We start from the raw sequence: 231,876 nt of genomic DNA on the forward strand, positions 1-231,876 counted from the left end.
AAACGGGGTGTCAGCAAGGAGGAGAGGTGACAGCTCTGGTCCCAGGGTCCCCACGCACAGCAGCTTCCAGCAGGAGCATCCCAGCTCCCAGGCACCTGTCAGCCTGGGTAGGAATCCCCTCACTGCCTTAGGAAGGGCTCTGCTATGAGACAGGTACCTGCCCTCCTCAGACAAGGCAGGGGCTTTAGAGTGGGAAAAAGAAGGAAAGGAGCCCTTTTGGACACTGTTCAGCAGGGACAGGCTCTGCAGCAAAGCCCAGATATTATTTAGTCACCACATTCTGGGGTCAGAGTTCCCACATTGGAATGAAACAAAAGCAATAAATGCCAATTTCATGTAGGGGTAGGACCAAAATGGCAAAGATCAGCAGAGCCTGGATTGTGGCTGAAGCTGCTGTGCAGAGTCGCTGTTCAGCTCCTCCTGAGGGTGGCCAGGTTCAGGATGGAGGTGCTGAAGGGCTTCCTTGGACATGGATGCTGGGCAACCAGAGGACGGCCCCGTTGTGCAGGACAGCAGCACAACCCCCTAATTTCTGTGCAATCCAATGGTCCAAGCTCCTGGTGACGTCAATTTCCATATTTCCAGCGGGTTTTGGTCACAGGCACAAGAGTTCAGTGGAGTTCACCTCTGAGCCTGCTCTTTACTCAGAATGATTTCATTCTGGAATGAAGGGATGTGACAAATTGCCACTCCAAGAGGAAGGGAATGTTGCTGTCCCTGCCCAGCTCTGCAGCCCTACCTGGTGTCTCTTCCCATCACCGGGAATGCAGGGCCGGCTCTGCCGGCCAGAAGGGGAAGGATGCTCCGTGCCATCCCGAGCCCTCTCCTGCCATCCAGAGGCACCAGCCCCGCAGAGATTTGGGGAATCCCCGCTGCCCCGTGCTGGCTGTGTCCCCAGGGCTTAACCTGTCCCACCCTCTCCGGGAAAGAGCTCCCTCAAAACGCCATGAAACTCATCTGCTGAGCCAAAGGAACCGGAGTTTATTCCCTGGGGCGCAGAGGCAGTGAGGGTCATTCCATGAGGAATAGAGCCAGGGAATAGGACTGAGCCCGGCTGTGCTGCTTGGAGCCACGTGGAGCTGGGAGGGAGGAGGAAATCCATGCTCCAGTGTGCTCCCTGCAGAGCATCCCTCCCACACTGCCCTTGGCACTGCCCCTGCTCCCTTCTCCTGCAGGAATAAACCACCCCAGGGAGGCTGATCCCGTGGATATTTATTGATCAGTCGGCTCGAGGAATCCCTCAGTCACTGTCCTGGGGTCCTTCAGCAGCGCAGGGGAAGGGATCCACAGTGTCACCATGTCCCTGCTATCATCATTGCTGCTGGCAGTGTTTCCTTCAAAAGTCCCCTCAAGGGCCTTCCTTCGGGAACCAACGGAGCAGGGCTTCTTGTACATCCCTACCAAGAAGTAAATTAAGGGTTTGATGGTGCTGTGGATGCAGGCGAGCAGGAAGACAACCTGGGAGGACACAGCGATGTCATTGAGCTGCTGCATCTTTGCCGTGGCACTCCCGGAGCAGCCGGGGCCGTGCTGAGCCCCTGGGCCATCCTGCCCGTGCCGCCTGTGCCGGTGCCAGCCCAGCTCCGGGCACTCGGGACCATGGGTGCTCCAGGCAGGTGAATGTGGCCTAGGAACAGCTCTGTGGTCAAGTGAGCAGCAGAGGAACTGAAGGATGCTCTTCCCCGGCACAGCTGCTGCTTTGTGCTCTGGGCCAGCGCTGCCGCTGCTGGGCTTCCTCGGGGAAAACAGCTCCTTTAGGATGGGCTTTGCTGCAAAGCTTTCCCTGAGCTGGGTGTCTGCAGGAGGCAGAGTCGGGCTACCAGTGTCAGGAGTTTTCCATGGTTTCCAGGCTCTTGTCCACAGCACGTTCCGGGCAATTTGCCAGCGTGAGGCAGAGCAAAATGGGTGCAATTGGACTCTGCAAATGCAGTTCAGGCAGACGTTGATCTTTTAACTTTTCCATGGCAGCTGCGAATTCTTGGGCATTTGGGAGTCTGCCTTGACTTGCAGGGATTGAAGGGTTTAGGTGTGGAATTGTTTGGCCAGCTTGCTCCAAGGCATGGTGTACTTCTGGAAGTGCCCCCCAGCTCCCAGGCCCGAGGGGCTGCTGGCTGGGTGCTGGTTCTGCTCTGCCCTGGGAACTGGGAGCCCCTGGGAGGGCTGGGGGTGACACCTGCACATGGGCTGGGGAAGCCTGGAATTGTATCGCAGCACTTTTCTATGCAGCTCTATGGACCGGTGTGTGCTGAACGAAGTGGCTCTTCAGCACAATAAATTCAGCAGTTTGGAAAAACCACGGAATATTTCCGAGGTAATGATGGGAGAGGGTTGGGGCTGCTCCCTGATAACGTGCAGGGCTTGGGGTGGGAAACGAAGATGGGGAGAGGAGCGGGGGCTGCTCCTCGCTCTCGGGGCGCCGCGGGCGCTGCGCAGCCTTCCCCTTTTACTTCCAAATTCCTCATTTTGTGCCTCCTTTTCCCTTGGGGATGTGCCCGGGCCGCATTCCAGCGGCCGCCACGGCAACAGCACCTGCGGGCGGCGGGGTGGGCGGGGTTTGCCGCGTGATTGACGGGGCCCGCGGCCAATGGGGAGGCGGGGCGGGCCGAGGGCTGGCCAATGGGAAGGCGGGGCGGGGCTGCGCGCGGCCAGTTGGAACCGGCGGGAGCGGTTGGGGCGGGCGGGCACGGACGGGCCCGGGCGGTGAGCGAGGAGCGGGAGAGCGGGATGGGGAACGGGATGGGGAACGGGATGGGGAACGGGATGGGGAACGGGAACGGGATGGGGGAGCGGGAGAACGGGATGGGGGAGCGGGAGAACGGGATGGGGGAGCGGGAGAACGGGATGGGGAGCGGCATCGGGGGTGCCCCGTCCCCCGGAGCTGTGCGGATGCCGCGGCCGTGGGGGTGGCAGAGCCTCCGCTCACCCCGGGCGCTTCCCACCCTCGCTGATCCCGGCCTGAGGCGGCCTCTTCCCTGCAGGGATTACGAGGCTCCGATCCGGCATTTCCGAGGCCCCGAGCCCCTGGAGCCGTGGTTCGGCTGAGCACGGCCCTGGCTGGGGCTGCCCCATCCCTGCCCCATCCCTGCCCCGCTGTTGCCCCGTCCCTGGCTCGGAGCTGACTCTGGAATGGGTTTGCAGGTACCTGCAGTGGGCAGGGGAATGTCTCCCGCTCCCAGAGAAGCAGAGCCGCTGGCCCGGGCTCCTGGAGGAGCTGCTGAAGGTGTTCGTGGGCGACAAGAGGGACAATGAATTGCTGCCAGGCAGCCCGGGATTGTTCCCAAACGCCATCCCCTGGTCTTGTTCTCCCCAGGCCCATATCCAGAGCCCCGTGCTGGGAATAAAGTAATTCCTGGCTTTCCAATACTAAAAATGCAGCACCAGAACAGAGTTCTATTAACCTGATGATTTGGGGGATATTTGGCAAAAATTGATGGTGGGCCAGGTTGGACTAAGCTTTTAACACTCCCTGGATTCACAGGATTGGGGATTCCAGCGTGCCCTGCACAGGTTTTTTCAGGGAAATCCCTTGATCCCCAAATCCGTATGAGTTCAAAGCAAAAACCCCTGGGAGTTGAAGGCAACAGGATGTTTCTTGGGAATGTTCAAGTATTCGGTGTGTCCTAAATATTAGCTTTGAATTAATGCAGATGGTCGGGGATTGTGTGTTCAGAGTTTAGGCATGGCCAGGTCTGGATTTGCATTTGTGGGCACTGAGTGTTCCTTGTGTCAGCTTTAGGTCTGGATTGGTGGGAATTGTCGGTGAAAAGAGAAGGGAATTGGAATGCACAGCTCTGTTCTTGGAGAAAGAATCAGGATGGGAGAAAAGAGGGTGTGGAACTGCTGGGAGCTCCTGGAGTGAGGGAAAGGATGCAAGAGGTGGAAACAAAAGCTGTGGAACAAAGCCGGAAAAGGGGGCAGAGCAGGGCAGTCACCGAGGGGGGGGGCAGGGGGGGGAGGAGGGAAAGAATCCCTGCTCCAGGAATGCAGCAGGGGCCAGGAGAGGATCATTTTGCATCCATTGCTCTCAGTGGAATTCTAATATCCAAAGGAATGATTCGTTTGTTCTTAGGTTTGGAATGAAAGGTGCTCTTGCAGAGGGGAAGATTCACCTGTTAAAATTCTGTGGGATAAAGGAAAAGAGGGAGGCAGCAGCTGGGGAATGAACAGGTGGATTTTTGGTGGATACAGGCAAAGGCATGGGCAGGGGCTCTTAGGTAAAATACACTTCATGGGTAGCACCAGGAAAAGCTCCAGCTGCCCATTTTCCCAAGCTCTGACATTCCAGAGGAGTAAGCAGTGGTCAGCACATCAATTTCTCTATTCCTTGGATGTCCAGTGCTTTGTTGGGAAGAGGTGACACTTGGAAAGGAACAAATCCAGGGATGTAATTCCTGATAGTGAGGCCCTGGTTTTGATATCCTTCCAGCACCCAAACACAACAGAGGGAATCCTGGAGGAGCTGGAAAATGCTGTCACTCCATCGGTGGAATTCCTGGGCAATGGAAAGCAGCAGAAGCAGCAAGAACAGAGTTGGAAGCAGGCTCCAGCCGGGTAAGGCAGACACCAAATCCTTTGGAACTGGGCAGGGGTGGGAAGAATGAATTCTTACATTTGTAGCCCAGGGATTCCTGAGCAGGATCCCGGCAGGGAAGACTGCAGGGATCAGGCTGGGGCCTGATCGCAGCTGGGGGCAGCGAGCCTTGGAATTGGCTGAAGGGAAGAAAGAGGGATCCTTTGAGCACAAGGATCAGCTGTCAAATGTGGAGATGGCATCAGACAATTCCTCGGGAGGGTTTAGTTCCTGGGCCAAATCGATCTCCTGCCTTGTGAAGGAGCTCAGAGATCTGGGAAGAGCCCAAGCAACGCAGGGAATGCACCGGCAGATAAAAGTGCCGGGGAACGGTGGGGAAAAGCATCGAACAGGGGGCCTCGTTTTGTACAGGAATGGTACAAAAAATGTCCAGAAGAGCAGGAATCCAATGGGATTTCCATATTCCTTGAAGACCACAATCCAGTGGGAAGGCTGAGAGAAGGAAGCAAAGCCTAAAAAGGCAAATGAGCCAGATCTGCCCAAAGCCTCCAATGGCCACATTCCCTGGCATTGCTGAGGACTTCAGCCAAGCTCCAAGCAAAAGGTGAGCCCCTATGGAATCCTTTCTGGGAGACCATATCCAGCTGGGACCCTTCCTGGAGAAGGCCATGGGATATGGGTTATCCCAGGTCCAGAGAATATGTAATTTCCTGGGGAAAAACACTTGGATCACTGCATCACTTTCTTGTTTTAGGCTCACCAGTCACCCGGGCTATCCAAGTCCACCCTCCCCAGCGGGGAGAGCGGGAGCACGTCCAGCCATGGAGAATTTCTGGGAGAGCCCTGGAGAAGAAAGAAGGCTCCAGCTTCACAGATCTGTGTCATAACCCATCCTGTTGGCCGCTCCTGTTTGATCCTGGTGCATTTGTCCTCTTGGATTCAACCTGAGCAGCGCTAATTGCTGGCAATGAAGCAGCCTTTGGTACTTCTTTTCCACAAAACCTCTCCATCCTGCCCTTCAATCCTGTTGCAAACACGGGGAAAACCCCAAACTCCGTTTTTTCCCCTCTCCCCTTCACTTTTCCTCCTCTTTTCCTGCAGGCTTTGGGCTATCCAGGCTTGCATGTGGATTAGACACTCTGGAAGCTCAGCTCCAGGTGGGATTGCAGCGGTGTTGGGAACACCAGGGATTCTCCCAAGGTTTGGTGTGAGGAGCTGCATCTTGGGAGGGGCTGGGATTTTGTACAGTTCTGGGGTTTTTTTTTCTCCTGTTTGCCTTTTGGGCCGCCTCAGAGAAAAAGCTGAAAACCAAAGAAACAGAAGGGGGTTCCCAAATTCCTTTCCAGCCCTTCAGAGGAGGCACAAATGCACGTGGAGCTGAGGAAAGGGATGAGAATGGGAACGAGGGGGTTCATGGTGGGTGCCCTGCCCCAGAGGGACCCAAAACTGCCAGAAAATCCACCGGAAGGGATGTGTATATGACAGTGTAAAATACTAAAAGCTGTTAAGTTCTTCATTTTTACAGCTATAGACAAATACTACTAATTTAGATGTAAATTCATTTTGAAATAAGCCAGCCCTCTCTCTCTACTCTGTCGCATACAGCAATATAAGAAGCTGGGAATAGAGATCCGCAGGTTTCGAGAATAAGGAGCCGGCGTTTTTCTGTAGGAAGGAAAGCAGCAAGCGCCTGGCCGCAGGAGCCGAGACGCTCGGGCTGCAGGAGCTGCAGAGCGCCCGGAGCCGGCTTTTCCCTGTGCTCTGTGCCTGCCCCCGGGCTGAGCTGGGCGGCGCTGCTGCCGCCCGGTGCCGGCTGAGCCGAGAGGGCGGCGGCCTCGGTGGCTGCCGAGCGTGGCAAGGAGCGGGAGCGAGCGGGGCCGGGTCTGTCAGCGGAGGGGAGGGGCGAGGGGCGGTTCGGAGCCGAGGGACACGGCCGTGCATGAGCGGGGCCACAGCTATGGAAAGGAGCGGGCGCCGTGCGGGGCGGTGACCGCGGGGAATGACAGCGCGGGGGGCGGCCCGGCGGGGCCGGTTTTGCCGGGCAGCAGAGGCGCGGTCCCTGCACGACACGGGGCGGGAGGCACCGGGCGAGCACGGTCAGAATAGAGATGCCAATGTGCCGCTCTCGAGAGGGCGGCTCGGAAAGGAAGGCGCAGTTGGGCGCTTTCGGGATGGCGCTAAGTGACGCTTTATTAGCACCTGCCAGGACCTTGCAGAGGGCGGGTGCCACTTCCGCCACACTCAAGATGGCGGATGCGATAGGACCCAACCCCCCGGCAGAGGTGTCCCTGCCGATGCCTGCCGCCGGTCGCGGGGCCGTCGCCCGCCTCCGGTGCCGCTGACCCCACCAGCCGTGTCCTCGCACCGGGAAGCGCCGCGGAAAATCGCGGGGAAAGCGCGGGGCCGGCGTTGGAGTCGGGGCCGGATTCAGGCAGCCGAATAGACAGACGCCGTTGGGGGGGGGGGGGGGGGGGCTCAAGTGTGCCACACTAAAGATGGCGGCTCAACCGGAAGTGGCTTCTGCCAGCACCCAAGATGGCGACGGCGGCCGGCAGTCACGTGACCACCACAGCAAATATGGCGGCTCGGCAAACTGCTTAGTGACCTTCTCAACATGGCGACACTGCGCATGCGCCTTGGGTAGGCCGAGAAAAGCGCGGGAAAGAATGGACCCTCCCCGCCACTGCGTCTGTCTATTCGGCTGCCTGAATGCGACGCCGACGCCGCCCTAGCGCTTTCAGCGCAATTTTCTGTGGCGATTCCCGGTGTGCGGGCACGGGTTGTGGGGTCCGTTGCATCGGGGCGGGCGATAGCCGTGTGGGCGCCGGCAGGCATCGGCGTGGACGCCTCTTCCGAGGTCCTACTGTGTCCGCCATCTTGAGTGTGGCGGAAGTGTGACCCGGTCTCTGCAAGGTCCTGGCAGGTGCTAAAAAAAGCGTCCCTTACGCCAACCTGAGCGCCCAACTGCGCCTTCCTTTCCGAGCCTCCGTACCGCCCACGCCTCGCCGCTCCGACGAGAAGCCCCGGGGCCATGTGGGGCCGTGCTGGGCTCTCGTCTCCCCCTCTCCACCGCCTCCCCGCGCTCCCTCCGGCTCGAGGAGATGCAGGGAGACAGAAAAGCATCGAGGAAGAGCAGGCACTGGAGCTGCCCGAGCCCTCCCCCGGCCCGAAAGGCGGCGGCTGCCCGCAGCCGGGAGCGGCCAGCGAGGATGGAGCTGCTCTTTCCCGGGGGGTGAGAGCTGGAGGGGAGGAGGAACGGAGCCGCAGGCAGGTTTTCCCCGGCAGGAGGGACAGGGAGGATTTCAGCTCTCAGCAGCTCTCGGTGAGCGCTGGATGGAGCCCGGGCTGAGCCAGGTGGCCGCTGCGGGTGCTGTTCCTGTCCCTGGGGGCTGCTGAAATGGCAGCTCGGAGCAGAAAAGCAGCTGTGAGGCACAGCAGGCTTCAAATGCCTGTCAGCAGGAGCTCCAGGAGAAACGGCTGCTGGCTCCGGGCATCCTGGGCTTTCCAGGCAGGTTTTGTACTGGGTTGCAAGGCAGTTTTCCTGCCTCTGGGGGGTGGCACCTGCATCCCGCTGGAAAGGGAAAATGTGGAGAGAGGGGCAAGCGGGAAGACGGTTGCTGCTGTGTGTCCTTGGATCGCAGTTCCTCCCGGTGAGTCTGTGCTGCTGGAAGTTTGAAGGAGATCAGTCCTGGAGTACGTGTGGGTTCACCTGTGGGGTTTGGGAGCGACGCTGGCCATGAAATTCCAGGGATGTTCCCTTTGCTGGAGTGAGAAGCAGTGGAAGCACTTTGCTGTCTGCTTCTTCATCGCCTTCGCCTCGGTCCCCTGGGGCTCCAGGTAATCCCCTCTCACCTTTGCTTTTCCAAGGGTTTCTAAATGAGGGCTTGAGCTTTGGTGTAGCTCCCTTTACAGGGAAGATCTGTTCCAGGAAAGGTCTCCTGGTCTGGCCCGATGGCGTTGCAGGAAGAGCAGGAAACCCCACAGCTCCTGTGGCTCCCTCATCCGATTTGCCTGCAGGCAGCAGCAAGGATCATTCCCAAGTGTCATCCCCTGGCTCCGTGACTCGGTGAGGTTGTGTTCCCCCAAAGGCCAGGGGCCGCTTTGTTTTGCGGCTCACGAAAGTCCAGCTCGGTGGTGCTGGGTTTGGTTTTTGTGTGTAATGAAGGCACTAAAAAATTCCCCTCCTTCACTGGCACAGCCCTGGAGTGGGAGCAGATTCCCCTTATCCCACAGTTATCCCGCTCCTGCCCTGGATCCCTGCGGTGCCGTGTGTTCTCCAAGCTCACAGCACTGCTGGCTCGAGACAAGAAAAACAATCCCTGTTCCTTCTCTTCTCCGTCCTTGATGTTCCCAGGCCCTGCATCTCCCTGGCTATTCCCTGTGGGAGTCTTCATCTCCATCCCACCTTATCCCGATCAGGTAAGGGTCTGAGACGTGTTTAGCAGGAAATGCATTCCTGTGAAGAAAGCCAAGAGCAAAGAGCATCCAGATGCAGAGAAGTCTTTAGAAAAGCGTTCCAGACGTGCAAATGAGGGATGTGTCTTCCTGCATCTCCTGTTGTTTTTCTCTGTCACATTTTGGAAGGGTTTCTCTCAGTGATTTCCTGCGATCCAGGTGCGTCCCTTGCGTTGTCCAAGTGCCAGAGGATGGAACAACTGACGAGTGGGGCCTGGGATGAAAACGGTTCTCCTAAAATGAGGAGAACAATGCTAGAAAAGAAACGAGCATCCTTTTAATGCCTAGAATAAAAATGCTGGAAAAAGGGCACTTTTTATTTGATTTGATGTCATTCTCCCTTTTGTTTCACGGCTAAAACTCCACGGTGAGCCATCAGAGTGGAAATGTGAAATGCAGGGGTCTTGGATTCCACAGTGGGATTAACTTCTCTTTTCTGCTCTCTTTCAGGACAGGAAAAACCACTGAACTCGTCCCATCTTTGGGACCAAGAGCTTTGGTGTTGGAGCAGCCAAAGCCAGCTAGGGCCCCCCTGGTGCTGCTCGTGGTGTGGGTCAGGGACAGGCTCCTCTTCTCCTCTGTGCTGGCATGAACTGCCTAGGGAATGCCGTTTCCAGCAGCCTGGTGTGCTGGAGAAAGGGAGAAGGGAAGAGGGAATGTGGTGCCAGAGCTGCGTGCCATCAGGTTGTGTTTCCCTCTGAGGACAGAGAGTGTCTGGGCCGAGGTGAGATTGCTGGGAGTGCTTGGATGAGCTGTGCAGGAGACAGGGAGCTCGGGATTGCAGCTGCTGCTGGAACCATTGCCTTAGGTCTGCTTAGTCAGTGTCTGTGTGAAGCGGGATTTGCACTGGAGAGGTGCTGTCGGGAACAAAGGACGGAGTAAATCCTCTCCGGGGATGCGCAGGGAGGGACTGAGTTGAGGATATTGAAGGTCGAGAAGGAAGATTTGTCTCTTCTTGCGCTTTTCTGTTGTTTTTAGCCCCTGCTCAGCATCTGAACGTGGTTGGAATACTGGAAACATAAAAGGTTTTGGATTCAGTGCTTATTTGTGCAAACTCAGGGTTTTTATCTTTTCTTTTCTTTTCTTTTTTTTTTTTTTTTTTTTTTTGAAAGGTCTTCACTTGTCTGGGCCCTGTTCCTGGCAGTTTTATGTAGAAAAGGTCACGTGAACAGCAGGGAGCACTCAGAAGGGGGTGCAGGTAGTTCCTCCAGGGTGGGGCAGTGAATGTGGCCTAGGAACAGCTCTGTGGTCAAGTGAGCAGCAGAGGAACTGAAGGATGCTCTTCCCCGGCACAGCTGCTGCTTTGTGCTCTGGGGCAGCGCTGCCGCTGCTGGGCTTCCTCGGGGAAAACAGCTCCTTTAGGATGGGCTTTGCTGCAAAGCTTTCCCTGAGCTGGGTGTCTGCAGGAGGCAGAGTCGGGATACCAGTGTCAGGAGTTTTCCATGGTTTCCAGGCTCTTGTCCACAGCACGTTCCGGGCAATTTGCGAGCGTGAGGCAGAGCAAAATGGGTGCAATTGGACTCTGCAAATGCAGTTCAGGCAGACGCTGATCTTTTAACTTTTCCATGGCAGCTGCGAATTCTTGGGCATTTGGGAGTCTGCCTTGACTTGCAGGGATTGAAGGGTTTAGGTGTGGAATTGTTTGGCCAGCTTGCTCCAAGGCATGGTGTACTTCTGGAAGTGCCCCCCAGCTCCCAGGCCCGAGGGGCTGCTGGCTGGGTGCTGGTTCTGCTCTGCCCTGGGAACTGGGAGCCCCTGGGAGGGCTGGGGGTGACACCTGCACATGGGCTGGGGAAGCCTGAACTGGGATGGTTTCCCCCCCTGACGTTGGGTACCGAGGCACTAGGAAAGCCCAGGGCTCCAGGATGTTTGAATGTATCTAAAGGTACACCTGGACCTTTGCCCTGTGCAACTCTTGAGTTTCTGCCGACCCTCCTGAATTGAGGCTACTGAGGGCGGTGGAAGATAATTTGTCTCATTCTGTGCTTCTCTGTTGTTGTTTTTAGCTCCTGCTTGAATTTGAACATAACCTTTTCCTCTCAAGGTCACCGGCGAGCCTGGGACAGGACCTGAGCCAGAGCTTGTTGGGCCCTGGCAGCGAGAGGGAAGCAGCAAATGGTGCTGGAGAGTTTTTGGGAGCGCTGTGGGTGAGTCTCGTTTGGTGCTGCCCTTTGTTCCTGGGGGGCACTCGCGGAGCGCGCTGGGGCCGCGCCACATCGGTGCCCAGCTGGGCGCAGGCGCTTGCCCCTTGCAGCCCTGGTGGGTGAGAGCTGCGCCCGCGCTGCTGCTGGCACAGGAGGCAGAGCTGGGCCAGGGCAGCTCCTCCTGTGCTGCGTGGGGGCAGAACTCGCGGGTTCCTCTCTCTCCCCGGGGCGCTCCGGCTGCTGCAGCTCTTTGGCCCAGGCCCCTGAGAGGCGCTGGGCTATTGCTGGCCCATGGCTCCCAGAGGTGCCCGTGTGTGGAGGGCCAGGGCGCTGTGCTGGGTCCGGGGAAGGTTTTGGCTGTGACATGGCCGGTGCCCGTGAGATGGGGGGTGAACTCTCAGCACAGGAGTTCATTGGGTTAGTTGTTTGTCTGAGGAAAATGTCCCCTGAATTAGTTGGAGCCCTCAGATTTCGATGAACCTTTTTTCTAGAGTTAATGACTCCATAGAAGTAAACCAAGTAATTGAATCAATGTGGCACAAATTTCAGGAGCAGTTTGGGGTATGAAGCTGCACCTGATTATGTTGGGCAGGCTGGTGGGAAGGGCTTTCTGCCAGGCCTGGGCATCCTCAAGACACCTCAAGGATGGTTTTTAAACGTTTGTTGTCGTTTGTTTCCCAGCCCAGGGCCAAGCTGGAGAAAAGGTAGAGAGAGTGGCAAGTGGGAGTCCCATGTTTAGATCTGCCTTTGGATTCCAGTTCCTCCTGGTGGGCCTGTGCTGCAAAATGGACAAAGGAAGGAGATGTTGGAGTCCCTGTTTGTTCCCCTGTGGAGCTTGGAAGAGATGCTGAGGGTGAAATTCCAGGGAAGCTGCGCTTGCAGAGCGCCTGGAGTGCAAAGCAGTGGCAGCTGTTTGCCGTGGGCCGGTTTCCCCCCTTCACTTGGGTTCCCTGGTGCTCCTGGGAATCCCTCAGCACCTTTGCTTTTGCAAGTGCTTTGCTGAAGGATTTTGGATGTGGCAGTGAGCTTCTCTGTTCCTGTTTCTATGGAGGATCTGTTTCAGGAAACGTCTCCTTATCTGGATGGATTCACAAGTTCCTGTTAAAGGTTAATTGCGGTGAAGAAAAGGAAAAGAAGCCAATAGCCTGGACTGGGATGCCCCAGGCCCCTGCCGAGCACAGGGGTTGTTGCTGGGTGTTTATTCTCCAGTCCTGTGTGCTCAGGCCTTGTTCTGATCTGCTCAGCCATAAATGCCACTGCAGGAAGGAAATCCCACGTTTCCTGTGGAGCCTTTGTCTGCATTGACTTTGTGCTGCAGCCTGAACTGTGTCCTAAATGTTAGCTTTGAATTAATGCAGATGGTCGGGGATTGTGTGTTCAGAGTTTAGGCATGGCCAGGTCTGGATTTGCATTTGTGGGCACTGAGTGTTCCTTGTGTCAGCTTTAGGTGTGGATTGGTGGGAATTGTCAGAGAAAAGAGAAGGGAATTGGAATGCACAGCTCTGTTCTTGGAGAAAGGATGAGGATGGGAGAAAAGAGGGTGTGGAACTGCTGGGAGCTCCTGGAGTGAGGGAAAGGATGCAAGAGGTGGAAACAAAAGCTGTGGAACAAAGCCGGAAAAGGGGGCAGAGCAGGGTGGGCACCGAGGGGGGGGGGGGGAGGAGGGAAAGAATCCCTGCTCCAGGAATGCAGCAGGGGCCAGGAGAGGATCATTTTGCATCCATTGCTCTCAGTGGGATTCTAATAATGAAGGTCCAAAGAAATGATTTGTTTGTTCTTAGGTTTGGAATGAAAGGTGCTCTTGCAGAGGGGAAGATTCACCTGTTAAAATTCTGTGGGATAAAGGAAAAGAGGGAGGCAGCAGCTGGGGAATGAACAGGTGGATTTTTGGTGGATACAGGCAAAGGCATGGGCAGGGGCTCTTAGGTAAAATACACTTCATGGGTAGCACCAGGAAAAGCTCCAGCTGCCCATTTTCCCAAGCTCTGACATTCCAGAGGAGTAAGCAGTGGTCAGCACATCAATTTCTCTATTCCTTGGATGTCCAGTGCTTTGTTGGGAAGAGGTGACACTTGGAAAGGAACAAATCCAGGGATGTAATTCCTGATAGTGAGGCCCTGGTTTTGATATCCTTCCAGCACCCAAACACAACAGAGGGAATCCTGGAGGAGCTGGAAAATGCTGTCACTCCATCGGTGGAATTCCTGGGCAATGGAAAGCAGCAGAAGCAGCAAGAACAGAGTTGGAAGCAGGCTCCAGCCGGGTAAGGCAGACACCAAATCCTTTGGAACTGGGCAGGGGTGGGAAGAATGAATTCTTACATTTGTAGCCCAGGGATTCCTGAGCAGGATCCCGGCAGGGAAGACTGCAGGGATCAGGCTGGGGCCTGATCGCAGCTGGGGGCAGCGAGCCTTGGAATTGGCTGAAGGGAAGAAAGAGGGATCCTTTGAGCACAAGGATCAGGTGTCAAATGCAGAGATGGCATCAGACAATTCCTCGGGAGGGTTCAGTTCCTGGGCCAAATCGATCTCCTGCCTTGTGAAGGAGCTCAGAGAGCTGGGAAGAGCCCAAGCAACGCAGGGAATGCACCGGCAGATAAAAGTGCCGGGGAACGGTGGGGAAAAGCATCGAACAGGGGGCCTCGTTTTGTACAGGGACGGTACAAAAAATGTCCAAAAGAGCAGGAATCCAATGGGATTTCCATATTCCTTGGAGACCCCAATCCAGTGGGAAGGCTGAGAGAAGGAAGCAAAGCCTAAAAAGGCAAATGAGCCAGATCTGCCCAAAGCCTCCAATGGCCACATTCCCTGGCATTGCTGAGGACTTCAGCCAAGCTCCAAGCAAAAGGTGAGCCCCTATGGAATCCTTTCTGGGAGACCATATCCAGCTGGGACCCTTCCTGGAGAAGGCCATGGGATATGGGTTATCCCAGGTCCAGAGAATATGTCATTTCCTGGGGAAAAACACTTGGATCACTGCATCACTTTCTTGGTTTAGGCTCACCAGTCACCCGGGCTATCCAAGTCCACCCTCCCCAGCGGGGAGAGCGGGAGCACGTCCGGCCATGGAGAATTTCTGGGAGAGCCCGGGAGAAGAAAGAAGGCTCCAGCTTCACAGATCTGTGTCATAACCCATCCTGTCGGCCGCTCCTGTTTGATCCTGGTGCATTTGTCCTCTTGGATTCAACCTGAGCAGCGCTAATTGCTGGCAATGAAGCAGCCTTTGGTACTTCTTTTCCACAAAACCTCTCCATCCTGCCCTTCAATCCTGTTGCAAACACAGGGAAAACCCAAAACTCCGTTTTTTCCCCTCTCCCCTTCACTTTGCCTCCTCTTTTCCTGCAGGCTTTGGGCTATCCAGGCTTGCATGTGGATTAGACACCATGGAAGCTCAGCTCCAGGTGGGATTGCAGCAGTGTTAGAAGCACCAGGGATTCTCCCAAGTTTTGGTGTGAGGAGCTGCATCTTGGGAGGGGCTGGGATTTTGTACAGTTCTGGGGGTTTTTTTTTTCTCCTGTTTGCCTTTTGGGCCGCCTCAGAGAAAAAGCTGAAAACCAAAGAAACAGAAGGGGGTTCCCAAATTCCTTTCCAGCCCTTCAGAGGAGGCACAAAGCCACGTGGAGCTGAGGAAAGGGATGAGAATGGGAACGAGGGGGTTCATGGTGGGTGCCCTGCCCCAGAGGGACCCAAAACTGCCAGAAAATCCACCGGAAGGGATGTGTGTATGACAGTGTAAAATACTAAAAGCTGTTAAGTTCTTCATTTTTACAGTTATAGACAAATACTACTACTTTAGATGTAAATTCATTTTGAAATGAGCCAGCCCTCTCTCTCTACTCTGTTGCATACAGCAATATAAGAAGCTGGGAATAGGGATCAGCAGGTTTTGAGAATAAGGAGCCGGCGTTTTTCTGTAGGAAGGAAAGCAGCAAGCGCCTGGCCGCAGGAGCCGAGACGCTCGGGCTGCAGGAGCTGCAGAGCGCCCGGAGCCGGCTTTTCCCTGTGCTCTGTGCCTGCCCCCGGGCTGAGCTGGGCGGCGCTGCTGCCGCCTGGTGGCGAGAGCGCGGCACTGCCGCCCCCGACACGGCGCCCCGGCGCTGCTGCCGCCCGGTGCCGGCTGAGCCGAGAGGGCGGCGGCCTCGGTGGCTGCCGAGCGTGGCAAGGAGCGGGAGCGAGCGGGGCCGGGTCTGTCAGCGGAGGGGAGGGGCGAAGGGCGGTTCGGAGCCGAGGGACACGGCCGTGCATGAGCGGGGCCACAGCTATGGAAAGGAGCGGGCGCCGTGCGGGGCGGCGACCGCGGGGAATGACAGCGCGGGGGGCGGCCCGGCGGGGCCGGTTTTGCCGGGCAGCAGAGGCGCGGTCGCAGCGCGACCGGGGGCGGGGAGCACCGGGCGAGCACGGTCAGAATAGAGCCGCCCGCGTGGCACTTTCAAGGGGGTGGCTCGGAAAGGAAGGCGCAATTGGGCACTTTTCGCGTTGGCATAAGTGACCTTTTTTTTTTAGCAGCTGCCAGGACCTTGCAGAAAGTGGGTGCCACTTCCGCCACACTCAAGATGGCGGACGCGCTAGGACCCAACCCCCCCTTGAGAGGTGTCCCTGCCGATGCCTGCCGCCGGTCGCGGGGCCGTTGCCCGGCTCCGGTGCCGCTGACCCCACCAGCCGTGTCCTCGCACCGGGAAGCGGTGCGGAAAATCGTGGGGAAAGCGCGGGACCGGCGTCGGAGTCGGGGCCGGATTCAGGCAGCCGAATAGACAGACGCCGTTGGGGGGGGGGGGGGGGCCTTACGTGTGCCACACTAAAGATGGCGGCTCAACCGGAAGTGGCTTCTGCCAGCATCCAAGATGGCGGCGGCGGCGGCCGGCAATCACGTGACCATCACAGCAAATATGGCGGCTCGGCACACTGCTTAGTGACCTTCTCAACATGGCGACACTGCGCATGCGCCTTGGGTAGGCCGAGAAAAGCGCGGGAAAGAATGGACCCTCCCCGCCACTGCGTCTGTCTATTCGGCTGCCTGAATGCGACGCCGACGCCGCCCTAGCGCTTTCAGCGCAATTTTCTGTGGCGATTCCCGGTGTGCGGGCACGGGCTGTGGGGTCCGTTGCATCGGGGCGGGCGATAGCCGTGTGGGCGCCGGCAGGCATCGGCGTGGACGCCTCTTCCGAGGTCCTACTGTGTCCGCCATCTTGAGTGTGGCGGAAGTGTGACCCGGTCTCTGCAAGGTCCTGGCAGGTGCTAAAAAAAGCGTCCCTTACCCCAACCTGAGCGCCTAACTGCGCCTTCCTTTCCGAGCCTCCGTACCGCCCACGCCTCGCCGCTCCGACGAGAAGCCCCGGGGCCATGTGGGGCCGTGCTGGGCTCTCGTCTCCCCCTCTCCGCCGCCTCCCCGCGCTCCCTCCGGCTCGAGGACATGCAGGGAGACAGAAAAGCATCGAGGAAGAGCAGGCACTGGAGCTGCCCGAGCCCTCCCCCGGCCCGAAAGGCGGCGGCTGCCCGCAGCCGGGAGCGGCCAGCGAGGATGGAGCTGCTCTTTCCCGGGGGGTGAGAGCTGGAGGGGAGGAGGAACGGAGCCGGAGGCAGGTTTTCCCCGGCAGGAGGGACAGGGAGGATTTCAGCTCTCAGCAGCTCTCGGTGAGCGCTGGATGGAGCCCGGGCTGAGCCAGGTGGCCGCTGCGGGTGCTGTTCCTGTCCCTGGGGGCTGCTGAAATGGCAGCTCGGAGCAGAAAAGCAGCTGTGAGGCACAGCAGGCTTCAAATGCCTGTCAGCAGGAGCTCCAGGAGAAACGGCTGCTGGCTCCGGGCATCCTGGGCTTTCCAGGCAGGTTTTGTACTGGATTGCAAGGCAGTTTTCCTGCCTCTGGGGGGTGGCACCTGCATCCCGCTGGAAAGGGAAAATGTGGAGAGAGGGGCAAGCGGGAAGACGGTTGCTGATGTGTGTCCTTGGATTGCAGTTCCTCCCGGTGAGTCTGTGCTGCTGGAAGTTTGAAGGAGATCAGTCCTGGAGTACGTGTGGGTTCACCTGTGGGGTTTGGGAGCGACGCTGGCCATGAAATTCCAGGGATGTTCCCTTTGCTGGAGTGAGAAGCAGTGGAAGCACTTTGCTGTCTGCTTCTTCATCGCCTTCGCCTCGGTCCCCTGGGGCTCCAGGTAATCCCCTCTCACCTTTGCTTTTCCAAGGGTCTCTAAATGAGGGCTTGAGCTTTGGTGTAGCTCCCTTTACAGGGAAGATCTGTTCCAGGAAAGGTCTCCTGGTCTGGCCCAATGGCGTTGCAGGCAGAACAGGAAACCCCACAGCTCCTGTGGCTCCCTCATCTGATTTGCCTGCAGGCAGCAGCCAGGATCATTCCCAAGTGTCATGCCCTGGCTCCGTGACTCGGTGAGGTTGTGTTCCCCCAAAGGCCAGGGGCCGCTTTGTTTTGCAGCTCACGAAAGTCCAGCTCGGTGGTGCTGGGTTTGGTTTTTGTGTGCAATGAAGGCACTAAAAAATTCCCCTCCTTCACTGGCACAGCCCTGGAGTGGGAGCAGATTCCCCTTATCCCGCAGTTATCCCGCTCCTGCCGTGGATCCCTGCGGTGCCGTGTGTTCTCCAAGCTCACAGCACTGCTGGCTCTAAACAAGAAAAACAATCCCTGTTCCTTCTCTTCTCCGTCCTTGATGTTCCCAGGCCCTGCATCTCCCTGGCTATTCCCTGTGGGAGTCTTCATCTCCATCCCACCTTATCCCGATCAGGTAAGGGTCTGAGACGTGTTTAGCAGCAAATGCATTCCTGTGAAGAAAGCCAAGAGCAAAGAGCATCCAGATGCAGAGAAGTCTTTAGAAAAGCGTTCCAGACGTGCAAATGAGGGATGTGTCTTCCTGCATCTCCTGTTGTTTTTCTCTGTCACGTTTTGGAAGGGTTTCTCTCAGTGATTTCCTGCAGTCCAGGTGCGTCCCTTCTTTTGTCCAAATCCAGTGCCAGAGGATCGAACAACTGACGAGTGGGGCCTGGGATGAAAACGGTTCTCCTAAAATGAGGGAAACAATGCTAGAAGAGAAATGAGCATCCTTTTAATGCCTGGAATAAAAATGCTGGAAAAGGGCACTTTTTATTTGATTTGATGTCATTCTCCCTTTTGTTTCACGGCTAAAACTCTACGGTGAGCAATCAGAGTGGAAATGTGAAATGCAGGGGTCTTGGATTCCACAGTGGGATTAACTTCTCTTTTCTGCTCTCTTTCAGGACAGGAAAAACCACTGAACTCGCCCCATCTTTGGGACCAAAAGCTTTGGTGCTGGAGCAGCCAAAGCCAGCTAGGGCCCCCCTGGTGCTGCCCGTGGTGTGGGTCAGGGACAGGCTCCTCTTCTCCTCTGTGCTGGCATGAACTGCCTAGGGAATGCCGTTTCCAGCAGCCTGGTGTGCTGGAGAAAGGGAGAAGGGAAGAGGGAATGTGGTGCCAGAGCTGCGTGCCATCAGGTTGTGTTTCCCTCTGAGGACAGAGAGTGTCTGGGCCGAGGTGAGATTGCTGGGAGTGCTTGGATGAGCTGTGCAGGAGACAGGGAGCTCGGGATTGCAGCTGCTGCTGGAACCATTGCCTTAGGTCTGCTTAGTCAGTGTCTGTGTGAAGTGGGATTTGCACTGGAGAGGTGCTGTCGGGAACAAAGGACGGAGTAAATCCTCTCCGGGGATGCGCAGGGAGGGACTGAGTTGAGGATATTGAAGGTTGAGAAGGAAGATTTGTCTCTTCTTGTGCTTTTGTGTTGTTTTTAGCACCTGCTCAGCATCTGAACGTGGTTGGAATACTGGAAACATAAAAGGTTTTGGATTCAGTGCTTATTTGTGCAAACTCAGGGTTTTTATCTTTTCTTTTCTTTTCTTTTCTTTTTTTTTTTTTTTTTTTTTTTGAAAGGTCTTCACTTGTCTGGGCCCTGTTCCTGGCAGTTTTATGTAGAAAAGGTCACGTGAACAGCAGGGAGCACTCAGAAGGGGGTGCAGGTAGTTCCTCCAGGGTGGGGCAGTGAATGTGGCCTAGGAACAGCTCTGTGGTCAAGTGAGCAGCAGAGGAACTGAAGGATGCTCTTCCCCGGCACAGCTGCTGCTTTGTGCTCTGGGCCAGCGCTGCCGCTGCTGGGCTTCCTCGGGGAAAACAGCTCCTTTAGGATGGGCTTTGCTGCAAAGGTTTCCCTGAGCTGGGTGTCTGCAGGAGGCAGAGTCGGGATACCAGTGTCAGGAGTTTTCCATGGTTTCCAGGCTCTTGTCCACAGCACGTTCCGGGCAATTTGCCAGCGTGAGGCAGAGCAAAATGGGTGCAATTGGACTCTGCAAATGCAGTTCAGGCAGACGTTGATCTTTTAACTTTTCCATGGCAGCTGCGAATTCTTGGGCATTTGGGAGTCTGCCTTGACTTGCAGGGATTGAAGGGTTTAGGTGTGGAATTGTTTGGCCAGCTTGCTCCAAGGCATGGTGTACTTCTGGAAGTGCCCCCCAGCTCCCAGGCCCGAGGGGCTGCTGGCTGGGTGCTGGTTCTGCTCTGCCCTGGGAACTGGGAGCCCCTGGGAGGGCTGGGGGTGACACCTGCACATGGGCTGGGGAAGCCTGAACTGGGATGGTTTCCCCCCCTGACGTTGGGTACCGAGGCACTAGGAAAGCCCAGGGCTCCAGGATGTTTGAATGTATCTAAAGGTACACCTGGACCTTTGCCCTGTGCAACTCTTGAGTTTCTGCCGACCCTCCTGAATTGAGGCTACTGAGGGCGGTGGAAGATAATTTGTCTCGTTCTGTGCTTCTCTGTTGTTGTGTTTAGCTCCTGCTTGAATTTGAACATAACCTTTTCCTCTCAAGGTCACCGGCGAGCCTGGGACAGGACCTGAGCCAGAGCTTGTTGGGCCCTGGCAGCGAGAGGGAAGCAGCAAATGGTGCTGGAGAGTTTTTGGGAGCGCTGTGGGTGAGTCTCGTTTGGTGCTGCCCTTTGTTCCTGGGGGGCACTCGCGGAGCGCGCTGGGGCCGCGCCACATCGGTGCCCAGCTGGGCGCAGGCGCTTGCCCCTTGCAGCCCTGGTGGGTGAGAGCTGCGCCCGCGCTGCTGCTGGCACAGGAGGCAGAGCTGGGCCAGGGCAGCTCCTCCTGTGCTGCGTGGGGGCAGAACTCGCGGGTTCCTCTCTCTCCCCGGGGCGCTCCGGCTGCTGCAGCTCTTTGGCCCAGGCCCCTGAGAGGCGCTGGGCTATTGCTGGCCCATGGCTCCCAGAGGTGCCCGTGTGTGGAGGGCCAGGGCGCTGTGCTGGGTCCGGGGAAGGTTTTGGCTGTGACATGGCCGGTGCCCGTGAGATGGGGGGTGAACTCTCAGCACAGGAGTTCATTGGGTTAGTTGTTTGTCTGAGGAAAATGTCCCCTGAATTAGTTGGAGCCCTCAGATTTCGATGAACCTTTTTTCTAGAGTTAATGACTCCATAGAAGTAAACCAAGTAATTGAATCAATGTGGCACAAATTTCAGGAGCAGTTTGGGGTATGCAGCTGCACCTGATTATGTTGGGCAGGCTGGTGGGAAGGGCTTTCTGCCAGGCCTGGGCATCCTCAAGACACCTCAAGGATGGTTTTTAAACGTTTGTTGTCGTTTGTTTCCCAGCCCAGGGCCAAGCTGGAGAAAAGGTAGAGAGAGTGGCAAGTGGGAGTCCCATGTTTAGATCTGCCTTTGGATTCCAGTTCCTCCTGGTGGGCCTGTGCTGCAAAATGGACAAAGGAAGGAGATGTTGGAGTCCCTGTTTGTTCCCCTGTGGAGCTTGGAAGAGATGCTGAGGGTGAAATTCCAGGGAAGCTGCGCTTGCAGAGCGCCTGGAGTGCAAAGCAGTGGCAGCTGTTTGCCGTGGGCCGGTTTCCCCCCTTCACTTGGGTTCCCTGGTGCTCCTGGGAATCCCTCAGCACCTTTGCTTTTGCAAGTGCTTTGCTGAAGGATTTTGGATGTGGCAGTGAGCTTCTCTGTTCCTGTTTCTATGGAGGATCTGTTTCAGGAAATGTCTCCTTATCTGGATGGATTCACAAGTTCCTGTTACAGGTTAATTGCGGTGAAGAAAAGGAAAAGAAGCCAATAGCCTGGACTGGGATGCCCCAGGCCCCTGCCGAGCACAGGGGTTGTTGCTGGGTGTTTATTCTCCAGTCCTGTGTGCTCAGGCCTTGTTCTGATCTGCTCAGCCATAAATGCCACTGCAGGAAGGAAATCCCACGTTTCCTGTGGAGCCTTTGTCTGCACTGACTTTGTGCTGCAGCCTGAACTGTGTCCTAAATGTTAGCTTTGAATTAATGCCGATGGTCGGGGATTGTGTGTTCAGAGTTTAGGCATGGCCAGGTCTGGATTTGCATTTGTGGGCACTGAGTGTTCCTTGTGTCAGCTTTAGGTGTGGATTGGTGGGAATTGTCAGAGAAAAGAGAAGGGAATTGGAATGCACAGCTCTGTTCTTGGAGAAAGGATGAGGATGGGAGAAAAGAGGGTGTGGAACTGCTGGGAGCTCCTGGAGTGAGGGAAAGGATGCAAGAGGTGGAAACAAAAGCTGTGGAACAAAGCCGGAAAAGGGGGCAGGGCAGGGCGGGCACCGCAGGGTGTGGGGGAAAGAGGGAAAGAATCCCTGCTCCAGGAATGCAGCAGGGGCCAGGAGAGGATCATTTTGCATCCATTGCTCTCAGTGGGATTCTAATAATGAAGGTCCAAGGGAATGATTCGTTTGTCCTTAGGTTTGGAATGAAAGGTGCTCTTGCAGAGGGGAATATTCACCTGTTAAAATTCTGTGGGATAAAGGAAAAGAGGGAGGCAGCAGCTGGGGAATGAACAGGTGGATTTTTGGTGGATACAGGCAAAGGCATGGGCAGGGGCTCTTAGGTAAAATACACTTCATGGGTAGCACCAGGAAAAGCTCCAGCTGCCCATTTTCCCAAGCTCTGACATTCCAGAGGAGTAAGCAGTGGTCAGCACATCAATTTCTCTATTCCTTGGATGTCCAGTGCTTTGTTGGGAAGAGGTGACACTTGGAAAGGAACAAATCTGGGGGTGTAATTCCTGATAGTGAGGCCCTGGAGAAGAAAGAAGGCTGCAGCTTCACAGATCTGTGTCATCCTGTTTGATCCTGGTGGATTTGTACTCTTGGATTCAACCTGAGCAGCGCTAATTGCTGGGAATGAAGCAGCCTTTGGTACTTCTTTTCCACAAAACCTCTCCATCCTGCCCTTCAATCCTGTTGCAAACACAGGGAAAACCCAAAACTCCGTTTTTTCCCCTCTCCCCTTCACTTTGCCTCCTCTTTTCCTGCAGGCTTTGGGCTATCCAGGCTTGCATGTGGATTAGGCAGAGCACTCTTGAAGCTCAGCTCCAGGTGGGATTGCAGCGGTGTTGGGAACACCAGGGATTCTCCCAAGTTTTGGTGTGAGGAGCTGCATCTTGGGAGGGGCTGGGATTTTGTACAGTTCTGGGGTTTTTTTTTCTCCTGTTTGCCTTTTGGGCCGCCTCAGAGAAAAAGCTGAAAACCAAAGAAACGGAAGGGGGTTCCCAAATTCCTTTCCAGCCCTTCAGAGGAGGCACAAATGCACGTGGAGCTGAGGAAAGGGATGAGAATGGGAACGAGGGGGTTCATGGTGGGTGCCCTGCCCCAGAGGGACCCAAAACTGCCAGAAAATCCACCGGAAGGGATGTGTGTATGACAGTGTAAAATACTAAAAGCTGTTAAGTTCTTCATTTTTACAGCTATAGACAAATACTACTACTTTAGATGTAAATTCATTTTGAAATGAGCCAGCCCTCTCTGTCTACTCTGTTGCATACAGCAATATAAGAAGCTGGGAATAGAGATCCGCAGGTTTTGAGAATAAGGAGCCGGCGTTTTTCTGTAGGAAGGAAAGCAGCAAGCGCCTGGCCGCAGGAGCCGAGACGCTCGGGCTGCAGGAGCTGCAGAGCGCCCGGAGCCGGCTTTTCCCTGTGCTCTGTGCCTGCCCCCGGGCTGAGCTGGGCGGCGCTGCTGCCGCCCGGTGCCGGCTGAGCCGAGAGGGCGGCGGCCTCGGTGGCTGCCGAGCGTGGCAAGGAGCGGGAGCGAGCGGGGCCGGGTCTGTCAGCGGAGGGGAGGGGCGAAGGGCGGTTCGCAGCGCCAAGGGACACGGCCGTGCACGAGCGGGGCCACAGCTATGGAAAGGAACGGGCGCCGTGCGGGGCGGCGACCGCGGGGAATGACAGCGCGGGGGGCGGCCCGGCGGGGCCGGTTTTGCCGGGCAGCAGAGGCGCGGTCGCAGCGCGACCGGGGGCGGGGAGCACCGGGCGAGCACGGTCAGAATAGAGCCGCCCGCGTGGCACTTTCAAGGGGGTGGCTCGGAAAGGAAGGCGCAATTGGGCACTTTTCGCGTTGGCATAAGTGACCTTTTTTTTTTAGCAGCTGCCAGGACCTTGCAGAAAGTGGGTGCCACTTCCGCCACACTCAAGATGGCGGACGCGCTAGGACCCAACCCCCCCTTGAGAGGTGTCCCTGCCGATGCCTGCCGCCGGTCGCGGGGCCGTCGCCCGGCTCCGGTGCCGCTGACCCCACCAGCCGTGTCCTCGCACCGGGAAGCGGTGCGGAAAATCGTGGGGAAAGCGCGGGACCGGCGTCGGAGTCGGGGCCGGATTCAGGCAGCCGAATAGACAGACGCCGTTGGGGGGGGGGGGGGGGGCCTCAAGTGTGCCACACTAAAGATGGCGGCTCAACCGGAAGTGGCTTCTGCCAGCATCCAAGATGGCGGCGGCGGCCGGCAATCACGTGACCATCACAGCAAATATGGCGGCTCGGCACACTGCTTAGTGACCTTCTCAACATGGCGACACTGCGCATGCGCCTTGGGTAGGCCGAGAAAAGCGCGGGAAAGAATGGACCCTCCCCGCCACTGCGTCTGTCTATTCGGCTGCCTGAATGCGACGCCGACGCCGCCCTAGCGCTTTCAGCGCAATTTTCTGTGGCGATTCCCGGTGTGCGGGCACGGGCTGTGGGGTCCGTTGCATCGGGGCGGGCGATAGCCGTGTGGGCGCCGGCAGGCATCGGCGTGGACGCCTCTTCCGAGGTCCTACTGTGTCCGCCATCTTGAGTGTGGCGGAAGTGTGACCCGGTCTCTGCAAGGTCCTGGCAGGTGCTAAAAAAAGCGTCCCTTACGCCAACCTGAGCGCCCAACTGCGCCTTCCTTTCCGAGCCTCCGTACCGCCCACGCCTCGCCGCTCCGACGAGAAGCCCCGGGGCCATGTGGGGCCGTGCTGGGCTCTCGTCCCCCCCTCTCCGCCGCCTCCCCGCGCTCCCTCCGGCTCGAGGACATGCAGGGAGCCAGAAAAGCATCGAGGAAGAGCAGGCACTGGAGCTGCCCGAGCTCTCCCCCGGCCCGAAAGGCGGCGGCTGCCCGCAGCCGGGAGCGGCCAGCGAGGATGGAGCTGCTCTTTCCCGGGGGGTGAGAGCTGGAGGGGAGGAGGAACGGAGCCGGAGGCAGGTTTTCCCCGGCAGGAGGGACAGGGAGGATTTCAGCTCTCAGCAGCTCTCGGTGAGCGCTGGATGGAGCCCGGGCTGAGCCAGGTGGCCGCTGCGGGTGCTGTTCCTGTCCCTGGGGGCTGCTGAAATGGCAGCTCGGAGCAGAAAAGCAGCTGTGAGGCACAGCAGGCTTCAAATGCCTGTCAGCAGGAGCTCCAGGAGAAACGGCTGCTGGCTCCGGGCATCCTGGGCTTTCCAGGCAGGTTTTGTAGCGGATTGCAAGGCAGTTTTCCTGCCTCTGGGGGGTGGCACCTGCATCCCGCTGGAAAGGGAAAATGTGGAGAGAGGGGCAAGCGGGAAGACGGTTGCTGCTGTGTGTCCTTGGATTGCAGTTCCTCCCGGTGAGTCTGTGCTGCTGGAAGTTTGAAGGAGATCAGTCCTGGAGTACGTGTGGGTTCACCTGTGGGGTTTGGGAGCGACGCTGGCCATGAAATTCCAGGGATGTTCCCTTTGCTGGAGTGAGAAGCAGTGGAAGCACTTTGCTGTCTGCTTCTTCATCGCCTTCGCCTCGGTCCCCTGGGGCTCCAGGTAATCCCCTCTCACCTTTGCTTTTCCAAGGGTCTCTAAATGAGGGCTTGAGCTTTGGTGCAGCTCCCTTTACAGGGAAGATCTGTTCCAGGAAAGGTCTCCTGGTCTGGCCCAATGGCGTTGCAGGAAGAGCAGGAAACCCCGCAGCTCCTGTGGCTCCCTCATCCGATTTGCCTGCAGGCAGCAGCAAGGATCATTCCCAAGTGTCATCCCCTGGCTCCGTGACTCGGTGAGGTTGTGTTCCCCCAAAGGCCAGGGGCCGCTTTGTTTTGCAGCTCACAAAAGTCCAGCTCGGTGGTGCTGGGTTTGGTTTTTGTGTGTAATGAAGGCACTAAAAAATTCCCCTCCTTCACTGGCACAGCCCTGGAGTGGGAGCAGATTCCCCTTATCCCGCAGTTATCCCGCTCCTGCCCTGGATCCCTGCGGTGCCGTGTGTTCTCCAAGCTCACAGCACTGCTGGCTCGAGACAAGAAAAACAATCCCTGTTCCTTCTCTTCTCCGTCCTTGATGTTCCCAGGCCCTGCATCTCCCTGGCTATTCCCTGTGGGAGTCTTCATCTCCATCCCACCTTATCCCGATCAGGTAAGGGTCTGAGACGTGTTTAGCAGCAAATGCATTCCTGTGAAGAAAGCCAAGAGCAAAGAGCATCCAGATGCAGAGAAGTCTTTAGAAAAGCGTTCCAGACGTGCAAATGAGGGATGTGTCTTCCTGCATCTCCTGTTGTTTTTCTCTGTCACGTTTTGGAAGGGTTTCTCTCAGTGATTTCCTGCAGTCCAGGTGCGTCCCTTCTTTTGTCCAAATCCAGTGCCAGAGGATCGAACAACTGACGAGTGGGGCCTGGGATGAAAACGGTTCTCCTAAAATGAGGGAAACAATGCTAGAAGAGAAATGAGCATCCTTTTAATGCCTGGAATAAAAATGCTGGAAAAGGGCACTTTTTATTTGATTTGATGTCATTCTCCCTTTTGTTTCACGGCTAAAACTCTACGGTGAGCAATCAGAGTGGAAATGTGAAATGCAGGGGTCTTGGATTCCACAGTGGGATTAACTTCTCTTTTCTGCTCTCTTTCAGGACAGGAAAAACCACTGAACTCGCCCCATCTTTGGGACCAAAAGCTTTGGTGCTGGAGCAGCCAAAGCCAGCTAGGGCCCCCCTGGTGCTGCCCGTGGTGTGGGTCAGGGACAGGCTCCTCTTCTCCTCTGTGCTGGCATGAACTGCCTAGGGAATGCCGTTTCCAGCAGCCTGGTGTGCTGGAGAAAGGGAGAAGGGAAGAGGGAATGTGGTGCCAGAGCTGCGTGCCATCAGGTTGTGTTTCCCTCTGAGGACAGAGAGTGTCTGGGCCGAGGTGAGATTGCTGGGAGTGCTTGGATGAGCTGTGCAGGAGACAGGGAGCTCGGGATTGCAGCTGCTGCTGGAACCATTGCCTTAGGTCTGCTTAGTCAGTGTCTGTGTGAAGCGGGATTTGCACTGGAGAGGTGCTGTCGGGAACAAAGGACGGAGTAAATCCTCTCCGGGGATGCGCAGGGAGGGACTGAGTTGAGGATATTGAAGGTCGAGAAGGAAGATTTGTCTCTTCTTGTGCTTTTGTGTTGTTTTTAGCACCTGCTCAGCATCTGAACGTGGTTGGAATACTGGAAACATAAAAGGTTTTGGATTCAGTGCTTATTTGTGCAAACTCAGGGTTTTTATCTTTTCTTCTTTTTTTTTTTTTTGAAAGGTCTTCACTTGTCTGGGCCCTGTTCCTGGCAGTTTTATGTAGAAAAGGTCACGTGAACAGCAGGGAGCACTCAGAAGGGGGTGCAGGTAGTTCCTCCAGGGTGGGGCAGTGAATGTGGCCTAGGAACAGCTCTGTGGTCAAGTGAGCAGCAGAGGAACTGAAGGATGCTCTTCCCCAGCAGAGCTGCTGCTTTGTGCTCTGGGGCAGCGCTGCCGCTGCTGGGCTTCCTCGGGGAAAACAGCTCCTTTAGGATGGGCTTTGCTGCAAAGCTTTCCCTGAGCTGGGTGTCTGCAGGAGGCAGAGTCGGGATACCAGTGTCAGGAGTTTTCCATGGTTTCCAGGCTCTTGTCCACAGCACGTTCCGGGCAATTTGCCAGCGTGAGGCAGAGCAAAATGGGTGCAATTGGACTCTGCAAATGCAGTTCAGGCAGACGTTGATCTTTTAACTTTTCCGTGGCAGCTGCGAATTCTTGGGCATTTGGGAGTCTGCCTTGACTTGCAGGGATTGAAGGGTTTAGGTGTGGAATTGTTTGGCCAGCTTGCTCCAAGGCATGGTGTACTTCTGGAAGTGCCCCCCAGCTCCCAGGCCTGAGGGGCTGCTGGCTGGGTGCTGGTTCTGCTCTGCCCTGGGAACTGGGAGCCCCTGGGAGAGCTGGGGGTGACACCTGCACATGGGCTGGGGAAGCCTGAACTGGGATGGTTTCCCCCCCTGACGTTGGGTACCAAGGCACTAGGAAAGCCCAGGGCTCCAGGATGTTTGAATGTATCTAAAGGTACACCTGGACCTTTGCCCTGTGCAACTCTTGAGTTTCTGCCGACCCTCCTGAATTGAGGCTACTGAGGGCGGTGGAAGATAATTTGTCTCGTTCTGTGCTTCTCTGTTGTTGTGTTTAGCTCCTGCTTGAATTTGAACATAACCTTTTCCTCTCAAGGTCACCGGCGAGCCTGGGACAGGACCTGAGCCAGAGCTTGTTGGGCCCTGGCAGCGAGAGGGAAGCAGCAAATGGTGCTGGAGAGTTTTTGGGAGCGCTGTGGGTGAGTCTCGTTTGGTGCTGCCCTTTGTTCCTGGGGGGCACTCGCGGAGCGCGCTGGGGCCGCGCCACATCGGTGCCCAGCTGGGCGCAGGCGCTTGCCCCTTGCAGCCCTGGTGGGTGAGAGCTGCGCCCGCGCTGCTGCTGGCACAGGAGGCAGAGCTGGGCCAGGGCAGCTCCTCCTGTGCTGCGTGGGGGCAGAACTCGCGGGTTCCTCTCTCTCCCCGGGGCGCTCCGGCTGCTGCAGCTCTTTGGCCCAGGCCCCTGAGAGGCGCTGGGCTATTGCTGGCCCATGGCTCCCAGAGGTGCCCGTGTGTGGAGGGCCAGGGCGCTGTGCTGGGTCCGGGGAAGGTTTTGGCTGTGACATGGCCGGTGCCCGTGAGATGGGGGGTGAACTCTCAGCACAGGAGTTCATTGGGTTAGTTGTTTGTCTGAGGAAAATGTCCCCTGAATTAGTTGGAGCCCTCAGATTTCGATGAACCTTTTTTCTAGAGTTAATGACTCCATAGAAGTAAACCAAGTAATTGAATCAATGTGGCACAAATTTCAGGAGCAGTTTGGGGTATGCAGCTGCACCTGATTATGTTGGGCAGGCTGGTGGGAAGGGCTTTCTGCCAGGCCTGGGCATCCTCAAGACACCTCAAGGATGGTTTTTAAACGTTTGTTGTCGTTTGTTTCCCAGCCCAGGGCCAAGCTGGAGAAAAGGTAGAGAGAGTGGCAAGTGGGAGTCCCATGTTTAGATCTGCCTTTGGATTCCAGTTCCTCCTGGTGGGCCTGTGCTGCAAAATGGACAAAGGAAGGAGATGTTGGAGTCCCTGTTTGTTCCCCTGTGGAGCTTGGAAGAGATGCTGAGGGTGAAATTCCAGGGAAGCTGCGCTTGCAGAGCGCCTGGAGTGCAAAGCAGTGGCAGCTGTTTGCCGTGGGCCGGTTTCCCCCCTTCACTTGGGTTCCCTGGTGCTCCTGGGAATCCCTCAGCACCTTTGCTTTTGCAAGTGCTTTGCTGAAGGATTTTGGATGTGGCAGTGAGCTTCTCTGTTCCTGTTTCTATGGAGGATCTGTTTCAGGAAATGTCTCCTTATCTGGATGGATTCACAAGTTCCTGTTACAGGTTAATTGCGGTGAAGAAAAGGAAAAGAAGCCAATAGCCTGGACTGGGATGCCCCAGGCCCCTGCCGAGCACAGGGGTTGTTGCTGGGTGTTTATTCTCCAGTCCTGTGTGCTCAGGCCTTGTTCTGATCTGCTCAGCCATAAATGCCACTGCAGGAAGGAAATCCCACGTTTCCTGTGGAGCCTTTGTCTGCACTGACTTTGTGCTGCAGCCTGAACTGTGTCCTAAATGTTAGCTTTGAATTAATGCCGATGGTCGGGGATTGTGTGTTCAGAGTTTAGGCATGGCCAGGTCTGGATTTGCATTTGTGGGCACTGAGTGTTCCTTGTGTCAGCTTTAGGTGTGGATTGGTGGGAATTGTCAGAGAAAAGAGAAGGGAATTGGAATGCACAGCTCTGTTCTTGGAGAAAGGATGAGGATGGGAGAAAAGAGGGTGTGGAACTGCTGGGAGCTCCTGGAGTGAGGGAAAGGATGCAAGAGGTGGAAACAAAAGCTGTGGAACAAAGCCGGAAAAGGGGGCAGGGCAGGGCGGGCACCGCAGGGTGTGGGGGAAAGAGGGAAAGAATCCCTGCTCCAGGAATGCAGCAGGGGCCAGGAGAGGATCATTTTGCATCCATTGCTCTCAGTGGGATTCTAATAATGAAGGTCCAAGGGAATGATTCGTTTGTCCTTAGGTTTGGAATGAAAGGTGCTCTTGCAGAGGGGAATATTCACCTGTTAAAATTCTGTGGGATAAAGGAAAAGAGGGAGGCAGCAGCTGGGGAATGAACAGGTGGATTTTTGGTGGATACAGGCAAAGGCATGGGCAGGGGCTCTTAGGTAAAATACACTTCATGGGTAGCACCAGGAAAAGCTCCAGCTGCCCATTTTCCCAAGCTCTGACATTCCAGAGGAGTAAGCAGTGGTCAGCACATCAATTTCTCTATTCCTTGGATGTCCAGTGCTTTGTTGGGAAGAGGTGACACTTGGAAAGGAACAAATCTGGGGGTGTAATTCCTGATAGTGAGGCCCTGGAGAAGAAAGAAGGCTGCAGCTTCACAGATCTGTGTCATCCTGTTTGATCCTGGTGGATTTGTACTCTTGGATTCAACCTGAGCAGCACTGATTGCTGGGAATGAAGCAGCCTTTGGTACTTCTTTTCCACAAAACCTCTCCATCCTGCCCTTCAATCCTGTTGCAAACACAGGGAAAACCCAAAACTCCGTTTTTTCCCCTCTCCCCTTCACTTTGCCTCCTCTTTTCCTGCAGGCTTTGGGCTATCCAGGCTTGCATGTGGATTAGGCAGAGCACTCTTGAAGCTCAGCTCCAGGTGGGATTGCAGCGGTGTTGGGAACACCAGGGATTCTCCCAAGTTTTGGTGTGAGGAGCTGCATCTTGGGAGGGGCTGGGATTTTGTACAGTTCTGGGGTTTTTTTTTCTCCTGTTTGCCTTTTGGGCCGCCTCAGAGAAAAAGCTGAAAACCAAAGAAACGGAAGGGGGTTCCCAAATTCCTTTCCAGCCCTTCAGAGGAGGCACAAATGCACGTGGAGCTGAGGAAAGGGATGAGAATGGGAACGAGGGGGTTCATGGTGGGTGCCCTGCCCCAGAGGGACCCAAAACTGCCAGAAAATCCACCGGAAGGGATGTGTGTATGACAGTGTAAAATACTAAAAGCTGTTAAGTTCTTCATTTTTACAGCTATAGACAAATACTACTACTTTAGATGTAAATTCATTTTGAAATGAGCCAGCCCTCTCTGTCTACTCTGTTGCATACAGCAATATAAGAAGCTGGGAATAGAGATCCGCAGGTTTTGAGAATAAGGAGCCGGCGTTTTTCTGTAGGAAGGAAAGCAGCAAGCGCCTGGCCGCAGGAGCCGAGACGCTCGGGCTGCAGGAGCTGCAGAGCGCCCGGAGCCGGCTTTTCCCTGTGCTCTGTGCCTGCCCCCGGGCTGAGCTGGGCGGCGCTGCTGCCGCCCGGTGCCGGCTGAGCCGAGAGGGCGGCGGCCTCGGTGGCTGCCGAGCGTGGCAAGGAGCGGGAGCGAGCGGGGCCGGGTCTGTCAGCGGAGGGGAGGGGCGAAGGGCGGTTCGGAGCCGAGGGACACGGCCGTGCACGAGCGGGGCCACAGCTATGGAAAGGAACGGGCGCCGTGCGGGGCGGCGACCGCGGGGAATGACAGCGCGGGGGGCGGCCCGGCGGGGCCGGTTTTGCCGGGCAGCAGAGGCGCGGTCGCAGCGCGACCGGGGGCGGGGAGCACCGGGCGAGCACGGTCAGAATAGAGCCGCCCGCGTGGCACTTTCAAGGGGGTGGCTCGGAAAGGAAGGCGCAATTGGGCACTTTTCGCGTTGGCATAAGTGACCTTTTTTTTTTAGCAGCTGCCAGGACCTTGCAGAAAGTGGGTGCCACTTCCGCCACACTCAAGATGGCGGACGCGCTAGGACCCAACCCCCCCTTGAGAGGTGTCCCTGCCGATGCCTGCCGCCGGTCGCGGGGCCGTTGCCCGGCTCCGGTGCCGCTGACCCCACCAGCCGTGTCCTCGCACCGGGAAGCGGTGCGGAAAATCGTGGGGAAAGCGCGGGACCGGCGTCGGAGTCGGGGCCGGATTCAGGCAGCCGAATAGACAGACGCCGTTGGGGGGGGGGGGGGGGGGGGGCCTTACGTGTGCCACACTAAAGATGGCGGCTCAACCGGAAGTGGCTTCTGCCAGCACCCAAGATGGCGGCGGCGGGCGGCAGTCACGTGACCACCACAGCAAATATGGCGGCTCGGCACACTGCTTAGTGACCTTCTCAACATGGCGACACTGCGCATGCGCCTTGGGTAGGCCGAGAAAAGCGCGGGAAAGAATGGACCCCCCCCCGCCACTGCGTCTGTCTATTCGGCTGCCTGAATGCGACGCCGACGCCGCCCTAGCGCTTTCAGCGCAATTTTCTGTGGCGATTCCCGGTGTGCGGGCACGGGCTGTGGGGTCCGTTGCATCGGGGCGGGCGATAGCCGTGTGGGCGCCGGCAGGCATCGGCGTGGACGCCTCTTCCGAGGTCCTACTGTGTCCGCCATCTTGAGTGTGGCGGAAGTGTGACCCGGTCTCTGCAAGGTCCTGGCAGGTGCTAAAAAAAGCGTCCCTTACGCCAACCTGAGCGCCCAACTGCGCCTTCCTTTCCGAGCCTCCGTACCGCCCACGCCTCGCCGCTCCGACGAGAAGCCCCGGGGCCATGTGGGGCCGTGCTGGGCTCTCGTCTCCCCCTCTCCACCGCCTCCCCGCGCTCCCTCCGGCTCGAGGAGATGCAGGGAGACAGAAAAGCATCGAGGAAGAGCAGGCACTGGAGCTGCCCGAGCTCTCCCCCGGCCCGAAAGGCGGCGGCTGCCCGCAGCCGGGAGCGGCCAGCGAGGATGGAGCTGCTCTTTCCCGGGGGGTGAGAGCTGGAGGGGAGGAGGAACGGAGCCGGAGGCAGGTTTTCCCCGGCAGGAGGGACAGGGAGGATTTCAGCTCTCAGCAGCTCTCGGTGAGCGCTGGATGGAGCCCGGGCTGAGCCAGGTGGCCGCTGCGGGTGCTGTTCCTGTCCCTGGGGGCTGCTGAAATGGCAGCTCGGAGCAGAAAAGCAGCTGTGAGGCACAGCAGGCTTCAAATGCCTGTCAGCAGGAGCTCCAGGAGAAACGGCTGCTGGCTCCGGGCATCCTGGGCTTTCCAGGCGGGTTTTGTAGCGGATTGCAAGGCAGTTTTCCTGCCTCTGGGGGGTGGCACCTGCATCCCACTGGAAAGGGAAAATGTGGAGAGAGCGGCAAGCGGGAAGACGGTTGCTGCTGTGTGTCCTTGGATCGCAGTTCCTCCCGGTGAGTCTGTGCTGCTGGAAGTTTGAAGGAGATCAGTCCTGGAGTACGTGTGGGTTCACCTGTGGGGTTTGGGAGCGACGCTGGCCATGAAATTCCAGGGATGTTCCCTTTGCTGGAGTGAGAAGCAGTGGAAGCACTTTGCTGTCTGCTTCTTCATCGCCTTCGCCTCGGTCCCCTGGGGCTCCAGGTAATCCCCTCTCACCTTTGCTTTTCCAAGGGTCTCTAAATGAGGGCTTGAGCTTTGGTGCAGCTCCCTTTACAGGGAAGATCTGTTCCAGGAAAGGTCTCCTGGTCTGGACCGATGGCGTTGCAGGCAGAGCAGGAAACCCCGCAGCTCCTGTGGCTCCCTCATCCGATTTGCCTGCAGGCAGCAGCAAGGATCATTCCCAAGTGTCATGCCCTGGCTCCGTGACTCGGTGAGGTTGTGTTCCCCCAAAGGCCAGGGGCCGCTTTGTTTTGCAGCTCACGAAAGTCCAGCTCGGTGGTGCTGGGTTTGGTTTTTGTGTGTAATGAAGGCACTAAAAAATTCCCCTCCTTCACTGGCACAGCCCTGGAGTGGGAGCAGATTCCCCTTATCCCGCAGTTATCCCGCTCCTGCCGTGGATCCCTGCGGTGCCGTGTGTTCTCCAAGCTCACAGCACTGCTGGCTCTAAACAAGAGAAACAATCCCTGTTCCTTCTCTTCTCCGTCCTTGATGTTCCCAGGCCCTGCATCTCCCTGGCTATTCCCTGTGGGAGTCTTCATCTCCATCCCACCTTATCCTGATCAGGTAAGGGTCTGAGATGTGTTTAGCAGGAAATGCATTCCTGTGAAGAAAGCCAAGAGCAAAGAGCATCCAGATGCAGAGAAGTCTTTAGAAAAGCGTTCCAGACGTGCAAATGAGGGATGTGTCTTCCTGCATCTCCTGTTGTTTTTCTCTGTCACATTTTGGAAGGGTTTCTCTCAGTGATTTCCTGCGATCCAGGTGCGTCCCTTGCGTTGTCCAAGTGCCAGAGGATGGAACAACTGACGAGTGGGGTCTGGGATGAAAACGGTTCTCCTAAAATGAGGAGAACAATGCTAGAAAAGAAACGAGCATCCTTTTAATGCCTGGAATAAAAATGCTGGAAAAAGGGCACTTTTTATTTGATTTGATGTCATTCTCCCTTTTGTTTCACGGCTAAAACTCCACGGTGAGCCATCAGAGTGGAAATGTGAAATGCAGGGGTCTTGGATTCCACAGTGGGATTAACTTCTCTTTTCTGCTCTCTTTCAGGACAGGAAAAACCACTGAACTCGTCCCATCTTTGGGACCAAGAGCTTTGGTGTTGGAGCAGCCAAAGCCAGCTAGGGCCCCCCTGGTGCTGCCTGTGGTGTGGGTCAGGGACAGGCTCCTCTTCTCCTCTGTGCTGGCATGAACTGCCTAGGGAATGCCATTTCCAGCAGCCTGGTGTGCTGGAGAAAGGGAGAAGGGAAGAGGGAATGTGGTGCCAGAGCTGCGTGCCATCAGGTTGTGTTTCCCTCTGAGGACAGAGTGTCTGGGCCGAGGTGAGATTGCTGGGAGTGCTTGGATGAGCTGTGCAGGAGACAGGGAGCTCGGGATTGCAGCTGCTGCTGGAACCATTGCCTTAGGTCTGCTTAGTCAGTGTCTGTGTGAAGCGGGATTTGCGCTGGAGAGGTGCTGTCGGGAACAAAGGACGGAGTAAATCCTCTCCGGGGATGCGCAGGGAGGGACTGAGTTGAGGATATTGAAGGTTGAGAAGGAAGATTTGTCTCTTCTTGTGTTTTTCTGTTGTTTTTAGCCCCTGCTCAGCATCTGAACGTGGTTGGAATACTGGAAACATAAAAGGTTTTGGATTCAGTGCTTATTTGTGCAAACTCAGGGTTTTTATCTTTTCTTTTCTTTTTTTTTTTTTTTTTTTTTTTTTTTTTTGAAAGGTCTTCACTTGTCTGGGCCCTGTTCCTGGCAGTTTTATGTAGAAAAGGTCACGTGAACAGCAGGGAGCAGGGAGCACTCAGAAGGGGGTGCAGGTAGTTCCTCCAGGGTGGGGCAGTGAATGTGGCCTAGGAACAGCTCTGTGGTCAAGTGAGCAGCAGAGGAACTGAAGGATGCTCTTCCCCGGCACAGCTGCTGCTTTGTGCTCTGGGCCAGCGCTGCCGCTGCTGGGCTTCCTCGGGGAAAACAGCTCCTTTGGGATGTGCTTTGCTGCAAAGCTTTCCCTGAGCTGGGTGTCTGCAGGAGGCAGAGTCGGGATACCAGTGTCAGGAGTTTTCCATGGTTTCCAGGCTCTTGTCCACAGCACGTTCCGGGCAATTTGCCAGCGTGAGGCAGAGCAAAATGGGTGCAATTGGACTCTGCAAATGCAGTTCAGGCGGACGTTGATCTTTTAACTTTTCCATGGCAGCTGCGAATTCTTGGGCATTTGTGAGTCTGCCTTGACTTGCAGGGATTGAAGGGTTTAGGTGTGGAATTGTTTGGCCAGCTTGCTCCAAGGCATGGTGTACTTCTGGAAGTGCCCCCCAGCTCCCAGGCCCGAGGGGCTGCTGGCTGGGTGCTGGTTCTGCTCTGCCCTGGGAACTGGGAGCCCCTGGGAGGGCTGGGGGTGACACCTGCACATGGGCTGGGGAAGCCTGAACTGGGATGGTTTCCCCCCCTGACGTTGGGTACCAAGGCACTAGGAAAGCCCAGGGCTCCAGGATGTTTGAATGTATCTAAAGGTACACCTGGACCTTTGCCCTGTGCAACTCTTGAGTTTCTGCCGACCCTCCTGAATTGAGGCTACTGAGGGCGGTGGAAGATAATTTGTCTCATTCTGTGCTTCTCTGTTGTTGTGTTTAGCTCCTGCTTGAATTTGAACATAACCTTTTCCTCTCAAGGTCACTGGCGAGCCTGGGACAGGACCTGAGCCAGAGCTTGTTGGGCCCTGGCAGCGAGAGGGAAGCAGCAAATGGTGCTGGAGAGTTTTTGGGAGCGCTGTGGGTGAGTCTCGTTTGGTGCTGCCCTTTGTTCCTGGGGGGCACTCGCGGAGCGCGCTGGGGCCGCGCCACATCGGTGCCCAGCTGGGCGCAGGCGCTTGCCCCTTGCAGCCCTGGTGGGTGAGAGCTGCGCCCGCGCTGCTGCTGGCACAGGAGGCAGAGCTGGGCCAGGGCAGCTCCTCCTGTGCTGCGTGGGTGCAGAACTCGCGGGTTCCTCTCTCTCCCCGGGGCGCTCCGGCTGCTGCAGCTCTTTGGCCCAGGCCCCTGAGAGGCGCTGGGCTATTGCTGGCCCATGGCTCCCAGAGGTGCCCGTGTGTGGAGGGCCAGGGCGCTGTGCTGGGTCCGGGGAAGGTTTTGGCTGTGACATGGCCGGTGCCCGTGAGATGGGGGGTGAACTCTCAGCACAGGAGTTCATTGGGTTAGTTGTTTGTCTGAGGAAAATGTCCACTGAATTAGTTGGAGCCCTCAGATTTCGATAAACCTTTTTTCTAGAGTTAATGACTCCATAGAAGTAAACCAAGTAATTGAATCAATGTGGCACAAATTTCAGGAGCAGTTTGGGGTATGCAGCTGCACCTGATTATGTTGGGCAGGCTGGTGGGAAGGGCTTTCTGCCAGGCCTGGGCATCCTCAAGACACCTCAAGGATGGTTTTTAAACGTTTGTTGTCGTTTGTTTCCCAGCCCAGGGCCAAGCTGGAGAAAAGGTAGAGAGAGTGGCAAGTGGGAGTCCCATGTTTAGATCTGCCTTTGGATTCCGGTTCCTCCTGGTGGGCCTGTGCTACAAAATGGACAAAGGAAGGAGATGTTGGAGTCCCTGTTTGTTCCCCTGTGGAGCTTGGAAGAGATGCTGAGGGTGAAATTCCAGGGAAGCTGCGCTTGCAGAGCGCCTGGAGTGCAAAGCAGTGGCAGCTGTTTGCCGTGGGCCGGTTTCCCCCCTTCACTTGGGTTCCCTGGTGCTCCTGGGAATCCCTCAGCACCTTTGCTTTTGCAAGTGCTTTGCTGAAGGATTTTGGATGTGGCAGTGAGCTTCTCTGTTCCTGTTTCTATGGAGGATCTGTTTCAGGAAATGTCTCCTTACCTGGATGGATTCACAAGTTCCTGTTAAAGGTTAATTGCGGTGAAGAAAAGGAAAAGAAGCCAATAGCCTGGACTGGGATGCCCCAGGCCCCTGCCGAGCACAGGGGTTGTTGCTGGGTGTTTATTCTCCAGTCCTGTGTGCTCAGGCCTTGTTCTGATCTGCTCAGCCATAAATGCCACTGCAGGAAGAACAGGAAATCCCACGTTTCCTGTGGAGCCTTTGTCTGCACTGACTTTGTGCTGCAGCCTGAACTGTGTCCTAAATGTTAGCTTTGAATTAATGCAGATGGTCGGGGATTGTGTGTTCAGAGTTTAGGCATGGCCAGGTCTGGATTTGCATTTGTGGGCACTGAGTGTTCCTTGTGTCAGCTTTAGGTGTGGATTGGTGGGAATTGTCAGAGAAAAGAGAAGGGAATTGGAATGCACAGCTCTGTTCTTGGAGAAAGGATCAGGATGGGAGAAAAGAGGGTGTGGAACTGCTGGGAGCTCCTGGAGTGAGGGAAAGGATGCAAGAGGTGGAAACAAAAGCTGTGGAACAAAGCCGGAAAAGGGGGCAGAGCAGGGTGGGCACCGAGGGGGGGGGCAGGGGGGGGAGGAGGGAAAGAATCCCTGCTCCAGGAATGCAGCAGGGGCCAGGAGAGGATCATTTTGCATCCATTGCTCTCAGTGGAATTCTAATATCCAAAGGAATGATTCGTTTGTTCTTAGGTTTGGAATGAAAGGTGCTCTTGCAGAGGGGAAGATTCACCTGTTAAAATTCTGTGGGATAAAGGAAAAGGGGGAGGCAGCAGCTGGGGAATGAACAGGTGGATTTTTGGTGGATACAGGCAAAGGCATGGGCAGGGGCTCTTAGGTAAAATACACTTCATGGGTAGCACCAGGAAAAGCTCCAGCTGCCCATTTTCCCAAGCTCTGACATTCCAGAGGAGTAAGCAGTGGTCAGCACATCAATTTCTCTATTCCTTGGATGTCCAGTGCTTTGTTGGAAAGAGGTGACACTTGGAAAGGAACAAATCTGGGGGTGTAATTCCTGATAGTGAGGCCCTGGAGAAGAAAGAAGGCTGCAGCTTCACAGATCTGTGTCATCCTGTTTGATCCTGGTGGATTTGTACTCTTGGATTCAACCTGAGCAGCACTGATTGCTGGGAATGAAGCAGCCTTTGGTACTTCTTTTCCACAAAACCTCTCCATCCTGCCCTTCAATCCTGTTGCAAACACGGGGAAAACCCAAAACTCCGTTTTTTCCCCTCTCCCCTTCACTTTGCCTCCTCTTTTCCTGCAGGCTTTGGGCTATCCAGGCTTGCATGTGGATTAGACACCATGGAAGCTCAGCTCCAGGTGGGATTGCAGCAGTGTTGGAAGCACCAGGGATTCTCCCAAGGTTTGGTGTGAGGAGCTGCATCTTGGGAGGGGCTGGGATTTTGTGCACTTCTGGGGGTTTTTTATCCATTTTGCCTTTTGGGCCGCCTCAGAGAAAAAGCTGAAAACCAAAGAAACGGAAGGGGGTTCCCAAATTCCTTTCCAGCCCTTCAGAGGAGGCACAAATGCACGTGGAGCTGAGAAAAGGGATGAGAATGGGAACGAGGGGGGTCATGGTGGGTGCCCTGCCCCAGAGGGACCCAAAACTGCCAGAAAATCCACTGGGAGGGATGTGTGTATGACAGTGTAAAATACTAAAAGCTGTTAAGTTCTTCATTTTTACAGCTATAGACAAATACTACTAATTTAGATGTAAATTCATTTTGAAATGAGCCAGCCCTCTACTCTGTTGCATACAGCAATATAAGAAGCTGGGAATAGAGATCAGCAGGTTTTGAGAATAAGGAGCCGGCGTTTTTCTGTAGGAAGGAAAGCAGCAAGCGCCTGGCCGCAGGAGCCGAGACGCTCGGGCTGCAGGAGCTGCAGAGCGCCCGGAGCCGGCTTTTCCCTGTGCTCTGTGCCTGCCCCCGGGCTGAGCTGGGCGGCGCTGCTGCCGCCCGGTGCCGGCTGAGCCGAGAGGGCGGCGGCCTCGGTGGCTGCCGAGCGTGGCAAGGAGCGGGAGCGAGCGGGGCCGGGTCTGTCAGCGGAGGGGAGGGGCGAGGGGCGGTTCGGAGCCGAGGGACACGGCCGTGCACGAGCGGGGCCACAGCTATGGAAAGGAGCGGGCGCCGTGCGGGGCGGTGACCGCGGGGAATGACAGCGCGGGGGGCGGCCCGGCGGGGCCGGTTTTGCCGGGCAGCAGAGGCGCGGTCGCAGCGCGACCCGGGCGGGAGGCACCGGGCGGGCACGGTCAGAATAGAGCCGCCCGCGTGGCACTTTCAAGGGGGTGGCTCGGAAAGGAAGGCGCAATTGGGCACTTTTCGCGTTGGCATAAGTGACCTTTTTTTTTTAGCAGCTGCCAGGACCTTGCAGAAAGTGGGTGCCACTTCCGCCACACTCAAGATGGCGGACGCGCTAGGACCCAACCCCCCCTTGAGAGGTGTCCCTGCCGATGCCTGCCGCCGGTCGCGGGGCCGTTGCCCGGCTCCGGTGCCGCTGACCCCACCAGCCGTGTCCTCGCACCGGGAAGCGGTGCGGAAAATCGTGGGGAAAGCGCGGGACCGGCGTCGGAGTCGGGGCCGGATTCAGGCAGCCGAATAGACAGACGCCGTTGGGGGGGGGGGGGGGGCCTTACGTGTGCCACACTAAAGATGGCGGCTCAACCGGAAGTGGCTTCTGCCAGCACCCAAGATGGCGGCGGCGGGCGGCAGTCACGTGACCACCACAGCAAATATGGCGGCTCGGCACACTGCTTAGTGACCTTCTCAACATGGCGACACTGCGCATGCGCCTTGGGTAGGCCGAGAAAAGCGCGGGAAAGAATGGACCCCCCCCGCCACTGCGTCTGTCTATTCGGCTGCCTGAATGCGACGCCGACGCCGCCCTAGCGCTTTCAGCGCAATTTTCTGTGGCGATTCCCGGTGTGCGGGCACGGGCTGTGGGGTCCGTTGCATCGGGGCGGGCGATAGCCGTGTGGGCGCCGGCAGGCATCGGCGTGGACGCCTCTTCCGAGGTCCTACTGTGTCCGCCATCTTGAGTGTGGCGGAAGTGTGACCCGGTCTCTGCAAGGTCCTGGCAGGTGCTAAAAAAAGCGTCCCTTACGCCAACCTGAGCGCCCAACTGCGCCTTCCTTTCCGAGCCTCCGTACCGCCCACGCCTCGCCGCTCCGACGAGAAGCCCCGGGGCCATGTGGGGCCGTGCTGGGCTCTCGTCTCCCCCTCTCCACCGCCTCCCCGCGCTCCCTCCGGCTCGAGGAGATGCAGGGAGACAGAAAAGCATCGAGGAAGAGCAGGCACTGGAGCTGCCCGAGCTCTCCCCCGGCCCGAAAGGCGGCGGCTGCCCGCAGCCGGGAGCGGCCAGCGAGGATGGAGCTGCTCTTTCCCGGGGGGTGAGAGCTGGAGGGGAGGAGGAACGGAGCCGGAGGCAGGTTTTCCCCGGCAGGAGGGACAGGGAGGATTTCAGCTCTCAGCAGCTCTCGGTGAGCGCTGGATGGAGCCCGGGCTGAGCCAGGTGGCCGCTGCGGGTGCTGTTCCTGTCCCTGGGGGCTGCTGAAATGGCAGCTCGGAGCAGAAAAGCAGCTGTGAGGCACAGCAGGCTTCAAATGCCTGTCAGCAGGAGCTCCAGGAGAAACGGCTGCTGGCTCCGGGCATCCTGGGCTTTCCAGGCGGGTTTTGTACTGGATTGCAAGGCAGTTTTCCTGCCTCTGGGGGGTGGCACCTGCATCCCGCTGGAAAGGGAAAATGTGGAGAGAGCGGCAAGCGGGAAGACGGTTGCTGCTGTGTGTCCTTGGATCGCAGTTCCTCCCGGTGAGTCTGTGCTGCTGGAAGTTTGAAGGAGATCAGTCCTGGAGTACGTGTGGGTTCACCTGTGGGGTTTGGGAGCGACGCTGGCCATGAAATTCCAGGGATGTTCCCTTTGCTGGAGTGAGAAGCAGTGGAAGCACTTTGCTGTCTGCTTCTTCATCGCCTTCGCCTCGGTCCCCTGGGGCTCCAGGTAATCCCCTCTCACCTTTGCTTTTCCAAGGGTCTCTAAATGAGGGCTTGAGCTTTGGTGCAGCTCCCTTTACAGGGAAGATCTGTTCCAGGAAAGGTCTCCTGGTCTGGACCGATGGCGTTGCAGGAAGAGCAGGAAACCCCACAGCTCCTGTGGCTCCCTCATCCGATTTGCCTGCAGGCAGCAGCAAGGATCATTCCCAAGTGTCATGCCCTGGCTCCGTGACTCGGTGAGGTTGTGTTCCCCCAAAGGCCAGGGGCCGCTTTGTTTTGCAGCTCACGAAAGTCCAGCTCGGTGGTGCTGGGTTTGGTTTTTGTGTGTAATGAAGGCACTAAAAAATTCCCCTCCTTCACTGGCACAGCCCTGGAGTGGGAGCAGATTCCCCTTATCCCGCAGTTATCCCGCTCCTGCCCTGGATCCCTGCGGTGCCGTGTGTTCTCCAAGCTCACAGCACTGCTGGCTCTAAACAAGAGAAACAATCCCTGTTCCTTCTCTTCTCCGTCCTTGATGTTCCCAGGCCCTGCATCTCCCTGGCTATTCCCTGTGGGAGTCTTCATCTCCATCCCACCTTATCCTGATCAGGTAAGGGTCTGAGATGTGTTTAGCAGGAAATGCATTCCTGTGAAGAAAGCCAAGAGCAAAGAGCATCCAGATGCAGAGAAGTCTTTAGAAAAGCGTTCCAGACGTGCAAATGAGGGATGTGTCTTCCTGCATCTCCTGTTGTTTTTCTCTGTCACATTTTGGAAGGGTTTCTCTCAGTGATTTCCTGCGATCCAGGTGCGTCCCTTGCGTTGTCCAAGTGCCAGAGGATGGAACAACTGACGAGTGGGGTCTGGGATGAAAACGGTTCTCCTAAAATGAGGAGAACAATGCTAGAAAAGAAACGAGCATCCTTTTAATGCCTGGAATAAAAATGCTGGAAAAAGGGCACTTTTTATTTGATTTGATGTCATTCTCCCTTTTGTTTCACGGCTAAAACTCCACGGTGAGCCATCAGAGTGGAAATGTGAAATGCAGGGGTCTTGGATTCCACAGTGGGATTAACTTCTCTTTTCTGCTCTCTTTCAGGACAGGAAAAACCACTGAACTCGTCCCATCTTTGGGACCAAGAGCTTTGGTGTTGGAGCAGCCAAAGCCAGCTAGGGCCCCCCTGGTGCTGCCTGTGGTGTGGGTCAGGGACAGGCTCCTCTTCTCCTCTGTGCTGGCATGAACTGCCTAGGGAATGCCATTTCCAGCAGCCTGGTGTGCTGGAGAAAGGGAGAAGGGAAGAGGGAATGTGGTGCCAGAGCTGCGTGCCATCAGGTTGTGTTTCCCTCTGAGGACAGAGTGTCTGGGCCGAGGTGAGATTGCTGGGAGTGCTTGGATGAGCTGTGCAGGAGACAGGGAGCTCGGGATTGCAGCTGCTGCTGGAACCATTGCCTTAGGTCTGCTTAGTCAGTGTCTGTGTGAAGCGGGATTTGCGCTGGAGAGGTGCTGTCGGGAACAAAGGACGGAGTAAATCCTCTCCGGGGATGCGCAGGGAGGGACTGAGTTGAGGATATTGAAGGTTGAGAAGGAAGATTTGTCTCTTCTTGTGTTTTTCTGTTGTTTTTAGCCCCTGCTCAGCATCTGAACGTGGTTGGAATACTGGAAACATAAAAGGTTTTGGATTCAGTGCTTATTTGTGCAAACTCAGGGTTTTTATCTTTTCTTTTCTTTTTTTTTTTTTTTTTTTTTTTTTTTTTGAAAGGTCTTCACTTGTCTGGGCCCTGTTCCTGGCAGTTTTATGTAGAAAAGGTCACGTGAACAGCAGGGAGCAGGGAGCACTCAGAAGGGGGTGCAGGTAGTTCCTCCAGGGTGGGGCAGTGAATGTGGCCTAGGAACAGCTCTGTGGTCAAGTGAGCAGCAGAGGAACTGAAGGATGCTCTTCCCCGGCACAGCTGCTGCTTTGTGCTCTGGGCCAGCGCTGCCGCTGCTGGGCTTCCTCGGGGAAAACAGCTCCTTTGGGATGTGCTTTGCTGCAAAGCTTTCCCTGAGCTGGGTGTCTGCAGGAGGCAGAGTCGGGATACCAGTGTCAGGAGTTTTCCATGGTTTCCAGGCTCTTGTCCACAGCACGTTCCGGGCAATTTGCCAGCGTGAGGCAGAGCAAAATGGGTGCAATTGGACTCTGCAAATGCAGTTCAGGCAGACGTTGATCTTTTAACTTTTCCATGGCAGCTGCGAATTCTTGGGCATTTGTGAGTCTGCCTTGACTTGCAGGGATTGAAGGGTTTAGGTGTGGAATTGTTTGGCCAGCTTGCTCCAAGGCATGGTGTACTTCTGGAAGTGCCCCCCAGCTCCCAGGCCCGAGGGGCTGCTGGCTGGGTGCTGGTTCTGCTCTGCCCTGGGAACTGGGAGCCCCTGGGAGGGCTGGGGGTGACACCTGCACATGGGCTGGGGAAGCCTGAACTGGGATGGTTTCCCCCCCTGACGTTGGGTACCGAGGCACTAGGAAAGCCCAGGGCTCCAGGATGTTTGAATGTATCTAAAGGTACACCTGGACCTTTGCCCTGTGCAACTCTTGAGTTTCTGCCGACCCTCCTGAATTGAGGCTACTGAGGGCGGTGGAAGATAATTTGTCTCATTCTGTGCTTCTCTGTTGTTGTGTTTAGCTCCTGCTTGAATTTGAACATAACCTTTTCCTCTCAAGGTCACTGGCGAGCCTGGGACAGGACCTGAGCCAGAGCTTGTTGGGCCCTGGCAGCGAGAGGGAAGCAGCAAATGGTGCTGGAGAGTTTTTGGGAGCGCTGTGGGTGAGTCTCGTTTGGTGCTGCCCTTTGTTCCTGGGGGGCACTCGCGGAGCGCGCTGGGGCCGCGCCACATCGGTGCCCAGCTGGGCGCAGGCGCTTGCCCCTTGCAGCCCTGGTGGGTGAGAGCTGCGCCCGCGCTGCTGCTGGCACAGGAGGCAGAGCTGGGCCAGGGCAGCTCCTCCTGTGCTGCGTGGGTGCAGAACTCGCGGGTTCCTCTCTCTCCCCGGGGCGCTCCGGCTGCTGCAGCTCTTTGGCCCAGGCCCCTGAGAGGCGCTGGGCTATTGCTGGCCCATGGCTCCCAGAGGTGCCCGTGTGTGGAGGGCCAGGGCGCTGTGCTGGGTCCGGGGAAGGTTTTGGCTGTGACATGGCCGGTGCCCGTGAGATGGGGGGTGAACTCTCAGCACAGGAGTTCATTGGGTTAGTTGTTTGTCTGAGGAAAATGTCCACTGAATTAGTTGGAGCCCTCAGATTTCGATAAACCTTTTTTCTAGAGTTAATGACTCCATAGAAGTAAACCAAGTAATTGAATCAGTGTGGCACAAATTTCAGGAGCAGTTTGGGGTATGCAGCTGCACCTGATTATGTTGGGCAGGCTGGTGGGAAGGGCTTTCTGCCAGGCCTGGGCATCCTCAAGACACCTCAAGGATGGTTTTTAAACGTTTGTTGTCGTTTGTTTCCCAGCCCAGGGCCAAGCTGGAGAAAAGGTAGAGAGAGTGGCAAGTGGGAGTCCCATGTTTAGATCTGCCTTTGGATTCCGGTTCCTCCTGGTGGGCCTGTGCTACAAAATGGACAAAGGAAGGAGATGTTGGAGTCCCTGTTTGTTCCCCTGTGGAGCTTGGAAGAGATGCTGAGGGTGAAATTCCAGGGAAGCTGCGCTTGCAGAGCGCCTGGAGTGCAAAGCAGTGGCAGCTGTTTGCCGTGGGCCGGTTTCCCCCCTTCACTTGGGTTCCCTGGTGCTCCTGGGAATCCCTCAGCACCTTTGCTTTTGCAAGTGCTTTGCTGAAGGATTTTGGATGTGGCAGTGAGCTTCTCTGTTCCTGTTTCTATGGAGGATCTGTTTCAGGAAATGTCTCCTTACCTGGATGGATTCACAAGTTCCTGTTAAAGGTTAATTGCGGTGAAGAAAAGGAAAAGAAGCCAATAGCCTGGACTGGGATGCCCCAGGCCCCTGCCGAGCACAGGGGTTGTTGCTGGGTGTTTATTCTCCAGTCCTGTGTGCTCAGGCCTTGTTCTGATCTGCTCAGCCATAAATGCCACTGCAGGAAGAACAGGAAATCCCACGTTTCCTGTGGAGCCTTTGTCTGCACTGACTTTGTGCTGCAGCCTGAACTGTGTCCTAAATGTTAGCTTTGAATTAATGCAGATGGTCGGGGATTGTGTGTTCAGAGTTTAGGCATGGCCAGGTCTGGATTTGCATTTGTGGGCACTGAGTGTTCCTTGTGTCAGCTTTAGGTGTGGATTGGTGGGAATTGTCAGAGAAAAGAGAAGGGAATTGGAATGCACAGCTCTGTTCTTGGAGAAAGGATCAGGATGGGAGAAAAGAGGGTGTGGAACTGCTGGGAGCTCCTGGAGTGAGGGAAAGGATGCAAGAGGTGGAAACAAAAGCTGTGGAACAAAGCCGGAAAAGGGGGCAGAGCAGGGTGGGCACCGAGGGGGGGGGCAGGGGGGGGAGGAGGGAAAGAATCCCTGCTCCAGGAATGCAGCAGGGGCCAGGAGAGGATCATTTTGCATCCATTGCTCTCAGTGGAATTCTAATATCCAAAGGAATGATTCGTTTGTTCTTAGGTTTGGAATGAAAGGTGCTCTTGCAGAGGGGAAGATTCACCTGTTAAAATTCTGTGGGATAAAGGAAAAGAGGGAGGCAGCAGCTGGGGAATGAACAGGTGGATTTTTGGTGGATACAGGCAAAGGCATGGGCAGGGGCTCTTAGGTAAAATACACTTCATGGGTAGCACCAGGAAAAGCTCCAGCTGCCCATTTTCCCAAGCTCTGACATTCCAGAGGAGTAAGCAGTGGTCAGCACATCAATTTCTCTATTCCTTGGATGTCCAGTGCTTTGTTGGAAAGAGGTGACACTTGGAAAGGAACAAATCTGGGGGTGTAATTCCTGATAGTGAGGCCCTGGAGAAGAAAGAAGGCTGCAGCTTCACAGATCTGTGTCATCCTGTTTGATCCTGGTGGATTTGTACTCTTGGATTCAACCTGAGCAGCACTGATTGCTGGGAATGAAGCAGCCTTTGGTACTTCTTTTCCACAAAACCTCTCCATCCTGCCCTTCAATCCTGTTGCAAACACGGGGAAAACCCAAAACTCCGTTTTTTCCCCTCTCCCCTTCACTTTGCCTCCTCTTTTCCTGCAGGCTTTGGGCTATCCAGGCTTGCATGTGGATTAGACACCATGGAAGCTCAGCTCCAGGTGGGATTGCAGCAGTGTTGGAAGCACCAGGGATTCTCCCAAGGTTTGGTGTGAGGAGCTGCATCTTGGGAGGGGCTGGGATTTTGTGCACTTCTGGGGGTTTTTTATCCATTTTGCCTTTTGGGCCGCCTCAGAGAAAAAGCTGAAAACCAAAGAAACGGAAGGGGGTTCCCAAATTCCTTTCCAGCCCTTCAGAGGAGGCACAAATGCACGTGGAGCTGAGAAAAGGGATGAGAATGGGAACGAGGGGGGTCATGGTGGGTGCCCTGCCCCAGAGGGACCCAAAACTGCCAGAAAATCCACTGGGAGGGATGTGTGTATGACAGTGTAAAATACTAAAAGCTGTTAAGTTCTTCATTTTTACAGCTATAGACAAATACTACTAATTTAGATGTAAATTCATTTTGAAATGAGCCAGCCCTCTACTCTGTTGCATACAGCAATATAAGAAGCTGGGAATAGAGATCAGCAGGTTTTGAGAATAAGGAGCCGGCGTTTTTCTGTAGGAAGGAAAGCAGCAAGCGCCTGGCCGCAGGAGCCGAGACGCTCGGGCTGCAGGAGCTGCAGAGCGCCCGGAGCCGGCTTTTCCCTGTGCTCTGTGCCTGCCCCCGGGCTGAGCTGGGCGGCGCTGCTGCCGCCCGGTGCCGGCTGAGCCGAGAGGGCGGCGGCCTCGGTGGCTGCCGAGCGTGGCAAGGAGCGGGAGCGAGCGGGGCCGGGTCTGTCAGCGGAGGGGAGGGGCGAAGGGCGGTTCGGAGCCGAGGGACACGGCCGTGCATGAGCGGGGCCAGAGCGGTGAAAAGGAACGGGCGCCGTGCGGGGCGGTGACCGCGGGGAATGACAGCGCGGGGGGCGGCCCGGCGGGGCCGGTTTTGCCGGGCAGCAGAGGCGCGGTCGCAGCGCGACCCGGGGCGGGGAGCACCGGGCGAGCACGGTCAGAATAGAGATGCCAATGTGCCGCTCTCGAGAGGGCGGCTCGGAAAGGAAGGCGCAGTTGGGCGCTTTCGGGATGGCGCTAAGTGACGCTTTATTAGCAGCTGCCAGGACCTTGCAGAGGGCGGGTGCCACTTCCGCCACACTCAAGATGGCGGACGCGATAGGACCCCTTGAGAGGTGTCCTTGCTGATGCCTGCCGCCGGTCGCGGGGCCGTCGCCCGCCTCCGGTGCCGCTGACCCCACCAGCCGTGTCCTCGCACCGGGAAGCGCCGCGGAAAATCGCGCGGAAAGCGCGGGGCCGGCGTTGGAGTCGGGGCCGGATTCAGGCAGCCGAATAGACAGACGCCGTTGTGAGGCGGGGGGGCCTTAGGTGTGCCACACTAAAGATGGCGGCCGAACCGGAAGTGGCTTCTGCCAGCACCCAAGATGGCGGCGGCGGGCGGAAGTCGCGTGATTGCCCCAGCAAAGATGGCGCTCCTTGCGTGGCTTTTTGACCTTCTCAAGATGGCGGCTGAAAGGCCTCCCGGTCCGTCTATTCGGCTGCCTGAACGCGACGCCGACACAAACCCAGAGCTTTCAGCACAATTTTCTGAGGCGTTTCCCGCTTTGCGGACACCGACTGTGGGGCCAGCGGCGCCTGGGGCAGGCGGGAGCATTCAGGCAGCCGAATAGACGGAGCGGGGTCCTTCCGGCCGCCATCTTGGGAAGGTCGAATAGCCACGGACCCGATCGCCGCATCGGTGCGGTACCGGTGACTTCCGCCCTTCCTCGCCGGGAGCGGCAATGGCGGGGAGCCCGGGGAGCAGCGCGGCCGGGCCGGGGGCACCGGGGCGGCTGCTGCAGGCTCGGAGGTGAGCGGGGAACGGGGACAGCCCCCAGCGGACGGCGGGGGCCGCGGGGGATCGGTATTCCGGCGCAGGGATGGGTGTCCCGGCGCAGGGATGGGTGCCCTGGCACAGGGCTGGGTGTCCCGGCACAGGGATCGCTGTCCCGGCACAGGGATGGGTGTCCCGGCACAGGGATGGGTGTCCTGGCACAGGGATTGCTGTCCTGGCACAGCGGGAGCTGCGGGCACGGGACACCGGAGCTGCTTCGGCCGTGCGGGGCCCAAGGCGTCGCTCCGGGGTGGATTCTGTAGGGGACAAAATGAACATTTTGGGGTAAAATCTGGGTTAATCTGCAGGGGAGAAAATGAACAGTTTGGGGTAAGAATGAGCTGATCGGTGCTCGCCGGAGGGGCCAGCTCGGGCTGGTTCTGTGTTGCTGTGAAGAATTTGCTTTGTGGAAAGAAAGAGACACCTGAGACTGCCGCGGGAATCCTGGGGTGGAGCCGGGAAGGAAACCTGGTCTGAGTGCGGGAATGGGAAGGGGGGATCAGGAGGGGTCCTGGTCGGTCACTGGAGCCGCTGCTGGGAAGGCGACGTGTGACGATGTATAGCGAGGTGTAAGGAACATATTGATTACTGGATTATCTATAACGTGGTGTAAGGAACACATTGATTATTGGATTGTCTATAGCGAGGTGTGAGGAACATATTGATTATTGGACTATTTAACGATATATAATGATCGTACAACGAGATATATATATATAAAATCCTCCATGGTCATCCTTCTCCCAGCCCCCCTGTGTTTTCAGGGTGTTGGGGGCAGAGTTTGGGTCTGGACAAGGCTCTCGGGCACAGGGTGGGATTCTTGGGGTGCAGGGCCAGGATTTGGACTCGATGCTCCCTGTGGGTCCCTTGCAGCCCAGGAAATGCTGCGATCCTGTGCCTCTGAGGGTGAAATAAAGGGGAGCGGTGGGGTTTGTGCCCGCTGTGTTCACGGCCCCGCCGGCTCAGGGCGGGTTAAAGGCGCAGCTGCCCCGAGACAGCGGGACCGGCCGGGGCTGCTCGCTCCCGGTGCTGCCGCCCCGTGGGGAGAGCCCGGCACTGCAGCCCGGAACGGCGCTGGACCACGGGATGGGCGTGGAACAGCAGCGCAGGGAATGCTGAGGCAGCCCAGGGAATGCTGCGGTCCCAGGGAAGGCTGAGGCATCCCCTGCCCGGGGCACTCGGCAGCAAATCCCTGATGTTGAGCAGACAAAGGAAAGTTCTGGGTTAGTGGGAGGAGGTTTCTGGAATGGAGCTGGGACAGGTGCTGATCCATGCGTGGAATCACGGGCTGGTTTGGCTTGGAAGGGACCACCAAGATCATTTACACTCTGTTTGTTGTCTGATTCCACAGCAAAGAACATCCAGAACTGCCTCCTCACCCTCACGGACAGCAGGAATGCCTTCCATAGCTCTTGTTTAGGAATGGGAATGGCTGTTGGGAGCTCTGGCAGGACCAGGTAAGAACAGAAATGGGATCATTCTGGCTCCTGCTGGAGGTGGTTTTCTCTTTCAGGATGTTCTGATTGATCCTTTCACAGCAGTGTTCCTGGGCACATTTCAAAACAGTTGAAAAATGGTGGGGAAAAAATGTGAACCTGATCCATTTCTAGTAATTCCAAGCTTCTCTCACAGCACTGTTCCAGGGGAAAGCTGATGAAAGGATAAAGATGCAGAGGAACAAGTGCTGTAAATCCCCCAGGCTCTCTGAGAGAGCAAACCTTCCAGTAATGCCAGTACATCGCTCTGAGAGACTCTGGGATCACAAGGTTTTCCAGGAAAGCAAAACAAAGACAGAGATGTGGGAATAGGCTTCCAGTTAAGAATGGTTTGGTGGGTGTAGGAATGATTCTTGTATGTTTGATGCACCCCTTTTTATTCCTGAATAATTTTAAAATGATTCCTTGAATAAATCATCTAAATTAGGGAATTTAAATTGGAGAGGGAACAGTGCAACATCAATACAGGCAGAGATCATGGAATGATGGAATGGTTTGGGTTGAAAGCCCCATCTCTGAGCCTGTTCTGGGCAGGCTCCTGCCCATCGGCCACTCCTTGCAGGTGGACATGGAAGTGCTGGAGGCGTTCAGGGAACGCTGATTGTTTTTCCCTGCCTCTGGCAGTCAGGTCAGTAAAAAGACTAATTGACCTCTTCCAGTGGGGAGACATTTAAACAAGAGGTGCCAAAAAGAATTGGAGCTTCTGCACGCTGAAATCTGCAAGTCTCCAAGTTAAAATCCCCCCTGGATGGTCACCGGTGCGACTCCCACGGACTGGTCACCTTGGCCAGGAGTGTCCAATCCTGCTGTCAATGCACTGGACCAGGATGTCATTTTCATTTCATGTAAAGACCCTCTGGGTGCTCCCCAGTCACTGGAAGGATCGGACTGGGCTCCCAGGGCAGTAATTCCAGGTGTTCCCTTCATGGCAATAGCACAGGAGCCTTCCCCTTGGCCAGAGGAGCAGCCAGTGCCTCCCTCAGTCCACAAATCCCCAGGACAGAACACAGAGAAAGGAACAGGAATATGGAAATGCCCCACGCTGGGAGTTTGTGTTGCTCTGGATTAAATTTTGGATTTATAATGTTAAAGGGGGGGGTGTGGAGGGGCTTTTCTCTGTTTCCTGTTCATTAGTGTTACCACTGCTCTTGTTGCTCTCACTGTTACTATGTGTTGTCATTACTCTCAAATGATTGCATTTGTCTTGGTTTCCATTATTAAACTGTTCTGAGCTGGAATTTTGTCTCTGGTGTCTTCCCCATCCCACGGGGGGTGAGGGAGCGGCTGCTGGTGCCCAGCTGGGGTCCAGCCGTGGCCCCGGGCACTTCTGGGGGCTCCGAACCCGAGGGACAGGAGCGGTTTTGGGCTCACAAAAAGAGACCCAGTGCTGCGTTTTGGGGGCTCAAAAGCAGGCGCAGAGCTTAAAAGCAGAGACTAAATCCTGCACTGTGGAGTCCTGAGAGCAGGCTGGTATGGCCAGAGCTGGGACTCAGAAACAGTGACTAAATCCTGTTCTCAGGGCTTGAGGAAGAGAGCGAGTCCTGTGTGTTTGGGCTCACAAAGAGAAACTGAAGTGCTGCGTTTTGCTGGCCCTGAATTAAAGGCCAAGTGCCGTGTTTTGATGCTCAAAGCGGGCTCTTCGGGCCAGGGCGAGTGTGTGTCTCTGGGCTCCGAGTCCTGCCTCAGGCACAGCCCGAAGCCGGGCTCGCCGGCCCCACGCAGAGCTCGGGAGCAGCGACTCAGCGCCGCGTCCGGGGCTGGCGGCAGAGCCCGGGGCCGCGTCGTGGGGCCCAAGGCGGGCTCCGGGAGGGGCTCAGGGCTGAGAGCGGAGCCCGGCCCGGCGCGTCGGGCCCGGCTCGGGATCCCGGGGCTGCCCGGGCGCCGGCACAGCCCCGGCTCCCCGCGGAGAGCCGGCCGGAGCAGGAGCGGCAGCGCCGGGCTCGGCCCCAGCGCCCGTCCCGGAGCGGCTCCTGCCGGTGCCGATCCCAGCCCCGATCCCGCCGGGGGAGAGGCGGCACCGCCCGGGACCCGCAGCGGCCGCCGGCACGACCCGGAGCCCCGGTCCCGGGAGCGGCCCCGGTGCGGCCCCGGTGCGCGGGGCGGGTCCGGCCCGGGAGAGAGGGGCGGGGCCCCGAGCGATGGAGCCGCCCCCGTGCCGGGCAGGGCGGGCCCCGGGGCCGGGCGGGGCCGGGGCTCTGGGGCGGGGCCGAGCGGGGCCGGGGGCGGCTTCAGGGGCGGGGCCGGGCCCGGCTCAGGTGCGCGGGGCGGGGTCCGCACAGGTGCGCGGGGTCCCAGGGCGGCTGCGCAGGGCGGGGCCGAGGTGATTTAAGCCCCCGAAATCGCCCCCGCCGCCATTTGCTCCCTCAGAGCTCGGGGAGGCTGCGGCCGGGCCGGGCTCCCCCGGCGTGGTCCGGGTGAGGCCCCCGCTCCCCCTTTTTCCTCCCCCTCTTTCTCCTGCCCTTCTCCTCCTCCTTCTTCCCTCGCTTATCACCTCTTTCCTACCCCCCCAGTTTCTTTCTCTCTCCCCACACTCTCTCTCTCTCCCAGCCCCCCTCCTGCTCTCTCCTCAGCCTCCCTCACCCTCTCTCCCTGCTCCCCTGCGCATCCCCGACCCCCGTACCCCTCCTTTCTCCCCTCTCCGTACCCCGCTCCCCAACCCGACTCCCCTCTCTTCCCCCTCTACCTCTCCTCTGTCCATCATCCTTTCCCCCCTCGTTCTCCCCAACCCACCCCGACTCCTCTCCCTACCCCCCCTCATCCCTCCCTGACTCTCCCCTTTCCCTCTTTCCCCCTCAGCCGCGGGGCTCGGGGCGCCGGAGAATAAAGCCCAGAGGGCCGGAGCCCGGCGCCCCTGCCCTCGCTGGAGCCCCACACGGGCCGGGCCCGCTCGGCGGGTCCCCCGTGCAGTACAAAAACAGCGCCGGGGCTCCGGCTTTCCACACATCACACTGGGGATCCCCTCCTCAGGAGGGGTCCCGGGGGGGGGGTGGGTTCGGGAAGGGGGGTGTGTCGGGGTAGGGTGGGTTGGGGGAGGGTGGGCCCCCTCCCCCTCCTCAGGAGGAGGTCCCGGGGGGTGGGGGGTCCGGGGGGGGTGGGTGGGGTGGGCCCCCTCCGGAGGAGGGGGTCCCGGGAGGGGGTCAGGGTGGGCCCCCTCCGGAGGAGGGGGTCCGGGGGAGGGGGTGGGGCGGAGGGGGGACTTTCCCCCCCTCCAGTCCCCGCCCCCTCTCCCGGATCCCTTCCTCCGGACGGGGCTCACCCCGGCCCCCTCCCCGGGACCCCCTCCTCCGGACCGGGGCCCCGGGGGGAGGGAGGGGGGCGGGGGGAAGCAGAGGGGGTCACGTCACTCTGCGGCATGAACAGACATAGAGCTCACAGGCCAAACCAACAGCCCCTCCCGTCCGGCCCCCCCACCCCACCCCACCCGCCCCCCTCCCCCCCCTCCCCCCCGGGGCCCCGGTCCGGAGGAGGGGGTCCCGGGGAGGGGGCCGGGGTGAGCCCCGTCCGGAGGAGGGGGTCCGGGAGAGGGGGCGGGGACTGGAGGGGGGGAAAGTCCCCCCTCCGCCCCACCCCCTCCCCCGGACCCCCTCCTCCGGAGGGGGCCCACCCTGACCCCCTCCCGGGACCCCCTCCTCCGGAGGGGGCCCACCCCAACCCACCACCCTCCCCGGGACCCCCTCCTCAGGAGGGGGCCCACCCTACCCCGACACACCCCCCTTCCCGAACCCACCACCCCCCCCGGGAACCCCTCCTGAGGAGGGGATCCCCAGTGTGATGTGTGGAAAGCCGGAGCCCCGGCGCTGTTTTTGTACTGCACGGGGGACCCGCCGAGCGGGCCCGGCCCGTGTGGGGCTCCAGCGAGGGCAGGGGCGCCGGGCTCCGGCCCTCTGGGCTTTATTCTCCGGCGCCCCGAGCCCCGCGGCTGCGGGGGAAAGACGGGACAGAGGACGGGAAGAAGGAAGCAGAGGGGGTCAAAGAAGGAGCGCAGGTGGGGGGTTCGGGGTGTGCAGGGAGAGGTGGGATGGGGGGACAGGAAAGGAGGGAGGGGAGGACGAGGATGGAGCACAGGTGGGGGGGGTCAAGGTACAGAGGGGGAAAGAGGGAAGAGGAACAGGAGGAGGTAGAGGGGGAAGGAAGGGTGGGGGACGGAGGGGCAGGACTGAGGGCAGGTGGGGGGAATTGGGAGGGGAAGGGGAGCAGGGTGAGGGGGCAGGGGGGACCCGGGATGGGGGGGAAAGAACGGTGGAGAAGGAGAGAGAGGGTGGGGGGGTAGGGCAGGGTTGGGGTGTGTAGGGGGACAGGGAGGGGGATGGGGGGGACCGGGCCGGGGGGGAGGGAGGGGAGGGCTAGGGGGGAGAGGGGGGGGGTAGGGGGGGGGTGTAGGGGGTGGGGTAGAGGAGGCAGAGGGGGAAGAACGGAGAGGGTTAGAAGAAGAGAAGTAAAGACAAATATAAAGGAAAAGAGATACAGAGATACAGAGATACAGAGCCCGGCCCGGCCACAGCCTCTCCCACCGAGCACCGAGGGAGCAAATGGCGGCGCCGCCGATTCCCGAGGCTTAAATCCCCTCGGCCCCGCCCCGCGCAGCCGCTCTGGGGCCCCGCGCACCTGTGCGGACCCCGCCCTTCACACCTGTGCCGGGCCCGCCCCGCCCCGCCCGCGCCCGTAAATGCCGGCGGGTCCGCGCCCGCTCCGCTTTGTGCGGTGGATGCTCATCCTGCTCCTCCCGGGCTGCGGCGGGACCGTCGTTCGGAGCGCTGTGCGGAGCCCGGCACCGGGGGCTGCTCCCGGCGCTGCGCCGAGCCCGAGGCGCTGAGGTGGGAACGGGAACGGGACCTGGGCCCGAGGATTCGTGTCCGGGTCCTGTCGGTGTCTGCTGGGGGTCCCGGGCCGAGCCGCTTGTCCCTCGGCGGGCGGGGTGCGGCTGCCGGGGCCGGAGAACTGAGGTGGGATGGGGGATGGCATTAGGGATCGGCATCGCCGCGGCTGGCAAGAGCCGCTCCGGGATTGGCGCTGGCGCCGAGCCCGGCGCTGCCGCTCCGGCTGCGGCCAGCGCGGGGCCGGGGTCCCGCCGGAGCTCCGGCTACGCTCCCGCTGCGGCCGCGGGGAGCCGGGGCCGTGCCGGTGCCGGGCCCGCCGGGAGGGCGGCGCTTCCCCGCAGCAGGCGCTGGATCGCGCCTGGAAGCGGCCGGGCCGCGGGGACCGCCCGTGCCCGCCCCGGCCCCCCCCGAGGCCGCCGCTCCCTCAGCGCCGCCCGCCCTGTGGGGCGCCCCCTGGCGCAACCGGAGCGGCGGCGCTCCCGGCCCGGCCCCGCCCGCAGCCCCCGCGGGGACGCGGAGCTCCCCCAGCCCCGGCACTGCCGAGGCCGCCGCTCCCCCTGCCCCGGGCCGCTCCCCCGGGGCCTCCCGCCCGCCGCGCCCCCGCCCAACCAGCGCGGCTGCAGCGGGACGAGCCGCTCCGGGCCGGGCGCTGGCGCCGAGGCCGCTGCTGCCGCTCCTGCTCTGACTGCGCCCGCTGCGGGACCGGGGCCTCGCCGGGGCTCGCTGCTGCTTGGGCCGCTCATCCGATACCTGCCGGGTGAGACCTGATGCTATCCTTCCTCCCCCCCGCTTTCTCTGGGGCTTGTACGCTCCAATGCAAAAACCTCTGGGTTTCAAAGTCCAGTGAAAACTGTTAATTCTTTATTTCCAGAGCACAGGAGATCCGGAGTGGGAAGGGATACACAAGGACCACCAAGTCGAACCCTTATGTGAATGGCTCCTCTGGGGATTGAACCCACACCTGGGCATTCTGAGTACCCTGCTCCAACCAAGCCAATCTCAGCTCCTGGGAATGTCCTGCCTGGGATGGGAATGCCAAGTGCCAGCAAGGTAATTCTTATGCAAATACAGCCCCTTCTTTTATGCTAACGCTGCTTTACACCCCAGCCCCTGCAATGGCCACAGGGCAGAGGCCATGGCCAGCACCTGATCATGGAACAACACAGGTGATCAGTTGTGTGACAGCACTAAACTCTTCCCATAACCCTGATTTCCTGTCCTTTCTAGGATTTACCCAACAGCTGTAAAGGTGCTCGTTCCATGTCCCTTTCCAGGGAGAAATGAGCAAGGCAAGTCCTGAGGGTTCACTTGGTCCTTGGCAAAAGCTCTTCTGAAGAGTGTCAGGGCTGCTCCTGCCTACAGAGGGGCGTTTCCTGCAGGTGAGTGTTCACAGCCCAAAATCACAGTGGCTACTGAGGCAGGGCAGCTTTTCTGGCCCAGAGCCCTAGGAAACTCCTGCTCACTGCCATGAGTGTTCCTTGCTGCTTCCTCTATGTGTCCCAGCTGGCAGGGAATGGGGGCAGGGAGAAGGCCGGGAGCCCCAGGAAGGGAAGCAGCAGCTCTTGTGCTTTGGATTTGCAGAGAGGAGCTGTGCCTGCAGTGTCCTGCCCGTGGCACGCAGTGTGCCAAACACACATCCCCGGAACGGGCACTGGGCTGCCCGGGCAGCGCTGGGATGGACATGGATAAAGGGCTGCCCGCGGCCCCTCGGCCAGGGGCTGCTCTGAACAGGCACCCAGAGATGCTTCAGCCCCGACAGACCCCACTGACACCCCAAAAATGCCCCAAGGAACAGCTGGCACCAGGGAATGTTGGCACGGGCTGTTTGCAGAGGGGCTCAGACAGCAATTCCCAGTGCTGACCTCCCACACTCCTGCCAGCTATGTCCCAGCCACCCAAAATGCCTTCCCTTCCAGCCTGAGGCCATCATCCCTCAGCAGTGTTAAAGCCAAGGCAAGCTTCCCCCACAGCAATGAAATGCCAAGCAATGCCCTCAGAGATGCCTTCAAATGAAAGGTCAGAGTCAGAGAAATCTGTTTGGATTGAGTTGGGAGTTTTTGGGGAGCCAGCTGGAACTGCACAACTGATGGAAAGCTTTCCCAGGTGGCTCCCACTGCAGGTGCCCTGAAGGCAGGGATGTGCATCCCTTTCCTGAGGGAAAAGAACTTGCAGAGGCCACTCCTGAGGCTCTGGAAAGAAATCAGCTCCTGCAGGGAGAGAAGTCCTCCCGTGGGCACAGGGGCTGCCTCAGCAGGGGCTGGGAGCGTGTCCAGCCAGCGCCTGTTCCTGCTTTAAAACATCACCTGGAGCCCCAGCTCGGGGGGTGCAGGCAGCTGAATTCCAGGGAACTCTGTCAGGTGCCCCAGGGACATTGGGGGGGCTGGGGGATGAGGGTTACAAACAGCAAATTCTATGGAACATGAAGCTGTCCTTGCCCTGACCCTGCTGAGCTTCCCTGGAAGCTCTGCTGGTTCCTGACACAGCTGGTGTTAAATAGGCAGCTCTGCATGGGAATATCCATGCTCCAGGAGGTGCTGGGAGGCTGTTCCAGTGGCAATTCAGCAGGGAATTCAGGGCTTTGGGTAGAATTCATCTGAACTAGCAAAGCCAACCCCCAAATCTGCGCACCACCCACGGAACAATCTTTGTGCTGCCCTGGCAGCCAAAGCCCCTGGGCTGGGAAATGTCAGCAGGCAAATGGATGGAATGATCTAAATGCCAGCATCCCCCAAAGGGACAATGCCATCACCTCCCTTTGCTCCCCAAGTGTCCACTGTGTTCCCCACAGGTGCCCTGGGGATGCCAGGGAGGTGCCTTTGCCCACAGTGCCTTTCTCCTGCCCCTCTCCAGCCTGAGGCCTCTTCTCCCTTCCCTGCCAGCTGCTGCCAAGGAAGGAGGACACAGTGAGTGCTGAGTTGACCTCCAAATAGTCCTTCCCTCACCTTGAGATGACCTGAGATTTTACCTCCAAAATGTCCCCATCTGTCTCCTTCTGAGTTCCTCATTTTTTACAGGGAAGCATTCTTTCTCTGCTCTGGAGATTACCACAAGATTTGCCCCCAAAATTTTCCCTACCTGTCCACTGGCTCTTTCCTCATTTCCGCCTCAATCTTTTCATTCTTTGCCCTACAGATGCTTTCAATTTTTATCCCCAGAACTTCCCTACCTGTCCATAAGTGATTACCTCAGTTTACCCCATCAAGTGCATTCTCTCTGCTACAGATCACCTCAGATTCTACCCCCAAAATTTTCTGTACCTCTCCACCACTGAGTACTTTATTTTTACCTCCAAATACTCATTTTCTACCATGGAGATTCCCTCAAGTTTTACCCCCCAGATTTACCCACCTGTCCACAGCAATTCCCTCAGTTTACCTCAGGATGCTCCTGCTCTCTCCTAGAGATGACCTCCCATTTTACCCCCTCAGTTTTCCCTACCTGCCCAATTCTGATCACCTCCTTTTTACCTCAAAATACGAGTTCTTTCTTCTGCAGATTAACGCAGATTTTATTACCAAAATGTCTATTTTGTCCCCTGTACACTGACTAGATTGTAAAACCAAAACCACACAGGTTATGTCTGTCTTATCCCCAAAATGTTCATTCTGTCCCCTACAAATTAGGTCAGATTTTTTCTCAAAAAACCCTTACTGTTCTTACATAATTACCTCAGGGTTTGCCCCCCAAATTCTACCTAATGTTGGCTACTGATCACCTCATTGCTTCCTCAATATGTTCATTCTTTGCCCTACAGATCTTCCCAAGTTTTACACCCCAAATTTCCTTGCCTCGCCCCAGTGACTGCCTCAGTTCATGTCAGTGGTCACACTCTCCCTAGAGATTACCTCAAGTTTAACCCCCAAAATTTTCCTTAACTGCCCACAACTTATTACCTCATTTTTACCTCAAAATACTCATTCTCAACCTTTAGATTATTTCAAGTTTTACCCCCAAAATTCCCCTACTTGTCCACTACTGATTCCCACATTCTTCCTTCAATATTTATTTACTTTCTACCATGTAGCTTCTTTCAAGATTTACCCCCAAAGTTTTCTATCTGTCTACTACTGATTACCTCATTTTTACCTCAAAATGTTCTTTCTACAGCTTATTTAATGTTATTTTTACACAAGTTTCCCTACCTGCCCACAACTGATTCCCTCCTGTTACCTCAGTGTGTTCATGCTCTCCCCTAGAGATTAGCTCAAATTTAGCCCCCAAATTTTCCCCACAGGCTCAGTACTCATCACCTCATTTTTCCCTCAAAGTGTTCATTCTCTGCTCTTGAGATTTTGTCAAGTTTTGCCTCCAGAATGTTCCTTATTTGTCTACTACTGAGTACCTCATTTTTGCTCCAAAATACTCATTCTGTCCCCTATAGGTTACATCAAGTTTTACCCCCCAAGTTTTCCTTCCTGTACAATATTAACTCTTTTCTGCCCCAAAAATGTGCGTTCTCTGCCCTAAACATCACCTCAGCTTTTCCCTCAAAAATGCCACCTCGCTCCCCTCGACATCCCCTCCCATTTTCCTACACAAACAATTCTTGAGTCCCCTTTCAGCCACCTCAGGTTTTCAGCTAAAAATGTCTCCTCTGTCCCCTCGAAGTTATCCCAGGTTTTCCCAGTTAGGAGCTGCAAGGAATTCAGGCAGGGCCAATGACACCAGGGAACAGCTGTAAATTCAGAGGCAGAGAGAGAAGATCTACCAGGAAAGGAGAAAGGTTCAGAAAACATTTCTGCACTTAATTAATTAATTAATAATTATTTCCAGATCCCCACTGAGAAGAACACAACCTCACAGCTGTTAAGGCCTGACAGTCCCCTGCAGGGAGAGCTCAGCCCATGTCCTAGGTTAGCAAGCTGAGTCTCGGCAGTGATGTTCTCCTTACAGCTTCCTCTGGGACCTGATAGAACCTATCAGGTGGCCAGTTTAAATATGGAAAATTCTTTGAGCCACTTAAAGTTGTGACCGCCTCTGTGATCCACACTTAAGAATAGACAAACTCCCCCTCAAGCTCTCTCTTGTTTCCAGTGCTGGGACAGGTGGCTGTGGGCCCCGTGTGGGGGGCAGCGGGCCCAGCCAGGCCAGGCCACGCCACGGCCATCCTGGATCCGATGGAACCATCCTCAGAACCCCCCCGCAGGGCTGTGGGCAGCCAGAGTGGATCGGCTTCCCCCCCACCCCCGCCCTTTCTACTGCAGCCAAGATTTCAGCCAAAGCGGCATGGCAGGGCTGTCAGGCAGGGGGCAGGTGACCAACAGCCATAAGACACATTCCAGCTGCTAGTCCGAGGTGAGATTAACCCTTTTATAGCTGTGATGAGCTGAAAACCTGAGGGAAGAGAGAGGAGATGCTTAAAGCTGAAAGTCTGTTGTGAAGTTATGATATATCAGAGTGTCCCATTGTAATTTCATGAAGATATGGGGGGTGGAGTGTTGAACTCGTGAGCAAAAGCACCTGCACTGAGATAGGCAGATGCTGACGCAGCTGTAATTTCATAAGAAGTTTGGACAGGGAGAGATGGACCACATGAGGACTTTGGCTCCAAATGGGAAAGGAGAAAACCTCAGTTCCTAGAGATGCTCCCAGAGATAGTCCTAACGATGAAGATGAGGAAGAACCTTTGCTCCCAGGGAAGAAGGGTCTCTCTTCTTAGAGATGAAATGCTCCCAGAGATAGGTGAAGAGAACTTTTGTTTCTGAATGGCTCAACCTTAAAATTGTACCCCAAAAACCTTCAAGAGTGGACCCTCAAAAGCAGTTGTGGGAAAAGCTGCAAGTCGGGGGAAGGGACTCACATGTGAGCAGAGAGACTCCTCTTCCTAAATGGACTGAACAATATTTGGAAGTGGGCAGCTGTCTCATTGTGATAATGTTTCCATAGCACGAGCAAGAAGAGACTTCTCTTTCTAAATGGACTGAACAAGGTTATTATGGAAGTGGCAAACAGACTGAACATCTCAAGGGTTGTCTTTTTACATTGTCAGTGGGAGAAGGGAGGAAGGTGGGGGGAGGAGGAGAGTTCTGAAGGTGCGGTATAATTTTTTTTCCTCTTTTAGGAAAGTTAATAAACTTCTTTATATTCTTTCAAGTTTGGTGCCTGCTTTGCATTTCTCCTAATTCTTATCTCACAGAAGATAAACAGTAATGAGTATTTTGGGCCAAACCACTACACTAAATTGGTGTTTTGGCCCAGTTTCAAACCCAACCCGCTACACATGTCCGCAGAGGCAATCCCAGCATCCAAAAGAAAGAAAGCAGCAGCAAAAGGTGATTGCTTCTCTTTCAAAGTTATTTCAAGTGCTCACACCCAAACCAACCTTTGCTCTTGATTCTGGCTGGGTGCATGGTGAGCGCTGGGCACAGGTCATGTCATCCATGCTGGTGTGAGTGATGCTTTCTGGGGGAAAGCAGCTGATCTCCAAAGTTCCCTTCCTGCCCTGTGCCTGATCTGCACAGGAGAAAACCTCTTCCAGGAAGAGATTGTGCTCCCTCTAATGCCATTTGCCCAGTCTGTGCCATGGGGATATTGCTAGCCTGGGGCAGCAGAGGCACATGCAGCTCTCAGCACTCTCTGCTCCAAGCACAGCTCTGGGCTCCTTTGCACACTGCCTCTGCCCTGGGGTTTTCTCCAGGAGAAGCCAAGGAATTGCTCATGGAAGGGTGCAGATTAAGTTATCCCAAAGGGAAGCAAAGAATAAGTACTCCAGAAGAGTCCTTGGGATCTGCTGGGCTGAGGTGGGAAGGGGACATTGATTCCCTGCAGGGCCAATACACAACAACCTCCAAGCCAAAGCCCAGAGTGGCAGGTGGGGTCTGACAGCAGCACTCTGACAAACCTCCTTGTCATTCTTCCCTGCAGTGACTTTTGCAATCAAACTCTGAAGCTGACAAGCCCAGAAGCTCCATCCAGCCACTCTGGAAGGAAAGGATACTCCCAGGGATGAGGCACATTCCCAGCAAACTCTCCCAACACAGCCTGGAGGCAGCGCTGGAGCTCGGGTGTGGGGCTGGGAAGGGCTGCCAGGAGCACGCAGCCCCCAGGTGGGGTGGCAGCGGCAGCAGCAAATTCCCACAGGCTGATGGCACAGCAGAGAGACAAAGGCCAGCAGTGCCCACGGGAGGTGCAGGGTTAATTCTGCTCCCTGCCCTGCCCCATCCCCGCAGGAAAGCTCCAGGGGGGAGAGAAACTCTCAGGGTGCCCAAAATGCAGCATCTGTCACCCTGATCCCGCTTCAACTCAGCGTGGGGGGCCAAACTCCCCCCACAGGTAAACACTGAGCTGAGCTGGTCAGTCTCAAACACAGCCCCAGTTCTCCCCTCCAGCCTGCTCCTGGGGCTGCTGCCACATTCCTGACAAGGAGCCCCTTTGGACAGGGCTCTCTCTGTGTCTCAGGTGCTGGGCACTGCAGGGACCAGGGCAGCCCCCTCTGGGGACAATTGGGGATTCATCCCACACCATGGGCAGGACCAGGGGCCCTCCAGTACAGGCTGGTGGGGCCAGAGCCCATTGGGTTTGGCTGCTCAAACACCAAAGCTTTTGGCAAAGATGGGACGAGTTAAGTGGGTTTTCCTGTCCTGAGAGAGAGAAGAAACTGTTGAAATTAAGCCCACTGTGGAAGTCAAAGGCTCCTGGCTTTCCCACTCCTGTTCTGATTGCTCACTAGAGGGTTTTATCCATAACAAATGAGAGGTGGCACCAAATAAAAGCTCATTTTCAACATTTTTTCCCTACTTTCTTTCATACATAAAAATGATGTCCATTTTTTCTTAGTGCATTCTTTGCCTAATTTTAACAGAACCATTTTCCTTCCCCACTTGTGAGTTCTTCACTCCTTTACCATCAGACTTTGGACAAAGGAAGAGAAGGATCTGCTCCACACGGGTGTCATCCAATGGGGAACACCCCCTGTACCAGCCCCAGCCTGGGCCAAGCACGCTGCCTCACTCTCCCCATTCTGGATGCTGCCTCCAATCCAGTCTGAGTTTTCCCCTGGTTTCCATGTCTAAGGACAGGAACTTGTCCTGGTCAGGGTGTAAGGCCTTAAAGTGCACATGGATCTGGGGGGCTGGGACTGGGATTCCAGCAGGGAATTCATTGTTTTACAAATAAAAATTATTCCAGGGAGCTGCTGCTTCACCACACAGTGTCAGCAAAAGAGCGAAAACACCAAAGGTGTATCCAAAAACAAGGATGAAATGATTTCTCCTGCTTTTAGTGGGATCAGGGCTTATGCTGCCCTGGAATGACAAAGAACTTCTCCCTCAGCCCCCCAGAGAGCCCTCAAAAAGCCAAAGTGCAGCAGGGAAGGAAGGAAAGGCACCTGCTGGGGACAGCACAGCTCCAGCTGCTCATGGGGACTGGGAATGAGTCCGGAGCCAAAAGCACCTTCCCAGGCTGGAGGGGCTTGCCTAAAGCACCACCTCTGGGAAGCAAAGGGCTATGGAAGAAATGGAGTGGGAATTTACAATAATAATCATAATGTATCAGGAAAGAGCAACAACAGAAGCAACAATCATTCCAAGGGAGCAGGAGGGATGCTGAGCTTTAAACAAGGTTTGAGTGAGGCAGCAGCTCCTGGCAGTTCTAACCCACAGCTCCAGCTCTGCGATTCCAGGAGCACTGCAAGCTCCTCCTGCCCAGTCCCTGGCTTTGCCTCCTGCCAGTACTCGGCACCTCGGGCACGGGTGGCTGCGAGTGCTCCAGTGCTGCTGCCCCGAGGGAGCGGGAAAATGGCCACTAAACCCCTTCCCACTGGGCTGGCTCCGAGCTCTGCCTGGGGAAAACATTTGGCAGCCCTGGCATTTCAATGCAATCAGTTTCCATCACTTTGAAGATGCACTGAATAAACCCAGGGCACATAAGTAAACCTCTCCCCATAAGGACAGCCCCAGGGAATACACAATTATTCCTATGCCTGGCCAAACAAACCAGCAGCCAGGTTTTGGGGAGAGACTCCAGACTCTTATTTCCCTCCCTGGCTGTAAAACACTTGCAGAGGCTTTGGAGTTCATACAAGCTTGTCAGGATTTGGATACTTCATTTAAATTCCATTCAGATACTGGAATGGAAGTGTCCTAAAGGCACCTCCACTCAGACTTTCATTTTAAGCCCTCTACCACCAAAGAAGTTGGATGTTCTTTTCTTAGGAACACCCCACCTCTGCTTCTTTAGGTGTCTCCATGGGGGACATAAAATAAACGTGGACAAATTTTAGAATGCAGCTTCCAAGTCAAGTTACCTGGTAGGAAATTACTCCAGCTCTGGTACCTTGGGCTGTTTTAAACACAGCCTGGCCCTTCATGGCTGAGACTCTGAGCTACACAACTTGTGAGCTGGCAAGTAACAGCAGCTGAGGTCTCATCCCAGCTGTACACAAAAACAGGGAGTGGGGGCTGCACTTGGATACATGCAGGCAGGGTTGGGCCCCTTCTGAAAGCTTCAATCCCTGTTTTTCAGAGACTCAATCAGGGATAATGACATTTTCACAAAGCTCTCTTAAGGCACGTGAAAACCCGAGCAAGAAAATGGAATCAAAGCCTTTGTTCCACTGGCCTCACGCCCCAAATTCCAACGGGACAGACAAGTCCCTCTCCTCGCAAGGCAACGTCTCCTACCTGGATCTGTGCCTTCCCCAGCCTTTGGTGGCCGCTGTCTCCATCCTCCCACACCTCCTCATCTTCCTCCTCAGCAGGCCTGGCTTCCTCATCCTGCAGAGCAAGCACAGGGACACTCACCAGCCTGCTCATCCCAACCCTGGGCAGCAGGGATGGACTGCTGGGACCCCCTGGACACTCACCCCTCTGCTGGGCACCATCCCTGCTCTGCAGCCCATTCCCGTTCCTGGCCTGGCATCTCCTTTGAACGGGATGTTAAACCACAACCACTTGCTCTGCTGGGTTTTGGGACATCAGAGACTCCCCCAAGGCAGTGGGCAAAGCTCCTGTTCCCACAGCCTCTGCCTCCCAAAGCCCTGCTAGGGCCAGGCAGAGCAAGGGAAACCCCTCAGTTCCTGCTGGAAATTTCCTCTTGTGCCCGTAAACCCAGGGAAATCGTGGCTGCCCCATCCCTGGAAGTGTTCAAGGCCAGGCTGGCTGCAGCTTGGAGCACCCTGTGGATGGAATGAGGTGATCCTTAAGGTCCCTTCCCACCCAAACTATTCTGCCATTCCAGGATGATTCTGTGATCTCTCCCTGCATTTATTTTGCATCGTTTCCTCTCTAATTTGAATTCCCAAATTTAAATGATTTTTTAAAGAAATCATTTAAAATTATCCCAGGAATAAAAAGAGGTGCATCAAACATACAAGAATCATTCCTACATCCATCAAATCATTATTAATTGGAAGCCTCTTTCCTCATCTCTGTCCTTACTTTTCCTTTCCTGGGAAACCTTATGATCCCACAGATTTTCCAAGAGATTTACTGGGATTGCAGAAATGTTTGCTTTGTCAAGGAGGCAGGGGGGTTTACAACACTTGTTCCTCTGCATCTTTATCCTTTCACCAGCTTTCCCCCCAGAACGGTGTTGCAAGAGAAGTTCAGAATTACTAGAAATGGATCAGGTTCACCTTTTTTCCTCACTCTTTTCCAACTACTTCCAAATTCTTGGAATTATCCTCAAATGAGGCCTAGAAAACTACTGTGAAAACATCAATCAGAGGAACATCTTGAAAAGAGAAAACCACATCCAGCAGCAGCCAAAACAATCCCATTGCTATTCTTACCTGGTCCCAGGTGCTCCTGCCAGAGCTCCCAACACCCATTGCCATTCCATGAGGGTGAGGAGGCAGTTTTGGAAGTGTTCTTTGCCATGGGATGGGATAACAGAGCCCAGAGGGTCTTTGTGTCCCTTCCAAGCCACCCCATGATTCCATGATACCATCAGCACCTATACCAATTCCATTCTGGAAAGCCCAATTCCATTCCTCCCATCAACTCAGAATTTCTCCCTTCCTCTCTCTGCTCCACATCAGGCATGTGTTGCCTCATGCCACAGCCATGGGATGTCTCAGCATTGCCTGGGAATGCCACTCAAAGCTGCCCTGGTGGCCTCAGCGCTCCAAAATGCCCAGCTGGCTCCCGTTCCAGTCGGGAATGTCCCAAACAGCAGCATGGGGTGAGGCCTCTGCCATCCCACCATTGGGGCAGCTCCCATAGAATGTGACCCACTTACTGGGTTTGGAATTCCTGCAGGTGCTGGAATATCCTCTCCTGAGAATATCCAGAAGAAACCAGAAGGCTCCCTGGAAGCCACAGGTCAGGGCAGAGTCAGATGAATGATCCTGAACTGGTTTTCAGGGGATGCATCCACAGCCTGTGGCTGCAAAAACTCCAGAGCTGTTCCTTCCCCTTGGGACAGCCAGGGAAAACATCCCCAGCATGGATTTCTGACAGGAAAAACCTCACTGCTCCAGGCTACTTGGCTCCTCCCAAATCCAGGCCAGCACTCCAACAGGCTCTAAGGACAAAACAACAGCAAAGACCATCTCAGGGCACACGCCACGAGTTGGGTGTCACATTCCTCACTGGAACTGGGCTGTTCCCACATCCCTGTGAGAGTCGGGAGCATCCCCCGTTCCTCGCTCCTCCATTCAGGACAGAGAGACAACAGAGCTGTCAAACAACCAGTGTGTAACCCCAACAATCCAGGGAAAACCACCTTGCTCTGGGGAGAAACATCATGCCCAGTTATGGCAAAAGCCAAAGAGCAGTACTGGAAACACTCCCAGGCATGGACCCTCCCAGCTCCGGAAATGCAGCTCTCAGGCTTCTTCCCATGGGAACCCCAATCTTGCCTGGGACTGGGCTCAGGGAGAAAGTCCTGCCCATTCCACCACTCTGGCACAGACACCCCAGGAAGGTGTCCCTGACCATGGCAAGGGGCTGAACAGGATGGTCTGTAAGGTTCTTGCCAGCACAGACCATTCCAGGAGTTTAAGGTGGATTTGAGCAGCTCCTGGGGACATGAACACCACCCACACCTCCCAGCTGGCTCAGCCCAGAGTCCATCCAGCACTCACAGAGAGCTGCTGGGAGCTGAAATTCTCCCTGCTCCCCCTGCCTGGGAAACCCTGCCTCCAGCTCCTGGGAAAGAGGAGCTGCATCCTGCTGGGTGCCCCTGGCTCTGGGCAGCTGCCGCCTTCAGGCGGGGGGATGGCTCGGGCAGCTCCGGTGACTGTTCCACCTCGATGATTTTGTGTTTTCCTGCATTTCCCTGGGCTGGAGGGGAGCAGGGGGTGCGGTGGGAGTGCGGGAAGGCAGCGGCGGGGAGGGCAAGGAGTGGGGCCGGGCACCGCACGGCGCAGGGGGGCTTCTGCTGGCACTGGAGGGGCGCGACCGTACGGAGGCGTCCCCGCCGCTGCCGGCCACTGCCCACGGGGCTCCTGCCCGCCCCCGGCGCCACTGACCCCACACCCCGTGTCCCCACACTGGGAACCACCATGGAAAATCATGCTGGAACCTCTAATCCTGAGCCCGAGCCTTGACCTTTGACCCCCTGACCTTTGACCCATTGACCCATTCCTTGACTACCCGACCTTTGATCCCTGACCCCTGACCTTTGACTCTTGCCTTTTGACCCATGACGCCTGATCCCATGACCTTTGACCCCAACCTTCTACATGTGACATCTCTGCTTTGACCTTGACCACCTTGACCTTTGACCCCTGGACTTTAACCTTTGACTCCCTGACCCCCCAACCCTTGCCCTGACTTTTGTCCCTTTATCCCCTAACCTTTAACCCCCTCTACTTTATGCCCCTCACTGCTATTGCTGCCTGGAACCCCTCACTCCTGCTCTACACGCCCCAGCCCCCAACCCATACCTGTCACTCTCCAGCCTGCAGATGTCATCCCTGCCTTTTAGGTGTGGGGCTTGGCCTCCTCTGAGGGTTCCAGGGTTATCCCAGCACCAGGGTTACTGAGCTGTGCTGCAGTGAGGGTTCCAGGGTTGCTGCATTGTGCTGCTGGTGGGGGGAAAATGGTGCTGTTAGGGGTGGTGTAAGGGCTGGTGCACCTTTTCCCTGTATTCCTAACCTCCACTGTGTACTCTCTACCCTGTTAGGGAGGCTCTTTGTTTGGCTGCACCCAAGCCTTGGTGATGAACATCGCCTTGCAGACAGGACAGGACCAAGGAAAAACAAAACCCAGCTGGGGGGGGGAAAAAAAAAAAGCTCACAGCTGGGTGTTTTCTTATTATAAAGTTAAAAATTAGTTGAAAAACTTGAAAGGCAAAAATCACACACACAAGGTTAGAACCAGTCAACACACACACTCTCACAGACTGACACATGCAGACACAGACAGACACACACTCTCACAGACAGACACCCCTTCTTCAGCTCACACACTGACTGCAGCCCTTACTCACAACACTCCACTGACAAAGACACTTCAACACATCTTCCAACTGCTGCTCCATGACGTGGAAGGGCAGATTCTGGGAAAAGCGGTAGCATCGGTGACTGCAGGGATGGGAATTGGCCTTGGGGACCTGCAAGACAACATGAGGCAGTCTACAAGGAGCTGACAGCTCGGAGTTATCCCCACACACCAGGCCCGTAAGTTTTCTACACAAAACCCCACAGACAAGAGATGAACCACAAAGTTTTACAACTGTTCAACCCAGCCACGACTCTACGTGCCAGGGCAGGGCAGCTCCAAGTGTAAGCACAGCAAATAGAAGCAAAGATGACACGAGGACTTGAGATAACTCTCCAGAAGATAAATTCTTGAGCCTGATATGCTTTGAGGCAATGGAACCTATGGAACTACCACAGTGAGGAGGGCCTAATACACTTCATTGAGAAGTCCATGGCCCATGAAAAGAAGATACTACCAAAAGTGAGAAGGAAGATGGATGAGAACATCTTGTGTACTCCTTCTGCTCTCCAAAAGCAAAACTGTAAAGATGCCGGAATGAGCCCGATCCGGGAAAGGACGCGAGCAGAGATCCCCGCTGCCGCTACGGCCCAGAACGAGGCCGAGAAAGCACCGAGACGTAACAAAGCCCTGTGACACAGGAGAGGATGGACACAAACTACAGAACACAGACACAAATGACACAACACAGACACGAGCTGAACCTGCCCAGCAATGGGCCCAAGATTCCTAGAGCAAGATGAGCCAGAGGCTGGCGATGCCAAAGGAAAGAAGGCTCTATGGCAACAGCACCCAACAGTGAAACGTAACTCCTTCCAAGAAGGCAGTGCCAAAGCTGCTAAGAGGATGCTTGAGAAGCTCGGCAGGCCTAGAGAAGGAGGCAATGACTGCCAGGAGAGACAAAGGGATCCCTAGGGAAGGACTCTGCCACCAAAGGCTGAAGTGACTTTGCAAAACGTGACCAACCAGCAAGTGGCCAAGATGCCCACGGGCGGCTACAGCAGCGAGTAGGTGAAATGGAGACCGTGGCGATCGTGCCAGACCCAAAGGCGAGCTCCTCGGGCAAAAAGATCCACGATGACGGCGAGACTCAAAGGCCAATGACAGAGATGGGTGGGAACTGCCCTGCCCAGCAAAGGCTCGGGTGATGCTGAGGAGAAACCCTCTCCCTTTGCTTCCAAGGGGCCCTCTCACAACAGCCCTCTCCTCTAAGCTAACTTCCAATTGCCTCCTGGAACTCCAAAGGTTTTTCCCTTCTCCCAACCACAGCTCCCAACACTTAGCTCTCTGAAGACAAGCGGACAAAATCCATCCTTGACAGAAAAAATGCATCAGCACCTCAGATGTCAACACGTTCCCCACGGTCCGCTTTGGCAGCTGTGAAAGATGGAGAACAAGGAGAAAATTCAGCCTCTGACAACACACGCCAAAAGAGACCCCTTCTGCAAGGCCCCTCCCTCAAAACTGCCGAGGCTCAGCACTTACCTGCTCTCTCCAAACTTCAGCTCCACACCTGCTCACGGGACCTAAGACAACAAAACAGAAAACGTCACTGTTGCCCTCAAGAAGAGCATTCCCGGGCTACTCCACACCACTGCCCCGGCTCACCTCAAATCCTGATCTGACTCTGGAGGTGGCCAGGACAAACCTGCACAATGAAAAGGGACACGCTCAGCACGCTGCCATAGACCGCTGGCCTATCAGCCACCCCACCTAAATGCCAACTCACCTGCTCGCCTCTGTCCCTTGGCATGCCCAGGGCGGCAGCAGCACCTGCAGAGAAGCAAAGCAAAACCACATGAAACATGCTGAGAGACTGTGAAACAACAGCCTCCCTGCTCCAACTGAACTACACCACATCTATACCTTAGGCTTGCACCCTCCTGGCCTCAGCATCCAGGGCCAGGACATCCTGCAAGTGGACCACCTAAAACACACAAACAACAGTGGATGCTTAGAGCTGCACCAAAAATTGAGACCGAGGCCATAACAACTCATTCTGTCCACTGGTCACTGCTCACCTCGCTCTATCAACCTTGACTGCCACTATCCAGCATTACTTCCTAAAAAAAAAAAAAAACCAAAAACAAACAAACAAACAAAAAAACCCCAAAAAAACAAACATGGAAAAATGCTGTAATATAGTCACCATTTACACTGCCCCTGCAAAGACAAACAGCAACTGACCTTCCCATGGGAACCCCCTCACCTGGTATGGGGCATTCTGCCAAGGATTTAATCCATCTGCCTCTGAAACAAAGTTATTACACAAGTCAAGGTGCTGCATGGTAACTTAACAGCTCCAGCCATCCTGCATCAATCTAGGAATACCATCAATCGAGAAATGAACAGTACAGTCTTAGTCCCATTACACCCACACCCCAGACTATGCAGCAGGGCAGAGCAGCTCCAGGCCAAGCACACACAGAGGCCTGTTATGCAGGAGATGACAAATGAGGGGATGCAACAAGGAGAGAAAACTCTCAGCAACAAGAATGACCACAGGGACTGAGAGAAGGCAGAATGAGATGACCCAGGCAAGACCGACAGTGAGCCAATGAGGCTCGAAGAACCCTGGCAGAAGAAGATGCCAACAGAAGGACTCATTCCAGGAGCCACCTGGCAAAACCACAAAGATGGATGCCTGAGAACTGCACCATCAGCATCCTCTATCTATCTTCACATCCTTACAAGTCCTAATCTGCTATAATGGATCCCTGTGGTGCACAGCTGCTGATACAGCTCAGAACAAGACCATAAAAGACGTCCGACTCAACGCTTCTAAAGAGAGATGCGATTCCAATGGGCGGCTGAGCTCCCGAGTCAAAGGTTCGACGGTATCGGCACCAGGCCGAGGAATGCGGAGTTGGAGATGCTAAGGATGATGCCTGGCATTTTGGAATATCCCCTCAAAGGGGTAAGACAAAAGACCTGCAACACAGGATGCCCAAAAGACACAGAACACACAATAGACAAGTGACACGACACCCACCGGGACTGCTCTGCCCTGCGCACCTCAGCGTTGTGATCAAAAGTGAGACTTCCCCTTCACGTGGCCTAAGGGGCTCTTTCTCAGACATCCCCGACTCCAAAGCTTATTCAAAAACCCCTCCTGATGAGTCCCAACCCAGCACCCTGCTTTCATCCCCTCTGTGGGGTGTAGCCCTTGACTTATCCCTCGGATGTCTGGGGATGTGAATCCACGTCGGGTGCCAAAGACGGCCGCCTCTCCACCTGGGAAGTTCCTGCCCTCAGTGAGCTGTTCTCTCTTCGCTGGCTACAGGAACGAAAACCAAACATCAGTGCATGAGCTGAACAGCACATCAGCCAAAACCCAACAATTCCACTACTCACCATCTCCTAAGAATGCCCGGGTCCTCGGCCCGCCTGCTCCGGCCACACTCAGAGGCCGACGCCGTCGTCGCAGGGTGCACCTGAGTTAAGAGGAGACAAGGTTCCGTGGCATTGCTGAAACCTGAGTGGGACCTCGCTCCTCCTCCCCACCTCCCCAACTTGCTGCAAATCCTCAACCATTGCTGAAGGCTACCCAGACAGCACCTCCAAATGGAAAAGGTAAAAGCTTCATCACAGATTCCTGTAATACTTCCAGAGGGCTCACAAGAGCAGCTTGAGGGGGCCAAACCAGCTCTGTCAGCTGGTCAGCAAGGGGGCTCAGCCCTGGTAGGCAAAATACAAGTGGAACACCTGGAACACACAAATGGATGCTTAGAGCTGCACCAGAATTTGGCACCCAAGCAATAACAACCGGTTCTGTCCACCAGTCACTGCTCACCTTGCTCACTTGACCTTGACTGCTGCTATCTGGCTTCACTTCCTAGAAAGAAGGACAGAGAACAACCCTGTAACACAGCCACCCTTTATACCACCCCTGAAAAGCCAAGCAATGACCAACCTTCCCAGGGGGAGAAGGGACAAAACAAAACAGAAAGGCACGTGCCCACACAGGGTCCAAAAGCGTCACATTGCCGGGGGAGTTTCCATCTGAAACCGTTCCACTGTGACCTCTTTCCACAAGGGTCTCTGTCACATTGGACCAGCAGTTTGAATGCTGCAGACCACCTGTAAAACACACAAAAAAATGCTTACAGTTTCATCACTGATACAGCAACTCCAGTAGCACCCAGTTCTGTGCTGGAATCAATGCTCATCTCAGTTGCTGGTACTCATCCTGCTCACGGGTCCCCTGGTGCCCATACCCCACTCCACCTACCCCCCACTCTACTCCACAGGACAGAGCAGTTCCAAACACAAACACAAACAACACATGATGCTACAGTGTGACACAAGGATGATTAAAAAAGCTCTCAGCAAGAAGAACAACAGCAAGGATCGACACGATGCCAAAAGAGATGAGCAATGGTATGGCAACCATGGACACAGGAGGCTCTAAGGAGCAGAAGAAAAGACTGGAACAGTGACCTGTTCTAAGGGCTGCCACTCACAATGATCAAGATGGCTGTGAGACAGTGCCACATTCAGAATGCTCCCATATCCTGACAATCTTACAAGCCCCAGGACATTACAGCTCACAGCTGGAAAGGATGGATGGCAGCACAGCTGGGAACAAGGCCTCAAAAGACATCTGACTCGGTACTTCTGATCTGTGATGCCAAGACACAGCCAAGCCCACCATAAAAGAACAAATGAGATCGGCATCGTGCCAAGAAGAGTGAATGTTTGAGCACCTGGAGATGATGGCTGACACTTGCAATAAGCCCCCTGAGGGGAAAAGGCCTCCAAGATCTGATCCAAGAGATAACAAAGACACAGAAGACACGCTGGACAACACAACACAGGCTGGAACTGCTCTGTCCTGCACACCCTATGGTCTGATCACAAGTAGAGCCACTCCTTTCAGCTGGCTTAAGAGGCCCCTTAGAGGGCATCCCTTTCCCCTATGCTAATTTTTAAATCTCTCCTGGCAATTTCCAGTCTGCTATCCTCCCATCTCTGGATCCCAGCCCCCAACTTAGCTTTTGGATGACCGGTGACATGAATCCACACTGGACACAAAACGAGTCCACCTCAGCTGTCTCGGAAGGCCCCGTGATGGCTGGGTTAGCCTCTCCATCAGCTGCAGTAAAGAAAGCCAAAATCAATGCCTGAGTTTAGTAGCCAAACCCCAACAAGTCAGCTACTGACCATCTGTCCTAAGGGCACCCATGTCCTTGAGCATCCCTCTTCATCCCAAGACAAAGGTTGTGGCCATCATTATAATGGACATCTGGGTTAGCAAGAGTTATGTGGTGTTTCTGTGTGCCTTAAAACACGTAAATGCATCTGCTGTGCTTGCAGGAAAGCCTAAGAAGGCCCCTGAATAGACACCATTTCCCACCACACTACTTTCAAAACCTCTCCTGGCACTTCCTAACTTGATACCCTGCTCATGATCCCTCTCACAGTTGCAATCCTCAACTTACCTATCAGAAGCCTCCAGCTCAGACAGCATCTCTAACACAGGGCAGGTTCCTCTCGTGGCACAATGAAGCTGCTGAAAATTTTGAAGTTTCATACTTGACACAATCTGGAATTTCAAGAAGTTGCAATGCTCCTAACAAAAAAATAAACCAAACAGGAAATTCCAAAAGCACCTTACCACCCCTGAACACTCATACCAAAACCATGAGCTTAAATACTCCCTGCACTCAAGGCCATCTTCTTCATGGTGTCTCCAAAGCCTCTGCTGCTTTAGATGCCAAAACCACCTCCTAAAAAACAGCCAACACAACCTGAAAGAGCTCCTTCAATAAAAGGACAGAAGAACTCTTCCCCCACCCCAGCCCACAAACACAAGGAGCTCCTGGGCCCCAGGGCTGGGGTTAATTGACCCCTGGCCGGGCCCGCCTCTCGCTCCCACCACGCCCGGGAAAAGGGAGGAGGCAATTTTACCATAAGGGATCGAAGCCCTGGGAGGAGCTGCAGCTGTTTGGCTGCTCTGCCTTAAATTCCAGGTGAGCAAAGGGCTCCGTAGATGCCTTCTGTTTTCCTACAGCTGCATCCACTGAAAGGGTAAAAAAGCTTCTTGTTTTGGCAGCGTAGACACATGAGTTGCATGATTCCTTGTTAAGTTCTGTAATTGGTCATTAGGAACTATTGAGTAGTACTCCATACAGGACTGTGTAGGGTGGAGAAGAATAGTAATAATTTACATGGTGTAACTCCTGTTGGGGCCTCTAATTAGGGCTGTATTCACTGTAAATAAAACTAAAAAAAATAATGGGCTCTCTGGCAGCAGGAGGGTTTTGTGTGTGCTGGGCTCTCTCCCTTGTGAGAGATTGGGTGCCAGTACCCAGCTAGAAGTGCCCTGAAGTACAGATTTAAATTCTTAAAATGCTGAAAAAGGGGGAGCTTCCTTCAACTGAACCCCTTAAAATGAGGGACTAGGGAGTGTTTGTCTCTACTTAAATAGATGCCATGGCAATAAATGGGTTCTCTCCTCTGAATCCCCTAAAATACTTAGGAAGGGCTCTGCTGTGAGACAGGTACCTGCCCTCCTCAAACAAGGCAGGGGCTTTAGAGTGGGAAAAAAGAAAGAAAGGAGCCATTTTGGACACTGTTCAGCAGGGACAGGCTCTGCAGCAAAGCCCAGATATTATTCATTCACCACATTCTGGGGTCAGAGTTCCCACATTGGAATGAAACAAAAGCAATAAATGCCAATTTCATGTAGGGGTGGTACCAAAATGGCAAAGATCAGCAGAGCCTGGATTGTGGCTGAAGCTGCTGTGCAGAGTCGCTGTTCAGCTCCTCCTGAGGGTGGCCAGGTTCAGGATGGAGGTGCTGAAGGGCTTCCTTGGACATGGATGCTGGGCAACCAGAGGACGGCCCCGTTGTGCAGGACAGCAGCACAACCCCCTAATTTCTGTGCAATCCAATGGTCCAAGCTCCTGGTGACGTCAATTTCCATATTTCCAGCGGGTTTTGGTCACAGGCACAAGAGTTCAGTGGAGTTCACCTCTGAGCCTGCTCTTTACTCAGAATGATTTCATTCTGGAATGAAGGAATGTGACAAATTGCCACTCCAAGAGGAAGGGAATGTTGCTGTCCCTGCCCAGCTCTGCAGCCCTACCTGGTGTCTCTTCCCATCACCGGGAATGCAGGGCCGGCTCTGCTGGCCAGAAGGGGAAGGATGCTCCGTGCCATCCCGAGCCCTCTCCTGCCATCCAGAGGCACCAGCCCCGCAGAGATTTGGGGAATCACCGCTGCCCCGTGCTGGCTGTGTCCCCAGGGCTTAACCTGTCCCACCCTCTCCGGGGAAAGAGCTCCCTCAAAACGCCATGAAACTCATCTGCTGAGCTAAAGGAGAAGGAGTTTATTCCCTGGTGAGATAAACAAGGTTCACTTTGTAAAATCTTAAGAAAAATTTAATAAAAGGGCAATTAGGAGACAACAGCAAAAAGGTTATTATGGCCAGGTGCTTTGGCAGAGCCAAAGGCACACCTCTGCATCCAAAAGATCGTCTTCAAAAGTACATAGCTTATTGCATATTCATCACCAGCATGCATAATTCATGAATTCTTTGGAGTTTCTAAGTATCATCCTATCAGCCTTGTCTTCCTCCTTGGCTCCATTCTGTCTCTGCTCCCTCCATCAATTCTTCTCTCTGGTTTCGGGTGTTCTTCTCTGATAAGATACTCCAGGAATGTGAAGATTCTCTTTCTCTGCCCACCTTCTCCAAACCGACTACATAAACAATAGACATTCTATACCATGCATTACATCATAGAACCTAGGCAAAGTTTCTGCAACATTAAGTAACATGCAAAAAGCCAACATGACTAGACCTTTATAACACGGGGGCCCAGGCAGTGAGGGTCATTCCATGGGGAATAGAGCCAGGGAACAGGACTGAGCCCGGCTGCACTGCTTGGAGCCACGTGGAGGCGGGAGGGAGGAGGAAATCCATGCTCCAATGTGCTCCCTGCAGAGCATCCCTCCCACATTGCCGTGGCACTGCCCCTGCTCCCTTCTCCTGCAGGAATAAACCACCCCAGGGAGGGTGATCCCGTGGATATTTATTGATCAGGTGGCTCAAGGAATCCCTCAGCCACTGTCCTGGGGTCCTTCAGCAGCACAGGGGAAGGGATCAACAGGCTCAGACCCCCGTGTTCCTGTTGGTATCCTTGCTGCCAGCAATTTTGTCTTTCTGCTCCTCAAAGACCCTCTGGAGCGAGAGCCGGAGGGACCCCATGGAGCAGGGGCTCCAGCACCTCCCTGCCAAGAAGTAGATGAAGGGTTTGATGGTGCTGTGGATGCAGGCGAGCAGAAAAACAACCTGGGAGGACACAGCGATGTAACCGAGCTGCTGCAGGAAATTCCAGAGGCTGAGAAAGAGAGTGAAGAGCACAATGATGAAGATAACGATGTCGCGCGTCTTGGGTTGCTGCTGCTGGGAGCCACACTTGGCTTTAACGATGTCGATTGTGCGGGTGATGACCACGGGTGCAGCAAAGATGAGCAGGATGACGGCAAACATGGAGATGAGAACCACCCGGCAGTGCTCCTGCTCTTGTGATGGGCACAGGTATGTCACCGTGGGAATGACAGTGAAGAGAGCGAAGAAGGCCCAGAACTGGACACTGTCAAGTGCCCACAGCAGGCGCTGGGGAAAGTTGCAGCGGCAGCCGAGCCGGCAGAGCTTGTTCACGTCCCATATGACGGTGATGCGTGTCAGCCGGAACAGCCCCCAGTAGTAGGAGACCATTGACAGCTGGAAAAGGAAGCTCACGTACACCTGGGCCATAATAGGAGAGCAGGACACGTTCTCCAGCAGGAAGAGCAGGGAGGAGGGGAGCGCGAAGAGGAGGAAAATGAAGTCAACAGCAGCCAGGTGAAAGATGCCGAAATTGTTGGTGTTTAGTTTGAGGAGCCAGAGCACAGCCACATTCCCGGCCAGCCCACAGAGGCAGATGGGCAGTGTCACACTGTGTATGGCCACGTCGGTGACATCTGTCTCACACAGATCGGCTCCTTTGGTGGGTGAGGCAGAAGGTGGGGACACGGAGCTCACCTCCATGGATGGACGCTGGGCAGGCGCTGGGATGTGGCCCCGGCTGTGGTCAGAGTGGATGGGCAGTCAGTGCTTGGAGAATCCAGGGATGGACCAAGCAGCTCCTCAGCAGCTCCCTGCAGTGGGAAGGATTGGGTGGAGAGAAGTGAGATGTGCAGGGGAGGAGGGCAGTGGGAATGGTGGGGTGGGAGAGGGAGGTGGGAGGGTTGGGCTGTTTGGCAGGGGATTGGTAAATAAAACTGAGAATAAACATTTTCACTTCCCCAATGTTGCTGAAAGACCAACTAGTCAAAAAGATAAAAGGATTTAAATGTGTGCACACAGGGCAAGAAATGTGGCTGGAGCCAGTGGGAAAACAGATCTGGCAGCCTGCAGTGGTTCTGGGGCAGTTCTGTAAGAAGAACAACAGTGCACACCCAGAAAAACAGTTCAAGGCAAGGTCACCTTTAATACTGAAGCATTCAGTGAATATGAGCACCAGAGACCCCTCCTGATGAACCTCCAGGATCATGAAAGGACTCCCAGGAGGAGGTGGATGCATGGAACTGAGTCCTAGGAAAGGGATGTTTATGTACCAGACAAGAACCACGCCTTAATGCCTCTGTGTGTTTCTAATGGATAAAACCCCTGCTGTAAAGTCTCCCCACACACACAGAACAAGGAGAGATCCTCCTGTGTGTCCTGCACAGGTAAAGAATTCCTGCTTCCTCACGCTTCCCATTGTGTTAGAAACTTTATTCTGGCCCCTTTTGGTATCAAGATGCAGAATTGAAGAGCAGGGCAGGGCAGGGAGGAGCTGGGGAGGGCACTGCGGTCACCGGGAGAGGGTGGCAGGCACAGAGCAGCTGCAGGAGGAGAGGAAGGTGGGGCAGGGAGGAAGGAGAACATTCCACTGACCTGTTCAGTGTGGGGCAGCAGCAGGCACAGGGGCTCTGTCCCCATCAGCGGTGCTTCCTGGCACCCCTTGCTCCTTTGGGATCCACATCCTAAAGCGGCTCCTCCCAGCTCAGGAACACGAAGGAGAAAGTGCCCAGATCACCAGGAGGTGCCCACTGCTGTGCCACCAGCTCCTCTCTGTGCCCTGTCCTCGTGTTGCTCCCCCAGGCTCGGTGCAGTCACGGGAGAGTCAGAAATTGTGACTTTGGCTACGTCAGAGATCCACTTCCTCAGAGTTATTTGTCTTGGGGTTTTTTTTCTACAGAGGAAGTGACTTTTGTCAGAAGCCCCACATGAACAATTTTGCAAATGGCTCCTCCTTTCCTCCTGGTTAGAAACACTCCTTCCCTGCAGAATGTCCCATTCTCCGACTGCCTTCCCTCTCCCAACAGGCTTCTACCATTCCTCATTTCACTTCCCTGAGGGGTCATGGTCCATCCAGCAGCAGAGGGATGCTGGTGGCATTGGAATGCTGGCAGTGCTGGCAGTGCTGGCAGTGCTGGTGAGGCAGCTGGGTGCTTGTCAGAAGCACCTCCCATTCTGGGAAGAGCTCCGGGATCATTGCCAAAACTTCCCCCAAGGAAGCACAGCTGAGCTGCTCCTCACCCTATCCCCATCCCATCCTGTCATAGGTTAGCAAGCATAGTCCCGGAAGGGACGTCCTTGCTAAGGGGTGCTTACAGTTTCCTCTGGGAACTGATAGAACCTATCAGCTGGCCAGTTTGAATATGGACAATTCTCTAAGCCACTTAAAGTTGTGACCACCTCTGTGATCCACATTTAAGAATAGGCAAACTCCCCCTCCAAGCTCTCTCTCGTTTCCGGCGCTGGGACAGGTGGCTGCGGGCCCCGTGTGGGGGCCAGTGGGCCCGGCCAGGCCCTGCTCGGGCCAGGCTGGGGCGGGCCACGACCATCCTGGAGCCATGGACCTGTTCCAGCCATGGAACCCCCCCACTGCCTTGCCGTGGGCAGCCGGAGCGGCTCGGCTCTCCCCCCTCTCCACTGCGATAAGGAAAATTCAACATTCCAGCTGCAAAGCTGCAAGGCCGAGGTGAGATTAACCCTTTTACTGCTGTGAAGAGCTGAAAACCTGAGGGAGAAGAGAGAGAGGAGATGCTTAAAGCTGAAATTCTGTTGTGAAGCTATGATATATCAGAGTATCCCGTTGTAATTCCATGAAGATCTGGGGGGTGGAGTGTTCAACTCGTGAGCAAAAGCACCTGCACTGAGATAGGCAGATGCTGACGCAGCTGTAATTTCATGAGAAGTTTGGACAGGGAGAGATGAACCAGATGAGGACTTTTGCTCCAAACGGGAAAGGAGAAAACCTCAGTACCTAGAGATGCTCCCAGAGATAGTCTTAATGATGAAGATGAGGAAGACCCTTTGCTCCCAGGGAAGGAGAAGGGCCTCTGTTTTTGTTTCTGAACGGCTCAACCTTAAAATTGTACCCCAAGAAACTTCAAGAGTGGACCCTTGAAAGCAGTTGCGGGAAAAGCTGCAAGTCGGGGGAAAGGACTCACATGTGAGCAGAGAGACTCCTCTTCCTAAATGGACTGAACAATATTTGGAAGTGGGCAGCTGTCTCGTTGTGATAATGTTTTCATAGCATGAGCAAGAAGAGACTTCTCTTTCTAAATGGACTGAACAAGGTTATTATGGAAGTGGTAAACAGACTGAACATCTTAAGGGTTGTTTTTTCACATTGTCAGTGGGAGAAGGGAGGAAGGTGGGGGGAGGAGGAGAGTTCTGGAGGTGGTATAATTTTTTTTTCTTCCCTCTTTTAGGTCTGTTAATAAACTTTATATTCTTTCAAGTTTGGTGCCTGCTTTGCATTTCTCCTAATTCTTATCTCACAGCAGATAAACAGTAATGAGTATTTTGGACCAAACCACTACACTAAATTGGTGTTTCTGCCCAGTTACAAACCGAACCCGCGACACATCCTCATCCATGCTCTCCATCCCCAACCCCACCCCGCCCTCCATCCCCATCCCATCCCATCCCCATGCCATGCCATCCCATCCCGCAGGTTTCCTGCCCGGCAGCCTCTCCCCACCTTGAAGCGCTGCCCGTCGGGCTCTGCTGCTCTCCAGCGCGGACATTTGGGATCGGCATCATCCAGAGCCTTCCTGACCCCTCCTGACCCCTCGCACACGCCCAGAGCCCCCCGGGGCCGCCTTGCCCCCGACAGCCCCGCTCCTGCCCCGCTCCAGCCGGGACCAGGCACATCTTTGCCGTGGCACTCCCGGAGCAGCCGCGGCCGTGCTGAGCCCCTGGGCCATCCTGCCCGTGCCGCCTGTGCCGGTGCCAGCCCAGCTCCGGGCACTCGGCATCACGGGGGCTCCGGGCAGCACCAGCCGTGGCCGTGTCCCCTCCCTCCACCCACATTCCCGGCTGGCAGCAGGAGCCAGAGGAAGCCGGGGAGCGCTGGCAGAGGGGGCCAAGGCAGCTCAGGTTTCACGGAGTTGTTTATTGATATCACACTGCAGAGGGATGCAGGAACCACGGCAGGGGGATTTTAGGGATCATGGCCGTGTGGAGCACAATCCCTTTGGGGAACAGTGCTCTAAGGCCTGTGAGGGAGGAGGAAATCCATGCTCCAATGTGCTCCCGGCAGAGCTTCCCTCCCACATCGCCCTTGGCATCGCCCTTGGCCCCTGCTCTTTTCTCCTGCGGGATTACACCAGCACAGGGAGGGTGATCCCGTGGATATTTATTGATCAGGTGGCTCAAGGAATCCCTCAGCCACTGTCCTGGGGTCCTTCAGCAGCACAGGGGAAGGGATCAACAGGCTCAGATCACCGAGTCCATGACAGCAGCATTGCTGCTGGGAGTATTTTCTTACAGCTCCTCAAAGACCCTCCGGAGGGAGTTCCTGAGGTATCTCACAGAGCAGGGCCTCCAGCACTTCCCCGCCAAGAAGTAGATGAAGGGTTTGATGCTGCTGTGGATGCAGGCGAGCAGGAAACAAACCTGCGAGGACAGACCTGTGTAGCCAAACAGCTGCAGGATATTCCAGAGGTTGAGGAGCAGAGTGGAGAGCACAAGGAGGAAGATAATGATGTCGCGCCTTGTGGGTTGCCGCTGCTGGGAGCCACACTTGGCCTTGATGAAATTGATTGATCTGGAAATGAGCACAGGTGCAGCAAAGACGAGCAGGATGACAGCAAATATGGAGGTGAAACCTGCCCGGCAGTGCTCCTGCTCATGTGCTGGGCACAGCAATGTCACCGTGGGAATGGCAGTGAAGAGAGCAAAAAAGGCCCAGAACTGGACACATTTGACCACCCACAGCAGGCGCTGGGGAACATCGTAGCGGCAGCAGAGCCAGCAGAGCTTATCCATGTCCAATGTGGTGCTGATGGCTGTCAGCCGGAACAGCGCCCAGTAGCAGGAGACCATGGACAGCTGGAAAAGGAAGCTCAGGTACATCAGGGGCATGATAGGAGAGCAGGACACGTCCTCCATCAGGAAGAGCAGGGCAGAGGGGAGTGCGAAGAGGAGGAAGAGGAAGTCGGCGACAGCCAGGTCAAAGATGAATTCAGTAATGTCGTTCATGACCACGAGCCAGAGCACAGCCCCATTCCCAGCCAGCCCACAGAGGCAGATGAGCAGTGTCACGCTGTGTATGGCCACGTCGGTGACATCTATCTCACATGGATCATCTCCTTTGGTGGGTGAGGTGGGAGGTGGGAACACGGAGCTCACCTCCATGGATGGACGCTGGGCAGGTGCTGGGATGTGGCCCCGGCTGTGGTCAGAGTGGATGGGCAGTCAGTGCTTGGAGAATCCAGGGATGGACCAAGCAGCTCCTCAGCAGCTCCCTGCAGCAGGAAGGGTTCGGTGGAGAGAAGTGAGATGTGCAGGGGAGGAGGGCGGTGGGAATGGTGGGGTGGGAGAGGGAGGTGGGAGGGTTGGGCTGTTCAGCAGGGGATTGGTAAATAAAACTGAGAATAAACATTTTCAGTTCCCCAATGTTGCTGAAAGACCTACTAGTCAAAAAGAGAAAGGGATTTAAATGTGTGCACCCAGGGCTAGAAATGAGGCTGGAGCTGGTGCAGGAACAGATCTGGAGGCCTGCAGTGGTTCTGGGGCAGTTCTGTCACAAGAAGCAACAGTGCACATCCAGAAAAAACAGTTCAAGGCAAGGTCACCTTTAATACTGAGGCATTCAGTGAATATGACCAGCAGGGACCCCTCTTAATGAATCTGCAGGACCATCAAAAGACTTCCAGGAGGAGGTGGATGGATGGAAATTAGTTCTAGGCAAGTGATTTTTGTGTATTAGATAAAAACCAGATTTGAATGACAACGTGTGTTTCTAGTGGATAAAACCCCTGCTGTAAAGTCTCCCCACACACACAGAACAAGGAGAGATCCTCCTGTGTGTCCTGCACAGGTAAAGAATTCCTGCTTCCTCCTGCTTCCCATTGTGTTAGAAAGTTTATTCTGGCTCCTTTTGGTATCAAGATGCAGAATTGAAGAGCAGGGCAGGGCAGGGAGGAGCTGGGGAGGGCACTGCGGTCACCGGGAGAGGGTGGCAGGAACAGAGCAGCTGCAGGAGGAGAGGAAGGTGGGGCAGGGAGGAAGGAGAACATTCCACTGACCTGTTCAGTGTGGGGCAGCAGCAGGCACAGGGGCTCTGTCCCCATCAGCGGTGCTTCCTGGCACCCCTTGCTCCTTTGGGATCCACATCCTAAAGCGGCTCCTCCCAGCTCAGGAACACGAAGGAGAAAGTGCCCAGATCACCAGGAGGTGCCCACTGCTGTGCCACCAGCTCCTCTCTGTGCCCTGTCCTCGTGTTGCTCCCCCAGGGAGGGTGGAGTCACAGGGGAGTTGGAAATTGTGACTTTGGCTTTGTCAGAGCTCCACTTCCTCGGAGTTATTTGTCTTGGGGTTTTTTTTCTACAGAGGAAATGGCTTTTGTCAGAAGCCCCACATGAACAATTTTGCAAATGGCTCCTCCTTTCCTCCTGGTTAGAAACACTCCTTCTGTGCAGAATGTCCCATTCTCCGACTGCCTTCCCTCTCCCAACAGGCTTCTACCATTCCTCATTTCACTTCCCTGAAGGGTCATGGTCCATCCAGCAGCAGGGGGGGCTGGTGGCACTGGAATGCTGGCAGTGCTGGCAGTGCTGGCAGTGCTGGTGAGGCAGCTGGCTGCTTGTCAGAAGCACCTCCCATTCTGGGAAGAGCTCCGGGATCATTGCCAAAACTTCCCCCAAGGAAGCACAGCTGAGCTGCTCCTCATCCTATCCCCATCCCATCCTCATCCATGCTCTCCATCCCCAACCCCACCCCGCCCTCCATCCTCATGCCATGCCATGCCATGCCATGCCATGCCATGCCATGCCATGCCATGCCATCCCCATCCCATCCCATCCCCATCCCATCCCATCCCATCCCATCCCATCCCATCCCATCCCATCCCATCCCATCCCATCCCATCCCATCCCATCCCGCACGTTTCCTGCCCGGCAGCCTCTCCCCACCTTGAAGCGCTGCCCGTCGGGCTCTGCTGCTCTCCAGCGCGGACATTTGGGATCGGCAGCATCCAGAGCCTTCCTGACCCCTCCTGACCCCTCGCACACGCCCAGAGCCCCCCGGGGCCGCCTTGCCCCCGACAGCCCCGCTCCTGCCCCGCTCCAGCCGGGACCAGGCACATCTTTGCCGTGGCACTCCCGGAGCAGCCGGGGCCGTGCTGAGCCCCTGGGCCATCCTGCCCGTGCCGCCTGTGCCGGTGCCAGCCCAGCTCCGGGCACTCGGCATCACGGGGGCTCCGGGCAGCACCAGCCGTGGCCGTGTCCCCTCCCTCCACCCACATTCCCGGCTGGCAGCAGGAGCCAGAGGAAGCCGGGGAGCGCTGGCAGAGGGGGCCAAGGCAGCTCATGGTTCACGGAGTTGTTTATTGATATCACACTGCAGAGGGATGCAGGAACCACGGCAGGGGGATTTTAGGGATCATGGCCGTGTGGAGCACAATCCCTTTGGGGAACAGTGCTCTAAGGCCTGTGAGGGAGGAGGAAATCCATGCTCCAATGTGCTCCCGGCAGAGCTTCCCTCCCACATCGCCCTTGGCATCGCCCTTGGCCCCTGCTCTTTTCTCCTGTGGGATTACACCAGCACAGGGAGGGTGATCCCGTGGATATTTATTGATCAGGTGGCTCAAGGAATCCCTCAGCCACTGTCCTGGGGTCCTTCAGCAGCACAGGGGAAGGGATCAACAGGCTCAGATCACCGAGTCCATGACAGCAGCATTGCTGCTGGGAGTATTTTCTTACAGCTCCTCAAAGACCCTCCGGAGGGAGTTCCTGAGGTATCTCACAGAGCAGGGCCTGCAGCACTTCCCCGCCAAAAAGTAGATGAAAGGTTTGATGCTGCTGTGGATGCAGGCGAGCAGGAAACAAACCTGCGAGGACAGACCTGTGTAGCCAAACAGCTGCAGGATATTCCAGAGGTTGAGGAGCAGAGTGGAGAGCACAATGAGGAAGATAATGATGTCGCGCTTTGTGGGTTGCCGCTGCTGGGAGCCACACTTGGCCTTGATGAAATTGATTGATCTGGAAATGAGCACAGGTGCAGCAAAGACGAGCAGGATGACAGCAAATATGGAGGTGAAACCTGCCCGGCAGTGCTCCTGCTCATGTGCTGGGCACAGCAATGTCACCGTGGGAATGGCAGTGAAGAGAGCAAAAAAGGCCCAGAACTGGACACATTTGACCACCCACAGCAGGCACTGGGGAACATCGTAGCGGCAGCAGAGCCAGCAGAGCTTATCCATGTCCAATGTGGTGCTGATGGCTGTCAGCCGGAACAGCGCCCAGTAGCAGGAGACCATGGACAGCTGGAAAAGGAAGCTCAGGTACATCAGGGGCATGATAGGAGAGCAGGACACGTTCTCCTGCAAGAAGAGCAGGGAGGAGGGGAGTGCGAAGAGGAGGAAGAGGAAGTCGGCGACAGCCAGGTCAAAGATGAATTCAGTAATGTCGTTCATGACCATGAGCCAGAGCACAGCCCCGTTCCCAGCCAGCCCACAGAGGCTGATGGGCAGTGTCACACTGTGTATGGCCACATTGCTGACATCTATCTCACATGGATCATCTCCTTTGGTGGGTGAGGCAGAAGGTGGGAACACGGAGCTCACCTCCATGGATGGACGCTGGGCAGGCGCTGGGATGTGGCCCTGGCTGTGGTCAGAGTGGATGGGCAGTCAGTGCTTGGAGAATCCAGGGATGGACCAAGCAGCTCCTCAGCAGCTCCCTGCAGTGGGAAGGATTGGGTGGAGAGAAGTGAGATGTGCAGGGGAGGAGGGTGGTGGGAATGGTGGGGTGGGAGAGGGAGGTGGGAGGGTTGGGCTGTTCAGCAGGGGACTGATAAATAACATAGAGAATAAACATTTTCAGCTCTCCTGAAGTTGCTGAAAGACTAAGTGGCCAAAAAGATAAAAGTATGTAAAAGTGTGCACACAGGATGCTAAACGTGGCTGGAGGCAGTGCAGGAACAGATCTGGAGGCCTGCAGTGGTTCTGGGGCAGTTCTGTCACAAGAAGCAACAGCGCATGGCCAAAGGAAAAGTTCAAGGCGAGGTCACCTTTAATATGGCAGCACTCAGTGAATAGGAGCACCAGAGACCCCTCCTGATGAACCTCCAGGATCATGAAAGGACTCCCAGGAGGAGGTGGATGCATGGAACTGAGTCCTAGGAAAGTGATGTTTATGTATCAGACAATAAACATGTTTGAATGACTGTGTGTGGTTATAATGGATACAGACCTTGCCATAAAGTCTCACCACATACAGAACCAGGGAGAGATCCTCCTGTGCAGGTAAAGAATTCCTGCTTCCTCCTGCTTCCCATTGTGTAAAAAGTTTATTCCGGCCCCTTTTGGTATCAAGATGCAGAATTGAAGAGCAGGGCAGGGCAGGGAGGAGCTGGGGAGGGCACTGCGGTCACCGGGAGAGGGTGGCAGGAACAGAGCAGCTGCAGGAGGAGAGGAAGGTGGGGCAGGGAGGAAGGAGAACATTCCACTGACCTGTTCAGTGTGGGGCAGCAGCAGGCACAGGGGCTCTGTCCCCATCAGCGGCGCTTCCTGGCACCCCTTGCTCCTTTGGGATCCACATCCTAAAGCGGCTCCTCCCAGCTCAGGACCACGAAGGAGAAAGTGCCCAGATCACCAGGAGGTGCCCACTGCTGTCCCACCAGCTCCTCTCCGTGCCCTGTCCTCGTGTTGCTCCCCCAGGCTCGGTGGAGTCATAGGGCAGTCGGAAGTGGTTTTACAACTTTGGCTACGTCAGAGCTCCACTGCCTTGGAATTACTGGGTTTTTTTTTCCTCTAGGAAGTGCCTTGAGGAAAAAAGGTTTATTTTGTGATTGGCTCCTCATTTTCTCCTCTACAGTAACGCTTGTTCCCTGCAAGATGTCCCATTCTCCAATTGCCATCCCTGTCCTGACAGGTTTCTACCATTTCTCATTTTACTTCCCGTAAGGGCCGTGTTCCCTCCAGCAGCAGAGGGATGCTGGTGGCACTGCAGTGCTGGCAGTGCTGGCAGTGCTGGTGAGGCAGCTGGGTGCTTGTCAGAATCAACTCCCATTCTGGGAAGAGCTCCAGGATCATTGCAAACACCTCCCCTGGGCCTCATAAAAGCACAGGTGAGCCAAGAATTCCCATTTTTGTCATTCTGCTGCAGGCTCACACAGCCCAAGGGAAGGACAGCAATTAGCTACTTGCAGCCAGGTTATCAGCACTGAGAGCCCACCTTAATTACGGCCAATACCCTTAATGATTCAATGAGAGCACAGATTTGGGGGTGCTGTGATCCCCTTTGCAGCCCTTCAGCAGAGCTCATCCTGCTCCTCCTCAGTCTTGGGAGCACTTGTGGTTGTTTTTACCTGATCCCCCACCCTTTTGCCAGCAGGGACACCTTCCACCAGACCAGGTTGCTGCAAACCCCATCCACCCTGGGCTGGAACACTTGCAGGGATGGGGCTGCCAGAGCATCCCTGGGAATGTGTGCCAGGGCCTCTCCAGCCTCACAGGGAAGGATTTCTCCCTCATATCCAATCTGAACCCACCCTCTGGCAGTGGGAAGCCATTTCCCCTTGTTGTCCTGTCACTCCAGGCCCTTGTCCAAAGTCCCTCTCCACCTCTCCTGGAGCCCCTTTAGCTCATGGATCATCAAGTGTTTGCCCTTGGAAGGATTGGCATGGTGAGGAGATGTGAGGTTCCATAGCTGGGGACACAAACGGGGTGTCAGCAAGGAGGAGAGGTGACAGCTCTGGTCCCAGGGTCCCCACGCACAGCAGCTTCCAGCAGGAGCATCCCAGCTCCCAGGCACATGTCAGCCTGGGTAGGAATCCCCTCTCTGCAGCTTTTTCTAGGAATTCCGTGGAATTCTCTGTATGCTGCTGTCGGACTCCCCAGGGAGTGTAGATGACTCAGATGAAACCTCAGACTTCCTAAGGGTTGTAGCCAAGAGAGCAGCATTGATTCACCTCCTCTCAGAAAAACTGGCATTCCTGAAATCCCAAATCACCCCTCTGCTGTGTGCCTGTGCCCCAGCTCATGCACAGAATTTACTGTTGCATGAATTCTCCTGGAAACTGTGTGGTGAAGGGCAAGTACCACTGAAATGGTGATATGGAAGTGGCAAAAGTAGGTTTGAACCAGAAATCAAAGTCCAGCAGCACATTTGTAGTGCAGGGTCCTAAGGATCCAGCCCAGGAATGAGAGGGGGCAAGTCCAGGCAGTTCAAAGTCAAGATTTTGGGATTGGGGTTGCTTTAAAACAGAAGAGGAAGCTGACACAAACTGCTCTTCCTCACCATCGCCCTGCGGATATTTCCTGTGCCAGAGAGCTTCTGCCACCAGCTGGGCTCACGGGGTGTGACAGCTGGGCTGAACGGCACCATCCTCTTGGCTTTCAGTCCCAGTGTCGCCTTCCAGAGGGCTTTTGAGGATGTGCCAGAGCCCCAGAATAGGGACAACACGGTGGAATCCTCATTAGTGGAATCATCATACAAGAGAAGCATAAAATACCCTGAGCTGGAAGGGACCCACAAGGACCATCGAGTTCAGCTCCTGGCCCTGCACAGGACATCCCAACAATCCCACCCTGTGCCTGACAGCGCTGTCCAAATGCTCCTCGAGCTCTGTCAGGCTGGTGCTGTGTCCAGCAGGGGAACTCCTGCCCGGGGTGGATTCTGGATGATCTGCGGAATCATCATGGAACGGTTTGGGTTGGAAGGGACCTTAGAGATCATCTCATTCCAACCCTGCAGCCATGGGCAGGGACACCCAGGAGGCCTTTTGCTTTGAAACCTTGGCTTTGAGTCTTTCCCATTCAACAGGCCTGCGCTCCCTCTGTCTCAGAAGTGAGCTTCCCTACCCTGAGGAATATTAAAAATGAGTCGCTAAGGCTCAGAGCTTTTCCCAGTGGGTTTTCTTGGTGTCTTTGATCAAAAAGAGCGTGCAGGTGGATCAGAAGTCTCGGCACAGCAGTGCAGAACAATTCCTGGGCCATTCCTGTCCATCTCCAGCAGGTCCTGACACATGGGAAGACCCTGTGGAGGCTTCACAATGAGCTTTGTTGTCTGGGTGAGTGGGCAGGGGTTTGGGATGGCTCCTGGGAGGCTTTCCCCAAAATGCACACCGAGTTTGGGGCTATGAGCAGTCTTGTGAGTGGGAGAGGGATGGTCTTCCGTGATCCTTCCAACCCAAACCATTCTAGGATTCCATGGAAAATGGGAAGCTCAGGTAGGGACTGGCCTGGGTGACACTGGAGACAGGGAAGGTGCTTGGAAGTCGAAAAAGTTCATGGAAGGATCATGATCCACCTGCACTTGCCTTGGGAGACGCTCCCTGGCTGAGTTGTTCTTTCCTGGACAAGAGGTTGTACCTTGGAAAGTTTCTCCTTTTCAGTGAACAGGAAAATGGGAGACAGGGAGAGAAAAACCCTCCCAGATGTGGGAGTTGCTCTGCTCTCTTCATTATTAACAACTCTGTTAATAAATGCTTTTTAGGATGTTTCACCTCACGTGTGTCTCCAAAGCCTGACTCACCCCCCACGGCTTTCCCTCTCACTTCCTGGTGGCGATTGAATTTCGGACCCAGACTGGCAGGGAGTCTGAATTGTTTCTTCAAAGCAAACATTGGTTTTATGCCCTTTTCTAAGGCACAGTATTTCCTTTGTTGGTGTGACCTATCCTGTGTTGCCACATCAGGAACACACTTTGTAGGGCTCTGCAGCATGACACCTCCTCCTCCCAGGGCCCGGTGGAGACAAGCCTCTGTGCCACCATGTGCTCCTTTGTTCTGCCATGTGCCTCTGCAGGCAGGTTTTACAGCTCACAACCCAATTCTCTCTTATAATTCCCCATAACTTCCCTTTCCAGAACCAGTGGAACATTGGTTTCCCCTGGATTTGAGGCTGTGGAAAAAGGAGGGACAACTTCCCCCCAAGTAAGAGATGGGGCTGCTGCCCAGCTCTCTCCCAGGAGGGATGAGGAGCTCTTGGCACTGTCAGCATCATCCCAACCACGGCAGGCAGCAGCCTTAGGAAGGGCTCTGCTGTGAGACAGGTACCTGCCCTCCTCAGACAAGGCAGGGGCTTTAGAGTGGGACAAAAGAAGGAAAGGAGCCCTTTTGGACACTGTTCAGCAGGGACAGGCTCTGCAGCAAAGCCCAGATATTATTTGTTCACCACATTCTGGGGTCAGAGTTCCCACGTTGGGATGAAACAAAAGCAATAAATGCCAATTTCATGTAGGGGCGGTACCAAAATGGCAAAGATCAGCACAGCCTGGTGTAGTGGGTTGGGTTTGTAACTGGGCAGAAACACCAATTTCGTGTAGTGATTTGGTCCAAAATACTCATTACTGTTTATCTTCTGTCAGATTTGAATTAGGAGAAATGCAAAGCAGGCACCAAACTTGAAAGAATATAAAGAAGTTTATTAACAGACCTAAAAGAGGAAAAAAATTATACCACCTTCAGAACTCTCCTCCTCCCCCCACCTTCCTCCCTTCTCCCACTGACAATGTAAAAAGACAACCCTTGAGATGTTCAGTCTGTTTGCCACTTCCATAATAACCTTGTTCAGTCCATTTAGAAAGAGAAGTCTCTTCTTGCTCGTGCTATGGAAACATTATCACAACGAGACAGCTGCCCACTTCCAAATATTGTTCAGTCCATTTAGGAAGAGGAGTCTCTCTGCTCACATGTGAGTCCCTTCCCCCGACTTGCAGCTTTTCCTGCAACTGCTTTCGAGGGTCCACTCTTGAAGGTTTTTGGGGTACAATTTTAAGGTTGAGCTATTCAGAAACAAAAGTTCTCTTCACCTATCTCTGGGAGCATTTCATCTCTAAGAACAGAGGCCCTTCTCCTTTCCTGGGAGCAAAGGGTCTTCCTCATCTTCATCTTTAGGACCATCTCTGGGAGCATGTCTAGGAACTGAGGTTTTCTCCTTTCCCATTTGGAGCCAAAGTCCTCATGTGGTCCATCTCTCCCTGTCCAAACTTCTTATGAAATTACAGCTGCGTCAGCATCTGCCTATCTCAGTGCAGGTGCTTTTGCTCACGAGTTGAAGACCCCACCCCCCATATCTTCATGAAATTACAACGGGTACACAGATATATCATAGCTTCACAACAGAATTTCAGCTTTAAGCATCTCCTCTTTCTCTTCCCTCAGGTTTTCTTCAGCTCTTCACAGCAATAAAAGGGTTAATCTCACCTCGGCCTTGCAGCTGGAATGTGGCTTATCGAAGTGGAGAGGGGGGGGAGCCAAGCCCATCTGGCTGCCCACAGCCCTGCTGCCGGGGGGGGGAGGGGGAGGGAGTCCACGGGTGGAACAGGTCCATCATCTCTGGGCCGGGCCCACTGGCCCCCACACGGAGCCCACAGCAACCTGTCCCAGCACCGGAAATGACAGAGAGAGCTCTGCCCGGGGTTTCCTGTTCTTAAGTGTGGATCACAGAGGCGGTCACAACTTTAAGTGGCTTAAAGAATTGTCCATATACAAACTGGCCACCTGATAGGTTTTGTCAAGTCACAGAGGAAGCTGTAAGAAGAACAACACTTCCGAGACTTAGCTTGCTAACCTAGGAGACCGGGATTGTGGCTGAAGCTGCTGTGCAGAGTCGCTGTTCAGCTCCTCCTGAGGGTGGCCAGGTTCAGGATGGAGGTGCTGAAGGGCTCCCTTGGACATGGATGCTGGGCAACCAGAGGACAGCCCCGTTGTGCAGGACAGCAGCACAACCCCCTAATTTCTGTGCAATCCAATGGTCCAAGCTCCTGCTGACGTCCATTTCCATATTTCCAGCGGGTTTTGGTCACAGGCACAAGAGTTCAGTGGAGTTCACCTCTGAGCCTGCTCTTTACTCAGAATGATTTCATTCTGGAATGAAGGGATGTGACAAATTGCCACTCCAAGAGGAAGGGAATGTTGCTGTCCCTGCCCAGCTCTGCAGCCCTACCTGGTGTCTCTTCCCATCACCGGGAATGCAGGGCCGGCTCTGCCGGCCAGAAGGGGAAGGATGCTCCGTGCCATCCCGAGCCCTCTCCTGCCACCCAGAGGCACCAGCCCCGCAGAGATTTGGGGAATCACCGCTGCCCCGTGCTGGCTGTGTCCCCAGGGCTTAACCTGTCCCACCCTCTCCGGGGAAAGAGATCCCTCAAAACGCCATGAAACTCATCTGCTGAGCTAAAGGAGAAAGAGTTTATTCCTTGGAACCCAGGCAGTGAGGGTCATTCCATGGGGAATAGAGCCAGGGAGCAGGACTGAGCCCGGCTGCACTGCTTGGAGCCATGTGGAGCTGGGAGGGAGGAGGAAATCCATGCTCCAGTGTGCTCCCTGCAGAGCATCCCTCCCACATTGCCCGTGGCACTGACCCTGCTCCTTTCTCCTGCAGGAATAAACCACCCCAGGGAGGCTGATCCCGTGGGTATTTATTGTTGTGTGACTCAAGGAATCCCTCAGTCACTGTCCCGGGGTCCTTCAGCAGCGCAGGGCAAGGGATCAACAGGCTCAGATCACTGAGTCCATGGCAGGATCATTGCTGCTGGGAGTATTTTCTTCTGGATCCTCAAAGAACCTCCTGAGGGAGTTCCTGAAGGATCTCACAGAGCAGGGCCTCTTGTATATCACTGCCAAGAAGTAGATTAGGGGTTTGATGGTGCTGTGGATGCAGGCAAGCAGGAAAAGAACCTGGCTGGAGACACTGGTGTAACCGAGCTGCTGCAGGAAATTCCAGAGGCTCTGGAGGAGAGTGAAGAGCACAACGAGGAAGATAACGATGTCACGCCTCTTGGGTTTCTGCTGCTGGGAGCCACTCTTGGCCTTGATGAAAATGATTGATGTGGAAATGACCATGGGTGCACCACAGACGAGAAGGATGAGAGCGAACATGGAGATGAGAGCCAGCCGGCAGTGCTCCTGCTCGTGTGATGGGCACAGGAATGTCACCGTGGGAATGGCAGTGATGAGAGCGAAGAAGGCCCAGAACTGGACCCTGTACACCACCCACAGCAGGCGTTCAGGTAGCTCCCAGCAGCAGCAGAGCCAGCAGAGGTTGTCCATGTCTGATACGGCACTGATGAATGTCAGCCAGAACAGCCCCCAGTAGTAGGACATCATGGACAGCTGGAAAAGGAAGCTCACGTACATCAGGGGCATGATAGGAGAGCAGGACACGTCCTCCAGCAGGAAGAGCAGGGAGGAGGGGAGCGCGAAGAGGAGGAAGATGAAGTCAGCGACAGCCAGGCTAAAGATGAAGAGAGCACTGCTGGTCATGACCATGAGCCAGAGCACAGCCCCGTTCCCAGCCAGCCCACAGAGGCAGATGAGCAGTGTCACACTGTGTATGGCCATGTTGGTGACATCTGTCTCACATGGATCATCTCCTTTGGTGGGTGAGGTGGGAGGTGGGAACACGGAGCTCACCTCCATGGATGGACGCTGGGCAGGCGCTGGGATGTGGCCCCGGCTGTGGTCAGAGTGGATGGGCAGTCAGTGCTTGGAGAATCCAGGGATGGACCAAGCGGCTCCTCAGCAGCTCCCTGTAGTGGGAAGGGTTCGGTGGAGAGAAGTGAGATGTGGAGGGGAGGAGGGCGGTGGGAATGGTGGGGTGGGAGAGGGACGTGGGAGGGTTGGGCTGTGTGGCAGGGGATTGATAAAGAACATAGAGAACAAACATTTCTGGCTCCCCTGCAGTTGCCAAAAGCTTAAGTGGCCAAAAAGATAAAAGTATGTGAAAGTGTGCACACAGGATGATAAACGTGGCTGGAGGCAGTGCAGGAACAGATCAGGAGGCCTGCAGTGGTTCTGGGGCAGTTCTGTCACAAGAAGCAACAGCGCATGGCCAAAGGGAAAGTTCAAGGCAAGGTCACCTTTAATATGGCAGCACTCAGTGAATACGAGCACCAGAGACCCCTCCTGATGAACCTCCAGGATCATGAAAGGACTCCCAGGAGGAGGTGGATGCAAGGAACTGAGTCCTAGGAAAGGGATGTTTATGTATCAGACAAGAACCACGCCTTAATGCCTCTGTGTGTTTCTAATGGATAAAACCCCTGCTGTAAAGTCTCCCCCCACACACAGAATAAGGAGAGATCCTCCTGTGTGTCCTGCACAGGTAAAGAATTCCTGCTTCCTCCTGCTTCCCATTGCATTAGAAAGTTTATTCTGGCTCCTTTTGGTATCAAGATGCAGAATTGAAGAGCAGGGCAGGGCAGGGAGGAGCTGGGGAGGGCACTGCGGTCACCGGGAGAGGGCGGCAGGAACAGAGCAGCTGCAGGAGGAGAGGAAGGTGGGGCAGGGAGGAAGGAGAACATTCCACTGACCTGTTCAGTGTGGGGCAGCAGCAGGCACAGGGGCTCTGTCCCGATCAACGGCGCTTCCTGGCACCCCTTGCTCCTTTGGGATCCACATCCTAAAGCGGCTCCTTCCAGCTCAGGAACACGAAGGAGAAAGTGCCCAGATCACCAGGAGGTGCCCACTGCTGTCCCACCAGCTCCTCTCTGTGCCCTGTCCTCGTGTTGCTCCCCCAGGCTCGGTGCAGTCACGGGAGAGTCAGAAATTGTGACTTCGGCTTTGTCAGAGCTCCACTTCCTCGGAGTTATTTGTCTTGGGGTTTTTTTTTGCTACAGAGGAAGTGGCTTTTGTCAGACGCCCCACATGAACAATTTTGCAAACGGCTCCTCCTTTCCTCCTGGTTAGAAACACTCCTTCTGTGCAGAATGTCCCATTCTCCGACTGCCTTCCCTCTCCCGACACGCTCCTACCATTCCTCATTTCACTTCCCTGAGGGGTCATGGTCCATCCAGCAGCAGGTGGGTGCTGGTGGCACTGGAATGCTGGCAGTGCTGGCAGTGCTGGTGAGGCAGCTGGCTGCTTGTCAGAAGCACCTCCCATTCTGGGAAGAGCTCCGGGATCATTGCCAAAACTTCCCCCAAGGAAGCACAGCTGAGCTGCTCCTCATCCTATCCCCATCCCATCCTCATCCATGCTCTCCATCCCCAACCCCACCCCGCCCTCCATCCCATCCCATCCCATCCCATCCCATCCCATCCCATCCCATCCCATCCCATCCCCATGCCATGCCATCCCATCCCGCAGGTTTCCTGCCCGGCAGCCTCTCCCCACCTTGAAGCGCTGCCCGTCGGGCTCTGCTGCTCTCCAGCGCGGACATTTGGGATCGGCAGCATCCAGAGCCTTCCTGACCCCTCCTGACCCCTCGCACACGCCCAGAGCCCCCCGGGGCCGCCTTGCCCCCGACAGCCCCGCTCCTGCCCCGCTCCAGCCGGGACCAGGCACATCTTTGCCGTGGCACTCCCGGAGCAGCCGGGGCCGTGCTGAGCCCCTGGGCCATCCTGCCCGTGCCGCCTGTGCCGGTGCCAGCCCAGCTCCGGGCACTCGGCATCACGGGGGCTCCGGGCAGCACCAGCCGTGGCCGTGTCCCCTCCCTCCACCCACATTCCCGGCTGGCAGCAGGAGCCAGAGGAAGCCGGGGAGCGCTGGCAGAGGGGGCCAAGGCAGCTCAGATTTCACGGAGTTGTTTATTGATATCACACTGCAGAGGGATGCAGGAACCACGGCAGGGGGATTTTAGGGATCATGGCCGTGTGGAGCACAATCCCTTTGGGGAACAGTGCTCTAAGGCCTGTGAGGGAGGAGGAAATCCATGCTCCAATGTGCTCCCGGCAGAGCTTCCCTCCCACATCGCCCTTGGCACTGCCCCTGCTCCTTTCTCCTGCAGGAATAAACCACCCCAGGGAGGGTGATCCCGTGGATATTTATTGATCAGGTGGCTCAAGGAATCCCTCAGCCACTGTCCTGGGGTCCTTCAGCAGCACAGGGGAAGGGATCAACAGGCTCAGATCACCGAGTCCATGACAGCAGCATTGCTGCTGGGAGTATTTTCTTACAGCTCCTCAAAGACCCTCCAGAGGGAGTTCCTGAAGTATCTCACAGAGCAGTGCCTGCAGCACTTCCCCGCCAAGAAGTAGATGAAGGGTTTGATGCTGCTGTGGATGCAGGCGAGCAGGAAACAAACCTGCGAGGACAGACCTGTGTAGCCAAACAGCTGCAGGATATTCCAGAGGTTGAGGAGCAGAGTGGAGAGCACAATGAGGAAGATAATGATGTCGCGCCTTGTGGGTTGCCGCTGCTGGGAGCCACACTTGGCCTTGATGAAAATGATTGATCTGGAAATGAGCACAGGTGCAGCAAAGACGAGCAGGATGACAGCAAATATGGAGGTGAAACCTGCCCGGCAGTGCTCCTGCTCATGTGCTGGGCACAGCAATGTCACCGTGGGAATGGCAGTGAAGAGAGCAAAAAAGGCCCAGAACTGGACACATTTGACCACCCACAGCAGGTGCTGGGGAACATCGTAGCGGCAGCAGAGCCAGCAGAGCTTATCCATGTCCAATGTGGTGCTGATGGCTGTCAGCCGGAACAGCGCCCAGTAGCAGGAGACCATGGACAGCTGGAAAAGGAAGCTCAGGTACATCAGGGGCATGATAGGAGAGCAGGACACGTTCTCCTGCAAGAAGAGCAGGGCAGAGGGGAGTGCGAAGAGGAGGAAGATGAAGTCGGCGACAGCCAGGTCAAAGATGAATTCAGTAATGTCGTTCATGACCATGAGCCAGAGCACAGCCCCGTTCCCAGCCAGCCCACAGAGGCAGATGAGCAGTGTCACACTGTGTATGGCCACGTCGGTGACATCTATCTCACATGGATCATCTCCTTCAGTGGGTGAGGCAGAAGGTCGGAACACGGAGCTCACCTCCATGGATGGACGCTGGGCAGGCGCTGGGATGTGGCCCTGGCTGTGGTCAGAGTGGATGGGCAGTCAGTGCTTGGAGAATCCAGGGATGGACCAAGCGGCTCCTCAGCAGCTCCCTGCAGCGGGAAGGGATTGGTGGAGAGAAGTGAGATGTGCAGGGGAGGAGGGCGGTGGGAATGGTGGGGTGGGAGAGGGAGGTGGGAGGGTTGGGCTGTTCAGCAAAGGATTGGTATATAACATAGAGAATAAACATTTTCAGCTCCCCTGTAGTTGCCCAAAGCGTAAGTGGCCAAAAAGATAAAAGTATGTGAAAGTGTGCACACAGGATGATAAATGTGGCTGGAGGCAGTGCAGGAACAGATCTGGAGGCCTGCAGTGGTTCTGGGGCAGTTCTGTCACAAGAAGCAACAGCGCATGGCAAAAGGAAAAGTTCAAGGCAAGGTCACCTTTAATATGGCAGCACTCAGTGAATAGGAGCACCAGAGACCCCTCCTGATGAACCTCCAGGATCATGAAAGGACTCCCAGGAGGAGGTGGATGCATGGAACTGAGTCCTAGGAAAGGGATGTTTATGTATGAGACAAGAAAAAAGTTTTAATAGCTGTGTGTGTTTCTAGTGGATAAAACCCCTGCTGTAAAGTCTCCCCACACACACAGAACAAGGAGAGATCCTCCTGTGTGTCCTGAGCAGGTAAAGAATTCCTGCTTCCTCCTGTTTCCCATTGTTTTAGAAAGTTTATTCTGGCCCCTTTTGGTATCAAGATGCAGAATGGAAGAGCAGAGCAGGGCAGGGAGGAGCTGGGGAGGGCACTGCGGTCACCGGGAGAGGGTGGCAGGCACAGAGCAGCTGCAGGAGGAGAGGAAGGTGGGGCAGGGAGGAAGGAGAACATTCCACTGACCTGTTCAGTGTGGGGCAGCAGCAGGCACAGGGGCTCTGTCCCCATCAGCGGCGCTTCCTGGCACCCCTTGCTCCTTTGGGATCCACATCCTAAAGCGGCTCCTCCCAGCTCAGGAACACGAAGGAGAAAGTGCCCAGATCACCAGGAGGTGCCCACTGCTGTCCCACCAGCTCCTCTCCGTGCCCTGTCCGCGTGTTGCTCCCCAAGGCTCAGTGGAGTCATGGGAGAGTCAGAAATTGCGACTTTGGCTACGTCAGAGATCCACTTCCTCAGAGTTATTTGTCTTGGGGTTTTTTTTCTACAGAGGAAGTGGCTTTTGTCAGAAGCCCCACATGAACAATTTTGTAAATGGCTCCTCCTTTCCTCCTGGTTAGACACACTCCTTCCCTGCAGAATGTGCCATTCCTTGGCTGCTGTGAGAAATGAGACAAGTCTTAGTTAAATAAAAAATTAAAATAATTTATTGAAAAGGGAAAAATTGAAAAAATACAGAAATGAGAAAAAAGTATAAAAATTTGGGATCCTATGGCTCAATAGATGGTATGCCCCAGGAGCGCAGGGATCTGAGATCTTCTGGCTGGGACAGCACTGGACCTCGGTAGAGAAAAAGGACTTGCAGTGCTGAGCTGACTTTTAGCTGCTCCAAAAGTCAGGAAAAAATTATTAAAGGCACCTTAATAGGAGTAAGTATTTTAATGCCCAGCATGGACATCCACCACAGCTCACCTACACAGGACTCTCTCCCCCTGAGCCCGGTCTCGTTGTTTTATAGTGCCTTTGCTCCGCCCCAGTCCGCCCACAGCCCGCCCCTTCGGTTTAAAGTGATTGACAGATCATCTCCGTCCACCAATAGCTCGTCGTTGTCAGAGGGGGTGGTATTAGTTGAGATAATGGTGCTAAAATACCCTCATTAAAATTCAGCTTTCCATGGAGCTCAGAGGGGTGGTATTAGCTGAGATAATGGTGCTAAAATACCCTCATTAAAATTCAGCTTGGATGTAAAGGTTTGCACACAGGGCAAGAAACGTGGCTGCAGCCTGTGCAGAAACAGATCAGGAGGCCTGCAGTGGTTCTGTGTTGGGGTCCCTCCCCTGCCATGGAGCCCTGGGAGAGGGGCCCTGGGGGGGAGACACGGGGTCTCCCTGCCCCTGGTCAGTCTCATTTCCCATTGGTTGGTTTGTGTTTCCCGGTGTGGCCAAGGACCCTGGGGTCCCGTGACCGGGGAGTTCCTGAGCTGAGCCCCGGCCATGCGGCTGGAGAAATAAACACCTCTGAAACATCTACCACGAATCTGTCCATATATACTTCGGTTTCCACGGGACTCCTGGTTTGAAATATACTTGTTGCAGTAATCCCCGCTGCGACAGTTCTGGGGCAGTTCTGTAACAAGAAGCAACAGCGCACACCCAGAAAAATACCTCAGGGCAAGGTCACCTTTAATACTGAAGCATTCAGTGAATATGAGCAGCACAGACCCCTCTTAATGAATCTGCAGGACCATCAAAAGACTTCCAGGAGGAGGTGAATGCATGGAAATTAGTTCTAGGAAAGTGATTTTTGTGTATTAGATAAAAACCAGATTTGAATGACAATGTGTTTATATAGTGGATAAACCCCCTGCTATAAAGTCTCCCCACACACACAGAACAAGGAGAGAGCCTCCTGTGTGTCCTGCACAGGTAAAGAATTCCTGCTTCCTCCTGTTTCCCATTGTTTTAGAAAGTTTATTCCGGCCCATTTTGGTGTCAAGATGCAGAATGGAAGAGCAGGGCAGGGCAGGGAGGAGCTGGGAAGGGCACTTCGGTCACCTGGAGAGGGTGGCAGGCACAGAGCAGCTGCAGGAGGAGAGGAAGGTGGGGCAGGGAGGAAGGAGAACATTCCACTGACCTGTTCAGTGTGGGGCAGCAGCAGGCACAGGGGCTCTGTCCCCATCAGCGGCGCTTCCTGGCACCCCTTGCTCCTTTGGGATCCACACCCTAAAGCGGCTCCTCCCAGCTCAGGAACACGAAGGAGAAAGTGCCCAGATCACCAGGAGGTGCCCACTGCTGTCCCACCAGCTCCTCTCCGTGCCCTGTCCTCGTGTTGCTCCCCAAGGCTGGGTGGAGTCACAGGAGAGTCAGAAATTGTGACTTTGACTTTGTCAGAGCTCCACTTCCTCGGAGTTATTTGTCTTGGGGTTTTTTTCCTACAGATGAAGTGGCTTTTATCAGAGGCCTCACCTGAACAATTTTGCAAATGGCTCCTGATTTCCTTTTGGTTAGAAATCCTCCATCCCTACAGAATGTCCCATTCTCCGACTGCCTTCCCTCTCCCAACAGGTTTCTACCATTCCTCGTTTCACTTCCCTGAGGGTTCATAGTCCCTCCAGCAGCAGGGGGATGCTGGTGGTGCTGGTGGCATTGGAATGCTGGCTGTGCAAGTGAGGCAGCTGGGTGCCTGTAAGAATAAACTTCCACTCTGCAAAGAGCTCTGGGATCATTGCCAAAACCTCCCCTGCACCCAAGGAAGTACCTTTGAACTGCTCCTCATCCTATCCTATCCGCATCCAATCCTCACCTTGGCTCAGCATCCCCACGTCTGCCCCACTTGCATGCCGTGCCGTGCCGTCCTGTCCCGTCCCCTCCCGTCCCGTCCCACCCCATCCCCTCCCATCGCCTCCTGTCCCGTCCTGTGGCAGAGGTTTCCCAGCCGGTGGCCGCTCTCCGTCTCTGAGCCTGTTGGGCTCTGCTGTTCTCCAGTGGGACGATTTGGGATCGCCGGCATCCAGACCCCCTCGGACCTCCTCCAGACCCTTCCGGACCCCTCCGACCCTTCCAGACTCCTCTGACAACCTCCAGACCCCTCCGGGATCGCCTTTTCTCCCCCACCCCCTGAGAGCTCCACTCCTGCCCCATTCCACCCAGGATCCTGGGCCGTGTCTCTGCTTCTTCTCCCAGCCATTCATGCTCTTATCCCTTAAAATTATCAATTTAGCAAAAGGATGACACTGAAGAGATTTTAGCTGAAATTACAGCTCATGACTTAACCTTCCCTCAGGCCTGACTCACTGAGATGTCTCAGGTACTTAAACACCGGAGAGAGCAGCATTTCTGCCCCACTTGCCACAGCAGCCGCAGCCGTGTGTGCACAGACAGAGAGAGTCAGTGCGGGGTGAAAATCCCCCTGTGGGAGATTCCCCCGGAGGCAGAGCAATGCTCTCTCTGGCTGCCTTTGCATCTCCCCACCGGGCCAGGGGCTGAGCCTCGGGCAGTGGGGGATCGGCCCGGGAGCCGTCGGCGTTCGGGGATGCCCCGAGGGCAGCAAACGGGAGAGTTCCCGGCTGGGAGAGGCCCCGCTGCGAGGGAGGTTCTGGTCAGCGCTGCTGGGCCCAGGAGAGCTCCAAGGGGCTCCTTTTGGAGCGCTGGATGCAGGGCCCCAAGAGATGGGCTTCAGTCACAGCCATGTTTCACCCTGGCCACACTTTGGGTCGGCAGCTTTCTGTGCAAGGGTGAGAGCAGGGACCTTGTGGCATTCAGGCAAGAAAAACAATGTCCAAGGGTGTTCCTAAAATCCCAGGAGGTCGTTGGACAGCAGCAGCTCCTGGGAGCAGACGGAGTTTCTGACCAGCCCCAGGGGAGCTGAGCCCAGGGGCTGGTGCTCAAGGCCGAGGCCTAAGGAGCATTTCTCAGATCCCAGTGCGGCCTGGAAAGGGTGAGGGGATGCACCAGCCCAGGGAGGGTGATCCCAGGGATATTGATTGATCAGGGGACTCAAGGAATCCCTCAGCCACTGTCCTGGGGTCCCTCAGCAGTGCAGTGGGAGGGATCAGCAGGCTCAGAGCAGACTGTCCATGGCAGTATGATTGCTGTGGGCCGTGTTTTCCTCTGTCTCCTCAAAGACCCTCTGGAGGGAGAGCCAGAGGGCCGCCATGGAGCAGGGCTTCCAGCACCTCCCAGCCAAGGAGTAGATGAAGGTGTTGATGGTGCTGTGGATGCAGATGAGCAGGAACACACCATTGGAGGACATAATGGAGTAGCCAAGATTTTGCAGGAAATTCCAGAGGCCGGGGAGGGAGAGTGAGGAGGGCAAAGACAAGCACAGTGAGGGAGACAACGATGTCCAACCTCTTGTGTTCTTGCTGCTAGACCTTACTGAGGAGGACTGTTCTGGAAATGACCATGGCTGGAGTGAAGAGGAAGAGGCTGAGGGTATACATGAAGATGTGAGCCACCCAGCAGTTCTTGGGCTTATGTGACTGGCACAGGAAATCACTGTGGCCATGATGGAGGTGGAGAGGAGCGAGGCGATTGGCCCAGCACACGCTGTGGTTTGGCGATCTCCAAGCTACAGCAAACCTGAGGCTTTGCTGGCTCTGAGAGGCGTCCCCCTCAGAGGACACAGCTGGTGGCAGCCGCTGCAGCCCAGGAGAGCTCAGCGGGCCCCGCTTGGCAGTGCTGCCCATGGGGAACCATCTCCCCTGCCCCGTGCCCCGGGAGCTGTGCCCGGGACTGCAGCGACGGGAAAGGGCGTGCGGAGAGGGCAGAGAGAGGTCAGCGGCTTTGCTGCTCCTTTTCCCTTTGTCACTCGTGGCTGCCATTGCTGGTGTTTGTTTCCCTGTTACACACACACATGCCAGTGAAGGACTGTGATTCCTTCTCCCACAGCTTTGCCTGAAAGCCCCTTCATTTCAAAGTTATAATCATTCGGAGGGAAGGGGGTCATATTCTGCATTCCAAGGGAGATTCTCTCCTTGTCTTTCAAACCAAGAGAGCTCCTTCTGCACTTGCCTTGGGAGACTCTCCCTGGCTGAGTTGTTCTTTCCTGGACAAGAGGTTGTACCTTGGAAAGTTTCTCCTTTCCAATGGACAGGAAAACGGGAGACAGGGAGAGAAAAACCCTCCCAGATGTGGGAGTTGCTCTGCTCTCTTCACTATTCACAACTCTGTTAATAAATGCTTTTTAGGATTTGGAGACACCTCACGTGTGTCTCCAAAGCCTGACTCACCAGCCATGGCTTTCCCTCTCACTTCCCTTTCCAGAAGCAGTGGAACGTTGGTTTCCCCTGGATTTGAGGCCGTGGGAAAAGGAGGGACAACTTCCCCCCGAGTAAGAGATGGGGCTGCTGCCCAGCTCTCTCCCAGGAGGGATGAGGAGCTCTTGGCACTGTCAGCATCATCCCAACCATGGCAGGCAGCAGCCTTAGGAAGGGCTCTGCTATGAGACAGGTACCTGCCCTCCTCAGACAAGGCAGGGGCTTTAGAGTGGGACAAAAGAAGGAAAGGAGCCATTTTGGACACTGTTCAGCAGGGACAGGCTCTGCAGCAAAGCCCAGATATTATTTATTCACCACATTCTGGGGTCAGAGTTCCCACGCTGTAATGAAACAAAAGCAATAAATGCCAATTTCATGTAGGGGTAGTACCAGAATGGCAAAGATCAGCAGAGCCTGGTGTAGCGGGTTGGGTTTGTAACTGGGCAGAAACACCAATTTCGTGTAGTGGTTTGGTCCAAAATACTCATTACTGTTTATCTTCTGTCAGATTTGAATTAGGAGAAACGCAAAGCAGGCACCAAACTTGAAAGAATATAAAGAAGTTTATTAACAGACCCAAAAGAAGGGAAAGAAAAAAAATACCACACCTTCAGAACTCTCCTCCCCCCACCTTCCTCCCTTCTCCCACTGACAATGTAAAAAGACAACCCTTGAGATGTTCAGTCTGTTTACCACTTCCATAATAACCTTGTTCAGTCCATTTAGAAAGAGAAGTCTCTTCTTGCTCGTGCTATGGAAACATTATCACAACGAGACAGCTGCCCACTTCCAAATATTGTTCAGTCCATTTAGGAAGAGGAGTCTCTCTGCTCACATGTGAGTCCCTTCCCCCGACTTGCAGCTTTTCCTGCAACTGCTTTCGAGGGTCCACTCTTGAAGGTTTTTGGGGTACAATTTTAAGGTTGAGCTATTCAGAAACAAAAGTTCTCTTCACCCGTCTCTGTGAGCATTTCATCTCTAAGAACAGAGGCCCTTCTCCTTTCCTGGGAGCAAAGGGTCTTCCTCATCTTCATCTTTAGGACCATCTCTGGGAGCATGTCTAGGAACTGAGGTTTTCTCCTTTCCCATTTGGAGCCAAAGTCCTCATGTGGTCCATCTCTCCCTGTCCAAACTTCTCATGAAATTACAGCTGCGTCAGCATCTGCCTATCTCAGTGCAGGTGCTTTTGCTCACGAGTTGAACACTCCACCCCCCATATCTTCATGAAATTACAATGGGACACTCTGATATATCATAGCTTCACAACAGAATTTCAGCTTTAAGCATCTCCTCTCTCTCTCTTCCCTCAGGTTTTCAGCTCTTCACAGCAATAAAAGGGTTAATCTCACCTCAGCCTTGCAGCTGGAATGTGGCTTATCGAAGTAGAGAGGGGGGGGAGCCAAGCCCATCTGGCTGCCCACAGCCCTGCTGTCGGGGGGGGGGGAGGGGGAGGGAGTCCACGGGTGGAACAGGTCCATCATCTCTGGGCCGGGCCCACTGGCCCCCACACGGAGCCCACAGCAACCTGTCCCAGCACCGGAAATGACAGAGAGAGCTCTGCCCGGGGTTTCCTGTTCTTAAGTGTGGATCACAGAGGCGGTCACAACTTTAAGTGGCTTAAAGAATTGTCCATATACAAACTGGCCACCTGATAGGTTTTGTCAAGTCACAGAGGAAGCTGTAAGAAGAACAACACTTCCGAGACTTAGCTTGCTAACCTAGGAGACCGGGATTGTGGCTGAAGCTGCTGTGCAGAGTCGCTGTTCAGCTCCTCCTGAGGGTGGCAGGGTTCAGGATGGAGGTGCTGAAGGGCTTCCTTGGACATGGATGCTGGGCAACCAGAGGACGGCCCCGTTGTGCAGGACAGCAGCACAACCCCCTAATTTCTGTGCAATCCAATGGTCCAAGCTCCTGGTGACGTCAATTTCCATATTTCCAGCGGGTTTTGGTCACAGGCACAAGAGTTCAGTGGAGTTCACCTCTGAGCCTGCTCTTTACTCAGAATGATTTCATTCTGGAATGAAGGGATGTGACAAATTGCCACTCCAAGAGGAAGGGAATGTTGCTGTCCCTGCCCAGCTCTGCAGCCCTACCTGGTGTCTCTTCCCATCACCGGGAATGCAGGGCCGGCTCTGCCGGCCAGAAGGGGAAGGATGCTCCGTGCCATCCCGAGCCCTCTCCTGCCACCCAGAGGCACCAGCCCCGCAGAGATTTGGGGAATCCCCGCTGCCCCGTGCTGGCTGTGTCCCCAGGGCTTAACCTGTCCCACCCTTTCTGGGTAAGAGCTCCCTCAAAACGCCATGAAACTCATCTGCTGAGCTAAAGGAGAAGGAGTTTATTCCCTGGGGCCCAGGCAGTGAGGGTCATTCCATGAGGAATAGAGCCAGGGAGCAGGACTGAGCCTGGCTGTGCTGCTTGGAGCCATGTGGAGCTGGGAGGGAGGAGGAAATCCATGCTCCAGTGTGCTCCCTGCAGAGCATCCCTCCCTCATCGCCCGTGGCACTGCCCCTGCTCCCTTCTCCTGCAGGAATAAACCACCCCAGGGAGGCTGATCCCCTGGATATTTATTGATGAGGTCACTCAAGGAATCCCTCGGTCACTGTCCCGGGGTCCTTCAGCAGCGCAGGGCAAGGGAGCAACAGGCTCAGATCACCGAGTCCATGGCAGGATCATAGCTGCTGGGAGTATTTTCTTCTGGATCCTCAAAGAACCTCCTGAGGGAGTTCCTGAAGGATCTCACAGAGCAGGGCCTCTTGTATATCACTGCCAAGAAGTAGATTAGGGGTTTGATGGTGCTGTGGATGCAGGCGAGCAGGAAAAGAACCTGGCTGGAGACACTGGTGTAACCGAGCTGCTGCAGGAAATTCCAGAGGCTCTGGAGGAGAGTGAAGAGCACAACGAGGAAGATAACGATGTCACGCCTCTTGGGTTTCTGCTGCTGGGAGCCACTCTTGGCCTTGATGAAAATGATTGATGTGGAAATGACCATGGGTGCACCACAGACGAGAAGGATGAGAGCGAACATGGAGATGAGAGCCAGCCGGCAGTGCTCCTGCTCGTGTGATGGGCACAGGAATGTCACCGTGGGAATGACAGTGATGAGAGCGAAGAAGGCCCAGAACTGGACCCTGTACACCACCCACAGCAGGCGTTCAGGTATCTCCCAGCAGCAGCAGAGCCAGCAGAGGCTGTCCATGTCTGATACGGCACTGATGAATGTCAGCCGGAACAGCCCCCAGTAGTAGGACATCATGGACAGCTGGAAAAGGAAGCTCATGTACATCAGGGGCAGGATAGGAGAGCAGGACACGTCCTCCAGCAGGAAGAGCAGGGCGGAGGGGAGTGTGAAGAGGAGGAAGATGAGGTCAGCGACAGCCAGGCTAAAGATGAAGAGAGCACTGCTGGTCATGACCATGAGCCAGAGCACAGCCCCGTTCCCAGCCAGCCCACAGAGGCAGATGAGCAGTGTCACACTGTGTATGGCCATGTTGGTGACATCTGTCTCACATGGATCATCTCCTTCGGTGGGTGAGGCAGAAGGTGGGAACACGGAGCTCACCTCCATGGATGGACGCTGGGCAGGCGCTGGGATGTGGCCCCGGCTGTGGTCAGAGTGGATGGGCAGTCAGTGCTTGGAGAATCCAGGGATGGACCAAGCGGCTCCTCAGCAGCTCCCTGCAGTGGGAAGGATTCGGTGGAGAGAAGTGAGATGTGCAGGGGAGGAGGGCGGTGGGAATGGTGGGGTGGGAGAGGGAGGTGGGAGGGTTGGGCTGTTTGGATGGGGATTGATAAAGAACATAGAGAATAAACATTTCTGGCTCCCCTGTAGTTGCCGAAAGCGTAAGTGGCCAAAAAGGTAAAAGGATGTGTTGGGGAAGATGAAACAGGAAAGCCTTATAAATATGATTGCCTGAGAAAAGATTTTGGGAATATGAAAACTATAAGCGACATCGAAATGAAAGCCATTTTTGAAATACCAAGTCTTAGTTACTGAACAACTGGAAAACAATGGTATGGCCGACTGAAGGTAATCCCCTCTTGATTGAACAATACCCTCTGCTTGCAGGCAGGTCCAAGGGTCAGAGCAGACCCTACTAGCTCAGCAGAAGGGGTCCAAAGAGTAGTTTTTAGAAGTTAAGATGTAACACTCTATGGTCATATAAGAACTCTTATAGGCTGTATGTAAATGCTATAGGATTTGTATCTTGTATTAGATTGGTTAGTGACAATTAGAATATTCAGTACAGAAGATGATTTATTGTATTGTAACCAGGACTTCAGACACACACTCTGATTCCTCTCTTACTTATCTCTCTCTCTCTCTCTTTACTTACCCGCTTACTCTCTTGCTCTCTTGGGCCTGCTCAGAGCTGCCAGCTGCAGCTCTAAGCAGTGCCCCTGTACCCACGCCCTTTGCAATAAACCGCATGTTCCAAGATCTGACTACAGAGATCTCTCGTCTCCATCCGTCCCGACCGTCCGACCCACCCAAGCTCCTACAAGGATGTGAAAGTGTGCACACAGGATGCTAAACGTGGCTGGAGGGAGTGCAGGAACAGATCTCGAGGCCTGCAGTGGTTCTGGAGCAGTTCTGTCACAAGAAGCAGCAGCGCATGGCCAAAGGAAAAGTTCAAGGCGAGGTCACCTTTAATATGGCAGCACTCAGTGAATAGGAGCACCAGAGACCCCTCCTGATGAACCTCCAGGATCATGAAAGGACTCCCAGGAGGAGGTGGATGCATGGAACTGAGTCCTAGGAAAGGGATGTTTATGTATCAGACAAGAACCACGCCGGAATGCCTCTGTGTGTTTCTAATGGATAAAACCCCTGCTGTAAAGTCTCCCCCCACACACAGAACAAGGAGAGATCCTCCTGTGTGTCCTGCACAGGTAAAGAATTCCTGCTTCTTCACACTTCCCATTGTTTTAGAAAGTTTATTCCAGCCCCTTTTGGTATCAAGATGCAGAATGGAAGAGCAGGGCAGGGCAGGGAGGAGCTGGGAAGGGCACTTCGGTCACCAGGAGAGGGTGGCAGGAACAGAGCAGCTGCAGGAGGAGAGGAAGGTGGGGCAGGGAGGAAGGAGAACATTCCACTGACCTGTTCAGTGTGGGGCAGCAGCAGGCACAGGGGCTCTGTCCCGATCAGCGGCGCTTCCTGGCACCCCTTGCTCCTTTGGGATCCACATCCTAAAGTGGCTCCTCCCAGCTCAGGAACACGAAGGAGAAAGTGCCCAGATCACCAGGAGGTGCCCACTGCTGTCCCACCAGCTCCTCTCTGTGCCCTGTCCTCGTGTTGCTCTCCCAGGCTGGGTGGAGTCACAGGAGAGTCAGAAATTGTGACTTTGACTTTGTCAGAGCTCCACTTCCTCGGAGTAATTTGTCTTGGGTTTTTTTCCTACAGATGAAGTGGCTTTTATCAGAGGCCTCACCTGAACAATTTTGCAAATGGCTCCTGATTTCCTTTTGGTTAGAAATCCTCCATCCCTACAGAATGTCCCATTCTCCGACTGCCTTCCCTCTCCCAACAGGTTTCTACCATTCCTCGTTTCACTTCCCTGAGGGTTCATAGTCCCTCCAGCAGCAGGGGGATGCTGGTGGTGCTGGTGGCATTGGAATGCTGGCTGTGGTAGTGAGGCAGCTGGGTGCCTGTAAGAATAAACTTCCACTCTGCAAAGAGCTCTGGGATCATTGCCAAAACCTCCCCTGCACCCAAGGAAGTACCTTTGAACTGCTCCTCATCCTATCCTATCCGCATCCAATCCTCACCTTGGCTCAGCATCCCCACGTCTGCCCCACTTGCATGCCGTGCCGTGCCGTCCTGTCCCGTCCCCTCCCGTCCCGTCCCACCCCATCCCCTCCCATCGCCTCCTGTCCCGTCCTGTGGCAGAGGTTTCCCAGCCGGTGGCCGCTCTCCGTCTCTGAGCCTGTTGGGCTCTGCTGTTCTCCAGTGGGACGATTTGGGATCGCCGGCATCCAGACCCCCTCGGACCTCCTCCAGACCCTTCCGGACCCCTCCGACCCTTCCAGACTCCTCTGACAACCTCCAGACCCCTCCGGGATCGCCTTTTCTCCCCCACCCCCTGAGAGCTCCACTCCTGCCCCATTCCACCCAGGATCCTGGGCCGTGTCTCTGCTTCTTCTCCCAGCCATTCATGCTCTTATCCCTTAAAATTATCAATTTAGCAAAAGGATGACACTGAAGAGATTTTAGCTGAAATTACAGCTCATGACTTAACCTTCCCTCAGGCCTGACTCACTGAGATGTCTCAGGTACTTAAACACCGGAGAGAGCAGCATTTCTGCCCCACTTGCCACAGCAGCCGCAGCCGTGTGTGCACAGACAGAGAGAGTCAGTGCGGGGTGAAAATCCCCCTGTGGGAGATTCCCCCGGAGGCAGAGCAATGCTCTCTCTGGCTGCCTTTGCATCTCCCCACCGGGCCAGGGGCTGAGCCTCGGGCAGTGGGGGATCGGCCCGGGAGCCGTCGGCGTTCGGGGATGCCCCGAGGGCAGCAAACGGGAGAGTTCCCGGCTGGGAGAGGCCCCGCTGCGAGGGAGGTTCTGGTCAGCGCTGCTGGGCCCAGGAGAGCTCCAAGGGGCTCCTTTTGGAGCGCTGGATGCAGGGCCCCAAGAGATGGGCTTCAGTCACAGCCATGTTTCACCCTGGCCACACTTTGGGTCGGCAGCTTTCTGTGCAAGGGTGAGAGCAGGGACCTTGTGGCATTCAGGCAAGAAAAACAATGTCCAAGGGTGTTCCTAAAATCCCAGGAGGTCGTTGGACAGCAGCAGCTCCTGGGAGCAGACGGAGTTTCTGACCAGCCCCAGGGGAGCTGAGCCCAGGGGCTGGTGCTCAAGGCTGAGGCCTAAGGAGCATTTCTCAGATCCCAGTGCGGCCTGGAAAGGGTGAGGGGATGCACCAGCCCAGGGAGGGTGATCCCAGGGATATTGATTGATCAGGGGACTCAAGGAATCCCTCAGCCACTGTCCTGGGGTCCCTCAGCAGTGCAGTGGGAGGGATCAGCAGGCTCAGAGCAGACTGTCCATGGCAGTATGATTGCTGTGGGCCGTGTTTTCCTCTGTCTCCTCAAAGACCCTCTGGAGGGAGAGCCAGAGGGCCGCCATGGAGCAGGGCTTCCAGCACCTCCCAGCCAAGGAGTAGATGAAGGTGTTGATGGTGCTGTGGATGCAGATGAGCAGGAACACACCATTGGAGGACATAATGGAGTAGCCAAGATTTTGCAGGAAATTCCAGAGGCCGGGGAGGGAGAGTGAGGAGGGCAAAGACAAGCACAGTGAGGGAGACAACGATGTCCAACCTCTTGTGTTCTTGCTGCTAGACCTTACTGAGGAGGACTGTTCTGGAAATGACCATGGCTGGAGTGAAGAGGAAGAGGCTGAGGGTATACATGAAGATGTGAGCCACCCAGCAGTTCTTGGGCTTATGTGACTGGCACAGGAAATCACTGTGGCCATGATGGAGGTGGAGAGGAGCGAGGCGATTGGCCCAGCACACGCTGTGGTTTGGCGATCTCCAAGCTACAGCAAACCTGAGGCTTTGCTGGCTCTGAGAGGCGTCCCCCTCAGAGGACACAGCTGGTGGCAGCCGCTGCAGCCCAGGAGAGCTCAGCGGGCCCCGCTTGGCAGTGCTGCCCATGGGGAACCATCTCCCCTGCCCCGTGCCCCGGGAGCTGTGCCCGGGACTGCAGCGACGGGAAAGGGCGTGCGGAGAGGGCAGAGAGAGGTCAGCGGCTTTGCTGCTCCTTTTCCCTTTGTCACTCGTGGCTGCCATTGCTGGTGTTTGTTTCCCTGTTACACACACACATGCCAGTGAAGGACTGTGATTCCTTCTCCCACAGCTTTGCCTGAAAGCCCCTTCATTTCAAAGTTATAATCATTCGGAGGGAAGGGGGTCATATTCTGCATTCCAAGGGAGATTCTCTCCTTGTCTTTCAAACCAAGAGAGCTCCTTCTGCACTTGCCTTGGGAGACTCTCCCTGGCTGAGTTGTTCTTTCCTGGACAAGAGGTTGTACCTTGGAAAGTTTCTCCTTTCCAATGGACAGGAAAACGGGAGACAGGGAGAGAAAAACCCTCCCAGATGTGGGAGTTGCTCTGCTCTCTTCACTATTCACAACTCTGTTAATAAATGCTTTTTAGGATTTGGAGACACCTCACGTGTGTCTCCAAAGCCTGACTCACCAGCCATGGCTTTCCCTCTCACTTCCCTTTCCAGAAGCAGTGGAACGTTGGTTTCCCCTGGATTTGAGGCCGTGGGAAAAGGAGGGACAACTTCCCCCCGAGTAAGAGATGGGGCTGCTGCCCAGCTCTCTCCCAGGAGGGATGAGGAGCTCTTGGCACTGTCAGCATCATCCCAACCATGGCAGGCAGCAGCCTTAGGAAGGGCTCTGCTATGAGACAGGTACCTGCCCTCCTCAGACAAGGCAGGGGCTTTAGAGTGGGACAAAAGAAGGAAAGGAGCCATTTTGGACACTGTTCAGCAGGGACAGGCTCTGCAGCAAAGCCCAGATATTATTTATTCACCACATTCTGGGGTCAGAGTTCCCACGCTGTAATGAAACAAAAGCAATAAATGCCAATTTCATGTAGGGGTAGTACCAGAATGGCAAAGATCAGCAGAGCCTGGTGTAGCGGGTTGGGTTTGTAACTGGGCAGAAACACCAATTTCGTGTAGTGGTTTGGTCCAAAATACTCATTACTGTTTATCTTCTGTCAGATTTGAATTAGGAGAAACGCAAAGCAGGCACCAAACTTGAAAGAATATAAAGAAGTTTATTAACAGACCCAAAAGAAGGGAAAGAAAAAAAATACCACACCTTCAGAACTCTCCTCCCCCCACCTTCCTCCCTTCTCCCACTGACAATGTAAAAAGACAACCCTTGAGATGTTCAGTCTGTTTACCACTTCCATAATAACCTTGTTCAGTCCATTTAGAAAGAGAAGTCTCTTCTTGCTCGTGCTATGGAAACATTATCACAACGAGACAGCTGCCCACTTCCAAATATTGTTCAGTCCATTTAGGAAGAGGAGTCTCTCTGCTCACATGTGAGTCCCTTCCCCCGACTTGCAGCTTTTCCTGCAACTGCTTTCGAGGGTCCACTCTTGAAGGTTTTTGGGGTACAATTTTAAGGTTGAGCTATTCAGAAACAAAAGTTCTCTTCACCCGTCTCTGTGAGCATTTCATCTCTAAGAACAGAGGCCCTTCTCCTTTCCTGGGAGCAAAGGGTCTTCCTCATCTTCATCTTTAGGACCATCTCTGGGAGCATGTCTAGGAACTGAGGTTTTCTCCTTTCCCATTTGGAGCCAAAGTCCTCATGTGGTCCATCTCTCCCTGTCCAAACTTCTCATGAAATTACAGCTGCGTCAGCATCTGCCTATCTCAGTGCAGGTGCTTTTGCTCACGAGTTGAACACTCCACCCCCCATATCTTCATGAAATTACAATGGGACACTCTGATATATCATAGCTTCACAACAGAATTTCAGCTTTAAGCATCTCCTCTCTCTCTCTTCCCTCAGGTTTTCAGCTCTTCACAGCAATAAAAGGGTTAATCTCACCTCGGCCTTGCAGCTGGAATGTGGCTTATCGAAGTAGAGAGGGGGGGGAGCCAAGCCCATCTGGCTGCCCACAGCCCTGCTGTCGGGGGGGGGGGAGGGGGAGGGAGTCCACGGGTGGAACAGGTCCATCATCTCTGGGCCGGGCCCACTGGCCCCCACACGGAGCCCACAGCAACCTGTCCCAGCACCGGAAATGACAGAGAGAGCTCTGCCCGGGGTTTCCTGTTCTTAAGTGTGGATCACAGAGGCGGTCACAACTTTAAGTGGCTTAAAGAATTGTCCATATACAAACTGGCCACCTGATAGGTTTTGTCAAGTCACAGAGGAAGCTGTAAGAAGAACAACACTTCCGAGACTTAGCTTGCTAACCTAGGAGACCGGGATTGTGGCTGAAGCTGCTGTGCAGAGTCGCTGTTCAGCTCCTCCTGAGGGTGGCAGGGTTCAGGATGGAGGTGCTGAAGGGCTTCCTTGGACATGGATGCTGGGCAACCAGAGGACGGCCCCGTTGTGCAGGACAGCAGCACAACCCCCTAATTTCTGTGCAATCCAATGGTCCAAGCTCCTGGTGACGTCAATTTCCATATTTCCAGCGGGTTTTGGTCACAGGCACAAGAGTTCAGTGGAGTTCACCTCTGAGCCTGCTCTTTACTCAGAATGATTTCATTCTGGAATGAAGGGATGTGACAAATTGCCACTCCAAGAGGAAGGGAATGTTGCTGTCCCTGCCCAGCTCTGCAGCCCTACCTGGTGTCTCTTCCCATCACCGGGAATGCAGGGCCGGCTCTGCCGGCCAGAAGGGGAAGGATGCTCCGTGCCATCCCGAGCCCTCTCCTGCCACCCAGAGGCACCAGCCCCGCAGAGATTTGGGGAATCCCCGCTGCCCCGTGCTGGCTGTGTCCCCAGGGCTTAACCTGTCCCACCCTCTCTGGGAAAGAGCTCCCTCAAAACGCCATGAAACTCATCTGCTGAGCTAAAGGAGAAAGAGTTTATTCCTTGGAACCCAGGCAGTGAGGGTCATTCCATGGGGAATAGAGCCAGGGAGCAGGACTGAGCCCGGCTGCACTGCTTGGAGCCATGTGGAGCTGGGAGGGAGGAGGAAATCCATGCTCCAGTGTGCTCCCTGCAGAGCATCCCTCCCACATTGCCCGTGGCACTGACCCTGCTCCCTTCTCCTGCAGGAATAAACCACCCCAGGGAGGCTGATCCCGTGGGTATTTATTGTTGTGTGACTCAAGGAATCCCTCAGTCACTGTCCCGGGGTCCTTCAGCAGCGCTGGGCAAGGGATCAACAGGCTCAGATCACCGAGTCCATGGCAGGATCATTGCTGCTGGGAGTATTTTCTTCTGGATCCTCAAAGAACCTCCTGAGGGAGTTCCTGAAGGATCTCACAGAGCAGGGCCTCTTGTATATCACTGCCAAGAAGTAGATTAGGGGTTTGATGGTGCTGTGGATGCAGGCGAGCAGGAAAAGAACCTGGCTGGAGACACTGGTGTAACCGAGCTGCTGCAGGAAATTCCAGAGGCTCTGGAGGAGAGTGAAGAGCACAACGAGGAAGATAACGATGTCACGCCTCTTGGGTTTCTGCTGCTGGGAGCCACTCTTGGCCTTGATGAAAATGATTGATGTGGAAATGACCATGGGTGCACCACAGACGAGAAGGATGAGAGCGAACATGGAGATGAGAGCCAGCCGGCAGTGCTCCTGCTCGTGTGATGGGCACAGGAATGTCACCGTGGGAATGACAGTGATGAGAGCGAAGAAGGCCCAGAACTGGACCCTGTACACCACCCACAGCAGGCGTTCAGGTATCTCCCAGCAGCAGCAGAGCCAGCAGAGGTTGTACATGTCTGATACGGCACTGATGAATGTCAGCCAGAACAGCCCCCAGTAGTAGGACATCATGGACAGCTGGAAAAGGAAGCTCACGTACATCAGGGGCATGATAGGAGAGCAGGACACGTCCTCCAGCAGGAAGAGCAGGGAGGAGGGGAGTGCGAAGAGGAGGAAGATGAGGTCAGCGACAGCCAGGCTAAAGATGAAGAGAGCACTGCCGGTCATGACCATGAGCCAGAGCACAGCCCTGTTCCCAGCCAGCCCACAGAGGCAGATGAGCAGTGTCACACTGTGTATGGCCACGCTGGTGACATCTGTCTCACATGGATCATCTCCTTCGGTGGGTGAGGCAGAAGGTGGGGACACGGAGCTCACCTCCATGGATGGATGCTGGGCAGGCGCTGGGATGTGGCCCCAGCTGTGGTCAGAGTGGATGGGCAGTCAGTGCTTGGAGAATCCAGGGATGGACCAAGCGGCTCCTCAGCAGCTCCCTGCAGTGGGAAGGGTTCGGTGGAGAGAAGTGAGATGTGCAGGGGAGGAGGGCGGTGGGAATGGTGGGGTGGGAGAGGGAGGTGGGAGGGTTGGGCTGTGTGGCAGGGGATTGATAAAGAACATAGAGAATAAACATTTCTGGCTCCCCTGCAGTTGCCAAAAGCTTAAGTGGCCAAAAAGATAAAAGGATGTGAAAGTGTGCACACAGGATGATAAACGTGGCTGGAGCCAGTGCAGGAACAGATCTGGAGGCCTGCAGTGGTTCTGGGGCAGTTCTGTCACAAGAAGCAACAGCACATGGCCAAAGGAAAAGTTCAAGGCGAGGTCACCTTTAATATGGCAGCACTCAGTGAATAGGAGCACCAGGGACCCCTCCTGATGAACCTCCAGGATCATGAAAGGACTCCCAGGAGGAGGAGGATGCATGGAGATGAGTCCTAGGAAAGGGATGTTTATGTATCAGACAAGAACCACGCCTTAATGCCTCTGTGTGTTTCTAATGGATAAAACCCCTGCTGTAAAGTCTCCCCACACACACAGAACAAGGAGAGATCCTCCTGTGTCCTGCACAGGTAAAGAATTCCTGCTTCCTCCTGCTTCCCATTGCATTAGAAAGTTTATTCTGGCTCCTTTTGGTATCAAGATGCAGAATTGAAGAGCAGAGCAGAGCAGGGAGGAGCTGGGGAGGGCACTGCGGTCACCAGGAGAGGGTGGCAGGCACAGAGCAGCTGCAGGAGGAGAGGAAGGTGGGGCAGGGAGGAAGGAGAACATTCCACTGACCTGTTCAGTGTGGGGCAGCAGCAGGCACAGGGGCTCTGTCCCGATCAGCGGCGCTTCCTGGCACCCCTTGCTCCTTTGGGATCCACATCCTAAAGCGGCTCCTCCCAGCTCAGGAACACGAAGGAGAAAGTGCCCAGATCACCAGGAGGTGCCCACTGCTGTGCCACCAGCTCCTCTCTGTGCCCTGTCCTCGTGTTGCTCCCCCAGGCTCGGTGCAGTCACGGGAGAGTCAGAAATTGTGACTTTGACTTTGTCAGAGCTCCACTTCCTCGGAGTTATTTGTCTTGGGGGTTTTTTTTGCTACAGAGGAAGTGGCTTTTATCAGAAGCCCCACATGAACAGTTTTGCAAACGGCTCCTCCTTTCCTCCTGGTTAGAAACACTCCTTCTGTGCAGAATGTCCCATTCTCCGACTGCCTTCCCTCTCCCGACACGCTCCTACCATTCCTCATTTCACTTCCCTGAGGGGTCATGGTCCATCCAGCAGCAGGGGGGTGCTGGTGGCACTGGAATGCTGGCAGTGCTGGCAGTGCTGGTGAGGCAGCTGGCTGCTTGTCAGAAGCACCTCCCATTCTGGGAAGAGCTCCGGGATCATGGCCAAAACTTCCCCCAAGGAAGCACAGCTGAGCTGCTCCTCATCCTATCCCCATCCCATCCTCATCCATGCTCTCCATCCCCAACCCCACCCCGCCCTCCATCCCATCCCTTCCCATCCCATGCCATCCCATGCCATCCCATCCCATCCCATCCCATCCCATCCCATCCCATCCCATCCCATCCCATCCCATCCCATCCCATCCCATCCCATGCCATCCCATCCCGCAGGTTTCCCGCCCGGCAGCCTCTCCCCACCTTGAAGCGCTGCCCGTCGGGCTCTGCTGCTCTCCAGCGCGGACATTTGGGATCGGCAGCATCCAGAGCCTTCCTGACCCCTCCTGACCCCTCGCACACGCCCAGAGCCCCCCGGGGCCGCCTTGCCCCCGACAGCCCCGCTCCTGCCCCGCTCCAGCCGGGACCAGGCACATCTTTGCCGTGGCACTCCCGGAGCAGCCGGGGCCGTGCTGAGCCCCTGGGCCATCCTGCCCGTGCCGCCTGTGCCGGTGCCAGCCCAGCTCCGGGCACTCGGCATCACGGGGGCTCCGGGCAGCACCAGCCGTGGCCGTGTCCCCTCCCTCCACCCACATTCCCGGCTGGCAGCAGGAGCCAGAGGAAGCCGGGGAGCGCTGGCAGAGGGAGCCAAGGCAGCTCAGATTTCACGGAGTTGTTTATCGATATCAGACTGCAGGGGGATGCAGGAAGCATGCCACGGGGATTTTTGGGATGACAGCCCTGTGAGGAAGGATCCTTTTGGGGAACAGTGTCCTAGGAACCGGGAGGGAGGAGGAAATCCATGCTCCAATGTGCTCCCTGCAGAGCATCCCTCCCACATTGCCCTTGGCACTGCCCCTGCTCTTTTCTCCTGCGGGATTACACCACACCAGGGAGGGTGATCCCGTGGATATTTATTGATCAGGTGGCTCAAGGAATCCCTCAGCCACTGTCCCGGAGTCCTTTAGCAGTGCAGGAGAAGGGATCAACAGGCTCAGATCACCGTGTCCTTGGCCACAGCATTGCTGCTGGGAGTATTTTCTTCTGGTTCCTCAAAGACCCTCTGGAGGGATTCCCTGAGGGACCCCACGGTACAGAGCATCCAGCACCTCCCCACAGAGCAGGGCCTCCAGGAAGTCCCCACTGAGAAGTAGATGAAGGGTTTGATGGTGCTGTGGATGCAGGCGAGCAGGAAAACAACCTGGGAGGACACAACATTGTAACCGAGCTGCTGCAGGAAATTCCAGACACTGATGGGGAGAGCGAAGAGCACAAGGAGGAAGATAACGATGTCGCGCCTCTTGGGTTGCTGCTGCTGGGAGCCACACTTGGCTTTAACGATGTCGATTGTGCTGGAAATGAACACGGGTGCAGCAATGAGGAGCAGGATGGCAGCAAACACAGAGGTGAGAGCCACCCGGCAGTGCTCCTGCTCGTGCAATGGGCACAGAAATGTCACCGTGGGAATGACAGTGAAGAGAGCGAAGAAGGCACAGTATTGGACACCGCCGATCACCCACAGCAGGCGCAGGGGAGGGTGGCACCGGCAGAGCTGGAGGAGCTTTCTCACGTCACTAACCACATCGAGGCGTGCCAGCCGGAAGAGCCCCCAGTAGCAGGACATCATGGACAGTTGGAAAAGGAAGCTCACGTACACCAGGGGCATGATAGGAGAGCAAGACACGTCGTCCAGCAGGAAGAGCAGGGAGGAGGGGAGCACGAGGAGGAGGAAGATGAAGTCGAAAGCAGCCAGGTCAAAGATGCGAACAATGCGGCCTTGCAGTGTGAGGAGCCGGACCACAGCCCCATTCCCAGCCAGCCCACAGAGGCAGATGAGCAGTGTCACACTGTGTATGGCCACGTCGGTGACATCTATCTCACACAGATCGGCTACTTCGGTGGGTGAGGTGGGAGGTGGGAACACGGAGCTCACCTCCATGGATGGACGCTGGGCAGGCGCTGGGATGTGGCCCCGGCTGTGGTCAGAGTGGATGGGCAGTCAGTGCTTGGAGAATCCAGGGATGGACCAAGCAGCTCCTCAGCAGCTCCCTGCAGTGGGAAGGATTCGGTGGAGAGAAGTGAGATGTGCAGGGGAGGAGGGCGGTGGGAATGGTGGGGTGGGAGAGGGAGGTGGGAGGGTTGGGCTGTTCAGCAAGGGATTGGTAAATAACATAGAGAATAAACATTTTTAGCTCCCCTGTAGTTGCCGAAAGCGTAAGTGGCCAAAAAGATAAAAGTATGTAAAAGTGTGCACACAGGATGCTAAACGTGGCTGGAGCCAGTGCAGGAACAGATCTGGAGGCCTGCAGTGGTTCTGGGGCAGTTCTGTCACAAGAAGCAACAGCACATGGCCAAAGGAAAAGTTCAAGGCGAGGTCACTTTAATATGGCAGCACTCAGTGAATAGGAGCACCAGAGACCCCTCCTGATGAACCTCCAGGATCATGAAAGGACTCCCAGGAGGAGGAGGATGCATGGAAATGAGTCCTAGGAAAGGGATGATTATGCACCAGACAAGAAAAAAGTTTTAATAGCTGTGTGTGTTTCTAGTGGATAAAACCCCTGCTGTAAAGTCTCCCCACACACACAGAACAAGGAGAGATCCTCCTGTGTGTCCTGCACAGGTAAAGAATTCCTGCTTCCTCCTGCTTCCCATTGTGTTAGAAAGTTTATTCCGGCCCATTTTGGTATCAAGATGCAGAATTGAAGAGCAGGGCAGAGCAGGGAGGAGCTGGGGAGGGCACTGCAGTCAGCGGGAGAGGGTGGCAGGCACAGAGCAGCTGCAGGAGGAGAGGAAGGTGGGGCAGGGAGGAAGGAGAACATTCCACTGACCTGTTCAGTGTGGGGCAGCAGCAGGCACAGGGGCTCTGTCCCGATCAGCGGCGCTTCCTGGCACCTCTTGCTTCTTTTGGGATCCATATCCTAAAGCGGCTCCTCCCAGGTGTCCTGAACGAGCAGGCTTGAGATTGCTCCAAAAGTCACCGGCAAGCGTATGAGCAAAAGTCACATGTAGTATTAAATTAGAAAGCTCAACAGATTCATTGGCAAGATTCACTCTGTTGGAGTGAAAGCTCCTCTGGAGTCAGGCTCAGAGGGAAGCCAAAGCACTGGGGTTGAATTAAAACCTTTGGACAAGCTGAGATATATGACACCACGCCCAAGTGAAAAAGAAATACAGATTTTTAACTTCAGTAGAAATATATGCTAAGTGCCTTAAACATTAAAAAGCTGTAGCAGAGATCTTAAACACAGTTCTTGCTGCAGCAGTGTTACCTTTTCAAAGAATTCTTTACTTTAGACAAAATATGGATAAAATTGCACTGTTCACATTTTTTAGATAGAGTGTTCACATAACCAATAAGAGCTGATAGAAACTGTGTATGCAGATCTGTGTAATACCTGTGTAACAGTGGTGTAAGGCTTACGACTGTTAGAATGAGACCAGGATAGGTTAAGAAAAGGAAAACTAGAATCGAGTGTTAATCTTATTGGCCAATTAACAAATAGAATCTATTACAGCTGGTGGTGGGGTCCGTGGCTGCGACCCAGGAAGAGATGACCGGTCCGGGGAGATGGTCCCGAAAGGAATCGCCTGCCCGAGGTCCGGTGTCTTCCTCTCAGCTGCTGGCAGAGGAGCCCTTGCAGAAGCTATCAGCTCTTTAGTGATTATCAGCTCGTGATTTCAGCTCAGCTCTGCAGGGCTGCCTCTAGGCCAAACCAGACCGGAGAGAGAGACGAGAAGACCCATATGGCTGGTTCTGCACGAAGGGAGCTTTATTGTGGGTTCCCTCCGGCGAAGGGAAGGCCAGGGATGAGCTCTCCCCGCTACAGAGGCGAACTGGTCTTTTATAGGGATACAGGGGATCAGCAAGGGGACCAATGGATTACAGAGGGCCTGGGATAGACCAGTGGGTTACAGAATGATCTGCATAGGGTCTCCCAAAGGATTGTGGGTCTACTTTCCTTCACCATAACTCAAAAGTCTTTTCCAGGGAGTCCTGCTGGGCGATTGCGAAATCCTTTATCTCAGCAGACATCCCTCCAGGGCAGTGGCTGGGCATATCCCACAACTCCCCCTTCTGTATTTATTAAAAGGGCATTCCCAGCAGCCTTTCGGCAGCAACGTAGGAGGCAAGAGAACATAAGTAACACAATAATAATTACAATGAATACCCACAAAGCTCCCTTAATCAAAGATGCAGTCCATCCCGTTATTCCCCATCGTCCAAAAAATCATTGTCTACTTTTAGGTCATCAAGGCTGTGGTGAGGACAGCATCAACATAGATACATTTCATCTTTGGGCAGGGATGGGGCTTCTGAGAGGGAATACAAGCAAGATTTGTTAGCTTTGTGGTGAGAGGGGAGGTTTTTGGGGTTTAGGGAGGTTTGACAAGGGTTGAGGGAAGGGGATATTTTGGGGTAGTGAGGGGTGATAACATATAAACTAGGGATCAGTTTTTCCAGGCTGTGTCTGGCCTATGGCTTGACTGTTTGCTGTAGCTTCTTGTTCAGCTTTCTGTTTCATCTGTTGCCATGTGCTGGGACGATCTTCTTCTTGGTTGGTGGGCATCCGGCGACGTTTTCGTCTCCATGATGAGCTGGTCTGGTTTTGTGGAGGTCCTGTATTTGTCTCAGGAGAGTTCTTGGTGTTTGTGGTAGCAGTGTCTGTAGGGCCTAAGTATGGTTTAATGCTTTTTCCTGGGAACCACTTCGGGCCAGATGGTAGCTGGACACAGGCGTAGCCTCTCCCCCAGGTAATCAATTGGAAAGGCCCAGAGACCTGGTGTGTTTCAGGGTCCTTCACCAGCACTGGTGGCTTCTCCGTGAGCTTAGCTTGGGTTGAATTTGAGAAGTGGCGGAGTACTGGGGGGTCAGGCTCTGATGATGTACCATTTAGGAAGTTAATGACATAGAGAGCCTTACAGAGTCTTTCAACAGGAGACAAGATTTCTGTTGTCTCCGTTGCTGGTTGAGGACTCTTTTGAGGGTTTGGTGGGTCCTTTCTACGATGGATTGTCCTGTGGGATTGCTAGGTATGCCTGTCTTGTGTTTTATTCCCCATTGGTTGAAGAAATCTTTTAACTTGTGAGAGGTGTAGGCAGGCCCATTATCTGTTTTGATTTCTTCAGGGACTCCCAGGGTGGCGAAGGCAAGGAGAAAATGCTTGATGACGTGGATGGCACTTTCTCCTGCATGGGCTGACGCAAACACTGCCCCAGAAAATGTGTCAACTGACACATGCACGTATTTGGATCTCCCAAAGGATGGGAAGTGGGTTACATCGGTTTGCCACAATTGGCAGCTGTTCAGACCACGGGGGTTGACTCCGGTAGCCATAGATGGTATTTGGTAGTTCTGGCAGTTCGGGCACGTTGCAATGATAGCTTTTGCTTGATCTTTTGAAAGCTTGAACATTCTGACGAGTGCAGGAATGTTTTGGTGAAAAAATGCATGTGACAACTTTGCCTGGGCAAAGATGTCAGGGACATTTGCAGTCTCTGCTGGCATGGCCAGTGCATCTGCTCTCCTGTTCCCTTCAGCAATGGGGCCAGGGAGGTCAGTGTGTGACCTCACATGCATAATGTAGTAAGGCTGTTTTCTGTGCGAGATTAAATGGATTAATGTAGAAACCAATTGGTATAATTTTTGGTTGGAGACCTCCTTTAGAAAAGCATGTTCAGCCCTCATAGCTATACCGGCGACATAAGCCGAATCTGTGACCAGATTAAAAGGTTCATCTTTAAACTTCTCAAAGGCTCTGACAACAGCTGCTAATTCAGCAATCTGTGGAGATCCCTCTATTATTTGGATATCAGATTCCCATTTCTGGGTATTGGGTTGTCTCCATGTCATGACAGACCGATGTGACGAACCATCAGTAAAGACGGTCAGAGCTTTAAGAGGTTTTCTACTTTGGATTAATTTTGGGATCAATTTAAAAGCTGCTTCACGGTAGAAAAGTCTATGTTTTGGCATGTGAACGGAAATTTGGCCTGTGTAGCTATCTAGGGCTAACTGGAGGCTCTCATTGGTCCGGAGCAACAGCCTCAGATCTTCAGTGGTCAATGGCAAGTATATGCCTGTGAACTCACACCCTGCAAGAGAGCGGAGACGAGTTCTGGCCTTTTTTATTAAATGTGCCATTACTTCTTGGAAGGTGGTTAATCTCTTTGTAGGTTGATGGCTTGTGAAGACCCATTCAAGTATCAGCAAAGGGTCTCTGAGTTTAGGGTCCCATTGGAAGATCAGTCCATGGAAACAGGGAGCTTTACCCAAAACTGCAAACTGAAGAGGCAGGCTGGGTTCAATGCGATGGGCTTGGCGTGAAGACAGGGCTTCTTGGACTTTAGTGATGGTATCTCGGGCTTCAGGTGTGAGGACGCATGGAGAGTCCAAGTCTTTGCTGCCGTGGAGGAGGTTGAAGAGGGGATCAAGGTCTTCATTTGTAACTCCCAGTAGGGGGCGTATCCAATTTATGGATCCACACAGGCTATGTAAGTCCCTTAGGGTTTTAGGGTCCTTTTTGATGGAGAGTTGCTGGGGTACGATGGTTCTCTCACGGATCTGGAGGCCGAGGTAAGTCCATGGGCTGGAGTGCTGCACTTTGTCTTCACGAATCTCGAACCCTGCTTCTTCTATGGTTTCAATTGTCTTTTTAAGAGTTCTGTCCAAGTAAGTTTTTTCTGATGCACAGATTAGGATGTCATCCATATAGTGGTAAATGATTGCTTCTGGAAACAGGCTCCTGATGGGGGATAGAATGTGGGCGACGTACCACTGGCAGATGGTGGGGCTGTTCTTCATGCCTTGTGGGAGGACGAGCCAATGGTATCTTCTGAGTGGGGCTTCATCGTTAAGAGAGGGGATGGAGAAGGCAAACCGTGGTGCGTCCTGGGGATGGAGTGGGATGTTAAAGAAACAGTCTTTAATGTCTACGATGGCCAGCAGCCAGTCTCGGGGCAGCATTGATGGTGATGGCAGGCCGGGTTGGAGGGGGCCCATGTCTTTAATGACCTCATTGATCTTTCGTAGGTCATGGAGTAGTCTCCATTTGTTTGTGCCGGGCTTTTTCAGTACAAAGACAGGAGAATTCCAAGGACTTGTAGTCTCAGTGATATGACCTTTGGCAAGTTGCTCTTCCACCAGGGCTTCCAGCGCGCTGAGTTTTTCTTTATCAAGGGGCCACTGCCTTGTCCATTTTGGGTTGTCAGTCTTCCAGGTGAGCGGGGGAGTAGATGGCAGCGCGCGTTTCTCAGTGGCCCTAGTCAGAAATCCTGGCTGGGAATGGTAAGAGTGGCACCCCACTGGGATAGAAGGTCTCTGCCCCATAAGGTGATGGGGGCTCTTACCACGAATGGTTGGGTGGTCGCTATCTTGCCCTCAGGTCCTCCAATGACAACATCTCGTTTGCTTCTCATGGATACTGCAACTCCACCAATCCCGGAGATCATACCTGCCACTGGCTCCAGTTCCCAATTCCCTGGCCACTCAGAGCGGGCGATGATGGTCACGTCTGCTCCACTGTCCAGCATCCCTGGGCGGTAGACCCCCTCTCCTTTACAGAACAAGCTGCACTCAATGGTCGGTTTGTTTGAGCCCACGATCTCTATCCACATTGCTGTAGGATTGAGGGGAAGCTGTTCTGGGCGGTTCTGTGGAAGTAAAAAAGCTTGAGCAATCGGTGTTCCCTGTGGGAGGAAGAAAGGTGTGTCCGTGCAGCAAAGCTGGACAAGAATCTCTTGTCCAGGGTGCACTGTTTGTATCTCAGGTAATACAAAGAGTTGTTCTGGACCATGGATGGTATCGCTTAGGATAAGAATGTCCCATGGGCCGTCATGCGGTCCATACTTTCCTGTGGGAATACGATAAAAACACTTGTCAACAAAGTTAAATGGCAGTGATGTTACCAGTTGGCGTCTCGTTCCGATCGGTAGCACTCCGTGTGTTGGATTCTTCTCATGTGTTCTGGGACCGCCTGGGATGATGGTGCCGGGCGAGGTCCAGCTGTCTGCTCTCGGTGGTCCGATGTGGAGTTCACAGCTGCGGCAGGGTAGTATGGCCTTTGATTTGTTGTCTGGGCGCGGGGGCCTTGACATCGCGCTCCGATAGAAGTTTTTTAGACGCTGCTGGTGCTGTTGCTGTCTCTGGTGCCTTTGGTAGGCAGCGCGATGGTCCTGGGTGGGTGACCTTTGTGGGCAGTCCTTTATAAAGTGTCCAAGTTCGCCACAATAGAAACAGCGGGCATTCTCCTTAGAGACTGCTGCAGCAAATGCACTGGAAACTCCCTCTGTGATGCCCTTTACAACTGCTTGGGTCATTGTGTTCTCTGTGGATGTGTGTCTAGTACAGGTCTCTATCATTTGTTCTATTGTGGGTTCTGTGTCCATGGGTAGGGCCCTCAAGATGTTCTTACATTGTTCGTTAGCATTTACCATGGCAAGTTTGCCCAAAAGTTCCTTTCGTCCATCCGGACTTTCTATCTGTTTTTCTAAGCTAGCTTTCAAACGATCAACAGACTGAATGAAGCTTTCATTTGCTGACTGTTTGATGTTAGAGAAATATTGTGTGGGAACAGAATCATCAGGGGTGAGAAACAGCGATGTCTTAGCTGCAATAGCTATGTCTTGTAATGCTACTTCAGGTAAGGTTGTAGCTTGATCTAAGGGTTTTTGGAGGTCACCTTCTCCAGCCAGTTGTTCTATTGTCCAATCTGTCTGATTTGCATCTTTAGCATAAGTGTCAGACAGTGTTTTTAAGTGTCTTTTCCAATGCCTTTCCCATAACATATATTCGGCAGGGGAAAGGATGCAGTTAATAATGTTTTTAATATCATGTGGTACTAATGTATAGGCAGAGAAAGTGGCTTCCAATAAGTTTCTAAAGAAATGTGACCCTCTCCCATGGTCTTTTGCTGCCTTGCTAAGCTCTTTGACTTCTTTGTATGGGATAGGCTCCCATGTTTTTGTAGATGGACCACCCCTCCTCCCTCTCCCTATAATGACTGGAAAAGCTGAAATTTTCTGAGCCAACTCCCAGTCCCCCTCCCGGTTTGCTTCCCTGCATGTCTGTGCCCATCGATCTTCAGATTCAGAGTCCGAGCTGCTGCTACTGTCATCTGAACAGAAGGGATAGGCCGTGGCAGGGCGGGGCTGGGATACAGGCGTAGCGCGGCGTTTTTGAAATGCCGGCTCTGCTTTACCCAGGGCAGGGATGGCGGGGGGAATGGGGATTGCGCAAGAACCCGTAGTAGGGGGAGGGGGGGGTGCAGGGAGAGGGGGAACATCAGCAGGGATTGTGCAAGGTGCAACTGGGAGGGGGGAGAGCGGGTGTGCCGGCGCCTGCCAGGGTGGCAGAGCCATTTGCCGTGGGGGAAGGGGGGAGGGAGAAGATTCCATTCTATGGGCGATAGCCTGAGGCGGTGCCGCGGATAGCTGCGTTCCGCCAGTGGCGAGAGGGGCAGACGCTGGCGGGGGGCGTGACGCTTGTTCCATGCCCCACAGTGTGTGCACGGAGCTCTGCGGGACCGGTCCCGTGTTGTACCATGCTTGCTCCGTGGGTGCGGGGGGGGGGGCAGCGGCGGCGGGGCGGCTTGCTGGGACGGGGCCGCTGTGCTGGGGTGTGGGGGGGGCAGGGCCGCGTGGAGCAGGGACGCGGCAGGAAGCTGGGACGTGGCAGGAAACTGGGACGTGGCAGGAAACTGGGACGCGGTGGGGTGGGGGGGGTCGGAGGCACCACGGGTTGGTGCAAGAGGGGGAAGGGTGGTGTCGTGCGGGGAGGGTTGCGGGATACCAGGGGCACAGGGAGACGGGGCTGGGGGGGGTTCAGAGTCATCCACGCCGGGGAGGGGGGATGAGTCTGGGGTGGGTACCGCGTGCGCTGCCTGGGGGGTGACAGCGGAACCGAGGGGGCGAGCGGGGGGGGCCGGACATGGGGGAACCGCCGGGAACAGGGGATCGGGGAAGGGAAGTGGGGGGGCCGGCGCCCCAGCCGGGCCAGGGCCGGGGCAGCTGGCTGGGTCCACGCTCTGGCTGGCCAGTACCGGAGGCGGAGAGGGGGGGTGGGAGGGGGGAAGGGCAGAGAAGGGGTTTGGCTGAGGAAGGGTTTTCACACAACACGTTTTAACCAGTAAATGAAATAAAGGAATGAATTTTGAAACTGAGAGGTTTCCCGAGGCTTGAGAGGAATACAGTTTGTTCCCCACACTGTCCCAGAACGAATCAGAAGAACAGAATCGATGGTAGCTTCAGGGAAATTTAGAGATATCCAATTAGTGAAAGATTTGAGATTTTTCTTAGAAAGAACACCTTTACGGAATTTAAAGTCAGATTTTAAGAGAAGGGTTAGAAGAAAGGGGTATAGGTCTCTCTCAGATTGGGAAAGGCAGGGTTTAGCTTGCCTTTGTCCCATCTTAGTTCCTCCCTCAGCAGAAAAAGAGAAAAAAAACCAAAATAACTTAAAATGCGCGGAAGAGGAAAGCAGAGCACCAAGTTTAAACTTACAGATCCCGTTTCGGGTGGGGCTGGCTCCTGGAAAGGTCTGCTGGGGGGATGGTCTGGCAGTTCGATCCTCAGGGACTTTGTCCTAGGTGGGAGATGAGGGACTCAAACTGTCCCCTTCTGAAAGGCCTGCTAAAACGTAGGTCTATCTTCAGAGGAGCAGCACACGAACGGCTGGTTCTGTCTTGGCGATCAAGACGCAGCTCAGGTCAGGTCCAGATTGTCCAGGATCCAAGGTTGTTCGGGCGCCAGTTATTACAGCTGGTGGTGGGGTCCGTGGCTGTGACCCAGGAAGAGATGACCGGTCCGGGGAGATGGTCCCGAAAGGAATCGCCTGCCCGAGGTCCGGTGTCTTCCTCTCAGCTGCTGGCAGAGGAGCCCTTGCAGAAGCTATCAGCTCTTTAGTGATTATCAGCTCGTGATTTCAGCTCAGCTCTGCAGGGCTGCCTCTAGGCCAAACCAGACTGGAGAGAGAGACGAGAAGACCCATATGGCTGGTTCTGCACGAAGGGAGCTTTATTGTGGGCCCCCTCCGGCGAAGGGAAGGCCAGGGACGAGCTCTCCTCCTACAGAGGCGAACTGGTCTTTTATAGGGATACAGGGGATCAGCAAGGGGACCAATGGATTACAGAGGGCCTGGGATAGACCAGTGGGTTACAGAATGATCTGCATAGGGTCTCCCAAAGGATTGTGGGTCTACTTTCCTTCACCATAACTCAAAAGTCTTTTCCAGGGAGTCCTGCTGGGCGATTGCGAAATCCTTTATCTCAGCAGACATCCCTCCAGGGCAGTGGCTGGGCATATCCCACAGCAGCCCGGTGGGAAGGCATCCAGCGGGAGCTGGCATGAGGGCAGCACTACAACTGCAGCGACTGTGACAGCAGCCACTGGAGCAAAGTCCCTGTGACGCTGCTCCTGTGCCTGTCTGGAATGGTGGGAACGGGGCTGTGCTCTGGCTCCTCGGCTTCCGCACCCGCAGGGACCCCATCACCATCCGCGTCCCCAGCCTGGCCATCGCTGACTTCACTTTCCTGCTCTTCATCACCATCGCCCTGCGGATATTTCCTGTGCCAGAGAGCTTCTGCCACCAGCTGGGCTCACGGGGTGTGACAGCTGGGCTGAACGGCACCATCCTCTTGGCTTTCAGTCCCAGTGTCGCCTTCCAGAGGGCTTTTGAGGATGTGCCAGAGCCCCAGAATAGGGACAACACGGTGGAATCCTCATTAGTGGAATCATCATACAAGAGAAGCATAAAATACCCTGAGTTGGAAGGGACCCACAAGGACCATCGAGTTCAGCTCCTGGCCCTGCACAGGACATCCCAGCAATCCCTCCCTGTGCCTGACAGCGCTGTCCAAATGCTCCTCGAGCTCTGTCAGGCTGGTGCTGTGTCCAGCAGGGGAACTCCTGCCCGGGGTGGATTCTGGATGATCTGCGGAATCATCATGGAACGGTTTGGGTTGGAAGGAACCTTAGAGATCATCTCATTCCAACCCTGCAGCCATGGGCAGGGACACCCAGGAAGCCTTTTGCTCTGAAATATTTGCTTTGAGTCTTTCCCATTCAACAGGCCTGCGCTCCCTCTGTCTCAGAAGTGAGCTTCCCTACTGTACTAGTTTGAAAACAAACCAGTGGGAGGCACCAAGTCAGAATAACAATTTAATGGAAATTAAAGAAAAGGAAAAAAAAGGTAAAAGAAAACACTGTCAAACTGACAGAGTCAAGGTACAACCTGACACCCTGTTAGGCAGGGTGGTGGCAGTCTGGTAGAATGGTGGCTGCAGTCCTCTGAAGCAGTGATCCTGTAGTAAAAGAGTCTGCTCTTCCTCAGAAAGTCCAATGGTGGCTGTGTAGCTCCTGTCCTCTGGAAATCCAGTGGGAAGGGGGTGTCTCTGGTGGTCAGAGTCCCAGATTATATCCACAATGTGATGCTTGGTTCCTTCCTCTGGGTGGAGCATCTCACAATGGGGTAATGAGTCATGAGGCAAAGTGTTGATTAGGCTCATTAACAGAAGATAGTCCAGAGGGAGTTATCTCTGAGTCATGAGGCAGGACAATGATGTGCAATTAACAGCAAGATAGTCTGGGGGGAGGAGGCAAGGAAACACTGCCCCACCTGGTTTCAACAGCTCCTGAGGATGGTAATAGAATACACTGCAACCCAGGACATTATCCACCCCTTATTCTATTACCATCTACATTATCCCAAATCAATACCTTCTTAAACTCTAAAACACACATACATATATATATATATATATATATATATATATATATATATACACAATGAAACCCTACACACAGTTCTCACCTAAGATTAGGTCTCCTTGTGGTACACAATGGGTTTCCCCATCTTTTTGCATTACCCACCAAGTGCAACCAGGTCCTTGAGCAAAGACAATCCCACGGATGGGTTTGCCTTTGCCTGAGGTGGGATTGATCCAAACAGTCTTTCCTAAAATACCCCTCAGGTGTACCGCAGGGACTCTATCTCCATCCACTGTGTGCAAGGGTTCAGACTCGGCGGGACCAGCTCGATTGATGGACCCTCGGGTATTGACCATCCAGGTGGCCTTTGCTAAGTTCACTTCCCAATTTTTGAAGGTCCCCCCACCAAGTGCCTTTAGGGTGGTTTTAAGTAGTCCATTGCAGCGTTCAACTTTTCCAGCAGCTGGTGCATGATAAGGAATATGATATATCCATTCGATACCGTGTTCTCTGGCCCAGGTGTTGATGAGGCTGTTCTTAAAATGAGTCCCGTTGTCTGACTCGATCCTGTCAGGGGTGCCATGTCTCCACAGGACTTGCTTTTCCAGGCCCAGGATGGTGTTCCGGGCTGTAGCATGGGGCACAGGGTAGGTCTCCAGCCATCCAGTTGTCGCTTCAACCATGGTCAACACGTAGCGCTTGCCGTGGCGGGTTTGGGGAAGGGTGATGTAATCAACCTGCCAGGCTTCCCCATACCTGTACTTTGACCATCTTCCACCGTACCACAGAGGCTTCACCCGCTTGGCCTGTTTGATTGCAGCACAGGTCTCACAACTGTGGATGACCTGTGAGATGCTGTCCATGGAAAGGTCCACCCCTCGGTCACGGGCCCATCGGTATGTTGCATCTCTCCCCTGATGACCAGAGGCATCATGGGCCCAACAAGCTAGGAATAATTCTCCCTTGTGCTGCCAGTCCAGATCCACCTGAGATACTTTCACCTTAGCAGCTCGGTCCACCTGCTCGTTGTTGCGATGCTCTTCATTAGCCCAACTCTTGGGTACGTGCGCATCCACGTGTCGAACCTTCACGGTCAGCTTCTCTACTCGGGCGGCGATGTCCTGCCAAATCTCAGCGGCCCAGATGGGTTTCCCTCTGCGCTGCCAGTTGGCCTTTCTCCAGTGATCCAGCCATCCCCACAGAGCATTAGCTACCATCCATGAGTCGGTGTAGAGATAGAGCCTCGGCCACTTCTCGTTCAGCAATATCCAAAGCCAGCTGGACGGCTTTAAGCTCTGCAACCTGACTCGATCCACCTTGTCCCTCGGTAGCTTGTGCAACTCGTCGTGTGGGGCTCCATACTGCAGCTTTCCACTTTCGGTTAGTGCCTACAATTCGGCAGGAGCCATCAGTGAAGAGGGCATAACGTCTTTCAGTCTCCAGTAGCTCATTATATGGTGGGGCTTCCTCAGCACGAGTCACTTGCTCTTCCTCTTCTTCAGAAGATAATCCAAAAGTCTCACCTTCAGGCCAGTTTGTTATAATTTCTAGAATCCCAGGGCGATTCGGGTTTCCAATACGGGCACGCTGTGTGATGAGGGCGATCCATTTGCTCCATGTAGTGTCGGTGGCGTGATGCGTGGAAGGAACCTTTCCCTTGAACATCCAACCCAGCACCAGTAGTCGGGGTGCCAGAAGCAGCTGTGCTTCAGTGCCAATTACCTCCGAGGCAGCTTGGACTCCTTCATAGGCTGCCAAAATTTCCTTCTCTGTTGGAGTGTAGTTGGCTTCAGACCCTCTGTAGCTTCGGCTCCAGAATCCCAGTGGTCGGCCACGAGTCTCACCAGGCACCTTCTGCCAGAGGCTCCAGGACAGACCATTGTTCCCGGCTGCAGAGTAGAGCACGTTCTTCACCTCAGATCCTGTTCTGACTGGGCCAAGGGCTACCGCATGAGCGATTTCCTGTTTGATCTGGGCGAAGGGCTGTTCAGGGCTGCTGTTCAGGGCCCCAGTGGAAATCATTCTTCTTGCGGGTAACCAGGTAGAGAGGGCTCACAATCTGGCTGTACTCGGGAATGTGCATCCTCCAGAAACCTATGGCGCCTAGGAAAGCTTGTGTTTCCTTCTTGCTGGTCGGTGGAGACATCGCAGTGATCTTATTGATGACCTCGGTGGGAATCTGACGTCGTCCATCTTGCCACTTTACTCCCAGGAACTGGATCTCTTGAGCAGGTCCCTTAACTTTGCTCCTTTTGATGGCAAAGCCATCTTCCAGGAGAATCTGGATGATTTTCTCTCCTTTCTCAAACACTTCCTTTGCTGTGTTTCCCCACACAATGATGTCATCGATGTATTGCAGATGTTCTGGAGCCTCACCCTTTTCCAATGCAGTCTGGATCAGTCCGTGGCAAATGGTGGGACTGTGCTTCCACCCCTGGGGCAGTCGGTTCCAGGTGTATTGCACACCCTTCCAGGTAAAAGCAAACTGGGGCCTGCATTCTGCTGCCAAAGGAATGGAGAAGAAGGCATTGGCAATGTCAATAGTGGAGTACCACTTCGCTGCTTTGGACTCCAGCTCGTACTGAAGTTCCAACATGTCCGGCACAGCGGCGCTCAATGGTGGCGTGACCTCATTCAGGCCACAGTAGTCCACCGTCAGCCTCCATTCTCCACTGGACTTACGCGCTGGCCATATAGGGCTGTTGAAAGGTGAATGGGCCTTGCTGACCACCCCTTGGCTCTCCAGTTTGCGAATCATCTCATGGATGGGAACCACAGAGTCTCTGTCGGTGCGGTATTGCCGACGGTGCACTGCTGCTGTGGCGATTGGCACCTGTTGTTCTTCAACTCTCAGCAGTCCCACAGCAGAGGGGTCATCTGAGAGGCCAGGCAATGTACTCAGTTGTCTGATATCTTCTGTCTCCACAGCAGCTATCCCAAAAGCCCAACGATGTCCTTTTGGGTCCTTGAAATACCCATTTCTGAGATAGTCTATGCCGAGAATGCACGGGGCCTCCGGGCCCGTCACGATGGGGTGTTTCTGCCACTCATTCCCAGTTAAACTCACTTCAGCTTCCAGTACAGTCAGCTGCTGGGATCCTCCTGTCACCCCAGAAATAGAAATGGGTTCTGCTCCCACATACCTTGATGGCATCAGAGTACATTGAGCACCGGTGTCAATCAAAGCCGTGTATTTTTGTGGGTCAGATGTGCCAGGCCATCGGACCCACACAGTCCAAAAGACCCGATTCTCCCTTTCCTCTACCTGGCTAGAGGCAGGGCCCCTCTATTCCTGGTCATGGTGCATGTTGCTTCCCTCTGGTGAACACGTTCCTGAGGTCCCTTCAAGAGGATCAGTCACATTATCATTCCTATACCGTCTGGAGTTCTGTGTGTGAGAGACCGGAGCAATGTTGACTCTAGATGCGCTTCTTGTGGTAGTTGTCCCTCTTTTTAGTTCACATACCCGAGCTGCTAAGGAGGAGGTGGGTTTTCCATCCCACTTACTCATGTCTTCTCCATGTTCCTGAAGGAAAAACCAGAGGTTACCTCGTGGGGTGTATCCTCTCTCCCTGGTTGGGGGATGCCGGCTCCTAATGGCAGAGACTCTTGTTGGTTCTGGTGAGATCTGGTAAATCTCTTCCTTAAGTTCCTTTTTCAGTTTCTGATGGCCTTCTTCAATCAAGCTCTGGACTTGCTCAGCCAGCCTTGTTTCCACGGATGAGACATGGGTGCGAAACGGGGCTGTGACGGTGTCCTCGTAAATCCTCAGTTTGTTCACCAAGACGCCCACCCTGTCCTCACCTTCCCTCCATTGCAGCGTTGCCAGGTAATGGGAGTATATCTCTGGTCCAAGGCGTGCGAACCTCAACCACATCTGTGACGTGCACTGGACACCATCTGGGCTCTCAGGAAATCTCTCATCTTCTGAGAAAATGATCTCCAGCACAGCCAATTCCCTCAGGCACCGGATACCTTGTTCCATTGTGCTCCATTTCCCTTGGTGCACCTGGAGGTCTTCTTTACAAAGGTACCTGTCCCTTACACTTGTAAGCAGTCGCCGCCAGAGGCTGAGGGTTTCTTGGGTTCTCCCGATCCCCTGGTCAATGACCACATCCCGGGACAGAGATCCCAGCTGCCTGGCCTCACTTCCGTCCAGAATGGTGTCATTGGCTGCAGCGTCCCAGATGCGGAGCAGCCAGGTCAGGATAGACTCGTTCGTCTGGCGGGTGAATTCCCTCCGCAGGTCCCGCAGGGATAGCGACCGAGTGATGATCTCTGGCTCTGCCTCTTCTGCTGGGTGCGAAGGTCCTGCTGCATCTTCGTCAGTCACTATGCGGACTGATTTGCTTTTTGATTTCTTCTTCTGCACAGGGGCAACTGCAATCGGTTTAGGCTGTTCTGGTTCAGTGATGGTTTGCATGGGGACGCTGACAGTGCTTTTGGTTCCTTTCTCCTCTGAGTCAGTCTGCGTAGACATGGATGCTGTTGTTTTACATTTGCTTCCTTTCTCCTCTGTGACAGTCTGTGTAGAGATGGACACTGTTGCTTTTTGTTTGGTTCCTTTCTCCTCTGTGACAGTCTGTGTAGAGATGGATGCGGTTGCTTTGCTCTTGGTTCCTTTCTCCTCTGTGACGGTCTGCGTAGAAATGGATGTGGTTGCTTTGCTTTTGGTTCCTTTCTGTGTGACAGTCTGTGTAGACATGGTATTTGCTGCTTTGCTCCTTTTTACCTCCTCCTCAAGCAGACGTTGCACCACACTAAGTAGTGTTTTGTTTCTAAGCATGGTGTACACAATGCAGGCCATAGAGAAAAAAGAGAAGAGAACTGACAAGATTATACCATCCTTAACATCCAGAGGGAACTCAATTTTTTCAAAAACTGCTGTGCCTGGCCTGAAAGGCTGGAAGAAACCACTCTCTACTCCTCCCACCAGGAGCTGGCTGTGATTGTTGAAAAGGTCCCAGACATAGGAGCCCAGACTAGGACAGCCAAACAAAATTGAGTATATATTCCGAATGGTATTCATCGCCTCGCAGGTTATTATGCTATAGACATAATAAACAAATAAAGCAATTCTCATACCATTCCCTGGTTTTAACAGGAGTAATACAACAGGCAGGTAGTTCCCCATGTGAGGAAAAATATAGAGAGCAAGATACAGTACCCATGCAGACCAGCTGAGCACCATGGTGAATAGATTTCTGTTTATACAAAATTGTAATTCTGACTTTTTCTCAGAGCAGGCCCCACATTGGGCGCCAAATTATGTACTAGTTTGAAAACAAACCAGTGGGAGGCACCAAGTCAGAATAACAATTTAATGGAAATTAAAGAAAAGGAAAAAAAAGGTAAAAGAAAACACTGTCAAACTGCCAAAAGGCAAGGAAACACTGCCCCACCTGGTTTCAACAGCTCCTGAGGATGGTAATAGAATACACTGCAACCCAGGACACCTACCCTGAGGAATATTAAAAATGAGTCGCTAAGGCTCAGAGCTTTTCCCAGTGGGTTTTCTTGGTGTCTTTGATCAAAAAGAGCGTGCAGGTGGATCAGAAGTCTCGGCACAGCAGTGCAGAACAATTCCTGGGCCATTCCTGTCCATCTCCAGCAGGTCCTGACACATGGGAAGACCCTGTGGAGGCTTCACAATGAGCTTTGTTGCCTGGGTGAGTGGGCAGGTGTTTGGGATGGCCCCTAGGAGGCTTTCCCCAAAATGCACACCGAGTTTGGGGCTGTGAGCAGTCTTGTGAGTGGGAGAGGGATGGTCTTCAGTGATCCTTCCAACCCAAACCATTCTAGGATTCCATGGAAAATGGGAAGCTCAGGTAGGGACTGGCCTGGGTGACACTGGAGACAGGGAAAGTGCTTGGAAGTCGAAAAAGTTCATGGAAGGATCATGATCCACCTGCACTTGCCTTGGGAGACGCTCCCTGGCTGAGTTGTTCTTTCATGGACAAGAGGTTGTACCTTGGAAAGTTTCTCCTTTCCAATGGACAGGAAAACGGGAGACAGGGAGAGAAAAACCATCCCAGATGTGGGAGTTGCTCTGCTCTGTTCATTATTAACAACTCTGTTAATAAATGCTTTTTAGGATGTTTCAGCTCACGTGTGTCTCCAAAGCCTGACTCACCCCCCACGGCTTTCCCTCTCACTTCCTGGTGGCGATTGAATTTCAGACCCAGACTGGCAGGGAGTCTGAATTGTTTCTTCAAAGCAAATGTTGGTTTTATGCCCTTTTCTAAGGCACAGTATTTCCTTTGTTGGTGTGACCTATCCTGTGTTGCCACATCAGGAACACACTTTGTAGGGCTCTGCAGCATGACACCTCCTCCTCCCAGGGCCCAGTGGAGACAAGCCTCTGTGCCACCATGTGCTCCTTTGTTCTGCCATGTGCCTCTGCAGGCAGGTTTTACAGCTCACAACCCAATTCTCTCTTATAATTCCCCATAACTTCCCTTTCCAGAACCAGTGGAACGTTGGTTTCCCCTGGATTTGAGGCCATGGTAAAAGGAGGGACAACTTCCCCCTGAGTAAGAGATGGGGCTGCTGCCCAGCTCTCTCCCAGGAGGGATGAGGAGCTCTTGGCACTGTCAGCATCATCCCAAGCATGGCAGGCAGCAGCCTTGGGAAGGGCTCTGCTATGAGACAGGTACCTGCCCTCCTCAGACAAGGCAGGGGCTTTAGAGTGGGACAAAAGAAGGAAAGGAGCCATTTTGGACACTGTTCAGCAGGGACAGGCTCTGCAGCAAAGCCCAGATATTATTTGTTCACCACATTCTGGGGTCAGAGTTCCCACGTTGGAATGAAACAAAAGCAATAAATGCCAATTTCATGTAGGGGTAGGACCAAAATGGCAAAGATCAGCAGAGCCTGGATTGTGGCTGAAGCTGCTGTGCAGAGTCGCTGTTCAGCTCCTCCTGAGGGTGGCCAGGTTCAAGGATGGAGGTGCTGAAGGGCTTCCTTGGACATGGATGCTGGGCAACCAGAGGACGGCCCCGTTGTGCAGGACAGCAGCACAACCCCCTAATTTCTGTGCAATCCAATGGTCCAAGCTCCTGGTGACGTCAATTTCCATATTTCCAGCGGGTTTTGGTCACAGGCACAAGAGTTCAGTGGAGTTCACCTCTGAGCCTGCTCTTACTCAGAATGATTTCATTCTGGAATGAAGGGATGTGACAAATTGCCACTCCAAGAGGAAGGGAATGTTGCTGTCCCTGCCCAGCTCTGCAGCCCTACCTGGTGTCTCTTCCCATCACCGGGAATGCAGGGCCGGCTCTGCCGGCCAGAAGGGGAAGGATGCTCCGTGCCATCCCGAGCCCTCTCCTGCCACCCAGAGGCACCAGCCCCACAGAGATTTGGGGAATCCCCGCTGCCCCGTGCTGGCTGTGTCCCCAGGGCTTAACCTGTCCCACCCTCTCCGGGAAAGAGCTCCCTCAAAACGCCATGAAACTCATCTGCTGAGCCAAAGGAACCGGAGTTTATTCCCTGGGGCCCAGAGGCAGTGAGGGTCATTCCATGGGGAATAGAGCCAGGGAACAGGACTGAGCCCAGCTGCACTGCTTGGAGCCACGTGGAGGCGGGAGGGAGGAGGAAATCCATGCTCCAGTGTGCTCCCTGCAGAGCATCCCTCCCACATCGCCCTTGGCACTGCCCCTGCTCCCTTCTCCTGCAGGAATAAACCACCCCAGGGAGGCTGATCCCGTGGATATTTATTGATCAGGTGGCTCAAGGAATCCCTCAGCCACTGTCCCGGGGTTCTTCAGCAGTGCAGGGGAAGGGATCAACAGGCTCAGATCACCGAGTCCATGGCAGGATCATTGCTGCTGGGAGTATTTTCTTCTGGCTCTTTAAAGACCCTCCGGAGGGATTCCCTGAGGGTCCCCACGGAGCAGGGGCTCCAGCACTTCCCCGCCAAGAAGTAGATGAAGGGTTTGATGGTGCTGTTGATGCAGGCGAGTAGGAAAACAACCTGGGAGGACACAGAGATATAACCGAGCTGCTGCAGGAAATTCCAGAGGTTGAGGAGGAGAGTGAAGAGCACAGTGAGGACGACAACGATGTCAAACCTCTTTGGTTGCTGCTGCTGGGAGCCACACTTGGCCTTAATGATGATGATTGTGCAGAAAATGACCATGGGTGCAGCAAGGAGGAGGTACAGGGCATGCACGGAGGTGAGGGCCGCCCGACAGTGCTCCTGTTCGTGTGCTGGACACAGCAGTGTCACCGTGGGAATGACAGTGATGAGACAGAAGAAGGCCCAAAACAGGGCAAACATCAGGATCCACGACAGGCGCTTAGGAAGGTCACAGCGGCAGCAGACCTTGCAGATGATTACATTGCAGACCCACAGGATACCCACTGCTGGAAAGAACAGCCCCCAGTAGTAGGAGACCATGGACAGCTGGAAAAGGAAGCTCAGGTACACAAGGGGCATGATACGAGAGCAGGACACATCCTCCAGCAGGAAGAGCAGGGCAGAGGGGAGTGCAAAGAGGAGAAAAATGAAGTCGGTGACAGCCAGGCTAAGGAAGAAGAGAGTATTGTTTTTCACGCTGATGAGGGAGAGGACAGCTGCATTCCCAGCCAGCCCACAGAGGCAGATGAGCAGTGTCACACTGTGTATGGCCACATTGCTGACATCTATCTCACACGGATCATCTCCTTCGGTGGGTGAGGCAGAAGGTGGGGACACGGAGCTCACCTCCATGGATGGACGCTGGGCAGGCGCTGGGATGTGGCCCCGGCTGTGGTCAGAGTGGATGGGCAGTCAGTGCTTGGAGAATCCAGGGATGGACCAAGCAGCTCCTCAGCAGCTCCCTGCAGCGGGAAGGGTTCGATGGAGAGAATTGAGATGTGCAGGGGAGGAGGGCGGTGGGAATGGTGGGGTGGGAGAGGGAGGTGGGAGGGTTGGGCTGTTTGGCAGGGGATTGATACATAACACAGAGAAGAAACATTTTCAGTTCCTTGAAGTTGCTGAAAGACCTACTGATCGAAAAGATAAAAGTATGTAAAAGTGTGCACACAGGATGCTAAACGTGGCTGGAGCCAATGCAGAAACAGATCTCACAGTCTGCAGTGGTTCTGGGGCAGTTCTGTCACAAGAAGCAGCAGTGCACATCCAGAAAAATAGTTCAAGGCAAGGTCACCTTTGATACTGAAGCATTCAGTGAATATGACCAGCAGAGACCCCTCTTAATGAACCTCCAGGATCATGAAAGGACTCCCAGGAGGAGGTGGATGCATGGAAATCGGTCCTAGGAAAGTGATGTTTATGTATTAGACCAGAAACACACCGTAATGCCTCTGTGTGTTTCTAATGGATAAAACCCCTGCTGTAAAGTCTCCCCACACACAGAGAACAAGGAGAGATCCTCCTGTGTGTCCTGCACAGGTAAAGAATTCCTGCTTCCTCCTGCTTCCCATTGTGTTAGAAAGTTTATTCTGGCCCCTTTTGGTATCAAGATGCAGAATTGAAGAGCAGGGCAGAGCAGGGAGGAGCTGGGGAGGGCACTGCGGTCACCGGGAGAGGGTGGCAGGAACAGAGCAGCTGCAGGAGGAGAGGAAGGTGGGGCAGGGAGGAAGGAGAACATTCCACTGACCTGTTCAGTGTGGGGCAGCAGCAGGCACAGGGGCTCTGTCCCGATCAGCGGCGCTTCCTGGCACCTCTTGCTTCTTTTGGGATCCATATCCTAAAGTGGCTCCTCCCAGGTGTCCTGAACGAGCAGGCTTGAGATTGCTCCAAAAGTCACCGGCAAGCGTATGAGCAAAAGTCACATGTAGTATTAAATTAGAAAGCTCAACAGATTCATTGGCAAGATTCACTCTGTTGGAGTGAAAGCTCCTCTGGAGTCAGGCTCAGAGGGAAGCCAAAGCACTGGGGTTGAATTAAAACCTTTGGACAAGCTGAGATATATGACACCATGCCCAAGTGAAAAAGAAATACAGATTTTTAACTTCAGTAGAAATATATGCTAAGTGCCTTAAACATTAAAAAGCTGTAGCAGAGATCTTAAACACAGTTCTTGCTGCAGCAGTGTTACCTTTTCAAAGAATTCTTTACTTTAGACAAAATATGGATAAAATTGCACTGTTCACATTTTTTAGATAGAGTGTTCACGTAACCAATAAGAGCTGATAGAAACTGTGTATGCAGATCTGTGTAATACCTGTGTAACAGTGGTGTAAGGCTTACGACTGTTAGAATGAGACCAGGATAGGTTAAGAAAAGGAAAACTAGAATCGAGTGTTAATCTTATTGGCCAGTTAACAAATAGACTCCACACTTCTGTGAGAAAAAATAGAGAGTATAGAGTGTTTATAGAGTGTAGAGTGTATAGTATATAGTATAGAGTGTATAGTGTATAGTGTGTATAGTGTATAGTATATAGTATAGAGTGTATAGTGTATAGTGTGTATAGTGTATAGTATATAGTATAGAGTGTATAGTGTATAGTGTGTATAGTGTATAGTATATAGTATAGAGTGTATAATGTATAGAGCGTATAGAGCATATAGAGCATATGGAGCATATAGAACATATAGAAGAAGCTGGTTTTGCCTGCTGTTGATGCTGCTGCTTGCATTTATCATGTAACCCCCTTTGAACTCTGCCTTCAAGAAAGCTGTGAAACTATGAAATAAAGAACTCAGCAGAACAGCAGCCTCCTCTGCTCTGTTACCCTGCTCCGAGAAGGAATGATACCCTGTCAAAAGCTCAACACACTCTACTTACAAAGGGCAACTAAGGCTCAACAGGGAAAGCAAGCAACAACAAAAGCAAACAAAATCCAGGCAATCAAAACAGAAATGAGTTGAAACAACCTAGGGGTGTGTGAGTGTCTGTGTGTAAAGACAGTGTGAACAAGGATGGAAAGGAATGCGGCCTAAAGCTTAACAACACTTAAACTTAACAGTGCTTTACCTTAACTTATATCTTAATTTATATCTTGATCTTAACAATCTGCAGAGAAATAACACTTAACAGCACTTAGCCTAAATTATAACTAGACCTTAACTTCCAGACTCGCTCCAGCACCTGCACAGAGGGTGTGCACGCAGACAAATAGTCAGTGCAAGGTAAGGTACCTGTGGTACATGAAAAACTTCCCTCCGAGGTCAGTGAAAATCCTCACTTCGGGTGCTTTTGCATCTCCTGACAGGCGAAGGATCCTCGAGGTGATCGGCCCAGCACGCGCTGTGGTTCAGTGATGCCCCAGCTACAGCAAACCTGAGGCTTGGCTGGCTCTGAGAGGCGTCCCCCTCAGAGGACACAGCAGGTGGCAGCCGCTGCAGCCCAGGAGAGCTCAGCGGGCACCCTCCTGAGGGTGGCAGGGTTCAGGATGGAGGTGCTGAAGGGCTTCCTTGGACATGGATGCTGGGCAACCAGAGGATGGCCCCGTTGTGCAGGACAGCAGCACAACCCCCTAATTTCTGTGCAATCCAATGGTCCAAGCTCCTGGTGACATCAATTTCCATATTTCCAGCGGGTTTTGGTCACAGGCACAAGAGTTCAGTGGAGTTCACCTCTGAGCCTGCTCTTTACTCAGAATGATTTCATTCTGGAATGAAGGAATGTGACAATTCCCACTCCAAGAGGAAGGGAATGTTGCTGTCCCTGCCCAGCTCTGCAGCCCTACCTGGTGTCTCTTCCCATCACCGGGAATGCAGGGCCGGCTCTGCCGGCCAGAAGGGGAAGGATGCTCCGTGCCATCCCGAGCCCTCTCCTGCCACCCAGAGGCACCAGCCCCACAGAGATTTGGGGAATCCCCGCTGCCCCGTGCTGGCTGTGTCCCCAGGGCTTAACCTGTCCCACCCTCTCCGGGAAAGAGCTCCCTCAAAACGCCATGAAACTCATCTGCTGAGCCAAAGGAGAAGGAGTTTATTCCCTGGGGCCCAGGCAGTGAGGGTCATTCCATGAGGAATAGAGCCAGGGAGCAGGACTGAGCCTGGCTGTGCTGCTTGGAGCCACGTGGAGCTGGGAGGGAGGAGGAAATCCATGCTCCAGTGTGCTCCCTGCAGAGCATCCCTCCCTCATCGCCCGTGGCACTGCCCCTGCTCCCTTCTCCTGCAGGAATAAACCACCCCAGGGAGGCTGATCCCGTGGATATTTATTGATGAGGTCACTCAAGGAATCCCTCTGTCACTGTCCCGGGGTCCTTCAGCAGCGCAGGGCAAGGGAGCAACAGGCTCAGATCACCAAGTCCATGGCAGGATCATAGCTGCTGGGAGTATTTTCTTCTGGATCCTCAAAGAACCTCCTGAGGGAGTTCCTGAAGGATCTCACAGAGCAGGGCCTCTTGTATATCACTGCCAAGAAGTAGATTAGGGGTTTGATGGTGCTGTGGATGCAGGCAAGCAGGAAAAGAACCTGGCTGGAGACACTGGTGTAACCGAGCTGCTGCAGGAAATTCCAGAGGCTCTGGAGGAGAGTGAAGAGCACAACGAGGAAGATAACGATGTCACGCCTCTTGGGTTTCTGCTGCTGGGAGCCACTCTTGGCCTTGATGAAAATGATTGATGTGGAAACGACCATGGGTGCACCACAGACGAGAAGGATGAGAGCGAACATGGAGATGAGAGCCAGCCGGCAGTGCTCCTGCTCATGTGATGGGCACAGGAATGTCACCGTGGGAATGGCAGTGATGAGAGCGAAGAAGGCCCAGAACTGGACCCTGTACACCACCCACAGCAGGCGTTCAGGTATCTCCCAGCAGCAGCAGAGCCAGCAGAGGTTGTATATGTCTGATACGGCACTGATGAATGTCAGCCAGAACAGCCCCCAGTAGTAGGACATCATGGACAGCTGGAAAAGGAAGCTCACGTACATCAGGGGCAGGATAGGAGAGCAGGACACGTCCTCCAGCAGGAAGAGCAGGGCAGAGGGGAGTGTGAAGAGGAGGAAGATGAGGTCAGCGACAGCCAGGCTAAAGATGAAGAGAGCACTGCTGGTCATGACCATGAGCCAGAGCACAGCCCCGTTCCCAGCCAGCCCACAGAGGCAGATGAGCAGTGTCACACTGTGTATGGCCACGTCGGTGACATCCATCTCACATGGATCATCTCCTTCGGTGGGTGAGGCAGAAGGTGGGGACACGGAGCTCACCTCCATGGATGGACGCTGGGCAGGCGCTGGGATGTGGCCCCGGCTGTGGTCAGAGTGGATGGGCAGTCAGTGCTTGGAGAATCCAGGGATGGACCAAGCGGCTCCTCAGCAGCTCCCTGTAGTGGGAAGGATTCAGTGGAGAGAAGTGAGATGTGGAGGGGAGGAGGGCGGTGGGAATGGTGGGGTGGGAGAGGGAGGTGGGAGGGTTGGGCTGTTTGGATGGGGATTGATAAAGAACATAGAGAATAAACATTTCTGGCTCCCCTGTAGTTGCCGAAAGCGTAAGTGGCCAAAAAGGTAAAAGGATGTGTTGGGGAAGATGAAACAGGAAAGCCTTATAAATATGATTGCCTGACAAAAGATTTTGGGAATATGAAAACTATAAGCGACATCGAAATGAAAGCCACTTTTGCAATACCAAGTCTTAGTTACTGAACAACTGGAAAACAATGGTATGGCCGACTGAAGGTAATCCCCTCTTGATTGAACAATACCCTCTGCTTGCAGGCAGGTCCAAGGGTCAGAGCAGACCCTACTAGCTCAGCAGAAGGGGTCCAAAGAGTAGTTTTTAGAAGTTAAGATGTAACACTCTATGGTCATATAAGAACTCTTATAGGCTGTATGTAAATGCTATAGGATTTGTATCTTGTATTAGATTGGTTAGTGACAATTAGAATATTCAGTACAGAAGATGATTTATTGTATTGTAACCAGGACTTCAGACACACACTCTGATTCCTCTCTTACTTATCTCTCTCTCTCTCTCTTTACTTACCCGCTTACTCTCTTGCTCTCTTGGGCCTGCTCAGAGCTGCCAGCTGCAGCTCTAAGCAGTGCCCCTGTACCCACGCCCTTTGCAATAAACCGCATGTTCCAAGATCTGACTACAGAGATCTCTCGTCTCCGTCCGTCCCGACCGTCCGACCCACCCAAGCTCCTACAAGGATGTGAAAGTGTGCACACAGGATGCTAAACGTGGCTGGAGGCAGTGCAGGAACAGATCTCGAGGCCTGCAGTGGTTCTGGAGCAGTTCTGTCACAAGAAGCAGCAGCGCATGGCCAAAGGAAAAGTTCAAGGCGAGGTCACCTTTAATATGGCAGCACTCAGTGAATAGGAGCACCAGAGACCCCTCCTGATGAACCTCCAGGATCATGAAAGGACTCCCAGGAGGAGGTGGATGCATGGAACTGAGTCCTAGGAAAGGGATGTTTATGTATCAGACAAGAACCACGCCGGAATGCCTCTGTGTGTTTCTAATGGATAAAACCCCTGCTGTAAAGTCTCCCCCCACACACAGAACAAGGAGAGATCCTCCTGTGTGTCCTGCACAGGTAAAGAATTCCTGCTTCTTCACACTTCCCATTGTTTTAGAAAGTTTATTCCAGCCCCTTTTGGTATCAAGATGCAGAATGGAAGAGCAGGGCAGGGCAGGGAGGAGCTGGGGAGGGCACTTCGGTCACCAGGAGAGGGTGGCAGGAACAGAGCAGCTGCAGGAGGAGAGGAAGGTGGGGCAGGGAGGAAGGAGAACATTCCACTGACCTGTTCAGTGTGGGGCAGCAGCAGGCACAGGGGCTCTGTCCCCATCAGCGGCGCTTCCTGGCACCCCTTGCTCCTTTGGGATCCACACCCTAAAGCGGCTCCTCCCAGCTCAGGAACACGAAGGAGAAAGTGCCCAGATCACCAGGAGGTGCCCACTGCTGTCCCACCAGCTCCTCTCCGTGCCCTGTCCTCGTGTTTTTTCCCCCGGTTTGGTGGAGTAACAGGGGACTCGGAAATTGCAACTTTGGCTACATCAGAGCTCCACTTCCTCGGAGTTATTTATTTTGATGTTTTTTTGCTGCAGATGAAGTGGCTTTTGTCAGAAGCTCCACATGAAAAATTCTGCAGATGGCTCCTTATTTCCTACTGATCAGAAACACTCCTTCCCTGCAGAATGTCCCATTCTCCAACTGCCTTCACTCTCCCAACAGGCTTCTACCATTCCTCGTTTGTCTTCCTTGTGGGGCCATGGTCCCTCCAGCAGCAGAGGGATGCTGGTGGTGCTGGTGGGACTGGAATGCTGGCAGTGCTGGCTGTGCTGGTGAGGCAGCTGGGCGCTTCTGAGAAGTAATTCCCATTCTGAGAAGAGCTCCAGGATCATTGCCAAAACCTCCCCTGGGCCCAAGGAAGCACAGCTGAGCTGTGCTATCTATGCTATCCTATGCTATCCTATGCTATCCTATCCTATCCTAATCCCAATCCCCATCCCATCCCTTCCCATCCCTTCCCATTGCATCCCATCGCATCCCATCGCATCCCATCGCATCCCATCGCATCCCATCGCATCCCATCCCATCCCATCCCATCCCATCCCATCCCATCCCATCCCATCCCATCCCATCCCATCCCATCCCACAGGTTTCCTGCCCGGCAGCCTCTCCCCACCTTGAAGCGCTGCCCGTCGGGCTCTGCTGCTCTCCAGTGCGGACATTTGGGATCGGCAGCATCCAGAGCCTTCCTGACCCCTCCTGACCCCTCGCACACGCCCAGAGCCCCCCGGGGCCGCCTTGCCCCCGACAGCCCCGCTCCTGCCCCGCTCCAGCCGGGACCAGGCACATCTTTGCCGTGGCACTCCCGGAGCAGCCGGGGCCGTGCTGAGCCCCTGGGCCATCCTGCCCGTGCCGCCTGTGCCGGTGCCAGCCCAGCTCCGGGCACTCGGCATCACGGGGGCTCCGGGCAGCACCAGCCGTGGCCGTGTCCCCTCCCTCCACCCACATTCCCGGCTGGCAGCAGGAGCCAGAGGAAGCCGGGGAGCGCTGGCAGAGGGAGCCAAGGCAGCTCAGATTTCACGGAGTTGTTTATCGATATCAGACTGCAGGGGGATGCAGGAAGCATGCCACGGGGATTTTTGGGATGACAGCCCTGTGAGGAAGGATCCTTTTGGGGAACAGTGTCCTAGGAACCGGGAGGGAGGAGGAAATCCATGCTCCAATGTGCTCCCGGCAGAGCATCCCTCCCACATTGCCCTTGGCACTGCCCCTGCTCTTTTCTCCTGCGGGATTACACCACACCAGGGAGGGTGATCCCGTGGATATTTATTGATCAGGTGGCTCAAGGAATCCCTCAGCCACTGTCCCGGAGTCCTTTAGCAGTGCAGGAGAAGGGATCAACAGGCTCAGATCACCGTGTCCTTGGCCACAGCATTGCTGCTGGGAGTATTTTCTTCTGGTTCCTCAAAGACCCTCTGGAGGGATTCCCTGAGGGACCCCACGGTACAGAGCGTCCAGCACCTCCCCACAGAGCAGGGCCTCCAGGAACTCCCCACTGAGAAGTAGATGAAGGGTTTGATGGTGCTGTGGATGCAGGCGAGCAGGAAAACAACCTGGGAGGACACAACATTGTAACCGAGCTGCTGCAGGAAATTCCAGACACTGATGGGGAGAGCGAAGAGCACAAGGAGGAAGATAACGATGTCGCGCCTCTTGGGTTGCTGCTGCTGGGAGCCACACTTGGCTTTAACGATGTCGATTGTGCTGGAAATGAACACGGGTGCAGCAATGAGGAGCAGGATGGCAGCAAACACAGAGGTGAGAGCCACCCGGCAGTGCTCCTGCTCGTGCAATGGGCACAGAAATGTCACCGTGGGAATGACAGTGAAGAGAGCGAAGAAGGCACAGTATTGGACACCGCCGATCACCCACAGCAGGCGCAGGGGAGGGTGGCACCGGCAGAGCTGGAGGAGCTTTCTCATGTCACTAACCACATCGAGGCGTGCCAGCCGGAAGAGCCCCCAGTAGCAGGACATCATGGACAGTTGGAAAAGGAAGCTCACGTACACCAGGGGCATGATAGGAGAGCAGGACACGTCGTCCAGCAGGAAGAGCAGGGAGGAGGGGAGCGCGAGGAGGAGGAAGATGAAGTCGAAAGCAGCCAGGTCAAAGATGCGAACAATGCGGCCTTGCAGTGTGAGGAGCCGGACCACAGCCCCATTCCCAGCCAGCCCACAGAGGCAGATGAGCAGTGTCACACTGTGTATGGCCACGTCGGTGACATCTGTCTCACACAGATCGGCTACTTCGGTGGGTGAGGTGGGAGGTGGGAACACGGAGCTCACCTCCATGGATGGACGCTGGGCAGGCGCTGGGATGTGGCCCCGGCTGTGGTCAGAGTGGATGGGCAGTCAGTGCTTGGAGAATCCAGGGATGGACCAAGCGGCTCCTCAGCAGCTCCCTGCAGCGGGAAGGGTTCGGTGGAGAGAAGTGAGATGTGGAGGGGAGGAGGGCAGTGGGAATGGTGGGGTGGGAGAGGGAGGTGGGAGGGTTGGGCTGTTCAGCAAAGGATTGGTATATAACATAGAGAATAAACATTTTTAGCTCCCCTGCAGTTGCCGAAAGCGTAAGTGGCCAAAAAGATAAAAGTATGTAAAAGTGTGCACACAGGATGATAAACATGGCTGGAGGCAGTGCAGGAACAGATCTGGAGGCCTGCAGTGGTTCTGGGGCAGTTCTGTCACAAGAAGCAACAGCGCATGGCCAAAGGAAAAGTTCAAGGCGAGGTCACTTTAATATGGCAGCACTCAGTGAATATGAGCACCAGAGACCCCTCCTGATGAACCTCCAGGATCATGAAAGGACTCCCAGGAGGAGGTGGATGCATGGAACTGAGTCCTAGGAAAGGGATGATTATGTACCAGACAAGAAAAAAGTTTTAATAGCTGTGTGTGTTTCTAGTGGATAAAACCCCTGCTGTAAAGTCTCCCCACACACAGAGAACAAGGAGAGATCCTCCTGTGTGTCCTGCACAGGTAAAGAATTCCTGCTTCCTCCTGCTTCCCATTGTGTTAGAAAGTTTATTCCGGCCCATTTTGGTGTCAAGATGCAGAATGGAAGAGCAGGGCAGAGCAGGGAGGAGCTGGGGAGGGCACCGGGAGAGGGTGGCAGGAACAGAGCAGCTGCAGGAGGAGAGGAAGGTGGGGCAGGGAGGAAGGAGAACATTCCACTGACCTGTTCAGTGTGGGGCAGCAGCAGGCACAGGGGCTCTGTCCCCATCAGCGGCACTTCCTGGCATCGCCTTCTTCTTTTGGGATCCATATCCTAAAGTGGCTCCTCCCAGGTGTCCTAAACGAGCAGGCTTGAGATTGCTCCAAAAGTCACCGGCAAGCGTATGAGCAAAAGTCACATTTAGTATTAAATTACAAAGCTCAACAGATTCATTGGCAAGATTCACTCTGTTGGAGTGAAAGCTCCTCTGGAGTCAGGCTCAGAGGGAAGCCAAAGCACTGGGGTTGAATTAAAACCTTTGGACAAGCTGAGATATATGACACCACGCCCAAGTGAAAAAGAAATACAGATTTTTAACTTCAGTAGAAATATATGCTAAGTGCCTTAAACATTAAAAAGCTGTAGCAGAGATCTTAAACACAGTTCTTGCTGCAGCAGTGTTACCTTTTCAAAGAATTCTTTACTTTAGACAAAATATAGATAAAATTACACTCTTCACATTTTTTAGATAGAGTGTTCACGTAACCAATAAGAGCTGATAGAAACTGTGTATGCAGATCTGTGTAATACCTGTGTAACAGTGGTGTAAGGCTTACGACTGTTAGAATGAGACCAGGATAGGTTAAGAAAAGGAAAACTAGAATCGAGTGTTAATCTTATTGGCCAGTTAACAAATAGACTCCACACTTCTGTGAGAAAAAATAGAGAGTATAGAGTGTTTATAGAGTGTAGAGTGTATAGTATATAGTATAGAGTGTATAGTGTATAGTGTGTATAGTGTATAGTATATAGTATAGAGTGTATAGTGTATAGTGTGTATAGTGTATAGTATATAGTATAGAGTGTATAGTGTATAGTGTGTATAGTGTATAGTATATAGTATAGAGTGTATAGTGTATAGTGTGTATAGTGTATAGTATATAGTATAGAGTGTATAATGTATAGAGCGTATAGAGCATATAGAGCATATGGAGCATATAGAACATATAGAAGAAGCTGGTTTTGCCTGCTGTTGATGCTGCTGCTTGCATTTATCATGTAACCCCCTTTGAACTCTGCCTTCAAGAAAGCTGTGAAACTATGAAATAAAGAACTCAGCAGAACAGCAGCCTCCTCTGCTCTGTTACCCTGCTCCGAGAAGGAATGATACCCTGTCAAAAGCTCAACACACTCTACTTACAAAGGGCAACTAAGGCTCAACAGGGAAAGCAAGCAACAACAAAAGCAAACAAAATCCAGGCAATCAAAACAGAAATGAGTTGAAACAACCTAGGGGTGTGTGAGTGTCTGTGTGTAAAGACAGTGTGAACAAGGATGGAAAGGAATGCGGCCTAAAGCTTAACAACACTTAAACTTAACAGTGCTTTACCTTAACTTATATCTTAATTTATATCTTGATCTTAACAATCTGCAGAGAAATAACACTTAACAGCACTTAGCCTAAATTATAACTAGACCTTAACTTCCAGACTCGCTCCAGCACCTGCACAGAGGGTGTGCACGCAGACAAATAGTCAGTGCAAGGTAAGGTACCTGTGGTACATGAAAAACTTCCCTCCGAGGTCAGTGAAAATCCTCACTTCGGGTGCTTTTGCATCTCCTGACAGGCGAAGGATCCTCGAGGTGATCGGCCCAGCACGCGCTGTGGTTCAGTGATGCCCCAGCTACAGCAAACCTGAGGCTTGGCTGGCTCTGAGAGGCGTCCCCCTCAGAGGACACAGCAGGTGGCAGCCGCTGCAGCCCAGGAGAGCTCAGCGGGCACCCTCCTGAGGGTGGCAGGGTTCAGGATGGAGGTGCTGAAGGGCTTCCTTGGACATGGATGCTGGGCAACCAGAGGATGGCCCCGTTGTGCAGGACAGCAGCACAACCCCCTAATTGCTGTGCAATCCAATGGTCCAAGCTCCTGGTGACATCAATTTCCATATTTCCAGCGGGTTTTGGTCACAGGCACAAGAGTTCAGTGGAGTTCACCTCTGAGCCTGCTCTTTACTCAGAATGATTTCATTCTGGAATGAAGGAATGTGACAATTCCCACTCCAAGAGGAAGGGAATGTTGCTGTCCCTGCCCAGCTCTGCAGCCCTACCTGGTGTCTCTTCCCATCACCGGGAATGCAGGGCCGGCTCTGCCGGCCAGAAGGGGAAGGATGCTCCGTGCCATCCCGAGCCCTCTCCTGCCACCCAGAGGCACCAGCCCCGCAGAGATTTGGGGAATCACCGCTGCCCCGTGCTGGCTGTGTCCCCAGGGCTTAACCTGTCCCACCCTTTCTGGGTAAGAGCTCCCTCAAAACGCCATGAAACTCATCTGCTGAGCTAAAGGAGAAGGAGTTTATTCCCTGGGGCCCAGGCAGTGAGGGTCATTCCATGAGGAATAGAGCCAGGGAGCAGGACTGAGCCTGGCTGTGCTGCTTGGTGCCATGTGGAGCTGGGAGGGAGGAGGAAATCCATGCTCCAGTGTGCTCCCTGCAGAGCATCCCTCCCTCATCGCCCGTGGCACTGCCCCTGCTCCCTTCTCCTGCAGGAATAAACCACCCCAGGGAGGCTGATCCCGTGGATATTTATTGATGAGGTCACTCAAGGAATCCCTCGGTCACTGTCCCGGGGTCCTTCAGCAGCGCAGGGCAAGGGAGCAACAGGCTCAGATCACCAAGTCCATGGCAGGATCATAGCTGCTGGGAGTATTTTCTTCTGGATCCTCAAAGAACCTCCTGAGGGAGTTCCTGAAGGATCTCACAGAGCAGGGCCTCTTGTATATCACTGCCAAGAAGTAGATTAGGGGTTTGATGGTGCTGTGGATGCAGGCAAGCAGGAAAAGAACCTGGCTGGAGACACTGGTGTAACCGAGCTGCTGCAGGAAATTCCAGAGGCTCTGGAGGAGAGTGAAGAGCACAACGAGGAAGATAACGATGTCACGCCTCTTGGGTTTCTGCTGCTGGGAGCCACTCTTGGCCTTGATGAAAATGATTGATGTGGAAATGACCATGGGTGCACCACAGATGAGCAGGATGAGAGCGAACATGGAGATGAGAGCCAGCCGGCAGTGCTCCTGCTCGTGTGATGGGCACAGGAATGTCACCGTGGGAATGGCAGTGATGAGAGCGAAGAAGGCCCAGAACTGGACCCTGTACACCACCCACAGCAGGCGTTCAGGTATCTCCCAGCAGCAGCAGAGCCAGCAGAGGTTGTATATGTCTGATACGGCACTGATGAATGTCAGCCGGAACAGCCCCCAGTAGTAGGACATCATGGACAGCTGGAAAAGGAAGCTCACGTACATCAGGGGCAGGATAGGAGAGCAGGACACGTCCTCCAGCAGGAAGAGCAGGGCGGAGGGGAGTGTGAAGAGGAGGAAGATGAGGTCAGCGACAGCCAGGCTAAAGATGAAGAGAGCACTGCTGGTCATGACCATGAGCCAGAGCACAGCCCCGTTCCCAGCCAGCCCACAGAGGCAGATGAACAGTGTCACACTGTGTATGGCCACGTCGGTGACATCCATCTCACATGGATCATCTCCTTCGGTGGGTGAGGCAGAAGGTGGGGACACGGAGCTCACCTCCATGGATGGACGCTGGGCAGGCGCTGGGATGTGGCCCCGGCTGTGGTCAGAGTGGATGGGCAGTCAGTGCTTGGAGAATCCAGGGATGGACCAAGCGGCTCCTCAGCAGCTCCCTGCAGTGGGAAGGATTGGGTGGAGAGAAGTGAGATGTGGAGGGGAGGAGGGCGGTGGGAATGGTGGGGTGGGAGAGGGAGGTGGGAGGGTTGGGCTGTTTGGATGGGGATTGATAAAGAACATAGAGAATAAACATTTCTGGCTCCCCTGTAGTTGCCGAAAGCGTAAGTGGCCAAAAAGGTAAAAGGATGTGTTGGGGAAGATGAAACAGGAAAGCCTTATAAATATGATTGCCTGACAAAAGATTTTGGGAATATGAAAACTATAAGCGACATCGAAATGAAAGCCACTTTTGCAATACCAAGTCTTAGTTACTGAACAACTGGAAAACAATGGTATGGCCGACTGAAGGTAATCCCCTCTTGATTGAACAATACCCTCTGCTTGCAGGCAGGTCCAAGGGTCAGAGCAGACCCTACTAGCTCAGCAGAAGGGGTCCGAAGAGTAGTTTTTAGAAGTTAAGATGTAACACTCTATGGTAATATAAGAACTCTTATAGGCTGTATGTAAATGCTATAGGATTTGTATCTTGTATTAGATTGGTTAGTGACAATTAGAATATTCAGTACAGAAGATGATTTATTGTATTGTAACCAGGACTTCAGACACACACTCTGATTCCTCTCTTACTTATCTCTCTCTCTCTCTCTTTACTTACCCGCTTACTCTCTTGCTCTCTTGGGCCTGCTCAGAGCTGCCAGCTGCAGCTCTAAGCAGTGCCCCTGTACCCACGCCCTTTGCAATAAACCGCATGTTCCAAGATCTGACTACAGAGATCTCTCGTCTCCGTCCGTCCCGACCATCCGACCCACCCAAGCTCCTACAAGGATGTGAAAGTGTGCACACAGGATGCTAAACGTGGCTGGAGGCAGTGCAGGAACAGATCTCGAGGCCTGCAGTGGTTCTGGAGCAGTTCTGTCACAAGAAGCAACAGCGCATGGCCAAAGGAAAAGTTCAAGGCGAGGTCACCTTTAATATGGCAGCACTCAGTGAATAGGAGCACCAGAGACCCCTCCTGATGAACCTCCAGGATCATGAAAGGACTCCCAGGAGGAGGTGGATGCATGGAACTGAGTCCTAGGAAAGGGATGTTTATGTATCAGACAAGAACCACGCCGGAATGCCTCTGTGTGTTTCTAATGGATAAAACCCCTGCTGTAAAGTCTCCCCACACACAGAGAACAAGGAGAGATCCTCCTGTGTGTCCTGCACAGGTAAAGAATTCCTGCTTCTTCACACTTCCCATTGTTTTAGAAAGTTTATTCCAGCCCCTTTTGGTATCAAGATGCAGAATGGAAGAGCAGGGCAGGGCAGGGAGGAGCTGGGAAGGGCACTTCGGTCACCGGGAGAGGGTGGCAGGAACAGAGCAGCTGCAGGAGGAGAGGAAGGTGGGGCAGGGAGGAAGGAGAACATTCCACTGACCTGTTCAGTGTGGGGCAGCAGCAGGCACAGGGGCTCTGTCCCGATCAGCGGCGCTTCCTGGCACCCCTTGCTCCTTTGGGATCCACACCCTAAAGCGGCTCCTCCCAGCTCAGGACCACGAAGGAGAAAGTGCCCAGATCACCGGAGGTGCCCACTGCTGTGCCACCAGCTCCTCTCCGTGCCCTGTCCTCGTGTTTTTTCCCCAGGTTTGGTGGAGTAACAGGGGACTCGGAAATTGCAACTTTGGCTACATCAGAGCTCCACTTCCTCGGAGTTATTTATTTTGATGTTTTTTTGCTGCAGATGAAGTGGCTTTTGTCAGAAGCTCCACATGAAAAATTCTGCAGATGGCTCCTTATTTCCTACTGATCAGAAACACTCCTTCCCTGCAGAATGTCCCATTCTCCAACTGCCTTCACTCTCCCAACAGGCTTCTACCATTCCTCGTTTGTCTTCCTTGTGGGGCCATGGTCCCTCCAGCAGCAGAGGGATGCTGGTGGTGCTGGTGGGACTGGAATGCTGGCAGTGCTGGCTGTGCTGGTGAGGCAGCTGGGCGCATCTGAGAAGTAATTCCCATTCTGAGAAGAGCTCCAGGATCATTGCCAAAACCTCCCCTGGGCCCAAGGAAGCACAGCTGAGCTGTGCTATCTATCCTATCCTATGCTATCCTATGCTATCCTATCCTATCCTAATCCCAATCCCCATCCCATCCCTTCCCACCCCTTCCCATCCCATCCCATCCCATCCCATCCCATCCCATCCCATCCCATCCCATCCCATCCCATCCCATCCCATCCCATCCCGCACGTTTCCCGCCCGGCAGCCTCTCCCCACCTTGAAGCGCTGCCCGTCGGGCTCTGCTGCTCTCCAGCGCGGACATTTGGGATCGGCAGCATCCAGAGCCTTCCTGACCCCTCCTGACCCCTCGCACACGCCCAGAGCCCCCCGGGGCCGCCTTGCCCCCGACAGCCCCGCTCCTGCCCCGCTCCAGCCGGGACCAGGCACATCTTTGCCGTGGCACTCCCGGAGCAGCCGCGGCCGTGCTGAGCCCCTGGGCCATCCTGCCCGTGCCGCCTGTGCCGGTGCCAGCCCAGCTCCGGGCACTCGGCATCACGGGGGCTCCGGGCAGCACCAGCCGTGGCCGTGTCCCCTCCCTCCACCCACATTCCCGGCAGGCAGCAGGAGCCAGAGGAAGCCGGGGAGCGCTGGCAGAGCGAGCCAAGGCAGCTCAGATTTCACGGAGTTGTTTATCGATATCAGACTGCAGGGGGATGCAGGAAGCATGCCACGGGGATTTTTGGGATGACAGCCCTGTGAGGAAGGATCCTTTTGGGGAACAGTGTCCTAGGAACCGGGAGGGAGGAGGAAATCCATGCTCCAATGTGCTCCCGGCAGAGCATCCCTCCCACATTGCCCTTGGCACTGCCCCTGCTCTTTTCTCCTGCGGGATTACACCACACCAAGGAGGGTGATCCCGTGGATATTTATTGATCTGGTGGCTCAAGGAATCCCTCAGCCACTGTCCCGGAGTCCTTTAGCAGTGCAGGAGAAGGGATCAACAGGCTCAGATCACCGTGTCCTTGGCCACAGCATTGCTGCTGGGAGTATTTTCTTCTGGTTCCTCAAAGACCCTCTGGAGGGATTCCCTGAGGGACCCCACGGTACAGAGCATCCAGCACCTCCCCACAGAGCAGGGCCTCCAGGAAGTCCCCACTGAGAAGTAGATGAAGGGTTTGATGGTGCTGTGGATGCAGGCGAGCAGGAAAACAACCTGGGAGGACACAACATTGTAACCGAGCTGCTGCAGGAAATTCCAGACACTGATGGGGAGAGCGAAGAGCACAAGGAGGAAGATAACGATGTCGCGCCTCTTGGGTTGCTGCTGCTGGGAGCCACACTTGGCTTTAACGATGTCGATTGTGCTGGAAATGAACACGGGTGCAGCAATGAGGAGCAGGATGGCAGCAAACACAGAGGTGAGAGCCACCCGGCAGTGCTCCTGCTCGTGCAATGGGCACAGAAATGTCACCGTGGGAATGACAGTGAAGAGAGCGAAGAAGGCACAGTATTGGACACCGCCGATCACCCACAGCAGGCGCAGGGGAGGGTGGCACCGGCAGAGCTGGAGGAGCTTTCTCATGTCACTAACCACATCGAGGCGTGCCAGCCGGAAGAGCCCCCAGTAGCAGGACATCATGGACAGTTGGAAAAGGAAGCTCACGTACACCAGGGGCATGATAGGAGAGCAGGACACGTCGTCCAGCAGGAAGAGCAGGGAGGAGGGGAGCGCGAGGAGGAGGAAGATGAAGTCGAAAGCAGCCAGGTCAAAGATGCGAACAATGCGGCCTTGCAGTGTGAGGAGCCGGACCACAGCCCCATTCCCAGCCAGCCCACAGAGGCAGATGAGCAGTGTCACACTGTGTATGGCCACGTCAGTGACATCTATCTCACACAGATCGGCTACTTCGGTGGGTGAGGTGGGAGGTGGGAACACGGAGCTCACCTCCATGGATGGACGCTGGGCAGGCGCTGGGATGTGGCCCCGGCTGTGGTCAGAGTGGATGGGCAGTCAGTGCTTGGAGAATCCAGGGATGGACCAAGCGGCTCCTCAGCAGCTCCCTGCAGTGGGAAGGGTTCAGTGGAGAGAAGTGAGATGTGCAGGGGAGGAGGGCAGTGGGAATGGTGGGGTGGGAGAGGGAGGTGGGAGGGTTGGGCTGTTCAGCAAAGGATTGGTATATAACATAGAGAATAAACATTTCTGGCTCCCCTGCAGTTGCCGAAAGCGTAAGTGGCCAAAAAGATAAAAGTATGTGAAAGTGTGCACACAGGATGCTAAACGTGGCTGGAGGCAGTGCAGGAACAGATCAGGAGGCCTGCAGTGGTTCTGGGGCAGTTCTGTCACAAGAAGCAGCAGCGCATGGCCAAAGGAAAAGTTCAAGGCGAGGTCACCTTTAATATGGCAGCACTCAGTGAATAGGAGCACCAGAGACCCCTCCTGATGAACCTCCAGGATCATGAAAGGACTCCCAGGAGGAGGTGGATGCATGGAACTGAGTCCTAGGAAAGGGATGTTTATGTATCAGACAAGAACCACGCCTTAATGCCTCTGTGTGTTTCTAATGGATAAAACCCCTGCTGTAAAGTCTCCCCACACACAGAGAACAAGGAGAGATCCTCCTGTGTGTCCTGCACAGGTAAAGAATTCCTGCTTCCTCACACTTCCTATTGTGTTAGAAAGTTTATTCCAGCCCATTTTGGTATCAAGATGCAGAATTGAAGAGCAGAGCAGAGCAGGGAGGAGCTGGGGAGGGCACTGCAGTCACCGGGAGAGGGTGGCAGGCACAGAGCAGCTGCAGGAGGAGAGGAAGGTGGGGCAGGGAGGAAGGAGAACATTCCACTGACCTGTTCAGTGTGGGGCAGCAGCAGGCACAGGGGCTCTGTCCCCATCAGCGGCGCTTCCTGGCACCCCTTGCTCCTTTGGGATCCACATCCTAAAGCGGCTCCTCCCAGCTCAGGACCACGAAGGAGAAAGTGCCCAGATCACCAGGAGGTGCCCACTGCTGTCCCACCAGCTCCTCTCTGTGCCCTGTCCTCGTGTTGCTCTCCCAGGCTGGGTGGAGTCACAGGAGAGTCAGAAATTGTGACTTTGACTTTGTCAGAGCTCCACTTCCTCGGAGTAATTTGTCTTGGGTTTTTTTCCTACAGATGAAGTGGCTTTTATCAGAGGCCTCACCTGAACAATTTTGCAAATGGCTCCTGATTTCCTTTTGGTTAGAAATCCTCCATCCCTACAGAATGTCCCATTCCCTGACTGCCTTCCCTCTCCCAACAGGTTTCTACCATTCCTCGTTTCACTTCCCTGAGGGTTCATAGTCCCTCCAGCAGCAGGGGGATGCTGGTGGTGCTGGTGGCATTGGAATGCTGGCTGTGGTAGTGAGGCAGCTGGGTGCCTGTAAGAATAAACTTCCACTCTGCAAAGAGCTCTGGGATCATTGCCAAAACCTCCCCTGCACCCAAGGAAGTACCTTTGAACTGCTCCTCATCCTATCCTATCCGCATCCAATCCTCACCTTGGCTCAGCATCCCCACGTCTGCCCCACTTGCATGCCGTGCCGTGCCGTCCTGTCCCGTCCCCTCCCGTCCCGTCCCACCCCATCCCCTCCCATCGCCTCCTGTCCCGTCCTGTGGCAGAGGTTTCCCAGCCGGTGGCCGCTCTCCGTCTCTGAGCCTGTTGGGCTCTGCTGTTCTCCAGTGGGACAATTTGGGATCGCCAGCATCCAGACCCCCTCGGACCTCCTCCAGACCCTTCTGGACCCCTCCGACCCTTCCAGACTCCTCTGACAACCTCCAGACCCCTCCGGGATCGCCTTTTCTCCCCCACCCCCTGAGAGCTCCACTCCTGCCCCATTCCACCCAGGATCCTGGGCCGTGTCTCTGCTTCTTCTCCCAGCCATTCATGCTCTTATCCCTTAAAATTATCAATTTAGCAAAAGGATGACACTGAAGAGATTTTAGCTGAAATTACAGCTCATGACTTAACCTTCCCTCAGGCCTGACTCACTGAGATGTCTCAGGTACTTAAACACCGGAGAGAGCAGCATTTCTGCCCCACTTGCCACAGCAGCCGCAGCCGTGTGTGCACAGACAGAGAGAGTCAGTGCGGGGTGAAAATCCCCCTGTGGGAGATTCCCCCGGAGGCAGAGCAATGCTCTCTCTGGCTGCCTTTGCATCTCCCCACCGGGCCAGGGGCTGAGCCTCGGGCAGTGGGGGATCGGCCCGGGAGCCGTCGGCGTTCGGGGATGCCCCGAGGGCAGCAAACGGGAGAGTTCCCGGCTGGGAGAGGCCCCGCTGCGAGGGAGGTTCTGGTCAGCGCTGCTGGGCCCAGGAGAGCTCCAAGGGGCTCCTTTTGGAGCGCTGGATGCAGGGCCCCAAGAGATGGGCTTCAGTCACAGCCATGTTTCACCCTGGCCACACTTTGGGTCGGCAGCTTTCTGTGCAAGGGTGAGAGCAGGGACCTTGTGGCATTCAGGCAAGAAAAACAATGTCCAAGGGTGTTCCTAAAATCCCAGGAGGTCGTTGGACAGCAGCAGCTCCTGGGAGCAGACGGAGTTTCTGACCAGCCCCAGGGGAGCTGAGCCCAGGGGCTGGTGCTCAAGGCTGAGGCCTAAGGAGCATTTCTCAGATCCCAGTGCGGCCTGGAAAGGGTGAGGGGATGCACCAGCCCAGGGAGGGTGATCCCAGGGATATTGATTGATCAGGGGACTCAAGGAATCCCTCAGCCACTGTCCTGGGGTCCCTCAGCAGTGCAGTGGGAGGGATCAGCAGGCTCAGAGCAGACTGTCCATGGCAGTATGATTGCTGTGGGCCGTGTTTTCCTCTGTCTCCTCAAAGACCCTCTGGAGGGAGAGCCAGAGGGCCGCCATGGAGCAGGGCTTCCAGCACCTCCCAGCCAAGGAGTAGATGAAGGTGTTGATGGTGCTGTGGATGCAGATGAGCAGGAACACACCATTGGAGGACATAATGGAGTAGCCAAGATTTTGCAGGAAATTCCAGAGGCCGGGGAGGGAGAGTGAGGAGGGCAAAGACAAGCACAGTGAGGGAGACAACGATGTCCAACCTCTTGTGTTCTTGCTGCTAGACCTTACTGAGGAGGACTGTTCTGGAAATGACCATGGCTGGAGTGAAGAGGAAGAGGCTGAGGGTATACATGAAGATGTGAGCCACCCAGCAGTTCTTGGGCTTATGTGACTGGCACAGGAAATCACTGTGGCCATGATGGAGGTGGAGAGGAGCGAGGCGATTGGCCCAGCACACGCTGTGGTTTGGCGATCTCCAAGCTACAGCAAACCTGAGGCTTTGCTGGCTCTGAGAGGCGTCCCCCTCAGAGGACACAGCTGGTGGCAGCCGCTGCAGCCCAGGAGAGCTCAGCGGGCCCCGCTTGGCAGTGCTGCCCATGGGGAACCATCTCCCCTGCCCCGTGCCCCGGGAGCTGTGCCCGGGACTGCAGCGACGGGAAAGGGCGTGCGGAGAGGGCAGAGAGAGGTCAGCGGCTTTGCTGCTCCTTTTCCCTTTGTCACTCGTGGCTGCCATTGCTGGTGTTTGTTTCCCTGTTACACACACACATGCCAGTGAAGGACTGTGATTCCTTCTCCCACAGCTTTGCCTGAAAGCCCCTTCATTTCAAAGTTAGAATCATTCGGAGGGAAGGGGGTCATATTCTCCATTCCAAGGGAGATTCTCTCCTTGTCTTTCAAACCAAGAGAGCTCCTTCTGCACTTGCCTTGAGAGACTCTCCCTGGCTGAGTTGTTCTTTCCTGGACAAGAGGTTGTACCTTGGAAAGTTTCTCCTTTCCAATGGACAGGAAAACGGGAGACAGGGAGAGAAAAACCCTCCCAGATGTGGGAGTTGCTCTGCTCTCTTCACTATTCACAACTCTGTTAATAAATGCTTTTTAGGATGTTTCAGCTCACGTGTGTCTCCAAAGCCTGACTCACCCCCCACGGCTTTCCCTCTCACTTCCCTTTCCAGAACCTGTGGAACGTTGGTTTCCCCTGGATTTGAGGCCGTGGGAAAAGGAGGGACAACTTCCCCCCGAGTAAGAGATGGGGCTGCTGCCCAGCTCTCTCCCAGGAGGGATGAGGAGCTCTTGGCACTGTCAGCATCATCCCAACCACGGCAGGCAGCAGCCTTAGGAAGGGCTCTGCTATGAGACAGGTACCTGCCCTCCTCAAACAAGGCAGGGGCTTTAGAGTGGGACAAAAGAAGGAAAGGAGCCATTTTGGACACTGTTCAGCAGGGACAGGCTCTGCAGCAAAGCCCAGATATTATTTATTCACCACATTCTGGGGTCAGAGTTCCCACGCTGTAATGAAACAAAAGCAATAAATGCCAATTTCATGTAGGGGTGGTACCAGAATGGCAAAGATCAGCAGAGCCTGGTGTAGCGGGTTGGGTTTGTAACTGGGCAGAAACACCAATTTCGTGTAGTGGTTTGGTCCAAAATACTCATTACTGTTTATCTTCTGTCAGATTTGAATTAGGAGAAACGCAAAGCAGGCACCAAACTTGAAAGAATATAAAGAAGTTTATTAACAGACCCAAAAGAAGGGAAAGAAAAAAAATACCACACCTTCAGAACTCTCCTCCCCCCACCTTCCTCCCTTCTCCCACTGACAATGTAAAAAGACAACCCTTGAGATGTTCAGTCTGTTTGCCACTTCCATAATAACCTTGTTCAGTCCATTTAGAAAGAGAAGTCTCTTCTTGCTCGTGCTATGGAAACATTATCACAACGAGACAGCTGCCCACTTCCAAATATTGTTCAGTCCATTTAGGAAGAGGAGTCTCTCTGCTCACATGTGAGTCCCTTCCCCCGACTTGCAGCTTTTCCTGCAACTGCTTTCGAGGGTCCACTCTTGAAGGTTTTTGGGGTACAATTTTAAGGTTGAGCTATTCAGAAACAAAAGTTCTCTTCACCCATCTCTGTGAGCATTTCATCTCTAAGAACAGAGGCCCTTCTCCTTTCCTGGGAGCAAAGGGTCTTCCTCATCTTCATCTTTAGGACCATCTCTGGGAGCATCTCTAGGAACTGAGGTTTTCTCCTTTCCCATTTGGAGCCAAAGTCCTCATCTGGTCCATCTCTCCCTGTCCAAACTTCTTATGAAATTACAGCTGCGTCAGCATCTGCCTATCTCAGTGCAGGTGCTTTTGCTCACGAGTTGAAGACCCCACCCCCCATATCTTCATGAAATTACAACGGGTACACTGATATATCATAGCTTCACAACAGAATTTCAGCTTTAAGCATCTCCTCTTTCTCTTCCCTCAGGTTTTCTTCAGCTCTTCACAGCAATAAAAGGGTTAATCTCACCTCGGCCTTGCAGCTGGAATGTGGCTTATCGAAGTGGAGAGGGGGGGGAGCCAAGCCCATCTGGCTGCCCACAGCCCTGCTGTCGGGGGGGGGGAGGAGGAGGGAGTCCACGGGTGGAACAGGTCCATCATCTCTGGGCCGGGCCCACTGGCCCCCACACGGAGCCCACAGCAACCTGTCCCAGCACCGGAAATGACAGAGAGAGCTCTGCCCGGGGTTTCCTGTTCTTAAGTGTGGATCACAGAGGCGGTCACAACTTTAAGTGGCTTAAAGAATTGTCCATATACAAACTGGCCACCTGATAGGTTTTGTCAAGTCACAGAGGAAGCTGTAAGAAGAACAACACTTCCGAGACTTAGCTTGCTAACCTAGGAGACCGGGATTGTGGCTGAAGCTGCTGTGCAGAGTCGCTGTTCAGCTCCTCCTGAGGGTGGCCAGGTTCAGGATGGAGGTGCTGAAGGGCTTCCTTGGACATGGATGCTGGGCAACCAGAGGACGGCCCCGTTGTGCAGGACAGCAGCACAACCCCCTAATTTCTGTGCAATCCAATGGTCCAAGCTCCTGCTGACGTCAATTTCCATATTTCCAGCGGGTTTTGGTCACAGGCACAAGAGTTCAGTGGAGTTCACCTCTGAGCCTGCTCTTTACTCAGAATGATTTCATTCTGGAATGAAGGGATGTGACAAATTGCCACTCCAAGAGGAAGGGAATGTTGCTGTCCCTGCCCAGCTCTGCAGCCCTACCTGGTGTCTCTTCCCATCACCGGGAATGCAGGGCCGGCTCTGCCAGCCAGAAGGGGAAGGATGCTCCGTGCCATCCCGAGCCCTCTCCTGCCATCCAGAGGCACCAGCCCCGCAGAGATTTGGGGAATCACCGCTGCCCCGTGCTGGCTGTGTCCCCAGGGCTTAACCTGTCCCACCCTCTCCAGGGAAAGAGCTCCCTCAAAACGCCATGAAACTCATCTGCTGAGCTAAAGGAGAAAGAGTTTATTCCTTGGAACCCAGGCAGTGAGGGTCATTCCATGGGGAATAGAGCCAGGGAGCAGGACTGAGCCCGGCTGCACTGCTTGGAGCCACGTGGAGCTGGGAGGGAGGAGGAAATCCATGCTCCAGTGTGCTCCCTGCAGAGCATCCCTCCCACACTGCCCTTGGCACTGCCCCTGCTCCCTTCTCCTGCAGGAATAAACCACCCCAGGGAGGGTGATCCCGTGGATATTTATTGATGAGGTCACTCAAGGAATCCCTCAGTCACTGTCCTGGGGTCCTTCAGCAGCGCAGGGCAAGGGATCAACAGGCTCAGATCACCAAGTCCATGGCAGGATCATAGCTGCTGGGAGTATTTTCTTCTGGATCCTCAAAGAACCTCCTGAGGGAGTTCCTGAAGGATCTCACAGAGCAGGGCCTCTTGTATATCACTGCCAAGAAGTAGATTAGGGGTTTGATGGTGCTGTGGATGCAGGCAAGCAGGAAAAGAACCTGGCTGGAGACACTGGTGTAACCGAGCTGCTGCAGGAAATTCCAGAGGCTCTGGAGGAGAGTGAAGAGCACAACGAGGAAGATAACGATGTCACGCCTCTTGGGTTTCTGCTGCTGGGAGCCACTCTTGGCCTTGATGAAAATGATTGATGTGGAAACGACCATGGGTGCACCACAGACGAGAAGGATGAGAGCGAACATGGAGATGAGAGCCAGCCGGCAGTGCTCCTGCTCGTGTGATGGGCACAGGAATGTCACCGTGGGAATGGCAGTGATGAGAGCGAAGAAGGCCCAGAACTGGACCCTGTACACCACCCACAGCAGGCGTTCAGGTATCTCCCAGCAGCAGCAGAGCCAGCAGAGGTTGTATATGTCTGATACGGCACTGATGAATGTCAGCCGGAACAGCCCCCAGTAGTAGGACATCATGGACAGCTGGAAAAGGAAGCTCACGTACATCAGGGGCAGGATAGGAGAGCAGGACACGTCCTCCAGCAGGAAGAGCAGGGCGGAGGGGAGTGCGAAGAGGAGGAAGAAGAAGTCAGTGACAGCCAGGCTAAAGATGAAGAGAGAACTGCCATTCATGACCATGAGCCAGAGCACAGCCCCGTTCCCAGCCAGCCCACAGAGGCAGATGGGCAGTGTCACACTGTGTATGGCCACGTCGGTGACATCTATCTCACACGGATCATCTCCTTTGGTGGGTGAGGCAGAAGGTGGGAACACGGAGCTCACCTCCATGGATGGACGCTGGGCAGGCGCTGGGATGTGGCCCCGGCTGTGGTCAGAGTGGATGGGCAGTCAGTGCTTGGAGAATCCAGGGATGGACCAAGCGGCTCCTCAGCAGCTCCCTGCAGCGGGAAGGGTTTGGTGGAGAGAAGTGAGATGTGGAGGGGAGGAGGGCGGTGGGAATGGTGGGGTGGGAGAGGGAGGTGGGAGGGTTGGGCTGTGCAGCAGGGGATTGATAAAGAACATAGAGAACAAACATTTCTGGCTTCCCTGCAGTTGCCGAAAGCGTAAGTGGCCAAAAAGATAAAAGTATGTGAAAGTGTGCACACAGGATGATAAACGTGGCTGGAGGCAGTGCAGGAACAGATCAGGAGGCTTGCAGTGGTTCTGGGGCAGTTCTGTCACAAGAAGCAACAGTGCATGGCCAAAGGAAAAGTTCAAGGCGAGGTCACCTTTAATATGGCAGCACTCAGTGAATAGGAGCACCAGAGACCCCTCCTGATGAACCTCCAGGATCATGAAAGGACTCCCAGGAGGAGGTGGATGCATGGAACTGAGTCCTAGGAAAGGGATGTTTATGTATCAGACAAGAACCATGCCGGAATGCCTCTGTGTGTTTCTAGTGGATAAAACCCCTGCTGTAAAGTCTCCCCACACACAGAGAACAAGGAGAGATCCTCCTGTGTGTCCTGCACAGGTAAAGAATTCCTGCTTCCTCCTGCTTCCCATTGTGTTAGAAAGTTTATTCCGGCCCCTTTTGGTATCAAGATGCAGAATTGAAGAGCAGGGCAGGGCAGGGAGGAGCTGGGGAGGGCACTGCGGTCACCGGGAGAGGGCGGCAGGCACAGAGCAGCTGCAGGAGGAGAGGAAGGTGGGGCAGGGAGGAAGGAGAACATTCCACTGACCTGTTCAGTGTGGGGCAGCAGCAGGCACAGGGGCTCTGTCCCCATCAGCGGCGCTTCCTGGCACCCCTTGCTCCTTTGGGATCCACATCCTAAAGCGGCTCCTCCCAGGTCAGGACCACGAAGGAGAAAGTGCCCAGATCACCAGGAGGTGCCCACTGCTGTCCCACCAGCTCCTCTCCGTGCCCTGTCCTCGTGTTGCTCCCTCAGGCTGGGTGGGGTCACGGGAGAGTTGGAAAATGCGACTTTGACTTTGTCAGAGCTCCACTTCCTCGGAGTTATTTGTCTTGGGGTTTTTTGCTACAGAGGAAATGGCTTTTGTCAGAAACCCCACATGAACAATTTTGCAAATGGCTCCTCCATTCCTCCTGGTTAGAAACACTCCTTCCCTGCAGAATGTCCCATTCTCCGACTGCCTTCCCTCTCCCAACAGGCTTCTACTGTTCCTCATTTCACTTCCCTGCGGGGTCATGGTCCCTCCAGCAGCAGGGGGGGCTGGTGGCACTGGAATGCTGGCAGTGCTGGCAGTGCTGGTGAGGCAGCTGGGCGCTTCTCAGAAGCACCTCCCATTCTGGGAAGAGCTCCGGGATCATTGCCAAAACCTTCCCCAAGGAAGCACAGCTGAGCTGCTCCTCACCCTATCCCCATCTCATCGCTGCTCTCCATCCCCAACCCCATCCTGCACTCCATCCTCAACCCATCCCATCCCATCGCATCGCATCCCATCGCATCGCATCCCATCCCATCGCATCCCATCCCATCCCATCCCATCCCATCCCCATCCCATCCCATCCCATCCCATCCCATCCCATCCCATCCCATCCCATCCCATCCCATCCCATCCCATCCCATCCCATCCCGCAGGTTTCCTGCCCGGCAGCCTCTCCCCACCTTGAAGCGCTGCCCGTCGGGCTCTGCCGCTCTCCAGCGCGGACATTTGGGATCGGCAGCATCCAGAGCCTTCCTGACCCCTCCTGAACCCTCGCACACGCCCAGAGCCCCCCGGGGCCGCCTTGCCCCCGACAGCCCCGCTCCTGCCCCGCTCCAGCCGGGACCAGGCACATCTTTGCCGTGGCACTCCCGGAGCAGCCGGGGCCGTGCTGAGCCCCTGGGCCATCCTGCCCGTGCCGCCTGTGCCGGTGCCAGCCCAGCTCCGGGCACTCGGCATCACGGGGGCTCCGGGCAGCACCAGCCGTGGCCGTGTCCCATCCCTCCACCCACATTCCCGGCTGGCAGCAGGAGCCAGAGGAAGCCGGGGAGCGCTGGCAGAGGGAGCCAAGGCAGCTCAGGTTTCACGGAGTTGTTTATTAATATCAGACTGCAGGGGGATGCAGGAAGCATGGCAGGGGGATTTTTGGGATGACAGCCCTGTGAGGAAGGATCCGTTTGGGGAACAGTGTCCTAGGACCCGTGAGGGAGGAGGAAATCCATGCTCCAATGTGCTCCCGGCAGAGCTTCCCTCCCACATCACCCTTTGCATTGCCCCTGCTCCTTTCTCCTGCGGGATTACACCAGCCCAGGGAGGTTGATCCCGTGGATATTTATTGATCAGGTGGCTCAAAGAATCCCTCAGCCACTGTCCCGGAGTCCTTCAGCAGTGCAGGGGAAGGGATCAACAGGCTCAGATCACCGTGTCCATGGCAGCAGCATTGCTGCTAGGAGTACTTTCTTCTGGATCCTCGGAGACCCTCCGGAGGGATTCCCTGAGGGACCCCACGGTACAGAGCATCCAGCACCTCCCCACAGAGCAGGGCCTCCAGGAACTCCCCACTGAGAAGTAGATGAAGGGTTTGATGGTGCTGTGGATGCAGGCGAGCAGGAAAACAACCTGGCTGGACAGAGCAATGTAGCCGAGCTGCTGCAGGAAATTCCAGAGGTTGAGGAAGAGGGTGAAGAGCACAATGAGGAAGATAACTGTGTCACGCCTCTTGGGTTTCTGCTGCTGGGAGCCACACTTGGCTTTAATGATGTCGATTGTGCGGGTGATGACCACGGGTGCAGCAAAGAGGAACTGGATGATGGCGAATATGGAGGTGAGAGTCCCCTGGCAGTGTTCTGGCTCTTGTGATGGGCACAGGAATGTCACCGTGGGAATGACAGTGAAGAGAGCGAAGAAGGCCCAGCACAGGGCAAGAAACAGCATCCACAGCAGGCGCTCGGGAATGTTACAGCAGCACCAGAGCTCACAGAGGCGGATGCTTATGAGTGTCAGCCAGAACAGCACCCAGTAGTAGGAGACCATGGAGAGCTGGAAAATGAAGCTCACGTACACCTGGGGCATGATAGGAGAGCAGGACACGTCCTCCAGCAGGAAGAGCAGGGCAGAGGGGAGCGCGAAGAGGAGGAAGAGGAAGTCAGTGACAGCCAGGCTAAGGAGGAATAAAGCAAAGTCTTTCAGGCTGAGGAGCCAGAGCACAGCCCCGTTCCCGGCCACCCCACAGAGGCAGATGAGCAGCATGACACTGTGTATGGCCACGTTGGTGACATTTGTTTCACACAGATCGTCTCCTTCGGTGGGTGAGGCAGAAGGTGGGGACACGGAGCTCACCTCCATGGATGGACGCTGGGCAGGCGCTGGGATGTGGCCCCGGCTGTGGTCAGAGTGGATGGGCAGTCAGTGCTTGGAGAATCCAGGGATGGACCAAGCGGCTCCTCAGCAGCTCCCTGCAGAGGGAAGGATTCGGTGGAGAGAAGTGAGATGTGCAGGGGAGGAGGGTGGTGGGAATGGTGGGGTGGGAGAGGGAGGTGGGAGGGTTGGGCTGTTCAGCAAAGGATTGGTATATAACATAGAGAATAAACATTTTTAGCTCCCCTGCAGTTGCCGAAAGCGTAAGTGGCCAAAAAGATAAAAGTATGTAAAAGTGTGCACACAGGATGATAAATGTGGCTGGAGGCAGTGCAGGAACAGATCAGGAGGCCTGCAGTGGTTCTGGGGCAGTTCTGTCACAAGAAGCAACAGCGCATGGCCAAAGGAAAAGTTCAAGGCGAGGTCACCTTTAATATGGCAGCACTCAGTGAATAGGAGCACCAGAGACCCCTCCTGATGAACCTCCAGGATCATGAAAGGACTCCCAGGAGGAGGTGGATGCATGGAACTGAGTCCTAGGAAAGGGATGTTTATGTATCAGACAAGAACCACGCCAGAATGCCTCTGTGTGTTTCTAATAGATAAAACCCCTGCTGTAAAGTCCCCCCACACAAACAGAACAAGGCGAGATCCTCCTGTGTGTCCTGCACAGGTAAAGAATTCCTGCTTCTTCACACTTCCTATTGTGTTAGAAAGTTTATTCCGGCCCCTTTTGGTATCAAGATGCAGAATTGAAGAGCAGGGCAGGGCAGGGAGGAGCTGGGGAGGGCACTGCGGTCACTGGGAGAGGGTGGCAGGCACAGAGCAGCTGCAGGAGGAGAGGAAGGTGGGGCAGGGAGGAAGGAGAACATTCCACTGACCTGTTCAGTGTGGGGCAGCAGCAGGCACAGGGGCTCTGTCCCGATCAGCGGCGCTTCCTGGCACCCCTTGCTCCTTTGGGATCCACATCCTAAAGCGGCTCCTCCCAGCTCAGGAACACGAAGGAGAAAGTGCCCAGATCACCAGGAGGTGCCCACTGCTGTCCCACCAGCTCCTCTCCGTGCCCTGTCCTCGTGTTGCTCCCCAAGGCTGGGTGGAGTCACAGGAGAGTCAGAAATTGTGACTTTGGCTACGTCAGGGCTCCACTTGCCCGGAGTTATTTGTCTTGGGGTTTTTTGCTACAGATGAAGTGGCTTTTATCAGAAGCCCCACATGAACAATTTTGCAAATGGTTCCTGATTTCCTTTTGGTTAGAAACACTTTTTCCCTGCAGAATGTCCCATTCCCTGACTGCCTTCCCTCTCCCAACAGGTTTCTACCATTCCTCGTTTCACTTTCCTGAGGGTTCATAGTCCCTCCAGCAGCAGAGGGATGCTGGTGGCACTGGAATGCTGGCGGTGCTGGGCAGTGCTGGCTGTGGTAGTGAGGCAGCTGGGTGCCTGTAAGAATAAACTTCCACTCTGCAAAGAGCTCTGGGATCATTGCCAAAACCTCCCCTGCACCCAAGGAAGTACCTTTGAACTGCTCCTCATCCTATCCTATCCGCATCCAATCCTCACCTTGGCTCAGCATCCCCATGTCCGCCCCACTTCCACGCCGTCCCGTGCCGTCCCGTCCCATCGCAGAGGTTTCCCAGCCGGTGGCCGCTCTCCGTCTCTGAGCCTGTTGGGCTCTGCTGTTCTCCAGTGGGACGATTTGGGATCGCCAGCATCCAGACCCCCTCGGACCTCCTCCAGACCCTTCCGGACCCCTCCGACCCTTCCAGACTCCTCTGACAACCTCCAGACCCCTCCGGGATCGCCTTTTCTCCCCCACCCCCTGAGAGCTCCACTCCTGCCCCATTCCACCCAGGATCCTGGGCCGTGTCTCTGCTTCTTCTCCCAGCCATTCATGCTCTTATCCCTTAAAATTATCAATTTAGCAAAAGGATGACACTGAAGAGCTTTTAGCTGAAATTACAGCTCATGACTTAACCTTCCCTCAGGCCTGACTCACTGAGATGTCTCAGGTACTTAAACACCGGAGAGAGCAGCATTTCTGCCCCACTTGCCACAGCAGCCGCAGCCGTGTGTGCACAGACAGAGAGAGTCAGTGCGGGGTGAAAATCCCCCTGTGGGAGATTCCCCCGGAGGCAGAGCAATGCTCTCTCTGGCTGCCTTTGCATCTCCCCACCGGGCCAGGGGCTGAGCCTCGGGCAGTGGGGGATCGGCCCGGGAGCCGTCGGCGTTCGGGGATGCCCCGAGGGCAGCAAACGGGAGAGTTCCCGGCTGGGAGAGGCCCCGCTGCGAGGGAGGTTCTGGTCAGCGCTGCTGGGCCCAGGAGAGCTCCAAGGGGCTCCTTTTGGAGCGCTGGATGCAGGGCCCCAAGAGATGGGCTTCAGTCACAGCCATGTTTCACCCTGGCCACACTTTGGGTCGGCAGCTTTCTGTGCAAGGGTGAGAGCAGGGACCTTGTGGCATTCAGGCAAGAAAAACAATGTCCAAGGGTGTTCCTAAAATCCCAGGAGGTCGTTGGACAGCAGCAGCTCCTGGGAGCAGACGGAGTTTCTGACCAGCCCCAGGGGAGCTGAGCCCAGGGGCTGGTGCTCAAGGCCGAGGCCTAAGGAGCATTTCTCAGATCCCAGTGCGGCCTGGAAAGGGTGAGGGGATGCACCAGCCCAGGGAGGGTGATCCCAGGGATATTGATTGATCAGGGGACTCAAGGATTCCCTCAGTGCAGGAGCTTGGGTGGGTGGTCTGGACCGGGCGTAGACGGCAGGAGACGAGAGATCTCTGAAGTCAGATCTTGGAACATGCGGTTTATTGCAAAGGGCGTGGGTACAGGGGCACTGCTTAGAGCTGCAGCTGGCAGCTCTGAGCAGGCCCAAGAGAGCAAGAGAGTAAGCGGGTAAGTAAAGAGAGAGAGAGAGCGAGAGGAATGAGAGTGAAGAAGAAGAAGTAGTGGGAGAATAGAAGTAGTGATGAGAGTGTCTGAAGTCCTGGTTACAATACAATAAATCATCTTCTGTACTGAATATTCTAATTGTTACTAACCAATCTAATACAAGATACAAATCCTATAGCATTTACATACAGCCTATAAGAGTTCTTATATGACCATAGAGTGTTACATCTTAACTTCTAAAAACTACTCTTTGGACCCCTTCTGCTGAGCTAGTAGGGTCTGCTCTGACCCTTGGACCTGCCTGCAAGCAGAGGGTATTGTTCAATCAAGAGGGGATTACCTTCAGTCGGCCATACCATTGTTTTCCAGTTGTTCAGTAACTAAGACTTGGTATTTCAAAAATGGCTTTCATTTCGATGTCGCCTGTAGTTTTCATATTCCCAAAATCTTTTGTCAGGCAATCATATTTATAAGGCTTTCCTGTTTCATCTTCCCCAACACCTCAGCCACTGTCCTGGGGTCCCTCAGCAGTGCAGTGGGAGGGATCAGCAGGCTCAGAGCAGACTGTCCATGGCAGTATGATTGCTGGGGGCCGTGTTTTCCTCTGTCTCCTCAAAGACCCTCTGGAGGGAGAGCCGGAGGGACCCCACAGAGCAGGGCTTCCAGCACCTCCCAGCCAAGGAATAGATGAAGGGTTTGATGGTGCTGTGGATGCAGGTGAGCAGGAAAACAACCTGGGAGGACATAATGGAGTAGCCAAGTTTTTGCAGGAAATTCCAGAGGGTGGGGGGGAGAGCGAGGAGGGCAAACACGAGCACAGTGAGGGAGACAACAATGTCCAACCTCTTGTGTTGTCGCTGCTGGGAGCCACACTTGACCTTAATGAAGAGAATTGTGCTGGAAATGACCATGGCTGGAACGAAGAGGGCGTTGAGGGTGTACATGCAGGTGCGAGCCACCCAGCAGGGCTTGGGTTTTTGTGACTGGCACACGGAAATCACTGTGGCCATGGTGGAGGTGGAGAGGGCCCAGAGCAGGGCACACACAACCACCGACAGGCACTGGGGGCGGTGGCAGCGGCAGCGGAGGGGGCAGAGGATGGACCTGCACCTCTCGATGCTGATGGCCGTCAGCAGGTACAGGCCCACAATGTAGGAGAGCACTGACACCGGGAAAAGCAACTTCCGGTATGTCGGGGGCATGATCATGGAGCAGGATACATCCTCCAGCAGGTAAAGCACAGCAAAGGGGACTGCAAAGAGGAGGAAGGCAAAGTCAACAACAGCCAGGTTGAGGATGTAGATGGTGATGGGGCTCCTGCGGATGCAGAAACCAAGGAGCCAAAGGACAGCCCCATTCCCTGCCAGGCCACAGAAGCCAATGAGCAGCGTGACAGCTCCTATGGCCACGTTGGTGACATCTGTCTCACATGAATCATCTCCTTCGGTGGGTGAGGCAGAAGGTGGGGACACGGAGCTCACCTCCATGGATGGACGCTGGGCAGGCGCTGGGATGTGGCCCCGGCTGTGGTCAGAGTGGATGGGCAGTCAGTGCTTGGAGAATCCAGGGATGGACCAAGCAGCTCCTCAGCAGCTCCCTGCAGTGGGAAGGATTCGGTGGAGAGAAGTGAGATGTGCAGGGGAAGAGGGTGGTGGGAATGGTGGGGTGGGAGAGGGAGGTGGGAGGGTTGGGCTGTTTGGCAGGGAGTTGATAAATAACATAGAGAATAAACATTTTCAGTTCCCCGATGTTGCTGAAAGACCAACTAGTGAAAAAGATAAAAGTATTTAAATGTGTGCACACAGAGCAAGAAATGAGGCTGGAGGCAGTGCAGGAACAGATCAGGAGGCCTGCAGTGGTTCTGGGGCAGTTCTGTCACAAGAAGCAGCAGCGCATGGCCAAAGGGAAAGTTCAAGGCGAGGTCACCTTTAATATGGCAGCACTCAGTGAATAGGAGCAGCAGAGACCCCTCCTGATGAACCTCCAGGATCATGAAAGGACTCCCAGGAGGAGGTGGATGCATGGAGATGAGTCCTAGGAAAGTGATGTTTATGTATCAGACAAGAACCACGCCAGAATGCCTCTGTGTGTTTCTAATGGGTAAAACCCCTGCTGTAAAGTCTCCCCACACACACAGAACAAGGAGAGATCCTCCTGTGTGTCCTGCACAGGTAAAGAATTCCTGCTTCCTCCTGCTTCCCATTGTGTTAGAAAGTTTATTCAGGCCCCTTTTGGTATCAAGATGCAGAATGGAAGAGCAGGGAGGAGCTGGGGAGGGCACTGCGGTCACCGGGAGAGGGTGGCAGGAACAGAGCAGCTGCAGGAGGAGAGGAAGGTGGGGCAGGGAGGAAGGAGAACATTCCACTGACCTGTTCAGTGTGGGGCAGCAGCAGGCACAGGGGCTCTGTCCCGATCAGCGGCGCTTCCTGGCACCCCTTGCTCCTTTGGGATCCACATCCTAAAGCGGCTCCTCCCAGCTCAGGAACACGAAGGAGAAAGTGCCCAGATCACCAGGAGGTGCCCACTGCTGTGCCACCAGCTCCTCTCCGTGCCCTGTCCTCGTGTTGCTCCCTCAGGCTGGGTGGGGTCACGGGAGAGTTGGAAAATGCGACTTTGACTTTGTCAGAGCTCCACTTCCTCGGTGTTATTTATCTTGGGGTTTTTTTGCTACAGAGGAAGTGACTTTTGTTAGAAGCCCCACATGAACAATTTTGTAAATGGCTCCTCCTTTCCTGCTGATTAGAAACACTCCATCCCTGCAGAATGTCCCATTCTCCAGCTGCCTTCCCTCTCCCGACAGGCTCCTACAATTCCTCGTTTCACTTCCCTGAGGGGTCATTGTCCCTCCAGCAGCAGAGGGATGCTGGTGGTGCTGGTGGCACTGGAATGCTGGCAGTGCTGGCAGTGCTGGGCAGTGCTGGTGAGGCAGCTGGGTGCTTGTCAGAAGCACCTCCCATTCTGGGAAGAGCTCCGGGATCATTGCCAAAACCTCCCCCAAGGAAGCACAGCTGAGCTGCTTCCCATCCTATCCCCATCCCATTCTCATTCCTGCTCTCCATCCCCAACCCCATCCTGCACTCCATCCTCGCCCCATGCCATCCCAATCCCATCCCATCCCCATCCCCATCCCCATCCCCAGCCCCATCCCCATCCCCATCCCCATCCCCATCCCCATCCCCATCCCATCCCATCCCATGCCATCCCATCCCGCAGGTTTCCTGCCCGGCAGCCTCTCCCCACCTTGAAGCGCTGCCCGTCGGGCTCTGCTGCTCTCCAGTGCGGACATTTGGGATCGGCAGCATCCAGAGCCTTCCTGACCCCTCCTGACCCCTCGCACACGCCCAGAGCCCCCCGGGGCCGCCTTGCCCCCGACAGCCCCGCTCCTGCCCCGCTCCAGCCGGGACCAGGCACATCTTTGCCGTGGCACTCCCGGAGCAGCCGGGGCCGTGCTGAGCCCCTGGGCCATCCTGCCCGTGCCGCCTGTGCCGGTGCCAGCCCAGCTCCGGGCACTCGGCATCACGGGGGCTCCGGGCAGCACCAGCCGTGGCCGTGTCCCCTCCCTCCACCCACATTCCCGGCTGGCAGCAGGAGCCAGAGGAAGCCGGGGAGCGCTGGCAGAGGGAGCCAAGGCAGCTCAGGTTTCACGGAGCTGTTTATTGATATCACACTGCAGAGGGATGCAGGAACCACGGCAGGGGGATTTTTGGGATGACAGCCCTGTGAGGAAGGATCCGTTTGGGGAACAGTGTCCTAGGACCCGTGAGGGAGGAGGAAATCCATGCTCCAATGTGCTCCCGGCAGAGCTTCCCTCCCACATCGCCTGTGGCACTGCCCCTGCTCCCTGCTCCTGCAGGAATACAGTGCGAGAGGGTGATCCTGTGGGTATTTATTGGTGAGGTGATTCAAGGAAACCCTCAGTCACTGTCCCAGGGTCCTTCAGAAGTGCAGGGGAAGGGATCAACAGGGTCAGAGCCCCGTGTCCCTGGTGGTATCCTTGCTGCCGGCAATTTTGTCTTTCCGTTCCTCAAAGACCCTCTGGAGCGAGAGACGGAGGGACCCCACGGAGCAGGGGCTCCAGCAGCTCCCCACCAGGAAGTAGATGAAGGGTTTGATGGTGCTGTGGATGCAGGCGAACAGGAAAAGAACCTGCGAGGACACAGCGATGTAACCGAGCTGCTGCACGAAATTCCAGAGGCTGAGGAAGAGAGTGAAGAGTGTAATAAATGGTTAAAAGTGTTTTTTTGGTTAAAAGAAGTTAATACTTACTTGTTATATACAGCTAATAAGTTGATTACTACTGCGACTGTACGGGTGTAATGCTGCTATGTGGTCGCTAGATGGTGACACCAATGGGGGAAGAGTGGTGGGTCTATAGAAAAGAGGGGAACGTTCTGGAATGTTCCTAAGATGACTTAATAATTTATGATGTAAACATCTTGAGGAATTATTGGTTAGGGGGCAAACCAATCACTCGACGCCCCAGAGACTGACGGAGCTGATCACCAATGAGGACCCTAACAACGAGCCATCAGAGGGAGGAGCGGAGCTCCACCAATCATAACATCAGAGGGACTATAAAATGGCTCCGGGGCTCAGCCCCTCATGGGGTCTTCCTGAGGAATCTTAGTGTTATGGACTGTCTTGTGCGTTGCACTGTTGTTTTTTGGTTTGTTTTTTTTTTTTTTTTTTTGGGTCGCCGAGTGGGACTCGGGCTTATCTCGAGTCTCTGCTTCTGGTTCTTCTTTTTAAATAAATGAGCAGACTTTTACTCCACCCACAAAAGTCCAGACTCTGTTTATAACAAAGAGCACAAGGAGGACGACGATGATGTTGAACCTCTTGGGTTGCTGCTGCTGGGAGCCACACTTGGCCTTAATGATGATGATTGTGCAGAAAATGACCATGGGTGCAGCAAGGAGGAGGTACAGGGCATGCACGGAGGTGAGGGCCGCCCGACAGTGCTCCTGTTCGTGTGCTGGACACAGCAGTGTCACCGTGGGAATGACAGTGATGAGACAGAAGAAGGCCCAAAACAGGGCAAACATCAGGATCCACGACAGGCGCTTAGGAAGGTCACAGCGGCAGCAGACCTTGCAGAGGATTACATTGCAGACCCACAGGATACCCACTGCTGGAAAGAACAGTCCCCAGTAGCAGGAGACCATGGACAGCTGGAAAAGGAAGCTCAGGCACACCAGGGGCATGATAGGAGAGCAGGACACGTCCTCCAGCAGGAAGAGCAGGGCAGAGGGGAGTGCAAAGAGGAGGAAGATGAAGTCGGTGGCAGCCAGGCTAAGGAAGAAGAGAGTAGTGGTGAGGGAGAGGACAGCTGCATTCCCAGCCAGCCCACAGAGGCAGATGGGCAGTGTCACACTGTCTATGGCCATGCTGGTGACATCTATCTCACAGGGATCATCTCCTTCGGTGGGTGAGGCAGAAGGTGGGGACACGGAGCTCACCTCCATGGATGGACGCTGGGCAGGCGCTGGGATGTGGCCCCGGCTGTGGTCAGAGTGGATGGGCAGTCAGTGCTTGGAGAATCCAGGGATGGACCAAGCGGCTCCTCAGCAGCTCCCTGCAGCGGGAAGGGTTCGGTGGAGAGAAGTGAGATGTGCAGGGGAGGAGGGTGGTGGGAATGGTGGGGTGGGAGAGGGAGGTGGGAGGGTTGGGCTGTGTGGCAGGGGATTGGTAAATAACATAGAGAATAAACATTTTCAGTTCCTCGAAGTTGCTGAAAGACGTACTGATCAAAAAGAAAGATTTAAATGTGTGCACACAGGGCAAGAAATGAGGCTGGAGCCAGTGCAGGAACAGATCAGGAGTCCTGCAGTGGTTCTGGGGCAGTTCTGTCACAAGAAGCAACAGCGCATGGCCAAAGGAAAAGTTCAAGGCGAGGTCACCTTTAATATGGCAGCACTCAGTGAATACGAGCACCAGAGACCCCTCCTGATGAACCTCCAGGATCATGAAAGGACTCCCAGGAGGAGGTGGATGCAAGGAACTGAGTCCTAGGAAAGGGATGTTTATGTATCAGACAAGAACCACGCCGGAATGCCTCTGTGTGTTTCTAGTGGATAAAACCCCTGCTGTAAAGTCTCCCCATACACACAGAACAAGGAGAGATCCTCCTGTGTCCTGCACAGGTAAAGAATTCCTGCTTCCTCACACTTCCCATTGTGTTAGAATGTTTGTTCTGGCTCATTTGGGTATTAAGATACAGACAGGATGCACAGGAAAAGAGGGGGGATCTGGGGAGGGCACTGTGGTCACCGGGAGAGGGTGGCAGGCACAGAGCAGCTGCAGGAGGAGAGGAAGGTGGGGCAGGGAGGAAGGAGAACATTCCACTGACCTGTTCAGTGTGGGGCAGCAGCAGGCACAGGGGCTCTGTCCCCATCAGCGGCGCTTCCTGGCACCCCTTGCTCCTTTGGGATCCACATCCTAAAGCGGCTCCTCCCAGCTCAGGACCACGAAGGAGAAAGTGCCCAGATCACCAGGAGGTGCCCACTGCTGTCCCACCAGCTCCTCCCCGTGCCTATAGGAGAAAGTTTCACAAAGGATGTCTGGACTTCAGGCGCTCTCTTGAAAGCTGTTTATTGCATAGGCGAAGTTACAGCAGCTCAGGGAGTGGGTATCCAGAGCCAGCCCTACAGCTGCCAGCTCCAGCTGTGGGCATCCCTGAAGCCCTTTTCTGTTCGATTTACAAAGCATTAGATACCTTTCTTTGCAGAGTATCTTAATACATAACAACCAATAAGCACCATACACAATACCTTTACATTTGCCTATAGCCTATCATAAGTACTACCATCACCATATTATAGTCATCATTATTATCCAATCACAAGAGTAATTAAAGTACAATTTAAGTTTACAGTGGAAAATTCTCAGACTTCTTTTCTTCTTGCTACATCAACATTTCTTGTTGGCCTTCGATACCTCTCTTTTTGGTAAAGACGTTTTCTATTTACTTATGCTCTTCTTGAGACTTACTTACTTGGTGAAAAACATGTCTTTGTAGTCACATACCTTTGTCCTACTCCTAAAAATCTCCTTCCAACTCATATCTAACCTTTGCCTTCTCAGTTATTCAGTGGTCAGTGTTTCAGCAAAACATCTTTTACTCTGTATCAAAACTTGCTTTCATTTCTATCTCATCCTCAGTTTCTACATTCAGAGATCTTTCTGCCAACCCTACATACCTGTGAAACTTTCTTACCAAACTTTCACCCTCTCCAACAGTGCCCTGTCCTCGTGTTAGTGCAATCATGGGGAGTTAGAAATTGCAACTTTGGCTATGTCAGGGCTCCACTTCCTTGGAGTTATTTATCTTGGAGTTTTTTTGCTACAGAGGAAATGGCTTTTGTCAGAAGCCCCACATGAACAATTTTGCAAATGGCTCCTGATTTCCACCTGGTTAGAAACATTCCTTGTGTGCTGAACATCCCACTCTCCGACTGCCTTCCCTCTCTCAACAGGCTTCTACCATTCCTCTTTTCACTTCCCTGAGGGGTCATTGTCCCTCCAGCAGCAGAGGGATGCTGGTGGTACTGGTGGCGCTGGCAGTGCTGGCAGTGCTGGCGAGGCAGCTGGTTGCTTCTGAGAAGCAACTCCCATTCTGGGAAGAGCTCTGGGATCATTGCTAAAACCTCCCCCGCGCCCAAAAAAGCACCAGGCTTAGGAAGGGCTCTAGTATGAGATATTTACCTGCCCTGCTCTGTCAATCTAGAGGCTTTAGAATGGGAAAAACTAAGGAAATGAGCCATTTTGGACACTGTTCACCAGGGACAGGCTCTGCAGCAAAACCCAGGTATTGTTTATTCAGCAAATTTTGGGGTCAGAGTTACCATGTTGGAATGAAACAAGCAATAAATCCAAATTGGATTTAGGGGTGATAACAAAATGAAAAAGATCAGCACATCAGAGTATATTCCCTGGGGCCGAGGCACTGAGGGTCATTCCACGGGGAGTAAAGGGACAGGACTGAGCTCAGAGCCATGTGCCCCCATACTTCTGGCTGTCTCTAAGGTGCCCCACCTCTGGGTGCCACATGTCCAGCAGTGTCTCACAGAGCTGTCACCTCCTCCACAGTGTCCCCAGGGCCGTGGCTGCCCTCGTCACTCCCCGTTTTCTCCTCAAACACCCTCCGCAGAGCGACTTTGACTGAGCGCTGGAAGCGGCGCCGCCGGCAGCTCCCCACCAGCACGTAAATCACCGGGTTGAGGCTGCAGTTCAGCAATGCCAGCAGGAAAGAGGGGTCTTCTGGGAATAAATCACCAGAATCAGGAAGATTAAGGAAAACCTCCACGCAGAAAGGGATGCCGAAGGTGAAGAAGAGCAGCACGTTGAGCAGGATGGCAACAAAGAGCTTCCCCGGGTGTCTCCTCCACGAGCCACAGCGCAGCTTGAGGAATAGGAACAAATTGGAAACCAACATCGTGAGGGAAAAAACCACGGAAATGGTGAGGGCTACACCTGCAAGGATGGTCTCAGAGTCTTCAGTATAGGTGAAGGTGACGTAGAGGGAGGAAACAAAAATGCTGGCGAGAGCCCAGAGTGCCCCGCTGATGATGCCTGAGAGGTGCCGGGGGCGGTGGCAGCGGTACCAGATGGGGCAGAGGACGGAGACGCAGCGCTCCACGCTGAGGGCTGCCAGCAGCCCCAGGCTGCTCATGTCAAACAGGTGGCACGGGAAGCCAAGGACAAACACAAAATGCCTATAGTGATGAATAAAAGGAAACAAAGACGTGCAAAATGCTGCTAAGGTCAGAAAAGCCAATATAAGCAGGAGAAACAGGAGGAGCAGGGAGAAGTCGGCAACAGCCAGATTTAGGATGTAGACAGTGAAAGGGCTCTGCTTCGTGTGGAAGCCCAGGAACCACACAACCACCCCATTCCCTGCCAGCCCACAGAGGGAAATCCCCAGGCACACACTGGCAAAGGCGATCAGCGTGTAGGGAAAGCTCGAGCATTGAGCTGGGACATATTCCTCCAAGTCCACAAATCCATAAACTATATCATTCAGGGTGAGGTTTGTTGTGCTGTTCTCCTCCATGGTGAATGATCCTGCTGCTGGTGGCTGCCTTCTCCTTTTCCCACCACTTCCTAGGAGAGATGGGGAACCACAGGGAAAGAAGGGCCATCAGCATTCCCAGCACTTCCCATCTGTCCACACAGCCCCACGCCAGCCCCAGGAAGAACCCCCACCCCTGCAGTGCCCAGGACAGGCTCCCACCCCTCCAGCCGTGACCCTGGACAGGAGGCATCTCCCACCACTCCATCCCTGGATTCCTACCTCCAGCAGGAACAGCTCTGTCACAGCAGCCCCAGGAGAAAGGATCTGGGGGTGGCTGCTGGAACCACTGGCTGTGCTTCAGCCTCGGCCCTCGTGCCTGGGGTGCAGCCCTTGGGCCAGAGATCACATCCCATGGTCAGAGCCTCCCCTCACAATCTCCCCACATTGGTGACAGCTTCCCCTCATGTGTCCCAGGGACAGAGATCTTGTCAGGATGAGGTGGCCACGTCACCGCCTTCCTCTATCCCTGCCACTCTCCACTGTCATCCCACCATGCAAGGGGCTTCTGGCTTTCACTACGTGTGCCAGGTGGTCCATCCATCAATGCAGAGGGGGATATAAATCATTCCCAGGAATGGAGGATGGCAGAGGGGTGAGAGAGATGAGCCAGAGACCTTCAGGAGTGAGAAATCACTGATGTGCAGACATGCAACAGCATGAGTTGCTCTGTGCCTCTAGTCACATGTAACTGGTGCTCAAAGACTTCTCCCAACTTCCTTCTGAGAGACACTTCCAGAAGTTGCACCTTCCTCCATCTCTCTCTCATGGATGGACCCTGAGCCTAAGTTCTCTCCTTGTTTCAAGTTTTCCTCTAGCTCCAAATCCTGCAGCTCCAGGCTGGACACCCTGGAAAGCCCACAAACCTTGTGCATTAACATGCATTGGTCATGGGGATGACAAGCACAGGATATAACTCCAAAGGAGAGAGAAAACACGTGAAAGAGGGGCAGAAAATAAGCAATAAAATGCCAGTCCCTGTGCTGTGAAAGGCTGAGGTTGTGTGGCAGGAACTGCTTGGAGATAAGAGCGCTTTGGCAGCACCATGTACCCCACAAACCTAATCTCAGAGGAGACACTTGCCTGGCAAGGGTGATTAGGCTGATGACTGGGATTAGGTGGGATTGGATTAGAGGCAGTGGGCAGAGCTCTCGTGCAGTCCTGTGTCTGGGCACTGGTGATTTCCCACAGCAAGTGCACACAAGGACTGTGCTCGTCCCCATGGCTGCTGCTCAGGGGCTCTGTTGCCCTCTGATGAGGTCAGGAATTTCTGAGGGGTTCAGAAAAACTTGTAATAGCTGAAGGAACTGTACAGGGCTACCCCTTCCATGGACAGGCTCTGCCCTCACCAGAGGAGGGTTTTGGCCCAGGATTCCCAGCACCTGAAGGGACATAATATTATCTGTGCTGTCCTCACATTTTCATTGGCTCAGATCCAGTAAATGATGTTTAAAATTCTAAAGTCCGAGTGCCTGCATTAATGGGATCGTAACAGATCAGCAGCCCCTCATGAAGAACTGGGGGGAGGAGAGGAAGGCGGTGACGTGGCCACCTCATCCTGACAAGATCTCTGTCCCTGGGACACATGAGGGGAAGCTGTCACCGATGTGGGGAGATTGTGAGGGGAGGCTCTGACCATGGGATGTGATCTCTGGCCCAAGGGCTGCACCCCAGGCACGAGGGCTGAGGCTGAAGCACAGCCAGTGGTTCCAGCAGCCACCCCCAGATCCTTTCTCCTGGGGCTGCTGTGACAGAGCTGTTCCTGCTGGAGGTAGGAATCCAGGGATGGAGTGGTGGGAGATGCCTCCTGTCCAGGGTCACGGCTGGAGGGGTGGGAGCCTGTCCTGGGCACTGCAGGGGTGGGGGTTCTTCCTGGGGCTGGCGTGGGGCTGTGTGGACAGATGGGAAGTGCTGGGAATGCTGATGGCCCTTCTTTCCCTGTGGTTCCCCATCTCTCCTAGGAAGTGGTGGGAAAAGGAGAAGGCAGCCACCGGCAGCAGGATCATTCACCATGGAGGAGAACAGCACAACAAACCTCACCCTGAATGATATAGTTTATGGATTTGTGGACTTGGAGGAATATGTCCCAGCTCAATGCTCGAGCTTTCCCTACACGCTGATCGCCTTTGCCAGTGTGTGCCTGGGGATTTCCCTCTGTGGGCTGGCAGGGAATGGGGTGGTTGTGTGGTTCCTGGGCTTCCACACGAAGCAGAGCCCTTTCACCGTCTACATCCTAAATCTGGCTGTTGCCGACTTCTCCCTGCTCCTCCTGTTTCTCCTGCTTATATTGGCTTTTCTGACCTTAGCAGCATTTTGCACGTCTTTGTTTCATCTCGCTCCTCTCTACGTAGATTTTGTGTTTGCAGTGGAACTCCTGTGCCACCTGTTTGACATGAGCAGCCTGGGGCTGCTGGCAGCCCTCAGCGTGGAGCGCTGCGTCTCCGTCCTCTGCCCCATCTGGTACCACTGCCACCGCCCCCGGCACCTCTCAGGCATCATCAGCGGGGCACTCTGGGCTCTCGCGGGGATGTTGGTGTCCTCCCTCTATCTCACTTTTGCTGAAGACTCTGAGACCATCCTTGCCGGTGTAGTCCTTGTGACTTCCCTGATTTTGTCCTTCGTGATGTTGGTTTCCAATTTGTTCCTGTTTCACAAGCTGCGCTGCAGCTCCCGGAGGCGGAAGCCAGGGAAGCTCTTTGTTGCCATCCTGCTCAACGTGCTGCTCTTCTTCGCCTTTGGCATCTCTTCCTGCGTGGAGGTTTTCCTCAACCTTCCCGATTCCAGTGAGTTATTCCCAGAATACACCTCTTTCCTGCTGGCATTGCTGGACTGCAGCCTCAACCCGGTGATTTACGTGCTGGTGGGGAGCTGCCGGCGGCGCCGCTTCCAGCGCTCGGTCAAAGTCGCTCTGCGGAGGGTGTTTGAGGAGAAAACGGGGAGTGACGAGGGCAGCCACGGCCCTGGGGACACTGTGGAGGAGGTGACAGCTCTGTGAGACACTGCTGGACATGTGGCACCCAGAGATGGGGCACCTTAGAGACAGCCACATCTGTATCTGTGGGGACAAGAGCACTCCACGCAGTGTAGCCAGGCTCAGTCCCGTTCCCCAGCTGTATTCCCCATAGAACAACCCTCTTTGCCCTGACCATAGGGAATAAACTCTGTTGATGAAGCAAAGATTGCAGAAATGGGCAGAGCATGGGGTGCTGGGTTGGTGATGGTGGGATTCAGGGTATAGGGAATAAGAGATGGGGGAAGATTACAATTTGGGGAAAAGAAAGAGGAAAAAAAAGAGAGAGAGGAAAAGAGAGAAAAAGGGGGAAAGGGAGAAAAGGGGGGAAAGAAAAAGAAAGAAAGAAAGAAAGAAAGAAAGAAAGAAAGAAAGAAAGAAAGAAAGAAAGAAAGAAAGAAAGAAAGAAAGAAAGAAAGAAAGAAAGAAAGAAAGAAAGAAAGAAAGAAAGAAAGAAAGAAAGAAAGAAAGAAAGAAAGAGAAAGAAAGAAAGAAAGAAAGAAAGAAAGAAAGAAAGAAAGAAAGAGAAAGAAAGAAAGAAAGAAAGAAAGAAAGAAAGAAAGAAAGAAAGAAAGAAAGAAAGAAAGAAAGAAAGAAAGAAAGAAAAGAAAGAAAGAAAGAAAGAAAGATAAAGAAAGGGAAAGAAGGAAAGAAAGAAAGAAAAAGAAATAAAGATACAAGAAAGAAAAAAGGAAACTAAGCAAGAGAATGAATCTGAGAGAAACAGAGCAAGCAAGAATGAAAGAAAATAAGAAAGGAAGGGAGAAAGTAAAAAATAACAATTGAGAATGCAAAGGATTTGCTTGGACAGGAGAGGTGAAGAAGGATATTCCTAGTGTGCTAAATCCCCATGAATAGTTGGGTCAGTCACACAGGGGCTGGTCCTGCTCCCTCTGGAATCATTGGAGGAAGTGTTATTCACCTAAGCACAGCAGTGATATACCAAAAACCACCTGGAATTAGCTGTTATAAAATAAACTTGGCTTTTCTGTCCTTTTTCAGTAGACACTGACTAGAAGGTTCTTCCTGTGCCTTAAATAAAAAAAAAATTATTTACCTGAGTTTATATTCTGTGTGTTCTTATCAGCTGATAAAAAAAAAAAAAAAGATTATGATAATGATAATGATAAAAAAAAATAATGATAATAAGATACAATTTTTTATCCCTTTGAAAAATAACAACAACAAAAAAGAGCCTTTTGGATTTTTTAACAGTACGGAAATGTTTTGTTTGTCCCAATGATAAAGTCATCTGAGATATCAAAAAGAGAACATTTTGAACATGAACCTGTGAGGTTTTTCAAAGAAAATTATCCATATTGCCTTTTTCTAACAATTTTGGCCAAAAGAATAAATGTTAGGTAGTGTGATAGCACAAATAATCCCATTTTGCCCCTCAAATTTGGATTTAGTTTAGAGAAGAATTTGTTGCAAGTCATGGTATTTATTTACCTTGTTCTGTTTCCTGTATTTCCCCCCCCTATCTTTCAGTGTATTTCTATTGGTAAAGGAGATTTAAAAGCCTTGGATTTTGATCTGCCCTTATAAAGGAAGACATAACAACCCAATGAATGCTGTAGTTAAATGCAGAGACTCTGCCGAGGGCCTGAGGAAATTAAAATAACATGCAAGAATATAATAATATAAAATAATGATCTCCAGTCATGTGTTTCTTTGAAATAGAAGAAAAGGGAGGATGAGACTCAGTGAATAAATTTTTAAAGCAAGTTGGAAGGAGTCCAAGCAGCCCTCTTCTGCTCTGCAGCGTGGAAACATCCCTGGTTCAGAGAAGAAATGGACTTGGAGGATGTGAATCCTTTCAGTCCTTGAAATACTCACATTAGGAAGCCCAGAACGGCTCTGTGAGCCACAAAAGGCTGCATGTGTGCTCAGACATGGGAATTCTGAATTAAGAGGCATAAATGGACTCTCCTTCCTGGAATTTCATGTCTGCTTCCAACAGGAGGATTGTTGGTACCGATCTCATTTTCAGAGATGTGGGTGAAAAGCAACACGGAGAATTTATGAGTTTACGAATGACCAGGATTTATCCCGAGCAGTATTTCTTTGATGAAATTCAGACACTGTGATAAACAGCTACTTGTCTTTCTCGGGTAGTGAAATGTAAGAAATATCATGTATCAGAATATGTTAGGAAATGTTATGTGCAAATATGTTAGGAATAACTTTGCTATGCAGATATTAACTAGTTGACATTATAACTGAGGTCAAAATTATAGGATGCTTGAGTTATAAGATACCAATATAACCTGAATATTGATTTTCTATACCAATATAACCTGAATCATAACTTTTTATACCTATGTAATTTGAATGATAACTTTTTTATACAATGTAATAACGAGTGTATGGTTAACTCATTGCTTAATGCTCAAATAAATGGAAACTCACCAGGTGAATAATTGCAAAAATAGACAAGTATAGCTGGATGAAGGAAGCAGCAGGATGTACTGATGAGAAGTTGGCAACAGTGAAACCAATCAGCACAAAGTACAGAATTTAAACCGGTTGGATCCAGAAAGACACAGGAACACCATAACTGCGCATGCTCTGAAGATGAAGTTGAGAAGTTCAAGATATGAGGAAGACCTGAGCCTTCATCACAGAAGACCCCCGAAGACCCCCACGATCACATTATGCATGCTCTAAAAAGCCAGGTGGGGGGGGGAGGAACTATGTTAATCCCTCCTAAGGAAATGCAAATTAGTTCTCAGGAAAACGATGCATATGCATTGTGGTTTATTAATATGCAGGATGTTAAAGCATACAGCCGGGAAGCTGGTGTAAGTGGCTGTGCCTCTGGCTATGAGCAATGCACCCAGCGCTGTGGGCTCTTGCTTTAAGTGGCCTTTGTCCCCTTTTGTCCCTTATTAAGCTTATAAAACCCAAAAAAAAAGAAGAGTGGGCTTCGTTTCTCACAGACACCGAGACATTTCACCTTATCAAATGAATATTATTTAATAATCACTGGAAAGGAAAAGGAACTTTTAATGTGGTCCAAATACAGGTCAGGAATATTCTGTGGTCCAGGTGCTCCTGTGCTTTCAAGGATCACAGACGGGACTTAAAATAATGACCTAAAATATCTACAAAGAGGGTACTGAGGGTCAGGTGAGATGAACCTCCCCCGGTACCTCGAAGTTCTTCAGTTCTGCCAAGGAATTCTAAATTCCTTTCTACATTCCAAGGAATTCTGAATGGGATTTTAGGAGGACATGGTTATCGTGTCCCGGGTTTCCCGCTCATCTCTGTCATCTGCCGAGTCTTGGAAGGCCCTCTGGAACGCCAGGCGGAGGGTGAGTCTGAATTTCCGATCCCTGTAGCTTCCCACCAGGAAGTAAATGACGGGGTTGAGGGTGCTGTTGACGCAGGACAGCACGAAGCCGATCTCCGGGGAATACAGAAACTTGTGGCCCAGGAAGTCCAGGAGGATGAGGATGCTGAGGGGCACGGCGAAAATGAGGAAGAGGAGGATGGTGAGCATGATGACGGTGAAGAGCCGGCCCGTTTGGAAGGGCTGGGAGCTGCACTTGACCCTGAGGAAGAGGGTGAGGCTGAAGAGCAGCATGAGGGGGGTGCAGACGAGGAAGTCCAAGGCTCCAATGGTGATGAGCAGGTGCTGGCAGACTCTGGGAGAGGGGCGGGCAGTGCACAAAACATATCCCAGAGTGTTCAGGAGCAGGGACAGTGCCCAGAGCAGGCCGGACACCACGGCAGACAGGTGCTTTGGGCGGTGTGTCCGGCACCAGATGGGGGAGAGCACGGACAGGCAGCGCTCAATGCTGATGGCCGTCAGCAGGTACAGGCCCGTGCCGTACATGAAGAGATCCAGGAAGAGGAATATCCCGAACTGCACCCCCACGTTGAACTGCATCAGGTACTGCACGGTCTCCACGGCGATGCACAGCAGGTACCCGAAGTCGGCGGCCGCCAGGTTCAGGATGTAGACGGTGAAGTGGTTCCTGCGGATGCGGAAGCCCAGGTACCACAGGACCAGGCCGTTCCCCACCATCCCACAGGTAGCACTCAGCAGGCAGAAGCTCTCCATGAACTTGAGGACAATGTAGGATGGCTGTGGTTGTCCCACAGCCCCGCTCTGGTTGGTCCCAGGAGCCTGGATGGTTGTAGCCAGAAGGAGGACTGGTGTGGCTGAGGGTCTCATAATGGGTGATTCCAGACCTGGGAGCAGAAAGGGGAGAGGTGGTAACTCCAGAGTGACTTTTCTAGAGGGGTTCCCGGGTTTGTTCTGAGGCTTTGTAGCCAGAATTTTATTTCATGGAATCACAAAATAATGTGGTTTGGGAGGGACTAAGAGCCTGGAGTGATAGGACAAAGGGAAATGGCTTCACACTGACACAGGGTGGGTTTAGATGGGATATTGGGAATAAATCCTTCCCTGAGAGGGTAGGGAGGCCCTGGCACAGGTTGCCCAGAGAAGCTGTGGCTGCCCCATCCCTGGAGGTGTCCAAAGCTAGGTTGGAGCAACCTGGTATAGTGGAAGGTGTCCCTGCCCATTGCAGGGGGTTGGAACTGGATGATCTTTAAAGTTCCTTCCAGCCCCAAACCACTCTGGAATTCTGTGATTCCATGAGAACAACTGGTAGTTTTTTATATTGACAAGTGATTTCTATTTTAATAAAGTGCCATTTGATGTGGTTCTCCTGGGTCCCATGTACAGTAACAAATGAACATTTTGGTCTGGCAGAGCCCTCAGCTTCTCCCTCAGAAACTGCGAGAACCACATGTAAGAAACCACAGATTATCTCGTCCTCACAGGACAAGGGAGTTGTGGTTCTGACAAATTTTCACCCCATTCCCTGAGTTAGGTCACTGTTTCCTTCCCTATGGTACTGAGATCTGACTGAGAATCTTGGGGGTGAAAACAAAACCAGGTTTAACACCTTTTTTTCTGTCTGAAAGAGAACAAATATAGTGGTTCTTCTGCTGTCCTCCAGCCAGCCGTTAACTGGGACACAGAAGGCAAAGGAGTTAAAAAGATGAGAGGAACAAAAAATGGGGTTTTCTGGGAAGATGTGAATCACTGAACCATGTAGCCAGCATGAATCCTCTGTTCTCTCCTTGTGGTGCAGCAGCACATGTGAAGACAGACTTTCAAAAGCACCCAGAACGTGACAGACTGACTCACTGCTGTTCCATCCCAGCACCCCAGGCACGCTGGCCCCATGGAGGGGCCAGGAGAAGGGAGAAGGAGCCTGTGGTGCAGGCAATTTCAAGGCCAGGTTGGAAGGGGCTTGGAGCAACCTGTGGAAAGTGCCCCTGCCCATGGCAGGGGGTGGAACTGGATGGGCTTTAAGGTCCCTTCCAATCCAAATTATTTGAGGATTCTATGATTTCCTTTAGGGTTGACTGAAACCAGGGAACTTCTGGCACTGCAGAGCTGGATGATCCCATCCTCAGCTCTTATGGCACCTTGAGCACTTCCAACATGAAGACTCTGGAGAGCCGCCCTGTGGCTGTTCCTCCTTCATACCCTGCTCCAGGGGTGGCCACAAATGGTCACATTTTTGCAGAAATTAGCAGAAACAGCCTCAAGTTCTGTGCAGCATTTCTGCTGCGAGAACAGAGGAAGGCCGGGTGGTTACGTGGTTTCCTGGCCTCTGTGCAAATTTCCATTCGATCTGAAGAGGTTGTGAACATTTGAGCGTTGCCTGAGCTCTGTCTCAGCCCACTGCAGCCTCCACAGGTGCATCTCTCCCCACTGGCGATTCAGGGAATGACAGGTGATTCTTTCCCAATGGTAAATGGCTTTGTGCCATTGATCATGTCACAGAATCATGGAATGGTTTGGCTTGGGAGGGATCTTAAAGCTCATCTTGTTCCAACCTCCTGCCACGGGCAGGGGCACCTTCCACAGACCAGGTTGCTCCAAGCCCCATCAAGCCAGGCCTTCAACTCTTCCACAGATAAGGCAGCCACAGCTCCTCTGGGCAACCTGTGCCTCACCACTCTCACAGGGAAGAATTTCCTCCCAAGATCTAATTCAAAATCCACCATCTTCCAGTTTAAAACAATTCCCCCTTGTCCTGTCACTCCAGGCCTTTGTCCAAAGTCCCTCACCAGGTGTCTTGGAGCACTTTTAGGCACTGGAAGGTGCTCTATGTGCATAAAGACTGGCAGGAACAGAAATGACTCCAACAGGTAAATGACAAAACATCAATAATTTTGCCTTCTGCTGTACTAGAAGTGAAGAAATCCTTCTCTGACTTCTGCAGACCGTGGAGAAGAACACTGAGAAAGTCACCGTTCTCATTTATTTATCACATTCCCTTGGAAAGACTGAATTCCTGTCACATTCAAGACACTTTCAAGATGTGAATCTACTTCCTTAATGTAACTAATAAGTGACAGCTCTCCTCAGCCTGAGTCCAGGTGGTCTTTTTCTCCCTTGAGATTCAACATCCTCCCTGTGGTTTGCCTGCAAGTCCTGCCTGTAGTTCCTGAAGCAGAACAACCTTGACCCCACAAAGACGTCTCAGACTATGGAGAGAAAGTTATGATGTTGTAATGCCAGGTCTCTGAGTAATCACTTTCTGTATTACAGAGATGCATTTAGAGCAGTTCAAGAGCACTTGTACAGGGAAAATTGTTCCCTGGAATGAAGCTTGCCTTATATTGAAAATTATTATCATCCATTCCTGACCTACAGCAAATTTCTATCCAGCAGGAGAAGTAAATATATGATCTTTTTTCCTCCACTGGTTTTGTTTCTCCTCCCTTCCCCAAAGCCTGACAGAAACCATCAGAGTGCAACAGCAAAGACCCATCCCAGAATTTCTCACCTTTTTCTGGGTTCCTGAGAATTTCAGCACCTGTGCTGGGCAATGTTGTCCCCTGGATTGTGTGACATAGGGTGCAGCTCGAGTCCTTGTGTCATCCTGCAGTGCTGGGCTGGGCAGCCACCGTTTAAAAAGCCACGGTGTTTTCAGCGTGACGCTCCAGGCAGCCAATCGCTCACAGGGGGAAACACCCCCTCTGTGTGTGCACCATCACCCAGACTTGAACCACTTCCCCCTCCCCTCTTTGCAGTGTCATGGAAACATTATTTTTTTACTACTTCTCCCTTCCTCAGCCGCTCTTGCAAGAGCTGTCCATACAAACCTTGCACTGAGGGTGTGTCCTACTCAAGGCCCCCGAAGATGAGGCTTCACTGCTGCTCAGGAATTGACAGTTCTCTCCTACAACACTTTCACTGGAGGTTTCACAACCTCCCTCAGCACTTCTCATTCCCTCCTGTTCCTGCTCAGCTGTCACACAGCCATCACCACAGTGTCCTCTTCTGACCCACAGCCTCTCCCAGCACAGTTCAGCACCTTTTGCAGTCCCTACTGCTTCATCCAACCTTGCACCCCCACCTCAGCAGTTCCAGATGCCCAACCCCTGTTTGTGATGCCCTCAACACATAGCTCTGGTGTCTTTCAGTGCCCCTTCACACCCCACAGGCTTTCAGCACAGTCCTTCAACACCTTAGGCGCTTCCTATTTCACAAAATCCCTCTAGCCTCATGCCTTTCACTTCCAGTTTCACAACTTACCCCTGAACAGCACCTCAGATTCAGGGTTCTTCCCCACCTGGTGTCTCTTACCCAGACAGAACCCACCACCCACCCACAACATCCCACTCCTCCCCACACACACTCCATGTCCATGAGCCACCCAGATCCACTGGCCAAAGGGTGTGAAAACAGAGGAAACACCTTTCTCCTTTCCTGGCATCCTTACAGGGAGCTATTTTTAAGAGATACCAGCCTCCCCCATTAGTCCCGTGGGCCAGAGAAGCAAAGGGACAGGAGTGTGATGCCACCCAAATTGCTGCCATGTGTGTCAGTGGGCACAGGAATGGGCAGATCCAGCCCAAATTTGCTTAGCAGGGAAGAAACACATTTGTACATCTTCAGCTTCTGTTGTCATCTGTTCTTCCTCTTCCTTTCCCAAAGATTGTAAGACTGTTTTTACTTTCTTACCCAATCCTATATCCTGCAGTGGTTACTGGCAACCCTCATTAACCTGGCCGGGACTCCAGGCTATGGTGTAAAATGATATTTAAATTAAAATACTATTTTCACCCAGAGCAGTATTTAACCTCATTAATTTGAGGGTTTCCACTTTCTCTGCATGGATTGCTGGCATTCCATGTTGGGAGATATTCAAAATACCTTTCTTGTTATTGGGCCATTCTAAATTTCAATAAATGTCAGCAAAACAAAGGGATGGGCAGTAGATGAAACTATTTATTGATGTCCATAAATCATAAGTTGAAAATACACACTAAACTTCAGAGGAGTGAGGAGTTGGAGTTGAAATAATTCACAAATTCATTGAATTTTGGAATAATTTGGGTTGGAAAGGACCTTAAAGCTCATCCAATTCCAACCCCTGCCATGGGCAGGGACACCTTCCACTATCCCAGGTTGCTCCAACCTGGCCTTGAACACTGCCAGGGATGGGGCAGCCACACCTTCTCTGGGCACCCTGTGCCAGGGCTTCACCATCCTCACAGGGAAGGAGTTATTCCCAATATCCCATCTAAACCCCCCTTCTGTCACTTAAAGCCATTTCCCCTAACTGATCAGATGAATAGATCCATTTCTTTCCAGAGGAAAGCCTGGAGTGGCCAAGGCTCAACTCAGCTGACTTCCACAGATGTACAAGAGCTGACTTCCTTCCCACCCTCAGTTTCTTAATTTGCAAAAGAAGGAATTGGTTTTTTACTTACTCTTTACTTCACTGACCTTTGCTGAAACATGCCAGCTCTTCCAAAAGGCTTTATTCCCTGGGCTACCAGTGACAAAATTCCATGGAAAACAGAGACTTGGAGGGTCATCAAGAAGTGACCCAAGCTTCTGTCTCTCTTCTACTTACTACTAGAAACCTCTCATTTTATTTTTTTCAGCAGGGCTTGTGGAGTTTTTTTGGGATACACAATGGTTTAAAAGTCCTGGTTTATTACTCACAATGCTATAAAGCCTAAGCTGTGGATCTAAGGGGCCTTTACACCCGGGAAAAGCACAAAGCCCGAATTAATGTCAGAGTCTGAGAATGTTAACTCGACCAGGTCACATCACATGCTTGCCCAGTTTAATATTCAGCTAATCTATTGGCTGTTATCTCCAAGAATCATGGAATTGTTAAGCTTGGAGAAGCCCTCCAAGGTCATCAAGTCCAACCATTCCCCAGCACTGCCACCACTAACCCATGCCCCCAAGTGCCACATCCACACATTTTAAATCCTTCCACATTGATGGTGACTCCACCACTGCTCTGGGTAAGCTGTGCCAGGGCTGGACAACCCTGTGAGTGAGGAAATTTCTCCTAAAATCCAATCTAAACTTTCTCGGGCAGGATGGGATTAATTTCTGCTCCTTCCCACCACTGAGCATTCACACCTCCCTCCTCCAGCCCCAAGAGCCCTTGAGCTGGGAGATTTCCTTGGAGAGGGTGGAGGAGCTCTATGTAAACAGGGAATTAAGCCTTGGAGGAGGGAGATTTCCTTGGAGAGAGTTGAGGAAAGTTACTTAAACAGTTTTTTTCTCTCTGCTTGCTGGGCTGTGTGTGCACCCTTCAGTGCCCACACACCCTCCAAGCAGCTCCAACACGGGCAGGAAAAGCCAGGATACACTTGGTGATACAGGAAAGCAAAGAATTAAAGAGGTAGGATTAAAAAAGGGACCTCCTAAGCTAGTGTTGGAAGCTTTTCAGAAGGTGTTCTATGTTCTTTCAAGCCTCTGCCAGGAAAGGGGAGATGTTGGGGACATAAAATCTTACAGACCTTCCACAAAAAATTAGATCTCCAAACACAGAGGAGGTAAGTTTTCCAGGATCTTTTCCCTTTCCTCTTTTCTTTCTTGATTTCTTCTTCCACCACCACCCCCCTCCCCTCCACCCCCCCCCCCTTCTTGACAAATGTGAAAATACAAAATGAAATTTCTCCTGAAGCTGTCAACCATCTCTGGCTCTCTTTGGCTGGAACCTTGTGCAGAACTGGTTTTGCAGTCCCAAATCAGGTTATTTAATTCTTTTTTCCATTAACCACCTGAGATTTTAAGGGAAAAACCTTGGCAATGAGGAGGGGAAAACCCTGGCAATTCCTCATCCATTTTATTTTTTAATTATAACAATCCACATTGTATTTATTTCATTGTGCAACTCATTGCACTATATCATGTACCTCTAGTCAATGACTGAAAAGATGATTTTAGAGGTAAGACCCCCTTTTTCCCCCTTTCTTATCTTTCATCTCCTGCCAGTAAAACTGCAAGCACAGGAAAAGTCCCAAACTTTCCCAACTTCCTCTGTAGGCTTCACTCTTTTGAGCTTGAGAGCAATCTGGGTTTTTCACCATTTCAGCATTTCCAGTGGGTGCTTGATCAGCTTTTTGCCTGTGCAGGAGTTTCTAATTTTGCCATCTTTTTAAATCATAAAGTAGAAGCCCAGATCAGATGGATCCAATCCCAGAAAGATCTAGTGGGTGGCATCCCTGCCCATTGCCAGTGGGGCTGGAACTAGATGTTCTTGAAGGTCCTTTCCAACCCAAACCATTCCAGGAGTCTATGATTCTATGGCTGCATCTCATGCAAAGTAAATTAGATATGTAGAGGGGGAAGAACTACAAAAAACCAAACAAAACCCAAGACAAATTAAAAAAGCACCTGATAAACTTAATTCTAATCCTATATATTTCTTAGAGAGAATGCACTTCTGATAAAGAATTAATTTTTAAGAATGAAAAAATGGATGAATCATTTTGTCTTTATCTTTCCACATTCCCAGGCTCTGCATTGCACGTCACCCAGCAGATTAGCATGGAAAACTCCAGCAGGGTGAAGGAATTCATTCTCCTGGGCCTCTCAGAGAACCAAGGGGTGCAGAAAATATATTTTGTGGTGTTCCTGCTTTTCTACACGCTCACAGTGGCAGGAAATCTCCTCATAGTTCTCACTGTGACGAGCAGCCGGCACCTGAACTCCCCCATGTACTTCTTCCTCTGCCACCTGTCCTTTGTAGATGTTTGTTACTCCTCTGTCACAGCTCCCCAAATGATCTCTGGCTTCCTGGTGGAAAATAACACCATCTCCTTTGCAGGCTGCATAGGGCAGCTCTTTGGGTTTCATTTCTTTGGCTGCACGGAGATTTTCATCCTGACGGCCATGGCCTACGACCGCTATGCGGCCATCTGCCGGCCCCTGCACTACTCCGCGCTCATGTCCCGCCACCTGTGTGGCTGCATGGTGGGGGGCTGCTGGGCGGGGGGCTTCCTGCATTCCACCCTCCAGACCCTTCCCACTGCCCTGCTCCCCTTCTGTGGCCCCAACAAAGTGGCCCACTACTTCTGTGACGTCCGCCCCCTGCTCCACCTGGCCTGTGCCGACACGCGCGCCGCGAGCCTGGTCGCGGTGGCCAACAGCGGGGTCATATCCCTGAGCTGCTTCCTCATCCTGGTCGCGTCCTACATGGTCATCCTGGTCTCCCTGAGGGGCCAAAAGCCAGCAGGGTGGCACAAGGCCCTGTCCACGTGTGGGTCCCACATCACTATGGTGATCCTGTTCTTCGGGCCCTGCACGTTTGTTTACATCCGCCCGTCGGGTGACCTGGCCGAGGACAGGAGCGTGGCCGTGTTCTACGGGCTCATCGCACCCATGCTCAACCCCCTCATCTACACCCTGCGGAACAGGGAGGTGAAGGGAGCCATGAGGAAATTGTGGAGGAGGAAAGTGGGAAGCGGAAATGGGAAGGAGTAGGGCTGTGGTCTTGTTTCCAAAGGATCAGAGAAAATCAACCATGTTTTGCTGTAATTTCTTCTGTGGCAATGCCCCAAAACCTGCCTTTCAAAGGACAGCTGGCTCTTGGCTTCTGCTGAAATTAGGAGGACACTGAACATTCATTTTTTGATGGGAAAGACATTGGGAACTCTGGCATTCCCTTCCTATTCCTTGTCAACAAGCACAGGCCCAGACCACGGCCTCCTGAGCAACTGCAACATCAGTGTTTAAATAAATACTGTTAAAAATACTGAAAATGTTGTCCAGGTAGAGAATCCCATAAGAAAAAAACCACAAAAACCTGCTATTATGAGCTAGCTGGGTGGTTTGCTGATGAAGGAACAGGAGGGGAAACTTCTCCCCTTCCTCTCCCACTGCAACAAATCCTTTCTGCCCTGTTCCAGGCCAGGCTGGACGGGGCTTGAAGCAACCTGGTCTAGTGAAAGGTGTCCCTGCCCATGGCAGGGGGTGGAATGAGATGGTTCTTCCAACCCAAAAAGTTATTCTGGAATTCCATAATTATCCTATAAATCTATCTACTTCACCTATCTCTGCCCAACAGAGCACGATATAAAATAAATGTATTTTTAAATGCTTTGGAGGTGAACACCACTGGGGTTTTTTCAGAGGTCTCACTTCTGCGTACTGCTGAGCAAATATTCACCCACAGCTTATGGAAGATGTCACTGGAAAGAGTGTCACTTTGCCAAGAATTCTTACAAGAATTTCATACCTGAGCTCAAAAGTTGCCTCTGTGCTTTGCAGTGTCAGTAAAAATATGTGATGAGCAAGGAAAGCTCACCACAAACCTTTGTACATTTTTTTGTGTGAAGTGATTTCATGTGTTGCCTCTTGTTTTAAATTTGTAAGTCAAATGTCTAAAGGATAACATCTGTGATATTTTTGGTTTGTGCTGTCAACGTGTAAGTTAATAAGAAATAAGATTGCAGATGAGAAATATTGGCTTAGGACAGAAAGCAAAATTTATATCCATTTATATGAATTTATATAAATGTCCTATGTAAGAGACATTTTTACTCCTGACATCTCTCTCCAGAGACTACACTAACAACTATCCAGAGAACAATTTTAGCTCCTTGCCCACTGATGATTTCTGACAAAACTCCCTTTGCCTCTGGGATCTCATTACTCCTGATAGTCTTGCGCTTCTGCTGGGTGATTTACTTGAACTATTTCTGCTACAGAAATAATTGTACTTGCAGAAGCTCCTGGAGGTTGGGCTTTTTTGCAGAGTGGGAAATACAGAAGGTTGGGCTGTTCTTTTCAGGGCTCAGAGTTGGCAGAGATACAGAGCTGCTTTCACAACTTCTGAGCAGCAACTTGCAGAGAGTTTCTGATGGAACTGAGAGGTTCTGATGGAACCCCCTGAAGTGGTTTGGGGAGGCCGTCAGAGTAGCAACAGCAAGTGAACAAGTGTCCTGGGATTGTTCCTTTGTTTTGCTCAGGCCGCACTGAAATCCTGCCTTTGCAAAGCAGCATTGCTGGTGAGTGACTTTTGTGAGGTCTATTTTACGATTTAGGAAAGAAAAATTTAAAAATCAGTTACAGATTAAGAATCCCAGAATGGTTTGGGTTGGAAGGGACCTTAAAGCTCATCTTGTTCTGACCCCCCCTGCCATGGGCAGGTCCACAGGCCAGGTTGCTCCAATCCCTGTCCAGCCTGGTCTTGAGCACTTCCAGGGATATCCCACACTAGTGATTCTTGTGCTCTGCATGGGAATGCTGCAAAGGTGCATTTGTGGGTGTGTCAGTAAAGGAGGGTCACCAACAGCTCATTCACTACCCCAGTGTCACTACAGGTGTATTTATGGAGTGTTCCACACCACATCCAGGACCTGAGTATTATTTCCACCACCCTCCTCAGATAAATAACCAGAGCTTGTTATTACACGTCAGTGACACAATCTGGCTTGGGTATTACCGTTACTCCTTCAAGGAAGCATTGCCTTTAAATTGAAATTGTCCCAAAAGACAGATCCTAAAGCAACTTTATTTAATGCTGTTGGCATCGTAGATACCCGGTTTCTCACTTGTAACCTCCTGCTCTCTGAGTTATAAACTCCTCAGCAGAAATAAGAATTTCCTTGTGGGATTCTAAAAGGAAATGTGCATTCTTCTGCTGGTCCCACTTTAACCTCCACAGGCCAGAGTGTATTTGTCTACTGAAGAACTTTAAAAATCCCTTTAAAAAATAAAGAGGTGGAGAAACTGTGCAGGGCTTTGCAGCTTCTGCTGTGTTAGAAACCCCAATTTTTTCAGTGAGGAACCTCCCAGACCTGGTTTCTGTGCATGTATTCCCAGTTTCAGAGTGGACAAGCTAACTGGAGAGCCATTTCCTCAATTTAGAGGAGTGCTATTAAGGATCAGAACATGGAACAGCTCATGCTTGAGAATGGCAGCATTTGCTTCCATGCTGGCACTTCAAATTTCCAGTAGGAAAAAGGACAGCACAGCATTTTTCCAGCATTCATGGCTCTTGGTATCTGACAGAAGCATGTGCTGGAATCACCATTCCTGGAGGGATTTAAAAGCTGTATGGATGTGGCACTTGGGGACATGGTTTAGTGGAGGGCTTGGCAGTGCTGGGGGCATGACTGGACTCAATGGTCTTACAGGGCTTTTCCAACCTCAACAGTTCCATGATTCTGTAATTTCTCCCTGACAGAATGGAACCACACCAACTACAATGCAGGAAAATAGTGGTCAGAGTGAGTTGAGCGGAGAAGGTCAATGTGGAGGGCCCAGAGACCTGAATAGGGCCAGAAGAGGTGGGGGTGAGTGCAAACTCTGCCTTCTGTCATTTATGACATGACACTGGGCTTTCTGCAGCAGCAAATGCATCCTGCTCACACCATCCATGAGCCTTGGAGCTGGAGCACATTCCCTTCTCTTCCTGGCCAGGCCCACACATGTGCCATGGGAGCCTGAGCTGCAGCAATGGCACGGGGCAACTTCTCCCGGGTGACTGAATTCATCCTTCTGGGGCTCTCCGACACCCAGGAGCTGCAGTTCCTCTTCTTCACCCTTTTCCTCCTGGCCTACACCATGGTCCTGCTGGGCAACCTCCTCATCATCGTGACAGTCAGGACTGACCGCAAGCTCTCCTCGCCCATGTACTTCCTCCTCTGCCACCTGTCCTTCATCGATATCTGCTACACCTCTGTCACTGCCCCCAGGGTGCTGGTGGCCCTGCTCTCGGGGCACAAGGCCATTGCCTTTGAGGGCTGCATGGCCCAGCTGTTTTTCCTGCACTTTGTGGGTTCCTCAGAGATGTTCCTCCTGACAGTGATGGCATTCGACCGCTACACGGCCATCTGCAGGCCCCTGCAATACACGGCCATCATGGCCCGCAGGGCCTGCTGGGCCCTGGTAGCTGCCTGCTGGGCTGGGGGCTTTATCCACTCCATTATCCAGACTCTGCTCGTGCTCCAGCTGCCCTTCTGCGGCCCCAACATGATCCACAGCTACTTCTGTGACGTGCTGCCCGTCGTCCAACTGGCCTGCACCAACACTGCCCTCACCGAGTGGCTCATGGCCTCCAACAGTGGCCTCATATCCCTGGGCTGCTTCCTGGTGCTGGTGGCCTCCTATGCGCTCATCCTGGCCAAGGTGCGGGGCCACCTCTCCCAGGGGCACTGGAAGGCGTTGTCCACCTGTGCCTCACACGTGACGGTTGTCACTCTGCTCTTCGTGCCCTGTATCTTCACCTACCTGCGGCCTGCTGGGACCTTGCCCTCCAACAAGTACGTCTGTGTCATCTACACGACCTTCTTGCCCATGATGAACCCCCTCATCTACACCCTGAGGAGCAACGAGGTGAAGGAATCCATGTGGAGACTGTGGAAGCTCTGCAGAGCCTTCTGAGACAAGCTGGGTTGGCAGAACCCTGGAGTTACACCCTGGCGTTACACCTGAAGTCACATTCCTACTCTACTCCAACACACTAATGACTTAGTGGCTAAAGCCTACAGACTTCAAATTATGTATAAATATATTTATATATACATATAACTGTTAATATTAAAAATTTTAAAAATCCATGCTGAAAACCCCAAACTTCCTAAACACTTTCACTCGTGTGGGATCATAATTTTCAAATAAATAAATGAATCCAGGACGAGGCTTGTCTCCCTCTCTGATGTGCTTTTCCTGTGCTGTGGCAGCAGATGGCAGAAGCACATGCATTAAGTGTCCCCAAATTCACCCACCAACACCAGAAGGTAGAGACGGTGCTGATTTTGCTTGTAGGGTTTTCTTTAGACACATAAGAATATTTTTACTCATAATTCTCTCACAGAAGCGAATTATTAAAATCATACGAGGCACAATATATAGAGGAAGGAGAGAGAGTGGAAGGGACTTTGGACAAGGGCCTGCAATGACAGGACAAGGGGAAATGGCTTCACACTGACACAGGGCGGGTTTAGATGGGATATTGGGAAGAAATCCTTCCCTGTGAGGGTGGGCAGGCCCTGGCACAGGGTGCCCAGAGAAGCTGTGGCTGCTCCATCCCTGGCAATGTTCAAGGCCAGGTTGGACAGAGCTTGGAGCAATCTGGGCTGGTGGAAGGTGTCCCTGTCCATGGCAGGGGAGTTGGAATGGGATTGTCTATAAGGTCCGGTCCAACCCAAAATGCCTCTTTGTGAGCAACAGTTACATCACCAAATCCATCAGGGATAGAAGTTCAGTGGCTGCCATGAGAGGAACACCATCCATTTCTTTGTGCTAGAATGACTTAGGATTGGATTCATCCCTCCTAAATAAAATCATGGAATCACTGAAGTTGGAAAAGCCCTCTAAGATCATCAAGTCCAACCATTTCCCAGCACTGCCAAGGCCACCACTAACCCATGTCCCCAGGTGCCACATCCACATGGCTTTTAAACCCCTTCAGGGTTAGTGACTCCACCACTGCCCTGGGCAGCCTGTTCCAGGGCTGGAAAACCCTTTCCATGCAGGAATTTTCCCTAATACCCAATTTAAATTGCTGCACAGGAAGTGGGAGGATTTCCACTTTCCCTGTCTCTTTGTGCTGTCTTAAATTAGCCCTCACTCCCACACTTGTAGGAAGAGGAGGATCAGAACCATCAGTGAGTCATTGATCCTCCTGGTTAAGAGAGATTTCCAGATCTTGGTGCAAGTTAAATTTGTTTTCAACTGGTGAATTTCCGACCAGAATCATCATTGGATCATCACAGAATGGCTTGGGTTGGAAGAGAAGTATTTTTTAGTATTAGAGAGAAATGTTGAAAAATAAATGTCCTCTAGGTCGATTTAAGGGAAATTTCAATTGAGAAAAATAAAAATGTACCACTATGATAATTTTAAAAAATATTTTGATAAAGCTTTTATAAATATTTTATTCATAAACCAATGCAAGGCAAATTGGAGCTGTGGTCCAGTTATTTTGCTGGTGTCAATTTGTTCACCAGGTATAAATGTGGGGCATCAACAGTGAATTGACTTGAAATAATAGCTCCAATTTGGATAAAACAAACTAAAATTCCATATTTTGGGGAGCTGGTCTCTCAATACAAGGGGCTTAGAGCAACCTGATCCAGTGGAAGGTGTCTCTGCCTGTGGCAGGGGGCTGGAATGGGATGAACTTTGAAGTCCCTTCTGACCCAAACCATTCTATGAAGACAAACAATTTAATAGAATTGATTTTTCTCCCCAGGAAACATCTTGGGATGACTTTAACAAGGCCTCAGAAGATGCTGTTAAAAAGTTGGTGCCTGACAAATTGCAAAAGTGCAGCTTTGGCAGCTGAGTTTGTCCCTGTGTGTAAATTGGCTCCAGTGCGTACCATTAAAATCCCGAGTTCTTTCTCTCCTGGAAATTATCAGCTCTCTGAGCTCACCCTCAGATTTATTGCCCTCACCTAGAGGACAGTGAAAAATGGCCTCAAAGGGAAAAAAAATCCTTGGAGAACTGGCAGGATCTCTACAAAGTTTTTGTCAAATCCCAGGAAACTTGAACAGAGCCCAGACTAATCAATTTTGTTTAAAGACTGTGGGACTGAAACACAAATGGACATCAGAGAAAAGGGAGCATTTTCAGCAGACTCTAATCAGTCTGGGCTCATCGTAAGCATTCCTAGACGGAAATCTCAAACAATGACAAAGCTGGGCAGTCCCAGAAGTGATCAAAATCAAATCACTTTGGTTGTGCTACACTGGGGATGGCAGGAAGGGGTGGGCAACAGGGCAAGAGGGGTCTAATACAGCACATCATCAATTAGTGCACATCTGGATTCTGCAAATCGAGGGGGTTTTGTGTTGTTGTTTCTTTTGGGGTGTTTTTTTTTTAATGCCTTTTTATAATAAAATACAATACAATATAATTTTTATTTATTTACCCCGAGGCAGAACACTTATCTCAAAGTCTATTCTGTGTTTCTACTTCAAATAACTCTGCTAAGATTATCCCTGCAAATACATAACTTAGATGTAGGGTTGAGAGCCAGCAGCCCAAACCAGTCCTGGGTGACTGGCACTTTGATGGGGCCAGTGCATCCCACCCCAAAAGAAGCACTTAAGATTTATGAGAAGAACAGAATCACAGAATGGTTCCGGTCAGAAGGGAGAGGTGAGGGATGGGTCTCTGTCATATCTCTTTCTGGCGTCTGGGTTTATTACAAAATTCCTTATTGCAAAATTCCTTATTCCTTATTCTAAGGGAAGAGTGATGCTTCATGGTCCTTGGGCTAACTGCAGCACAACAGGGAAAGGACTGGACCATGGGGATTTATTCCAGCCACAGCTCTGCATTCCCATGGCAGGATAGCCTTGTGCTGTGTGACCTTTGGGGAATCCCAGTTTATAGAGTCCTGGAATGGTTTGAGTTGGAATGGACCTTAAAGTTCATCTTGTTCCACCCCTGTTGTGGGTAGGGACATCTTCCACTGGCCCAGGGTGCCCCAAGCCCCATCCAGCCTGGCCTTGGACACTGCCAGGGATGGGGCAGCCACAGCTTCTCTGGGAAACTGTGCCAGGGCCTCCCTACCCTCACAGGGAAGAATTTCTTCAAAATATCCAATCTCAATCCCTCATCTTTTAGTTTAAAGCCATTTCCTCTTGTCTTACCAGTGTTTGCCCATGTAACATGCAGAATCCTTAATTTTCCAGGAGTCACACCCTACAGACACAGCAAACAGGCTGGAAGAATGATTGACAGCCAGAGTCATCCATGTGAACAGTGCAGAATTTATGGTCAGGTAGTGCTGGAATAGGAACAGGCCTGTTCCCAGTCCTGGACATTACATGGGAAGCAGCACTCCCATAAATCACATGTGGATGCTTAATGGAACCAGAGGGGAATTTTTGTTGTCTCTTCAAAGTAGTGCTGGTAATTTTGGTTCCTTCAATTTCCAGCCCCCTTTGGCAAGATTCTGAAAAACCCCTCATACATGCAATTAAGGGAACATCCAAAAAAGCTTCAGAGACACTCGTCCCCAGACACTCCCTCATATTTATAAAACCTCATTAAAGAAGAGAGGTGTCTACTCCTGCAGCCAAGCCAGCCCTTGTGCCAGTGCTGGTGTGAATATTGCAACGCTGCTGTATTGAGATTCGTCTCTTCCTTAAGAGTGAAATCATTTTTATGTCACATGTAGAAAGAAGAAAAAGGATTGTTTTGTTCCCTGGAGATACAGACAACTATAAATCACCTGTAATTAATTCTGTGTAGCAGTGAGTATTTCTGTGTTGTTGCTGTGCTATTTCACCTGAATGAGCTCCCCATTTTATGAACAAGTGATGTCCCTTTTATTTCAGCTGAGTTAAATATTTCTTATGTAGTTTAAGACCTGACTTTGCTTCCTCTCAAGTTTCTGGGAGAACATGAGACCACAGAGGAGCCTGGCTCAGATGAAAAATATTTCATCAATCTATTTATCTCTGCACCTCTTACAAATAAGAGCCTGGTACAATATTCCTACCATCTCAAAATCAATCCCAGAGTCTCCCAAAAAGGAGCCATTCGGACTGAACTTTGCCTTCCCTCCCTGTAGGGCTGGTATGTAAATCCTTACTGTAAACACTGAGCTACATTCCAGGGAGTAACGCAGGGTAAATGGAAAGATCCTTTAATGCCAAGTTTGGACTTCTTTGAATTGGGGAAAAGGGATGGAGGAAAGTCCAGATAGAAGCTAAAAGTACTAATACTAATATGGAGTAAAATTTACAGAAAAAAAGTGAGAAGTCACTAACTGAATACCAAATTATATCCTTTTTTTTTTTAATGATAGAATCATAGAATGGTTTGGGTTGGAAGGAACCTTAAAGCTCAGCTCATTCCAACCCCCTGCCATGGGCAGGGACACCTTCCACTAGACCAGGTTGCTCCAAGCCCCATCCAAAAACTGAAAAAACACCCCCAAAATGCATCTGTCCGCTGATTACCAGGGATTTAATTCTTCTTTGGCAGCATCACTCCCTTTAAAAATAAGTTTTAGCTTCAGTTACTAATCTAGACTCTTTTAGTGATATTCTTAATACTAAACAATTTATGTTGAAAGGAATTCTGCCCCACTCCCCTTGCTCAGAGAACTTTCAAAGCCCTGTTGTTTTGCCTGGGGCTGTGTCTCAAGCTGGACACCACAGGGAAGGTAACTTCAACATTCAGCTCTTCAGTCTGAGGTGGCAACTTGCAAAAAGTAACATTTTTGATTAATCCCAGGGAAGTTTAATACCTACATTTTGCCTTTTGTATTAGGGATATGTGGGTAAAATTTAGATTTTGAGTGTGGCTTGGAAATGGTTTTGAACTTCAAAAGGGACAAAAAAAACCCCTCACAGTCTGTAGAATGGGGGTGAAATTGTGATTAAGTTACACCTTCTTTATTCCAGGAAAACCTCTGCCTCATTCCCACAACGAGAGATAAGATGCAGAGGGTCAACCTCTCAACGGTATCTGAATTTGTTTTCGTGGGCCTCTCTGATGCTCCTGAAATCCATTTGCTTCTCTTTGTGCTGTTTCTGCTCATTTATTTGGCCACCATGGCAGGCAACATCACGCTCCTCGTTGCCATTAGCACCAACTCCCACCTGCACAGCCCCATGTACTTCTTCCTCAGCAACTTATCCCTGCTGGATCTCTTATGTCCCACCATCACCGTGCCCAAGATGCTGGGAGCCTTGCTGCTGGAGCACAAAAAGATTTCCTTCTCTGGCTGCCTGCTCCAGCACTTTTTCCTCGTTGCTGTGGTGGGCACGGAGATTTTCCTCCTGACTGTGATGGCCTACGACCGCTACATGGCCGTGTGCCACCCCCTGAGGTACCCGAGCATTGTGAGCACGAAGCTCTGCGCTCAGCTGGCCGTGGGCACCTGGGCAGTAGGTCTTTTGAACTCCCTGCTGCACACCTCTCTGGTTTTCACGCTCTCTTTTTGTGGTCCTAACAAAATCCAGCAGTATTACTGTGACATTCCTCCCGTGCTGGCCCTCTCCTGCTCATCTACCCGCAGCAGGGAGTTGGTGATCCTGGTTGTGGCCGGGGTGCTGGGGAGCAGCGCCTGCGTGGTCACTGTGGTCTCTTACATCTATATCCTCCTGGAAATCCTGTCCAGGAACTCCCCCGGGATCTGGCAAAAGGCTTTCTCCACCTGTGGTTCTCACCTGACCGTAGTCTGCCTTTTCTACGGGACCACCATCTGCACCTACGTCCGCCCTTCCTTCACCTATTCCCCGCCTCGGGACAGGGTCGTTTCCATGCTCTATGGAATGCTCACCCCGCTCCTAAATCCCATCATCTACAGCCTGAGGAACAAAGAGGTGAAACATGCCCTCAGAAGAGTGATCAGCCGGGTGAGAAGTGCTTTAACGAGGGAAGAAAACCTCGCCCAGTCTCCACAATCAGCTGGGTAGAAACTGCAGCTTGTGACTGATCTTCTCTAACTTTCAGACATCTGAAAATTAGATGCTGGAACCCAATTTCGTTTTTTCTGGGCTGAAAACTCCTTCTCTGGGCTGAAAACTCCTTCTCTTGGCTCCCTCTGCAGTTAGAAGGGAGAGCTGTGCACTTCCAGAATTGCATGGCACGGCTTTGGGCCATTTTCACAGGAGGAGAAAAGTCCATCTGGGAATGCTGTTCTCCACTGAGCACTGAGGAATCACAGGTGAGAGCAGGCAGGTGTTGGATGCATCTTTTAGGGCAGGAATTCTGGGAATTGGTACTCAGGCACACTTAGATACACCGTACTAAAGCAGTTTATATCCCTTTCAAAATTAAACTCCAAATATATTAAATTATGTTTTATGGATCAGCCCTGAAATCTCTCTCCTCTCTCCCTCTCCTTGCTGAGTGTCTGATGTTTGCTGGAATCTCCAGAGTTCCATCTCTGGAGCCATGTTTGCCACTACGTTTTTCCTTTTTCCCATTTTTTCCTCCTTGCTGCATCAAATCCTAATGGAAAGAGAGGTGATGCTGCTTCCTGCAGCTCACCTGTCTCTTCACCATCTCTCTTCTCTGCAGAGAAATAATAAGTCATCCTGCAAAAATGCTGAGATTATCCTCACTTGGTTGACCCCAAAAATTTCTGATTGGATACGTTTAATAAAATCTCTATTATTTAACTACAAGTGTCTCTGGATTTTTAAATGCTTTCATTTTCTGATGAGACCTTGTATCAGTTGTAGCCTTAAGGTGTCTGAAATGCAGGAAAAATCGTCAGTGTGAGCGAGATTGCAACTGGGAGCAGGATATTTATGAAGCATTTCATCTGCCAAAAAAAAATCCTTGTTCCAGCTCTTCCAGGGCTCTGAACAGCAGCACAGCCAGGGCACAGCAGTTGGATTTGTCTTTATCCACAACTTGACTCCTGACTAGACCCCCTGGAATCTGGTCATCACCTGCCATGCCTGTTGATGGCCCCCTTGAGATGTCCCAGGCACTTCCACAAGGTTCTGAGGGACTTCTGCCAACCACAAGTTGTTGGCCAGGGGCAGCTGCTGGTGCTGCTGGTGAAGGATAATGATGAAGGATCAATTATCCTTCAAACTCCTGCCATAACTTCTGCACCAACCAAGTGGAGGACTGGAGAGGTGTTGGCCAAGCCATGAACTCTCCAACTGAGGTGTGGAGAAGTTGTGACAAACTGAACTGCTTTGGAAGTTTTCATTTCCTTTAACAAGGAGGAAAGTTTCCCTGTCCTCAGTGCCTGTGAAGCTGTCCCCTGGGGCTTGTTAGAAGGATGAGGGAGGTCTACCAGGAGCTTCCTAAGAAGGTTTTAAGACCATTAGAGGCTTCCTCAGGATGCCCAAAAGGGCTTGTTAAGATGAAGGGCCTTGGGTGGCTGCTCCCTGCAGGACTGAAGAACTCTCCTCTTTCCAGAGGTGATGGAATCTAAATGTAGCTGGGCAGACAGATGCCTAAGGATAGGTGTCAGCTTGTGTGCAATTCCAAGCCCTGGATGCCTTTTAAAAGAGGCATCTGAATTCCAAGGTACCAGACTAGAGCCTGATTCCCAAAGTGCGTCCAGATGGGAGATGTTGATGCCTCTCCTGGCTTGTGAAAGTGGAAAAGTTGGATTATCAAGTCTAATTCTGCTACAGTTCCCCCCCTCTCCACCCACCAGAGCTATGTGTTCCCAAAACCAGCCGCTGTAAGGAGCTGTTTGCTGCCAGCGGACAAAACAATGCTCACAGCAAAAGCTGGGATAGAGTTCTTGGGAAACTTAGCGAGGAATATGTTCCTTCTTTTCTCCTTCCTTCCCAGAGAAGCTGTGGCTGCCTCATCCCTGGAAGTGTTCCAGGCCAGGCTGGATGGGACATGGAGCAACCTGGTCTGGTGGGAAGTGTCCATTAGAGGTTCACTCTTTATCATCAGCTGTAACCCCTTCCTGGATGCAGGTGCTAATCCCTAAATATTCCTCAAAAGCGAGACATCCTCTTTCATTTTCCTCATCCCCAGTAGCCTCTAACACTAGAAAGAGACAGCTGTGATTTTATTTGGCAGCACTGGAAAAAATTTAGCAGGGAAGGATCGTAATACACTCACCCCATTTCTGATCCTCTTTCCCTGAGTGTCTATTTTTGGCTGCTCTCAGAAATCAATACCCCTGCACTGGCTCACCACCACAGAGCTCCTCTCATATTCCTAGAAGTGGAGCTGCCCTGTTGGAACGGGGGGTGGGAGTACAGACAGCACTAAATAAATAGAGGAAAAATACCCTGTACCACTGAAATTCCCAGGTGAGTGATCCTCTGTGCATTCACACCTTGCTTTTGCCACTGAAAAATCAGATTTCACCTATTGTTTGGATAATCTCATGTAAATAGTGAGGGAACATTTTTATTTATCTATTCCTAAATAGAAAGAATTCCTGAAATTCTTGATGTGCCTCCAAAAAAAAAGCTATTTTTTTCCTTAAGAAAAATCCAACTATACTATTAATGTGTGGATTTTTTTACTTGCAACGAAACCAGGGCAGATTTTCCCCTCTCTTTTTGGTTTTTTTTTTTTTTTGTTTTGTATGATGCTGCCAGATATGAAAATATGCAACATAAAAGAGGTTGTGAATTATTTCTTTTTCCCCTCTAAAATTAGCACCGACTTCTGAAATTCAGGCTGGGCTACGGTTCTGGCTTTAAAATTCCCAAGACTTTGGGAATCAAAAAAAGGTGCATTCGGCGTGTCAGTGCTACTTTCTCCTCCCTTTCCTCCATATTTTTTAATTCTTATACAAAAGATGGATTCATAGAATCAAGGCTCCTTGTGAAGAGACTTTGTCCTCTCTGTGGCCGTGATTTAAACACTTGGCTTTAAACGACTTTAAGCTCAAGGAGGGAAGGATTAGATTGGATATTGGGAAGAAATTTATCCCTTTGGGGGTGGTAAAAATCTGGTTGTTTATTAATCCCATTTTAGTCAGATTTGTATTATCTCACTCAGGGGTAACTACCTAAAATTTTGGAATTTATGCTGCTCATCCAGGCTTCCTTTGTCTGCCCTGCTGAGAATTTATCTTGGCATCAGCAGAAATGTGTATTAACTTTTGCAAAGTTAGGGTTAAATTATATGCTTTTTCTTGGAAGGTTAAATTAATGCCCAGAATTCCTTTTTTAAGCAGACTGAGCCCAATTCAAATTCAAGTTTCAGGTAAAAAAGAAGTGTGAGAGAAATTGCTTGGAAAATCTAAAGATATTTGGGGGTTGAATGTTTAAAAGCAATGTTCATGGCTTGCTTTTCATCAGCTGCTTAAGAATTAATCAGCCTCAGGAAAGTAAACGCACAAATATTTGTGAGAAATCCCAGAATCATATGCGGCATTTAATTTTAAACTTGGAAAACTAAAAGCTTTTGCACAGGGAAAATACTCCCCTTGTTTGGCAGCCAGCTCTGCCATGCCCTCTACAGAGAAAGGAATATAATTTTAATATATTTTATCATATTTTTATGGCCTGTTCTGCTCTCACCAGTCATCTTTCAGGCCTGTTCTCATCCTGCTTTCTTGACAATTTCACCACTTTCATATATTTTCCCATTATCTCTTTTTGCCTCTAGACCACAAGCCCTTGTTCCCCTTCCCACAACATAAATTAGGTTTTTCTTTCTGCTTAATTTTGTTATGAAATGCTTGTTGGTGGTTATGGGGCTGGCAGTGTTACAAAACACACACATTGATATCGAGTTTGGCTTGCCCTGGGCTTCTTTTTCTTTCTCTCACATATCCAAAGAACCCACAACTGACAAACTGGGAGAGCTGGGAATGTCCAGCCTGGAGAAGGAAAGGCTCCAGGGAAACCTTAGAGCCCCTTCCAGTGAAAGGGGCTCAGGGAGAGCTGGAAAGGGATTTTGGACAAGGGCCTCGAGTGACAGGACAAGAGGGAGTGATTTTAAATTGGCAGAGTGTGGGTTTAGATGGGATATTGGGAAGAAATTATTCCCTGTGAGGGTAGCGAGGCACTGGAATGGATTTCCCCAGAGAAGCTGTGGCTGCCCCATCCCTGGAAGTGTTCCAGGCCAGGTTGGACGGGGCTTGGAGCAACCTGGGATAGTGGAAAGCGTCTCTTCCCATGGAATGTGATGGTCTTTAAGGTCCCTTCCGACCCAAACCAGTCTGTGATTCTGTTGATAATCAGGATTTTTTACAACACTGGAAACGGTGAATTCTCAGAGGAAGCAAATGTTGTGTGTGTGCCTGTTCCTTATAAAACTGAAGATGCAATTTGACGCTTCTCCTGCAACATCCTGTGTTTGGCACAGGTTCCACTGAGATTATTTCGATGTGCGCTCCTCTTTACCCAGCCCTGCGCACCGCCCTCCCTCATTCCCCCGCCTCAGCGGCTTTGGAAGGGAACAGCGCCCCCACGGCCATGACACCCGCCCGCGCCTCCCGTGACGTCATCCCCCGCGACACCGATGCTCGATCCCCGCAGCGCTGCATCTCGGCAGCGTTGCGGGATGGCGGAAAACACCCTGCAGGTCCCCGAGTGTCCGTGAGGAAACAACAGTGCTGGAGCAGCCTCCGCCAAAGCGCGGAGAGGCCGCTGCTGAGCACCGCGCCGCCGTTCCGCCGCGCGGCGGGGACTACAACTCCCAGCGTGCCCCGGGGCAGCGGCGCACGGAGCGCGCAGGGCGGGCGCCCCCACGTGGCTCGGCCGGGCCGGGACCCTCCGGGACAAACAGGGATAACTCGGGACAAACCGGAATAAACCGGGATAACCGCGGACAACCCGGCTGCCCCCCGCTCCACAGCCGTCCGGTACCACGGGCCTCGCCCAGGCTGCCTGGAGGGAGGCCGTGCTGAGTCTGGTGGCTGGGAACGGGGCCACGTGCTGCAGTGGTTCCCTTCCCTCTCCCCTTCCCTTCCTTTTCTCCTCTCCCTTTCCCCTTCCCTCTTCTTCTGTTTCCTTCCCTCCCTTCTTCTCTTCTCCCTCCTCCCTTCCCTTCTCCCTTCCCTCCCTTTCCCTCCCCTTCCCTGTTCTGATGTTCCCTGTCTTGGAAAAGGCTGTAAAAGGTAAATGGCTCCAGATGCCTTTCCTTTCTCCCTCCACCCCTCTTCCAGCTCTCTGCCTGTCTCCTGACAGCCCAAGCCCGGGATTTTCCCTTGTATCTGTATTTCTCTTGGTTGCTATCCTCCCCTCTCCCCTTCCTTTCCCTTCCCCTCCCAGATCACAGTGAACCTGAGGAGCTATGGGACACAGCAGGGAGATTCCCCCCTTTCCAGGCAGCCTCAGGCAGGCAGGTGAGGTGGCAGTGTCACTTGGAAAGGTGCTGGGAGTTGTGACCAGCCTCTCAGTGTGCTGCTTGTTGACCGTAATCTTAGTGCTGGAACACGATGGGAATGTTAACAAAGTTCCCGGAATCTTCATGGAGAGAGCTGTAAAGGACAGCATCCCTCACAGAGCAACTGAACTGAAATCACGGCTAATTAACCTTTCATTTATTCCCTGATTTATGGTATAACACAAGTTTTTGCAGGTGAAAAAAGGATGTTTTTAAAATGGATTATCTTAGTCTGGTTATTGTAGATAATCAGGCAAAGCACATTGTCTGAAAATGGAATGTTACCTCATTCTCAAGGAGGAGCATGAATAAAAGTCATGTGATGGTTGGGAAGAGATCCCACTCACTTCCCAATTCCTCGCCCTCGAGGTTTGGTTGCTTTTGGAGGTGCTGTTGCTCAATCCTGATCCTCGCACCTGATAGGAATGCAGGAACTGCCTGAAACAGAGACATCTGTCTGGTTAGGGCTGAGGGTCATCCAGGGAAAGGGGTAGAACTGTCTGGAAAAAAGTTTTACTTCTGGAAAAAGCCACTTCTGAAGGACCTGCAACAAGAAGAGAAAGTTTCCAGCCAATCTAAAGTAATGGTGGTGTCACTTTCTCTTCCTATTCCCCAGCCTCTTCTGTGCACTCTCACGCTAGATGTGGCTGTAAAAACACAGATTCTCAGTCCCCTTCCTCCTCCTTTTCCAGTCTCTGCAATTCCCAGCTGTGTTCCCATCCTTGTCTCTGTAGGCCTGTGTGTGGCTGTGTTCTGTGACTCTGGGGCAGTTTAGGTTGAAATAAGTTTTGGAACTGCTCCTGGACTGAGCTGCTTTCCTGGCCTCTGGAACACAGCAAGAAGGGATTGAACCCTTCCCACCTGCGGAATTTTGTGGTGACAAAATTTTTCACCACAGCGAGGCTGGCAATTTGAAGGAGAAGGATTTCCAGCAGAAAACTCTGGAAGTGGATGTTCTCTCCCAGGCTGACAGCCTCACTGTTCCTCTTGAAATGCTTATATTTATGTGGAGGGAAGTAGGGCCTGGTGACTCCAGAGTAGATGAGAATAAATACAGGGGGGGAATAAAGTGGGAATTGCCTTGGGTGGTTCCAGAGTACCTGAGAATAAACACAGGGGGGGAATAAAGTGGGAATTGCCTTGGGTGGTTCCAGAGTACCTGAGAATAAACACAGGGGGGGAATAAAGTGGGAATTGCCTTGGGTGGTTCCAGAGTACCTGAGAATAAACACAGGGGGGGAATAAAGTGGGAATTGCCTTGGGTGACTCCAGAGTAGATGAGAATAAACACAGGCAGGAAATAAAGTCAGAATTACCTTTTCCAGGCAGAGTCCACTGCTAGTTAAACCTGGCTGAGGCAGGCGTGCAGGCACTCAGGAATTCCAATAAAAGCCTGGTAGCATTTTTTGTGTGGTCATGCTGAGCCTGCTGGTCGTGATTGAACAAAGTTTCCTGGATTAAGTAACAATGCTGCAATTCTGGCTTCTTTTTTCTTCCCAGTAAGAAACTCTGTTTTCCTTGCTGACCTCAAGAGATATCCTCGTGGTTTTGCATCCCGCTCCTCCCTCCCAGGCTGTTGTTTCAGCTGGTGTCAGCCCATTGCTCAACCTGCACCTCCTGACTGGAGAAATGCTTTGTCAGAGAACTGTTCCCTTCTGGGCCTGACTGAACATCCTCCCTGCTCCTCAGGGTCTTGGCATCTTGGCCAAATTCTCTGTGATCACGCTTTGCCCTCAAGTCACTGAGCTCCTTGTGACTCTGGAGCTTTCAGACCCATCCAGTGGCCAGGCAAGCCCTAGAAACTGGCCAAAAATGCTGTTTTCTGCCAAGTTTATTGCCTGCAGAGACACACTAGGGGGTCAGCGGGGTGGCTGGAGACAGGGAAAAGAGACAAATGAGGTGTGAGGGTGTTTGTGTGAGGAATGCAGTCTCCCCTTTTTGGCTGTGGGATTATTTCAGCTGCCTTGCTCCGAGGTGTGGGTTGTGTCCCTTCTCAGAGGCTTTTGGAAGGAACTAAAAGCACGAAACACTGGGCAAGGAAGGGCCTGGCCTGTGCTAAGTAAGTGTGGAGTGGAAATCTTTTTTTTTTTTTAACTTGTCAGACCGGAAAGTTCCTGATTTGAGTTTCAGTCTTGGTCATCGCTGCCTATTTAGACAGGTTTGTGGTCATGCATGACTGGGCAAGCTACTCATAGAGCAACTGGGTGGAAGATTCCTTAGGCCAGGCAGAGCATTCCTCTGGCTGCTGTCTGAGGGGAGTCTGAGGGCTTTGCCTCCACAGCTTTTCATGGGAGCATCTTCTCAGGACACTGACCACAAGCCCGGATAGCCAAGGTGGTCTGCCCGGGGTTAAGGGTTCTGCCCAGCCCAGCAGAGCATCTGAAACAGCCACATGTGATTGCTGAGGGGTTCCCGTGGCTGCCCTTCGCTGTTATCTCCCTGTCCCACCGACTGGGTGGCCTCTGTGTCACTGCTTTATTGCCTGCTGGAACGCTGATATCTGTGGGCATGGCCCAACATCTGCTGAGCTGAACACAACGACTTCATCGTGGTCCCCGTATTTATGGGTGTCGCAAACACTTCTTGCCCCAACAGAGACGATTTTCCCTGTTTTATTTCTCTCTCTGTGCCATTTCCTTGCTTCCCCCCCCCCCCCCCCAGTTTGTTCAGTGTGCAGGGAAAGCACCACTGGATTGCTTCCCTACCTTGAGGAAGGAGTTGTGTCCAGCTCATCCAGAGGTGACTCTGCAGGGACAACACTCCACACTTCAGCACTGCCTGGCTGCTCCACAAGCAGCACACAGAGGATTAAGCCCAACTTGAGCCCCTTGAGCAGCTTTTCAGTATTTTTACCTTCATGCCAAAGGCCTGAGCGTGGCTTAGGAGGAAGTTACACCCAGCAGGAAAGGTGGACAGGGGTGTGGAACCTGTGGAGTTGTGGCTGCACCTCTGCATGAACCACAGGGGTGTTTTCAGTGTCCCTTCACAACACAGCACAGCAGGAACCAGCTTTTCCCAGAGAAACCTCTCCCTGTGCCTCACCTGTGCTGAGAACATCCCTCTACATCAATTTAATCCCTTCACTTCCTCTGAATAAGCTATGGAATGAGTTCCTGGAGAGACCTGCTCAGCAGTTTGGGGGTGCCCCTCCGCCCATCCTGCCCGACAGAGATCAGCCATGGGCCACTGCTTGTTTTTGTGGTGTTTTATCAGGCTGCTGCATGTCCTTTAACTGCCAGCTCCTTGTAAAAGCTTGTTTCTTCTCCTCATGCTTGAAAGCGTTTGCTGCTTGTCCCTTTTTGGGTGGCTGAGTATAAAAGCAGCCTCCTCTGGGAGGTTTAATGTCTGCTCAAACTGCACTAAATCCAAGGAACACCTTTGTGCATCCTCCCAAAATTACCTGATGGCCCCAGGGAGGGACAAACCTGTTTGTCTCTTTGATTCCCAAGTAAAACCTCTTTAGAAAACAACATTTCACCCGTGCATCCAGAACTGAAAGCTGCCTGGTGATCCATGAGGGCTTGAACACTCACCAGTGTTTTCCAGGGGATTTCACGCTAGGAAGGAGGTGATTTTTGTGGTGTATTGAGAAATTTCCCCGTACTTGTTGACTGTAGATGGGTGGTCTATTTGCAATTTTTGTACAGTATTTGAGGAAAAAGTTCAATACAGCAGAAACAGGGGACAGGAACGATCCCCACCCCCTTGTTTTTAACACACTGTAAATCTGAGAAGGGGGGGGGAAAAGCGTGGATGGCACCATGGGAGAATCATGACAGTAGAGCAAATGTTGTGGATTGTGGCCTGTGCTGAAATGTCAACATCAAACTTATTGTGGCTTTTGCAGCTTGGCAAATCTGTGTTGTGAAAGCTCCTGTCCATGCATCGGGGGCACAGGCTGCCTTTGGAAGCAGGGCTGGAGCTTTCCCCTCACAGATAATGGAGTCAGTCTGGAAATTAGTTTTAAAAAAGGGTGATGCATCCAAGTAAATTCACCAGATCCTGCTTGTGCCCATGCCGACAGAATTGCTGTGTTATTAACATTGTTCTTCCTCACTCTCTTGGCTCTAAGTGTATTTTTACAAGGCTTGTAAAAGAAATAAAAATAAATTGAAGAGTAATCTGGGCAAAGTAGGGAATTGCAATCTCCTACAGCATTTTGTTTAGACTGTGTGTAAAAATTCTCCAGAGAGAAAAAATCCTGTATCACAACTTAAAAAAAGTTTGTCTGTCTAAAGAGGGTTTCGTATTCCTGGTCTATAAAATCCTGTAGTACAAACTCATACAGATTCTGTGTTTGGGACTTTTTTCCTATATTAAAACAGCTTTGTGTTCAGTCTCCAAAGCAAATTTCCCGGCAGAACTCCAAACATCCTTTGTCTGTCTCCCTTTGGAGAGTGTTTCCAGGAACCAGCAGCTCTGTGTACCCCAGTCATTTGCATTCTGTGCTCTAAAGTACCCAGTGGAAACTTGTTGCCTAAATCAAAATGGAAAAATTCGGGCACCTAAAAGAAACAAACTGAAAAGTTTGCACCGAGTGTTTTGCCCAAGGAGCTACAAGAAGGAGTTTTCAGTTAAGCTCCCGGAGCAAGTGGAGCCCAGATGTTTCTAGTAAACAGCTTTCAAAACTCGCAGTTGATACCAGTGTCAAATTTCCAGACACATGATCAACCTTGGAGCCAAGTTTAGAGTTGCTTTTGTGTTTACATAAAGCCTGGAAGCCGAATGACACTGAGGGTTGTGGATGGAGTCGAGGTTCTCCATAACAAATATTTGACTGGATGCAATTTCTCTTATTTACAGGACTTTGAGCTTTTTTTTTTTTTTGGGGGGGGGGGGGGGGGCAAAAAAAGGTTACTGTATTTTTGTTGATTTTACATTTGAGGCATATTCAGCACTTTCTTGCTTACTGGAATTGGAACAGTTGTTGATTTTTAACTGGGATCTGTTATTATTCTGGCCATTGAACCAGCATGGCAAAATCAAGTGTTTTAAAGCTAGAGGTGAACCATTTCTACAGGTGAGAAATGAAATTTGTGCATTCCTGGGCATTCTGGCTCCCTCTCTGCTCACACCAAGGCAGCCCTCTCACTGAAGGTCTAACTGGATGCCTAAGCCACATGCCAAGGTTTTTGCTCAGGGACTGTATCAGCAAAAATCTGTCTCAGAATTTACTTTGGGCAAATACTGTCCAGCATTTGTTTAGGAGTCCGGTTTTCTGCCCATTTGGAAGGGTCATGCACCAGAAGGGCACAGGTAGAATCAGGATAAATGATATTAAAGTGGGACTAGGAGTCATGGAAACTTTCCCTTTGGGTATATCTTGATCTCTGACCTAATAACCTTCTATATCATATGCAGACACTCACCAAAGAAGCTCTGATTATTTTTGCATGCTTAAAGCTCAGCTTTACTATCCCTAAATTGGCAGATTCTGGGGTCTGTGCCCTGTGTACAGTAGCTAAGCTGTAAACAACAAGAGAGCTTGCTCCATTGTTCCTGATGGGATATCATCCAAGGGAAAACAGGGGTTGTCTTCAACAATTTGAAGCTTGTGTAGGCAGACAATACACTGATTTTGCCTGTGGGCAGCATGAACATGCCTCTACTTCAGCCCAAGAAAGCAGCTGAGAGGGACATGAATTCAAAATCCACACAGGCCACCACCGAGAGGATGGGGCAGGCCCCGGGCAGCTGGGAATGTTGGGGGATAAAAAGGTACTAAAATAAGAGAAGAATTTCTTCCTAAACAGTATAAAGAATTTTTCCTAAAGAACTTTACAGGCATTCCTGGGAAGATGCCTGCTAAAAGCATCACCTTACTCAGGCTGGGCTTTCCATCAAGTGACATTCACATTTAGGAAGGAATCCTTCCTTGTGAGGATGGGGAGGCCCTGGCACAGGGTGCCCAGAGAAGCTGTGGCTGCCCCTGGCTCTCTGGCAGTGTCCAAGGCCAGGCTGGACAGGGCTTGGAGCAACCTGGGATAGTGGAAGGTGTCCCTGCCCCTGGCAGGGGTTGGAATGAGATGATGTTTAAGGTCTCTTCCAACCCAAACCATTCAGGGAATTTATTTTAAATGCATTTTCATGAAGAGCAGCACAAGATAAAAGGAGGCCAGAACCGAGCCATGAGGAAATGACATGAAGTAAATTCGAAATTAAAACAGTAATTTGAGACAGGAAAGATCTGGGAATGGCTGAACCTAATCCCGTATGAGAGCAGAGTGGTGAATTCTTCACCTTGGTCACCAAGACATGACCCCCATGGCTGTGCAACCCCGTGTTTCCTCTGCTGCCCACGTAAATCTGCTGTCATCGAACACAATGTGCATTGTGCAACTCCAAAAAGCAGAATTTGGGACTTCCCTAATCCTACTGACATGCAATCACGGGTGACATAGACTGTCCGAGCTGCAGAGGAAATATTCCTATTGCAAACTTTGCAATTATGGACCTTCGTTTGATGTTCCTGTTGTGAAGACACTCCACTGTGAACACGCTAATAAAGAAAAAAAAATTTTAAAAAGAGTCTGCCCAGCAGCTACCGCTTTTTTTTTTTTTTTTTTTTTTTTTTTTTTTACATAAGCATTTATGTGGGAGGAGAACAGGAGATTTGAAATGTACCTGGCAGCCTGCTGAAGCATAGGTATGACCCACGTTATCTTACAGATCTTAATTACTTGTGATGGTTAACCGACAGGAGCAGCAGAAAACCCTGAAACAAAGGGAGGCCGAGGCTCCCTGTTCCCTCAGGGCATTTGGAGTGTCTGGAAAAGTGCTCTTGGTGCTGCCCTTTACCCACACACAGGCACTTGTGCAGTCACGCGTGGGACATCCCACAGTGCCGGGAAGGGTCAAAGATCAGGTAAAAATGCGTACAAAGAACTGGTGAGAGGAAAAAAAAATTAATCTGAGTTTACGGTCTCAAAACATACAGGAAAAAATATTTCATCTGAGTTTACAGGCTCATTACGTAGAGGAAAAAATATTTCTTCTCAGTTTACAGGCTCAGTAAATTGTATTTCTGATGGATTTCAGCAGGAACGTTGGCTTGGGAAAACCAGGATTGAACATAGGCTTGGGAAAAGCCAAGATTGGGGAGTTCAGTGCTATGGGATGATCTCAGTTTAAGCAGTTTCTAGTCCCTTGTAATCTGGTTAAAACTTAGGAAAGCAGAAATGAAAAGACTCCAGAGCTTGTTGTAAACCCATGACTGAACTGCCTGACTGAAGAACCCGATGTTTATTGAAAATAAATGATGGCACACACTGAGCGACGGGGATAGCACTAAAACCAGCCGAAAGTCATCTCATTACCAACAAGCTCAGTTTTTGACGGTTGGCCTTCTTTTTTTTGGATTTGACTTGGATTTTAGCAACTTTTTCCTCTCACGGAGAGCGCGCTCAGGCATCGGCACAGACCGCCGGGGGCAGTCCCCGGAAGGGGGTGTAGTATGTAGGATGTCGGACACGCTTTGGCGGCGGGCTCGGCAGAGTGCTTGAGGGGAAATGGCCGGATTTGGTGACTTCTGGGGGGATTTTCCAACGTGGGCCATTCCCTGAGGGACGGCGCGCGGCGCGGCGGGAAACGGGGGCGCGCGGGCCCGGCCCCCGGTGGGCGTGGCCTGGGCGGGTGCTGAGTCACGCCGGGCCAGCAGAAGGGCGCCGGGATGCCCCGCCCCGCCCTGGGGGCGTGGCCTGGCGCGCGCCGCTATAAAAGGGACGTCGGCAGGCGGGTGGCCCTCAGAGCGCGTCAGCGGCGGAGCGAAGCGGGTTCCTGCGTCAACAGTGCTTGGACGGAACCGGCCGCGCTCGGGCCCGCTGCCCCCTCCATCACCACCGCCCGCACGGTCACCGCAACATCCACCGGAGCACCCCAGCCATGGCAGCGCCCCCCTCTCAGGTGCGCCAGAACTACCACCAGGACTGCGAGGCCGCCGTCAACCGCCAGATTAACCTGGAGCTCTACGCGTCCTACGTGTACCTCAGCATGGTGAGGGCAGCGGGCGCGGCGGGGTGAGGGAAGGGTCCTGCGAGGGATAAAGGGGCTACACGAGGGCCTGGCCCCGCGGGGGGTTCCTGGGTGCCGGGCGGTGCCTGCGGGCCCAGCTCCTCCTCCTCCTTTTTCTCCACCTCCTCCTCCCCCCGCCGCTTCCAGGCCCGGCTGGGCCGTCCCCTGGGGGTAGGTGAGGCCCTTTTATCTCGCCTGGTCCGCGGGCCCGCGGCCGTTGCCCTTGGCGGCCTCGTTATCAGCCCCGCTCAGCGCCTTGCCGGCGGCTCTGCCCTTGGGGCCGGGCTGGGTAGCGGGAGGCGCCGAACGAGGCGCTTGGCACCTTTCCCGCAGGAGTGCTCCCCTCCCAGGCACGGGTTTTCCTCCAGGAATCGGTAGGAATCCACGGTTTCCTTGGGCCCTGTGTTTACATGTCTTCTTTGGCCCGAGGCGCCCGTTTTAGCCGTCCCCTGACCTCTGTGCAGCAATCCTGGTGCTGTGGGCGCGCTGAGACACTGAAACTTCCTAGTGACACTGTGCTGTGTTGTGGCACGAATTCTGCAGCTTTTTTTCTGTGTTAATTTGTTTCTGAGCCCCTGTTTTGAGCTTGTGTTGGTGGGTGATAGTGGTACACAAGCACCAGTGTCTTGCCTTGAACCTCCAGGCCGCTGGTTTAAGAGCAGAGAATTCTGTAGAAGGTTGGTAAATAACTGGCAGTTGATACAGAACTTACCATTGAATCCTGGTAATGGCTCTTACCAAGGAATAAACAAGCTGTCTGATGGCTTCTAAGTGCTATTACAGGGTTTTTTTTTGGTTTTCAAAAAAGTATTTGCTGTTGAATTCATATTTTAGTTCCATTTATCTCTTGTGTTTTAAATGTGACATTTTTTTTTCTCCCCAGAGTAGAAAGTGTATTCCTTAGTCTAATCCCTGGAAAGCCTAGGGAAGCAAGAGAGCTTTATTGCTAAGTACCTAAAAGTTCTTGGCTTACCCTTACCTGGTGTTGCAAGGCATGACCCTGACTTGCAATGTGATCATTGTAAACAAGCTCGGGCAAACAAAGGGAAGATTTCTCCTTGAAAAAGGCTTTTCAAGGCTGCCATTTCGTGGTGCTCAGAAGAGGGGTCTGTGGGGCATCAGGTTTTGGTGGTTTTTGTTTTGTTGGTATCTTCAGAGCTGAGCCAAGGACACAAACACCATTTATTCGTGCCCTTGGTAGGGATACAGGTTAAAATTTAATCCTTGCTGGAAAAATTGAATCATACTAAGGGGAGAGTTGTTCCACACTGCCTTGCTGGCCTGGGCTTGGACCACAGCCATCCTGAAGCAGGGGTTTTGAGCCTGTGAACTCTTTATTTTTCAGTCCTACTATTTTGACCGGGATGATGTGGCCCTGAAAAACTTTGCCAAGTACTTCCTGCATCAGTCCCACGAGGAGCGGGAGCACGCTGAGAAGCTGATGAAGCTGCAAAACCAGAGGGGTGGGCGCATCTTCCTGCAGGACATCAAGGTGAGCTGGGGGCTGTCCCCAGATGGAAAGGGATTAATTTTCCTCTGGGTTCTCCACAGAAAGAGCAGCAGCTGACACTGCAGAGGCACAGTCATTTGAGATGTGTAGTAATTTGATGATTTGTTCAGGTTGACTAATAAAAAAGTACTCCTTGTGTAAGGAGACGGTGCTGAGCCCTGGTTTATTTGCTGTGGGTTGAGGGCAGAACCAGAAGACAACTGGTTCCTCACCATCATTTAATTTACCCAGTAGAAGTGCTCTGTGCTGTGTTTGGAGAAGTGGGACTTTGAGGGTTCACTCAGTTCTATTCCCAGGGTGCACTTCGCATTTTTGACTTCACATGAGTGCCTAAACTTGGTCTAAAACAAGGCTTTGAGAGTGATCTAAAGGCTCTCTACCCTGCTGGTCTGTGGGTTCTTACAGAAAACATGTCCTGTGCTTTCCCCTTGCAGAAGCCAGACCGTGATGACTGGGAGAATGGCCTGACTGCCATGGAGTGTGCCCTGCACCTGGAGAAAAACGTGAACCAATCACTGCTAGAACTGCACAAATTGGCGACCGAAAAGAACGACCCACATGTAAGTGCATGCTGAGGATCAGTGTGGCTGTGCAAGGATGTGTCTTTTACTTGTGTGTGTCCCTGATGCTGTTACAGGTGAAAAAAGGTGTGAACCAGGGGTGCAGCCCTCACAAAGCCCTTTGGTGGGGTTAGTGCTGTCTTTCCAGGAGGATTTTTAAGGTGGCAGGGACCTGCTTTGTTCCCTCTGAAGTGTGTCTGTGAGCAGTCTCTATGGAGACTGTTTCTGAGGGCGTTGCGTTCCATCTTTTTAAGGCTTTTTGTCACGAGCCTTTTTTGCCACAAAATTCTGGAGTTGCTTTGGGATATTAAAAGCCCTGATGTTTCAGAACAGTGTTTGAAAACACAGGATTCTTTGTAGATGGAAGTTTTTGGCAAGGCTGGGTTGAGACTGCTTAGTATCAGGAAGAGATTATTAATATGTGTGAGAATCCAAGCACTCTTGGGACTGTCCTGCTTAAGTTAGAGGGACTTCTTAAAACCAGAGGTGTAAATCCCCACTGCTGTGAGTTTGCTGTGCAGTGGGGGAGTCTAAATCTGTTCAGGAGCTTGGCTAATGCTTCCTGCAGTGAGGAGGAGAGGTTTCCTGAGCTGCCTGGCTCCGCAGGGTTCTGGAGCGAGTGAGCCTACGTAAGCCTGGCTTGCTTTGATCTTGCTCTGAAACAAAACTAGATGCTGCTTTCTCTCAGCTTGAAAATCCTGCATCCTTTCCTTTCCCTAGAGAGCCTTGGTAGCATTTCAGGCCTGAATTTAAACCTCTGGTCTCCCTTGCAGTTGTGTGACTTCATTGAGACCCATTACCTGGATGAGCAGGTGAAAGCCATCAAGGAGCTGGGTGACCATGTGACCAACCTGCGGAAGATGGGGGCCCCCAAATACGGCATGGCAGAGTATCTCTTCGACAAGCACACCCTCGGGGACTGTGACAGCTGAAGCCTTGCCAAGAGCCACGCTGTGGGTTTCAGTGGGACTCCTACTTACTGTCCAGCCGTGCATGCAGCTTCAGCTACCTAGATAAACAGTTCCGTACTCTGTACCAAATATCCCCCTTTCTCTTCGTGTTTTATGTACTGCCCTCCAGCCAATAAAGTGACTTGGTTCCAGCTGGCTTTTCCTGTTGAGTTTGGAGGGAGAGCAGGCAGCTGTAGTGAAGGCAGTGGGAGGCCAATGTGTTGTGTGACATAGGGGATTTGCAGCTGCTGCTGAAGGCAGAAGTAGGAAAAGCTCTGGTTTCTTTAAATTCCTTGCAGGGAACTAAAATGAGGAAATGAAACCAAGGTCCTGGGCTTGAGTCTTGCTTTTATTTTCTGAGGGTGGGCAGTAAAAATCAGCTGAGTGGTGTCTGCTGCCGTCCATCTTTCTCTGAGCACTGTCAAATCTGTGGCAGGGGGGATGTGGAATTTCAGAAGGAAGCAATGTGCTGGGCAGATGCTGCAGCTGCCCGTGCTGGTAGGCCCTTACCCTGCCTTACTCCAGTACTTTCCCAGTACTGGAAAACACCAGCCAGACAGGACTGGCAGAAGCACTGTGGGTCTGCATCACAGGTGATGGGACTTGCTTCAGTCCCTTACTTTTCCCTGGAGTATCTTGTTAGGAGTGCAAGTGGAAGCTCAAGTTCTCATTCTTGCTGTGATGAGGAGGGGAAATATCTGCATCACCTGTGCTCCTGTTCTGGGCTACACCTGGCTGGTCAGGCTGGTACCTGCAGTACTTAACACTCAAAGTCTTGTTCTTTTGCTACAGATAGGGTTTTTTGGTGCTTTTGTTCTTGTTGCAACACGAGTTGTGCCTGCTGAGGCCAGGAGCAGCGTGTCCTTAGTGCTGGTTTTAGCCCAGGTCGGGCTCCAGCTGCATGTCCAGCACTTCTGTTTGGGTGAGTGCCAGGATAAGGCAGGTATCCCATGGATCCATGGGGTCCCCTTTAGCTGTACTGGTCCATCTGCTCCTCCCCTGGGCTTTCACTGGCCTCCAGGATCACCTCCATCAGCCCCACGTAGTCACCCTCGGCTAGGGAGATTCCAGAGTCATTGGGGGATGGACTCTCTGCTCTCCTGGGCTCTTTTGGAGCTGGGGGGTTAGTGCTTCCATTCCCAGTGTCTCTCATGTTCCTGGAAACCTCTGGGTGCTGGTCTGGAGCACTGGCTGCATCTTCCAAACTCAGGCTGTGAGCCTCGGGGCCCAGGTTCCCCTTGTGGGACCTTTCCAGTGCTGGAGAGGTGACTGGAGTGAAGGAGAAGCAGAGGGAGGCGCTGCCTCCGGGGGTTTTGTTACTGGGGGTGTGAAAGGCACTGGAATGCTCTGAATTGGGAGTGGCTGAGGCCGTGCTCTCCAGGTTTAGCCAGGGTGGGCGCGAGGCTTTGGAGCTCTTCAGATTCTTGAAGCTGCCTTGTTTCTCGTGCTCGGGGGACTCTGCCAGGAAGGGGAATTTTGGGCTGTTGGATGCTGTGGACCGTGCTCCTGGGCTTCCCGTGGTGGCAGCTTCCCTGGAGCTGCTCTTTCCTTCTTCTACTGTCACAGCCATGAAATCAGAACCTCTGCTCCGCTCTGTGGGCCAAACAAAGGTTTCTCTTGCAGCAGAGCCCAGGGAGCTCTGACTCTTGTCCACATCGCTGGCCCGGGAAGGGGAGCTGTTGACGATGACATCCCGAAGGGAAGTGGAGCACGCAGCGATGCTGGAGAGCGCCGGCGGCTTCTTGCGCCCTTGGCGGCGGGAAGGGAATATCATGGGGATGGAGCTGATGGGCGTCTGTGGAGCACTGTAGAACCCAGGCCTCTCATAGAAGGGGGTGGACATGAAGGCATCAAACTCCCTCAGTTTTCCCTCTTCGCTGTCCCACTGCTCCTGGGAGTCTCCCCTTGGCTGATTGATGCCGCAAGGGCTTCCAGACTTCCCCATGTCCTGGTAGGTATAATGGGAGAAGGGCGACGCGGGATCTCCTCGCCGGCGCAGCAGGTTCATCCGGGAAGAGGACCTGGAGAAGCTCGGGGACTGGACACCCAGGAGGCGGCCCAGGTGTCCCAGCAAGGGAGTGGAGTGGTTGGCCTCCTCATTCTCTTTAATCTGCTCCAGAGGCTGGAACTCCATCTCTTCCTTCTGCATGCTGGGAAAGGCAAAGCAGGCTCTTACGCAGCCACACAGTGGGGGGGGATCTGGAGAGGCTGGCAGCACTGGGAATGCTGCTGCCAGTGGCGAGCCTCTCCCTGTATTGCCATTCACCCCCCAAAAGAGGGATGCTCATCCACAGGTGAGTGGGGGAGAGAGGTCAAATTTATCCTCTTCCATGGAGGATGTTGGCTTGTTGTGGACAAGCCTAAAAGCTCCTCAAGTGTAATGTCCTGCACAAGACCTGATCCAGGTGTTGTCACACTTTGTCCCTGTGCTCACCTGATGTCAAAAGTGGAGCCCAGGAAGGATGGGCGCTTGTACTCGGCAGTGGCTGCGGTGTAGGGTGGCTGGGGATCAGGCTCGTTCCAGTAGAGATCCTTCTCCAGAATGGGTAAATCCTGGTGCATCTCATCCACTGCCATGAGGGAGACCTGTGGAGGACAGCAGGAATGTCACACGGAGTGAGCAGCTTTTTGCGTGCCTGTTATCCGGGGTACAAAGGAACACAGAGCTGGAGGAAGTGGTGCAGCACGGAACCCAGGCAAGTGGCTGGGGTTGCTGTGGTTTCCTGTCACTTGGGTTGTTTCTCACGCAGAGATTTGATTAATTGGAAGGAATATGCTGCTGAAGGAGACAGGAAAGCAACAGGCTCACTAGGACAGAAGGGCTGGAGGTGTGGAGTTACTGCATGGCAGAAAGCAGATGAGGCAGTTTTAGATGGATGCAGGGTAGGAAAGCCCAGGAGAGGCAGGAATCACATGTCATTCCAAGGCAGCTGAGGCCTGAAACGAGCAGCCTGGATCCATCCCGTGTCCTGAGCAGGGACCGAAGCTGCAGTCACCCTCTGTGTACAAAGATATGCCAGAAGCCCCAAATTCCCTCGTGTGGATTGGGGGGGATCTCTCCCATCGCAGGCAGGGAAGTGGGGGCAGAGGTGTTGCAGGAGAATTTGGTCACTGTCCTGCCTTGGTGTTCCTCTTCAGATGAGGCTCACCTGGAGGACCTTCCCCCCCTTTACCTGCAGGTTCCTGTCGATGAGCCAGTTGGTTTCAAAGTCATCGTCGTCCTCCCCAAAAGGGTTGATGAGCTGCTCGGCCACCTGCATGTGGAGAGCACACAGCACAGGTCACCACTGTCATCCCTGCCCCCTTCCCTGCAAGGAGAAGTCAGGCGTGATGTCCCTTGAATTCCAAGCCATGTTTTCCCTCCCAAAAAGGGGGGTGGGTTAAAAGTGGAGGCATCCCAGGGGCTGGGAGACATTGGAATTTATAATAACTCCCCTGTGCTCACACAGCCCTCCTGCAACTTCAGGAGCTCCTTTTTTCCCTCTAGTCAGGATCAAAGCCTAGGAAAAATGCAGCTGGTGTCCAGAATGAGACACTGGGAAAATTAGAAAGTCCTGGCACTTCCCTCAGCCCCTCTTGGCTTACTGTTGTTGCCCATAGATCAAAGAACACAGCTGAGTTCCTGGTAAGCTTGCTCTGGGAAGAACCCTTGGCCGGGTCAGATTCCAGCTCCAGCCATGCTTTCTTGGACTTACCTTTAACCAGCCAGCGTAGAAGAAGAATTGCAAAAACGTAAAGACAGGCACGAAGAGATCCAGCTCATGGCCAGGATATGCTTTCTCTGGATCCAGGAATTGCCTCCCAATCAGGCAGGCCAGGAAGAAGCTGTAAACAGCCACGGTCACCACCTGGGAAGGATGCCAAGGGACACACCAGGGCAGCGTGAGTTCCCAGCATCTCCCTGCAGTTCCACCCCACACAGCTCCAAAGGCAGGCTCTGTAGCCTCGGGAAAGCCCTGGATTCAGTTCTGACAGGCTTTTTGCAGGAGGATGCATTTCCATGCAGAAAGCTACAGACATTCCCTTTTCCCTCCAGCTTTTATGTACGCTGGGTGCCATTCCCTGGAATGACATCTGTGCAGGTGTCACAGGCCAGTGGCAGCAGCAAGCACATGACATCCTGGGTGGGCTGGAAGCTGTCTCATGGCTCAGTCCATGCTGGCAGAGTGCTTCCAAGTCCGGGAAGGGAACCCTGGCATTGCCATTTGCTCCTTCCTTCCTGCTCCTCATGCTGAGCTTTTATTAATATTTTCATGCCTGTATTTTAGGCTATGCTGAGCTTTGTACTTTTCCCTGTCACCACAGGACTGAGCTTCCCCTTTTCAAGTTAAAAGTAACCAAGGCTCTCACGTGGTCCCTTGATACAAACAAGGGGGTTCGAAACAGGAATACACTTTCCCAATGTGTTCCTCATTAACCTCTGGTGCTGCCAGAGGAGGAGCAGCAGCAGCTCCTGTTTCATGGTGAAGGGCATCCCTGTTATCTGGGCAGCTGGATTGCAGGAGACAAAGGAGGAAGGTGTGGTGCCAAAGTGTCTGCCTGGGCTGGGAAATAGCTGAGTTCATGCCTGGCACAACCTTCCTGGGATCTTGCCCAGGATGTGAAGCCCTGCAAGGCGGTGCAGGGAGTGGGTCTGTGTGTTCCTGTGTTTTCCACGTGGATTTGTTACCCCTGGACAGAGGTTGTTTCTGGAGAGGTGGGTGTGTCTGAGTTAGGGGAAGGAGGCTGGGCTGGGTGTGTGCTGAGGTACCTACGGAAGAGAGATGACATATGCAGCTGGGGGTGAGGGATTCAAGAGTATCCTGCATTTTCCATAGGTGAGGCAGGTATGGAGCACTTCTACAAAGACAGGCTGAGAGAGCTGGGGTTGTTCAGCCTGGAGATGAGAAGGTTTTGGGGAGGCTGTGGCCTTCCAGTACCTTAAGGAGGGAGCTTATGGAAAGGAGGGAGAGGGACTTTTTACACAGGCAGATATGACAGCACAAGGAACAATGGTTTTAAACTGATAGAGGGCAGGCTTAGATTAGATATGAGGAAGGAATTCTTTACTAAGAGGGTGTGAGGCCCCGGCATAGGTTTTCCAGAGAAGATGTGGCTGCCCCATGCCTGGAAGTGTCCAAGGCCAGGTTGGACAGGGTTTGGAGCAGCCTGGTCTAGTGGAAGGTGCCCCTGGATGAGCTTTAAGCTCCCTTCCAACCCAAACCATTCTAGGTGTGGGTGTCAATGGGGATGTGCACAGGCAGTGGTGGAGCAATGAGTGTGGGGATTCCCTTCTCACCTGGGTGTAGACCAGGGGGATGCTGATCCAGTCGTATCCGTAGAGCCTCCCACACTGGCTGCGCAGGGTGTTGAGCTCCTGCAGCAGGGAAAAGGGAATGGCATGTCAGGATAACTTCCCATCTCCTTGCTGGGGACATGGAGCCTCTCCAGCACCACTGTCTTCCATTGCTCCAGCCCTTTCCCTTCTGGTTATACCTCCTTTGGAAGCAGGGCTCAGTCTCAGCCTGGGAATTGCTCAGCCTGGAGGAATTCCCTGCTGCCTGGGTGTCTCCCCCTGAGCCCAAGATCCCTTCCTAGCTCACTTCACAGCAGAGTTTCTCCTCACAAAATGAGTGGCCAACAGGTGAGGCAAAGAATGCCCTCAGGAGCATCCATTTCTCTCTCCTGTCGATAGATAAGTATCCCAGAGGGAGAATTCTTTCTCTGTGGGCAGATGAATCCTGCACCAGGCAACAGAAACCACGTGACTTTCCCTGCACATGAATACCAAGAAGGATGAGCTGCTACAGAGCCTTTTTCTGTGCAGCTGGGCAGGGATTGTTGCCAGGTCTTGTCTGTGGAGCATGGCCTGTTGCCCAAAACTATCTAAAGAGTTTTTAATAGCAAAGTTTTCTACAGGACCTCAGTTGCTGAGGGTGTTTTTGACCTCTCCTTGTCTCTTCCAGACACATGCTTCCTTGTGGCTTTCCATCTGGATCCTAGAGCCCTCCACTGGCACTGGCTGTTTGGAATGTGTCAAGGACCTGCTACACAGGTGCCTCCCATTCCCCAGGATCTCAAAGAGTTGCCTGTCCCCTCTGTCACTCACATTCAGGATGCCTTGGAGTAGCACGCTGTCCCGGATCCTCCCATCATTCCTTGCCTTCACAGCCAGGTTGGAGAACCACACGCATGGGATCCAAAACTTGTTGTGGGGGGAATTCAAGCTCTCAAACTTCTTGTGCTCTTCTGGTGTCATGAGGCCTGGGTGGGAAAGAGCAGCAGGAGAGGAATGGACATAGAAGGCAGAAGGAACTGATCTGGTCCGAAATGAAAACATCTGAGTCTCGGGTGGTTGCCTTGGCTCTCCTTAAAAATGCCAGGAAAGACTCAGAACTTTGGGAGACATGTAGAAGGACAAGTTTCCTTGTTAAAACATTGAGTCACAGAGGTGGGATAATGGGATTTCACTTTGGATGTCTGCAGCACATCAAATCAGAGCCATCAGGGAGATAAAGCACTGCTGCAGGTGCAGCTGCCTGGTGTTCATAGATGCTTGTTGAGAATGGGATAACTTGTGTCCCTGAAGTGCCTTTTCTTTTTAGGAAGCCAACGATATCACATCTCTGTGGCTTGCTAAGGGAACCCAGATGACTCAGGCAGACTGGGAACTGCTGCACCTTGAGGAGCACCTTCCAAGAGGATTCAGGGAGCCCCGCAGTTAAGGTTGGACACTTGCGTCTCAAAAAAATCCCCACCTGTCCTGAGGGAGCAGCACCACCCCATTTCCAGAGAGCCTTTCCCAAGGCCCCCTGGCCCTAGAGGAGCAGCAAGGAGCAGGACTGACCTGCCCTCACGACGTGCTCCATGCTGGGGAAGCGCTTGTAGACGGCGGTGCTGACGGAGCGCAGGATCAGCACGCTGACCAGGTTGCTGTAGCGCATCAGGGTGCGGCGCAGGAGCCTCCCGTACTCGTCCTCCCCGTCCACGTTGCAGGACACCAGGTTCATGATCCGGTCCGGCCATGGGATGCTCTCGTACTGGGCCCACCAGCGGGACACCACCAGGGCCACGTAGAAACCTAGAGGGGAGCTGAGAGAGTCAGGCATCTGAAAAGAGCTTCCTCCTCCCACTCCGTCTGCTCTCCTTCTTTTCTCTTCTCCTGCTCATACAGGGATGCCTGGAGGGGAATTCAGTCTTCTGTGCTAAAAGGAAGTCTGGATTTCATACTCTGCTTCATAGAGTCAGAACAGTTTAGGTTGGAAGGGACCTTAAAGATCATCTCATTCCAAGCCCCTGCTGTGGACAGGGACATCTTCCACTAGCCCAGGTTGCTCAGAGCCCCACCCAGCCTGGCCTTGAAAACTTACAGGGATGAGGCAGCCACAAGTTCCCTGGGCATATCTGGTGCCACTTGGAGCCTGCCCTCCTGGAACCCAGAATATGCAGTGCCAGCTGTGTGCTGAGGGACACTCACACGAAATATTCCACTTGAGGAGTTTTACAAAGGCAGAGGGGGAGGGATCTGCTCAGTGAATCCTGCCTGCCTGCAGAGCTCTACCAAACCAGGGAGAAGAAATGCTGTCCCATTCCCCTCCCTGCTGGATTCCAGACAGCTCCTTACCCAGCACAAAGGACACGGGGATTAGCTCGGCGTAGCTGTTGCAGTACAGCGCCAGCTTCTCGAACATCAGCCTTTGGCTCTCGCTCAGGATCAGCCTAAAAGGGACAAACAGAAGCAGTTCTCCCTCTCCCTTCCCTCCTGTGAACAGTCTGGCAAGTGCCTGTCCAGCAGGATCCCTGCCCCAATCCCGTGTTTCTCCCATGTCCTGCTCCAGGCCAGGCCGTGGGTGTGAAGGTGCTCACCTGTAGACAAGGCTGATGGTGAAGTAGAGCGAGATGAAGATCAGGAACTCGGAGTAGAGCAGTTTGTAGATGCTGCCTTTCCATTGGAGCAGGAGCTGGGAGAAGGTGCCCAGGCGGGCATCAGCCACGCGGTTGGTGTAGGTCACTGTCATCACAGCTCCTGTGCAGGCACATGACAAGCAGGACTTGGAGCTTGACCAGGAGGAGGACACAGGGACGTCCCAAGTGTCCCACCAAGCAAGATGGAAAGGGAAGAGAAAGAATGAGCTGAGATCAAAAGCCAGGTAAGAAGAAGGCAGCAGCACACAGAGCCAGGAGGAAATCGATGGCAGGCAATTAATTTGACGAATTTGCCATCTTTTCCCTGTCCTTAAGCTGGTTATAGTGACTGAGGATGTATTTTCTGGTGAATCCCTTTGTTTTTAGTGTTTGATTGTTAGCATTCAAGTGGGGCTGGTTGGTTGGAGGGGACAGAGCCCAGGTGCCACCCCCTTCCATAAAACACTTGTGTAAGATTAATCTCAGGGTCACAAACTCCAAAGTTTATGCTTATCCCAGGAATTTTCTTAATATAGTTTTTGTTCCAAGTGTGTTTCTGTAAACCTACTTGCTGGGAAGCATCTTCCTGGAATACTGCTGGGAAAAAATCCCAAACAAATCCAACCCAAAGGAAAGGAAAAACCCCAGAAAGATTTCTTGGGAGTGATCCAGATAAAGGCATCCCAGTAAGGATAGCTGTCTGCACTTTGCTGGTCCTAGTCCTGCAGGCAGAGCAGCCTTCCCTGTTGGAGATCTGTGGGATGGAGTTTGGCCAGGCTCACAGGGCCCAGATTCCAGCAGCTCCACCTCCCCTCTCCTTCAACCATATGTTGCACAATAAATCACAGTGGATGCAAAATAGGCGTTGAGGCTCCTGAAATGCTCCCCGGACATGCAGCATCCCCATTTTACTTCTAGTCTAACTTGCAAAAATAATTCTTTATAATCAATTAATAATCAGACTCATATTTATATAAACCTGAATTTGTACCAAAAAAAAAAAAATAACCCAACAAACAACAAGACACCAGTGTTAGCTGTGCCAGGCAGGTTGGTGAATGATTCCTTGGGGTAGAAATAATTATCCAAGGTGAAACTATTGGTATTTCTGAATCCTAACATGTCAGCAGGCATTGCTATTTAACAGAGGTAATAATGTTAATGATTATGGGGCCTTGGGCCCTTCCCTGAATGATGGGGATGAAGAAGCACTTCAAGGGACAGTTCACACCCTGCAGCAGCTGAAGGCAGGTAAGTTTGGGCCCATGATCCTCATTTGTTTCTCATTTAAGCATCCCAGTGAAAGATTTACACTGAGGTGAGGACACCTCAGGTCGCAGTAAGCTGCTGCTGTGAAGAAAACCAGCAAAGTCTGGATTTTTGGCTATTTCAGCCAAACAGCATCTTTGTCCTGGGTTTGGCTTTTTGGTGCTGCTCCTCCTTCGGGTTTCCTTGTCATAACTCAGGAGCAGAGCTGTCCCTGTCCCCAGCTGCACAAATGCCCGTTTCAATAAATCCTCATGCCCATTCCATATGGATTTCTGGGCACAGGACTTGGGAAGAGTGGGTTTTAACTGCCCCAGAGGTTGCACGCATGGGCTGTCCAGAAGAGAAAAGCACACCCAAAACCCCATACATTTTTGGGGCCTCTTACACAAAGCTGCCTCTTTTCTCTGCGCTTTGGGGCTCGAAAGCGCTCAGGGAGAATCCTCATTGCGTAATTCAAATACAGATTCACTTTTTTTACCAAAGAAGGAAAACTCCAGCTCTTGTCCATGTAAATAATGAATGTCACCCACCTCTACTCTGTTCTGCTCCCGTGTGGGATATGGGGCTTTACCCAGTGCTTTTCCCTCCAGCCCTGAATGGTTAAGGCACCTCCCTGCCCACCTGCCAGCCTGTGATGGGCTGCCCTGGGATGTCACTGGGCAGCTGGCATGTTCTGTTTGTGGCTGAGGTCCCTGGTGGGAGGTGACTCACCGGCACACCGGAGTTGGGATGGGCAGGAAGAGCCCACCCAGGGAGCTGCTGCCTGCCACCCCCTGCTCATCCCTCTGGACTAACCAACACACCTGGAAGTTGACTGACCTGGAATTCAGTTGTGGGAGCCCACAGCAAGCAGGATTCTGGGACATCAGGTGCATCACCCACCGCAAACAGACCCGAGCAGGTATCGCAGAGATGGACAACAAGCAGACAGAGCAGAGGGATGAAGCCAGAGGAGGTCACGGATAGGCAGGAAGATGGATCTCTGCAGGAGAGAGTGATCCTCCTGCTGCTGTTAGGAGGACCAGATACTCACAGTCATGGGCTCCTGAGCCGCGCTGGAGGCTGGGGACGTTTGGTCCCGCACGTGTCCCTGCTGGGTCCTTTGTGGCCCGGGCCACCGCCCGCCTCCTTGTGCCCCCTTGGCTCATGGGGGGATTGGACCTGCCCCACACGGTGTGCTAAGGAGGCTGAGACCCACTTGGGAGCTGCAGCCGGTCACTTGATGCCGTAATCCCTCCTCATTACAAAAGAGACTCTGTTGTCTTTTGCCCTGTTCCCTCCTAATCTTCTGAGTAAGCCCTGCGTGTTTATAGAGGCAGCCGGAGGAGGGGGAGGCAGGGCTGGCTGCTCCGCTGCTGCTAACTCCTGGCACAGCCATGGTGGCTGCCAGAAGAGAGGCATTTTTCCTCTAATTCTTTCCTGTTTGGTCCCTCTCTCCGTGTCACAATCTTACAGGAACCCCAGGAGATTATGCAGGGCTGGAATTTTCCACCAAGGCTGTAAAACGCGGCGTGCTTGGGGGCTGCCCTCTCTTCCCTAGGTCAGTGAAACACCTGGTCCATGCTCTGCCTGGCTCTCACAGGATGTTCCCCTGTCATCCCTCGCTGTCCCTGGATGAGTTTGCCACCTCTTCCAGCTGTGGTTTGCATGCTGAGGATTTCCCCTCTGCCACTGGCTCTCTGAGACTCTTTCCATGTGTTTGCTTTCTTTTCCTCTTGCTTCTCCAGCAGTGCTCGGGGGTCGTCAGTGCCCTTTCCTGTGTGACATCCTGGGAAACACTGGTCCTTGCCTTGCCCTCAAACTTCACCAAGCCAGAGAACTCCTTCCCTCTGTCTTTCCAGGGTCCTCAGTCCCTTTTCTGCTCCCAAGCCATCCTTCCCAATTGTGACCATCCTTTCCTTCCACCACCTCCTCAATGCCTCTGGTCAGGTCTTTAGGACATTCCCCTTCCATGAGGCTCTGAATCAAAATCTTTTCTTACTGAAGTGGTCTTCCATCGTTTAGGCAGCTGTGGGACAGTGTGGAGAGCAAGCACAGGTCTGCTCCCTGCAGGTAAGAGCAGCTGGAGACCCAGGCTCCTGTAATAACCAACTTTCTCTTGTGCTTTGTCTTTGACACTTATGTAACATCAGCAGTTGGGATCGATTTGTCCCAGCTGTCGTTTTCTTCTTCCTGTGGTTGATCCTAGACAAGGGGAGGGCGTTGTTTCACTGCTCCTTTGGAGCAGGTGCTGCCTGGCATCTGCCTGATGGGGGATTGCTGGTGCAGTCCTAGGAATTGCTGCCAGTGGCAGGGAGATCATAGCTTAAAACGTGGGATTCAGTGCTCTGTGAAGGGGGATGAGAGCAGAGGGTCCCTCTCTGAAGGGAATGTGGTCCAGTCCCAGGGATGGAATTGGTGAACAGGCAGGCTGAGACAGATCTTGAGGGTCTCAGTGCCTGAACCCTCATCCTCACACAGCAGGGAGACAAAAATGCTTCAGGTGAGACATTTGCTGGAGCTGTTGGGAGCAGTTTGGGTGCTCCTGGGGACATGGAGAAACAACCACCAGTGTCCTGCTGTTTGTGGAGGGATGTGCTGGCATCTGGGGGCCTCTGCTGCCCTCCTCTGAGAGCAGCTCCGCTGGCAGCTTGAGTGCTCCACAGCTGCCCTTGGGACAGCAGGAAATATGTGTGGAATTTAATATTAAAGTAAATAACTGAGGGGCTACTAGCGTGGCAGTGCTGCTTGGATCCCTTTCCACATCCCCTGTGGCCTCAGACCCAGAGGAAGAGGATGGTCTGAAAGTCTGCCTTGCTCAGCAGAGCAGGAAGCAAAGAGGTGCTGACATCCATCCTCAGCCTCAGAGCCCTGCAATCATCCTCTTTTTCTCCCTGTTAAAGATGCAGAGATTGAATTGCTGTGCTGGAGTTGAATCCCTGTTTTGAGAATGCCGAAGGGCCGCTCTCCATGCTGAGTTAGCAGCAGCTGGCTGGGAAAGGCACAGTGCCCTCCTTGCTCTCTCCCAGAGAATAGTAAGTGTTTTTAGGGACAGTGGGTCCCAAAGTTTGGTGAAATTCCTTTCCCTTCTCCAGTGTCAGTGCTGGGCTAGACACAGAGGCAGCTGGAATCAGAGGCAGCTCTCCAAATTACATTCTTCCTTGGATTCTGATGTAACTTTTTAAAAAAATTGAAGTGGGAAGTGCCTGGGGAGATGCTGTTTTTCATGGACAGGATTTACTCAGAGGTTTGAGCTGGCCAGAAATGTTTGAAGAGGATGCAGTGACCCTGCAGTGCTTTTGTGAGGACCCTCAGGCTCGTTGCCCTTATGCTGCAGAATTCCTCACTAATTCTGTGCCATCCTGGGCTGCCCTGGGAGCTGGGGGTGCCTGTCCCTATGCCAAGCTCTATCTGCCCCTTTGCATTTGCTTTTAGGGGCTTGGATGGTGACAAATTTCTCACCTTCCCTCTGATGTTGCACAATTCAGTGCGTACAGCACGGAAATGAGGGAAGGGTCCCTAGTGAGGTCCCTCTTCTCTTACCTTAGGAATTGTGGTGAGGATTAGGTGAGGAAAGGGAGGATCGACCGTGTTGGTGCTGGAAATCAGAGACCCCAGAGGAGCCTTGCTGCAGCCCTTGCAGCCAGCTGAGCAAACATGTGGCACAGCCGAGGAGCCAGCCAGGAGGGGGTGGATGGAGCCTGGAGTTCCAGGCCATTTGTTTTCATTCTCCTTTCCATGGCAATAACATCCGGTTTGAGTTTGCTGGGTAAGGGGTGTCAGCAGGTCAGATCCTGCTTTCCAAGATCCAGAATAATCCCTGTTCTTCCTTCCCTTCCCTGCCTGTGTCTAGCTTCCTCTTTTCTTTCTTTTCCTCTTTTCTTTCTTTTCCTGGAAGAAGAGGGGGAGCACATGCCACTCTCTGCCTTGTGACAAGTTGCTTTTTCAAGTGCCTGGGATTCAGCACGTCCAGCACATCCCTCTCAAAGCTTCCTGGCAGCACTATCAGTTCCCATCCTTCCTGCCTTTGTTGGCTCCTGGTGGAAGCACTTCTACCTTTCTAATCTGAGGACCCTCTGTTGCTGCTCGCCAAGCCTTGGGAGTTAATAATTACAAAGACTAATCACTTCTGGTGCTGCCTTGCAGAGCTGAAGATCTTTCCCCTCCTCCCGAAAGTTCCCTGAAGATAGCAAAGGTTGCAGCCAGCGACACAAACATCCCAGACACTCCGTTCCCAGACTTCAGAGCATGGGCTTGGCCCGTGCTGTCCCCGTGCATCCCGGCCATGAGGCAGGGCAGGGCTGGAGGTGACACGGACACCCAGGAGATGCTGGGACAGAGAATTGCTCCCTGTGTGGTATCCAAAGCAAAATCCTGCACTGGACACAAGGATCGCCATGTCTGATTCTCCTGCCTCTGGCGTTGGGTCTGTCCCCGAGGCAGAGGATGGACAAGCTGAGAGCAAGGCAGGAGCTGCCCCTGTGTGCGAAGGCTCCAAGGGGATACAGCCGCCTGGAGGAGAGCCCAGGGCAATGGCAAGGTAGGATGTGATGGGAAATGTCCTCTGAGGGCAGGAGCAGTTTTCGGTTCAAAATTCCAGTGTTGTCAGTACAGAGGTGGCAATAGGATCTGCTGTGGGACAGAGGAAACAGCAGGAGTGGTTTGCCTGTTGGGTTCCCAGCCCAGTGCTCCCCTTGAAGTTTAAAAACCCTGGACAGCTAGCAGCCTTTTTCCCCCCAGCCAGATTTCCCCCATCCTTCCACCTTCCTGCATATTATCCCTTCTTTACATCCCCAGTTTCCCCTCTGTATTGGCTTTGTGTGGCACGGTTTTGGTGGCGGGGGTACAGGCAAGCAGAGATCCTCCTGCAGCCCATGGAGGAGCCCACGCTGGAGCAGGGGGGTGCCCGAAGGAGGCTGTGACCCCACAGGGAGCCTGTGCTGGAGCAGGGTCCAGGCTGGACCTGTGGAGAGAGGAGCCCACGCTGGAGCTGCCTGTTCCTGAAGGACTGACCCTGAAAAAGGGACCAGCGCTGGGGCAGTGCATGAAGAACCCGATAGAGAAGTTCCTGGAGGGCTTCTCCCGTGGGAGGAACCCCCGCTGGAGCAGGGGCGGAGTGTGAGGCATCCTCTGGAGGAAGAAGGAGCAGCAGAGCCAGCAGCCCCCATTCCCCATCCCGCTGTCAGGAAGGAGGCGGAGGAAGCCAGGAGCGATTCCGAGCCGCGGACGAAGAGCGGAGCGGAGGGACGGTTGTTGGCCATTTCCTTTGAACTCCTCATTGTCCCGCGGTGAGTCGATGGGTGACAAAGCA

General features: G+C 53.3%; 22 protein-coding genes and 7 long non-coding RNA genes across 31 annotated transcripts; 11 read left to right on the forward strand and 18 right to left on the reverse strand.

The window, feature by feature from the left end:
• Positions 1–9,575: 9,575 nt before the first annotated feature.
• Positions 9,576–12,740, forward strand: LOC309574055. The gene is made up of 3 exons (XR_014226489.1): positions 9,576–9,710; positions 11,031–11,133; positions 11,812–12,740. It is a non-coding gene; the product is annotated as an uncharacterized lncRNA (long non-coding RNA).
• A 1,161-nt stretch (positions 12,741–13,901) lies between these two features.
• On the forward strand, positions 13,902–14,815 carry LOC309574057. Its single transcript, XR_014226491.1, has 3 exons — positions 13,902–13,977; positions 14,128–14,355; positions 14,475–14,815. It is a non-coding gene; the product is annotated as an uncharacterized lncRNA (long non-coding RNA).
• A 3,272-nt stretch (positions 14,816–18,087) lies between these two features.
• LOC309574053 lies at positions 18,088–21,398 on the forward strand. The gene is made up of 4 exons (XR_014226487.1): positions 18,088–18,264; positions 18,348–18,621; positions 19,947–20,049; positions 20,728–21,398. It is a non-coding gene; the product is annotated as an uncharacterized lncRNA (long non-coding RNA).
• Positions 21,399–25,959: 4,561 nt separating this feature from the next.
• On the forward strand, positions 25,960–29,249 carry LOC309574054. The gene is made up of 4 exons (XR_014226488.1): positions 25,960–26,136; positions 26,220–26,493; positions 27,798–27,900; positions 28,579–29,249. It is a non-coding gene; the product is annotated as an uncharacterized lncRNA (long non-coding RNA).
• A 4,830-nt stretch (positions 29,250–34,079) lies between these two features.
• On the forward strand, positions 34,080–37,322 carry LOC309574058. The gene is made up of 3 exons (XR_014226492.1): positions 34,080–34,341; positions 35,671–35,773; positions 36,452–37,322. It is a non-coding gene; the product is annotated as an uncharacterized lncRNA (long non-coding RNA).
• A 4,614-nt stretch (positions 37,323–41,936) lies between these two features.
• LOC309574056 lies at positions 41,937–45,178 on the forward strand. Its single transcript, XR_014226490.1, has 3 exons — positions 41,937–42,198; positions 43,527–43,629; positions 44,308–45,178. It is a non-coding gene; the product is annotated as an uncharacterized lncRNA (long non-coding RNA).
• A 2,510-nt stretch (positions 45,179–47,688) lies between these two features.
• LOC309574052 lies at positions 47,689–50,506 on the forward strand. Its single transcript, XR_014226486.1, has 3 exons — positions 47,689–47,825; positions 49,201–49,306; positions 50,005–50,506. It is a non-coding gene; the product is annotated as an uncharacterized lncRNA (long non-coding RNA).
• Positions 50,507–74,909: 24,403 nt separating this feature from the next.
• LOC309574046 (mas-related G-protein coupled receptor member H-like) lies at positions 74,910–77,678 on the reverse strand. Its single transcript, XM_082283370.1, has 2 exons — positions 77,476–77,678; positions 74,910–76,694 (listed from the first exon to the last, which is right to left on the reverse strand). The coding sequence occupies exon 2, from the start codon at positions 76,582–76,584 to the stop codon at positions 75,664–75,666; it is 921 nt and encodes a 306-aa protein (XP_082139496.1). The 5' UTR covers positions 76,585–76,694; positions 77,476–77,678; the 3' UTR covers positions 74,910–75,663.
• A 2,402-nt stretch (positions 77,679–80,080) lies between these two features.
• Positions 80,081–81,231, reverse strand: LOC309574049 (mas-related G-protein coupled receptor member H-like; the record flags this gene model as incomplete). Its single annotated transcript, XM_082283373.1, has 1 exon — positions 80,081–81,231. One exon carries the CDS (start codon positions 81,229–81,231, stop codon positions 80,359–80,361), a length of 873 nt encoding a protein of 290 aa, XP_082139499.1. The 3' UTR covers positions 80,081–80,358.
• Positions 81,232–83,715: 2,484 nt separating this feature from the next.
• On the reverse strand, positions 83,716–97,809 carry LOC309574602 (uncharacterized protein). Its single transcript, XM_082284384.1, has 3 exons — positions 96,700–97,809; positions 94,938–95,916; positions 83,716–84,704 (listed from the first exon to the last, which is right to left on the reverse strand). The coding sequence occupies exons 2-3, from the start codon at positions 95,804–95,806 to the stop codon at positions 83,795–83,797; spliced, it is 1,779 nt and encodes a 592-aa protein (XP_082140510.1). The 5' UTR covers positions 95,807–95,916; positions 96,700–97,809; the 3' UTR covers positions 83,716–83,794.
• On the reverse strand, positions 89,580–93,669 carry LOC309574044 (mas-related G-protein coupled receptor member A7-like). Of its 2 annotated transcripts, XM_082283368.1 has the most exons (3): positions 93,354–93,669; positions 92,455–92,570; positions 89,580–92,154 (listed from the first exon to the last, which is right to left on the reverse strand). In XM_082283368.1, exons 2-3 carry the CDS (start codon positions 92,458–92,460, stop codon positions 91,540–91,542), a joined length of 621 nt encoding a protein of 206 aa, XP_082139494.1. In that variant the 5' UTR covers positions 92,461–92,570; positions 93,354–93,669; the 3' UTR covers positions 89,580–91,539. The 2 variants fall into 2 exon arrangements, with proteins under 2 accessions (XP_082139494.1, XP_082139493.1); XM_082283367.1 differs by having other exon boundaries at positions 89,580–92,570.
• Positions 97,810–100,512: 2,703 nt separating the features above from the next.
• LOC309574603 (mas-related G-protein coupled receptor member A7-like) lies at positions 100,513–105,275 on the reverse strand (the record flags this gene model as incomplete). The annotated part of the gene is made up of 2 exons (XM_082284385.1): positions 100,513–100,632; positions 104,475–105,275. 2 exons carry the CDS (start codon positions 105,273–105,275, stop codon positions 100,513–100,515), a joined length of 921 nt encoding a protein of 306 aa, XP_082140511.1.
• Positions 105,276–110,629: 5,354 nt separating this feature from the next.
• Positions 110,630–113,614, reverse strand: LOC309574050 (uncharacterized protein). Its single transcript, XM_082283374.1, has 2 exons — positions 113,490–113,614; positions 110,630–113,310 (listed from the first exon to the last, which is right to left on the reverse strand). Exon 2 carries the CDS (start codon positions 113,220–113,222, stop codon positions 112,575–112,577), a length of 648 nt encoding a protein of 215 aa, XP_082139500.1. The 5' UTR covers positions 113,223–113,310; positions 113,490–113,614; the 3' UTR covers positions 110,630–112,574.
• Positions 113,615–115,622: 2,008 nt separating this feature from the next.
• Positions 115,623–119,977, reverse strand: LOC309574040 (mas-related G-protein coupled receptor member A1-like). The gene is made up of 2 exons (XM_082283363.1): positions 117,805–119,977; positions 115,623–117,022 (listed from the first exon to the last, which is right to left on the reverse strand). The coding sequence occupies exon 2, from the start codon at positions 116,910–116,912 to the stop codon at positions 115,968–115,970; it is 945 nt and encodes a 314-aa protein (XP_082139489.1). The 5' UTR covers positions 116,913–117,022; positions 117,805–119,977; the 3' UTR covers positions 115,623–115,967.
• Positions 119,978–130,621: 10,644 nt separating this feature from the next.
• Positions 130,622–139,168, reverse strand: LOC309574038 (mas-related G-protein coupled receptor member A7-like). Of its 2 annotated transcripts, XM_082283360.1 has the most exons (3): positions 137,281–139,168; positions 136,383–136,498; positions 130,622–132,456 (listed from the first exon to the last, which is right to left on the reverse strand). In XM_082283360.1, exons 1-3 carry the CDS (start codon positions 137,365–137,367, stop codon positions 130,965–130,967), a joined length of 1,695 nt encoding a protein of 564 aa, XP_082139486.1. In that variant the 5' UTR covers positions 137,368–139,168; the 3' UTR covers positions 130,622–130,964. The 2 variants fall into 2 exon arrangements, with proteins under 2 accessions (XP_082139486.1, XP_082139487.1); XM_082283361.1 differs by having other exon boundaries at positions 130,622–136,498.
• Positions 139,169–139,868: 700 nt separating this feature from the next.
• LOC309574604 (uncharacterized protein) lies at positions 139,869–142,541 on the reverse strand (the record flags this gene model as incomplete). The annotated part of the gene is made up of 2 exons (XM_082284386.1): positions 142,323–142,541; positions 139,869–140,899 (listed from the first exon to the last, which is right to left on the reverse strand). The coding sequence occupies exon 2, from the start codon at positions 140,787–140,789 to the stop codon at positions 139,869–139,871; it is 921 nt and encodes a 306-aa protein (XP_082140512.1). The 5' UTR covers positions 140,790–140,899; positions 142,323–142,541.
• A 1,044-nt stretch (positions 142,542–143,585) lies between these two features.
• On the reverse strand, positions 143,586–147,474 carry LOC309574041 (mas-related G-protein coupled receptor member A1-like). The gene is made up of 2 exons (XM_082283364.1): positions 145,766–147,474; positions 143,586–144,992 (listed from the first exon to the last, which is right to left on the reverse strand). The coding sequence occupies exon 2, from the start codon at positions 144,880–144,882 to the stop codon at positions 143,938–143,940; it is 945 nt and encodes a 314-aa protein (XP_082139490.1). The 5' UTR covers positions 144,883–144,992; positions 145,766–147,474; the 3' UTR covers positions 143,586–143,937.
• A 923-nt stretch (positions 147,475–148,397) lies between these two features.
• On the reverse strand, positions 148,398–149,423 carry LOC309574606 (uncharacterized protein; the record flags this gene model as incomplete). Its single annotated transcript, XM_082284388.1, has 1 exon — positions 148,398–149,423. The coding sequence occupies exon 1, from the start codon at positions 149,316–149,318 to the stop codon at positions 148,398–148,400; it is 921 nt and encodes a 306-aa protein (XP_082140514.1). The 5' UTR covers positions 149,319–149,423.
• A 2,956-nt stretch (positions 149,424–152,379) lies between these two features.
• Positions 152,380–153,445, reverse strand: LOC309574042 (proto-oncogene Mas-like). Its single transcript, XM_082283365.1, has one exon. The coding sequence runs from the start codon at positions 153,358–153,360 to the stop codon at positions 152,416–152,418; it is 945 nt and encodes a 314-aa protein (XP_082139491.1). The 5' UTR covers positions 153,361–153,445; the 3' UTR covers positions 152,380–152,415.
• A 6,540-nt stretch (positions 153,446–159,985) lies between these two features.
• Positions 159,986–160,938, reverse strand: LOC309574047 (mas-related G-protein coupled receptor member A1-like; the record flags this gene model as incomplete). Its single annotated transcript, XM_082283371.1, has 1 exon — positions 159,986–160,938. The coding sequence occupies one exon, from the start codon at positions 160,936–160,938 to the stop codon at positions 160,018–160,020; it is 921 nt and encodes a 306-aa protein (XP_082139497.1). The 3' UTR covers positions 159,986–160,017.
• Positions 160,939–163,191: 2,253 nt separating this feature from the next.
• LOC309574607 (uncharacterized protein) lies at positions 163,192–169,941 on the reverse strand. Its single transcript, XM_082284389.1, has 4 exons — positions 169,647–169,941; positions 167,843–168,874; positions 164,857–164,930; positions 163,192–164,433 (listed from the first exon to the last, which is right to left on the reverse strand). Exons 2-4 carry the CDS (start codon positions 168,762–168,764, stop codon positions 163,450–163,452), a joined length of 1,980 nt encoding a protein of 659 aa, XP_082140515.1. The 5' UTR covers positions 168,765–168,874; positions 169,647–169,941; the 3' UTR covers positions 163,192–163,449.
• A 1,302-nt stretch (positions 169,942–171,243) lies between these two features.
• On the reverse strand, positions 171,244–172,742 carry LOC309574608 (proto-oncogene Mas-like; the record flags this gene model as incomplete). Its single annotated transcript, XM_082284390.1, has 2 exons — positions 171,244–171,423; positions 172,056–172,742. The coding sequence occupies 2 exons, from the start codon at positions 172,740–172,742 to the stop codon at positions 171,244–171,246; spliced, it is 867 nt and encodes a 288-aa protein (XP_082140516.1).
• Positions 172,743–175,339: 2,597 nt separating this feature from the next.
• On the reverse strand, positions 175,340–176,329 carry LOC309574609 (mas-related G-protein coupled receptor member H-like; the record flags this gene model as incomplete). The annotated part of the gene is made up of 1 exon (XM_082284391.1): positions 175,340–176,329. The coding sequence occupies one exon, from the start codon at positions 176,327–176,329 to the stop codon at positions 175,340–175,342; it is 990 nt and encodes a 329-aa protein (XP_082140517.1).
• A 2,029-nt stretch (positions 176,330–178,358) lies between these two features.
• On the forward strand, positions 178,359–179,342 carry LOC309574610 (mas-related G-protein coupled receptor member H-like; the record flags this gene model as incomplete). The annotated part of the gene is made up of 1 exon (XM_082284392.1): positions 178,359–179,342. One exon carries the CDS (start codon positions 178,359–178,361, stop codon positions 179,340–179,342), a length of 984 nt encoding a protein of 327 aa, XP_082140518.1.
• Positions 179,343–182,583: 3,241 nt separating this feature from the next.
• On the reverse strand, positions 182,584–186,262 carry LOC309574039 (proto-oncogene Mas-like; the record flags this gene model as incomplete). Its single annotated transcript, XM_082283362.1, has 2 exons — positions 186,179–186,262; positions 182,584–183,557 (listed from the first exon to the last, which is right to left on the reverse strand). Exon 2 carries the CDS (start codon positions 183,538–183,540, stop codon positions 182,584–182,586), a length of 957 nt encoding a protein of 318 aa, XP_082139488.1. The 5' UTR covers positions 183,541–183,557; positions 186,179–186,262.
• A 3,935-nt stretch (positions 186,263–190,197) lies between these two features.
• Positions 190,198–195,039, forward strand: LOC309574611 (olfactory receptor 4C15-like; the record flags this gene model as incomplete). The annotated part of the gene is made up of 3 exons (XM_082284393.1): positions 190,198–191,129; positions 193,319–193,326; positions 194,111–195,039. The coding sequence occupies 3 exons, from the start codon at positions 190,198–190,200 to the stop codon at positions 195,037–195,039; spliced, it is 1,869 nt and encodes a 622-aa protein (XP_082140519.1).
• Positions 195,040–200,060: 5,021 nt separating this feature from the next.
• Positions 200,061–201,041, forward strand: LOC309574289 (olfactory receptor 5AR1-like; the record flags this gene model as incomplete). The annotated part of the gene is made up of 1 exon (XM_082283804.1): positions 200,061–201,041. The coding sequence occupies one exon, from the start codon at positions 200,061–200,063 to the stop codon at positions 201,039–201,041; it is 981 nt and encodes a 326-aa protein (XP_082139930.1).
• A 13,115-nt stretch (positions 201,042–214,156) lies between these two features.
• On the forward strand, positions 214,157–217,585 carry FTH1 (ferritin heavy chain 1). Its single transcript, XM_082283806.1, has 4 exons — positions 214,157–214,395; positions 215,759–215,905; positions 216,358–216,483; positions 217,257–217,585. The coding sequence occupies exons 1-4, from the start codon at positions 214,285–214,287 to the stop codon at positions 217,413–217,415; spliced, it is 543 nt and encodes a 180-aa protein (XP_082139932.1). The 5' UTR covers positions 214,157–214,284; the 3' UTR covers positions 217,416–217,585.
• An 818-nt stretch (positions 217,586–218,403) lies between these two features.
• Positions 218,404–225,430, reverse strand: LOC309574282 (bestrophin-1-like; the record flags this gene model as incomplete). The annotated part of the gene is made up of 9 exons (XM_082283796.1): positions 218,404–219,583; positions 219,868–220,019; positions 220,607–220,687; positions 221,129–221,281; positions 222,712–222,789; positions 223,522–223,676; positions 224,260–224,493; positions 225,037–225,131; positions 225,279–225,430. The coding sequence occupies 9 exons, from the start codon at positions 225,428–225,430 to the stop codon at positions 218,404–218,406; spliced, it is 2,280 nt and encodes a 759-aa protein (XP_082139922.1).
• Between the last annotated feature and the right edge of the window lie 6,446 nt (positions 225,431–231,876).

This window comes from Coloeus monedula (assembly GCF_965178545.1).
Source record: "Coloeus monedula genome assembly, chromosome: 6".
Classification (NCBI taxonomy): domain Eukaryota; kingdom Metazoa; phylum Chordata; class Aves; order Passeriformes; family Corvidae; genus Coloeus; species Coloeus monedula.

What these genes read in the sequence shown, in the direction of transcription:
- LOC309574046 (XM_082283370.1), bottom strand. Translation starts at nt 76,584, where the DNA reads ATGGAGGTGAGCTCCGTGTCCCCACCTTCTGCCTCACCCACCAAAGGA.
- LOC309574044 (XM_082283367.1), bottom strand. Translation starts at nt 92,460, where the DNA reads ATGGAGGTGAGCTCCGTGTTCCCACCTCCCACCTCACCCACCAAAGGA.
- LOC309574602 (XM_082284384.1), bottom strand. Translation starts at nt 95,806, where the DNA reads ATGGAGGTGAGCTCCGTGTTCCGACCTTCTGCCTCACCCACTGAAGGA. An exon ending in TGGAGGGTCTTTGAGGAGCT is followed by an intron (nt 84,705 to 94,937) that starts GTAAGAAAATAC and finishes CTCTGACCACAG; the next exon opens with CCAGGGCCACATCCCAGCGC.
- LOC309574050 (XM_082283374.1), bottom strand. Translation starts at nt 113,222, where the DNA reads ATGCCCCTGATGTACGTGAGCTTCCTTTTCCAGCTGTCCATGATGTCC.
- LOC309574040 (XM_082283363.1), bottom strand. Translation starts at nt 116,912, where the DNA reads ATGGAGGTGAGCTCCGTGTTCCCACCTCCCACCTCACCCACCGAAGTA.
- LOC309574038 (XM_082283360.1), bottom strand. Translation starts at nt 137,367, where the DNA reads ATGGATCCCAAAAGAAGCAAGAGGTGCCAGGAAGCGCCGCTGATCGGG. An exon ending in TGCTGCCCCACACTGAACAG is followed by an intron (nt 136,499 to 137,280) that starts GTCAGTGGAATG and finishes TTCCCGCTGCAG; the next exon opens with GGAGCTGCTGAGGAGCTGCT. An exon ending in CCCAGCGTCCATCCATGGAG is followed by an intron (nt 132,457 to 136,382) that starts GTGAGCTCCGTG and finishes CACCATGCTTAG; the next exon opens with AAACAAAACACTACTTAGTG.
- LOC309574041 (XM_082283364.1), bottom strand. Translation starts at nt 144,882, where the DNA reads ATGGAGGTGAGCTCCGTGTTCCCACCTCCCACCTCACCCACCGAAGTA.
- LOC309574042 (XM_082283365.1), bottom strand. Translation starts at nt 153,360, where the DNA reads ATGGAGGTGAGCTCCGTGTTCCCACCTCCCACCTCACCCACCGAAGTA.
- LOC309574607 (XM_082284389.1), bottom strand. Translation starts at nt 168,764, where the DNA reads ATGGAGGTGAGCTCCGTGTCCCCACCTTCTGCCTCACCCACCGAAGGA. An exon ending in CAATCATACTGCCATGGACA is followed by an intron (nt 164,931 to 167,842) that starts GTCTGCTCTGAG and finishes TCCCTTTCCTAG; the next exon opens with GACTCAGTTCCATGCATCCA. An exon ending in TTCATCAGGAGGGGTCTCTG is followed by an intron (nt 164,434 to 164,856) that starts GTGCTCCTATTC and finishes TGACTGCCCATC; the next exon opens with CACTCTGACCACAGCCGGGG.
- FTH1 (XM_082283806.1), top strand. Translation starts at nt 214,285, where the DNA reads ATGGCAGCGCCCCCCTCTCAGGTGCGCCAGAACTACCACCAGGACTGC. An exon ending in TCTTCCTGCAGGACATCAAG is followed by an intron (nt 215,906 to 216,357) that starts GTGAGCTGGGGG and finishes TTCCCCTTGCAG; the next exon opens with AAGCCAGACCGTGATGACTG. An exon ending in CCGAAAAGAACGACCCACAT is followed by an intron (nt 216,484 to 217,256) that starts GTAAGTGCATGC and finishes TCTCCCTTGCAG; the next exon opens with TTGTGTGACTTCATTGAGAC.